This window comes from Podarcis liolepis (genome assembly GCF_965112155.1).
Source record: "Podarcis liolepis genome assembly, chromosome: 7".
NCBI lineage: Eukaryota > Metazoa > Chordata > Lepidosauria > Squamata > Lacertidae > Podarcis > Podarcis liolepis.
In genome coordinates, this window is record NC_139561.1 from 83,866,001 (window position 1) to 84,147,754 (window position 281,754).

The 281,754-nt window shown below is 46.7% G+C and overlaps 14 protein-coding genes and 1 long non-coding RNA gene across 31 annotated transcripts in view; 9 read left to right on the forward strand and 6 right to left on the reverse strand.

The window, feature by feature from the left end:
• Positions 1–769: 769 nt before the first annotated feature.
• LOC310712675 (cell adhesion molecule CEACAM7-like) lies at positions 770–12,765 on the reverse strand. Its single transcript, XM_083515964.1, has 7 exons — positions 12,505–12,765; positions 10,383–10,754; positions 9,296–9,568; positions 6,474–6,593; positions 4,704–4,786; positions 2,265–2,306; positions 770–1,045 (listed from the first exon to the last, which is right to left on the reverse strand). The coding sequence occupies exons 1-7, from the start codon at positions 12,563–12,565 to the stop codon at positions 998–1,000; spliced, it is 999 nt and encodes a 332-aa protein (XP_083372090.1). The 5' UTR covers positions 12,566–12,765; the 3' UTR covers positions 770–997.
• Positions 12,766–14,582: 1,817 nt separating this feature from the next.
• LOC310711158 (cell adhesion molecule CEACAM16-like) lies at positions 14,583–20,223 on the reverse strand (the record flags this gene model as incomplete). Its single annotated transcript, XM_083512626.1, has 5 exons — positions 14,583–14,613; positions 15,761–15,764; positions 17,020–17,133; positions 18,077–18,340; positions 19,818–20,223. 5 exons carry the CDS (start codon positions 20,221–20,223, stop codon positions 14,583–14,585), a joined length of 819 nt encoding a protein of 272 aa, XP_083368752.1.
• Positions 20,224–30,723: 10,500 nt separating this feature from the next.
• Positions 30,724–43,815, forward strand: LOC310712693 (uncharacterized protein; the record flags this gene model as incomplete). Of its 2 annotated transcripts, XM_083516001.1 has the most annotated exons (7): positions 30,724–31,007; positions 33,216–33,584; positions 34,371–34,509; positions 37,516–37,563; positions 38,780–38,812; positions 39,629–39,673; positions 43,593–43,815. In XM_083516001.1, the coding sequence occupies exons 1-7, from the start codon at positions 30,896–30,898 to the stop codon at positions 43,594–43,596; spliced, it is 750 nt and encodes a 249-aa protein (XP_083372127.1). In that variant the 5' UTR covers positions 30,724–30,895. The 2 variants fall into 2 exon arrangements, with proteins under 2 accessions (XP_083372127.1, XP_083372128.1); XM_083516002.1 differs by lacking the exon at positions 43,593–43,815 and having other exon boundaries at positions 30,795–31,007; positions 39,629–39,677.
• LOC310712671 (pregnancy-specific beta-1-glycoprotein 8-like) lies at positions 42,441–154,132 on the forward strand. Its single transcript, XM_083515955.1, has 7 exons — positions 42,441–42,450; positions 140,598–140,752; positions 143,047–143,448; positions 146,327–146,695; positions 148,611–148,754; positions 150,347–150,425; positions 153,688–154,132. Exons 2-6 carry the CDS (start codon positions 140,701–140,703, stop codon positions 150,382–150,384), a joined length of 1,005 nt encoding a protein of 334 aa, XP_083372081.1. The 5' UTR covers positions 42,441–42,450; positions 140,598–140,700; the 3' UTR covers positions 150,385–150,425; positions 153,688–154,132.
• LOC310712653 (uncharacterized protein) lies at positions 48,291–60,351 on the forward strand. The gene is made up of 7 exons (XM_083515930.1): positions 48,291–48,570; positions 50,955–51,851; positions 52,489–52,618; positions 55,420–55,464; positions 58,246–58,272; positions 59,251–59,295; positions 60,110–60,351. The coding sequence occupies exons 1-7, from the start codon at positions 48,459–48,461 to the stop codon at positions 60,123–60,125; spliced, it is 1,272 nt and encodes a 423-aa protein (XP_083372056.1). The 5' UTR covers positions 48,291–48,458; the 3' UTR covers positions 60,126–60,351.
• LOC310712646 (uncharacterized protein) lies at positions 61,679–90,287 on the forward strand. Of its 2 annotated transcripts, none has more exons than XM_083515919.1 (6): positions 61,679–61,956; positions 63,817–64,872; positions 68,854–68,995; positions 70,563–70,616; positions 71,942–72,025; positions 90,046–90,287. In XM_083515919.1, the coding sequence occupies exons 1-6, from the start codon at positions 61,845–61,847 to the stop codon at positions 90,047–90,049; spliced, it is 1,452 nt and encodes a 483-aa protein (XP_083372045.1). In that variant the 5' UTR covers positions 61,679–61,844; the 3' UTR covers positions 90,050–90,287. The 2 variants fall into 2 exon arrangements, with proteins under 2 accessions (XP_083372045.1, XP_083372044.1); XM_083515918.1 differs by lacking the exon at positions 90,046–90,287 and adding an exon at positions 72,858–73,095.
• On the reverse strand, positions 63,879–81,091 carry LOC310712737. Of its 4 annotated transcripts, XR_014528965.1 has the most exons (5): positions 80,606–81,091; positions 80,525–80,545; positions 80,363–80,434; positions 64,084–64,209; positions 63,879–64,017 (listed from the first exon to the last, which is right to left on the reverse strand). It is a non-coding gene; the product is annotated as an uncharacterized lncRNA (long non-coding RNA). The 4 variants fall into 4 exon arrangements; XR_014528963.1 differs by having other exon boundaries at positions 80,363–80,545; positions 80,609–81,091; XR_014528964.1 differs by having other exon boundaries at positions 80,363–80,536.
• Positions 78,250–80,372, forward strand: LOC310712727 (uncharacterized protein). The gene is made up of 2 exons (XM_083516068.1): positions 78,250–78,495; positions 80,156–80,372. The coding sequence occupies exons 1-2, from the start codon at positions 78,287–78,289 to the stop codon at positions 80,331–80,333; spliced, it is 387 nt and encodes a 128-aa protein (XP_083372194.1). The 5' UTR covers positions 78,250–78,286; the 3' UTR covers positions 80,334–80,372.
• LOC310712709 (cell adhesion molecule CEACAM18-like) lies at positions 95,411–101,465 on the forward strand. Of its 3 annotated transcripts, none has more exons than XM_083516032.1 (4): positions 95,411–95,596; positions 96,432–96,800; positions 98,871–98,962; positions 101,212–101,465. In XM_083516032.1, exons 1-4 carry the CDS (start codon positions 95,554–95,556, stop codon positions 101,272–101,274), a joined length of 567 nt encoding a protein of 188 aa, XP_083372158.1. In that variant the 5' UTR covers positions 95,411–95,553; the 3' UTR covers positions 101,275–101,465. The 3 variants fall into 3 exon arrangements, with proteins under 3 accessions (XP_083372158.1, XP_083372160.1, XP_083372159.1); XM_083516034.1 differs by having other exon boundaries at positions 95,412–95,596; positions 98,871–99,008; positions 101,217–101,465; XM_083516033.1 differs by having other exon boundaries at positions 95,412–95,596; positions 98,871–98,993.
• Positions 105,205–111,590, forward strand: LOC310712704 (cell adhesion molecule CEACAM21-like). Of its 4 annotated transcripts, none has more exons than XR_014528960.1 (5): positions 105,205–105,452; positions 107,217–107,588; positions 109,214–109,343; positions 110,976–111,094; positions 111,332–111,590. XR_014528960.1 is itself a non-coding variant. In XM_083516024.1 (4 exons), the coding sequence occupies exons 1-4, from the start codon at positions 105,380–105,382 to the stop codon at positions 111,010–111,012; spliced, it is 612 nt and encodes a 203-aa protein (XP_083372150.1). In that variant the 5' UTR covers positions 105,205–105,379; the 3' UTR covers positions 111,013–111,590. The 4 variants fall into 4 exon arrangements, 1 of the variants encoding a protein (XP_083372150.1); XR_014528961.1 differs by having other exon boundaries at positions 110,976–111,081; positions 111,304–111,590; XR_014528962.1 differs by having other exon boundaries at positions 110,976–111,081; positions 111,322–111,590.
• On the reverse strand, positions 113,850–156,696 carry CEACAM18 (CEA cell adhesion molecule 18). 3 transcript variants are annotated; one of them, XM_083516020.1, is made up of 9 exons: positions 156,112–156,696; positions 152,480–152,598; positions 122,251–122,370; positions 121,483–121,755; positions 119,547–119,651; positions 118,186–118,301; positions 116,477–116,518; positions 114,672–114,715; positions 113,850–114,185 (listed from the first exon to the last, which is right to left on the reverse strand). In XM_083516020.1, the coding sequence occupies exons 3-9, from the start codon at positions 122,339–122,341 to the stop codon at positions 114,182–114,184; spliced, it is 675 nt and encodes a 224-aa protein (XP_083372146.1). In that variant the 5' UTR covers positions 122,342–122,370; positions 152,480–152,598; positions 156,112–156,696; the 3' UTR covers positions 113,850–114,181. The 3 variants fall into 3 exon arrangements, with proteins under 3 accessions (XP_083372146.1, XP_083372145.1, XP_083372147.1); XM_083516019.1 differs by lacking the exons at positions 152,480–152,598; positions 156,112–156,696 and adding an exon at positions 122,629–123,234; XM_083516021.1 differs by lacking the exons at positions 113,850–114,185; positions 114,672–114,715; positions 152,480–152,598; positions 156,112–156,696 and having other exon boundaries at positions 116,516–116,611; positions 122,251–122,610.
• Positions 156,697–160,448: 3,752 nt separating this feature from the next.
• CEACAM19 (CEA cell adhesion molecule 19) lies at positions 160,449–176,310 on the reverse strand. 5 transcript variants are annotated; one of them, XM_083515988.1, is made up of 8 exons: positions 176,159–176,310; positions 174,747–175,054; positions 172,089–172,460; positions 167,811–168,000; positions 166,282–166,334; positions 164,896–164,990; positions 163,545–163,650; positions 160,449–162,695 (listed from the first exon to the last, which is right to left on the reverse strand). In XM_083515988.1, the coding sequence occupies exons 2-7, from the start codon at positions 174,796–174,798 to the stop codon at positions 163,573–163,575; spliced, it is 840 nt and encodes a 279-aa protein (XP_083372114.1). In that variant the 5' UTR covers positions 174,799–175,054; positions 176,159–176,310; the 3' UTR covers positions 160,449–162,695; positions 163,545–163,572. The 5 variants fall into 5 exon arrangements, with proteins under 5 accessions (XP_083372114.1, XP_083372111.1, XP_083372112.1 ...); XM_083515985.1 differs by lacking the exon at positions 163,545–163,650 and adding an exon at positions 163,711–163,752; XM_083515986.1 differs by lacking the exon at positions 163,545–163,650 and adding an exon at positions 163,711–163,752 and having other exon boundaries at positions 176,124–176,272.
• A 13,024-nt stretch (positions 176,311–189,334) lies between these two features.
• LOC310712726 (cell adhesion molecule CEACAM16-like) lies at positions 189,335–194,153 on the reverse strand. The gene is made up of 3 exons (XM_083516067.1): positions 193,993–194,153; positions 190,819–191,172; positions 189,335–189,514 (listed from the first exon to the last, which is right to left on the reverse strand). Exons 1-3 carry the CDS (start codon positions 194,024–194,026, stop codon positions 189,510–189,512), a joined length of 393 nt encoding a protein of 130 aa, XP_083372193.1. The 5' UTR covers positions 194,027–194,153; the 3' UTR covers positions 189,335–189,509.
• Positions 194,154–209,432: 15,279 nt separating this feature from the next.
• Positions 209,433–243,942, forward strand: BCL3 (BCL3 transcription coactivator). Its single transcript, XM_083515873.1, has 9 exons — positions 209,433–210,915; positions 213,871–214,036; positions 216,951–217,059; positions 229,504–229,705; positions 230,720–230,808; positions 237,368–237,445; positions 239,464–239,631; positions 240,457–240,577; positions 241,365–243,942. Exons 1-9 carry the CDS (start codon positions 210,348–210,350, stop codon positions 241,877–241,879), a joined length of 2,016 nt encoding a protein of 671 aa, XP_083371999.1. The 5' UTR covers positions 209,433–210,347; the 3' UTR covers positions 241,880–243,942.
• Positions 243,943–259,633: 15,691 nt separating this feature from the next.
• CBLC (Cbl proto-oncogene C) overlaps positions 259,634–281,754 on the forward strand; it is a 26,673-nt gene continuing 4,552 nt past the window's right edge. Inside the window, exons 1-8 of the mRNA XM_083515902.1 lie at positions 259,634–260,703; positions 264,595–264,741; positions 267,294–267,450; positions 270,084–270,205; positions 274,737–274,874; positions 275,806–275,893; positions 276,598–276,729; positions 281,526–281,708. Coding sequence (XP_083372028.1) covers positions 260,369–260,703; positions 264,595–264,741; positions 267,294–267,450; positions 270,084–270,205; positions 274,737–274,874; positions 275,806–275,893; positions 276,598–276,729; positions 281,526–281,708 — 1,302 coding nt within the window. The 5' untranslated portion in view covers positions 259,634–260,368. The remainder of the gene's footprint in view (positions 260,704–264,594; positions 264,742–267,293; positions 267,451–270,083; positions 270,206–274,736; positions 274,875–275,805; positions 275,894–276,597; positions 276,730–281,525; positions 281,709–281,754) is intronic.

Sequence of the window (281,754 nt, forward strand, 5' to 3'; positions counted from 1 at the left end):
ACTGGCACCAGAGCCTGCAATAAACCCAGATGCCAACTTTGCTGCCACATACACCCGGACAACACCATTATTGGCCCCAACAACATCACACATACCATCTCGGGACTATTTAATTGCTCATCGTCTAACATTGTGTATGCCATCAAATGCCAACAGTGTCCTTCAGCTCTCTATATTGGACAAACAGGCCAAACCTTACGCCAAAGAATAAACGGACATAAATCTGACATCAAGAATCACAAAACAGAGAAACCAGTAGGAGAACACTTCAGTCTCCCAGGACATTCTATACAAGATCTCAAAGTAGCTGTTTTACTACAAAGGAATTTCAGAAATAGACTGGAAAGAGAAGCTGCTGAATTACAGCTCATTACCAAACTTAAAACAATGGAGAGACCTGGTCTGAACAGAGACATTGGATTCTTATCTCATTATACATGACTAAGCCATTTCTCACCTTCTCACCCCTTGCCTTTTCCTGCAAGACCTATTACAGTCGTTAAGAGTCGTCAACAGGCTCATCTCAGCTATCTGCCAATCTCCGATTCCCACCACCCTTCTGAGTAACACCCCTCCCCACCTTCTCAATATATAGAAGGATCTGGCAACTTCTGTTTCAGTGTATCTGAAGAAGTGTGCATGCACACGAAAGCTCATACCAAGAACTAACTTAGTTGGTCTTTAAGGTGCTACAGGAAGGAATTTTTTTACATTAATCCTTTAGTCACACAAGATGCAATTCCAAGGATTTCTGTCTGGCCGTTCCAAGCGGAGTTTCTTTTGTGTCTCTGTCTCAGTATTCGCATGTCTTTCCCAGTGTGAGAGTCCCTTGGGGACCAAGGCTGCTTCCTTCGTTCAGTATAAGGACTAGGATTTCCAGAAGGATCTGCCCTGTATTTACTCAGCACCATCTGAAAGGAAGAGATCAGATCAACAAAGAGGCTTGAGGGCCCAGGAGAGGCCTCAGCTGCGGAGAGGAAGTTGCTGGTCCATGTCTTTATCTCTTTATCTCTTCGTAGACAGAAGGGATTCTGGGCTGCAAGGTCTAAAGAGAAAATGGAGATGGTCAGGTGGAAGCCACAGAGTCAAATCCACCTTTGCTTTCATTTGTTTTCCTGGCCAGTGTAAGAATACATTTATTTACGTATTTATATTCTTGGAAGCTGCATGGCCTGTAAGAAGAGACGGAAATCAGAGCTACTGTCTTTAAGGCAAGTGGTTTATACTTTCAGGGAACCTGGGCGTCCTCTGCCTGGAATTTGGATAATTCGGAATACAGGGCCTGCCACTGTGAATTCAATGCGAAGGAGGAATTTCAGGTCTAGTTCCCGCAGGGCTTCTTTTGCAGTGTGAGCAGAGAAAACCTTCACTTGATGAAACACCCATTTCCACCTGACTCTACAACCCTTCAGGAGACTTGCACACCTTTGCAGCTGGCCATCTAGGTGTATACATTTCTGTTCTGGAGGGAGAAATCCCTGCTTGAAATCTGGGAGAGCAGATGCCATTCAATGTAGGCTTTACTCAGCTTGATAGACTAAAGAGGTGACTTGGTATTCGGCCACTTTCTATGTTCTGTTGGGTAGGTACATGAGGAAGACAATTGCCCATAAGGCCCTAAAATGTACGAGGCCAGCTTTCTGAGTTGTGTCTGTAATCTCGGGTTAATTGTGAGAGCAGCTGATGGGCTCTTGTTAATACATTGGTACCATGGTTCTCAAACTTAATCCGTTCCAGAAATCTGTTCCCAAACCAAAGCGTTCCAAAACCAAGGCACACTTTTCCCTAGTAAGTAATGCAAAATGGATTAAGACGTTTCAAACTTTTAAAAACAACCACCTTAAACAGCAATTTAACATGAATTTTACTATCTAATGAGACCATTGATCCATAAAATGAAAGCAATGAACAATGTACTGCAGTCACATAATCAATCAATCCATACCTGAACTGCGTTCCACAGTCAGAAAAAGAAAACAAAAGAGCTGCAAAATCAAAAATGCAAAATAAATAGTAAAAACAGACAGACCTCAGCATAACACTCAAAACGGAAGTGTGGCACTCAAATCAGAAGCGTAACACTCAAAACGGAGCACGTTCGGCTTCCGAAAAACGTTCGCAAACCAGAAAACTTACTTCTGGGTTTGCAGTGTTTGGGTTCCAAGTTGCTTGAGTACCAAGGCGTTTGAGAACCAAGGGACCACTGTAACAGATATTTGGTCATATCTGGCATTTCCAAATATTCTGAAGCACAAAGGACTCACCTCATATGTGTTGGCAGCGCTGGAGGAATTTTCAGGATGAACCTGGGTCAACGACAAAAATATGTTGAAGGGAGCACCTCACTGTAGCCCTGATGCCCAGTTCTTGCAGTGTGTCAGTGCAGAATTCTGAGAATTCAGTTTATATTATTATGGCCAGTTTCAAATGTGTGGCCAGCTGAATTTGGCCTGTTCCATTTTCTTAAGACCCACATTTAGGGGCACCTTAGCAGATGCTGAAACAGGGAGTGTTTTCTGAAAACAGAAAGTTCTGTTTTTTTCTTTTGTTTTTTAAACCCACTTTTGTTTTGCATCTTCGTGACTTAATTTGTCATTCCTTTCTGTGCTCCGCTGTTTAATCTAGACTATAAATCCTCTGGATCATGGAAATGGCCCCCCTCATCTGCTCTCAAGGTCCGCTAAGTTAGCACTGATGCAAAACATAAATGTTAAACAGCATGCAATAGCAGGAAAAGCTTGAGGGTGCCTCTTAACCCACAATATTTAGTACTCTAAATAGGTCAAATCATGTTTTTTCACATGGCCAGAGACCTGGTGCAAAATTCAACTGCAGTCAGCAACTCCAGATAACATAATAATAATAATAATAATAATAATAATAATAATAATAATAATTTATTTGTACCCTGCCCTCCCCAGCCAAGACCGGGCTCGGGACGGCTAACAACCAATAATAAAAACAAGTTGATTAAAATACAATTTAAAAGATTAAAATACAACATTAAAACATTAGGGTGCAATCTCTTCACAGGAGGAGAAAGGAAAAAAAGAAAGAGGGGGAGGGAATCAAACTGATTCTAAGCGAAAGAGCGAATCACAGTAGTCAAGCCTGGAGGTGACCATCGCATGGATCACTGTGGCCAGGTCGGGGCGGGAAAGGTAAGGGACTAACTGCTTGATGCGCCGAAGGTAGAAAAATGTCACCTTGGCTGTTGTTGTAACCTGCGCCTCCATGGAAAGGGAGGCGTCAAGGATTACACCCAAACTCTTAACGGAAGGCAATGGCACTTATTGGGCCCCCGCAAGAGAATGGAGTTGGTCCCTCACCCCCATGCCATCCCAACCCAGCCAGAGGAGCTCTGTCTTTGAAGGATTTAGTTTCAATCGGCTCCCACGAAACCATGCAGCCACAGCTTCCAAGCATCTGGTCAGTGTGTCATAACATAGAATGCCAACTTGATACAGAGAAAACATGCTCAACTCTACATCTACCCAAAACCCAATTCTAAGATCATCTGAGCTCCTGTCTCAATTACCAAAATGGGTTTCCATTCTAACAATATTTCTGCCCTTTCCATTCACACGGTTTGGTACAAGAGAAAGGAAAATTTCCCCAGCTTGATGGGAAAGGAAGATTTTAAGTAGCCGCAGATCAGTAGTGGGTGGAGCCTGATGTAAAAATGGGTGGAGCGAGAAATGTAAATTTCACCTTTGTGCAGTAGGCTAGTTTCTACACACATCCCTCTCTACACCTTCATCCAGGCAAGGCTGAGACTTTCAAAGACATATTCCAGCCAGGCAAAAACACTCAGGCAAGGTGTGAAGCCAGGTTGGTGGTGGACATGACCGGAGAAGGAGTGTGTCTTGTGGAAAGACTGAGTGACAGGCAAAGTGATATTTAACCCCCAGAACTCACTTTTCCTACTCCTTGTCTACCAGGTAAATGCTTTAAAATTGAGAGGATCGGCTCCATTCTAAACCCATCATAATATTGGCAATAAACAACAGCATAAGAAAACTAGTTTGATGGCAGCCTTCCTCGCAAGGTGATCATCTTTCTTCCAACAGAGCCTGGTTATAATCGACCCTCTGTTAGAATGAAGAGGATTGGTTTGAGAAGATATTGAATTATTTGGGTAGGTTTGAACAATTTGGGGCAATTAAAATGCTAAAAGTTAAATAAACCTTGTGGAGGGAGGAGTGTTAAGGTATATAGAATTGCACATATGGCTGATTTGAATATGTTATTATTATGTATACCGAATGCATCAGCCGCCTGGGGGTTTTCACTGTTTGTTTTCACTGTTTGTGTTTTGGTTGTTGGTAAAAAATAATAAAAAATAATAAAAAATAATCAACCCTCCGTTAATGCTCCTGGGAGAGAACTGAAGTTCGAGAGAGTTCTTCACAGTTCAGGAGGAGAAAGCAAGATGAAATATTTCTACATCAGATACAAATTTCCAATCATACCATCCCCAAATGTGTTGGAGGTTAGACAGGTACATAAACAGGTTGATTGTGGGCAATAGGGTTTTTTTTTTTTTTTAACTTATTGAATTTCCCCTGAAAAGAGGAAATCCAGATCAAAGGGGTGTGGGGTGGAGATGGCATTTAGATGCTGTAGGTGCCTAGTGCTTGCCATGCTTGAGGTGGCCCCATCTCACCCCAAACGACCATCTGGAGGCCCCCTGAGTCACTCACCTGTCCAGCTGGAAGAACGTTCTCATATATTTGAGGGGTGGATACAACTTGGGTGGAAGTTTGGCCATTTCGACGACAGACACCTGGAGGAGGGAGAAGTCTGGGAATAAACACGTAATGTGGACCTCATATCCTACAACAGACCCTACAGATCTGCCCCCGAGAGCAGGGTAACATTAAGCAACCTGCAGCAAGACCATTTCTTTATGCTTTTTAAGAAGCATCTTGTCCTTAACAAGAAGGAGAAATGCAGTTTATTGATATTGATTGATTGCATCCTATCCCACCCTCTTCTCCAAGGAGCTCAGGGTTGTCTACACAGTTCTGCTGCTCTGCATTTCAGCCTCACAACAACCCTGTGAGGTAGGTTAGGCTGAGAAGCAACAACCGGCCCAAGGTCCTTCATGGCCAAGTAGGCATTCAAACCCTGGTCTCCAGGTTCCCAGGATGACACTCTAACCATGACACCGTTTCTTACACCAGTGTGGTGTAGTGGTTAAGAGCGGTGGACTCGTAATCTGGTGAACCTGGTTCGATTCCCCGCTCCTCCACATGAAGCTGCTGGGTTACCTTGGGCCAGTCACACTTCTCTGAAGTCTCTCAGCCCCACTCACCTCACAGGGTGTTTGTTGTGGCGGAGGAAGGGAAAGGAGATTGTTAGTCGCTTTCAGACTCCTTTGGGTAGTGATAAAGCGGGATATCAAATCCAAACTCTTCTTACACAGGCATACAAGCTAGTCCCCCAACAGCTTACAGCCTAAAGGAGGTGACTCATTTAAATGTCAGTGCACTATGCCAACCATTTGGGGTTCCTTTTCCAGTCAGCAGAGTCACCCAGAAAGTCTTCTCAGTTCAGCTCATGTGTTGGTGAATTCCCACGTGGGAATAAACACCTCACCCATTTCACTTCAGCTTATTGCAGAATTAAAATTGCAATTTATAAAACTATTGGTCTAAGGAAAATAAAGTAAAACTATATACAGTGAATCATTCCTCCTCTCTGTTCTTCACTAGAGCGTGTGAGTTGGGACCATTGGTGTAGTAGAAGATTAGCAGCCCAACTTAACGATGCTAGTTAGCATGAGAAGGGGTTAAGACCACAGAGCTGTATTGCTGATAGGCAGACCATAGAGATGTACTTGGGAGAGAGGGCTCTGTGTGATTTCATTTCCCCACCTCTCCACCCCTCTTCCTTCAACCAGCAACGAGGGTTCCGCTTGCTCCAGCTCGTACACATGTCTGTGGCTGTTTTTACTGTAAATATAAGTATTTTACCTGCTTAGTTTGTTTACTGCTGCTGTTGCATATAACAAATGCATGACTATAGGTAAGTAAATCATATTTTAAACTTACTTCCCAGTCTGTTGCCTGATTCTTTGTCAAGAAAGGTAAGAAAGGGGGACACAGCTTACGTTTTAGATGGGCTTTACCCCAAGAAGGCTTCACAATTCTTATGCTTTAATTTTCTGCTAAGGATGGGATCTTAAACTCTGTTCAGCTTGTGCAAGTGGGTGCCTGGAGGTAAGGTAAAGATAAAGGGACCCCTGACTGTTAGGTCCCGCTCACTCCGTTGTGGGGATTCGAACTGCCACCCTTCAGATGGGCAAGCCCTAGGCTCTGTGGTTTAACCCACAGTGCCACCTGTGTCCCTGCCTGGAGGTATAAATTGCAATTAATATATCCTCTCCTAACTAGTAAAACTCATCCCACAGTTGATAGCACCATGTTGAGAGCACCCTGCAGTTGATGGCCAGCTCTGGTTTTACTCACGGAGAAAGACGTAAGTCAGTGTTCCCACTAGCACCAATATCACAGCCAGGGACCCGATAACAGTCCCAGCGAGGGCTCCAGCAGAACCAGAAGAGGAAGAAGAAGAACTATCTGAAGAATCTGAAGAGCAAAGGACTTTTTTTTCATGATTTTGCATTAAGGGTTGACAATAATCTAGCCTCTCATCTCTCCCTCTAATAGCACTAAAGGAAGGAAGGTCAAGACAGTGGTGCCTCGCAAGACGAAATTAATTCATTCCGCGAATTTTTTCGTCTAGCGAATTTTTCGTCTTGCGAAGCACGGTTACCCATAGGAATGCACTGAAAATCAATAAATGTGTTCCTATGGTCAAAAAAAGTCCAAACAAAGCCAAATTTGGTACAACGAGAGTTTATTAAGTGCTCTTTAAAGTCACACATACTGTAAAGAGCATTTCAAAATTCAAACCCAGAATTTTTTTAAAAAAAACAGTAGAGTGGCCCAATGGTCACAGAAAATCATAAAAATGCAGAAAAAAACACACAAGCTTCCAGATTCTTGCAAACCCCTTCCCAACACCAAGTCCTTGAATTCCAAACACCCCAACCCAAAATCCAACCCCCCCCAAAAAAAAGTTTTAAAAGCTTAACTTACCAAATGGCTGCAAAAGAAGTTTTGGAAAAGCTTAAAAAATCACCAAAGTCTTTAAAAACCTCAAAAAAGTCTACTATGTACACTGCGTTCTATGAGTTGCTCCTCGAAGTCAAGTCTCAACTGTATTAACGGTGTTAAGAAAAAGGAAACAAACTTGCAAGACGTTTTCGTCTTGCGAAGGAAGCCCATAGGGAAATTCGTCTTGCGAAGCAGCTCAAAAACGGAAAACCCTTTCGTCTAGCGAGTTTTCCGTCTTGCGAGGCATTCGTCTTGCAGGGCACCACTGTACTTTAGAATTACCCAGCTTTGGGGGCAGAGAGGCAGCAGCATGTAATGTCCAGAAATGAATGCAGCTCTTCCTGGCTCACATAAGATTGGCTAGAAAAGAAGCCAAGGTGTTGCCCTCCCAAAGGTGAGAATAGCTCTTCCTGAAACTCAGTGCCCAGTCTAGTGATTTTCTCTCTCTCTCTTTCTTTCTTTCTTTCTTTCTTTCTTTCTTTCTTTCTTTCTTTCTTTCTTTCTTTCTTCTCCTTCCTTCCTTCCTTCCTTCCTTCCTTCCTTCCTTCCTTCCTTCCTTCCTGAATGTTTTTAGTAAATATTTTCTTGGTTTACGAAAGAACATGCGTTGTCTCTTTTTTCAGCATACACCCTACATATTACCACCCAACCCCCTCTCCCCACCTCCTTCTTCCCCAGTCTAGCGATATTCCTTGATCCTTCCAGCTCCCCCAAGCTCTTCTCCCACACTCAGCTATGTGGGCCGCATAAGAAGCTATATTCCCTTTGAGCATTGAAAACAACTGTCCCATACGTGCCAACATTTCTCTGATGAAACACCATAATCTACCTCCACACAAAAAGCGATAGGGAGTTAGAAACCACTAGCATGGAGAGCAGAGTCAGGAGGAAAGGTGTTCCTGGTTTATTAGTGGATTACTCACATGCTATAGTTATCTTACTGGGGTTGCTTGTAGCATTACTGACAGGGTTGACTGCCTGACACGTATAGATCCCTTCGTCCTCTTTGGTCCTTGTGCCCTCAATCTTTCCCAACATCAGGGTATTTTCCAAGGAGTCTTCTCTTCTCATGAGGTGGCCAAAGTATTGGAGCCTCAGCTTCAGGATCTGTCCTTCCAGTGAGCACTCAGGGCTGTTTTCCTTAAGAATGGATCAGTTTGATCTTCTTGCAGTCCATGGGACTCTCAAGAGTCTCCTCCAACACCATATGTTAGTGCATATTAATTGCTTTAAAAATGCTTTTAAATGAATATAACTCCCCCTCCCCCCAAAACCCCCCTCAAACATTTCCCCACTAAACAGCTAAAAAGGCAGTTGCAAGACTAGCGTATTCTGGTATAGTTTTCTGATGAAAAAAGGAATAATTTTGTAGGGCCTCATTCTTGGGGCAGAGGAATTGTGTTTAGGACAAATTCATGAGCCCCCCCCCAAGGGGGAAGGCACAGAACTCTCCACCCCAGAGCACAGCAGAGGAGATAGATTTGGGTGCATAAGAAGTAAGAATGACTGGAGAGCAAGTTAATCATACCTGAAACGGTGATGTTTGTATCCCCTGTGTTGGTAACTCCAGGACCTTCTGGTTTAAATGAATAGGTTCCAGAGTCATCTGGCTTTAAATCTGTGATGTAAAGGGAGCAATTTGGCTTCACAGTTTCCCTGCCAGTGTGGGCATCTCCATTTTCCTGACCAGGTGAGAAATAGTTCTTCCTCGGACTCAGTGCCCAGTCTAGTGATTTTCTCTTTCTTTCTTTCTGAATGTTTTTTATTAAATATTCTCTTGGTTTATGAAAGAACATGCGTCGTCTCTTTTTTTACGTTGTAGAGTCTTTTTTATCACCTGATGTGAGACATTGGTGCTGCATAAAACCCAACATACACCCTAAATATTACCACCCAACCCCCTCTCCCCACCTCCTTCTACCTCAGTCTAGCGATATTCCTTGATCCTTCCAGCTCCCCCAAGCTCTTCTCCCACACTCAGCTATGTGGGCCGCATAACAAGCTATAGGCCCTTTGAGCACTGAAAGCAGCTGTGCCACACGCGCCAACATTTCTCTGATGAAACACCATAATCTACCTCCACACAAAAAGCACTAGCGAGTTAGAAACCACTAGTGTGGAGGGCAGAGTCAGGAGGATAGGTGTTCCTTGTTTATTAGTGGATTACTCACATGCCAAAGTTATCCTACTGGGGTTACTTGTAGCATTACTGACAGGGTTGACTGCCTGACACGTATAGATCCCTTCGTCCTCTTTGGTGATGCCACTTAGCATGAGGGTTTGGTTCTGGTCAGAAAGCCCAGTATTAGATGGGACAGGATTACCATCCTTGAACCAAAGGATGGAGACGTCAAAGTGGTCAGAGGTGTTGCAGTGTAAGGTGACAGTTGTGTTCTCTGCCACTAGGGATTCTGTCGGCCGCAGGACTGGGTCAGAGAGGATTTCTGCAGATGAAAAGACAATCATCATTTGTGGGTCCTCATGGTCGCTGAATCTGGTTATGGTCTCTTTAAGAGAAGCCATCAAAGAAAGCCACTTTGAGCCACTGACATGTTTTGTTGTTGTTGTTGTTGTTTAGTTGTTTGGTCGTGTCTGACTCTTCCTGACCCCATGGACCAGAGCACGCGAGGCACTCCTGTCTTCCACTGCCTCCCACAGTTTGGTCAGACTCATGTTTGTAGCTTCAAGAATACTGTCCAACCATCTCGTCCTCTGTCGTCCCCTTCTCCTTGTGCCCTCCATCTTTCCCACCATCAGGGTCCTTTCCAGGGAGTCTTCTCTTGTCATGAGGTGGCCAAAATATTGGAGCCTCAGCTTCACAATCTGTCCTTCCAGTGAGCACTCAGGGCTGATTTCCTTAAGAATGGAGAGGTTTGATCTTGCAGTCCATGGGTCTCTCAAGAGTCTCCTCCAGCACCATATGTTGGTGCATATTACCGTAATTGGTTTTAAAAATGCTTTTAAATGAATATAACTCCCCCTCCCACCCAAACCCCCCCTCAAACATTTCTCCATTTGAACAGCTAAAAAGGCTGTTGCAAGACTAGCATATTCTGGTATAGTTTTCTGATGAAAAAATGAATAATTTTGTAGGGCCACATTCTTGGGACAGAGGAATTGTGTTTAGGACAAATTCACGAGTCGCATCCCACCCTCCCTAAGGCGGAAGGCACAGAACTCTCCACCTCAGAGCGCAGCAGAGGAGATAGATTTGGGTGCATAAGAAGTAAGAATGACTGGAGAGCAAATTAATCATACCTGAAACGGTGATGTTTGTAGCCTCTGTGTTGGTAAACCAAGGACCTTCTGGTTTAAATGAATAGATTCCAGAGTCATCTGGCTTTAAATCTGTGATGTAAAGGGAGCAATCTGGCCTCCCAGTCTCTCTGCCAGTGTGGGCAGGTCCATCTTCCTGACCACTAAATGGAGGTCTGAAAAATGAAATAATCATGTTTCTTTCTTCAACTGCCCCTCTGTACCATTTGCAGCTGGCAATATTCTTCAGCTCAAGACCTTCTGGTGTTAAGGTGACACTATCTCCTTCTTTCAGCACTTCTGGAACAACTCTGATACTTATTCCAGTTGTCTCCTGGCCTCGAGTCAACAGGAAGCAGGAACTCAGGACGGAGGCTGCAGTGTGGAGAAGAAAACGAAAGACATGTTCTGCTAAAGAAGAAGAAAAAAGGCATTTCCTGGAGCCATCTAACCTCTGCTGAAATGTCACGGCACACTCTAAATATCCCAGTTCGTAACAGTGATTCCCCCCAAGAGCTTCCTGCAAACACCAAGTGTAGCCCTTACTTTATTGAGCAAGCAAGAAGGCAGTTCCTTTCCTGGCAGCTCAGCCTCAGCCTTCTTCTGGGGCAGACATGAAGAAAGGGGAAGCGCTCTTGCATTTCCCCTTCCAGGACCCTCCCATGTTTCTAGCTAAGCAAACATTAACATAAAGGGGTCCAGTGAAGGAGATCTGGGCATCTGTCTGTGTTTACTTCCTTCAGGGACTCAGGATGATTCCTTTCTTTTCTTTCTTCTCTTTATAATTTTTCATTTTTAACAAATGAACATAATAATCTGATTTATAAATCCTTTATGTACTTTCGCCATGCCACAAATACACATGCCAGCCAAATATATTATCATGACATTCCAAGTCTTTAATATGCGGATTCTTCAGTGACAACCATTCCTTCAACCAGCACAGACAGGAAGCTTCATAATATAATCTCATATCCAACAGGGAAAAACCTCTTCTCTCTTTCTCATCTATCAATATTTTGTATTTTATTCTTGGTTTTTTCCCTTGCCAGACAACTTTTTGCCATTTATTTCAATAATTTCAATCTGTCTTGCCGATCACCGGTATTGATTGAAAGAAAAATAACATTCATTTTAATAAATGATTCCTTTCTTCACACAAAGTGCTCACTGGGCACTAAGAATCCTTCTACCATTTTTTTTTATTTCCCCCAGGGATCCAGCCTTCCCCTTAAGTACTACCTCTCTACCTTCCTCCAGAGCTGCTTGTCTAGAAGGCTCTGAGGCATTGTCAAAGTCATCATGGAACCATACCCTCCAACATTTCTCCAATGAATATGGGGACATCCTAAGGAAAAGTAGGATAGTCCAGGCTCAAATCAGAAACTGGCTTCTGTAAATCGGAGACTGTATCTGGAAAACAGGGACACCTGGAGGGTCTGTATGTAACTCCATCTACAGTCTTTCAGAACTCTTACCAGAAACCCCTGTGGAAATGGGGCCCTGATTCTGCATCCAAGTAGGTAGGAAACAGAGGGTGAAGCGGTGCGACCTTTAGTGGGACTTGCCAATTTTGCATTTCATTAGAAGTTTTAGTACATATTTAAAATGCATTTAATTGCAAATTAACACAATGGTCTAGTTTGAATTCCTGAGAAGGAAACCACCACAACATTCGGAGGAGCATGAAATCTGGCAGTGAGTGAGGTTTAAACCTCTGCATTAGTCTGAGAGGTGCAGATCTATATTAGAACTAAAAGACCAAATTCCTCCAGCATCCTCATCCTACCCCCCAAGCTCAGCTGCATGTAACTCCACCTGCTTCCTTCCAGCGCTCTTACCAGCAACCCCTTTGGAAATGGGGTCCGGATTCTGCATCCTAGTAAGTACAAAACCAAGGGTGCAACAGGGTGGTCCCTAGCAGGCCTTTTGCATATAAATACATGTTTAAAAAGAGATTTTTCACTCAAAACAACACCTTCCTCTATGAAATCAGGTGCAGAGTTGGGTTTCGATATCTGCATTAGTGGGAGAGATACAGATCTGTGCTAAAAGACCAAATTCCTCCAGCATCCTCAACTCCCCCCAAGTAAGTCCTCCCCATTGCAGGGTGCTGACCTCTCACCTGCTAAGGGCAGCATCTTCCAGGAGACCTTCCAGCCATGGGATCTGCGTGGCCTGTCCATCTTGTGGGTGCACTTCCTGGAGAATTGATCTGGCTCTCTGTCCCTTTACAGCTCGTGCTCTGGGGGTCTTTCTCTGCTCCTTGCCTAGTATCTGGTTCCAGCACCACTGCTGCCTCCGAGTGAGTCTCCGATCAGAGAAACAGGAACTTGGCTGCTGAATTTTCAGCACTGGGTTTCCCCCCAAGGGTTGGAAATCATCCAAACAAAGCTCTTTCATTAACTTCCTTCTATGCCCTTACTGACTGAAACCAAGAGTTGAGTTCTTGCTGCAACCTTTGAACAATTATAGCGACACAATTCCCTCTTTGTTTTCCAGCATTTTTCCTCGTCGGCCAAGACTTGTGGTTGATGTCGAGCGAGAGAGGAGGTCACTACTACCATTTAGACTTGTGTTTTGGTACCAAAATAAGGCATTTCTATCTCTTTCACCACCTCCTTTCTCTCTCTGTCTCCCATTGCTCTGCTCCTCCTTATAGAGTTCCTGTGTCTCTTGCATGTGCACACCCCCTGGGTACGATTTGGATGTCCTCTCAAATGACTAAAATGGACCAGCTACTCCTTGGGTCTTTCTTCCCCATTTCTGCACATGTGTGATGTTGAGATCCTGTAGACCAGGGTGGTTCAACTTTTCATAGCAAGTGGCCCGCAAGAAGACATTGGCAAGGAACCCGCAGTGTGCACACTGCCTTGTCACACGGAGAAGGGGGTCGGAGGAAAGTGAGGCCAACATTTGATGGCCCTGCCCAGCCCTCACACTGCCTTCCTAAAGCCCCCCAAGCGAGGTGCCGGGCTTTGGGTGTGGAATGTGATCCATGAGAGGCAGTCAAGTACAACATTCCTTGTAATGCCAGAGAAGACATGCGAGGGAATGTTTGGTCCAGCCAGTCAAAACTTCCTGTTCCTCCTGGCTGGAGCATCCTTCCTTTTGCATGTGATAGACGGTGGATATGACCTAACCTGTCCAGGTAACGAAAGGACGAGTCACGCAGCACACCTTCCTCTTTTTGACTTTCTTCATTTGACCAGCTTTTAGCTAGGATTGCTCTGCTAGCTCTCAGCTAGCAGAGGCACTGGGATTATTCCCCCATATGGGGTAGATCCACATGTACATATTTGTAACTAAGTCTGCCTTCAGGAATCCAACTGTAAACTGATGTGAGTAAACTTCTTTTATTGATTTTGAATAAGATTGTGGTGTCTTTATTCTTTTAAGAGGGATTTAAGGGAATTTACCAGGAACGTACAATTCAATCTGAGACAGACTGAATTGTATAGTAGTGAGAGGCTCACACGAGCCTGCAACCAGCTATCTGCTGTGCATGAAAAGGGGAATGTAACTCTGCTACATAAAGAAACTTGTTGGAGCAAGTTAGGAAGGATATTAATAAACAATATATCCTCCCCTGCCACCCTGAACATTCCCACATTGGGGAGGAGGCACGAAGCTCTGGCAGGGTCCTGGCATCCTTCCAGCTCTCTCTCTCAAACATTTTTTTAATTCAATTTCACTTTTAACATTTATCATCACAATCATCATAACATTTATCATCATAATCATTTTACAAATAGGATTCTCAAAATCCCCGAACTTCCCTCCATGGTTTCCCCAGATATTCTTTTCAAACTGCTTCATATCATATTCTCCATCTTTTCCTAAAACTCAGTTTTTTATCATAGTTCTCTGTGGTGTAGTGGTTAAGAGCGGTAGTCTCATAATCTGATGAACTGGGTTCGCGTCTCCGCTCCTCCACATGCAGCTGCTGGGTGACCTTGGGCCAGTCACACTTCTCTGAAGTCTCTCAGCCCCACTCACCTCACAGAGTGTTTGTTGTGGGGGAGGAAGGGAAAAGGAGATTGTTAGCCGCTTTGAGATTCCTTAAGGGGAGTGAAAGGCGGGATATCAAATCCAAACTCTTCTCTTCTTCTTCTCTTCTTCATTGTAAGTGTTTTCAAAATCCTGCTAATATTTTCAATTGTTTACATTGGTGGGCTCCTCTGTCACCACGTTACATCTTCTCTACGCAGACTTTGTCTCTTCACTGCGGGGTCTGGAGAGAAAACGGGGGCTCATCAGGTTGGAAACTTCAAAGTCAACCCCGTTTTGGTGTTGCTTTTATTTGCTTTCCTGGGCAGCACCAGAGAACAGTGATGGCATGGGCTGCTTCCCCCCCCCCCCTTAGAAGCAGAATGCACTTTTGAAAGAGGAGCTAATAAGTGCCCTCTCATTGGTTGGTTTATACTGGCTGGAGAATCCAGGCATCCTTTACACGGAGTTTAGGACTTGCATCCAGTGCAACACTGAGAAACTTGTTCCGTGAGTGCAAGGATTTATGCTTGCTCAATGGAACTTTCTCCTGTACTCCCATGTGGCCCCTAAATCTGTTCTGGGCTTTCCCTGACCCTCCAGAGCAGATTCGAGGGAGGGAGAAGGGAAGTCCATTGTGCAAGTGTAAATCCTTCTGCTAATGGCACAAGTACCAGGGATGCCATCCTAGGGGCTGTACCAAATGCGTCTACTTACAGAAAGGCCCATTTGAATGGATTAATCTAAGTGAGTTATGCCCGATATTTTCAGTGGGTGTTTTTTCGTATCTGACGTCCAGGCGTCACGCACAATGTTGTGACGTCGCACGTGATGCCTGGACGCAACGCAAGCCCCCACAATCTCTTTCTCGAGTTGGCGTGCCTGCCCTCAGGTCACTTCTCTCCCACCTCTGCTCCCGTGGAAAAACTGAAAGAGAGAAAGCGTGTACACACGAGTTTCCCTTTTCCAAGGGATCTCAGTAAAAGCTGAATCCAAATAGAATGAATCTGAATGAATGAATATGAATAGAATGAATATGAAAGGTCATAGAGCTGAAGGAGGAAGCAGGAAAGAGCGTCTCTCTTCCAGCTTTCATTCTTCAGCCTTGTTTGCTTTTCAAGGGAAAAATGGGTAACCATTTTCACCACCTCATGTGCAAGGAGGCTGTGTGAGTGTGGTGCTCAGAGGGTTCATAGGCAACCAGGAAAGAGCTCAGGATTGCCATTGCCTTTTGGTGACCCTCAGTTTAACTCATTTAATCTAGCCTATAAATTACCCAGGGCAGGTTCCTTTATATTCTCTTCAATTAGAACACCAGGCTTAATGACAGCACTGAAAGGAAAGACTGCCTCGTTGTAGGGGTGCCTTACAAAGCTCATCTAAGGCCTTACCTGTCTGGAATGGCAACATTTTCATAGGCAGGAGGGTCACATGTTGGCGGTTCAGGTGCCTCAACAGTGGAAGCATTTTCAGTCCGACATCGGCCACCTGAGGGAGAGAGGCTACTGGGAACCAAATCTTAACATTCAACCTCTCCATTAGTTGTTACTTTTTAAGAATATACGATATGTGTGGCTTAGAGTACTGGACCAGGAGCTGAGAGACGAGGGTCCAAAACCTCACTTGGCCACCTGAAGTCCACCGAGTGACCTCGGGCCAGTCGCTATCTCTGAGCTTAACCTCCCTCACAAAAGTTGTTGTGAGGATAAAATGCAATGGGGAAGAACCAACATATGCCACCTTGAGCTCATTGTAGGAAAAGTGGGGCAGAAATAATAATAATAATAATAATAATAATAATAATAATAATAATAATGTGCTGCCCATCTGACTGGGTAGCTCCAGCCATTCTGGGTGGTTGAAAAATAAAATAAAATAGTAAAAGCACAATAGAACACCACACACTAAAAACTTCCCTGAACAGGGCTGCCTTCGAAAATGCAGTAAACAAATAGACATCTGCAAAGGAGTTCTCCAGTACAAAAGGAATGCAGACAATACCTTCAGACCAAAAGGAATTTTGGGTCACATGCCACATTAGATGCCTCAATGAGGCCTTTTCAGCATTTCAGTCATACTTCATGTTACGTCCGCTTCATGTTACGTTCTTTCAGGTTACATCCCGTGGTGACCCGGAAGTACCGGAAAGGGTTACTTCCGGGTTTCACCACTTGCTCATGTGCAGAAGTGCAAAATGATGTCACGCGCATGTGCAGAAGTGGCAAATAGCAACCCGTGCGTGCGCAGACGCGCTGCTGCGGGTTGCACTCTTTTAATGTTGCGAACGGGCCTCCGGAACGGATCCTGTTCGCAACCAGAGGTACCACAGTATTCCTCTGCAATAGGCTATGTTAGACTGTTTCACACTATCCTATTAGACTATACCTTGTGAAGTCGAGTATACCTGAAACATTAATTTTGGCTGAATCAGTCTCCATTGTAAGTCTAACGAAATGTTCCATACAGATTCTAAAGCAGTTCCCCATTATTTGGGCTGTATGGCACATTCTAACTCCTTATTCTGTTCCTATGTTCCCACTCTGCTTATTCCCTGCCCCCCACTGCCCCCAATACGGATTTGTAAGCAACAGCCCCAGCTTTAACTTTCTAGCAATTAGTTCTAGCTTGCAGCTTTCATTGTCATACTCACGGCATCTGTAGAGCGAGACCCCCAGCCCAATCAACGACAGGATCAGAATCAAGATCCCAGTAGTGATCTTAGCAATGTCCTCTGCCTTCCAAGCAGCTTGACTTGAACGAGAACCTGGAATCGAAAAAGGTCCTTTTGAGGGCTGCAGTGGCCAGATTAATGGTTGTGTTTACCTTTAGAACTTAATTAATCAGTATTCTAAAACCACTGTGCCGACTGCCGGTTTGTATCCAGGGAGAATTCAAGGTGCCCATGCTAGTGTTTAAAGCCCCAAACAACATAGGTCCCAAATATCTGGAAAGCTGCCTCCTTCCCTACAGACCGCCCTTAGTGTTACGATTGGCAGAGGGATCCTTCTTTGTAGTTCCTCTACCCTCAGTTGTCGAGGGAGTCACCCAGGACTCGGTATTCCCTGTGGCAGCCCTCAAACTGTAGAATATCTTCCCCACAGAAATATTCCTAGCACCTTCTCTATACAGCTTTTGGTGAATGCTGAAGGAGCACCTTTTTACATGGCGTGTATATGTTCTAGGACCAACCCTATCTCTGAAGGTGGGAAATTGCAGCTGCCAGGCATGTTTGCCCTCAGCGCCTCTCATTTTGCAAAATAGGTAATCACCAACAGTGGGTTAAACCACAGAGCCTAGAACTTGCCGATCAGAAGGTCGGCGGTTCGAATCCCCATGGCGGGGTGAGCTCCAGTTGCTCAGTCCCTGCTCCTGCCCACCTAGCAGTTCGAAAGCACGTCAAAGTGCAAGTAGATAAATAGGTACCACTCTGGTGGGAAAGTAAATGGCGTTTCCGTGTGCTGCTCTGGTTCTCCAGAAGCGGCTTAGTCATGCTGGCCACATGACCCGGAAGAACTGTCTGCGGACAAACGCTGGCTCCCTCGGCCAGGAAAGCAAGATGAGCGCCACAATCGCAAAGTCATTCGCTACTGGACTTAACTGTCAGGGGTCCTTTACCCCTTTTTTGACATCTCTTGGATGCACACAACCCACCCACCCCAAGAGAGGAGAATAGGAATTAGCAGCATGGTCAGGCTAGGATTACTCACTTATTACGCTGGGATTGCTTATGGCGTTGCTAATGGGGTTTCTGGCCTCGCAAGTATAGGTCCCCAATTCATCTTCGGAGGCTCCAGCTAGAGTGAGGGTTCTGTTCTGCTCAGAGAGTCCTGCTTGAGCTTGGAGGAGCTCCCCATTCTTGAACCAGAAGACTTTGACATTGGAGCTGTCAGAGGTGCTACAGCGCAAGGTGACGCTCCTGTTCTCTGCCAGCACCGATTCTACAGGCAACAGAACTGGTCTGGAGAGGATTTCTGTACAGAGAATAGAAAGAGGCTTATCCTTGGTGAGTCCTTGTGTGTTCCAGCTCTTGCATTCTCCATCCCGTATGACCATTAAGGAACCCCACCTTTAGACCACTTCCCAAGACAGGAGAGGCTCACTTGGGGAGGGGGTGAGGTTGACTAGACTCTCAGGTGAAACACATGGGATGCTTTACTTAATGCCAGGGACTGGGCAGAGGAAAAATGGTGGAGACTGCCTCTCCAGCCTGACCCTTCCAGAGAAGAAGAAGAAGACAGTTCAGAATCACAACAACGCAGAGGCAGATGAGGGGAAAAGCTGGGAAATAGTGGGAGAGGAGGAGGAGGAGGAAGAAGAAGCGCCAGGGGAGAGAAAGCTGACAGACTCAGTGTCTTTAGAAAGCATTCCAGACCCCTCCTTTCCCAGAACCCGGTGGGCATTGAAAGTAGGAGAGCAGAGAGCTCAGAGGCCAAAGGCACAGCTCAGCCCACCGTAGTGATGACGCATAGTGGGAGAGACAGAGGGGATAGCGTTTCAATCAGAGCAACACCATTACTCCAAGAGGCTGCATTTCTAAGCCTCTCTCTGTGAATATTGAATAAAAAAAAATTGGTAAGAACTTTCCTCGTCTTATCCACTCCTGGCAACCTACCATGTGGGGTTGCATCCTCTGAAGCCTGACATTTAATGACGCAGCAGGAGAGACGACTCAGGGCGCATTTAAACTAGGCATGAAGGAACCTGTGGCTCCCCAGATGCTATTATTGTTATTGTTAATTATAAAATTTGGTTAGTTCCTTCATCTTGCCCTGGGCAAAACAAAGTGACTTCCAAGAAAACAACCCCACATACCGTATTGGCCCAAATATAAGCTGCACTTTCCTCCCCAAATTCTGATCGTGCAGATGATCGTGTCTGAAAGTGCAGCTTATATTCATGACCTTATGCCATTGGCAAAGCGGCGTGGCTCCCCCCACGCCAGGAAGCAGCCCAGGAGCACGGGGCAACAGTGCCTGTCCCATCTGCGGCTCCCAAGCCTCCCCCAAACTGCCAAATTTTAAAGGTGTGGCTTATATGCTGGTGCAGCTTATATACAGGCCAATATGGTAGATACATTAAAACCAAGCGGGGAAAGAGGGGGAAGAAATACATTAAAAATATTACACCTATATCTAAAAGGCTACATACAGATGGTTGAAGGCCAAATACCTGTTTATAGAAGAATGTCGTGTCCCCCCCCCCCCCGGTGCCTAAAGATATATCAGGATGATGTCAGATGTTGTTCAACTCCCACTTCCTTCATTCTCTGATGTGCTCTGATGGTGTTTCCTGCTTGGCAGGGGGTTGGACTCGATGGCCCTTGTGGTCTATTCCAACTCTATGATTCTATGATTCGTGATCATTGGCCATGCTGGCTGAGGATCTGGAGGCCCACAGATTTCCTCATCCCTGACATAAAGGCATTAGAAGAGCTGGAGAACGTCATACCTGAAACCTCCATGTCCACATGGCCTGTGGTGGAAAGCATCCCACTTTCGTCCAGTGTTACTGTATAAATCCCAGAGTCCTCTGGTACTAAATTCCTGATGTGAAGGGAGCAGCCAGGACCCATTGTCTCTCGCCTAGTGTAGGCTGCTCCCGGCACATAAAACGGAGGTGTATGGGTGAAGATCAGTTTCTCCGATTCAGCTGTCACCCCACGGTACCAGCGGCACCTTTTAAAATCTTCTAAGACAACTCCTGGTGTAAGGGTGACGCTCTGCCCTGCTACTGGATTCAGTGGTTCCACAGCGATGGAGATTTTGGTGGCGATGGTGTCCTGACCTTGAGTCAGCAGGAAGCAAGAACTCACAATGGAGGCTGCAGTGTGGGAAATAAGAGAGATTTTTCTCATCAAGCCAGGGGTGGCAATCTTTTCCAGCCTGAGGGACACATACCTTTGTACAGTGGACTAGTCTCTACACAACTACTACACAACCCTCTATCCTATGACCAGGAGAGAAAGACACATTATTATTATTATTATTATTATTATTATTATTATTATTATTATGAGGATGGATGGTGGCTAACAGATTGCGGTTGAATCCTGATAAGACAGAAGTACTGTTTTGGGGGGACAGGGGCGGTCAGGTGTGACTGACTCTAGGGTTGCGCGCTCATCTCGCTCAAGAGGCCGGGAGCCGGCGTCGTCCGAAGACACTTCCGGGTCACGGGGCCAGCGTGACGAAGCTGCATCTGGTGAGCCAGCACCAGCGCCGCACACGGAAACGCCGTTTACCTTCCCGCTAGAAAGCGGTCCCTATTTATCTACTTGCACTTAGGGGTGCTTTCGAACTGCTAGGTAGGCAGGAGCTGGGACCGAAAGACGGGAGCTCACCCCGCCGCGGGGATTCGAACCACCGACCTTTCGATCAGCAAGTCCTAGGCTCTGTGGTTTAACCTACAGCACCACCTGCTGACCCGCTGTTAATCCCCATTATCCCCAATTGCCATAGACCAGGGGTCTGCAACCTTTAAGACAAAAAGAGCCACTTGGACCCGTTTCCGAAAAAACAACAACAACTGGGAGCCGCAAAAACATTGCAACATTTAAAACAAATATAACACTACATATATTGTTTCTAGCCTTAATGCTATATATACAGGATCGTGCAGTCAGCTGTCAATCTCAAGAAAAAAGGACAAATTAATAGCTAATTAAAATATTTAATTTACAACCAGGTAACCAGGTTAATGGGACTTTTGCTCCTGAACCTCAGTGCTCAGTGTCTGCACATCAGGGCTGTAAGACGTCACCTTCATTTTCACACAGGCTTGCAAGCTGTCATCTGTGAGGCGTGATCGGTGCTTGTTTTTAATATAGTTCATGTTGGAGAAGACCTGCTCACATACATATGTGGAAGAGACCACAAGGGCCATCGAGTCCAACCCCCTGCCAAGCAGGAAACACCATCAGAGCACTCCTGACATATGGTTGTCAAGCCTCTGCTTAAAGACCTCCAAAGAAGGAGACTCCACCACACTCCTTGGCAGCAATTCACCAAACTTTCACCTGCTTAAGTTTAAAAAGGGGCTTCAAGCAACTAAAAAGGGGCTTCAGGCAACTAACTCCACGTGGAATTCCACGCGACCGCGACTGCATAATCAATGCCACAAAATGCCAAAGAAAATTAACCAGGGCCCCAGTGAACCATAAATCATAATCAGTGCCTGATGTAAATAATAATTAATAATGAGGGCCCAATGTCATCCTCGTCATTATAAAAATAATCCCTCTCTTCGTGCCGCCCAGCCTCCCAAGAAAAAAACCCCACTTCAAACGGTCACAAAGCACAAATTCCACGCGACCGCGACTTGCTATGCCCAATAATCAATGCCCCAAAATGCCATAGAAAATTAATCAGGGCCCCAGTGTACCATAAATCACAATCAGTGCTTGATGTAAATAATAATTAATAATGAGGCATTCGTCATTATAAAAATACCGTATTTTTCGCCCCAAAGGACACTCCGTCCCATAGGACACACCTAGTTTTTTGGGGGGGAAATAAAGGGGAAAAAAATTCCCTTTATTTCCCCCCCCAAAAGCAGGTCGGGGAAACCGAACCAGGTCGAGGAACAGCGGGATGGCGGCGCTGCGCCTCCCTGCTGTCCCCCAAGCTTGTGGGGCTGGCCGATGCCTGCGGGGCGGCAGGCTGCTATCCGCAGCGTGGGGAACCTTGCCGGGAAGTCCGGCAAGGCTCCCCACGCTGTGGATGTCTGCCTGGCGAGGGGGGCGCTCTGATTTAGGGCGCCCCGCCCGCCGGGCGGCAGGCTGCTATCCGCAGCGTGGGGAGCCTTGCCGGGACCTCCGGCAAGGCTCCCCACGCTGCGGATGTCTGCCTGGTGAGGGGGGCGCTCTGATTTAGGGCGCCCCGCCCACCGGGCGGCAGGCTGCTATCCGCAGCGTGGGGAGCCTTGCCGGGACCTCCGGCAAGGCTTCCCACGCTGCGGATGTCTGCCTGGCGAGGGGGGCGCTCTGCTTTACGGCGCCCCGCCCGCCGGGCAGCAGGCTGGTCACCTCCGCCCCTCGCCTCCACCCCTCGCCTCCTCCCCTCGCCACCGCCCCGGAGCCGCAGCAAAGGCTTTAAAGAGCCGCATGCGGCTCTGGAGCCGCAGGTTGCCGACCCCCGCCATAGACTAAAGCAGTCCACACCTGCATGTATTTGCAACTTCGGCTTCACCTGTTCATACCAGGAAGCGTTCCCCTGGATTGTTTGTTCCCACCTTTTAATTTGTCAAATCTGTTACGCCAGTAAAGTACAGGCAGGGCATGCGCACAGAACACTGTGGGTGTGCCTTCCTTTTAAAACAACCCCCACCCGAGAAATGTGCAAAAGTCAACAGGCAATTGCCAGCTTGCTTGTGCAATCGGTTCGTGTGTGTGTGTGTGTGTGTGTGTGTGTGTGTGTGTAAATTTGGGATAATCAAAATAAATAGATATAGCTAGTGAGGGATCAAAAGGAAATATAAGAAGAGTCCCTTGCAGGATCAGGCCAAAGGCTCATCTAATTAGCATCCTGTTCTCACAGTGCCAGCTAGATGTCTTTGGCAAAACTGGCAAGCAGGAACTGACTCTCCCCTCCTGCCATAGAAGAAGAAGAAGAAGAGTTTGGATTTGATATCCCGCCTTTCACTCCCTTTAAGGAGTCTCAAAGCGGTTAACATTCTCCTTTCCCTTCCTCCCCCACAACAAACACTCTGTGAGGTGAGTGGGGCTGAGAGACTTCACAGAAGTGTGACTAGCCCAAGGTCACCCAGCAGCTGCATGTGGAGGAGCGGAGACGCGAACCCGGTTCCCCAGATTATGAGACTACCGCTCTTAACCACTACACCACACTGGCTCTCAACTCCTAGGGGGCCATGGGGCTTCGGCCTCTGCAATAAAATATTTGAGGGGGCTGCTCACCCCCAAGTTTGTGGGCATTGTCATTCACATGTTGTGTGTGCACTGCATCATGTGATCGGTTATGCCAGACAGGGCATGCCTAGCCCCCCCCCCATATTTTATTCAAGTTGGCACCCCTGCCATCTCAAGCAACTGGTCTTCATAAATAAAAAATTCCTTCCAGTAGCACCTTAAAGACCAACTAAGTTAGTTCTTGGTATGAGCTTTCGTGTGCATGCACACTTCTTCAGAAGAAGTATGCATGCACACGAAAGCTCATACCAAGAACTAACTTAGTTGGTCTTTAAGGTGCTACTGGAAGGAATTTTTTATTTTGACTATGGCAGACCAACACGGCTACCTATCTGTAACTGGAACTGGTCTTCAGACGTATTAGAGAGGTACCTCAGGTTACATACGCTCCAGGTCACAGACTCCGCTAACCCAGAAATAGTGCTTCAGGTTAAGAACTTTGCTTCAGGATGAGAACAGAAATCGTGCTCCGGCGGTGCGGCAGCAGCAGGAGGCCCCATTAGCTAAAGTGGTGCTTCAGGTTAAGAACAGTTTCAGGTTAGGTACGGACCTCCGGAACAAATTAAGTACTTAACCTGAGGTACCACTGTACTGCCTCTGATCTTGAAGGCAGAGCACTGCCATCATGGCTAGTAGCCCTTGATAGTCTTGCGATCCATGAATTTGCCCTCTTGTGGCAGTGAGTTCCATAGTTTAAGTACGTGTGCAAGAGGATTTTATCTTTGCTGAATCTTCTAACGCTTAGCTCCCTTAGATGCCCATGAATTCTGGTGTCGTGAGAGAGGGAGGAAAACATTTCTCTGCCCACTAGGCTGAATTCTATAAACTTCTATCGTGTTGCCTCCGACTCGCCTTTTCCTTGAGCTAAAGAGGCCCAAATTCTGAAACCTTCCCTGGCAATGGTGCTGCTCCTCCATCTATACGTATAAAAGTCTATGTTCCTGACACACCCACTGGGAAAGAAAGGAATGGAGCCATAAACTCTTTGCGTACACAAAATTGCTGCACAATATATAGGGCGCAGAAAATTTTACGATGAGTTTTACTGCTGCCGTTTTCTGATTTTGTGCAAATCTTATCAAAAGTGGGTGGGGGTCCTCTGTCCCAGAGAGCATCAGAAATAGGAACAGAACTGGCTGTCGGGGGTGTGTGTGCTAGATTTACGTATAAGCTAAACAAGCTATAGCTTACGGCCCCTCTCTCTTGCCCCCCCCCATGTACTTCTTCTTAATTGTATTTCACTATTAATCTACTTCTTCTTAATTGTATTCCAGTTCAACAATTACTTTGATAAAATACATACAGTGGTACCTCGGGTTACATGCGCTTCAGGTTACAGACTCTACTAACCCAGAAATAGTGCTTCAGGTTAAGAACTTTGCTTCAGGATAAGAACAGAAATTGGGCTTTGGTGGCGCGGCGGCAGCAGGAGGCCCCATTAGCTAAAGTGGTGCTTCAGGTTAAGAACAGTTTCAGGTTAAGAACAGACCTCCGGAACGAATTAAGTACTTAACCCGAGGTACCACTGTATTTTGTTATGTGCAAATGGCTTTAGATACCTGTTGGGTCCATAAATTACCATATAGAATATATTCAACACAAAAAAACAGCGACCATTTGTTGTTGACAAAGGACAGCTGGACATATAAAGGGCCCCATTACCTTCAGTAGCTGAGGGCCTCATCAAACCTAAATGAGGCCCTGGTGGTGGTTGGGAATCATTTGTATTAATAACAGCAGTAGCTACAGCAACAGCAGGATGAATCGATTTGGGGAATGAACCCCAAAAGTAGACGAGTAGAGTGCGGAAACCCACTTACACACCACCAAAGACTCTCAAGGGTAACCCATTCCGCAACCCACTTTGGGTCTTCCTCCCCCCCTCACCCCTCAGGGTCCAAATCCCTCTCACCTGCTAGAAGTGCTGCCTCCCAGCTCCTTTTCCACCCAAGGAAAAGCCCCCAGTGGCGCCCCATTGCCAGGCAACTTCCTTCTGAAAGCTCCTAGGGCTCTGAGGGCTGGAAGATGTGGCAAGACAGATGCGGAAAGCCCTTGCCTGTTGGCCAGCAGAGAGCCCCATTCCCCCCACCCAGGGGAAGACTTATTCTTGCCTGTGATTGCTTCCTCCACACTTGTAAACCTGATGTACTTTGACCAGAAAGTTCTGGGTGTACTTAGCCAGAACATTTATTGGTTGCATCTAGTTGAGTCAGTCAGTCAATATATCTCAGCTAAGGCCACATCGGGACACAGGTGGCGCTGTGGGTTAAACCATGGAGCCTAGGGCTTGCTGATCAGAAGGTCGGCGGTTCGAATTCCAGTGACGGGGTGAGCTCCCGTTGCTGGGTCCCTGCTCCTGCCAACCTAGCAGTTCAAAAGCATGTCAAAGTGCAAGTAGATAAATAGGTACCGCTCCAGCGGGAAGCTAAACGGCGTTTCCGTGCGCTGCTCTGGTTCGCCAGAAGCGGCTTAGTCATGCTGGCCACATGACCCGGAAGCTGTACACTGGCTCCCTCGGCCAATAGAGCAAGATGAGCGCCACAACCCCGGAGTCAGCCACAACTGGACCTAATGGTCAGGGGTCCCTTTACCTTTACCTTTAAGGCCACATCACAGGGTTTCTCAATGCTGCAGGCGGGACCTTGGTCTGGAGCCTTTTGGGCTGAAGAGTGGGGTACAGACGCTCCAAATAAATAATATTTCATTTTTATTTCACATTTAATGTTTATACCACCTTTCTATTTTACTATACCCAAGGCGGTTTTCAAGGAATGTACACCTTTGAAATATACTCGGAGTCTAGAGTGGATTTCATGCTCTTTATTGAGCTCATAGTGGTGGGGAGGAATGGAAGTTCCCCCAGAATGTCTGCTTTATATACATTATTTACACAATGGGCTGCACGTGATTGGCTAATTCCGGGATTCTCCTGTAGGCCAAACAGGTTGTGGATTCACTTCCACCTGGAGCTGGATTGGGTGGCTCCTGCGGACCAATCATACTGCTGCATTTTGGATCCTATTCAACTCAGTACATAACAACCTTATAACACAAATGATACAATGGTGGTTGGTTTAATTACGGCTGGAGAGGGGGAGGCGGCCTATAGGAAGGAAGTTGAGCAGTTGGCGGAGTGGTGCAGGAAAAACAACTTACTTCTTAAATAAAACAAAAGAGATTATTTTGGACTGTAGGAAATGTAAATTGAATATTCAGCCACTTATTATTGAGGGGAAGTGTGTGGAACAGGTCTCAGTGTTTTGATTTCTGGGAATGGAGTTGAGAGATGACCTAACCTGGGGAGAAAACAGCAAAGACCTGATGAAGAGAGCATGGCAGAGGTTATATTTTCTGAGAATCCTCCAGAAAAACAATCTCTCAAAGGACCTGTTGATGGCATTTTACCATTGTACTGTGGAGAGTGTATTAACTTATGGTCTCTGTGTGTGGTTTGGGAGCTGCATGGCCAGGGGAAAAACAATGCTGTCCAGGGTTGTAAAGACTGCAGAGAGAATAATTGGGTGCACTCTTCCCACCTTGGATCAAATCTATGCTGTCAGGTGCCATAAGAAAGCTGCAGAGATAGTGCAGGATAGTGCACACCCCGGAAATGATCTCTTTCAGCTTTTTCCTTCTGGGAGAAGGTATAGGGTTATAAAGACCAGGACTAGCCGGCTGAGAAACAGTTTCTACCCAAATGCAATTCTGGTTCTAAACGCAGTATAAGGAGTCTCTATAGTATATTGTATTTTAAAATGGGGTTTCAGTGTTTTTAGGGGATTTTGAATGTCTTATGTAGATTTTTCAATTTCATTGTTCTTTATAGGACAATGACAATATAGATATTGTAAAAATCTAATCCAATACAAAAATGTGATAATAAAACATAACTTTGAAATAAGCAACCGATATCAAATAAAGTCATATTCAACAATCCATTAGAACAGTGTGGAATATTAAATGTCAGCATATAAAAATTAAACAGGAACCCACTCTTAACAAGTACAATAAATAATTTCTAAACCATCATCAATAAAAACAACGGCAAGTCACAGTGCATAAAATAATACAACTGAGAAGCAGAGACTGGAGGGCAAGGCAGGTGGAAAAGGCCTTGCCTGATGGACGGCATATTAATTTGTTCCAGTGAGCATGCAGCTATTGGCCAAAGAATCACACCAAAAAGGAAGTCGATTTAAAATGCTCTGAGATAATGTACAGATGATGGGGAGAAATTGCAAATGCCTTAGCTATCTTAGGCTTTCTCCCCTTCCCAGAGCTGTCCAATGTCCTGAAATTGACAGCTCTCTCTCTCTCTCTCTCTCTCTCTCTCTCTCTCTCTCTCTAACATAATTTTTATTGGCTTTTTCCACATTTCATTTTAATTCAATACACATTTTCACAACATCTTATTTGCTCAAAGTGAGCTTTGACTTCCTTCTACCTCTCTTTCTGACACCCCTATAGCCTATAACATATCTTTCGCATTCCCATAATCACTTCTTTATCTATAATCACGTTAAGAAATCACATTCTTATTTATAAATCGGCATCATAATTTCACGTTACAAAACATTTCACGTTAATGCTACAAACGTTTTTAAATGAGTACAGTTTTCTTTCAAATAATAAATAAATTTGCTCCAGTCCTTTTGATATTTTTCTTCGGGCTGATTCCTGATTCTCCCCGTCAGCTTCACCAACTCCACAAATTCTACCCTTTTTATTCTCCAGTCTTCCAATGTAGGGAGTTCTTGCTACTTCCACCTTTGATCCAAGAGGATTCTCACTGCCGTTGTGGCATACATAAATAATTTTTTAAAACATCTTTTTTATTAATTTCTTCATCAGTTAGCCCTAATAAGAATGCCTCTGGTTTTTTGCTAAAGTTATATTTTAATTTTTTTTTAATTCATTGTAAATAATGTCCCTGGGTCATTGGGACATATCTCTCTCTCTCTCTCTCTCTCTCTCTCTCTCTCTCTCTCTCTCTCCTTTAAACCTGCCTTGGACCTGCCCATCCCTGGAGCGCCTTGCAACCCTCAAGTTCCCATTGGCTGGGTGCTGCTCATGCATGCAAATCTTTGACAACTTCTGCCCAATGCCAGCGGCATCAAAATGCCAACTTGCCTTGCCCCGCCCCAGCATTTAAATCCAATTTTTAAATATCATTTGTGATATTACCCCCCAAAGTTCTGGATGCAAGTCACCAAGACATTCCTTGTGGTCTGTAGGATCAACGACAGACATTCCGATCCCGAATCACAACAAATGTTTATTGAATCAGAGGTATGGACTGCAAGGGCAAGTTGAAGCCCGGCTTCGATAGATGCACCAATTAAAAGCTGATGGTTCCTAAAATGAGGAAGCACAGCACACAATTTGAGGAAAGCTGAGGTTTCTGTGCTTCGTGACATTGGCTGCTCACTCTCATTACAAAAATCAACAAGGCAATTTTTTTAGGAAGCTGGTGCTCAGAAACCTGGTCCGAGACCATGTCCTGAGAACCCTCTAAAGGCACATTGGGAGTCTCTAAAAGATAGAAAAAGGGGAAATCTTTCCTAATTATGGACTGTTTCATGTCTCAGAGGTCTTTCTGTTTTCAGTTTATAAGTTCCAGAGTCGCTTGGCCTTAAATCTATGATGGGAAGAGAGCAGTTTGGGGGTCCCAGCTTCCCTCCCAGTGAAGGCAGATCCAATTCTCTGTGCAGAAAGTGGATGTAGGAAATAGATAACGATCTTGTTTTTCTCCAGCTGCAGACACTCATTTTCTCCAGATTTATACTTCCTGGTGTTAAAGTGATGCTCTGTCCGTCAGTTGGCTTCTCTGGTTCAGCTGTGATGGGTATTTCAGCCGAGGCCGTGGCGTGTGTGAAGAAAGACTATCCTTTCAAGCATGTGACCCCTTTCCAAGCAATAACAATAGATGTTAACTGTTTAATATTGCATAGTTCTATGCAGAATTTAAACCATTTGGGGTGTTATAGCAATAGAGGTGTATATAGGACCCATGTACCTACGGGACTGCCTCTCCTGGTATGCCCCGCGGAGGACCTTAAGGTCTACAAGTGACAACTTTTTGGAGGTACCAAGTCGCAAGGTGGTTAGATTGGTCACAACTTGAGACAGGGCCTTTTCAGTACTGGCCCCAACTTGCTGGAACACTCTGTCACAAGAGACTAGGGCCCTGCGGGACTTGACATCTTTCCGCAGGGCCTGCAAGACAGAGCTGTTCCACCTGGCCTATGGTTTGGACTCAGTCTGACTCTTATGTTCTCTCTTCCCTTATGGTTTTGATCTATGGGCTACTTTTAAAATGAGGCTGCATTTTAAATTGCATTTTAACCTGTATTTTAAATTGGGCTTTCTCCCCTATTATGCTATTACTGTAATTTTACTGGTGTTAGCCACCCTGAGCCCAGCTCTGGCCGGGGAGGGCAGGGTATAAATAAATTTTATTATTATTATTATTATTATTAAATACATTTTTGTGAATGAGTAAAAAAACATTATTAGTTTTCTTGTGTTTTGTAAAATGTGAAAAGAAATGTGAAAATTCTCTCTCTCTCTCTCTCTCTCTCTCTCTCTCTCTCTCTCTCTTACACACACACACACACACACACACAGCTGATAATTCAGGGAGTTGGCTTGGAATCTCCTTGTCGTTGCTGTTCGAATTTTACTAGCCAAGAAGTGGAAAACACAAGAACTACCAACTGTGGAAGAATGGCAGATGAAGATGATGGACTTCATGGAGCTAGCGGACCTTACTGGAAGAATCCATGACCAGAAAGAAGAAGAAGACCAAGATTGAATAAATATTGTAATATTAAAAATTAGAAGTTACGCTAAAGTACCAAATAGGCTTAGGATCAAATTATGATTCATTTAAATAAATGAGATTTAGAACATTAAGAAAAGTGAAGAAAATTGATTATAACTGGAATATTGTGTGTTAATAATGATATCGGACAACTGTTACATTCAGACACAAGGAAATTCAGAAGGGAGGGATTTGAGGAAGTCAATTAATATGTTTATAAGATTGGATTTTTAAATAACTAAGATTGTTTTGTGGTTTATGTGTTGGTTGTTATCTGTTACAGATGTATCTTTTATTTTTTCTTCTTTTTATTTTTATTTTTGTCTTTTCTTTTCTTTTGTTGTTGTTGTAGAGTGTGTCATAATTGTATAAAATTTAATAAAAGTTATGGGGGGGAAGGAATCTCCTTGTTGTTGACCCAAACCAACTGCCCCCACCTCGAAAATGGCAAAACGTTCTGGCTTGGTGTACAAATGTATAGCCTGCCTTTCAGAAGAACCTCCCCAGACAGGACCACTCTACCCCAGTCACACACTGCTCCCTGTGGCTCAGTCCTTTGCTTTGTGACCTCTTCCGGTTACCAGGGAGCATCACACTGCTTCAGGTTGGGGTGGGGTGGAGGGAGAAGAGGGGAGCTATGGATGAAGCACCCTGGGCCTAGGAGGACAGCCTGGGGTGGGTGGGGAGTGGGTGGGCTCAGCTGGGGGTCCCAGCCGCTGGTGGCAAGGAGCACGGGAGGAACTTAGGCAACCAGCTGGGCACAAAGACCACCTTCCCAGGATGTCCAAGCCCCTCCCATCTCCAAGAGGGGCGGGAACATCATGTGGACAGTGCCCAAAAGGTGGCGCCTCCTGTGGCCATGGGAGATCCTGGGCCCTGGTGCTTCTAGCAGGTGAGAGTTTATTTGGGACTCCATGGGGAGGCACTTAGATCTAAAATTGCCCTTTCGAGGTGATGTAACTCTTTGGCTGTCTTAGTACAAGCCATGCCCCACCCAATCCCAAAATCCTGACATCATGGTACAACAATACAACTGTTCTTAGAAATATGTAAAGAGGATATAATGTTCCCCTTTGTTGTTGTTTAGTCGTTTAGTCGTGTCTGACTCTTCTTGAACTCATGGACCAGAGCATGCCAGGCACTCCTGTCCTCCACTGCCTCCCGCAGTTTGGTCAAACTCATGCTGGTAGCTTTGAGAACACTGTCCAACCATCTCGTCCTCTGTCGTCCCCTTCTCCTTGTGCCTTCCATCTTTCCCAACATCAGGGTCTTTTCCAGGGAGTCTTCTCTTCTCATGAGGTGGCCAAAGTATTGGAGCCTCAGCTTCAGGATCTGTCCTTCCAGTGAGCACTCAGGGCTGATTTCCTTCAGAATGGATCGGTTTGATCTTCTTGCAGTCCATGGGACTCTCAAGAGTCTCCTCCAGCACCATAATTCAAAAGCATCAATTCTTCGGCGATCAGCCTTCTTTATGGTCCAGCTCTCACTTCCATACATCACTAATGGGGAAAAACATAGCTTTAACTATACGGACCTTTGTCGGCAAGGTGATGTCTCTGACATGTTCCCCTTACTAACCCCTTTTCCCTGGGGTGCAACTTTGTCAGACCTTCCTCATAGAACTCATAGTTGGAATGGGACCTGAGGATCATCTAGTCCAACCCCACCTGATTCTTGTTCTTCCTCTGGTGTTTACCTTTCCTTCCTCCTCCTCATTACACCCTGCACTTCGGTGGAAAAGTACTCCCAGCCTCTGTAGTCCCTGGCCTTAAATGTTACAATCCAAAATACATGGCATGAAAGGAAAGGGCATTGGGAGGGTGGAGGAAAAGAACAAACTCCGGTACTGATCTTTAGTTAAATGCTTGGTTAGCTCCCAACCAACCGCTTTCTCAGAAGTGACTGTACCATAGCCAGTGCTGACCATATTGGTGCTGGGCGTGGGGGAGTCGGGGAACGTCCTTCTCAAACCCACCAGAGAAGGGGCTACAGTCTCATCAGACCCTCCATGGGAGGCATGTTCTTGATGATACAACCCTTCGTAGAGCACATGGACCTGCCTTTGTGGGCTAGTCATAGGGGCCATGGGGGCTTTGCCATAAAATATTCGAGGGGGCTTCCCCCCAAAAAACTGATGGGTACTGCCATTCAAAAGCTTTGTGTGTGCTGCGTCATGTGATTGACTATGTGGGGCAGGACTTACAGTATTTTTTCGTATATAACACACCCACACACCCACACACACACACCGTGTATAACACAACGCCTATTTTTGGGGACTCCAAATTAAGAAAATGGGGGGAGATTGCCCAGAGGGTATTTTTTTTTTTTGCTTGGGGGGGGGGATTGCCCAGACTTGTTGAGCTTTATGGGGGGCAGATTGCCAACAATCACTCACCCTCCTGACCTGCCTGACCGCAGCTGTCAATCGCACGCCTCGCAAAAAACAACAATCATCTGCCCAGTTGCCACCAGCAGCCACAAATTGCCCACCCAATTGCCACCACAACAGCCAATCCCAAACAGCCCTTGGTGCATACATCAATCACCTGCCCAATCGCCACTGTATATCTCCTGCTCGCGGCTGCAAGCAATCTCCCGTCGCCTCCCCAGCAACTCTGGGTGGCTTCTAAAATATACATTAAAATATCACACATTAAAAACTTCCCTAAACAAGTCTGCTTTCAGATGTCTTCTAAAAGTCAGGTGGTTGTTTATTTCTTTGACATCTGATGGGAGGGTGTTCCACAGGGTGGGCGCCACCACTGAGAAGGCCCTCTGCCTGGTTCCCTGTAGCTTTGCAGCAAGGGAACCACCAGAAGGTCCTCAGCAGACCCCCATGAATAGAATGGTATGATCCAATATAAGAGTTTTTTCTTATGTCACTTCCTAGAACTGACTGAGGCTGGATCTATACAGATTAAAAAAAACTCTATAGGGGAAAAAACGCTAGAAAAGCTCTTAATGGAAAATCCCTCTGGTGATGGATTGCTGCTCTGCATCGCCATCTGGTGCCACATGTTTATAATGCAGTTATAACAATATAATTGTCAAGTGTAGCCCTGCCCTGACTGTCTCTTCTCTGCCCCTTCACCTCTAGGTCATATCTTGAGTTCATGTTTCCTGTTGACGCAAGCTGTTCAGAACACCACCATTGATGTCACCCTGGACCCAGAATACCCCCTGGTAGGGCAAGATGTCACCTTCGTCCCCAAAGGGCTTATGATAGACGTCATCTCCTGCCTGTGGACAAAGGGGGAAAAGGACGAATCTTTCCCCATCTTCCTCTATCACCCACCCCCCAAAGCTGCATTCTACCCTAAAGCAGCCTATGATGGACGCCAGACGCCAAGCTTCGATTGCTCCATGCACATCCGGAACGTAACATTCGACGACATTGGGCTCTACGAAATATTCAAGACTAGAAAGATAGCTAATGAAGTGGGTGAGGCCTTCTTACTGGTCACAGGTAAGGACTGGGAACTGGGGGAAGAAATCTGACTCAACTCACATTTATGATAAGTAAAGGTAAAGGGACCCCTGACCATTAGGTCCAGTCGTGGCCGACTCTGGGGTTGCGGCGCTCATCTCACTTTATTGGCCGAGGGAGCTGGCGTACAGCTTCCAGGTCATGTGGCCAGCATGACTAAGCCGCTTCTGGCGAACCAGAGCAGCACACGGAAACGCCATTTACCTTCCCGCTGGAGTGGTACCTATTTATCTACTTGCACTTTGACGTGCTTTCGAATTGCTAGGCTGGCAGGAGCTGGGACTGAGCAATGGGAGCTCACCCCGTTGTGGGGATTCGAACCGCCGACCTTCTGATTGGCAAGTCCTAGGCTCCACCTGGAAGGTGGAGCGAGCTTGTTTTCTCCTGTTCCGGAGGGTAGGACTTAAACCAAGAGCTTCAAGTTACAAGAAAGGAGATTCCGACTAAACATCAGGGAGAACTTTCTGGCAGTAAGAGCTGTTTGACAGTGGAATGGTCTCCCACTGGAAGTTGTGAGCTCTCCTCCCTTGGAGGTTTTTAAGCAAAGGTTGGATGTCCACCTGTCATGGATGCTTCAGCTGATATTCCTGCATTGCAGGGGGTTGGACTGGATAACCCTTGGTGGTCCCTTCCAACTCTACGATTCCATGCAAACTTAACCTGATTCTCACTTGCCAAAGCAAAGTAGCTTTGACAATTTGGAGCAAGAAGTTTGTGATCCTTCCTTTTCCTCATTCTCACGGTTGCCTTTCCTTGTCTCCACAGAAGAAAAGACTCCAGAGCTGAGAAAGCCTAGAAGTCTAACTCCTGGAGCTATCGCAGGGCTCGCTTTTGGCTGCATTGTGGGAGCGATTCTTTTTGGGGTTATGCTGATAACTCTCCTGACTATGTTACATTCTACAAGGTGATGCTTTCTCCTCCTCCTCCTCCTCCTCCTCCTCCTCCTCCTCCTCCTTCTCTTCCCTTCCCTTCTCCTCGCCTTCTCCTCTCCTTCTCCTCCTCCTCTCCTCCTTCTCCTCTCCTTCTCCTTCTCCTTCTCCTTCTCCTTCTCCTTCTCCTTCTCCTTCTCCTTCTCCTTCTCCTTCTCCTTCTCCTCTCCTCTCCTCTCCTCTCCTCTCCTCTCCTCTCCTCTCCTCTCCTCTCCTCTCCTCTCCTCTCCTCTCCTCTCCTTTCCTTCTCCTTCTCCTCTCCTTTTTCTTCTCCTTCTCCTTCTCCTCTCCTTCTCCTCTCCTTCTCCTTCTTCTCCTCTCCTCCTCCTTCTCCTCCTCTTCTTCTCCTTCTCTTTCTCCTCTCTCCTCCTCCTCCTCCTCCTCCTCCTCCTCCTCCTCCTCCTCCTTTCCTTCTCCTTCTCCTTCTCCTTCTCCTTCTCCTTCTCCTTCTCCTTCTCCTTCTCCGTCTCCTCCTGCTTCTCCTTCTCTTCTCCTCCTCCTCCTCTCCTTCTCCTTCTCCTCTCCTCCTCCTCTCCTTCTCTCCTTCTTCTCCTTCTCCTCCTCCTCTCCTTCTCTCCTTCTTCTGCTTCTCCTCCTCCTTCTCTTTCTCCTCCTCCTCCTCCTCTCCTTCTCCTCTCCTTCTCCTTCTCCTTTTCCTCTCCTCCTCCTCCTCCTCCTCCTCTCCTCCTCTCCTTCTCCTTCTCCTCTCCTTCTCCTCTCCTTCTCTTTCTCTTCTCCTTCTCCTTCTGCTCTCCTTCTCTCCTTCTCCTCTGCTTTCCTTCTCCTTCTTCTCCTCCTCTCCTTCTCTCCTTCTCCTTCTCCTTCTTGCATTCCAGTTTGATCTTGCACAAATCTTGAGGGGGCTAACCAAAAATGTAAAAGTTGTATGCAAAATGACTAAAAAAAATTGAAACGGAAGGAGAATCAGAGGGATAGGAGGGGTCAGATATTGAATACGGCCTGAGCACAATTTTTTAAAAAGCAATCCCCAATCCCACTTTTTTCTGAGTAGTAGTAGTAGGAGATCCAATAGATCAGCTGGTCCCAAAAGCCTTCTTGAAGAGCCAGGTTTTTGACCAGCATACGAATGGCCTGTGTGGGCACTGGGTCATCCTAAAGAGCTGGTGCCTACACGAGATGCATTGCTTTTCCACAATGAGTATATCAGGCAAAATCCCATAGCTCAGTCAGTAGAGCATGTGTCTCTTAATCTTAAGGTTGTGGGTTCGAGTCTCAGGCTGGGTGAAAGATTCCTGCATTTCAAGGGGTTGGACTAGTTGACTCCCGTGGTCTCTTCCAGCTCTACAAATCTGTGATTCTGTGAATTTCTCTACAAAATATGTCTGTATTAGGAGAAAGTCGCAATAATGCTGATGAATTCTCATGAGGATTTAAAAATAAACAAATCACAAACTGATATGGAAATATGGGGGGGGGTGAGAAACTGGGAGAAAGCCCAATTGCTCATGCACTTGCATTCTCATGGGTTGTCTCCACATGAGAAACCACCAGCTTTCTGGCTTTCAAAGAGGTTTAGACAAATTCATGGAGGTTATCAATGGCTACCAGCCATCATGGCTCTCCTCTGTCTTCATGGTCAGAGGCAGCAATGATTCTGAATACCAGTTTCCAGAAACCACAGGAGGGGAGAGTTGCTCTTGTGCTCGGATCCTGCTCGTGGGTTTCCCATAGGCATCTGGGTGTGGGAAGAGGATGCTGGATGAGATGGGCCATTGGCCTCATCCAGCAGCCTCCTTGGATGTTCCTATGTCCTGAAGATGTATCTCATCAACCCACCAAGACATATGTTGACTAGACCCTGGGGAGGGGAGTTGAATGACAACGGTAGCATCTCACACCAAAACACTGAATGAGGTGTCCCCAGAAGGCAAATTAAGCACCAAAGAGACTCAGTGAACAGCAGAAAACAGAGCCCCAGTCAAATAAGGGACATGGAACTTTTCTAAAGAAGCGACCATCTTTGACACAACGGAGAGGCGCCAAAATTCTCCTTCCTAAACTCTTTGATAACATAATGATGGCTGACTGGGAACAGTTATGGACTACAGGTATGAAGTTTACGGCATGCAATGCCTTAAGAGAGAATATTATGAAAATGATATACAGGTGGTACATGACACCAGTCAAGCTTGCAAAAATCTGGAAATGTAAAGAAACTGAAGGTACATTCTTTCACCTTTGGTGGACGTGCCCAAGGATTAAGGCTTTCTGGGAGATGATCTATAATGAATTGAAAAAAGTATTTAAATATACCTTCTTGAAGAAACCAGAGACCTTTCTCCTGGGCATAGTCGGCCAATCGGTGTTAAAGAAGGACAGAATTTTCTTTATGTATGCTACAACAGCAGCAAGAATACTCATTGCAAAGTATTGGAAGACACAAGATTTACCCACTCTGGAAGAATGGCAGATGAAGGTGATAGACTATATGGAACTGGCGGAAATGACTGGTAGAATCCAAGACCAGGGAGAAGAGTCGGTGGAAGAAGATTGGAAGAAATTTAAAGACTATTTACAGAAGTATTGCAAAATCAATGAATGTTAGAATGATGTTTGATTGAAGTTAAGTGGTTTCTAGCTGTAATGATATAAAAGAATATGGAAAAATTGGATTTCTAAATAGGTAAAAATTTAATGTTATAATATATTAAGATCAAAGATCAGGATAATAAGGAGGGAAATAAATTGCTGAAATAATTAATTGAATTGGAACACAAAAAAGGGAGGTATGAGGAGGTCAGGGAAACAAGGATATGAATGTAAGATATGGAAAGGTTCATTTCCCCCCCTTTTTTTGTAAGTGCACTTATTTTTTTTATTCTGTATTTTTCTTGTATTTTTATTTTTGTCTTTTACCTTTGTATTTCTTGTTTTTATGTAATTTCTTTTTTTGAAACTTTAATAAATATTATATATATATATATATAAAACCTCTTTGATCCTTTTCCCTGTTTCTTTAGAGATGATTCGGACCCCACCGTGGTAACCATCATGCCTCCTACAGCACGGTAAGTAGCAAACCTACAGGATGGAGCCTGAAATCTCTCTTTTTGGAGAAAACCAGATTTTCTCTCCCCAAACCGCAAACTACATAAGTTAAGATGTCTTCTAAAAGTTAAGAACGACATAACTTTTAGAAGACATCTGAAGGCAGTCCTGTATCAGGACTTTTTAAAATGTTTGATGCTTTATTATGTTTTATATATTCTGATAGCTGCCCAGAATGGCTGGGGAAACCCAGCTAGATCGGCGGGGTATTAATAATAATAATAATAATAATAATAATAATAATAATAATAATAATAATTTATTTGTACCCTGCCCATCTGGCTGGGTTTCCCCAGCCACTCTGGGCGGCTTCCACAAAGACCAAAAATACACTAAGATGTCACACATTAAAAACTTCCCTGAACAGGGCTGCCTTAAGATGTCTTCTAAATGTCAGGTAGTTGTTTATCGCTTTGACATCTGATGGGAGGGCATTCCACAGGGCGGGCGCCAGTACCGAGAAGGCCCTCTGCCTCGTTCCCTGTAGCTTTGCTTCTCGCAGTGAGGGAACCACCAGAAGGCCCTCGGTGCTGGACCTCAGCATCCGGACAGAACAATGGGGGTGGAGACGCTCCTTCAGGTATGATTAAATAACATCGGCCAGGAGGCAGAGAGGGAGGGCAGGCTTCTGGAATTCCATTTCCACCTTTGGGGACAAAGTGGTTTGGGGTGGGGGTGGGGCCCAGTTATTCAAATGGAAACAGATGTTGCACAAAATTTGTATTGTTATTGGGGAAGGGATGTTCCCTCAGCCATAATATGACTCTGAAATTGCAGGTATGCAGAGCAGAAAACTGAACATGACTTCAACAGTCAGTCGTGGTCTTCCTCACTGTGATTCATATCATTCATTCATTCATTCATTGCCCTTAACTCTAAGGTCCCAGGGCAGGTTAGAACATGAAAACATTTAAAATGGTTTAAAACAACTTACAGTTACAGAAATCAGATGGGTCCTAAAAATATACACTGTCTGCAGATTTTATTTTATTTTTAAAACCATGCACATACAATTCCTCCCATATGTTCAAAATGCCCCTCAACAGTTTAAAACTGTTGCAAAACTTCTCCATGGATGTCAAAGAAGGGAAGCTGGCGCTTGTGGGAGGCAGCTGAGAGCTTCCAGAAATAAACTTCTCACATGTGAATTCTTTGCTGTTTTTCCTCTTTCCTCAGCTCTATGGGAAGCAGCAGACCTTCTCACGCAAGGTAAATCGCAGGCCTTTAGGATACAGCCCAGATCCTGGTTTTGGAAGAAGACCAGCTTTGGTGGGCTGGAGTGGTCTCAGAGCTCCGGGACTCCATGTCCACCTTTGGGGGTTAAATGAGGGTCCAATGATTCAGTGAATGCAAATTGAGGGGACCCATGGAGGGTCCCTCAGCCAGAGAACGAACATGGCCTCTCCAGTTTTCCTGTGGGAAATGATTCTGTTCTTGTTTAAAATTGAGCTTGCCTAATGTGAACTGAAGCACAGTTATCCTTCAAAATCCACATTTCCCTAAAAGTCGCCATGCAGTTCTCCAGGCAAAAAAATATGTTCAGAAATGCATATACTAAAATGTGCATATAAATGCATGTTTGTGAAAGCAACCCTCCCAAAAATGATTGGTTTATTTTATGGGAGGGGGTGTTGATTAGACAAAAATGGGTTCATTATGAGAAATTTGCACTCAAATGCTGGGGAAACAAGGAATTTAGAGAACCAAAATTGGCAAATTTGTCAATCTGTACTTTTCTTGGTTCTGGCAAAGATTGCAAAACTTTGGAACTCTCTGCTTCTTGACACCAGGCCTTTCGTTATCCCCTCAGCCTAAGGCATGTACTCTTTACCAGCTAAAAACATTTTTGCTTAGGCAAGCCTATCCAGATGTGTAGGATGCTGGCATGTCCTTTAATCAGGTTCTTAGCTGTATCCTGGGGGGCGGCATTGCGGAGAGGAGCTGGAAAAATGGGGAGATTCTGGTCCTGTTTTGGGAACCCTGTGAGTCCCAAGCCCACCTCTGAGATTCTGTTTGCTTCCTTAGGATGGAGAATCAGCTGATATTAAGCAGCCACAATGTCCGACCTGGGTAAGTACCGGTGGGAGGAAAATAAGATTTGTGGGGCCCACATGTGGGTAATTAAAACGAGAATCGGAAAATAGTGCCATCCTTTCCCCCCCAGTTTCAGACCCCAACCTGGCCTGTCTCATGGTTCTGATTCCTCCTTCTTCCTGAGCTTCCTAAGCCAGTGTGGTGTAGTGGTTAAGAGCGATAGACTCCTAATCTGGGGAACCGGGTTCGCTTCCCCGCTCCTCCACATGCAGCTGCTGGGTGACCTTGGGCCAGTCACACTTCTCTCAAGTATCTCGGCCTCACTCACCTCACAGAGTGTTTGTTGTGGGGGAGGAAGGGAAAGGAGAATGTTAGCCGCTTTGAGACTCCTTTGGGGAGTGATAAAGCGGAATATAATAATAATAATTAATAATTTATAATAATAATTTATTATTTATACCCCGCCCATCTGGCTGGGCCTCCCCAGCCACTCTGGGCGGCTTCCATAGAAACCAAAAATATAGTAAAATATCACACGTTAAAAACTTCCCTGAGCAGGGCTGCCTTAAGATGTCTTCTGAATGTCAGGTAGTTATCGCTTTGACATCTGCTGGAAGGGCGTTCCACAGGGCGGGCGCCACTACCGAGAAGGCCCTCTGTCTGGTTCCCTGTAGCCTCACTTCTCGCAATGAGGGAACCGCCAGAAGGCCCTCGGCGCTGCACCTCAGCGTCCGGGCAGAACGATGGGGGTGGAGACGCTCCTTCAGGTATACTGGACCGAGGCCATTTAGGGCTTTAAAGGTCAGCACAAACACTTTGAATTGTGCTCGGAAATGTAGTGGGAGCCAATGTAGGTCTTTCAAGACCGGTGTTATATGGTCTCGGCGGCCGCCCCCAGTCACCAGTCTAGCTGCCGCATTCTGGATTAGTTGTAGTTTCCGAGTCATCTTCAAAGGTAGCCCCACGTAGAGTGCATTGCAGTAGTCCAAGCGGGAGATAACCAGAGCATGCACCACTCTGGCGAGACAGTCCGCAGGCAGATAGGGTCTCAGCCTACGTACCAGATGGAGCTGGTAAACAGCTGCCCTGGATACAGATTTGACCTGTGCCTCCATGGACAGCTGTGAGTCCAAAATGACTCCCAGGCTGCGCACCTGGTCCTTCAGGGGCACAGTTACCCCATTCAGGACCAGGGAATCCTCCACACCTGCCCGCCTCCTGTCCCCCAAAAACAGTACTTCTGTCTTGTCAGGATTCAACCTCAATCTGTTAGCCGCCATCCATCCTCCAACCGCCTCCAGACACTTACACAGGACCTTCACCGCCTTCACTGGTTCTGATTTAAAAGAGAGGTAGAGCTCTCAAATCCAAATATCAAATCCAAACTGCTCCTCCTCCTCAACCTTTTCTTCTTCTTCTTCTTCTTCTTCTTCTTCTTCTTCTTCTTCTTCTTCTTCTTCTTCTTCTCCTCCTCCTCCTCCTCCTCCTCCTCCTCCTCCTCCTCCTCCTCTATGGCTTGTCCCTTGGTTCTCTCTCAAGCCCCATCTGCAGTGGTGTAGTGGTCCAGGGTCAGGGTGGGGTCAAAGACTCGCTACTATTTCTGCAGCAGGGTCCCAGCAGGTTCTCTATCTCCAACATCCAGGAGCTGCCCAATCAGCATGAAAGGGGAGTGCTTTAGCCACCGAGAAGGAGCCTTCTTTGTGCTGATTGGAGCCAATTGGAGTGAAAGGGGGGCCATTGAGGATTGGCTCCTAGGGTCATTCTGGAGAAGGCGCATGGGAGGAACCCCAAGGAGGAGTTGTTCTGTGTGCTCTGAAGCTAAGCATTTAGGAACTCTGGAAACCCAAGGTGCTTCCATTTCAAGAGAATGTCATGAAAGTTCTGTTACTGTCAGATTTCGGGGAATCAGATCCCTTCCCCCTGCGGCAGTAAATAAGCAGATCAAATGAAAGGAGCGTTCTTACCAGATAAGTTCTTTAATGATCACAGCGAGAGACAAAGGAATGCATATCTCTCTAAAAAATGGCGTTGCTCCCAGTAAAGGTTCACCCCCTCCATCCCCATTAATCTACGTCACTCCTACGTCAGGTAATCTGAGCTTGTTGTCATTGTGCTTTCTGTTCTAACGCTTCACAAACCCTTCTAGTCTTAGGCGAAGGGTGTGTGTGTGTGTGTGTGTGCAAGGAATGCTGTCCAAGGACACTGAATCTGCCAGCTGTCTCTTGCCGTTTCTTCTTCTAGCTGTTCCTCACCTAGTATTTCCCAGCTTTTCCACTCTGGACTATGCCCTTCTTCAAACCACTGTTCTAAATCAATACTGTCCTCCTGCTCTTGGTTCAGAAAAAGTACCTCCTCACTACAGTCCCTGCCAGTTATGTAGAATGGAACTTCACTGAAAACACAAATAACTGGGAAACAAGATACTGAAGCAGAAATGAGCAGATCTAGCAGAAAGACAAAACAAGGAGATCTCCACTGGTCATTGCAATTCATCCCTAACTATTATTATTGCATCACTGTAAGATTATTGTATAGTCTTAGAGAAGGTTGTACAGTGGTTGGGTTACATACGCTTCAGGTTACATACGCTTCAGGTTACAGACTCCGCTAACCCAGAAATAATACCTCGGGTTAAGAACTTTGCTTCAGGATGAGAACAGAAATCGTGCTCCGGCGGCATGGCAGCAGCAGGAGGCCCCATTAGCTAAAGTGGTGCTTCAGGTTAAGAACAGTTTCAGGTTAAGAATGGACCTCTGGAACGAATTAAGTACTTAACCCGAGGTACCACTGTATAAGCTTAGAAGGGACGTGGACTCAGGACTTTTCTACCTCATTCTGCCCCGTGTTGTCTGAAACCACAGAAGTTGGAGGTTGTCAGGGACGTGGCTGAATTGATTGCCTGGGAAGAGCCTGACTCTGGAGATGAGGGGATGCAATCACAGACAGAGCAGGAGTGGGTTAGTTTGGGCCGCCTTCATCAAGAGTTCCCAGGCTCAGATAGAGCTACAGACTCGGAAAGCTTGGAGGCTAAGGGAGGGGAGGAGATAGATGGCATTGAGGGGGTTGCTAAGCAAACAGGAGGAAGGCAGCATTCAGAGGACTCTTCGTTTGGGGAGGGGAGGCCACCCACCTTCTCCCTGAACCAGAAGAACTGAAAGGGTGAAAATGCAACGGAAGTACAAGAGAGGAAGGACTGGACTTTGGCGCCCTTTGTGCTGCGAAAGGGGAGGAGACTCAGAGTGACCAATTCGTAGCGAAGAGCGGCAGACTCGGAGCCACTCTCCGGGTGTTAATTGTAAATAAACAGAGACTCATTAATTCTTTAAAAAATATATATATATTTATTACTTTCCCAAAAAAATTAAACACTAAAAGAAAAGAAAAAACACATACAACAATACAATACATTAAACTAACAAAACAATGCAACAATAAAATAAATCAAATTTCATTATCCCATCTTTCATTCACTTCTTTCCTCGGCCTCCTCACACCTCCCTTTTTGTATTCCACTTCTGTTAATTATTTCAGCAATTCCTTTCCATCTACCTCTGTTTTCTATCCTATAATTATCTTAACTCATTCTAACCTTATTTTTTCCTTTAATACTCTATTAATATATTTATACTTAATTCCTTATAACATTTCTACTAAAGCCATGTAACTTCATTCCAACATTTTTCTAACATTCATTAATTTTACAATATTTCTGTAAATAATCTTTAATTTTTTTCCAGACTCATTAATTCTTATCGGAGCTTGCTTGCCTGCCTGAGATCATTACAGAGATCAAAGTTCCTCGATTCTAGTTCTATGTCCAGCTTGGGTCAGACTCGCATTGTGGAATGGGATTAGATCTGTAGCCTTCAAAGTCCTCAAAGCGGAAGCTGGTGGGGGATGTGGCGGCTTCCACTTCTGGTTTCCTTCCTCTGATTCGAGGCTGGTTTTCTTCCAGGTGAAAGCAGAGATCGTTCTAGTCCAGAATTTAGTCAGCATTCAAGTCTTGGACAGCATCTGCCAAGCCCGTGGACCCCCAACCACCAACACTCCAGAAGAGGAGACCATATCCTTGGAAATCATGACGAAATAATCAACGCCCTAAACACCAACACCCACCCAAGCCTTCAGGGGCAGAAAAACAACATGGCCCCTGATGAAATAAAAGCCTCCAGAACCCACTTCTGTTGGCATCTGTAATCCTTTGCCCGGGGCTGGGTTGGGATGGGTGTATACGCCATTAACTTCCATGGTATTACATAATGTATATATTAAAATTGATAACATCATGGTGAATCACCTTGAATTAAGGGTAGGCACTTGAACGGGAATAGATTTAGCCTTCCATTTAATTTTCGTTTTGAAGGATGCCTTTGTTTTCTTTATTTCCATGGACCTTGTTTTCAATTTACTTTTGTTTCATTTCAGTTTTGCTTCCATTTTTGCACTGATTTCAAGCGGGACAGACGGACGACCATCTGCTGCCTGTAACTTTGTTGTTTTCCATGGCATGAGTGCTACACGGCATGTGTACTATAACTGGCATTTATCCAATCTGCCTGCCCAATTGCACACAGGTTGGATAAATGGGTCCATTTGATTGTTGGAGACGTCTTGTGGGGGTAGCCAGCACGGTGCTCTTCAGGTGTTGTTAGACTACAGTTCCCATCACCCCTGACCATTGGCCATGGTAGCAGGGGCTGATGGGAGTTGGAGTCTCACAACACCTGCAGGGTGCCATGTTGTTTCCTTCTAAGGCATGTGTACAACTGCCTAAGATGCCACCAAATTGTTGGAGGGCAAAGTTAAATTGTTCACAAAGATGTATAATTTGTTGTTAGAATGGTATACAAAAGATGAAGAGACCAATGAAGTTATTATAAAATGGGCTATTGACTTTGGGTATAATATTGAGTTTGAAGCTTAGTCAAAATTGTGGAATCAAAGTATAAATTTTTGTATGGCCTTAAAAGAGAATGTGTGGGACGCGGGTGGCACTGTGGGTAAAACCTCAGTGCCTAGGACTTGCCGATAGCATGGTCGGCGGTTCAAATCCCCGCGACGGGGTGCGCTCCCGTCATTCGGTCCCAGCGCCTGCCAACCTAGCAGTTCGAAAGCACCCCCAGGTGCAAGTAGATAAATAGGGACCGCTTACCAGCGGGAAGGTAAACGGCGTTCCGTGTGCTGCGCTGGCTCACCAGATGCAGCTTGTCACGCTGGCCACGTGACCCGGAAGTGTCTGTGGACAGCGCTGGCTCCCGGCCTATAGAGTGAGATGAGCACACAACCCTAGAGTCTGGCAAGACTGGCCCGTACGGGCAGGGGTACCTTTACCTAAAAGAGAATGTAATGAAAATGATGTATAGGTGGTATTTGACACTGGTGAAATTGGCCAAAATGTACAGGATGAGAAACAAATTATGTTGGAAGTGCAAAGAGAAAGATGGAGATTTTTATTATATGTGGTGAGTTTGCGATAAAGTAAAAGCATTTTGGGAATTGATCTACAGTGAGTTAAAAAAGATGTTTAGATATACCGTACTTTCCCCAAAAGACCAGAAGCATTTTTGCTGGGTTTGATGGGAGAAGAAATTGCAAAGGTAGACCAAGATTATTTATGTACGCCACAACGGCAGCAAGAACTTTATTAGCCCAGAGATGGAAATTGCAGGCGTTACCAACGATTGAGGGAGGAGTGGCAGATGAAGATGAGGGACTATGTGGAACTAGCCAAGCTGACCGGTAGAATCCAGAACCAAGATGACCAAAAATTTCAAAGAGACTGGAGTACATTTATTTGGTATATGAATAATTATTGTAAAAAGGTGAAAATGCTAGCGGGATTGGAATGAATCTGGCAACGATAAACTTTAAAAATTTCTAGACCAATTGAGATAGAACTGATTTTAAAGGTATAAAGTCAGAAATTGATGTTTTAAAGTGCGATACAATGACTTGAAAACAAAAAAAACAGCTGAAGGGCCGGAGGCAAGTCATAAGCTTGGCAAAGCAAATATTATACAGTGGTACCTAAGGTTGCATATGCTTCAGGTTACATACGCTTCAGGTTACAGACTCCGCTAACCCAGAAATAGTGCTTCAGGTTAAGAACTTTGCTTCAGGATGAGAATAGAAATCGGGCTCCGGCAGCGCGGCGGCAGGCCCCATTAGCTAAAGTGGTGCTTCAGGTTAAGAACAGTTTCAGGTTAAGAACGGACCTCCAGAACGAATTAAGTACTTAACCCGAGGTACCACTGTATTTGTTATTATAATGTTGGATATGTAGCACACACGCAACAACAAAATGCTTTTGCGGTCCCGGGAATTCCAAGCCAGCTGAGAGGCACGCGCTGCTCTGTCAAAGGAAACATTCGCCAGGCACACACACACATACAAGGCTAGCAGGGCAGTACTGCAGAGCGAGCACAGCAGCTCAAAACCCACATGGCGGGGGGGGGGCAGCACTTACAGCAAAGGTCCTGGAACCTGGAAGGAAAACAAGTGAGCCTGGGGTCATCGGTCCCTTATGCTGGCCCTCGCTCCACCCCCAGCCAGCTGCCCATAGGCCTGCCGAGATGGGGGCGGGGCAATGGCCTCCCTGGAACACAGGTGGGTGGCTCACCTGTCCCAGGAGCCCACATGGTGTCGCAAACCCTGCCCACCCAAGGGACGGGGCGAGCGGATATTGTTTGTTATTATAATGTTGGATATGTTGTGTTAAAAAAGGTAAGAACTAATAAAAAATATATTTAAAAAAGAAGAAGAAAAAAGACGCCACATCTGCTAAACTGGATGAAAGGAGACTTGATTGCCAGAGACTTCAGGAGGACATTGAACTCCTTTTAATTTTATTTTTTAACTCTCCTTTGTGGAGAGACGGTACTTTTTCACAGAGTGATCCAAGTCTGGATGTCTCTATTATCATTGGAGAAATGTTGGAAGGTATGGAATTATCCAGCCCTCGAGCCGTCTGTATAGGGAAGGGTTTTTTAAAATATATATATTAATGTTTTTATATATGTTGGAAGCTGCCCAGAGCAGCTGGGGCAACCCAGTAAGATGTGCGGAGTGTAAATGGTAAAATTATCATTATGGAATGGGACGTCTTTATTTTCATCAGAGGGTATGGGATCCATTTTCAAAACAAGGCCTCCAATGTGAAATGAATATAATGAGGTCCGTCTCCTCTGCACTATACATTTAAAGCAACCTTGCACCACTTGAAATAGCCCTAAAAGGTAAAGGTAAAGGGACCCCTGACCATTAGGTCCAGTCGTGACCGACTCTGGGGTTGCGGCGCTCATCTCGCTTTATTGGCCGAGGGAGCCGGCGTACAGCTTCCGGGTCACGTGGCCAGCATGACTAAGCTGCTTCTGGCGAGACAGAGCAGCGCACGGAAACGCTGTTTACCTTCCTGCCGGAGTGGTACCTATTTATCTACTTGCACTTTGATGTGCTTTCGAACTGCTAGGTTGGCAGGAGCAGGGACCGCGCAACGGGAGCTCACCCCGTCACGGGGATTCAAACCGCCAACCTTCTGATCGGCAAGTCCTAGGCTCTGTGCTTTAACCCACAGCGCCACCCGCTTCCCTTAAATAGCCATAGCTCCCCTTAAATAATTCTGGGAACAGTAGTTTGTTAAAGGTGCTGAGAGTTTTTAGGAGACTCCTATTCTGCTCCCAGCTACAGTGTCCAGCTTTCTAGCCCATGCCGTGTCTTTAGGTCTCCAATTGGCCTATGTGTCGTACTGATCTGATCATTGAAATTTCTGCTGAAAGCCATAATCTGAGTCTGAGGAGGTCATCAGACAGGAGTCAGGACAGATGGCAGAATGATGGATTGTTTCCTCAATATGCTAGCTCTAAGCTGGCAGAGCTCCGTGGATTGGGAACAGGGCTTTTTGTGTGGCCTGCAGGACGATGCAACATACCGTATTTTTCGCTCTATAGGAAGCACGTTTCCCCCTCCAAATTTTAAGGGGAAATGTGTGTGCATCCTATGGAGCGAATGCAGGCTCCTTGGCTTCAGCGATAGCAACGCGAAGCCTCCGAAGCGCAGAGAGAGCGCTCTCGCTGTGCTCCGGAGGCTTCGAGTTCCTTTTGATGTAGCCAGGAGAGTCTTGCTCTCCAGGCTTCAGCGAAAGGAACCCAACGCTATCTGAAGAGCGAGAGGGGTCGATGCGCACCGACCCCTCTCCCTCTCCAGATAGCCGCCTGAAGCCTCTGGAGCGCAGCGGGAGTTCCCGCTGCACTCTGGAGGCTTCGGGTTCCTTTCGCTGAAGAGTAGGTGCCCCTTCAGCTAAGTGGGAGGAGAAATGGAAGGGGCTCCATTTCTCCAGCTGCTTCGCTGAAGGGGCACTGCACAGAGAGGGGGAGATTTTTCCCCCCTTGTTCTCCCCCTCTAAAACAAGGTGCCTCCTATGGTCAGGTGCGTCCTATAGAGCGAAAAATACAGTATGTGGTTTTGTTTTTAAATCAAACGCGGCACTTCGGATATCTACAGGGTCCAACCTCTATAGCACACAGACTCCAGGGACTATCGGAGTGATGTATGAGTCTCTAGTTTGCCTGTTTCAAAGCAGGAGAAAACTCATGGGGTCTCCCTCAGCTCATGACTCATATCTCTGCTTTATGACCTCTTTCTCCTGTTACCTGGGAGTTTGCACTAGGGGGTAAGGAGGCTCCCAAGCAGTGAAACATCTTGGGCTGAGGGGGAGAGGAAAAGCAGGGATGGGTGTCTGGGCTCAGCTGGGGATCCCAGTCACCACCATCAAAGAACTTGGGAGGAACTCAGACCCCAATCTGGGCACGGAGAACCACCCAGGATGCCCGTAAACCTCCCACCTGAAAGAACAACAAGGACATCATGCAGACACCATTCTATAGCTTGGGGCCCCTCCAGATTTGCAAGATCCTGCCTGGTTCTGCTTCTAGCAGGTAAGAGATTGGGGGGGGGGCGTCTCTGGGGAACAGAGATCCTGGCTTGATGATGGTCTGGAGAGAAGAGACCCAGAAGGACTGAGATCTATTTATTTTTTAAAATACATATATCTATATCTATAGCTATATAATATTCTTTTACAAAATTGTACACACATAGCTCCTAAACATAACAGGACTAACAAAATATGGGTTACTGGGTGGGGACCTAAAATACCAACTATCTTGTTTTACAGTACAGTCATACCTTGGTTCTTGAAAGGAATCCATTCCGGAAGTCCATTCAACTTCCGAAAACGTTCAAAAACCAAGGCGTAGCTTCCGATTGGCTGCAGACATTTGGCTTCCAAAAAATGTTCGCAAACTGAAACACTCACTTCCAGATTTGCGGTGTTTGGGAGCCAAAACATTCGAGTCATAAGGCGTTTGAGAACCAAGGTGTGACTGTACATACGTAATAATGAGATAATTACAGTAAACCTGTAAAATGAGTTCTTCAGCAGTTCAGCTTAGAAAACACAGAGTAATAGGAGGGGGCGAATGAGTAGTTCCTGCTTATCTATGCCATATTGCAATATAGGTTGCAGGTATTTCTCATCCGTATGTTGCTTTGTTTGTATATTTAATAAAATCACAACACACTGTGTAGACATATCTGTTTTTTTTCTCTCTCCACCATGGCACCTTTTTCCCCAAACGCGGCAGCTAAAAAAGCCAATGCAATTCTGGGCTGCATCAATAGGAGTATAGCATCTAGATCAAGGGAAGTAATAGTGCCACTGTATTCTGCTCTGGTCAGACCTCACCTGGAGTACTGTGTCCAGTTCTGGGCACCACAATTCAAGAAGGACACTGACAAACTGGAACGTGTCCAGAGGAGGGCAACCAAAATGGTCAAAGGCCTGGAAACGATGCCTTATGAGGAACGGCTAAGGGAGCTGGGCATGTTTAGCCTGGAGAAGAGGAGGTTAAGGGGTGATATGATAGCCATGTTCAAATATATAAAAGGATGTCACATAGAGGAGGGAGAAAGGTTGTTTTCTGCTGCTCCAGAGAAGCAGACACGGAGCAATGGATCCAAACTACAAGAAAGAAGATTCCACCTAAACATTAGGAAGAACTTCCTGACAGTAAGAGCTGTTCGACAGTGGAATTTGCTGCCAAGGAGTGTGGTGGAGTCTCCTACTTTGGAGGTCTTTAAGCAGAGACTTGACAACCATATGTCAGGAGTGCTCTGATGGTGTTTCCTGCTTGGCAGGGGGTTGGACTCAATGGCCCTTGTGGTCTCTTCCAACTCTATGATTCTATGATTCAAACAGCTTTTCCATTACAGCTGCTTGCCAGACTATATTATATCAGGGCTCAATATTCATTAACGGCAAGGTTTTCCCCATTTCTGGCTATTGCCATTCTAGTTGCTTTCAATAAATGTGTTATTAATTCCTTACTTCTTAACTGGTCCATATCTGTAGTAATGAAGTAAGACTGTTACTGGGGTTATTGGGATTGTCTGAGCTACAATCTCTTTTAGACCTTCATTCCAAAATTGTTCCATTTGTGGACAGCTCCACCACATAAGTTGGTGTGTACCTATAATTTGGCATCCATAGATGCCTCAGTGTTAAATACTATCCATGCACAATTTTTAATAAGCATCCCCTGGTAGTTGCTGACAAATATTTATATGGTGCTTTTGTCCATAAATTGTTCAATTTATCCTCTTCAATGCTTATATCCCAATTTAATTAGCACCAGCTTTTTAGATTTCGTTAGGAGCAAAATGGGTTCATGAAAAGGGTTTTGTATAAAAGGGAATTTCATCCCTTAGCCATTATATGATCTCTTGTCAGCTTCTTTTCATATTCTGCTAGTTTCCTTGTAGCTTCATTTTTCATTTGTGCATTTAGAAGAAATGATCTCAACCAATATCCTAACAGTGAGGTACAGCTGAGATCTAATACTGAGAGAGAACCTGTTTTATAAGTTCTATGGCCACCTCAGTATAAAAAGCCATGCCTCTCAAATTCTGAAATGCCAATTGTATATTTTTTAAATATAAAGTTGATCGAAAATCCCCCTTTATTTGTTCTCAGGGGTGTAAGCTGGGAAGCCCCTTCTGGTTGTAAAATTGCAGGGTAAGGTCTGAAGGCAGGTGAGGCCACCACTAATTTGCTGAGCCTAGTAGGTCTCAGTCTGGTCAGTGGCTGAATTGTTGACCACCTGAGAGCCACATGTATGGCACTTCGGGTGCCACGACAGAAGAAAGGCAGGATTTAAACGTAGGAGAAAGAATAAATGAAATTACGAGGGTTTCTGTCTCCATTACTCCTGCCTGTTCTTGGCCTGTTGAACGGAGTGACTTTCTCCTCCCCATTCCACAGCCTCCATCTTGAGCTCTTGCTTCCTGTTGACTCAAGCTGCCAGAAGGGTTAAAGCTCGTCGTCCTCATGTGAAGAAAATGGCCGCTCCTAAGCCTCCTCGTTTGCCTCAGGTGGCTGCCACGACGAATGCTTCTGTTCTTCCTCCAGCAACAACCGGGGCTCCCCCCGCAACAGCAGCTGCAGCTGCTGAAACAACCACAGGGACTCTCCCTGCAATGACAAAGGGGACTTCTCCTGCAATGACAAACGGGACTCTCCCTGCAACAACAACTGGGGCTCCTTCCATTCCTCCTGCAGTGCCAACTAAGACTCCTCGGCCCCGTCCTCCTTCAGCGACAACTAAGTCTCCTCCTCCCCCTCTCCCTCCAGCAGTGGCAACTAAGGGTCCTCCTCTCTCTCCAGCCTCTCTTCCTCCCCACCCTCCTTCCCTGAGTCCTCCTCCTCCCGAAATCTCTCCTGCCTCTCCTGGAGCTCCCAGTAGTCCAGGACCAACCGTTCCTGGTGGTCCTGGTGGTCCTACTTCGAAGCGTCCTAAGCCCGAGGAACCCGTGGCACCACCCAGGGGGGATATCATTATCAGTTTTTACCCATCGATTCCGGTCATAGACGAGGACATTCTACTCACCCTGGATGGAGATATCAAAGGCTTTGTGGGCTGCCTTTGGAAGCGAGGGGTAGGCCCTATATCGAGGACCATTGTGCTCTACTATACGCAGCCAAATGTCTCGCTGCAATACATGTATGGCCATACCGGTCGGGAAATTCTTAATCAGGATTGCTCTCTCCTCATCACCAAAATCACCTCTGAGGACACTGCTGTATATGAGGTAGAGATGGAAGTGTGGAGGAATGGGATAGAATACTCTCTCGTTGGGCGAAAATATTTGGAGGTTACAGGTAACTCCTTTTTGGGCCCTTCTTTCCTCTAGAACAGGTGCGAAAGACGATCAAGCTTAAATGGAATGCTTGGTTTAGGAGCACCTCTATCAAGGTGAAAACCTCAATCCAATCTATAAAAATCTGCCTGCATAAAAAGGCCCTCAGCTGCTGCACACAGCTGAGCTGTAGACAGAGTTGTTGAACTGTCGCTATGGCCTTTGGCAACCCGACACCAGAAACAGGTGATAGAAAGAATTATCAGCTGTTTCTGGTGTCAGGTGGCAAACAGCCAAAGCAAGGGCTGCCATATGTCCATCATTCCCCAGATATATCTGGGATTCACCCGTCGAAAATAGTGTCCTGGCGGAATTTACAAAAATCCGTAGAAATGTCCAAGAATCTCCTTTAAAATCACCAAATCCCCTCGTTTTGCGGGGAGATTTTGCAAAAGGAAGTTCAACAACTTTCTTTCATGTCTCACAACCCTGGTTTAGTATAATAAAGCATAATTTCCGAGACAGAAATAGAAGGCTAACGGACAGAGTCCATAGAGAGGCAAGTGTTCTTTGCATTTCTGGAAACCACACAGTGCCAATGCCACAGGCAGATTTGGGTTCCCATCACTGTTTTCACATGACTTTTCCCTTACCTCCAGGACATGAGAAAGAGGTAGAAAGAGCCGGAGGCCTCTCAGGAGGAGCCATCACAGCCATTGTTCTTGGGTGTCTCCTGGGGGTCATATTGGCCGTGGGTCTGATTAGCTACCAAACCAAATCAACTCGAAGGTAACAAATATCTCTTCGTCACTTATTACTTTGTTGTTTTTCCTTGTATCTTAGAAGGATAGATTCTGATTTAATCTTTCAGGAAACTGAAAGGAGCCAACCCAGACCCTCCAAGCACCCCTGTTTTCCAGGGACTGTCCCAGATTTACACTAGCCATCTCGGTTTCTGATTTGATCCCAGAATGTCCCGCTTTTCCTTAGGATGCCCCTATTTTCTTTTTTTTAAAAAAAAGATATTTATTGAAGTTTTACAAATTATATCAAACAAAAAAAATACACACAAACAAAAAAAGAACAAGTATAATTTCAGAACCTTATTTTCTTAAAACTTACTTCACCGACCTCCTCATACCTCCCCTTTCTGCATTCCCATTTCAAATATTTAGTTCAGCAAATCCTCACCCTTAATTTTATCTAATTGTCAACCTTTCTTTTCTTTTAACTTAATCTTTACAGCTGTACTCCATTTGATTTCTAAAGCCACATCGTTCTAGCACTCATTAATTTTGCGATGTTTCTTAAGATAGTTCTTAAATTTCTTCCAATCTTCTTCCGCCGTCTCTTTTCCCTGGTCTCGGATTCTGCCAGTCATTTCTGCCAATCCCATGTAGTCTATCACCTTCATCTGCCATTCTTCCAGGATGTCCCTATTTTCATCAGAGAAATGTTGGAGGGTATGGAATTCAATTGATGCTTTTGAATTATGGTGCTGGAGGAGACTCTTGAGAGTCCCATGGACTGCAAGAAGATCAAACCTCTCCATTCTGAAGGAAATCAGCCCTGAGTGCTCACTGGAAGGACAGATCGTGAAGCTGAGGCTCCAATACTTTGGCCACCTCATGAGAAGAGAAGACTCCCTGGAAAAGACCCTGATGTTGGGAAAGATGGAGGGCACAAGGAGAAGGGGACGACAGAGAATGAGATGGTTGGATGGTGTTCTTGAAGCTACTAGCATGAGTTTGATCAAACTGCGGGACGCAGTGGAGGACAGGAGTGCCTGGCGTGCTCTGGTCCATGGGGTCACGAAGAGTCGGACACGACTAAACGACTAAACAACAACAACATGGAATAGGAAATCCTCAAGGCTCTCTGTCAGCCGGAACTCACCAGAACTCAGTTCCGGCACCTGTCTGGTGGGTGCCATTGCCATTCTAGTAGAACAAAAGATGTGTTCCTTATGAGTTCTGGCACCTCTTTTTCCAGAAAAATAGCACTGGGCATCCCTAAATTCATCGGAGAAATGTTGGAGGGTATAGATAGGGATGACCCTATCTTCATCATAGAAATGTTGGAGCTACTCAGTTCTGAGTAGCCTGAGTTAAAAACAAAAGAGGAATGTAATTGGGTAAAATTCATGGTAATTGCAGCCAGACAGGTTATAGCGAGTAATTGGAAAAATGCAGAAGAGCTAGGGGTGAACCAATGGAGGAAAAAACTGAATGATATTATAATTTTGGAATACCTAACTGTGAAGATACATAGAATGAAAGGGTTTAAGGTCAGTGAGAAAGAGGAGGATTGGTTTGAGAAGATATTGAATTATTTTGGTATTTTTGAACAATTTGGGGCAATTAAAATGTTAAAAGTTAAATAAACCTTGTGGAGGGAGGAGTGTTAAGGTATATAGAAGTGTACATATGGTTGATGTGAACATGTTATTGTTGAATATTATTGAATATGTATATTATTGAATAAGAATAAGAATATGAATATGAATATGAATATGAATATGTATGTTATTGAATATGTATACCCAATGTATCAGCTGCCTAGGGGGTTTCAATGTTTGTGTTTTGGTTGTTGGTAAAAGATTTTTTTAAAAAAATAATCATAGAAATCCTGGAGGGCTGGGCCTAACGCTCTGTGGCAATCTTTTTCATTAAGAGAGAAACTATGCCAAACTTAGTGTGGACACCTGATAGGTATTGCCCACAACTCTGGAGCTCCATTACTATAAGATACATAATTCTGTTGTTGTTTAGTCGTTTAGTCGTGTCCGACTCTTTGTGACCCCATGGACCAGAGCACGCCAGGCACTTCTGTCTTCCACTGCCTCCCGCAGTTTGGCCAAACTCATGCTGGTAGCTTCGAGAACACTGTCCAACCATCTCGTCCTCTGTTGTCCGCTTCTCCTTGTGCCCTCCATCTTTCCCAACATCAGGGTCTTTTCCAGGGTCTCTTCTCATGAGGTGGCCAAAGTACTGGAGCCTCAGCTTCACGATCTGTCCTTCCAGTGAGCACTACATAATTCTACTGACGGCTAAATCAAAAATGTTTAAAACAGAAATCAATAACCGTTTCCATAGCAACAGGGGAAGCAATGAACAGCGAGACTCCAAAAGCCTTCTAGAAGAACCTGGTTTCTGCTGCCTGGTGTCTGAAGATGGTGGGTGGTGGGCGCTGGTCGGGTCTTGTTGGGGAGGCATTTCATAACACAACCCTGCTTTTGGTGATGAGTTGTGGCATTGGGGAGGGCTGTTCCCTGTTCACGTGGCAGTGCTTTCCCTATCTAGACCATCCTCCTCATTCTCATGCAGAGGAAACTCAAATAGCCTAGGGTGGCACAGAATTTTGGTCAGGAAAACTGAGCTGTTGGTTAGATGCCTCCTCCCCTTATTCCTCATGGACGGCTCCATTCTGCTGCTGGTTCATTTCTGTGTGAAATTCAAGGTGTTCAGACTAGTGTTTAAAGCACCTAGATGACTTAGGCGTCAAATATCTGAGGACTTTCTGTGATGCAGTTGAGAGGGTCCAGAACAACCTTGTTGCTCCTGAACTCTTTGTCCTTTTGCTTATTTTAGGAGTGCTGGACCAGAACCTGCAATAGCAAGCAACAAACCTTCAAGGTAAGCAGCAGGCAAATCCTGGGTGCTCTTCTTCTTCTTCATTTCTTCCTTCTCCTCCTCCTTCTTGAAAAAAAAACAGCTTTCGGGAGTTGCAGGAGTGTCTCAGAGCTCCAAGATTCCATTTCCATATTTGGGGTTCTATGAGAAGTGCAGAGATTCAGGTAACAGAAAATAAGAGAACTTACAGAGTGTCCCTCAGCCATAGCAGGAGTCTGGCTTCTCCAGGCTTCCTACCTGAAATGGCAAGCATGCATGTCAGCAAACTGAACACTACTTCAACAATCTGACATTCACATCCCCACAGTGCTTCTTCAGACTGCTTGTCTGAATTATATTTTATTTTTAAGCACAGCATGTACATTTACTCCTGTTCATTTGAATGTGCATCTCCCCCCAAAAAGAAACAATTTAAAAGAACTGCAAAACCTTCTCCAAGGATGTGTCCAGGGAAGGTTGAAGGTTCCTGACATTACAGGAACCAGCCAATCGGTGCTATCCTTAGTCAATTTCTGCAGCAGACATGCAGAACTGGGATTTGTACAACTCTGTTCTGGAGGGGAAAGATACCCATGGCTTAAATTCTGAGAAGACGCTTAATCCCCAAGAGTTTCCACTTCTGACTCCACCCTCTGTTATGGAAGACGTAAACCCAAAAATGGTGGTAACCCCTATCCTTGGAGACTAGTAAGAACCAGCACTAAGTACTGCACTTAAGAACGGTGAAGTCGGTGGGTTTCTAGTTCAAGGCAGGACTACAGAGATAAAGGGGTGGAGCTATTCAAATAGGGTCTGGTTGGTTCTCATTCGCTCCAACCAATGGGACAAACTAAACAATCTTCAACCTGGGGAACAGCTGGGAAAACCCACTGTGACTATGGAAAGAGCTACACCATGCATTTAAAGCACAACCAATGCACATTTGAAGCTCATGGCTTCCCCCAGAGGATCCTGGGAACTGTATTTTGTTAAGGGTGCCAGGGACTGCAATTCTTGTGACTGGAAAACTACAGGATTCTTGGGGGGAAGCCATGTGCTTTCAAGGTGTGTTGGCTGTGCTTTAAGATGTTTGTTGCGGATCAGGCCAGATTTCCTCAGGGAAATGGAACTTTCTTGGGGTCCCCTGGAACAGGAGGGCAGAAGGTAGATCAGGAGGAACGGATACTGATAGATCTTTGGCTGATTTGCAGTGGATCAACAAGGGTTTGTGACTTTGTAATGGTCTAGCACGCAGAAAGAAGCAGGCTTTTGTGTGGACGGACTTGTGAGCTTGGTCCTGGATACAGATCACAAATTCCTGAGCAGTATGTGTGTTCCAAGGTACCCCATTCTGAGCATATATCCATCCACCCAAGTCCGGCACCTGACTGGGGTCCTAGTAAAAAAAATAAACGACTCCACCTTTGCCCTACAATGCCTTGGACCCTATAGATCACTAGGTCAGTCATTCAGCTACTCCCCTGAGCAGTGGTAGCTCCAGTGCTTTTTTCTAGGACAGGGGGTGGGGAGTGGGGGAACTCACCGCAAAGTTTGCTTGTTAGTTTCTTGCGGACCCAGTTGCAGCGCAGACAGCTCCTCCCCAGGCCGCAGCTAAATGTAAGATGCAATTAATAAACTCAAGCAGACAACGATCTGGATTAGAAATGGCCACAATTTCATTGATTACAGGCATAGGTGTGTTTTTGGCTCAGGGATTGGGTGCGTCCATCAGGCAAGGCCTCCTTCCACCTGCCTTGCTCTGCCCTCTGCTTCTCAATGTGTGTTGTATTGTTTTATGTTCTGTGGCTTTCCGTTGTTTTATTGTTTATAGTTTAGATAGTATTGTAACTGTTGAGTGGATTTCTGTTTAACTTTTATATGTTGATATTATTATTTTATACTATTCTAATGGTTGTTGAATGTTAGCTTTTTGATGGAGGTTGCCTATTTTAAAGTTATGTTTTATTATCACATTTTTGTATTGTATTAGATTGTTATAAGATGTACATTTTTTGTTTCTTCAGCTTGTAAACCGCCTTGAGTATTGTAAGATAGAAAACTTCGAGGAACTTCAGTGATAGTTGCTAGGTAGACAGAAGAAACTAGATTTATTGAGAATAAGTTTAATTATGAAAAAAGTGTGTATTGGCAATACGTAATATGAATTTGAAATATGGAATAGACAGGAATATGGAATAGACGGGAGGTTGGGTCTTTAGTGTTAAGACCAATAGATGTTTTATTGTTTGCCAAGAAAATTATGTGTCTATGGTTATTTTTGTAATTTGTGTGTAATTTGGTATTTGTGTTTTTCTGTGTGTGTGTTTTTCTTGTTGTATGTATAAATAAATAAAATTATCTAAAAAAGAAAGAAAGATAGAAAGGCGGTATACAAATTAAAAATGATGATGATGATGCATATATGTTCCAGGCCCACCCACCCACCCTCGACCAATATATTTATATATATTATTTCATTTTAAAAGGTAAGGGAACTCAGTTTCCCCAAGTTCCTGCTGAAAAAACACATACCCCTGGTTAGTTTGTTGGTGGGGAAAATGGCACTTTCCCCTGGTACCTGGTACCACTAGGGTTGCAATCACCAGATAAGGCACCAGTGAGGTTGGGAGAGATCTATGGCTGCAGCAGTCCCACAGAGCTGCTCCACCAACCCAGTCTCAGGGGTGGATGAGAGGATGAGGTGGAGCTTTGCATAGATGCCTTCAAAAGAAGGGAGACTCTGGTCCACTGTGGGGAACGATGAAAGTCTAATGCCTACATCTGAAATTTCCTTTGTTTCCCTAGGGTGGGCAGTCAGAGCAAGACACCTACGTAAGTACCAGCCCTACACAATGGGGCAGAGAGTGCTGGGTGTGTGGGGCGCAAGTTCCTCAGCCTGCCTCCGTGGCAGGTGCAGAGAACTTGTAGACTTCCAGATGTTGCTGCCCCACAACCACCACCCCCCTCAGGCCCAGCAAGCACGGCCAATGCTCAGGGAAGATGAGAGCAGCATCTGGAAGGCCAGAGGTTCTCCACACCAGCTCTCCTGCAAGTTCTTCTTGTTGGTGTAATGTGAACCAAGGGTTAAATGACACAGGGCTTGGGCTCAGGTGTTGAGGCAGCTTGGATAGGCTAGTTTGAGCCTCTTAGTTTGAGCAATCCAGGTTCCTTTTAAACTGCTTGGGGTGGCCCCAGGGCCGGATTTAGGTTTGATGAGGCCCTAAGCTACTGAAGGTAATGGGGCCCTTTATATGTCCAGCTGTTCTTATTCAACAACAAATTGTCGCTGTTTTTGTGTGTTGAATATATGTTATATGGTAATCTATGGACCTAATAGGTATCTAAAGCCATCTGCGCATAAAAAAATATGTACATCGTAGGAGCCCACGCAACACAAAACACTGTTGCTGTATGTAGGTTTTATTTTGTTTTTGTCTTATATTTTGGAAATGTACATCCAGGTTTTTTTCCTTTAATTTTTTTGGGAGGCCCCCAAGAGAGTGGGACCCTAAGCTATAGCTTGTTTAGCTTATACATAAATCTGGCAGTGCATCAGCCCACCCTTAGACATGAATAGACCCTGGGGAGGGGAGTTGAATGACAACGGTAGCATCTCACGCCAAAACATTGAATGAGATGTCCCCAGAAGGCAAATTAAGCACCAGAGAGGCTCAGTGAATGGCAGAAAACAGAGCCCCAGTCAAATAAGGGACATGGAGGTTTTCTAAAGAAGCGACCATCTTTGACACAACGGAGAGCCGCCAAACTTCTCCCTCCTAAACTCTTCAATCCTTTCCCCCGTTTCTTTAGCAATGAATTGGACCTGTCCACGGTAACCACGTCTTCTGCAGCACAGTAAGTAGCAAACCTAGAGGATGGAGCCTGAAACCTCTCTTTCTGGAGAAAACTGGATTTTCTCTCCAAAAACCACAAACTACTTAAGTTAAGATGTCTTCAAAAAGTTAAGAACGACGTAACTTTTAGAAGACATCTGAAGGCAACCCTGTATCAGGACGTTTTTAACATTTGATCCCTTATTATGTTTTATATATTCTAATAGCTGCCCAGAATGGCTGGGGAAACCCAGCCAGATTGGCAGGGTATAAATAATAAAATGAAGAAGATGATGATGATTAAACAACATCTGGCAGGAGGCAGAGAGGGAGGGCAGACTTCTGGAATTCCATTTCCACCTTTGGGGAGAAAGTGGTTTGGGGTGGGGGTCCAGTTATTAAATGAAGACAAATGTTGCACAAAATTCGTATTGTTATTGGGGGAGGGGGATTCCCCTCTGCTGAACTCACAAACGTAAGGAAGGAAAGATCATATCCGACAAATATCATATCCTCTTCTAGCATCTCAGCATCCTGCGCAGCACAGGAAATCACCCTATAATGAGCCAGGCCATTGGTTCATTTATCTCAGTATCATCAACACCGATTGGCAGGGGACGCCCTAGCTAGCCTGTTTTGAGGCTCAAATGAGAAGGCAGAGATCCATGTATGCCCCCACGAGCTCTTTGGAGGGGGACAGGGGGCAATATAATTGCAACAATTAAATAAATTTCATGTGTTAGAAGTATAACCTTCCAGCGTATCAGAGATAAAGATGGTGGGGTTGCTTCCAGTTGTGGTGACCGTCCTCTGATTCTAGACCGGCTTTCTTCCAGGTTAAAGCCAGAGTGATCATTCTAGTCCAGAATATTGCCATCATTCAAGTATGGAGCAGCATCAGCAAAGTCCAAGGAACCTCCAACCCCCCCACCCCCACCCCAGAAGAGGAATATCGTATGCATGGAGATCGTGGTGGATCACTTAAGCACCATCTCTTAGGTCTATCCAGGCCCCCAGGCAGAAAAAGAAAAACCACACACACCATATCTGCTGATGAAATAAAAGCCTCAAGTGGTTATTTCTGACTGTATTGGCACTGCTTTGCAAAGGACTGCTGGGGTGGGTTTATATTCCAGTATCTGCCATAGTATTCTATAATGTGCATATTGTTATTGGGTTATTGGTGGTGTTGCTGTTGCCTCATCAGTGAGTAACAGTAGGCAAATAGGTCCATTTCTGTTTCTCCCCATTTCTCATATTTTGCAATTACAAGTTCAACTACACATTAGTGTGCAGTAAGTTGGTTTTTTAAAGACCTCGTGAAAGCACGGATTTCCTCTTAACATGCACATTTCTTGCCAAGCAGAGATATACACCTTTTTTTTTTGCAATGCAATTTTCCCCGGCGAAATGCCTAGCGCATGGATTTCTGCACACCTTCCTTGGCCAGAGAACTGGGTTGCCAATCACAAAGAAGTGATTCCTTCATTGCAGGGGGCGTTTGTCTTGATGACCCTTTTGGTGCCTTCCAGCTCTATGATGCTATGATTCTAATTGCTTTGGAAAGTGAGGTATAGACAGGTTCACATGCCAGCCAAGTCAAATTTCTCCCCCTAAACCTAACTTCATGCTAAAGAAAATAAAATCAGATAAAGTGCCTCTGATATCTCCAAGGAAGGGGCCAGTCTCCACCCACTGCAGAAGCTACTGCGACACTAGGAGGATGTAAGAGTTGATTGCCTGCCTGTTTCTTGGGCTACCTTTGAAGGTGACCTGGAAACTACAACTAATCCAGAATGCGACAGCTAGACTGGTGACTGGGAGTGGCCACTGAGACCACATAACACCGGTCCTGAAAGACCTACATTGACTCCCAGTACGTTTCTGGGCACAATTCAAAGGGTTGGTGGTGACCTTTAAAGCCCTAAACGGCCTCAGCCCAGTAGACCTGAAGGAGTGTCTCCACCCCCATCGTTCTGCCCAGACACTGAGGTCCAGCTCCGAGGGCCTTCTGGTGGTTCCCACCCTGCGAGAAGTCAGGTTACAGGGAACCAGGCAGAGGACCTTCTCGGTGGTGGCGCCCGCCCTGTGGAACGCCCTCCCATCAGATGTCAAGGAAATAAACAACTACTTGACTTTTAGAAGACATCTGAAGGCAGCCCTGTTTAGGGGAGTTTTAAATGTTGGATGTTTTATCGTGTTTTTAATATACTGTTGGGAGCTGCCCAGAGTGGTTGGGGAAAACCAGCCCGATGGGTGGGGTATAAATAATAATAATAGTAATAACAACAATAATAATTACTATTATTATTTCATAGCAGAGCAGAAGGAAAGTCATGGGGTCTCCCTCAGCTCGTGACTCATGTCTCTGCTTTATGACCTCTTTCTCTTGTTACCCGGGAGTTTACACTGGGGTTGAGCAGGCTCTTGGCACTGAAGCACCCTGGGCCTAGGGTGGGAGAAGAGAACCTAGGATGGGTGTCTGGGCTCAGCTGGGGATCCCAATCACTGGCATCAAAGAACACGGGGGGAACCCAGGCACCAACCTGGGCACAAAGAGAACCTCCCAGGATGCCCCACACCCTCCCACCTGCAAGAGCAACTCGAACAACATGCAGACGCCGCCCAACAGCTTGCGGACCTTCTGGGTTTGCAAGGTCCTGCCTGGTTCTACTTCTAGCAGGTAAGACATGGGGGGTGTCTCTGGGGAACAGGGGTTCTGGCCTGGGGAGAAGAATCAGCGTTCCAAACCTCTCAATATATTTCTTAAACGGTGGCACCTAGAACACATGACTCCAGTTGGGGGTCTGACCAAGGCAGATTAGAGCAGTCAGTACTATGACTTTCCTTGATCTGGACCCTAGGCTGCCTAGAACAGAATTAGCTTTTTTTTTTTTCCTTCCTTTTTGGAAATAATTTTTATTTGATTTTACAAGTATAAGAATATGACAATACAATCATACTCATCCATATTTAAAGATTTCTCTGGACTTCCCATCCTCCCCTTCATGGGTCCTATTGTCAGCCCTTTCAACTGCATATTATTCAGTTAGTTCAAATTTTATATCACTCCATTGTCTCCATAGTATTTGCAACATTACAAGTGTTATTGCAGTCCTGCTAACGTTTTCATCTGCTTACTGTGGTCTCCAAGATAATTCCCCCCTCCACTCTTTGTTAAAGTTTTGGTCTTCTTGGTTCCTGAGCTTCCCGGTCAGTTTAAATTACCATTCTTAGTCCAACAGTTTAATTTACCATTCTTCTCTGGTACGCATTAGCTTTTTTTAAATTTTATTTGCTGACTCATTCTCCCAATCCACAAAGCTTGTAACTCTATCAAAAAAGAAGTGAGATTCCACTGGAATGACTTGTTTTTGGGAAACCTATGGTGGCTCTTAGTAATCACAGCACCCTTTTCTAAGCGCTCACAGACTGACTATTGAATTCTCTGTTCTTGGACATTTCCTGGTATCGATGTCAAGCTCGCCGGTCGGTAGCTACCTGGATCTTCTCCCCTCCCCCCCCACCCCCTTCAAAGAGCCCAGTCCTCTCGGCAGCTGATTGATTGCAGCCCATTGGCATATGTCAGCCCAGGAGCACCTCTTGATTAATGCCAATTGTCCAGGTTATGGAGGAACCAGCCACAAATTATGCCAGAGATGGAGGCTTATCCTTGGTAGGGACACGCTCCCAGGTCACACCCGCTCTGACTTTCAGGTTGGCAGACACGGGCTTGAGCAGCACAGTGGGATGCAGTGAGCTCTGCAGACCCCACTGGGGAACATTACCAGGATTTTTGCCGCATAAATCTGTTGGCTACTCGTGTGTTGGCTCCTCCTTTGTGATTTCCCATTTCTCCCGTTTTTTAAAAAATGCGCCTTTCTTAAACTCCAGCTCACCTGTAAGCTCCTTATGCAGACACATCTGTTTCTTTATATGCCTCCTACTTTTCTTTCCTGTTGAAAATGTCTGCTTTGGGACCTTCAATATTTCACCTTTAAGAAGCTCCCATCCATCTTGGACTCCCTTCTCTTTTCATGTTTCTGACCATGGGATCTCATCCACTAGAATCATAGAATCATAGAATCATAGAGTTGGAAGAGACCACAAGGGCCATCGAGTCCAACCCCCTGCCAAGCAGGAAACTAGCTCCCTGAGCTTTTTGAAATTGGCCTTAAAATCCAGAGTTCATGTCCAACTACATTCATCTTCCTCCAAACTTTCCAAGTACTTCCACTTTGTCAGTTAGTTATTCCCTGTTGGTGAGGACCAGGTCCAATATAGAAGATCCCCTTGTTGCTTCTTCCACCTCCTGGGAAGTCTGTGTTCCAACAGATATTGGGGTAGTTGGCGTCTCCCATGACTACTATATCTTTCCTTTTTTAAAAAATATGTTTGGTAATCTGCTCTAGGAAGGCATCATCCAGGCCTTCAGTCTGGCTTGGTGATCTAGAAATAAAATCAAGAGGGTTGCTATCTCTGTTATTCCTGACTGCTATTGGCCTCTTGAACTGAATGACTGTCTCTCTTCCTCACTCCACAGCCTACATCTTGAGCTCTTGCTTCCTGTTTGCTCCTGTGATGACGGCAGCAACAACAACCGTGGCTGTCGCTCCTCCTGCCACCACAGTTGGGGCTCCTGCAACGACAGCTGGTGCTCCACCTACAACGGCTGCTGCTCCACCTGCAACAACTGGGGCTCCTCCTGCAGTGACCTCTAAGGCTACTCTTCCACCACCTCCACCTCCTCCACCACCACCACCTCCAGTGACACCTAAGGCTACTCTTCCACCACCTCCACCTCCTCCACCACCACCACCTCCAGTGACACCTAAGGCTACTCTTCCACCACCTCCACCTCCACCTCCTCCACCTCCTCCACCTCCTCCAGTGACACCTAAGGCTACTGTTCCACCACCACCTCCTCCTCCTCCTCCTCCTCCTCCTCCACCACCACCACCACCTCCTGCAGTGACGCCTAAGGCTACTGTTGCACCTCCTCCTCCTCCTCCTCCACCACCACCACCACCACCACCTCCACCTCCTCCTCCACCACCACCTCCTGCAGTGACACCTAAGGCTACTGTTCCTCCTCCTCCACCACCGCCTCCTCCTCCTTTTCCTCCTACAGCAACAACAAAAGTTCCTACTGTTCCTCCTGGGTCACAAACTACGGGTGCCACAGTTACTGGTTCGGGAACCATGCAAACTATGGAAACTGAGGGTCCTGATTCTCCTGGGGGGCCTGATGAACCCGAGAGTCCCGGGGGTGATATTACTATTGATTTGGAACCAGTTACTCCAGAGATAGGAATGGACGTCACCCTAATCCCAAAAGGGATAGGCAGCTACGCCTCCTGCACTTGGTTTCGGGGGAGTAAGGCAAAGTCTAGTCAAATCTTGACCTACATACCACCACCCAATTCCTCACTGGAGTACCATTTTGCCTATACTGGCAGGGAATCTGTAAATGCAGAATGTGCCCTCCACATAATGAAGCTAACTCCTGAAGATGCCACCTTCTATCTGCTGCAGGTGGAAGTACAAGGAGTTGATGGTAACGAAATGAAAGAGGGAGAAAAACCTGTGGTGTTCAAAGGTAAACATTTTACATCCTATAGAACCTTAGCCTAGGTCTGGGGGGCAGGGAATCAAACCACTAATTGTTTTATTTTGGTTCAAATTGGCACCAGTTTTGGTTTTGCCGGTGCTCTTCTGCTGAGCTGTAGCCCCTTTCTGGCACACCAACCTACCGTTGAGATGCGAGACAGGGGTGTCCCCAGGCATGTTGTTGCCTGAGTCAGCAAGACAAGTGTCTGTTCCACCATCACCCCTCCAAATCAAGGTGCACAGCAAATTGTTTTAGCACCTGAGGCAGGAAATCCCACAAACGCCTCTTCTTCTTGGGAGAAGAATGGTGTTAAACTAAATAACTGTGATAAGGAAATACGTTAGCAAATTAAATGCCAACTTGATGCCCTTCTGTGACCCCTAGAATCTGCTGCCTGAGGTATCTGCCTCACGGCCAAACGGGAGGACTGGCCTTCATGCAGAGCCAAGCATCCACTAGAGAGCTTAGTAGAACAGTCGCCACCGAGGCTTTGCCAGTAAAGAGGAATTGCAGCCTGAAAAAGGAGGATACAAGAGAGACGTGTGTGTGTGTGTGTGTGTGATATTTTTCTCTCCATAAGACGCACCTGACCATAAGACGCACCTAGTTTTTAGAGGAAAACAAGGAAAGAAAATATTCTGAACAAAACCGTGGATGTATGATTTTTGTGGTTCATGCTGTGGCCACAGATGTGTGATCTGATGGTGAATTTGGGGTGACCCAATGCAAAAATCCTGAGGATCCATGGGCTTTTACCTCCACCCTCCCAGGCAGCCTCCTTTATCTCTAGCGCCAATCAGCTGCTTCCTTTCAACACTCCCTTCCCTCTTGTTTGCCTTAGTGTCTTTTCATTAGCTGGAGCAGTTTTTTGCTCCTCCTTTTCTTCTAATTTCTCTCCTTATTGCTTTAGTTTTCCTGTTTTCCCCCTTTGCAAGTTTGCTGTCTTTACCTTCCCTGCTCCCAGGGAGCCTTCTTTATCTCTAGCATCCCTTATCTCTCTCCCCGATCAGCAAACGATCAGCGGCTTTGTTACAACACCCACTTCCCACTTTCAAAAAAAGAGAGCATGATCTGCTTTTTGTCCCTGGGCAATTCGGCTCCAGGGACCACGCATTCGCTCCATAAGATGCACAGACATTTCCCCTTCCCTTTTAGGAAGAAAGAAGTGCATCTTATGGAGTGAAAAATACGGTACTTCACTGGTACAGATAAATAGTAATACACTTGAGATTCCTGCATTGCAGGGGGTTGGATTAGATGACCCTTCCAACTCTACAATTCTACGCTACCCCTCACCATACTGACCTGCGTGAGAGCCAGTGTGGTGTAGTGGTTAAGAGCGGTAGACTTGTAATCTGGTGAACCGGGTTCGCTTCCCCGCTCCTCCACATGCAGCTGTTGGGTGACCTTGGGCCAGTCACACTTCTCTGAAGTCTCTCAGCCCCACTCACCTCACAGAGTGCTTGTTTTTTTGTTTTTTGTTTATAATGATATTTATTGGAAAAAGAATTTTTTAAAAAATTACAAAGAAAAAAGACAAAATTACAAAGAAAAAAGACAAAAACAGAAAAAGAAAAAATAAAACCATCATTTTCACATTCTCCACTTTCATTACCTTCTTTCCATGACCTCCTCCTCCTCCCATCTCTTGTATCTTGATTAATAATTGTCACAGCAAATCCTTTCCATAATTCATAATAATTTGTCATTACCTTACTCTATTTTCATCTTATCTTATAAAAAACCTTAAAACTTAAGACTTAAATCTTATTTTTACCAGCTTCTCATAACCATTACCTTTTTACCTAATTCTTTAAACATTTTTACAAGAGCCAAGTAATTTCATTTCAACATTTTTCCAACGTTCATAAAACATTTCTGATGATAAAAAAAGAGAATAAAAACAATCCAATCTTCATCCAGCGTCCCCTCCCCCCGGTCCCGGGATTGTCAGTCCTTTTTATCCCATTAGTCTGGCACATTAACCTGGTGATCTTATATCCGAGGCCTTCAAATCTCTTCCATGTCCCTTCTGCAGCTCTTCTTCATATTTTCCTTTCACTTGTGGGAACTCCAGCTTGGTAGTGTCTTTGACCCTTTCCAACAAATCAGCCCCTTTCTCACAGTCCAGACTAGACTCCATGTGGTATTTTAAGACATGATTCAAATTCCCTCCAAAGTTGGAAGTCCCAACAGCTCCAAACCTCTGATGGCCCATTGCCAGACTCGGAAAGTCCAAACATCCCTGCATAGGGGGGTCAGTCCAACCCCCCATTTCCAAATCAATCCAAACTTTGTCTTTCCAAATCTGGTTTTTTCCAAGTTCATTTGTCAAATCCAAAGGCTCATTTTCCTGCTGGGCCAAAAGTCCCTCCATCTCTGGCGCCCAAGATTCTGCAACATCCTCTTCTATCATCTGCTCTGTAAGGACACACTCCTGTTTAAGTTCCTGGGTGGGCTCCATATAATTTCCCACTACCTGTTCAAATGTTCTGGCCGCATTAGTCATCAAATCCGTCTTCTGATCCAATTAGGGCATTTATTTTACAGAAAGCACCCAACAGTGCTTCTGATAACATTGTCCTGCAAGGTCACAATTCCTTTCCCACGGTTGTAATCTGTGGCAGCTGCAAGCTCCCTAGAATTGGCTACAATTTCACAGTCCCCCTCTAGAGGGGGAACCTCTGGTTGTTCTTTCTTTTAAGGACAATAGCAACAAAGTTTTTCTTTTTTTAAGATACTTTGTCAATATTAGTTCCTTTAAAATGCGAAAGGAAACAGTGGGATCACAATGTTACTCTTCTTTTAACTATCTGTCAAAAGCATTTGTCTGGTCAATGAGCTTCAAAACGTCAATTCTGACACCCCGTTCCAGGGTCAGGACGGTGGAAAGTTACTTTACTTTAAACTCACTTCTGCAAGTTTAAACAGTCCAAAAAAAAATCCCCTTTCTTCTCCTGCTACCGAAGGGGGGTTCAACGGTTTTAAATGGTGAAAACCAATCCTTTGAAAGTATTTTTCTAAGCTCTAGTTTACGTTGTCTTTGCTTTCTTCTGACTACAAGGAAACGGAAGGCTGACTTCCTGTTTAGACCTTCTCGTTTCAGTGCCAAATTAAGGTAAATTTTTAAGTCCAATTCCTTTCTAATCGCCAGTTCTTATTTGAAGTCCAATTGTTCAATATTTGAGTACTCATGGGCGATTACTTTAGGTACGGCTTCGCTCCACGGAAATAGCAGTTGACTCACAGCACCGCGCCACTTTCCCCTCTTCGCTTCGGAGCCCGTTAGTGGGTTCCTTTGCGGGTTGGGGGGGCGCTAAAGGTGCCCGCCGAGTCCCACGGTCACAGGCTTCATCCGCCTGTGATTTCTGAAAGGGTCCCCGCTTCGCCGCAGCGGAAAAGACCCGTTTCGCGCGGAGCTGGTCCCTCCGGTTCAGAGTGAGTCCGCCATTGCCGATGGTGCCACCCCGGAAGTGCCTCACAGAGTATTTGTTGTGGGGGAGGAAGGGAAAGGAGAATGTTAGCCACTTTGAGACTCCTTCGGGTAGTGATAAAGCGGGATATCAAATCCAAACTCTTCTCTTCTTCTTCTTCTTCTTCTTCTTCTTCTTCTCAGTCTGCTGTTTAGGAGCTCACTGTGTTGATGAGTAATTTCCAAGCCCCTCTAATCTATCTCCTTAGACCACATCAGCAAGGCCACATCAGGAGTCCTGTCACCTGGGCAGCCCAGAACCTCCATACACGCTGCCCAGGAAGTCACTTTGGCGCTGCTACTGCAGCGGTTTGGCTTCACCCAAGGAGGCACACTCCATTGTCTCTTGAGACAGACGGATACCAGCCAACAACTCTCCCATCCCTACCTTCCAATGGTGGCAAGGATAAGGAAGGCCACTGCTTGGTACAAGCTGGAGCCAGTAGGCATTGGGAGCCATTTTCCTAGTTCTCACATGTCTTTTGGGGGTTTTTTAGAGGCTAAACCTCCAGGAGAAGACGAAGCGGCAAAAGCCAAAGGCCTTCCTCGGGGGATCACCGCAGTGATTGCTATTGGATGTTTTTTGGGGATCATCTTAGCTGGAGGCCTGATAACTTACCAAGTCAAAAGGAGCAAAGCGTAATTATATTTATCATTTGTTGTTTAGTTTATTTACTTCTTTATAAGGCATTTTGCTTTAATCTTTGATCAAACTGAATGGGGAGAGTAACAAAAGGAGTTGAGTGCTATCTTGTATACACTGAACAGGAGGTGGGTTCACACATTACATTCAAGGAGTGCACAGTCTGTGGACCTGGGGCACAAATAGTTGTATTCAGGTATGCACAGGTAGCATTCAATGAGTTTACAGTCTATGTAGTTGGTGACCCAGCAGCTGAGCAGTGCACTTAGGGGGGTGTTCCTGGGTACGAGCAATTTGTACCTGTCTTCAGCTACTTGTGAGAAAGAGACTTGGAAGCACAGCTCCATGCTGTGCACTGGGGAAGGGGCTAGCTGCCCGGGGGGGTGTGCGTCTGCGAGCATCCCAGGGGGGCACCACCCGCAGCGGTGTCACCCGCCTCAGGGATGACACCCCCCGGGGTGGGCAGCACCCACCGCACCCTCCTTTCTCCACCAGTGCTTGGAAGCACCTCTGAACCGTCAGGTGTAGGATTGAACTATAAGATAGCAAGCGTGAGGGGCAGAGGAGAGCAACTAGCTGTGATTTTATTTAGCTGTCATTTTATACTCCTTGGTCTAGGTTTGGATCTGTAAGGATCTCTGTTGAATGGGAAAGCCACTTCCGCCCTCCAGAGGAGGTGGGGTTGCGGGCTTCACGCTCCCACCACACGTGTGGTGGCTGGAGCCAAACTTAAAGGGTGGGAGGGTGGGAAACAGGAGCAGCTGGAGGTGGCAAAAGAGGGGAATCCCTGGCCGCGTCACCCCCTGGCTAGCCAATCAGCTGGCTCTGGGGGCGTGGCCTGACCTATTTAAAGGGGGCACGGCCAGGGATCTCCCTCTTTGCCGCCTGCCAGCAGTTCCTAGTTTTCCCACCCTCCCGCCCTTTAAGGTTTTCGTTCCTTGACCTTGCTATGGACCTCGGTTGGTCGCCGTTGAGGGGCCTGGTAGGAATTTTTCCACTTGGCAAATTGGCACCAGCCACTTGGTTTTCGCCGACCTCGTAGAAAATCGCCACAACTTTCTCGGTATTGGCGGTTAGGCATTGGTATTGGTATTGCTATGTAGATGGAAGAGGGGAGGAAGCGCCATCACCTGACCCACATATTGAAGGGTAGCCCAATAAAGGATTCCAGGGGGCGTGGCCCTGTCCGAAGCCTATGGAGGTGAGGGCCTAAGGCACGCCCCCGAGCGGTGACCCCAGGGGAGTTCCTAGTTGATGTGCATCAGCAGGACTCCCCCTACTGGTGGCTAACCTTTTCCAGACTTGCTGAAGCCGGATATAGTTGGTTAGGACCAATGCCTAAGCCAATACCGCTCACCACCTGTAACCAATAATGTTGTGGCCTTATTTTGCCCATTAACCTTAAAAATTGTGTTATGAGTCTTTTTTTCCACTGGGTGGGGGCAGGAACTCGCCACGCAACAGTTGGGGAGGAAGTAAATAAGCTGCTATCGTGGTCGCAAGGGGCCAAAGCGTGCTTCTCACTTCTGAACTCTTTGCTCTCTTTTTTTCCAGTTTCCATAGTGCGCCACCAGTTGCAGAGGCACCACCACCGGTACCCAGCCAGTCCCAACCACCGTAAGTGCCAGGGTGTCAGGATGGGGTGTGAATGGAGCTTGAACCTCCCATTTTCAGCTCATGCGTGTCACAGTGGGAAAACCACAGGCAGGACTTGAGCAGAAGAGCACTTCTCCACTCCTGTGGTTTCCAGCAACTGGTATTCAGAAGCATTGTTGCCTCCTACTGTGGAGGCAGAACATAGCCAATGGTAGCCTTCCCCCAATTAATTTGTCCAATCCTCTTTTGACGCCACCTAAGTCAATAGTCATGGGACGTGGGTGGCGCTGTGGGTTAAACCACAGAGCCTAGGACTTGCCGATCAGAAGGTCGGCGGTTCAAATCCTCGCGACGGGGTGAACTCCTGTTGCTCGGTCCCTGCTCCTGCCCACCTAGCAGTTTGAAAGCAAGTCAAAGTGCAAGTAGATAAATAGGTACCGCTCCGGCGGGAAGGTAAACGGCGTTTCCGTGCGCTGCTCTGGTTTGCCAGAAGCGGCTTAGTCATGCTGGCCACATAACCCGGAAGCTGTACGCCGGCTCCCTCAGCTAGTAAAGTGACATGAGCGCCGCAACCCCAGAGTCGGCCACAACTGGACCTAATGGTCAGGGGTCCCTTTACCTTTAAGTCAATTGTCATCCCTGCCTACTGCAGGTGTGAGTTCCATGGTTCAACGGTGCGCTGCCTGAAGAAGGAATTTATCTTATCTGTTCTGAATCTTCTAACATTCTAGAGGGGTTTTTTTTTGGCAGGGAGAGGTTTTCTCTATACACTTTCTCCCGGGTTGTGCATAATTTGTTATAAACTTCTATCATGGCACACTTCTTACTTGCCTTCTGTTGGAGGACAGAGCTGTGTCTGTCACGCAGCCTATCCTGAACCCCCATAACTAACCTGCTGGTATCATGTGTCATGAAGGACACTACTGATTAGCCAATGTTTCACCTTCCCTTTCCAGTTGGTTTCCGTGCATGGAATGATGTTGGGAGCATAACCTCTTCCTCCTCCTCTGACAGAAAAATGCCTGACTCTATCCAGTGAGAATTCGATAACCAAGATCTATGGCTTGGCTATCATTAATCCCCATGCAATTATCTCTGTTGGCTTACCTGTTGACAGTAGATGTTCATTCCGCCACGTTCCTTGCCCGGAAGTCCCGCCAGGGCTCTTATTCTGATGAACAAGTGGCCATGCTACTGCAGTACTCCATGAGTCGATGGATGCCGTGACAGACAGTGGGAAGGTGCTGGGGAAAGAACCAGTAAGGATGACAGGGCAAATGCTGGCCATGTGCCACTTGAATGCTGGTTGCCAGGGAATAACAGCAAGGGTCTCTTTGTTTCCTTAGGAATAAAGAAGGCCAGAAGGCTCTGGAGAAAAAGGGGAGTGAGAAGGAAAAAGGTCCAAAGAAAGGAGCACCCAAAGCCCAGAAGTAAGTACCTGCCAGCCCTACATGGGAGGACCACAGCAGTAGATCTGTGTGGCGCCCGCTCTTTTGCACCACTCATCCGCAAAAACATAGGGAGCTGCCTTATGCAGAGTCAAGACACTGACGTTTAGAAGACATCTGAAAGCAGCCCTGTTTAGGGAAATTTTTAATGACTGATGTTTTAATTTACTTTTAATCTTTTGTTGGAAGCCACCCAGAGAGACTGGAGAAACCCAGACAGATGGGCAGGGTATAAATAAGTTGTTGTTGTTGTTGTTGTTGTTGTTGTTGTTGTTGTTGTTGTTGTTGTTGTTGTTATCCAGCTCAGTAGCGTCTACATTCGTGGGCAGCAGGACTTAAGGATTTCAGATCGGGTGATTGCCTAAGAGGTTTTTTTCAGGACTCCGGTTCATCTAGCCAAAATCAACAAACCCCTATCCCCCAACTTTGTTGGGGAGGCTGTGGGAACTTTGGAACATGCTTTGATGAAAAATTGTTTATATATTTTGGACCAGGGTCTTGGATATTATCTCCAAAATGGTTAAACAGCCTCTCTTGCCAAACCCAGCCTTGGCCTTGACTTCACTAAACCCTACTATCCAGCATAATGATTTAATTCTTGTCGTGGTGTTGCGTTGTACCAGAAGCGATTTAGTCATGCTGGCAACATGACCCAGAAAGCTGTCTGCAGACAAACGCCGGCTCCCTCGGCCTGAAAGTGGAGTTGAGTGCCACACCCCATAGTTGAATCCAGTTGGACTTAACCACCCAGAGGTCCTTTACCATACCTTGTTTCTGCTCTCCATCCTCTGATTCTAGACTGATTCTCTTCCAGGTAAAAGCAAAAAGAGTAAGAGAGAAATCGTCCTGGTCAACAATTTTGTCAGCCTTCCAGACTGGAGCAGCACCATTTCCCCCACTCTGCCAAGAAGAGAAGCTCCACTTGAAATATCTGCTTGAAATCTACTTGAAAAATCACGATGAAATGATTTAAGGCCCTTGTGATTCACCCACAGCCCCTGGGGCAGATAGAACATTATGTCCCCTGAGGCAATAAAAGCCTCCAATGCCCACTTCTGCTGTGCCCATATTCCTTTGCCAGGGTCTGAAGGGATGGCTCTCTCCATATTCCACTGTAACACATAATATTATGGCAATATACCTGAAGGAGCGTCTCCACCCCCATCATTCAACTGAGATCCAACGCCGAGGGCCTTCTGGCGGTTCCCTCATTGCGAGAAGTGAGGTTACAGGAAACCAGACAGAGGGCCTTCTCAGTAGTGGCACCCACCCTGTGGAACGCCCTCCCTTCAGATGTGAAGGAAATAAGCAGCTATCTTTCTCTTTAAAAGACATCTGAAGGCAGCCCTGTTCAGGGAAGTTTTTAATATTAATGCTGTACTGTTTTTAACATTTGATTTGGAGCCGCCCAGAGTGGCAGGGGAAACTCAGCTAGATGGGCGGGGTATAAATAATAAATTATTATTATTATTATTATTATTATTATATTATTATTACAATATTGGTTGGGGTAGGGGGCTGCGGTGGGTCCTGGCGGGAAGTGAAACTCAGTGATTGTGAGGAACGGGGCAGTCTATCGGTTTCAGTGTTTCTCTGTTTCTTCCATTCTGCCATTCTTATGTTCATTTCTCCACATTTCCACATCATTTTGTGAGTTGTTTCTAAGATGTCCTCCTGAAAACCCACCAGCGTTTTAGCACAAATTTCTCTTCACATGCACATTTATGTGTGCAGCGCTCACCTTTTTAGCAAAGCAAGGCCTGCCCTTTTTGCACATTGTTGTCACTAACATGTTCATTTTTATGCACACTTTGTCTCAATATGTGCATTTTTGTACACAGCGCTTGGCCGGCGAACTGCGTCGCAAAATTCATGAAAGTGCAAATTTCAAGGGCTGTCTGTCTTTTGTTTTGGGAGCTGTGAATTAGGCAAATTCGTCCTCATGTGAATGGAATGAAATTCCAGAAGTGGTTCCATGCTGTAAAATAAGAAGACCATCAACTTGGTGGTCATGGCCTTCTGTGGGAGAGAGTTCCATAGTTTAACAATGCACTGCTTATAGAGGTGCAGTGGTACCTTGGGTTACAGTTGCTTCAGGTTACAGACGCTTCAGATTACAGACTCCGCTAACCCAGAAATAGTACCTCGGGTTAAGAACTTTGCTTCAGGATGAGAACAGAAATCGCGTGGTGGCAGCGGGAGGCCCCATTAGCTAAAGTGGTGCCTTAGGTTAAGAACCGTTTCAGGTTAAGAATGGACCTCCGGAACGAATTAAGTTCTTAACCCGAGGTACCACTGTACTTTCTTTTTTCTGTTCTGAATCCTCCAACGTTCTGCTCCAGTAGATGTTCACAAGCTCTAACGTTATGAGAGAGGGAGGAAAAACTTTCCTCCATCCACTTTTATAATTTTATAAACTTCTAACACATCATTTCTTACTTTACCAGCGTGGTGTAGTGGTTAAGAGCGTTAGTCTCGTAATCTGGGGAACCGGGTTCGCGTCTCCGCTCCTCCACATGCAGCTGCTGGGTGACCTTGGGCTAGTGTTTGTTGTGGGGGAGGAAGGGAAAGGAGAATATGAGACGCTTTGAGACTCCTTAAAGGGAGTGAAAGGCGGGATATCAAATCCAAACTCTTCTTCTTCTTCTACCTTTTCTCTTTTCCCCCATATCATTTTTTACGAAGCCTCCAAAAACATTTCAAAGCATTTATCATCATATACAATTGCTTTTTAACAACCAAAGTTTCTTCTTCACTTCCCACCCTTTCCTGATGTTTGATTGTTTTTTACTCCTTTTTATTAGCTGTTTTATAACACACACATTTTTATTATCTAAACCCCGCTACCAGTTCATCATTGACCTGGCATTGCACAGCAACACTTTCAGGTCATGTGGGTTTCCCTTGTTGATTCCAGTATCCTTCCGGTCAGGACCAGACCTGGAGGCAAGGATAGTTCTCAGACAACGACTAAGCCTGCTTCCTCAGTAATGACATGGTCTGGTCTTAGCGTAACTCCTCCTCCTACCCATGATCACTGAGATCGGTTGTCCGAGTGCACCCCCCCCTGTGGAACCTGCCCCAGCGATTTTGTTTGCTGGGACCCACTCCCAGGCAGCCCTGACCCCTCCCCTTAAAATAAAATTAAAGCCTATACAAAAAACAAACTAACAGAACAATAAAACTATAAAAACAAAGTTACAAACACAACATAATTAAATTAAACAAATTCCCCCACCCAACTGAACACCCACCCCACCACACACACCCGAGGCCTCCCTGAGGGACATAAGTGCTCATGTCCTGCTTAGCTGTGATGGCCTGGGAATCTGATTCAGAGGCTGAACCGGAGGATTCCCAGGCTGCACAGGAGTCCCCGCCTCCAGGGCTGGCTGAGCCGGGGCAGGGGCTTGAATCTGAAGGGCCTGCATCTGTGCCAGATCCTCAGGAGCAGACACCAGATGTATCCACTCTGGCTCCGGAGGTGATTGAGGACCCATTGCCTGCAGGTGCGCCTCTCCCAGCCCTGTCAGGGGAAGGTGAAGCTGCCCCTGGGTCCAGTAACCCTCCAGCCTCTCCTGAGCTGCAGAGGCTCAGGGCAGAGAGGTGGAGGGAACTGGGTTCTCCCAGGAGGAGTGCTCGCCTTAAGGCCAGGAGAGGCGGGTCACCTGTGGGCTGGGACCTCCCCTGGCCTCAGAGAAGATAAACGCCAGTCAGCCCAGTCCCAAGTTGCAGGAGCAACAAAGTTGGAAACCTGTTTCTGCCAGCACCCAGACCTGTTTCTCCAGAGTTCCCGACCACGCCTGGCTTCTTGCTTTGGACCCCACTTCACCCTTGGTGGACAGTCTCCAGACACTCAGCCCAGGACCAGACTCACAGTAACCCCCCCCCCCCGGACCAGCACATTAGCAGTGCTGAGGGTAACTGTTAGGTTTCTGTTTGTGCCACTAGTGCAGTGCTTGGAGTCACAGGACTCTGTTTACATTCCAGGGATTCCAGACTGTTGGAAGTCTCACAGGAGACGGATGTTGATATTACTGGTTTCCTGTTGCTTTGTTCCAGTTGCCTCTCTGCTCTCACAGAGAGAGGATGTATTTTTCTGTCTGCATAGTTAGAAAATAAACCTCTTTGCAATGTAGCTCATATTTCTCATCCTTCCCTGCTGCTGGATACTCTGCGTAATGAGGGAGCTTGCCTGGAGCCTTATTAAAGGCTCAGGTTGTTAATCACATCGGAGGACTCGACCAGAGGTGTCGCTCGGTCGAATGCAAGCCCGACAGTAACTGGGTACAGAGACGGCTCTAGGGGAGCGTGACTGGTACAGTTGCACCAGGCGCAGAGCAGCTGAAGTGCTGGAGAAGGGGCCACCAGTATTACTTCAATGGAAGGCAAGAGGCAGGGGAGCAAATTTTGGCATCGGACAGGGCACCACTGACATTTGAGATGCCAAGGTCTGTCCCTGCTTGGTATTCCAAGGGATAATGCATGGATCTGCTGCAGCCCAAGTCTCATTCCTCAATGAGCAAGCAGACAAGCACACCAGGCTATGCATTCCATGCTTACAGATGCTCGGCTTCAATTGTCCACACTGGTGGTGGGCCTGTAAAAAGGAGAATGCCTGTTCCATTGAGCATCCATCAAGGCTGCAAACAGCGGCACTGTTGTGACGTCCAGTCCACTTCCACTGCGCCCATCTGCTTCTCCCGGCTACAGCAGAGTATCTTGAGCAGAGGTGTGTCTGTGTGAAAGGAATATCAGCCATGCAGTAAAACCCTCGTACAACAGCTGCTTCTATTCTACGATGCTTTATTGTATAGCAGCAAAACAAACATTTCAGCCAGGAGAGAGCGAAGACATGATAAAAGCGTTCACATAACAAAGTACGAAACCCGTATGTGAACACACCCCCAGTGACAGGATATCATTTCCCTTGAGCTGTTAACTCTGTAAGCTCTGGGCATTCTCAGAAAGCCTTCTGGGAAATGATATATAACAAAATTTTTAAAATGTTTAAGGTGACATTTGTCAAGAAACCAGAAGCCTTTCTTTCAGGGATAATTGCATCTGAGATACCTAAAGAACGGGGGGGGGGGATAATTATGTATATGACCTCAGCAGCCCAAATGGCATGTGCCCAGAGGTGGAAAGACGAATATGCCCCAAATAAAGAGAACTGGCAGCAAAAGTTACTGGAGTATGCAGAAACGGCAAAACTTACTAGAAGATTAAGAGCTAAGAAGATAGAATCTTTAAGCAAGAGTGGGGATTGTTTGTTGAATATCTAAAGAATGATTGTAAATGACTTAAAACATTAGCAGGATTGATATAAACACGTGCAGATGGTGATATTAAAATTTTGAGTACAAGTGATTCATTATATTTAGGTTTTAATGTTGCAGATGCAGAAAAAAGAAGATACAACTTATGTAACTACAGAAAGGAGAGGAGGGTAGACCATAGTATATTTAAATGTATAAAAAGATTTTCTGATATGTTTTGTAAAATGAGAAAACCTGAAAATGGAAAATGTAAACAATAAAACCAATTGCTTACACTGATCCTTCTAGTGCCTCTGCTCCCCCCTTCTGGTCAGGAGGGGTAGTGATACCAGGAACTCACCATGATCAAAAAATGAAATTGATGGGTTTTTATGGTTATGTAAGGGACCCCAAGGGCCATCTAGTCCAACCCACTAGAGTGTAGGAATCTCAGCTAAAGTATCCATGACAGACGGCCATCCAACCTCTGCTTAGAAACCTCCAAGCAAGGAACCACGTGCCTTGAACTCCTTGGAGAAAGCTTGGACTACAAATGTGAAAATACAATACCTAATTGGTAGAATGTGAAATTTGAAAGTGCCTGCAATAGACCTGAAGGGACAAGTCCATACAGTCCCTCCCCCAGTGGCGTACCATGGGTTGCCAGTGCCCGGGGCTGTGAGGAGTGAGTGGGAAACAGCCAGATTATGCATGCACATTCAACTGCCTAACAGTATCTGACCACCCAGGAGAGGTCACTTCCTGGTTTGCCTGGAGAAGCCATTTGAATCGAGCCTAGTGATGGTAGTGCACAATTGTATTGGGGCAGCACCCGGTGATGAAATTGTGCCCCAAAAAAATTTACACCCAGGGCAATCATCGCTTTATGACCTCTTTCTCTTGTTACCCGGGAGTTTACACTGGGGTTGAGCAGGCTCTTGGCACTGAAGCACCCTGGGCCTAGGTTGGGAGAAGAGAACCTAGGATGGGTGTCTGGGCTCAGCTGGGGATCCCAATCACTGGCATCAAAGAACACGGGGGGAACCCAGGCACCAACCTGGGCACAAAGAGAACCTCCCAGGATGCCCCACACCCTCCCACCTGCAAGAGCAACTCGAACAACATGCAGACGCCGCCCAACAGCTTGCGGACCTTCTGGGTTTGCAAGGTCCTGCCTGGTTCTACTTCTAGCAGGTAAGACATGGGGGGTGTCTCTGGGGAACAGAGGTTCTGGCCTGGGGAGAAGAATCAGCGTTCCAAACCTCTCAATATATTTCTTAAACTGTGGCACCTAGAACACATGACTCCAGTTGGGGGTCTGACCAAGGCTATGACTTCCCTTGGACCTTATGCTTCTGTCAAGGCTGCATAGAACAGCATTAGCTTCTTCTTCTTCCTTTTTGGAAATAATTTTTATTTGATTTTACAAGTATAAGAATATGACAATACAGTGGTACCTCGAGTTAAGTACTTAATTCATTTCGGAGGTCCGTACTTAACCTGAAACTGTTCTTAACCTGAAGCACCACTTTAGCTAATGGGGCATCCTGCTGCTGCCACCGCGCCGCCGGAGCATGATTTCTGTTCTCATCCTGAAGCAAAGTTCTTAACCCGAGGTACTATTTTTGGGTTAGTGAAGTCTGTAACCTGAAGCATCTGTAACCTGAAGCATATGTAACCCAAGGTACCACTGTACAATCATACACGTCCATATTTAAAGATTCCTCCGAATCTCTGAACTTCCCATCCTCCCCTTCATGGGTCCTATTGTCAACCCTTTCAACTGCATATTATTTTTGCCTCATAAATCCTGGCTTTCCCCCACCTCAACCTCCTTGCTTCTCGCAGAGGGCGGTGAGGAGCGACCACCAATGACTCATGACAAAGCCAGAAATCCATTTATTACTATTTTTAACCTATCTTGCAAGTCTGAGCTCATTCTGAGCTTTAGCCAGCCTGACTTTCACTCTGCAACTGTTGGCTACTCGTGTTCATCCTTTGTGATTTCCCATTTCTTCCATTTTTTTAAAAAATGTGCCTTTCTTGAATCCCAGCTCACCTGTAAGCTCCTTATGCTGACATATCTGTTTCTTTATATGCCTCCTACTTTTCTTTCCTGTTGAAAATGTCTGCTTTAGGGACTTCAATATTTCACCTTTAAGAAGCTCCCATCCACCTTGGACTCCCTTCTCTTTTAATATTTCTGACCATGGGATCTCATCCACTAGCTCCTTGAGCTTTTTGAAATTGGCCTCCTTAAAATCCAGAGTTCATGTCCAACTACATTCATAGAATCATAGAATCATAGAATCATAGAATCATACAGTTGGAAGAGACCACAAGGGCCATCGAGTACAACCCCCTGCCAAGCAGGAAACACCATCAGAGCACTCCTGACATATGGTTGTCAAGCCTCTGCTTAAAGACCTCCAAAGTAGGAGACTCCACCACACTCCTTGGCAGCAAATTCCACTGTCGAACAGCTCTTACTGTCAGGAAGTTCTTCCTAAGTTCTTCATCTTCCTCCAAACTTCCCAAGTACTTCCACTTTGTCAATTAGTTATTCCCTGTTGGTGAGGACCAGGTCCAATATAGAAGATCCCCTTGTTGCTTCTTCCACCTCCTGGGAAGTCTGTGTTCCAACAGATATTGGGGTAGTTGGCGTCTCCCATGACTACTATATCTTTCCTTTTTAAAAAAATATGTTTGGTAATCTGCTCCAGGAATGCATCATCCAGGCCTTCAGTCTGGCTTGGTGATCTAGAAATAAAATCAAGAGGGTTGCTATCTCTGTTATTCCTGACTGCTGTTGGCCTTTTGAACTGAATGACTGTCTCTCTTCCTCACTCCACAGCCTACATCTTGAGCTCTTGCTTCCTGTTTGCTCCTGTGAAGACGGCAGCAACAACAACCGTGGCTGTCGCTCCTCCTGCCACCACAGTTGGGTCTCCTGCAACGACAGCTGGTGCTCCACCTACAACGGCTGCTGCTCCACCTGCAACAACTGGGGCTCCTCCTGCAGTGACCTCTAAGGCTACTCTTCCACCACCTCCACCTCCACCTCCACCTCCACCACCACCACCACCTCCTCCAGTGACACCTAAGGCTACTGTTCCACCACCACCTCCACCTCCTCCTCCTCCACCACTACCTCCTCCACCTCCTCCAGTGACGCCTAAGGCTACTGTTGCACCTCCTCCTCCTCCTCCTCCTCCTCCTCCACCACCACCACCACCTCCACATCCTCCACCACCAACACCTCCTGCAGTGACACCTAAGGCTACAGTTCCTCCTCCTCCACCACCACCACCTCCTCCTCCTCTTCCTCCTGCAGCAACAACAAAGGTTCCTACCATTCCTCCTGGGTCACAAACTACGGGTGCCACAGTTACTGGTTCGGGAACCATGCAAACTATGGAAACTGAGGGTCCTGATTCTCCTGGGGGGCCTGATGAACCCGAGAGTCCTGGTGGTGAAATTACTATCGATTTGGAACCAGTTACTCCAGAGATAGGAAAGGACGTCACCCTAATCCCAAAAGGGATAGGCAGCTACGCCTCCTGCACTTGGTTTCGGGGGAGTAAGGCAAAGTCTAGTCAAATCTTGACCTACATACCACCACCCAATTCCTCACTGGAGTACCATTTTGCCTATACTGGCAGGGAATCTGTAAATGCAGAATGTGCCCTCCACATAATGAAGCTAACTCCTGAAGATGCCACCTTATATTTGCTGCAGGTGGAAGGAGTTGATGGTAAAGAAATGAAAGAGGGAGAAAAACCTGTGGTGTTCAAAGGTAAACATTTTACATCCTATAGAACCTTAGCCTAGGTCTGGGGGGCAGGGAATCAAACCACTAATTGTTTTATTTTAGTTCAAATTGGCACCAGTTTTGGTTTTGCCGGTGCTCTTCTGCTGAGCTGCAGCCCCTTTCTGGCACACCGACCTACCGTTGAGATGCAAGACAGGGCTGTCCCCAGGCATGTTGTTGCCTGAGTCAGCAAGACAAGTGTCTGTTCCACCATCACCCCTCCAAATCAAGGTGCACAGCAAATTGTTTTAGCACCTGAGGCAGGAAATCCCACAAACGCCTCTCCTTCTCCCAAGCATGGATAGTGTTAAACTAAATAACTGTGATAAGGAAATACGTTAGCAAATTAAATGCCAACTTGATGCCCTTCTGTGACCCCTAGAATCTGCTGCCTGAGGTATCTGCCTCACGGCCAAACGGGAGGACTGGCCTTCATGCAGAGCCAAGCATCCACTAGAGAGCTTAGTAGGACAGTGGCCACCGAGGCTTTGCCAGTAAAGAGGAATTGCAGCCTGAAAAAGGAGGATACAAGAGAGACGTGTGTGTGTGTGTGTGTGTGTGTGTGTGTGTGTGTGTCATATTTTTCTCTCCATAAGACGCACCTGACCATAAGACACATCTAGTTTTTAGAGGAAAACAAGGAAAGAAAATATTCTGAACGAAACAGTGGATGTATGATTTTTGTGATTCATGCTGTGGCCACAGATGTGTGATCTGATGGTGAATTTGGGGTGACCCAATGCAAAAATCCTGAGGATCCATGGGCTTTTACCTCCACCCTCCCAGGCAGCCTCCTTTATCTCTAGCGCCAATCAGCTGCTTCCTTTCAACACTCCCTTCCCTCTTGTTTGCCTTAGTGTCTTTTCATTAGCTGGAGCAGTTTTTTGCTCCTCCTTTTCTTCTAATTTCTCTCCTTATTGCTTTAGTTTTCCTGTTTCCCCCCTTTGCAAATTTGCTGTCTTTACCTTCCCCGCTCCCAGGCAGCCTTCTTTATCTCTAGCATCCCTTATCTCTCTCCCCGATCAGCAAACGATCAGCGGCTTTGTTTCAACACCCATTTCCCACTTTCAAAAAAAGAGAGCATGATCTGCTTTTTGCCCCTGGGCAATTCGGCTCCAGGGACCGCACATTCGCTCCATAAGACGCACAGACATTTCCCCTTCCCTTTTAGGAAGAAAGAAGTGCATCTTATGGAGTGAAAAATATGGTACTTCACTGGTACAGATAAATAGTAATACACTTGAGATTCCTGCATTGCAGGGGGTTGGATTAGATAACCCTTCCAACTCTACAATTCTACGCTACCCCTCACCATAGTGACCTGCGTGAGAGCCAGTGTGGTGTAGTGGTTAAGAGCGGTAGACTTGTAATCTGGTGAACCGGGTTCGCTTCCCCGCTCCTCCACATGCAGCTGTTGGGTGACCTTGGGCCAGTCACACTTCTCTGAAGTCTCTCAGCCCCACACACCTCACATAGTGTTTGTTTTTTTGTTTTTTTATAATGATATTTATTGAAAAAAGAATTTTTAAAAAAATTACAAAGAAAAAAGACAAAATTACAAAGAAAAAAGACAAAAACAGAAAAAGAAAAAGAAAAAATAAAACCATCATTTTCACATTCTCCACTTTCATTACCTTCTTTCCATGACCTCCTCCTCCCATCTCTTGTATCTTGATTAATAATTGTCACAGCAAATCCTTTCCATAATTCATAATATTTTGTCATTACATTACCTTACTCTATTTTCATCTTATCTTATAAAAAACCTTAAAACTTAAGACTTAAATCTTATTTTTACCAGCTTCTCATAACCATTACCTTTTTACCTAATTCTTTAAACATTTTTACAAGAGCCAAGTAATTTCATTTCAACATTTTTCCAACGTTCATAAAACATTTCTGATGATAAAAAAAGAGAATAAAAACAATCCAATCTTCTTCCAGCGTCCCCTCCCCCCGGTCCCGGGATTGTCAGTCCTTTTTATCCCATTAGTCTGGCACATTAACCTGGTGATCTTATATCCGAGGCCTTCAAATCTCTTCCATGTCCCTTCTGCAGCTCTTCTTCATATTTTCCTTTCACTCGTGGGAACTCCAGCTTGGTAGTGTTTTTGACCCTTTTCAACAAATCAGCCCCTTTCTCACAGTCCAGACTAGACTCCATGTGGTATTTTAAGACATGATTCAAATTCCCTCCAAAGTTGGAAGTCCCAACAGCTCCAAACCTCTGACGGCCCATTGCCAGACTCGGAAAGTCCAAACATCCCTGCATAGGGGGGTCAGTCCAACCCCCCATTTCCAAATCAATCCAAACTTTGTCTTTCCAAATCTGGTTTTTTCCAAGTTCATTTGTCAAATCCAAAGGCTCATTTTCCTGCTGGGCCAAAAGTCCCTCCATCTCTGGCGCCCAAGATTCTGCAACATCCTCTTCTATCATCTGCTCTGCAAGGACACACTCCTGTTTAAGTTCCTGGGTGGGCTCCATATAATTTCCCACTACCTGTTCAAATGTTCTGGCCGCATTAGTCATCAAATCCGTCTTCTGATCCAATTAGGGCATTTATTTTACAGAAAGCACCCAACAGTGCTTCTGATAACATTGTCCTGCAAGGTCACAATTCCTTTCCCACGGTTGTAATCTGTGGCAGCTGCAAGCTCCCTAGAATTGGTTACAATTTCACAGTCCCCCTCTAGAGGGGGAACTTCTGGATGTTCTTTCTTTTAAGGACAATAGCAACAAAGTTTTTCTTTTTTTAAGATACTTTGTCAATATTAGTTCCTTTAAAATGCGAAAGGAAACAGTGGGATCACAATGTTACTCTTCTTTTAACTATCTGTCAAAAGCATTTGTCTGGTCAATGAGCTTCAAAACGTCAATTCTGACACCCCGCTCCAGGGTCAGGACGGTGGAAAGTTACTTTACTTTAAACTCACTTCTGCAGGTTTAAACAGTCCAAAAAAAATCCCCCTTCTTCTCCTGCTACCGAAGGGGGGTTCAACGGTTTTAAATGGTGAAAACCAATCCTTTGAAAGTATTTTTCTAAGCTCTAGTTTACGTTGTCTTTGCTTTCTTCTGACTACAAGGAAATGGAAGGCTGACTTCCTGTTTAGACCTTCTCGTTTCAGTGCCAAATTAAGGTAAATTTTTAAGTCCAATTCCTTTCTAATCGCCAGTTCTTATTTGAAGTCCGATTGTTCAATATTTGAGTACTAACGGGTGATTACTTTAGATGCCAAATTGTCCCAGGAAAAAGGCAGCGCTCTCTGGCAACGGCTCTGCGGCTTCGCTCCACGGAAATAGCAGTTGACTCACAGCACCGCGCCACTTTCCCCTCTTCGCTTCGGAGCCCGTTAGTGGGCTCCTTTGCGGGTTGGGGGGGCGCTAAAGTTGCCCAATGAGTCCCACAGTCACAGGCTTCATCCACCTATGATTTCTGAAAGAGTCCCCGCTTCGCCGCAGCGGAAAAGACCCGTTTCGCGCGGAGCTGGTCCCTCCGGTTCGGAGGGAGTCCGCCATTGCCGATGGCGCCACCCCGGAAGTGCCTCACCGAGTGTTTGTTGTGGGGGAGGAAGGGAAAGGAGAATGTTAGCCACTTTGAGACTCCTTCGGGTAGTGATAAAGCGGGATATCAAATCCAAACTCTCCTCTTCTTCTTCTTCTTCTTCTTCTTCTTCTTCTTCTTCTTCTTCTCAGTCTGCTGTCTAGGAGCTCACTGTGTTGATGAGTAATTTCCAAGCCCCTCTGATCTATCTCCTTAGACCACATCAGCAAGGCCACATCAGGAGTCCTGTCGCCTGGGCAGCCCAGAACCTCCATACACGCTGCCCAGGAAGTCACTTTGGCGCTGCTACTGCAGCGGTTTGGCTTCACCCAAGGAGGCACACTCCATTGTCTCTCGAAACAGAGGGATGCCAGCCCACAACTCTCCCATCCCTACCTTCCAATGGTGGCAAGGATAAGGAAGGCCACTACTTGGTACAAGCTGGAGCCAGTAGGCATTGGGAGCCATTTTCCTAGTTCTCACATATCTTTTGGGGTTTTTTTAGAGACTAAACCTCCAGGAGAGGACGAAGACGAAGGGGTAAAAGCCAAAGGCCTTCCTCTGGGGATCATCGCAGTGATTGCTATTGGAAGTTTTTTGGGGATCATCTTAGCTGGAGGCCTGATAACTTACCAAGTCAAAAGGAGCAAAGCGTAATTATATTTACCATTTGTTGTTTAGTTTATTTACTTCTTTATAAGGCATTTTGCTTTAATCTTTGATCAAACTGAATGGGGAGAGTAACAAAAGGAGTTGAGTGCTATCTTGTATACACTGAACGGGAGGTGGGTTCACACATTACATTCAAGGAGTGCACAGTCTGTGGACCTGGGGCACAAATAGTTGTATTCAGGTATGCACAGGTAGCATTCAATGGGTTTACAGTCTATGTAGTTGGTGACCCAGCAGCTGAGCAGTGCACTTAGGGGGGTGTTCCTGGGTACGAGCAATTTGTACCTGTCTTCAGCTACTTGTGAGAAAGAGACTTGGAAGCACAGCTCCATGCTGTGCACTGGGGAAGGGGCTAGCTGCCCGGGGGGTGCGTCTGCGAGCATCCCAGGGGGGCACCACCCGCAGCGGTGTCACCCACCTCAGGGATGACACCCCCCGGGGTAGGCAGCACCCACCGCACCCCCCTTTCTCCACCAGTGCTTGGAAGCACCTCTGAACCGTCAGGTGTAGGATTGAACTATAAGATAGCAAGCGTGAGGGGCAGAGGAGAGCAACTAGCTGTGATTTTATTTAGCTGTCATTTTATACTCCTTGGTCTAGGTTTGGATCTGTAAGGATCTCTGTTGAATGGGAAAGCCACTTCCGCCCTCCAGAGGAGGTGGGGTTGCGGGCTTCACGCTCCCACCACACGTGCGGTGGCTGGAGCCAACCTTAAAGGGCGGGAGGGTGGGAAACAGGAGCAGCTGGAGGCGGCAAAAGAGGGGAATCCCCGGCCGCGTCACCCCCTGGCTAGCCAATCGGCTGGCTCTGGGGGCGTGGCCTGACCTATTTAAAGGGGGCACAGCCGGGGATCTCCCTCTTTGCCGCCTGCCAGCAGTTCCTACTTTCCCCACCCTCTCGCCCTTTAAGGTTTTCGTTCCTTGACCTTGCTATGGACCTCGGTTGGTCGCCGTTGAGGGACCTGGTAGGAATTTTTCCACTTGGCAAATTGGCACCAGCCACTTGGTTTTCGCCAACCTCGTAGCAAATCGCCACAATTTTCTCGGTATTGGCGGTTAGGCATTGGTATTGGTATTGCTATGTAGATGGAAGAGGGGAGGAAGCGCCATCACCTGACCCACATATTGAAGGGTAGCCCAATAAAGGATTCCGGGGGGCGTGGCCCTGTCCGAAGCCTATGGAGGTGAGGGCCTAAGGCACGCCCCCGAGCGGTGACCCCAGGGGAGTTCCTAGTTGATGTGCATCAGCAGGACTCCCCCTACTGGTGGCTAACCCTTTCCAGACTTGCTGAAGCCGGATATAGTTGGTTAGGACCAATGCCTAAGCCAATACCGCTCACCACCTGTAACCAATAATGTTGTGGCCTTATTTTGCCCATTAACCTTAAAAATTGTGTTATGAGTCTTTTTTTCCACTGGGTGGGGGCAGGAACTCGCCACGCAACAGTTGGGGAGGAAGTAAATAAGCTGCTATCTCTGGCGTAGTCGCAAGGGGCCAAAGCGTGCTTCTCACTTCTGAACTCTTTGCTCTCTTTTTTCCTATTTCCTTAGTGCGCCACCAGTTGCAGAGGCACCACCACCGGTACCCAGCCAGTCCCAACCACCGTAAGTGCCAGGGTGTCAGGATGGGGTGTGAATGGAGCTTGAACCTCCCATTTTCAGCTCATGCGTGTCACAGTGGGAAAACCACAGGCAGGACTTGAGCAGAAGAGCACTTCTCCACTCCTGTGGTTTCCAGCAACTGGTCTTCAGACCAGTTGTTGCCTCCTACTGTGGAGGCAGAACATAGCCAATGGTAGCCTTCCCCCCAATTAATTTGTCCAATCCTCTTTTGAAGCCACCTAAGTCAATAGTCATGGGACGTGGGTGGCGCTGTGGGTTAAACCACAGAGCCTAGGACTTGCCAATCAGAAGGTCGGCGGTTCGAATCCTCGCGATGGGGTGAGCTCCCGTTGCTCGGTTCCCTGCTCCTGCCCACCTAGCAGTTTGAAAGCAAGTCAAAGTGCAAGTAGATAAATAGGTACTGCTCCGGCGGGAAGGTAAATGGCGTTTCCGTGCGCTGCTCTGGTTTGCCAGAAGCAGCTTAGTCATGCTGGCCACATAACCCGGAAGCTGTACGCCGGCTCCCTCAGCCAGTAAAGCGAGATGAGCACCGCAACCCCAGAGTCGGCCACAACTGGACCTAATGGTCAGGGGTCCCTTTATCCCTTTACCTTTAAGTCAATTGTCATCCCTGCCTACTGCAGGTGTTAGTTCCATGGTTCAACGATGCGCTGCCTGAAGAAGGAATTTATCTTATCTGTTCTGAATCTTCTAACATTCTAGAGGGGGTTTTTTTGGCAGGGGGAGGTTTTCTCTATACACTTTCTCCCAGGTCATGCATAATTTTTTATAAACTTCTATCATGGCACACTTCTTACTTGCCTTCTGTTGGAGGACAGAGCTGTGTCTGTCACGCAGCCTATCCTGAACCCCCATAACTAACCTGCTGGTATCATGTGTCATGAAGGACACTACTGATTAGCCAATGTTTCACCTTCCCTTTCCAGTTGGTTTCCGTGCATGGAATGATGTTGGGAGCCTAACCTCTTCCTCCTCCTCAGACAGAAAAATGCCTTGGGCTGGCCCTGGACCAAAGAGAATGAAGATTTGTATAGAATGGGCACGTGCTGTGCTATACAGTGATACCTTGGTTCTCAAACTTAATCCGTTCCAGAAGTCCGTTCCAAAACCAAAACACTCCAAACTCAAGGCGCACTTTCCCATAGAAAGTAATGCAAAAACTATTAATCTGTTCCTGACTGTTGAAAAACTACCCCTAAAATGCTTCTCACCTCCACCCCATCAGTGCTATCTTTTGAGATCTCTTCCTCTTTCTGGGCTTCAGAGCTGCCGTGATGCTTCTCTGCACTGCCCTAATCAGCATGATCTATTGAGATCTCTCTCTCTCTCTCTCTCTCTCTCTCTCTCTCTCTCTCTCTCTCTCATGTCAAAGCAGCTGGGCTGCAGAGCACTGCAAGAAGATTTCTCCCCCACCTCCCAAATCAGTGTGCTCTCTCACACTGGTCTGCAGATAGGTAGGATGCTAATTAGCAGCACAACACTAAAAGCGGAAGCGGAACTCTTTGATTAAAATGGTAGGACGCTAATAAGCAGTGCAACTCAAAACAAAGCACATTCGACTCCCCCCCCCCAAAAAAAAATGAGAACCGGAACGCTCACTTCTGGGTTTGCTACACTCGGGTTCCAAGTTTTTCGTGAACTAGGCTGTTTGAGAACCAAGGTAGCACTGTATGTATAGATGCACCATTAAAGAGAGCTACAATAATTTTAATTGCAATGCAGTACATTTCTCCATACTAATTTCATGGCCAGGCATACTGTCCAGATCATAACTGTGGGTGAGCAAATGCAATATCCCCCTTCTCCCTTACTGTGTCTTTAAACCAAACCCAAGCCACGTATATGCATGCCCACCATGCATTTAAAGCACTATGATGCCACTTCATGCAGTCATGGCTTCCCCCATAGAACCTGTAGACACCTCTTTTTCTAGGGGGGAAAAAGCCCTGACTCTATCCAGTGAGAATTCGATAACCAAGATCTATGGCTTAGCTAAGTAGATGTTCGGTCCGCCATGTTCCTTGCCCGGAAGTCCCGCCAGGGCTCTTATTCTGATGAACAAGTGGCCATGCTACTGCAGTACTCCATGAGTCGATGGATGCCGTGACAGACAGTGGGAAGGTGCTGGAGAAAGAACCAGTAAGGATGAGAGGGCAAATGCTGGCCATGTGCCACTTGAGTGCTGGTCGCCAGGGAACAACAGCAAGGGTCTGCTTGTTTCATTAGGAATAAAGAAGGCCAGAAGGAGAAAAAGGGGAGTGAGAAGAAAAAAGGTCCAAAGAAAGGAGCACCCAAAGCCCAGAAGTAAGTACCTGCCAGCCCTACATGGGAGGACCACAGCAGTAGATCTGTGTGGCGCCCGCTCTTTTGCACCGCTCATCCACAAAAACATAGGGAGCTGCCTTATGCAGAGTCAAGACACTGACGTTTAGAAGACATCTGAAAGCAGCCCTGTTTAGGGAAATTTTTAATGACTGATGTTTTAATTTACTTTTAATCTTTTGTTGGAAGCCACCCAGAGAGACTGGAGAAACCCAGCCAGATGGGCAGGGTATAAATAATAAGTTGTTGTTGTTGTTATCCAGCTCAGTAGCGTCTACATTCATGGGCAGCAGGACTTAAGGCTTTCAGATCGGGTGGTTGCCTAAGAGGTTTTTTTCAGGACTCCGGTTCATCTAGCCAAAATCAACAAACCCCTATCTCACAACTTTGTTGGAGAGGCTGTGGGAACTTTGGAACATGCTTTCATGAAAAATTGTTTATATATTTTGGACCAGGGTCTTGGATATTATCTCCAAAATGGTTAAACAGCCTCTCTTGCCAAACCCTGCCTCGGCCTTGATTTCACTAAACCCTACTATCCAGCATAATGATTTAATTCTTGTCGTGGTGTTGCGTTGTACCAGAAGCGATTTAGTCATGCTGGCAACATGACCCAGAAAGCTGTCTGCAGACAAACGCCGGCTCCCTCGGCCTGAAAGTGGAGTTGAGTGCCACACCCCATAGTTGAATCCAATTGGACTTAACCATCCAGAGGTCCTTTACCTTTCCTTATTTCTGCTCTCCATCCTCTGATTCTAGACTGCTTCTCTTCCAGGTAAAAGCAAAAAGAGTAAGAGAGAGATCGTCCTGGTCAACAATTTTGTCAGCCTTCCAGACTGGAGCAGCATCGACCATTTCCCCCACTCTGCCAAGAAGAGAAGCTCCGCTTGAAATATCTACTTGAAATCTACTTGAAAAATCACGATGAAATGATTTAAGGCCCTTGTGATTCACCCACAGCCCCTGGGGCAGATAGAACATTATGTCCCCTGAGGCAATAAAAGCCTCCAATGCCCACTTCTGCTGTGCCCATATTCCTTTGCCAGGGTCTGATGGGATGGCTCTCTCCATATTCCACTGTAACACATAATATTATGGCAATATACCTGAAGGAGCGTCTCCACCCCCATCGTTCAACTGAGATCCAACGCCGAGGGCTTTCTGGCGGTTCCCTCATTGCGAGAAGTGAGGTTACAGGAAACCAGACAGAGGGCCTTCTCAGTAGTGGCACCCACCCTGTGGAACGCCCTCCCTTCAGATGTGAAGGAAATAAGTAGTTATCCTATCTTTAAAAGACATCTGAAGGCAGCCCTGTTCAGGGAAGTTTTTAATATTTAACGCTGTACTGTTTTTAACATTTGATTTGGAGCCGCCCAGAGTGGCTGGGGAAACTCAGCCAGATGGGCGGGGTATAAATAATAAATTATTATTATTATATTATTATTATTATTATTACAATATTGGTTGGGGTAGGGGGCTGCGGTGGGTCCTGGCGGGAAGTGAAACTCAGTGATTGTGAGGAACGGGGCAGTCTATCGGTTTCAGTGTTTCTCTGTTTCTTCCATTCTTACATTCTTATGTTCATTTCTCCACATTTCCACATCATTTTGTGAGTTGTTTCTAAGATGTCCTCCTGAAAACCCACCAGCGTTTTAGCGCAAATTTCTCTTCACATGCACATTTATGTATGCAGCGCTCACCTTTTTAGCAAAGCAAGGCCTGCCCTTTTTGCACATTGTTGTCACTAACATGTTCATTTTTATGCACACTTTGTCTCAATATGTGCATTTTTGTACACAGCTCTTGGCCGAAGAACTGAGTCGCAAAATTCATGAAAGTGAAAATTTCAAAGGCTGTCTGTCTTTTGTCTTGGGAACTGTGAATTAGGCAAATTCGTCCTCATGTGAATGGAATGAAATTCCAGAAGTGGTTCCATGCTGTAAAATAAGAAGACCATCAACTTGGTGGTCATTGCCTTCTGTGGGAGGGAGTTCCATAGTTTAACAATGCACTGCTTATAGAGGTGCAGTGGTACCTTGGGTTACAGTTGCTTCAGCTTACAGAAGCTTCAGATTACAGACTCCGCTAACCCAGAAATAGTACCTCGGGTTAAGAACTTTGCTCCAGGATGAGAACAGAAATCGCGTGGTGGCAGTGGGAGGCCCCATGAGCTAAAGTGGTGCTTCAGGTTAAGAACGGACCTCCGGAAAGAATTAAGTTCTTAACCCGAGGTACCACTGTACTTTCTTTTTTCTGTTCTGAATCCTCCAACGTTCTGCTCCAGTAGATGTTCACAAGCTCTAACTTTATGAGAGAGGGAGGAAAAACTTTCCTCCACCCACTTTTATAATTTTATAAACTTCTAACACATCATTTCTTACTTTACCTTTTCTCTTTTCCCCCATATCAATTTTTACGAAGCCTCCAAAAACATTTCAAAGCATTTATCATCATATACAATTGCTTTTTAACAACCAAAGTTTCTTCTTCACTTCCCACCCTTTCCTGATGTTTGATTGTTTTTTACTCCTTTTTATTAGCTGTTTTATAACACACATATTTTTATTATCTAAACCCCGCTACCGGTTAAATCTTTCAGTCATCTGCTGCTTATATTTCAAATCCTGCCAGTGACTTAATATATAAGTGATAACTTGGTAGATCATCCACCAGTGGTCTCCATTCCTCCCTAAGATCCTCGTCATTATGTCCTCTTAATTTTACAGTTAATTTTGCCATTTCAGCATCGTCCAGCAGTTTCATAACCCATTTCTCCTCCGCTGGTAATCCATTCTCTTTCCACCAAGGCTGCCATACATCCAGAAAATTCAGGACATAACTGGAATTCATTTGCCGAAAATTGTGTTCAGGCAGAATTTTCGGAAATTGCTAAAAAACGTCTGGGAAAAGCCAGGCATATGGCACCCCATATTTGAAGTGTTTTCTAAAAACAACAACAGCACATCTTTAAAACTTCTTTGTCCAAAAAAAGGTGCATATAAAGTTCTAACTGCTGTTGTCATGTGCATAAATAAACTAGTCTGCTTTCTTCAGACCTCCATCCCCATTATTCTAGTAAACAAGGCTTCGGGCTTTTTTGTGATTATAGGGATTATAAATTTAAACATCGTTTTTCAATTCATTATACAATGGTACCTCGGTTTTCAAACGTCATCCGTCCTGGAAGACCGTCCGAGTTCCGAAACATTCGAAAACCGAAAACTCAATAGCCGATAGCTAGGCCTCAGGATCTTGCACTCGGGAAGTCACATGGCATGTTCAATTTCTGAGGCGTGTTCGAAAACCGAAGCATTTACTTCCAGGTTTATGGCATTCGAGAACTGAAATGTTTGTCAATGGAGACGTTCAAAAACCGAGTCACCACTGTGTATCATTCCCCCACCCATTTCCACAGGGCCACCACATGTGATAAAATGCCCCTTCTTCCTGTTCTCACTTAACCTTTTCTCTAGACTAAAAAGCACCAAATGCATCAGTCTTTCCTCATAAGGGAATTGCTCCAGCCCCTTGAGCATTTTGGCTGGCCTTGGCTAAGCTCCCAGAGTCGCATGATGGGCAGATGGAACATAAGTGCTCATGTCCTGCTTAGCTGTGATGGCCTGGGAATCTGATTCAGAATCTGAACCTGAGGAGTCCCCGCCTCCAGAGCCGGCTGAGCCGGGGCAGCAGCTTGAATCTGAAGGGCCTGCACCTGTGCCGGATCCTCAGGAGCAGACACCAGATGTATCCACTCTGGCTCCGGAGGTGATTGAGGACCCATTGCCTGCAGGTGCGCCTCTCCCAGCCCTGTCAGGGGAAGGTGAGCCTCCCCCTGGGTCCAGTAACCCTCCAGCCTCTCCTGAGCTGCAGAGGCTCAGGGCAGAGAGGCGGAGGGAACTGGGTTCTCTCAGGAGGAGTGCTCACCTTAAGGCCAGGAGAGGCAGGTCATCTGTGGGCTGGGACCTCCCCTGGCCTCAGAGGAGATAAACGCCAGTCAGCCCAGTCCCAAGTTGCGGGAGCAACGAAGTTGGAAACCTGTTTCTGCCAGCACCCAGACCTGTTTCTCCGGAGTTCCCGACCACGCCTGGCTTCTTGCTTTGGACCCCACTTCACCCTTGGTGGACAGTCTCCAGACACTCAGCCCAGGACCAGACTCTGACCACGCCTCACGGTACCACCACCCCCCCCGGGACCAGCACATTAGCAGTGCTGAGGGTAACTGTTAGGTTTCTGTTTGTGCCACTAGTGCAGTGCTTGGAGTCACAGGACTCTGTTTACATTCCAGGGATTCCAGACTGTTGGAAGTCTCACAGGAGACGGATGTTGATATTACTGGTTTCCTGTTGCTTTGTTCCAGTTGCCTCTCTGCTCTCACAGAGAGAGGATGTATTTTTCTGTCTGCATAGTTAGAAAATAAACCTCTTTGCAATGTAGCTCATATTTCTCATCCTTCCCTGCTACTGGATACTCTGCGTAATGAGGGAGCTTGCCTGGAGCCTTATTAAAGGCTCAGGTTGTTAATCACATCGGAGTATCTTGAGCAGAGATGTGTCTGTGTGAAAGGAATATCAGCCATGCAGTAAAACCCTCGTACAACAGCTGCTTCTATTCTACGACGCTTTATTGTATAGCAGCAAAACAAACATTTCAGCCAGGAGAGAGCGAAGACATGATAAAAGCGTTCACATAACAAAGTACGAAACCCGTATGTGAACACACCCCCAGTGACAGGATATCATTTCCCTTGAGCTGTTAACTCTGTAAGCTCTGGGCATCCTCAAAAAGCCTTCTGGGAAATGATATATAACGAATTTTTAAAAATGTTTAAGGTGACATTTGTCAAGAAACCAGAAGCCCTTCTTTCAGGGATAATTGGATCTGAGATACCTAAAGAACGGGGGGGGGGGGGATATTTATATATATGACCTCAGCAGCCCAAATGGCATGTGCCCAGAGGTGGAATATGCCCCAAATAAAGAGAACTGGCAGCAAAAGTTACTGGAGTATGCAGAAACGGCAAAACCTACTAGAAGATTAAGAGCTAAGAAGATAGAATCTTTAAGCAAGAGTGGGGATTGTTTGTTGAATATCTAAAGAATGATTGTAAATGACTTAAAACATTAGCAGGATTGATATAAACACGTGCAGATGGTGATATTAAAATTTCGAGTACAAGTGATTCATTATATAGGTTTTAATGTTGAAGATGCAGAAAAAAGAAGATACAACTTATGTGACTACAGAAAGGAGAGGAGGGTAGACCATAGTATATTTAAATGTATAAAAATATTTTCTGATATGTTTTGTAAAATGAGAAAACCTGAAAATGAAAAATGTAAACGATAAAACCAGTTGCTTACACTGATCCTTCTAGCACCTCTGCTCCCCCTTCTGGTCAGGAGGGGTAGTGATACCAGGAACTCACCATGATCAAAAAATGAAATTGATGGGTTTTTATGGTTATGTAAGGGACCCCAAGGGCCATCTAGTCCAACCCACTAGAGTGCAGGAATCTCAGCTAAAGTATCCATGACAGACGGCCATCCAACCTCTGCTTAGAAACCTCCAAGCAAGGAACCACGTGCCTTGAACTCCTTGGAGAAAGCTTGGACTACAAATGTGAAAATACAATCACCTAATTGGTAGCATGTGAAATTTGAAAGTGCCTGCAATAGACCTGAAGGGACAAGTCCATACAGTCACTCCCCCAGTGGCGTACCATGGGTTGCCAGTGCCCGGGGCTGTGAGGAGTGAGTGGGAAACAGCCAGATTACGCATGCGCATTCAACTGCCTAACAGTATCTGACCACCCAGGAGATCTGGAGAGGTCACTTCCTGGTTTGCCTGGAGAAGCCATTTGAATCGAGCCTAGTGATGGTAGTGCACAATTGTATTGGGGCAGCACCCGGTGATGAAATTGTGCCCCACAAAAATTTACACCCGGGGCAATCACCCCTCTGCCTCCCCTACACTACGCCACTTTTCCAGCCAAATCACAGCCTCAGATAGATATATAAATTTGTAGTCCAGCTATCTGAGTGGGACCCCATAAAGGGCTTCCCACTTCCAGTTCAACACAGTCCAGGCTGCTTTGTGACCTCCTCTGGTTGCCTAGGAGATCGCAATGGGGAAGGGGGCTGCTGACTGTGAGGCCTCCTGAGCTCCAGTAGGGGAAAGCCTAGGGTGGGTTGTGAGCAGGTGGGTTCAGCTGATGCCCCCAGCATTGGGAGCAAAGAAGATAAAAGGAACCCAGGCATCCAGCCGGGCATAAAGGGAATCTCCCATGATGCCAAAGACCTTCAAATCTCCACTGCTCCTTCTGGCAGGTGAAAGATTGGGGGCTCCCTGTGGAGCAGTGGGGGTAGCATAGTGATGGTGTGGGGAGGAGAGAGACCCAGATCAGCTGTGCTCTAAAATTGTGGTTTGGGGAACAGAAGGCTATCTTGACCTCCACATTAAAGTAAAGGTAAAGGGACCCCTGACCATTAGGTCCAGTCGTGGCTGACATTAGGAAGAAGTTCATTAGGAAGAACATTAGGAAGAACTTCCTGACAGTGAGAGCTGTTTGACAGTGGAATTTGCTGCCAAGGAGTGTGGTGGAGTCTCCTTCTTTGGAGGTCTTTAAGCAGAGGTTTGACAACCATATGTCAGGAGTGCTCTGATGGTGTTTCCTGCTTGGCAGGTGGTTGGACTCGATGGCCCTTGTGGTCTATTCCAACTCTATGATTCTATGAGTCTGGGGTTGCGGTGCTCATCTCACTTTATTGGCCAAGGGAGCCGGCATACAGCTTCCGGGTCATGTGGCCAGCATGACTAAGCCACTTCTGGCAAACCAGAGCAGCGCACGGAAACACCATTTACCTTCCCACCAGAGTGGTACCTATTTATTTACTTGCACTTTGACGTGCTTTTGAACTGCTAGGTGGGCAGGAGCAGGAACTGAGCAACAGGGGCTCACCCCGTTGCGGGGATTCAAACCGCCAACCTTCTGATTGGCAAGTCCTAGGCTCTGTGGTTTAACCCACAGCACCACCTGCGACCTCCACATTGCAGTTGCAAATGTCTCTGATTGGGGTGAAAACCCGCAAGGGTTACTGTGTGTTATCGGCTTGTTCCTTGACCTGAATCTCTTGCCTCTTCTCTCCCCCTCACCCCCCTCAGCCCATATCTTGTTTTCTTCCTTTGTGTTTCTGGAAGCGGACCAGAACTTCACCCTCCTCATCACCGTCCAGCCCTGGTTCCCCCAGGTAGGAGGGGAGGTCTTGCTGATTCCAGAAGATAGCAAGGAGAAGGTGGACACCTGCAGCTGGTTCCGGTGGGATACGGCTGAGAAGAATCAGATCTTGGTTTATCAACCACCTCCGGTGAAAGATGTTCAATACAAAGCCTCGTATACTGGGCGGGAGTCTGTGAACACGGATTGCTCCTTGCAGATCAAGAACATATCAGTCTCAGATATCACGTACTATATAATGCAAAGAAACACTACTAAGGAGTCAGAAGTGGGGCAGATATTCTTAGTGGTCATAGGTAAATGTTTCACATGCCCCTTCTTAACCTACACAATCTTTCTTCCCCTCTTGATATCTCTCTACAGACACGCACCGCATGATGATATCATCTGGTGTGTCAATGATGTTTATTGTGTCTTGAATCTGAATAGGTATTTTGGTTTCGTATATTTAGCAGTTGGGCTGCAGCTCAGTGTATCTATCTGGTACACAGGCTGAGACCCTTCGACTAATCCAGAATGCGGCAGCTAGACTTGTGACTGGGAGTGGCCACCAAGACCATATAACACCGGTCTTGAAAGACCTGCATTGGCTCCCAGTACATTTCCGAGCACAATTCAAAGTGTTGGTGCTGACCTTTAAAGCCCTAAATGGCCTCGGCCCAGTATACCTGAAGGAGCGTCTCCACCCCCAACATTCAGCCCAAACACTGAGGTCCAGCTCTGAGGGCCTTCTGGTGGTTCCCTCACTGTGAGAAGTCAGGTTACAGGGAGCCAGGCAGAGGGCCTTCTTGGTGGTGGCACCCGCCCTGTGGAACACCCTTCCATCAGATGTCAAGGAAATAAACAACTATCTGACTTTTAGAAGACATCTGAAGGCAGCCCTGTTTAGAGAAGTTTTTAATGTTTGATGTTTGATTGTGTTTTTAGTATTCTGTTGGGAGCTGCCCAGAGTGGCTGGGGAAACCCAGCTTGATGGGCGGGGTATAAATAAATAAATAAATAAATAAATAAATAAATAAATAAATAATAAAGTTCTGAATGTACAGTGGTACCTCGTAAGACGAATGCCTCGCAAGACGAAAAACGCGCAAGACGAAAGAGTTTTCCGTTTTTTGAGTCGTTCCGCAAGACGAATTTCCCTTTGGGCTTGCTTCGCAAGACGAAACGTCTTGCGAGTTCTTGCGAGTTTGTTTCCTTTTTCTTAAAGCCGCTAAGCCGTTAATAGCCGCTAAGCCGCTAAGCCGTTAATAGCTGCTAAGCCGCTAAGCCGCTAATAGCCGTGCTTCGCAAGACGAAAAAAACGCAAGACGAAGAGACTCGTGGAACGGATTAATTTCGTCTTGCGAGGCACCACTGTATTAGGTTTACTATTTATTAGGGGACAGGCCCTAGCTCAATGGGTAGGGCATTTGCTTAGCATGCAGAAGGTCCCAGGTTCAATCCTGGCTTCTCCAGGTAGGGCTGGGGAAGACCTGGCTGGAACCCTGAAGAATTCATAGAATCATATAATTGTAGAGGTGGGAGAGATCCTGAGGGTCACCTAGTCTAGGAATCTTTTTGCCCAACATGGAGCTCGAATCCACAACCCTAAGATTAAGCACCTCATAGTCTACCGACTGAGCTATCTTGTTGAGTCAGTGCTGAGCTAGTTGCACTGACTCATAGAATGACAGAGTCAGAAGGGACCTGGGGTTCATCTTCTCCAACCCCCTGTAATGCATGTGACCCGTATGGGGATCGAACCCACAACCTTGGTCTCCTCAGTACCACACTCTAGACAACAGAAAGCAGCCTCTTTTGTTTCTTGGAGAGGATGATGTGCTTGGGTTCAGCCGAACGAAAAGAATACGGAGAACTGTAAACAGGAGCAAGATATAATTTTAGCAACTGAATCTGTGTAGGACCATAGGAAACTGGCGATCCTTGTTCGTCTAGCCCAGGGCAAAGAGCACGTCTCCATCCTCATCCAGGGAAGCAAGGGTTCAAAGGGCAAGGATGGAGAAGTGGGTTGGCGAGGGTTACAGCCAAGAGAGGAGGTGTGGCCTGAGGACCAGGAAGAGAAGCTTGGAGGGACGCAAACTGCTCACCCCCCCAACCTAGACATGGAACTTTCTCTGCTCACACTTTTAGCCTTGAGACCGTACCACGTAGTGAGAAAAGGGGGGTTTTGCCACAGCAAGCATGGGGGAAACGGGAGGGGAACAATCTTCTCGGAAACCATCTTGCGCTGCCTCAGTGGCCCTGTTTGGTCTCCAGGACCGATGGAGAGGATGGGGAGAAATGCCCTTGGTACCTGAGATAAACAAGAGACAAGGAATTACGGTTCTCCTTCCTACTTCTCACCTGACCTTTCTCTGTCTCTCCAGAAAAGCGAACGGACACGAAAAAAGGGACGAGAGTCTCTGGAGGAGCCGTCGCCGGGATTTTTGTGGCTTGCATAGTCGGGGCTGTCTTTCTTGTAGGCCTGATTTCCTACACAGTCAAACAAGGTTTCGTACGGTAATGTAGATAATTTAACAGAAAGGGAGAGGGAGAAACAGAGAGAGAGAGAGAGAGAGAGAGAAAGAATATCAGACAGTACTTCCGGCAAATTTGTCTCGGATGCAGGTAGGGTCCGGGCCGGCTCACACAGGATGCAAGGCGAGGCAACTGCCTCAGGTGGCAAAATCTGAAGGGGCAGCAGATGCAGCCTCCAATGAATGCATGGTCTGGGAGCTCCTTGGAGGCCGGATCTGTCGGCGCCTCAGCAGCAGCAGCCCCCCCCCCCCTCGGGCTGCCTCTACAACAGCCTTTTAGCCAATTGGAGGCACCTCCGGTCTTCTCCCGCCCTAGTTCCCCATGTCAATCTTTATCCTACCTCCCATTTCCACTGTAGATTTTCGCTCACCCCTTCTTCCCTGGCAGGGTGCGCGCACCATTTTGTGGCATGCCTCAGGTGCCAAAATCTCTTCAGCCCTGAGTGGGAGGTTGCTGTTAATCACTTAAACCATGTATTTATTACAGTGACCAACATCACCTTCGTTGGTTGCTCTGACTTTTTAAAAGTTACTGTTTCCAAGGTGATAGCTATAAACGGTGCTTTTTTCCCCTGGGGGGGGTACACAGGGGTACGCAAATCCCTAAACATTTTGTGAAACTAATGGGAGAAGAAACTAAAAATTTAAATAAAAATTAGTTTCTTCTCTAGCACGGTGAATCGTCAGTTCGGTTTCTACTCCCGATGGTGGCCTTTTGGCCGTTGACTGTATTTATCTTTCCTGATTCGAACTATAAAATGGTGATGTTCTTGAGCCAAAATGAGAGGACCCCTAAACATTTTTAAAGGAAAAAAGCACTGGCTATAAAGCTATGAGAATGGCAGACCCTCCAAGTGTCCCTATGTTCCAGGGATAGTCCCGGATTTACAGAAGCCATCCTGGTTTCTGATTTGATCCCGGAATGTCCTGTTTTACCTCAGGACAGCCCTATTTTCATCGGAGAAATGTTGGAGGGTAGGCGTTATGAGACCCCCCAAGCCAAGGTGATAAATAACCATAGAACCTTTAGAAGGCAGGCCCGCATAGCAAAAATAAATAAATACAAAAAGTTTACTGTTTTATTATGTTTTTAAATATGTTGGAAGTTGGCTGGAGCAATCCAATCAGATGGGTGGCGTATAAATAGTAAAATTGTTGCTGCTGTTTTTGCTGTGTTGTTATGGAATAGGGCGTTCTTATTTTCATAGGAGAAATGTTGGAGGGTATGTGATGGGGTGCTCTGAAGACCTTCATTTGCTGAAGCACTGTGGGTTAAACCACAGGGCCTAGGACTTGCAGATCAAAAGGTTGGCGGTTCAAATCCCTGCGATGGGGTGAGCTCCCATTGCTTGGTCCCTGCTCCTGCCAACCTAGCAGTTTGAAAGCATGTCAAAGTGCAAGTAGATACGTAGGTACCGCTCCGGCGGGAAGGTAAATGGCATTTCTGTGCGCTGCTCTGGTTTGCCAGAAGTGGCTTAGTCATGCTGGCCACATGAACCGGAAGCTGTACGCCGGCTCCCTCGGCCAATCAAGCGAGATGAGCGCCACAACCCCAGAGTCGGCCACGACAGGACCTAATGGTCAGGGGTCCCTTTACCTTTAAGTGATGCTGAGACTATCCTCCGGGAGGAGGCCATGTGAAGTCCAGGGGTCCAGCATGTATATCCAGAAGTTCTCCCTCAGAGAAATCCAAGACTGGATGTTGACATTGGCTGCCAGTTCATTTCTGGGCCCAGCTCAAAGTGCTCACCTTAGTGTTTGAAGCCTTAAACGACACAGGCCCCCAATGCTTAGTCCTCCACCTTCCCTACAGATTCCCTTGGGTGTTAAAATTGTCAGAGGGAGCCCTCCTGGTTGCTCCAGCACCCTCAGAAACTCGGGAAGGTTGGCCCAAGAAAGGGCAGTCTCTATGGCAGCTCCTAAGTCGTGGAACTTCCTCCCCATTGAGATGTGTCTGTCACCTTAAGTTTTCGGTGAAAGCAGAAGATGAACCTCTTTGTCCTGCCTTTTGATGCCTGAGATGCACATTTACAACCCACCTTATTTCTCTTATTGTACATTGTTTTTAATGATGTATTTTAATTGTTGTAACCTGCTCTGGAACCTTAGGGTGAATGGGTGGTGTGGTGAGGGTGAAATAATAATCGTGGTGGTGGTTCTGGTTTTCAGCCTATGATTGGTTCTCTTCCAGGTAAGAAAAATAGCCAATAGTGCAGAAAACTCTTTGGAGCCAAGCCCAGAAGAGCTTCCTTGAGTTCCATGGATTTTATGTTCCCCATCTCCCCAAGAAGAGAAACTCCATTTATTTGAAAATGATGATGGAAGAATCAAGAGCCCTTTGATAAGCATCAGCCTTTGTACCTAGCCCAAACCCAACAGGGCAGGGGGAAAGCACACCATCATGTCCACTGATGAAATTAAAAACAAAACAAGAAAACCCTCCAACGCTTAGTTTTGACTATATTCGTACTTTGTGCCAGAGATTGTGGAGATGGGACTCGCCATATTCCAGAGTCATGCATTGTGTTATATTATAATATTATTGTAAGTCACCAAGAATAGTTCTGTAGGACATCAATGATGAGAACCATTGAAGGAGGAAGTAAACCAGGTTATGAATTCTGGGCTTATAAAAGCTCAACCTCCACTGTTCTCACTGGTCCTTCCAGTGCCTCTGCTCCACCTTCTGGACAGGAGGGGTAATGACACCAGAAACTCCTCATGATCTAAGAATGGAATTGATGAGTTGGCTTTTTCATGTGCCTATCATGATAATTTGTTCTATCTGGCTATTGGTACTTAGCTGGAAGGGAAGGGAAGACACCCAAGGATCCAGGTTGTTAGGAAACCTCTATTTCCACACACACACCCCACGCAGAGCTACAAAATTCCAGAGTTTCTTGGGATGAAGGGCTTGCTGTTAAACCAAACTACAAATTGCATCTCTTTGTGGGGGATGAGGGTCTCTTATCAACTCTCAGCACCTTTAACAAACTCATAGCTGTCAACTTTTCCCTTGTCTTGCGAGGAATCCTATTCTGAATAAGGGAATTTCCCTTTAAAAAAGGGAAACGTTGACAGCTATGAACAAACTACATCTCCCAGAATTCTTTGGGGGGAAGCCGTGGTTGTTTAAAGTGGAATTGTAGTGCTATAGATTTGCGGTGAGGATGTGGCCCCAGTTTTGTACCCTACAGCATAAGAAGAGTGTCAGTTTGCAAAATGAAATTGAGATGTGAAACCTCTCTCTTCATTCTTGTTTAAAAGTTGTTGGCAAGGCTGCACCAAACTGGGTGCTTACATTAACAGATGGAAGTAACCATTCATCACGTTGGACCCAACAAATAAGTACAATACAGTGGTACCTCGGGTTAAGTACTTAATTCATTCCGGAGGTCCCTACTTAACCTGAAACTGTTCTTATCCTGAAGCACCACTTTAGCTAATGGGGCCTCCTGCTGCTGCCGCACCGCTGGAGCACGATTTCTGTTCTCATCCTGAAGCCAAGTTCTTAACCCGAGGTACTATTTCTGGGTTAGCGGAGTCTGTAACCTGAAGCGTATGTAACCCAAGGTACCACTGTACAATGTTTGGCGACCCCCCCTTGTTGTGGCATCTCCTTGGTGTAAGATGTCTCACTCAATCCTTGTGTTGCAAGCAACCCTCTGGCAATTGGTCGAAGACAGAGCACCCCACCCCCACCCCCTTTTTTTGGGGGGGGAAGATCTTTATTATTATTTCATCTTATAATGTATATAAAACAGAGAGAACATAGCAACAGACAAAAATGGAAAGATGAAAAATTAAACTATAAAACAGGCATGCAGACAGAGCAATTGCAGTGGAGGAGCATGGTTTCATGGTACCCTGGCTGTGCGTACAGAGGGCTGTGTGCCAGACAAGCCCTCACCGCCGGATCAACACCAGCTCTGAGCCGCTTTGTGAGGTTGGGTGCTCCCTGTACCACCCTGGCAGAAAAACACAGGATAATCCTGTCAAAGGGAAGAGGAACGAAGATTCTACAGACATGAATACCATATTTTTCCCTGTATAACACGCCCCAATGTATAAGAAGCAATATTAAGAAAATAGGGGGAGATTGCCCAGAGTTGTTTGTGGAGGTAATGCTCCACTTTGCGAAAGCTAACCTCGCACCAGATGTGCAACAGTGTGTCAAGGAGCATTGCACCTGCTCTCCCTGACCTTTTGCCTTCTTGGCTAGAAAACAGGGTTTCCCCCCTGACCTTTCGTCCTTTCACAATTCGTTTGCTTAGACATTTCGCTTGGCTGGAGCATGACCGGGAACGCAGACATAATCAAGTATCGGGGGAACATCTTAGGCAAACACTTGCTGACACATGTATATGCTAACGCTGGAAATGTGCTTAGATGAAATACGTTAAGTTTAGGGCGGTTTCACTACTGTTTCTTTCTTTTCTTTTTTAAAAATATTTTTATTGATTTTAACATACAAATTTTAAAACGTACCACACAGATTATTGCAAATACACTTTTTTTGGACTTCCATCAGCATCTCCGATGATCTTCCATCTTAACCTCTTTTTATGCATTACTTAATTTTATATTGCCTTTACCCTCTCAACTTATCATCCCACCTTTTACATTTTTACAATATTTCCCACAATACTCCTCACAGAACTTCTTGCAGACCTACAAACGTCGTCTGACCATCACAAATACTTTTCATATAATTCGTAAATTTACTCCAGTCTTCGGTAAATTTCTGGTCCCACCAGTTTCAGATCCTTCCTGTTAATTTGTCTAATTCTGCGTAGTCCATCAGCTTCATCCTCCATTCTTCGATCATTGGCAATTCTTCTTGCTTCCATTTCTGGGCCAATAATATCCTAGCTGCTGTTACTGCATATAATTGCTGTTACTGCATATAATATAATTACTGCTGTTACTGTTTCTAATTGTTGACTTCTGCTAATAAAAGGAGCCTCGGCAGAGCTAGCCGGCAGCTTGCTTGGAACATGCTTGCCAGCTTGCTCCTGCACAGCTCACCTGCATCTAACCTCCTGTCGTCTCCGTTATTCCTACAGTTGTTGAGCTTTCTTGAAGGGGGGTTGCAACAAATTGCTCACCCACCTCAACAACGCTGCCATTAGCACATGGCACAGAGGTCACCAATCATCTGCCCGATCGCCACCAGAAGCCACCAATCGCCCGCCCAATTGCCACAACAACAGCCAATCGACAGCAGCCCTTGCCACAACCACCAATCAGCTTGTGACAAAAAACGATCCCCCACCCCCACTCTGCACTATCTGTGTATAAGACGAGCCCCAATTTAATACATAATATTATCAGGATAAAACCTCATCTTATACATGGAAAAGTATGGTATGTACCTGGTTGTTGCTGAGATTGACGTGAGGGCGAAAGGGGTTTGATGATGGTGGTGGTGGTGATTTATTCAATTTATACACTGCCCTATACCTAGAGGTCTCAGGGCGGTTCACAAAGAAGACCACAACATATAAAATCATACCAAAAGCAGTGACCCAATAACACCCCCCCCCAAGCCACATTCTAAAAGGGTGTTGGATGTCAGTAAGATCAACCAAAGGCCTGCTTAAAAAGGAACATTCTTGCCTGGAGCCTAAAGGTGTATATAATGAAGGCGCCAAGCGAACTTCCCTGGGGAGAGCATTCCACAGACAGGGAGCCACTGCAGAGAAGGCCCCGTTCTCGTGTTGCCACCCTTTGGACCTCTCTAGGAGGAGGCACACAAAGGAGGGTCTTGGGAGATGATCTCAGGGTCTGGGTAGGTTCATATGGAAAGAGACGGTCCTTGAGGTATTGCAGTCCTGGGTTGCTTAAGGCTTTATAGGTCAAAACCAACACTTTGAATTGGGCCCGGAAACTAATTGGTAGCCAGTGCAGTCAGGCCAGGATCGGTGTATTTAGCCACATAGTTATAGCCTGCTACACATCTTTGGAAACCAAGAAATATGACTTTTAAAAAGTCTATTCATTATTTGTGCTCATTATAAACCCTGCCAGCTCGTTGTGGTTTAAACCCTGGACTGATGCGCCTTTCTCAGATGGGCCCCCCAAATGGGGTCTTCCCCACCCAACTCACCAAGGCTCACACTCCAGCTTTATGACCTCCTATGGTTACCTGGGAGCTAACAGGTGAGGGAGGCTGCAGTGAGGTATCCTAGGCTAAAGCTGAGGAGATCTTGCAGGGGTGGGGAACAGGTGGCCTAGGCTGGGTGGTCCTGGGCATCTGTGGTTACGGACAGGGGAGGAACCCATGTCTATGGCTGGGCACAAAATCATCCTCCCAGGATGCCCCAAGCCCTCTCACCTACAAGAGTGGCACCAACACTATGCAGAGAGCCCACCCAGTAGCTGGGGGCCCCTCTGGCCGGGGAAGACCTTGGCCGATGCTGCTTCTAGCAGGTGAGAGACTGTGGCAAATGCGTCATCAGTGGGGCTGCCTCTGAAGACAGTTCAGAAGCTTTGACTGGTGCAAAATTTGGCAGCCAAGTTGCTCACCGGTTTGAGCATATTGCACCAATCCTGACCCGACTGCAGTGGCTGCCAATTACCGTATTTTTTGCTCTATAGGGCACACTTTTCCCCCTCCAAAAATTGAGGGGAAATGTGTGTGCGTCCTATGGAGCGAATGCAGGCTCCTTGGCTTCAGCGATAGCAACGCTGAGCCTCCGAAGTGCAGAGGGAGCGCTCCCTCCGTGCTCCAAAGGCTTTGCGTTGCTTTCGCTGAAGCCTGGAGAGCAAGAGGCGTCGGTGCACACCGACCCCTCTCACTCTCCAGGCTTCAGGGATAGCCCCGTGCGGCCCCTCCGGCAGGGAGAGGCTGCAAGTGGCTATGGCTTCTTTAGCCCCGTGCAGCGTCTCCTGGCAGGGAGAGGTTGCGTGGGGCTAAAGAGGAAGCCAAAACAGCCAGCGGGATGTATCCCGCTCGCTGCCTTGGCTTGTTCCATAGCCGCGCGCAACCCCTCCGGCAGGGAGAATCTGCATGGGGCTATGGCTTCTTTAGCCTGTACGCTGCTCTTTGGGGCTGGGGGGGAAATAAGATTTTTTTCCCTTGATTCCCCCCCCCCCCTAAAAACTAGATGCGCCCTATGGTCCAGTGCGCCCTATGGAGCAAAAAATACGGTAGTTTCCAGGCCCAATTCAAATGTAAAGGCTCAGGACCTCAATACCTCAAGAACTGCCTCTCCCCATATGAACTGACCATCCTTTGAGGTCCTCCTTCATGTGCCTCACAAACAGAGCCGGATTTAGGTTTGATGAGGCCCTGAGCTACTGAAGGTAATGGGGCCCTTTAAATGTCCAGCTGTCCTTTGCCAACAACAAATTGTCGCTGTTTTTGTGTGTGTTGAATATATGCTGTACGGTAATTTATGGACCTAAGTAGGTGGGATGTTTTAAATATATTTCTCTCTCCCCCCCCCCCTTGGTTTTAAAGTCTCTATGTGGGGAGTTTGGTTTGTATGTTACTTTGGTTATATGTTACTTTGGGCTGCACTGGGCAAGATAAAGCGAATAAGAAATTTAATAAATCATCATCATCATAACACTGTGTTTTAATTTGTTGGAAGCTGCCCATAGTGGTTGAGGTAACCCAATGAGGTGGGTGGCATAATAATAATAATAATAATAATAATAATAATAATAATAATATACTTTTAAAGAAGTCTCCTAGCAACAAACCACAGTCCCCAGAATTCTTTGCAGTGGTATGGTGCTGCTTTAAGTGCAGGTGGCGCATAGGATTTTCAGAAAACCCCTTCCCCAGTTGGTAACAGGATTCAGGGCTGGGGTCTAAAATTCTGGCTTAGGCAGGGAGTCTGTTCTTAAGGCACTTGTTATGAGCTCTGCTGCAGCCTCAATATAAGTCATGCCTCCCAAATTTTCTCCCTTTTTCTCCAAGAGGGAAAACCCTCTTGGTTCTTGCTCTATAACGGAAACATGTTTTCAGTTGCCATTGGTTTCAGAACATTTCAAACCTCAGCTGCTTCCGAATTTCCAGAATGTTGCAATCTGCTTGCTTTTGTTTTGAAATTGCACAGGGCAGGAATTTGATAAATGAATTTGATAAATACATCGCAAGCGCCGATGTCTCCGACTTGCTGCCGACCTCTTCCTTGAACTGAACTTTTGCTTCTTTCCCCTTCCACCCAACCCCTGCTCTTCTAGCCCACATTCTGAATTCGTGCTTCGCACTGGTGCAAGCTGAGAAGATTAGAATTCCCATCGTGTTGAATCCGTGGCGCCCATCATTGGGAAATGACGTAACACTGGTCCCAGTCAGTAGCATGGAGAGGGTCTTATTCTGCAGCTGGTTCCGAGGGAAAATATCAGAGGCAAGTAATATTGTGACCTACCAACCTCAGCCAGTCTCCATATTCAATATCAGCTGGGCCTACGCTGGGCGGGTGGACATCAATCCACATTGCTCCCTACACATCACTAATTTAACTCTCCTGGACAGCGGCTACTACATGATACAAAAGAAAAAAGATCTGCTGGACTCATTTGAAGTGGGGAGGATATACCTGGCGGTCAGAGGTGAGTATATTTGGTCCCTGGAACTAAGGATAAACAAATATCTCGGTTTCTCATTTTTCCAGTCTTAGGTGCAGTTCTTCACATTTTTTACACCAGTTTGCAATTTATTTAATTTTTAAAAAAGGTCATCATGACAATTCATCAGCATTTGAATGGAAACTCTCCATATATATGTATATGTATGTATGCAATTGTGACAATTTTTTGCAAGGCAATTTCCCTAAATATAGTGCGCTTCTGCAAAATATTTTCACCAACTTATGTGCTTTTATGCACACTTTGACCTAATACAGTGGTACCTTGGTTAACCATCAAAATCCGTTCCAGAGGTCCAGTTGTAAACCAAGACTGGTTGTAACCCAAGGCGTGCTTTCGCCAATGGGGCCTCCCCCCCCAAAATTGGTTGTAATCCAAAAAAAGGGACACGCACTTCCGGGTTTGATGTGGTTGTAATCCAAAATGGTTGTAATCCAAAGCTGTAGCAAACCAAGCTACCACTGAATAGGTATTTCTGTACAAAACCCTTGGCGAGTGAGCTGCCGTGCAAAATTCAGAGCAGCACATTTGCAGAGCTGTGTTTCAGTTCTTGCCAGGGCTGGTCCAAGGCATTTTAGCACCTGGGACGAACCACAAAATGGCGTCCCTTTTCCCTGCCAGGGAAGAAGGGGTGAACATGAAGGAACAAGGGGAGACTAAAGATCTACATCAGGACTGCTGCCCCTATGGATCCTGCCGCCTAAGGCAGTCTTCTCACCTTCCTTCATGGATGGTCCGGACCTCATACAGTGGTACCTCAGGTTAAGAACTTAATTCGTTCTGGAGGTCCATTCTTAACCTGAAACTGTTCTTAACCTGAGGTGTCACTTTAGCTAATGGGGCCTCCCGCTGCCGCCGTGCAATTTCTGTTCTCATCCTGAGGTAAAGTTCTTAACCCGAGGTACTATTTCTGGCTTAGTAGAGTCTGTAACCTGAAGCGTCTGAAATCTGAAGTGTCTGTAACCTGAGGTACCCCTGTACTTGTCTTATTTTGGAAAATGTGAAAGACCTGGGTTCACCTTTCCTTGTGAACCGAATCAATTTTCTCCCTCACCCTTACCTGTAACTGATGCAGAGGACAGGGGTGCTCAGCTTACCTGAGGACGAGCTAAAGAAAATAAACAACTATCTGACTTTTAGAAAACACCTGAAGGCAGCCATGTTTAGGGAAGTTTATAATGTTTGATGTTTTATCGCGTTTTTAATATTCTGTTGGGAGCTGCCCAGAGTGGCTGAGGAGGCCCAGCCAGATGGACAGAGTATAAGTAATAAATTACTACTACTATTACAGTCATTCCTTGGATCTGTAATGCCTTGCAAGTCAAATTTTTTGGCTCCCAAATGCCTCAAACCCGGAAGTGAATGTTCCGGTTTGCGAACGTTCTTTGGAACTCGAACGTCCAACGAAGCTTCTGTGGCTTCCGATTGGCTGCAAGAGCTTCTGCGGCCAATCGAAAGCCGTGCCTTGGTTTCTGAACATTTTGGAAATCAAATGGGCTTCCGGAACGGATTCCGTTCGACTTCCGAGGTACTGCTGTACTATTATTCCTATTATATGCATATTTTTTTCTTGCTGTCTGCATGTGGAGATCTGGGCAGGAAAAGGAAGGTGCATATTCCACCTGCCAAAGTCACGGCGGGGCTTGTCGTCGGATGTATTTCGCTGTCCCTGCTCTTGGTAGGCATCGCTTCCTACTACACGTTGAGCAACTATGCAAGGTAACGCTAGCTTGTTTTTTATTTCATTTTGGTTACCGTATTTTTCGCTCTATAGGACACACTTTTCCCCCTCCAAAAATTAAGGGGAAATGTGTGTGCGTCCTATGGAGCGAATGCAGGCTCCTTGGCTTCAGCAAAAGCAACGCGAAGCCTCCAAAGCACAGAGGGAGTGCTCCCTCCGCGCTCCGGAGGCTACGCGTTGCTTTCTCTGAAGCCTGAAGAGCAAGAGGGGTCGGTGCGCACCGACCCCTCTCGCTCTCCAGGCTTCAGGGATAGCCGCCTGAAGCCTTCAGAGCGCAGCGCGAGTTCCCACTGTGCTCCGCAAGCTTCAGGTTCCTTTCGCTGAAGCCAGGAGGGTCTTGCTCTTCCGGCTTCAGCAAAAGGAACCCAAAGCCTCCAGAATGCAGCAGGAACTTGCGCTGCGCTCCGAAGGCTTCAGGGATAGCCGCCTGAAGCCTCCGGAGCGCAGCTAGAAGTCCCGCTGTGCTCCGGAGGCTTCAGGTTTCTTTTGCTGAAGCCAGGAGAGCAAGACTCTCCCGGCTTCAGCAGAGAGGGAGAGCTGCGCAGCGCCCCTTCAGCCAAGCGGGAGGAGAAATGAAAGGGGCTCCGTTTCTCCTGCCGCTTCGCTGAAGGGGTGCTGAGCAGAGAGGGGGAGATTTTTTTCTTCTTGTTCTTCCCCTCCTATGGTCGGGTGCGTCCTATAGGGCGAAAAATACGGTAAGTATAATATAAGGCAGGTCTGGAACAAGAGGCTGCTTTACGGATGAGCAGGCCAATACACAACCACGCAGGAGAATGAAAGCAACCCGGAAGACAGGCTGAATGTAGAGCCTTTGCCCCAACCCAGAACAACCGGAAACTATATTTAACTCTGTAGTCCCCAATTACGATGGGTGTTGTTTATATTCTTTGACCAAAAAGTGAAGGAGGTGTATACAATGTGCTGTCCAACCATCTTACGCCGGGACCCTGCTGTGTAGGTTTTGCTCCTCTCTTATTGGTTGCCCTTTCCTAATATTTCATTTTCCCCATAATTTTTTGCATCCATGATATTGTACTTGCATTGTATTGTTTTATTGATTTAATACAGTGGTGCCTCGCAAGACGAAAAGAATCCGTTCTGTGATTCTCTTCGTCTAGCGGTTTTTTTGTCTTGCGAAGCAAGCCCATTGACGGATTAGCAGATTAGCGCTATTAGCGCTTTTAGCGGCTTATCAGCTTATCGGATCAGCTGATAAGCGGCTTAGCGGCTTAGAAAAGGGGGGGGAGGGAAAAAACCCAGCAGGAACTCGCAAGACATTTTCGTCTTGCGAAGCAAGCCCATAGGAGATTCGTTTTGCGAAGCACCTCCAAAACGGAAAACTCTTTCGTCTAGCGAGTTTTCCGTCTTGCGAGGCATTCGTCTTGCGGGGCACCACTGTATGCTGTAAACTGCTTGGGGATTTTTCTTTAAAATATAAAGCGGTATAGAAATTTTTAAAAATAAAGCAATAATAAATAAATTGTATTTCTGTGTTCCGTGGCAAGCTGCCTTTCCTCTCAAAGGCGGCATAGGGATGTTTCAAAAAATATGAAATAGAACTAGCTTCTCACTCCAGCAATCGTTGTTCCTTTCCCTCTTTCCTTGGGTAGAATTGATCCTGAACAAGCCCATTCAATTCTGATCTGAAGCAAAAGTCAGGAGTCCAGAAACTTCTGGAGGGCCAAAGATTCTGCACCCCTGCCTTAAATCACAGAGGTTGGTAGTCACGGTTTCCTTCTGAGGGTCCATTTCCACCTCCAGATGTCAACAAGAGCATGGCGACTTCAGTTAAGGGAGCTGTGTGTACAGCAGGAGGGGTTGGGGCTAGACTTGGCCTTGAACTTGGGTGGATGTGGCACCTAGTGGGTTGGGAATTACCCTTCTAGTCCCAAAGGGAGTAGGATACGGATGCTTCTAATTTCCCTTCTCTGATTCTAGACAAGCTCTCTTTTACAGAGGGAGAAAGCAGAAGAGATCATCGTTCTCCAGTACAGCGGTGGCGTTTGGAGCAGCAACAGCCAACCCCACAGATTGTATGAGTCACTGCCCTCCCCACCGCAAGAGGAGGAGCTCCATCTATCTGGAAACCGTGAATGAAATAATCGAGGACAGTCTGGCAGCTTCTTGAGCACCAACCTTTACAGCCAATCGGACCCACCAGAGGTAGAAAATAACATCAAATATACACCTGTGAAATAAAAGCCTCCAGTGCCCATTTAGTGGCACCCATACTCCTTTGTTCCATTGTGTTGCGATGGGCAGTGTTGGCTCCAGGGATTTTGGGGGAGGGAGAACCTTCGACAAGATGCCTTCAGCTGGATCCTTGGACCCATCTCACCTTTGTGGGTTGTTGTTGCTCCTTCACCTGCTCTCTCTCTCTCTCTCTCTCTCTCTCTCTCTCTCTCTCTCTCTCTCTCTCCCCATGGGCCCAATCTGCCCAGAGCCAGATGGTAGTAATTATTATTATTATTATTATTATTATTATTATTATTATTATCAATAATAATAATAATACAGTGGTACCTCGGGTTAAGTACTTAATTTGTTCCGGAGGTCCATACTTAACCTGAAACTGTTCTTAACCTGAAGCACCACTTTAGCTAATGGGGCATCCTGCTGCCGCCGCGCCGCCGGAGCACAATTTCTGTTCTCATCCTGAAGCAAAGTTCTTAACCTGAAGCACTATTTCTGGGTTAGCAGAGTCTGGGTTAGCAGAGTCTGTAACCTGAAGCATATGTAACCTGAAGCGTTTGTAACACAAGGTACCACTGTAATAATTTTTATTTATACCCCGATGGCTATGATAATATTTATACCCCACCCACTCTGGGCAGCTCCCAACAAAATATAAAAAAATAGAATAAAACATCAGACATTAAAAACTTCCCTAAACAGGGCCGCCTTCAGATGTCTTCTGCAAGTCAGATAGTTGTTTATTTCCTAAGCAAGTGCAGGCTTGGTGCTCTGTTGCCAACCTCCTGGCAATGTGGTGCAGTGGTTAGAACGTTGGACTAGGAGCTTGGGAGGCCAGGGTTCAAATTCCCCCTCAGTCATGAAGCTCATTGGGTGACCTTGGACCAGTCAATGTCAATAATAATAATAATAATAATAATAATAATAATAATAATAATTTATTTCTACCAAGTCCATCTGGCTGGGTTTCCCCAGCCACTCTGGGCGGCTTCCAACCAAAGATTAAAAATACATTAAAACATCAGTCATTAAAACTTCCCTAAACAGGGCTGCCTTCAGGTGTCTTATAAATGTCCTATAGTTGTTTATTTCTTTGATGGGAGGGCGTTCCACAGGGCGGGTGCCACCACCAAGAAGGCCCTCTGCCTGGTTCTTAGGGCTCACCCATGCTTCTCCTTGTCGTGTGCCTAGGAAGCATGGGTCCGATTGGTCCTCTGCCCCACAACTTGCCCCAGGAAAACCCACTCTTTAGCTCTGAATCGGAACAAATGTTAGTCCCTGGGAAAGCTGATTGACATTTGCTCAGATTCAGCACAAAAGAGGGGGAAGCGGTGGGAAGCCTGGATGAGACCTCTGCCTAACCCACCTCACAGGGTCGTTGTGAGGATAAAATGGGGGGAGGGACCATGTATGCTGCCATCTTGAGCTCCTTGGAGGGGCGGCGGGATACAAATCCAATACATTATTTACTTGCTTAAACAGGAAGTGTGAACAGCAGCTGCCGAGCCAGGGGCTCCAGGGGTCCCAGGTGGGGTCCAGATCTCAGAAAGATCATTTAAAAAAGGAATTAGCTCCAACTTGACACATCCAGAAAGGAACTACTGTATTTTTCGCCCTATAGGACGGACATTTTCCCCTCCAAAAATGAAGGGGAAATGTGTGTGCGTCCTATGGGGCGAATGCAGGCTTTCGCTGAAGCCTGGAGAGCGAGAGGGGTTGGTGCGCACTGACCCCTCTCGCTCTCCAGGCTTCAGGAAGCTCTGCGCAACCCTCGGGAGACCGGCTCCGAGGGTTGCGCAGAGCTGCCTGCAGTCCCGGGCTCAGCGCAGCTCTGCGCGGCCATCGGGAGCGGGGCGCGAAGTCCCGCCCGGTTCCCAATGGCTGCGCAGAGCTGCCTGCAGTCCCGGGCTCAGCGCACTTCTCCCCATCGCCAGCCCCACAAGCTCGGGGGACAGCGGGGAGGCGGAGCGCACCTTCCCGCTGTTCCCCGACCTGGTTCTTCCAGCCCCGCACCTGGGGGGGGGGGAAATAAATTTTTTTTCTTTATTTCCCCCCCAAAAAACTATGTGCGTCCTATGGGCCGGTGCGTCCTATGGGGCGCAAAATACGGTAACTTCAGTTCATGCTCAGTCCTGTATAAAACAGCCTAGTTCGGTTCACACTCGGTTCACAGATCAATTCAAGTTTATGGCAAACGATCCTCAGTAATTTAACCCAACTACCCAATGTTTGGATCGTTTCAGGTTGCCGTCAAAAAGAGACGTAAGACAGTAAGAAAACAGTGAAATTATTTAATGCATTTTCTCCAACCGTTTTGATATTTAAGCAAACAAGCTCAAAGAGTCTAATGCGTTTTTCTTTTAAAGTAAAAACAACAACACATTGAAGATTAAACCATTCAGAGTTCTACCTCAGAATGATCTGCAGGGATGCACATTAAGGCCACATTCATGCCATGTATTTAAAGCACTATATTTAGAGAAAAGTCTGGGTTTTTAAGGCAGGTATATCAAGGAGGGTCTGGCTGGGAGTTTGCAGCTGACAGGCATCTAGGCAGAAACGTTCAGCTGGGAGAAGGTATCGTAAGTCCTTATTGCTACGCAGGAGATTCTACACTCAGAAATCACCTGGATAAACAGAGAGAGAGAGAGAGAGAAAATGAATGTGTGTCAAGGGTGCAGGATCTGGCCCAGAATTTATTTCCAATGCCAAAAACTCAGCGATGGGATTTGAGGAAATGCACGTACAGGAAATGTGGGGCGGGGCAGGCAATAAGCTGCAGTGAGCTGCTGTGGGGCAGGGCAGAACTGTGTGTGCCCAGTGCCCCCTAAGTTAGCCTGCTGCCCCCAAGGGGCAGTGGAAGGCATTGCGCCTTCACTAAAGTTCACTAGAAGTTAAATTTTCAACTGCTGGTCCAGTCACCTTCTGGATACAGAAAGGTGGCAGGGGCAGGTTTAGGGCTGGACACTGGGCACTGAGCCATGGGGGTGCCATCTCAGAACCGGGTGAGGCCCTGGGCTTTGGGGAGGAGATGTGAGAGCTCTGGCAGGGTCCTAAAGTCCTCCCGCCTCCTTCCCAAAGCCAGGAGAAGTCACAGAAACGGGGGGCCTTACCTCTCCAGTTCCTGATACACACCCCCGTCGTCACATAGCACCTCCTGAAGACAAAACGTTGAAAGAGTTCAGCTGTGGGTCTGATCTGCCTGCCTTGCACGCTAATTTGGGGGTGGGGGTGTCCATAGACCACCATTGCAATCCACACCTGATACTTAGGTTCATCCCTCTCCTGTTAAAGGGATCTTAAGACAGTAGGCCTAGCCGACCGTTCTGCCGTAGAATTGGGGCCTGAACGAGCTGCTGCGTGTCGGAGTACAGTCATGAAATCTTAGAATTGTACAGTTGGAAGGGACCCCGAGGTTCATTTCAGCTGGAGCATCCCTGACGACTGACCATCCAACTTCAGCTTTAAAAACTCCAGTGAAGCAGAGTTCACAACCTCCTGGGGGAGACCATTCCCCTGTCGAACAGCTCTTACCGTCAGAGAGTTTTTTTCACTCAGAATCCCCTTCCTTGTAAATTGAATGAATGAATTTCATTATTACGGTCACAGACCAGTTCCGGCTCACTCATAAAACACAACAGGAATACATTGAATTGCAACTGGGTATAACAGAGACCATTCAGATATAGCGGCAGTTTAAAATATATATTAAATCTTGATCACTAAAATATAACCTAAAATTGTCATTTAAAGCGTTAATCATTTTGGTAAAGGTAAAGGGGCCCCTGACCATTAGGTCCAGTCGTGACCGACTCCGGGGTTGCGGCGCTCATCTCGCTTTATTAGCCGAGGGAGCCGGTGTACAGCTTCTGGGTCATGTGGCCAGAATGACTAAGCCGCTTCTGGCGAACCAGACCTGCGCACAGAAATGCCATTTACCTTCCCGCCGGAGTGGTACCTATTTATCTACTTGCACTATTGACGTGCTTTCGAACTGCTAGGTTGGCAGGAGCTTCTGATCAGCAAGTCCTAGGCTCTGTGGTTTAACCCACAGCGCCACCCACGTCCCAATTCAGATATAGTGGCAGTTAAAAATATATATTAAACCTTGATCACTAAAATATAACCTAAAATTAACCTTAATCATTTTGGTAATTCCTTGTAAATTGAAGCTATTGGGCCCTACCCTTCAGAGCATCAGAAAACAGCAGCAAGGTAGCCTTTCCCCCAGCCTTCTGCTGACCTCTGCAAGGCCGACACCAATCTGTCCGCCCAATTCTGCACCATCTGCAGTTTCCAAACTGTCTTCAAAGGCAGCCCAGGATCATATTGCGCCGGAGATGTCCAATTTAGGGCTGTGGTCCAAGAACATTCGCAGGGCACCAGGTATCTGGGTGGGTGGCGGCGAGACTTGAGTGGGCAATGCTGACTCAAAACGAGGCAGGATCCTGCAAGGGGCAGTCGGCGTGGGCAGGATCCTTCCCCCACCCACAGCACAACGGCCAGTTAGGCTCTGAGCCATCCGCTGAGTCATGCAATGAGCAAAGCCTACGTCACAGTGTGGTATGAGTCAGCCTTGCCAAAGGAACATAAAAACAACAACAACACAACCACCACTATCGTAATTCTTTGCCTACACAGTAGGGCGGCTGTACAACCTTTGTGCCCCCAAAAGCCACAGACAGCAGTGGGTGGCGGTGGTTTTTGTCTCCTAGTTGCAGACTAGACAGTACAGAACGGACTCGCGGCTGGCTTGCCAAAAAGAGCGGAAGGCTCTATTTCATTCTCTTTCCCTTGGTCTCTTCCTTCCTAAGTCTAATCTTCACTCTGGAGGTATCATGGAATCATAAATTGTCAGAAGGGACCCCTGAAGGTCATTCAGTCCAACCCCCTGCAATGACGGAAGCTGTACACTTACCTGGTAGATGGTGCTGGGCTCAGCAGGGTTCTCAGGCTTGGTCTGGAACAAAGACAAACAGGAAAGCTTTCTAGGTTGCTGAAGCAATTCTGTGGAGGGCTGGACATGTCCCTGCTCTTTTCTCTTTTTTTAAGTCTGATTTTTGTATGAAGAAACAAAAAACTTCACTTCGGGTTTGTGGATGGTTTACTTTAACACATAAATGCATTCCCCTCCCCCTCCCCCCCAAAAAACCACAGAATTAAGTCTTCATACACATAGCGTGTGTGGGACGCAGGTGGCGCTGTGGGTTAAACCACAAAGCCTAGGACTTGTCGATCAGAAGGTCGGCAGGTTTGAATCCCTGCGACGGGTTGAGCTCCTGTTGCTCGGTCCCTGCTCCTGCCAACCTAGCAGTTCAAAAGCACGTCAAAGTGCAAGTAGATAAATAGGTTACCTTCTCTGGCGGGAAGGTAAACGGTGTTTCCGTGCACTGCTCTGGTTCGCCAGAAGCGGCTTGGTCATGCTGGCCATATGACCTGGAAGCTGTACGCCAGCTCCCTCGGCCAATAAAGCGAAATGAGCGCCGCAACCCCAGAGTCGGCCATGACTGGACCTAATGGTCAGGGGTCCCTTTACCTTTACACATAGCGTGTATGTTTTATCTAATAAATGCCCTTTGGCGCACAGGGTTATTGCTTGAAGAACTGCACAGAATAATTCAGGGTGCAGATATTAGTTCAGGGAGTGCAAACGAGTCTGGTTTATGCTACAATCAAACGAAACAAAAACCTCTCTCGTCTCTCAGTGCCAAGACTGCCACTGCCCCTAACAGATGCCATTCCCCGGGTAGTCATGGGGCAGGAGTGGGTGGCTGAGCTCTGCGCTTGAGCGGTGACAGAGTCACGTATAAGCTAAACAAGCTATAGCTTAGGGCCCCACTCTCTTGGGGGCCCCTGAAAAATAATTAAAGTAAAAAAGAACTGGATGTCCATTTCCAAAATATGAGATAAAAAACAAATAAAATAAAACCTACATACAGCAACAGAGTTTTGTGTTGTGTAGGCTCCTATGATGTAATTCATGGGCCCTGCCTGCTATATAAAGGGCCCCATAATCTTCAGTAGCTTAAAGGTAAAGGGACCCCTGACCATTAGGTCCATTCGTGGCCGACTCTGGGGTTGCGGTGCTCATCTTACTTTATTGGCCAAGCAGTGGCGTAGCGTGGGTTGTCAGCACCTGGGGCAAGGCAAGTAATTTGCGCCCCCTAACCCGTGGATTTGCGCCCCCTAACCCGTGGATTTGCCTAACCCCCCGATGTTGCGCCCGGTGTGGCCGGCCCCCCTGCACCCCCCACGCTACGCCACTGTGGCCAAGGGAGCCGGCGTACAGCTTCCGGGTCATGGGGCCAGCATGACTAAGCCGCTTCTGGCGAACCAGAGCAGCGCACGGAAACGCCGTTTACCTTCCTGCTGGAAGAGTACCTATTTATCTACTTGCACTTTGACGTACTTTCGAACTGCTAGGTTGGCAGGAGCAGGGACCCAGCAACGGGAGCTCACCCCGCCGCGGGGATTCGAACCGCCGACCTTCTGATCGGCAAGTCCTAGGCTCTGTGGCTTAACCCACAGCCCTGGGTTTGAGCGCCAAAGTTCAGCACCAACTGAACCTCTGCTGTGCCAGGGTGAAAGTGGTCGTTCTAGCTGCAATGTATTTCAATCATCACTTACTTCTCTGGCTCTGCTACCAAGCATTTTGGATCGAGAGAAGTCCTTAGGTAAGGATGGGATTGTCGAAATTGGTGGTGGTGGCGGCGGCTGCAGGTTCTTCCTCCGAATGTGGACATCTGGAGACAAGGTAAGAATGGAGAAAAGCAATTCTTCTGTCTAGCGGGCCAGATACAAGGTCCTTTTATAAATTATAGCCCAGCTTGATTACTGAGACAATCTACAGGAGTGTCACTGATCTCTCCTCAAGTTGGCAAAGGTCTGATAGACAACAAGAAGAAACCATCTTTGTGCCATTGGCTCAGTACTCTGGGTTACCCTGTTTATAGAGATTTTAAAACTTTTTAATATGGTTTTTATTGTATGGTTTCATGTTCAATTGCTGTAAACCACTCTGGTTTTTAAATGAATATTTTTTATTCATCTTATTTAAATTGGTATACCGCCCTTCATCCGGGGTAGTTCACAACATAAAATCAGAATATAAAAACACAAAATACATGATAAAGTTAAGAACAGGACAAAACCAACCCCTCCTCCCACAATAGATTTAAAAGGGCATCGGATGTCAATCAGTCAAAGGAACATTGAAGAGGAACGTTTTCCCTTGGTGTCTAAAGAAATGCAATGATGGGGACAGGCGAGCCTCCCTGGGGTGAGCACTCCACAAGCAGGAAGTCACTGCAGAAAAGGCCTGTTCTCGTGTTGCCACCCTCCAGACATCTCGTGGAGGAGGGACACAAAGAAGAATATTGGCGTGTGACTATTTTTTATAAATAAATAAATAATATTTCACAAAGACCAGGGCTTGAAGATTTTTCGTTGATTCACCAATCTATGCTGTCAGGTGCCATAAGAAAGCTGCAGAGATAGTGCAGGATAGTGCGCACCCCGGAAATGATCTCTTTCAGCTTCTGCCTTCTGGAAGAAGGTACAGGGTTATAAAGACTAGGACTAGCCACCCGAGAAACAGTTTCTATCCAAATGTGATTTTGGTTTTAAATGCAGTGTAAGGTAGTCTCTATGGGAGTATATTGTATTTAATTATAGGGTATCAGAGTTTTTAGGGGGCTAACCAGGCTGGGATAGCTGGGATAGCAGGCTTGTTGGTTTTGAATGTCTGATGTAGACTTTTTCAATTCCGTTGTTCTGTAAGGGACAATGACAATAAAGATTATTGTATCATCTCGTATTGTATCAAGGATGATAAGCTAACTCTGAAGGATAGTTTCACGGACTGCAGATTAGGTAGGTTTGTGTTAAAATACAGAGCAAGCCGAGAGCCCCTTTGACATTCCTAACACTCATCCCTTGGGAACAGAACCCAGGAGTCCGAGTCTTCCCAGTTCAAGGGCTTTACTCACAGAAACAGCATAGCAAGGCGCCAACCAAAGCCACCCCAGCCGCCAACCCAAACACGATACTGACAAACACCATCAGAGGAAGCTGTGGTTGAGCTGAAGAAGTTTCTGGAACAGAAAAGCAAGAGTGGTGTGAACATTCTCCCCATTTTTTATCCCTAGGATTTTACTTCTTGTTCTCTCACGCATTATTATTATTATTATTATTATTATTATTATTATCTGTGTGGCTGTTGGGAAAACAGGACGCTGGACTAGATAGGTCTTTGGCCAGACTTTTCTCATGTTCTAGCTTTGAGAGGCTAAGCAAGATGTCTCATTGTGCATTCTTTGCCCAATCCCGGCGCGTGTGTCAGAAATGGATATCGCAACCCAGCACAGGATGCACTGTTTGTCGTCACAAAGGGGAAGCTGTTTTCATATCCTGTGGGCTGCATATTCACCATTTTTTGCTGCAGCAGCAGTACCACCCTGCCAGTCTGGCGTGAGGAAACCCTCAAGAGGTTGCTGGACCCAGCAAGCAGGGTCAGTGATGGAGGGAGTTGCAGTTTCTTCTCTTTTCTAAGAAGTTATTTTTTAATGCAGAAGAATAACAAAATAAATCGCAGAATCGTGGAGCTGAAAGGGTCATCTAGGCCAACCACCTGCCAATGCCCGAATCTCAGCTAAGGCATCCATGAGAGATGGCCACCCAACCTCTGCTTGAAGACCCCAAGGAAGAAGGGTCCACCACCTCCTGAGGGAGACTGTTCCACTGTCGAACAGCTCAGAACCCCCTTCTCTTTCCTCCTCACACCCCGTCCCACAAAAATTTATTTTAAACCTTGTGTAAGAGACAGTATGAAATTCCTAATGAAAAGATGTATAATTTTAAAATATCAAAATTACACCTTTCATTGCTTTGAGGGGTGACTTGTTCACCATCGAATAAATCCAAATGTACATTAAATTTCCTTCTCTTAAAATTACAATGACAAAAGTACACTAACAGCCAAACTGCCTAGCTTAATATCACAATCATGCAATTGATTTAATACTGAAAGTCGCTCCAAGAATCTAGATAAATTTAAAACAGCAGCTTTTACATTCCTGTACAATCAGCTCTGTTAACCTGTAAAGGCTTAATATATAACATCTGAAACCCTAAAATTTGTAAAAATAAATCTTTAGCTTTATAGTGCACTATCAAAATCATATTGGCCTACAAGCAATTATTTACATGTTTTTAAAATAGTTCATTACGTGAGAATGAAAGCCCAAATATTAACTAGATATATTAATACTATATTTGCTCTACGTTAAAACTGTTGGATTTAAGAAGGATTGGTTGTTAAACTGCTCTGGGAATTGTAGCTCTGGGAGGGAAATTTTTTTGGGGGGGTCTCCTAACAGCCCTCATCACCCTTAAAAATCTACAACTCCCAGAATTCTTTTGACTTTCTCTGGGGAAACCCACAGCTAATTCAGAACGAATGACAATACGTGCCCCCAAACCCCAGTTTCTGTTTGTTCCAATTCAGCCATAAACTGTGGGTTTTCCTTGTGGGGGAACGGCAAAGATGAACCCTAAATTGGGCGCAGTCACTTCAGTGTAGGGCTGCCGTACATCCGGACATATCCAGGATTCATCCATCGGAAATTGCTGAATTTCCGAAAGTCTGTAAAAAAATGTCTGGGAATACCCAGGTGTAGGGCAACCCCCTACACCAGAAGTGTTGACTTTGGGGCGGATTTCCTTAGAAATAGCTCAAAAACCTCAAATTTCCTTGGAGATTTAAAAAGCTCGACAACTTTTGTGCCCTACTTCAGTGGGATTACTCTGAGGGAAACCTAACTGGACACAATCTAGTGGGATTTACTTCTGAGAAAACATGTTTAGGCTGAACTCGGAATGAACTCCCCACAGCTCTCCGGCAGACAGAACAGCCAAGAAAATCACCATTGTCTGTTTTTATCCTCAGAGATAGAGTCGCATAGGCTGTGGCATTTGTTTGAGGGTAGGATATGCAGCAGACATAGGTCCCCTCATTTTCCCAGGAGATTGATTCAATGGTCAGATTGCTGCTTGTCACGTTTGCATCGGTGTTGTTGAAATACCATCTATACTGTATATTAGGATTCGAATCTGCAGCACGACAGGTGAGAATCAGACTGGAACCCAAGAGCTGGGTGATGTTTCCAGAGGGGATTATTGTGGCAGATTTTGGCTGGTCTACATTTAAAAAAAAAAAGAAAAAGGAACAGAAATCAACAGTGAGGTCAGGATGAAAGGGCAATCCCTAAAATAAGGTCTGCTTCAGTGCTTGGGGTGTGTGTGTCTTTATTTATAATCCACTTTTCTCCCTCCACAGAACATTTATGTCCTTTTCCCCACCACAGAACTCAAAACCTAGTCCCCTACATCATGTTCTCTCAAGGTTCTAGAACATTCTATTCACATTCCAGAACATTCCAGAAACAGGCTTGAGGCCTAGTTACGAGGGGCCAAACACTATGCGATGTGAAGGATCCACAATGGGATCCCCCGCTATTTTTATTTTCACACTTCAAAGAAGCTGTGTCGGACTCAAACTTTGGCTGAAGCAATGGCACTGGGGAAAGAAAATCTGGTCCCAACCATTTTTCCTGAGGATCTAACCCCCCCCCCACCCAATAATTAAGTGATAAGGAAACAAGGGTGGAGGTTGTGATCTCAGTGATCACTGACAAAACTGGGAGATTGGTGATGTTTCCTCTGTGGTGGAGATCCCACTCTGGTCCGTGGCAGAAATCGCCCTCTCTGTTTCTCCCAGGGCCATCGGGAGGAAGGAGCTCAGGATGACTGATTCTGCAAGAATAAAATCAAAGTAAATGCAAAATCTTATATTGATGGATCTTTCCCTTTTTGAACCAGCAGTTTTTCCAGTTCTTTCCTCAGATAGCTCATCTTTCCACTCCAAATCATGCACAACAGACAGTATCCCTAATAAAGTTGCCCTTTTTTTCTTTCTTGCAAAGCTTCTGTGTTTTTAACAGCAGTATAACAAGCAGAAATTTAAACTGATGATTCCCAAGAAGGTGATGCACTAATGGGAAATGCCCCTACCTGTTGAATTTCTACCTGCCCCATAGCTGTTGAAGGGTTAGGCAGATGGCAAGTGCTTTGTCCAGCAACTTATTTCATTAGCACCCCAGATCTCAAATTTTGCACTAAGACATTTCACCTGTAGACACAGGAAATAGCCGGGCAACTATGCACCCGTAAGGTGTAACTCTGTTCCTCATCAGCTGTTGAAGGCTTTCCGGGTGCAATCTGCTAAAACTGAAACTAAACATTTCCCACCATTTGAAACATGCCAAAATGTCGTTTCCACTCCCCTGCTCAAAATTCTAAACGTGAAACTTCACCCACAACTTGTTGTCGTCTCTCGATTAGATTTTGTCAGGTGTCAAATATAAACTTCCAGAACACCTGGTATTTTTACCGTTTCACTTCATTTATGATATACTGTTGGTATTAGAGACACCGCTGCATGTCAACAACCATATTCTGGCAAAGACCGAAAGCCTACATACAGGTCAACCACAAAAACAACAAATACTTGACGAATCTCGGGAACATTGCGAATATCCACAACATCAAGTGGAAATTCAGCATCAACATTTGCATAAAGGCAAGGAAAGTCATTCATTTCATCTTTACAAGCTCCTCTGACCACTGTTCTAGGGTTCTGACCCGAATTACTGTGGCCAATTCCTTTGCCCGTTTGGATCTTCCTTACCCGCAAGAAGAAATATTAACCAAAGCTTTGACCTTGGGCTGGCAAATAGATGTTCCATTGGCTTTCCTCACACGTGCAGAGCTGTAGCAAATGCACCGTTTGTGCAACGTCAAGAGGACTTTCAGGCTGATTTGCAAACCTTACCCTATTTTTGGACCCCTTGCAAAAAACCTCTCTCCCTAAATCCTCTTTCCCTGCTTCTTCTCCCAAGCAAGAGAAGACTCCAATGTGTGGATGGCTTCTGTTGCATCAGATCCCTGCCTGGGACATTAGCACGCAATGGGGTTTCAATTGTCTATTTTGCCAAATCCCACCTATGCTTTGCCTATTTTGCTGAGAGATGTGTCCACGAGGGAGGGGGTCTGGGAGGAGAGAGGTGCCAGAATAAAATGTGCTGTGGTTCCACCCTCTCAACCCATTCAGAGTCACAAACCAGTTAATCCCAGCCGATACCTGTTATGCAAAGAGAGGGAACAATGAAGACTTCTGTCCAACGAAGGCTTGCGTGGTGCAAGGTTGAAGACACTCCCCATCGGACACTGTTTCAAGGGATGCGCGCAGCAGGGAAAAGTCAGAGGGGTCTCTTTCATCTCTCAACAAAACTGAGCTCCTGTGAAGCATTTGTTTACCATGCCTTATTTGCATACTGGAGGAATCAAGTATCTCGGGTGACAAAGTTTCCGTTCAAGAGCAGGCCTGGCAGCCACTAGCCCCCAAGACCCATTTTGTTTGTTTGTTTTTAAAATAATATCTATTAATTTTCCAACAAATTAAACACAACACTACAAAAAACCAAAAAAGAAAAAACATAGAACAATACAATACAGTACAAAAAACACTACAAAACACTAACACATACAACTAGCAAAACAAAACAAAAACCATTTAAAACACAGACCAATTTCAATAGCTTATCTTTCTTTCACTTATTTCCACGACCTCCTCACACCTCCCCTTTTGTATTCCACTTCTATTAATTGTTTCAGCAATTCCTTTCCATCTTCCTTTGTTTTCTATCCTATAATTGTCTTAACACATTCAAACTTATTTTTCCCTTTAATACTCTATTAATCTATTTATACTTAATTCCTTATAACATTTCTACTAAAGCCATATAATTTCATTCCAACATTTTTCTAACATTCATTAATTTTACAGTATTTCTGTAAATAGTCTTTAAACTTTTTCCAGTCTTCTTCCACCAACTCTTCTCCCTGGTCTCGGATTCTGCCAGTCATTTCCGCCAATTCCATGTAGTCCATCAACTTCATCTGCCATTCTTCCCTGGTGGGTGAATCTTGTGTCTTCCAATACTTTGCAATAAGTATTCTTGCTGCTGTTGTAGCATACATAAAAAAAGTTCTATCCTTCTTTAGCACCAATTGGCCGACCATGCCCAAGAGAAAGGCCTCTGGTTTCTTAAGGAAGGTATATTTAAATACCTTTTTCATTTCATTATAAATCATCTCCCAGAATGTCTTAATCCTTGGGCATGTCCACCAAAGGTGAAAGAATGTACCTTCAGTCTCCTTACATTTCCAACATTTATTATCGGGCAAATGGTAGATTTTTTCAAGCTTAACTGGTGTCATGTACCACCTATAAATCATTTTCATTAAATTTTCTCTTAGGGCATTACTTGCCGTATATTTCATACCTGTGGTCCATAACCATTCCCAGTCAGCCATCATTATGTTATGTCCAACATCTTGTGCCCATTTAATCATAGCTGATTTCACCGTTTCATCCTGAGTGTTCCATTTCAACAGCAAGTTATACATTCTTGACAAATTCTTGGTTTTTGGATCTAACAATTCTGTTTCCAATTTTGATTTTTCCACCTGGACCCCCAAGACCCATTTTGAACATGCAAGGGAACGTCACAAAGGCTTTGTTGTAATTTAGGGCTGCTATAAGTCCAGAAATTCCTGGACATGTCCGGGATTTGTCTGTCGGAAACAGCATCTGGGTGGAATCGTTTAAACTGTCCAAGAAGACCCAGGGCCCATGGCAACCTATGTCTCTTTTGCAAAAAGAGCACAACAACTACTTTGGCAAATGAGGGAAAAAAGAAGTGCAACAACTTTCCTGCAAAATATATTTTGAAATATGGCAACCCTATGAACTGCAAAGCAGATTTCTGAACAGGTGTGGTGTGTGTGTTGCCATCACCGCAGAAGAACAATAGGTACCGCTCCACACTTCTGTAAATAAGGAGCCAAACGTCAATATGAAGTTTGTTCATGAAGTTTGTTCTCAAGAAATTAAGCACAGAGAAAGTGTATGCTGATATTTGTGTGTGTGTGTGTGTGTGTGTGTGTGTGTGTGTGTGTGTTTTCTTCGAAAACATGTGTCTGCATAGCAACTGCAGCAGTGAGGCCTCTGGTGCTGATTGGGTGAGGCGAGGTGATGTCACGGAATGTTCAAAGTTTCTTCACCTGGGCTCTGCCTGTGTTCCTGACTCCAGCAAAATCAGGCAGAAGTGTAGCTGTTTTTTGGTCAGACCATTTGGTCCATCTAGTGTAGTGGTGTCTGCTTGGGCTGTCCTGATGGTGCTGCCCAGAGTCCAACAAAGGGTCTTTTCACAGCCCTGCTTCTTGGGATGGCTTAAGGTTTGCAAATCAACCTGAAAGTTCCCTTTCCAAACGATGACATAATATAGGAACAGAAATCCACTGAGCTGGTGGATTTGCTTACAGAATTGAGGAACAGAAAGCAAGTCCCATCAAACCGGCCCTTTTTAGATTGCCCACAAACCACACTCTTATGGTGAGTGAGATGCTCTGAGAGAACTATTTCTCATATTCTATTTATCCCACACTGAAGAAGAAGAAGAAGAAGAAGAAGAAGAAGAAGAAGAAGAAGAAGAAGAAGAAGAAGAAGAAGAGGAGGAGGAGGAGGAGTTTGGATTTGATATCCCGCTTTATCACTACCCGAAGGAGTCTCAAAGCGGCTAACATTCTCCTTTCCCTTCCTCCCCCACAACAAACACTCTGTGAGGTGAGTGGGGCTGAGAGACTTCAGAGAAGTGTGACTGACCCAAGGTCACCCAGCAGCTGCATGTGGAGGAGCGGAGACGCGAACCCAGTTCCCCAGATTACAAGTCCACCGCTCTTAATCACTACACCACATCAGCTCCTCTTTGCCACTTAGCTGAACTGTCCATTCAAGTAGCTGATAATAAGAATGCCCCTAATTCTTCATGCATTATTATCAGATTGCTATCCCTCTCTAAGGGCAGGAGAGGCAGCAGATCTCCACATTTCCTCATTCGTTTATTAACTTTGGGGTTGGGGGGAGTCATGAAAATCATCAGCATTTGTGTGCAAAGTTCTCCCAATATGCAGGTGCTCGTGTGCCGTTTCCCCTAACAGAAACATTTTTGCAAAATAAAAAAATTCCTTCCAGTAGCACCTTAAAGACCAACTAAGTTAGTTCTTGGTATGAGCTTTCGTGTGCATGCACACTTCTTCAGATACACTGAAACAGAAGTTGCCAGATCCTTCTATATAGTGAGAAGGTGGGGAGGGGTATTACTCAGAAGGGTGGTGGGAATGGGAGATAGGCAGATAGCTGAGATGAGCCTGTTGACGACTCTTAACGGACTGTAATAGGTCTTACAGGAAAAGGCAAGGGGTGAGAAGGTGAGAAATGGCTTAGTCATGTATAATGAGATAAGAATCCAATGTCTTTGTTCAGACCAGGTCTCTCCATGGTTTTAAGTATGGTAATGAGTTGCAATTCAGCAGCTTCTCTTTCCAGTCTATTTCTGAAATTCCTTTGTAGTAAAACAGCTACTTTGAGATCTTGTATAGAATGTCCTGGGAGATGGAAGTGTTCTCCTACTGGTTTCTCTGTTTTGTGATTCTTGATGTCAGATTTATGCCCGTTTATTCTTTGGCGTAAGGTTTGGCCTGTTTGTCCAATATAGAGAGCTGAAGGACACTGTTGGCATTTGATGGCATACACAATGTTAGACGATGAGCAATTAAATAGTCCCGAGATGGTATGTGTGATGTTGTTGGGGCCAGTAATGGTGTTGTCCGGGTGTATGTGAAGGGAGTGGGCAGGGGGTGCATTGACAGTTGGAAGGCAACGCCCAGAGAGCAGGAGGAGAAATGCATCTGGAGCAAACAAGATACGCAGGCTTGGTTGATAAGCGAAAGGAGTGCACTGCCAAAATGCTTTAGCAACACCCAAAGAGGCAATAAGGCAAATCGAGGAATATGATATGATGGGGTGGTCGGGAGGTGCTGCAGGGGTATAAATATTGCTGGCTTACGTGTATTGGGGGCCACCAGCCTTTGGAAACAATTCCGCTGGTTGCCTCTGCTCAGATCACAATAAACCCTTTTCTCCGAAGGAACTGAATCCCTGGTGCTTCTTTGTCACCTCCACGTCCTGGGTAAGCGGGCAAATGGATCCCAAGTAAATAAGGCTTCAGATTTGGCAGCAAAGTTGGCATCTGGGTTTGTTGCAGGCTCTGGTGCCAGTGTCTGTGTTAAGTCTGGTTGTAGTATTATTGTGGGTTAGGAGTTGTTTAAGATTGGGTGGCTGTCTGTAGGCAATGAAAGGTCTTCCTCCCAGAGCTTGAGAAAGAGAACTGTCATTGTCCAGGAGAGGTTGTAGATCTCTGATGATGCGTTGTACTGTTTTAACTTGGGAGCTGTATATGATGACTAGAGGTGTTCTGTTATTTTCTTTTTTGGGTCTGTCTTGCAGCAAGTTCTCTCTGGGTATCAGTCTGGCTCTGTTGATCTGTTGTCTAACTTCATCTGCTGGGTATTTTAGTTCTGAAAAGGTTTGCTGTAGATCTCTTAGGTGGGAGTCTCTGTCTGTAGAATTGGAACAGATGCGGCTGTAACGTAGTGCCTGGCTATATACAATGGACTGTTTGGTATGTTTGGGATGGTAGCTAGAGGCATGTAGATATGTTTGTCAGTCAGTTGGTTTACGGTATAAGGTGGTGTCTATGCGCCCATCCTGTATTTTTATAGTAGTGTCCAAAAAATGTATTTCTTGCATAGATTGATTCATTGTAAGGTTGATTGTGGGGTGAAAATCATTAAATTTCTGGTGAAAGGTAGAATCATAGAATCATAGAATCATAGAGTTGGAAGAGACCACAAGGGCCATCGAGTCCAACCCCCTGCCAAGCAGGAAACACCATCAGAGCACTCCTGACATATGGTTGTCAAGCCTCTGCTTAAAGACCTCCAAAGTAGGAGACTCCACCACACTCCTTGGCAGCAAATTCCACTGTCGAACAGCTTTTACTGTCAGGAAGTTCTTCTTAATGTTTAGGTGGAATCTTCTTTCTTGTGGTTTGGATCCATTGCTCCGTGTCCGCTTCTCTGGAGCAGCACAAAACAACCTTTCTCCCTCCTCTAGGTGACATCCTTTTATATATTTGAACATGGCTATCATATCACCCCTTAACCTCCTCTTCTCCAGGCTAAACATGCCCAGCTCCCTTACCCGTTCCTCATAAGGCATCGTTTCCAGGCCTTTGACCATTTTGGTTGCCCTCCTCTGGACACGTTCCAGTTTGTCAGTGCCCTTCTTGAATTGTGGTGCCCAGAACTGGACACAGTACTCCAGGTGAGGTCTGACCAGAGCAGAATACAGTGGCACTATTACTTCCCTTGATCTAGATGCTATACTCCTATTGATGCATCCCAGAATTGCATTGGCTTTTTTAGCTGCCGCGTCACACTGTTGGCTCATGTCAAGTTTGTGGTCAATCAAGACTCCTAGATCCTTTTCACATGTACTGCTCTCAAGCCAGGTGTCCCCCATCTTGTATTTGTGCCTCTCATTTTTTTTGCCCAAGTGTAATACTTTACATTTCTCCCTGTTAAAGTTCATCTTGTTTGTTTTTGCCCAGTTCTCTAATTTGTCAAGGTCGTTTTGAAGTGTGATCCTGTCCTCTGGGGTGTTAGCCACCCCTCCCAGTTTGGTGTCATCTGCAAATTTGATCAGGATGCCCTTGAGTCCATCATCCAAGTCGTTGATAAAGATGTTGAATAAGACCGGGCCCAAGACAGAACCCTATGGCACCCCACTAGTCACTCTTCTCCAGGATGAAGAGGAACCATTGATGAGCACCCTTTGGGTTCGGTCAGTCAGCCAGCTACAAATCCACTGAGTGGTAGCATAGTCAAGACCGCATTTCACCAGCTTCTTTACAAGAATATCATGGGGCACCTTGTCAAATGCCTTGCTGAAATCAAGGTAGGCTACATCCACTGCGTTCCCTTCATCTACCAGGCTTGTAATTCTGTCAAAAAATGAGATCAGGTTAGTCTGACATGACTTATTTTTCAGAAATCCATGCTGACTATTGGTGATCACAGCATTCCTTTCTAGGTGCTCACAGACTGTTTGCTTAATGATCTGCTCCAGAATCTTCCCTGGTATTGATGTCAGACTGACTGGGCGATAATTATTTGGGCCCTCTCTTTTCCCCTTTTTGAAAATAGGGACAACATTTGCCCTCCTCCAGTCTGCCGGGACTTCGCCTGTTCTCCAGGAATTCTCAAAGATGACTGCCAGTGGTTCTGAGATCACATCTGCCAGTTCTTTTAATACTCTTGGATGCAGTTCATCTGGCCCTGGAGACTTGAATACATCTAAACTAGCCAAGTATTCTTGTACTATCTCCTTAGTCATTCTGGGCTGTGTTTCCTTTGCTGAATCATTTGCTCCAAATTCTTCAGGTCGGGCATTGTTTTCTTTATCGGAGAAGACTGAGGCAAAGAAGGCATTGAGGAGTTCAGCCCTTTCTGTGTCCCCTGTTTGCATTTTACCATCTTCTCCTCTAAGTGACCTCACTGTTTCTTTGTTCTTCCTTTTGCTACGAACATATCCATAAAAGCCTTTTTTGTTGCTTTTAACCTCTCTAGCAAGCCTGAGTTCATTCTGTGCTTTAGCTTTTCTGACTTTGTGTCTACACGTGCTGGCTATTTGTTTGAATTCCTCTTTGGTGGTTTCCCCCCTTTTCCATTTTTTGTACACATCCTTTTTTAATCTTAACTCAGTTAAAAGTTCTTTAGATAGCCACCCTGGCTTCTTTAAGCACCTTCCATGTTTCCGTCTCATTGGTATTGCCTCACATTGTGCTTTTACTATCTCCCTCTTAACAAACTCCCAGCCATCATGAACTCCCTTTCCTTTTAGTATTACTGTCCATGGGATCTCACCCAGCACTTCCCTAAGTTTTATGAAGTCGGCTTTCTTAAAGTCAAGAAATTGAGCCCTAGTATGCTTGGCTGCTCCTTTCCGCTGTATAGTAAACTTCAGAAGAGCATGATCACTCGTGCCTAATGATCCTTCCACTTCTACCCCACTAACCAGGTCATCAACATTGGTTAGGACCAGACCTAAAATGGATGTTCCTCTTGTTGCTTCTCCCACTTTCTGGACAATGAAGTTGTCTGCAAGGCCAGTGAGGAATCTGTTTGACCTTAAGCTCTTGGCTGAGTTTGACATCCAACAAATATCCGGGTAATTGAAGTCCCCCATTACTACTATCTCCCTTCCTTTTGCATGCTTGGCCATCTGTTCCAGGAAGGCATCATCTATGTCCTCCATTTGGCTTGGGGATCTATAGTAAACTCCCACAATGAGATCTCTGTTATTCTTCTCTCCCTTAATTTTGACCCAAATGCTCTCACTTTGGCTTTGAGGTTCTAAATCTTGGATCTCTTCACAGGTATACACATCCCTGACATATAACGCCACTCCTCCTCCTTTCTTGTCTGGTCTGTTTCTCTGAAATAGATTGTATCCCCCCATTATTACATATTATTACATTCCAATCGTGGGACTTATCCCACCAGGTTTCAGTGATGCCTATTATGTCATATTTAGTTTGCTGTACCAAGAGCTCAAGCTCATCTTGTTTATTTCCCATGCTTTGCGCATTAGTGTACAGATATTGAAGTCCATTAATCATTCCCCCGTGTCTCTTATTTAAGGATTTTTTCCTCCCACCACTAGGTCTGCGTGCTGTTTGCTCCATTTGGTCTATGACATTTGGATGATCATCTTCATCAATTGATAGACTCCTACCTTCAGGAGCACTGTCTCCCTCCCCCACATTAGTCAGTTTAAAGCCCTCCTGATGAGGTTTCTGAGATTTTTGGCAAAAACATTTCTCCCAACCGTTGTGAGGTGCAGCCCATCGCTTGCCAGAAGTCCATCTTCAAGAAACTGCAGTCCGTGATCTAAGAATCCAAACTGTTCCTGTTTACACCATTTGCGAAACCAGCTGTTCACTTCCACTATTTTTCCCTCTCTCCCTGGGCCACGTCGTTCAACTGGGAGGACAGATGAGATGACAATTTGTGCATTTAGTTGCTTCAATTTTCTGCCGAGAGCCTCGTAGTCTCTTTTGATCTTCTGGAGGCTATTGCTTGCAGTGTCATTGGTTCCCACATGAACCAAGAGGAAGGGGTATTCGTCAGTGGGTTTTATGATTCCTTGCAGTCGTTCAGTTACATCTTGGATCTTAGCCCCGGGGAGACAGCACACTTCCCGAGACATCTTGTCAGGCCCACAGATCACTGCTTCTGATCCCCTCAGTAGGGAATCCCCTATCACCACTACACGCCTCCTCTTAGGTTTGGTCGGGGTTCTTCCATGAGCTGTCCGTTCCAAGGTCGCCTGCACATTCCCTGAGGACTGACTTTGCTGCTCGTCTTCATATACCTGATCGACTGTAATGAGGGAGAGATCCTCAAATGGAGTCTGCTCTTCGTCTTCCATGCTAGGGGAGAGGACCTCAAAGCGATTGTGTATTTCTAAACAATCAGAGCGAACCCTGGGCCTCCTACTTCTTTGAGTCACGTTTCTCCATATATCTGGCTCCTGTATTGGTGAACTAGCCTCCTTCTCAGGGGAGTCCCCTGTCTCCTCCTTGGTGGAGACGGTGTGCTCTGTTGCTTCCAAGAAGAGCTCCAGCTCTCTAATTCTTTGGAGCGTAGCTACACGTTCCTCCAGTTGCTGGACTTTGTCTTTTAAGAGGGCAATCAACATGCAATTGCTGCAGGTAAAGCTGCCTGCAACCTTTGGCAAGATGGCAAACATTGCGCAGGAACCACAGGCGACTGCAGCTGTTCCCTCCCCCTCCATCCTGAGAACGTGTCGTTGGGGGTGGCTACAGCGGTCCTCCATCATAAAAAGCGTGAAGACAGGACAAATAACTCCCCCCATAAGAAAAAAAAACCTAGGTCTCCCCCAACAAACGTTTGAGACTAGCTCCCCTAAATCTAAAAGATGGATTAAACTGTGCGCGCCGTTTAAAACACCCCCACACAAGAAAACCTTTTTTGCTCCTTCTTTAACTGCTGCCCTGCTAGGTCTGATAAGCTCCTCCCACAGCTAATCCCCTGCCTCAACAGAAACCCTGCCCCCTCTGACCTTTGCACAGCTAATCAGCCACAAAGAAACACACAAGAAAAGCTTTTTTGCTCCTTCTTCAACTGCTGCCCTGCTAGGTCTAGGTGTCCAGGGTCTGTTGACCATGTGTCCAGATGATAAAAATATCGTCAATGCATCGCAGGTACAAGAGAGGTTTGAGTGGGTAGAAGTTTAGGAAACGTTGTTCTAAATCTGCCATGAAGATGTTGGCATACTGTGGGGCCATGTGGGTGCCCATTGCTGTGCCGCTGATCTGAAGGAACAGGTCATCACTGAATTTGAAGTTGTTGTGGGTAAGGACAAATTGGCAGAGTTTGGTGGCAAGGTCCGCTGTGGTTTTATCTGAAATGGTGTTCCTTATAGCTTTTTTCCTTATAACATTTTTGCAAAACAGTGTTCCCTTATATAATGTGTTCTCATTTGCTGTTTTTGCTGATATATAAATACATGTTTGTGCAGGTGTTATCCTAGCAAATGCACTTTTGTACACATTATAATGTTGAAGAAATGCATTGCAAAATTCAGGGAACTGCAAATTTCATAGGATGGCTGAGTCTGGGTTCTTGTATTGTTTCAGAATGTGCAAATGAAGAAGGCCCGGATTTCTCCCCCAATCCCTACAGGTAACTGACACCTGGCACTTTCAGATAGGTGATCTGCCCCTGCAATGAGCCCTGCAGAATACAATGGGATTTACTTCTGAGTAAAAAATGCTGAGAATTGTGCTGTTTCCTTGCTGTGTTTGGATCAGGGAACCCATAACAGTCCAAGTGAAATATTGACAGGAGTAGCTCTGGCTGAGGAGGACAAGGAGAAAAAACTAAGGAAGTTATGGGACAAGGAGCTTAGAGACCAGGGCTGCCAACTTTGTGGCTTTAAGCTTCTCCTACCTGGGCAGTTATCTTTCCACAAGGGCTGACACTGATGCTGAAATCCAGCATCGCCTGAGCTCTGTGAGTGCAGCTTTCTTCCAATTGAAGTGCAGTGTGTCTGAGGACCAGGACATTAGCAGGGAAACCAAAATGCTTGTTTACAAAGCTATTGTGCTACCAACCTTACTGTATGCTTGTGAAACATGGACCACTTATAAACACCATCTCCAACTCCTCAAAAGATTCCATCAACAGTGTCTCTGAAAATTTTTACACATCACTTGGGAAGACAGGCCAACTAATACAAGTGTACTGGAAGAAGCAAAGATCACCAGTGTTGAAGCATTGATTCTTCAACATCAACTTCATTGGACTGGTCATGTTGTGTGGATGCCTGATGATCGTCTTCCAAAGCAACTACTCTATTCCAAACTTAAAAATGGAAAGCATAATGTTGGTGGTCAACAAAAGAGGTTTAAAGACTGTCTCAAGGCAAATATTTAAAAATGTAGTATAAACACTGACAACTGGGAAACAGTGGCCTGCGAGCGCTCCAATTGGAGAACAGCCTTTACCAAAGGTGTCATGGGCTTTGAAGACACTCGAACTTAGGACACAAGGGAGAAACGTGCTAAGAGGAAGGCACACTTGGCAAATCCACACCGTGATCAACTCCCTCCCGGAAACCAATGTCCCCACTGTGGAAGGATGTGTGGATCCAGAATTGGCCTCCACAGTCACTTACGGAGTCACTGTTAAAACCGTGTTTATGGAAGACAATCTTACTCGGCTACGAGTGATCGCCAAAGACAACTTTGGGGCAAGCTCATACTCCTGTGCCCGCAACCACACCTTCCTTTGCGAATGCTAGCAGGTGGTAATGCTTACATGCACAAGATAAGAAGCATCACGCCCTGCCTTTTTTGCTGCTCAAGCTGAGGTTAACAAATTTGACCTTCCTCCCTGCATTTTTCTTCTGGCCAGCTGGAACCTGAACTGAGGACTAAAGAAGGGCAACAAAGCAGATGGTGCATCGAAACGGGAACATAAGAAAAGATGTGGAAGAGGAGGCTGAACAAAGAGGCCACAGAGACCGAGAACTGAGACCGTCTTGAAGCAGCTGGCCAAGTGTTTGGTAGCTGGCTTCTTCTCGTTGTATTGCCTTTGGCGTAAGGTTTGTCCTGTTTGTCCAATATAGAGAGCTGAAGGACAAACAGGCCAAACCTTACGCCAAAGAATAAACGGACATAAATCTGACATCAAGAATCACAAAACAGAGAAACCAGTAGGAGAACACTTCAATCTCCCAGGACATTCTATACAAGATCTCAAAGTAGCTGTTTTACTACAAAGGAATTTCAGAAATAGACTGGAAAGAGAAGCTGCTGAATTGCAACTCATTACCAAACTTAAAACCATGGAGAGACCTGGTCTGAACAAAGACATTGGATTCTTATCCCATTATACATGACTAAGCCATTTCTCACCTTCTCACCCCTTGCCTTTTCCTGTAAGACCTATTACAGTCGTTAAGAGTCGTCAACAGGCTCATCTCAGCTATCTGCCAATCTCCCATTCCCACCACCCTTCTGAGTAATACCCCTCCCCACCTTCTCACTATATAGAAGGGTTTGGCAACTTCTGTTTCAGTGTATCTGAAGAAGTGTGCATGCACACGAAAGCTCATACCAAGAACTAACTTAGTTGGTCTTTAAGGTGCTACTGGAAGGAATTTTTCTATTTTGACTATGGCAGACCAACACGGCTACCTATCTGTAACTGGAACCATGGTTTTAACAGAGTCCATAAGTGACTGCCAATTCTGGATCCACACATCCTTCCACAATGGAGACATTGGTTTCCGGGTGGGAGTTGATCACAGTGTGGATTTGCTAAGCATGCCTTCCTCCTAGCACATTTCTCCCTCGCACCCTGAGTTTGAGTGTCTTCAAAGCCCATGACACCTTTGGTAAAAGCTGTTCTCCAACTGGAGCGCTCGCAGGCCAGTGTTTCCCAGTTGTCAGTGTTTATACTACATTTTTAAATATTTGCCTTGAGACAGTCTTTAAGCCTCTTTTGTTGACCACCAGCATTACACTTCCCATTTTTAAGTTTGGAATAGAGTAGTTGCTTTGGAAGACGATCATCAGGCACCCGCACAACATGACCAGTCCAATGAAGCTGATGTTGAAGAGGGGTATGGAATGCTAGGCGAACACTTAAGATTGCAGAAAGGCAATAGATATCCCCACCCCCACCCTGGCCAAGAACATGCCTGAAAATTCTTTAAAAGTCAGATGGCTATTGGGTCACAAACACATATCCTACTTCTGCCTCCGGTAAACAGGTTAGATAGGATTTTGAGCTACATGCAGGTTCTGCTGCCTAAACACAACGCATTGTCAGGGAATCGTTTTTTTTAGGTGAGTGTTTGCATAACAAGTCAATGATTTCCATTGATTCCTATGGGGAAACTTCCAATATGTTCCCAACCACAGAATTTTGAACCAAAAATTATGGGGGGGGGGAGGGGGCAGACAGGAAAACCCTCTGAAAGCTTGCAAAAGCCAAACAAGGAAGGGGAAATATACTCTGTTCTTTGTCTGATCACTCCCCCTCCCTCCCAGCAGTAGGGCTTGGGCAACTGGATAGCTCAATTTGTGCTGATAACACCAAGGTTGCAGGTTCGATCCCAAGGTGAGACAGCTGCATATTCCCGCATTGCAGGGGGTTCGACTAGATGATCCTCAGGGTCCCTTGCAGTTCTGTGATTCTATGCTTCTATATTTCCAGATGAAGGCTGCTTATTTGTTTACAGTAACACATGCAGGTCTGGCTGTTGGTATATCTGAATCTGCACTGTGTATAGCAAAGTTTAGATACGAATGCCTCATATTTCAACAAGCAAATTTTCGTTTAACGAGCATTTGGACAGCGGGACCTGCATGTACTACAAAACCCGGCAGCACCTGTTTTTCTGGAGACAGTGGGAGTGAAATAAAATATGTCTGTACACCATAGGAAGGGCTGCCTCTCCCAAATCATTTCCTGCTCTGTTAAAAACCATTAGCAGGGCCATTGTGAAGGTGAGCACCTAACAATGATATAAACTATGCAATTGTTCAAAGCAGAGATGGGGAGCCTGTGGCCCTCTGGATATTGCTGGACTACAAAGCCACTTCCGATATAAGGAGGAGGTGGGGTTGCGGGCTTCACGCCCCTTCCCCACACTCGAGGGGCTGGCTCCAGCCCATGCAATAACAGAGGGAATCCTCGGCTGCGTCATACCCCGGGCCAGCCAATCGGTTGGCTCCGGGGGCGTGGCCTCGGTTATTTAGGTCTGCCGCAGCCGAGGCGCCCCCTCTTTCCCTCGCTGCAGCTGACCCGGTTTTCCCTCCCTTCCCACCCTTAGGTAGGTTCTTTGACCTTGCTATGGACCTTGGTTGGTCGCCATTGAGGGGCCTGGTAGGAATTTTCCCAAATGGCAGATTAGCACCATCCATTTGGTTTTCGCCTACCTCGTAGCAAACCGTCACAACTCCTCGGTATTGGCGGTTAGGCATTAGTGGGGGTACTGATTTATTGTTATGCAGATGAAGGGGGGGAGGAGCGCCATCACCTTCTCCCAAACAAAGGGTAGTCCGGTAAAGGATTCCAGGGGGCGTGGCCTTGTCCTAAGCCTAAGGAGTTGTGGGCCCAGGGCACGCCCCATGAGGTGACGCCGGGGGGAGGTCCTAGTTGACGTGCCTCAGCAGGACTCCTCCCACTGGTGGTTAACCCTTACCGGCCTTGAAGCCGGTTAGTTGTTAGGACCAATGCCTAAGCCAATACCACTCAATTCCTGTAATCAATAAAGTTTTGGCCTGATTTGACCCATTAACCTGAATTCTTGTGTCCTGTGTCTTTATTTCATTGGGGGGAGGTGGGAACTCGCCACGCAATTCCCATCATGCTGGCTGTGGCTGGTGGGAACTGGAATCCAAACAGCAGACCAGTGGCCACAGGTTTCAGCCACCTGCTTGAAGACTTGCAAGGATACCACAACAAGCTGCGCACCCCAGCATGGCCACGAGTTGGCAGCGTTCACTTCTCCCGTCTCTCCATCGGAGTTTGTCTGTTTTTGTGACTTTCGTCAGTTCGGTTGCTGCATTGCTCCACTCTGAACGGCTGCTGTCAGGCGGTGGTGACAGCAGGGAAACGGACTTCGTAACTTTCTTTCCTAATTCTTGCCAGGAAGCTAGCAAGAGCCACGCGTTGCATCATGGAACCGATGCTGCTGTTTTGCAACGGGCAGGCAAGCGACAGGAAACAGAGGTTGCACTTCTTAGTGGCATGGGGTGGTGGGAGACAGGTAAGGAGGGGGTGGACCTTGTACACCTATAGAGAGCCAGGGAAGGGCCATAGTTCAGTGGCAGAGCCCCTTCTCTGCATGCTGGAGGTCCCAATTTCAATACCTGGCCTCTCCAGGTAAGGCTTTCCCAGCCTGAAAAACCACTCCCAACATGATGGTAAGCCAGATGTTCAGCCTCACGCGCACCCTTTTGATCACATCAATCACAATTATGAAAAACAAAAATGAACAACCAAAGAAGAAGAAGATAGCAGAGTTTGGTTTCAGAGTTGTGAGGGCAAGTTCTTCATTCGTCTGTTTGTTTGTTTGTTTGTTTGTTTGTTTCCGTTGGCGGTGAGATGTTGGAGAGCCCAGAGCTTGGTTGGTTGTATTTAGTTGACTACATTGGGTTTTGCTTAAGAGTGTCAAAACTGGTGTTATGTACGGAGTTGAATAGGATCCAAAGTGCAGCAGTCTGATTGGTCCTAGAAGAATAGGATTCAGAATGCAGCAGTCTGATTGGTCCACAGGAGCCACCCAATACAGCTCCAGATGGAAGTGAATCCACAACCTGATTGGCCTACAGGAGAATCCCAGAATTAGCCAATCATGTGCAGCCCATTGTGTAAATAATGTATCTATAGCATATACTTTGGGGGAACTTTCATTCCTCCTCACCGCTATGAGCTGAATAAAGAGCATTGAATCCACTCTCGACTCCGAGTATTTTTCAGCTGGACTCTGGAGGGAGCTGTCAGGAGTGAACATGGACCGCTGGTACCAAACTGTGTGGGAAACAACCCTACAAGAAAAGCTAACCAAAAAAATAAAATAAAAATTGAAATGAACACAGGAACAAACAAAAGAGGACACTTCACCCCACTGTGGCTCCCCTTTGTTTCATATACAGCTCAACAAGACGACGACAACCTCCCAACAGCATACAAATCGATCTGGCCAATCTGCCATCCCTTTTGAGGATGCTTGGCTGCTGAAGGAGCAGGCCTCCATCTGTTTAGCTTCCCTTTACCCCTGTTGCCAAAGCCCTGGACAATTTTGCATCATGTCAAACTTCTTGCTTTTATACTCACTTTCCTACCACCACCACAGACCCCAAGGTGACACATGTGGTTCTCCTGCTCCTCAACAAATCCCCCCCAAACAACCCCGTGAGGTAGATTAGGCTGAGAGGGAAAGTGACTGGCCCGAGGTCACAGTTCATTGATGGCTGAGTGGGGATTCGAACTGTGGTCCGCCAGGTCCTAGTCCTACACTTAAGCTGGCCCTCAAGGTAGCTGCCCATTCCTGCTACCCGTCTTCTTACCAGGCGCCTCTTCCACCAGCCGGATTCCACCATGGCATCTGCTAGAGTGAGGAACTTCAGCCTCGGGGACAAATGTGGCCCTTTGGGGCTTTATTCCTGGCCCCTGGGATGCTCCACGCGCAAGACCCCTCCTTACACCCCTTGAGTGGGAATGCGTCCTTGAAATCCGATAATGCCTCTTGAATGTTTGGGTGCTGAAGAAAGGCGTGCATCGAATTAGCCTGCTGTTTTACGGCTTTGGCCATCCGTCTGCCTCGAGAGACAATGGAGTGCGCTTCTGGAGGTGAAATCAAAGTGCTGGAGAATCGCAGCGCCTGCTGTGGCTGTGGAGACTCATAACTGCTGCCTCCAGCGTCGTTTTGGCTGCATTTGCAGCACTAGACTGAACTCCCTGGGGCACGAGCCTAAGCAGTGTGTTGGGAGGTCCTGAGCTGTCCAGAGGACAAGACCCCCCTCTCAGCCTCACTGATGTGGTCCAAAGGAAGGCAGAACAATACATTTGACACCAGCTTGGCAGCAGGAGCTGCCGGAAGGAGGCGTACAAGGTGCCATCCAGCCGTCTTAGAGACTCCACTCCACATTTGCGTAGCGTTCACTCCTGAGCCAGCAAAGGTAATATTTGCATGAATTGTTTGCCTCTGGCCCTACCTGCCCTGGCGTGTGGCCCCCAGAAGGTTTCGAAGCAAATAATGTGGCCCTCGGGGCTGAAAATCTCCCCCTCTGAATGTAAGAACTGAATTTAAGAGTGGAAACATGAGACACTGAGAGACCTAAAACTGACAGGCCTTTCCATCCTTATGAAATGTGCCATGTTTCCTAACTGTGCCTACTCAGAAGTAAGTCCTACTGAATTCAGTGGGCCTTACTCCTGGGTAAGTGCGGTTAGGATTGCAGCCAAGACTAAAGCATGGTAGTTGCCTGTTCTCCTTCCTTCCCTCCCTCCCTCCCTCCCTCCCTCCCTGTGTTGTTGCGTCACTATAGCAGACTGTAAGCGCTTTGAGAGCAGAGACCTGTCTGTGTTGCCTGGCTAACAATGTACATTGAAGACACTCTACTGATAAATAATCCCTTCTGTGCATGGAAGGGGCGACAGCTGATCTCCCCCGCCAGCCCCACAAGAACCCAGTGGCCCTCTTTCCCCCACACCTCTGGAGTTGCACTACAGGGCTGAACTGCCAGGACTCAGCCTTAGTCACCGTGAGATGGTGTAACTCAGAAACGGCAAAATAAACGCACCAAAGAAGGCAGGGATGTGTCGACCTTGTGTTACGGTACCCGTTTCCTTCCTTTTTTTCTGCAGGACAAAAGGAGAAACAGGCAGAGGGGAGGAAGCGAGTGTCACAGGCAGAGGGACCCAGACTTTGTCCAGAGAAGAGGCTCTGCCCATCCGTCCGTCCGTCCGTCCTGATTCCTGGAAGTGTTTGAAGTTTTGCAGGCGAAAAAGGCGATGGGTCTCCCCAACAGCCGACAGGGAGCACGGAAGGTCATGTTTCTGGCAGGTAAGCTGAGGAAAGGGCAGCAGCAGAGCGTCTTTCTTGCACTCAAAAGGCTGCAGGTTCGATTCCTGGCTCTCCAGGTCAGGCTAGGATTGTCCATTCTTTGAAACCCTGGAGAGCCGCTGCCGTTCAGTGCAGGCAAAAGAGTCACAGAATCACAGAATTGTAGAGTTGGAAGGGACCCCGAGGGTCATCTAGTCCAACCCCCTGCGGGGCAGGAATCCCAGCAGATGGCCACCCAACCTCTGCTTAAAAACCTCCAAGGAAGGAGAGTCCACCACCTCTAATGGGAGTCTGTTCCACTGTTGGTGGAACTCCCTTACTGCCAGAAAGTTCTTCCTGATGTTTAGTCGCAATCTCCTTTCTTGTAACTTGAAGCCCTGGGTTCGAGTCCTACCCTCCGGAGCCGGAGAAAACAAGCTCGCTCCATCTTCCAACGTGGCAGCAGCCCTTGAGATATCTGAAGACGGTTCTCATATCTCCTCTTAACCCAGCTCCTTCGACTGTTCCCCATAAGGCTTTGGTTTCCAGGCCCTTGATCTTCTCAGTCGCCCTCCTCTGCACATGTTCCAGCTTGCCGATATCCTTCTTAAATTGTGGCGCCCCAGTTAGGTGGATCGACAGCCTGGTTGCACAAGGCGCGGGGCCAGGAGGGGACATTTTGCCACTTGAGACTGGGGGAGGGGAACCTGCTTCCCCCAGATCACAACCTGCCTCCTCCTTGCAGCAGGCACACCTGCAGCTGAGGAGATGGCAGCAAAGCAGCCGCCGCCGCAGAACACCTTGTTTTCACTGAGAAAACTGCATTGCAGGGGCTTGAAATAGAGACCCTCAGAATCCCTTCCAACTCTATGATTTTAGGGTGCGCCCACTGAGGTTGTGGTGGTGGGGGGAGGCAAGTGGTGGGGTGCACCATGATGGGGGAGGTGGCAGGGGGTGCCCTCAGCAGCAGGGCACACTCCTAGTGTGGCAGAGGCATGCCATGGCAGTGGGCAGTGGGCAGTGGGCTCCTTGGACCCAAATCTGCCTCCTGAGCTGACCGCCTTTCTCCTTCTCATGGGCAGGCTGGCCCAATATCTTCAGTTCAGAAGAGCAAACTTCCTCTTTTCCGCTTCAAGGTACCATTTTCTGCCACACCCTGAAGCACAGAAACACCCAGCTCCCTTTGTCCTTTATGGCAGACTCTCCAAGTGCCTCTCTTTTCCAGCGACGGCCCCAGATTTACCAAAGCTGTCCCAGTTTCTGAATTGATCCTGGAATGCCCCATTTTTCCTTTGTTGTTGTTTAGTCGTGTCCGACTCTTTGTGAACCCATGGACCAGAGCACTCCAGGCACTCCTGTCTTCCACTGCCTCCTGCAGTTTGGTCAAACTCATGCTGGTAGCTTCGAGAACACTGTCCAACCATCTCGTCCTCCGTCATCTCATCCTCCGTGCCCTCCATCTTTCCCAGCATCAGGGTCATTTTAAGGGAGTCTTCTCTTCTCATGAGGTGGCCAAAGTCTTGGAGCCTCAGCTTCAGGATCTGTCCTTCCAGTGAACACTCAGGGCTGATTTCTTTAAGAACGGAGAGGTTTGATCTTCTTGCAGTCCATGGGACTCTCAAGAGTCTTAGGACGTCCCTATTTTCACCTGATAAATATCGGAGTGTACAGTAGGGTGTCCCTATTTCCATCAGAGAAATGTTGGAGTGTATGGAGCTATCCAACCCCCCCCCCCCGCCTGAGCCAAGGAGATAAGTAACTATGCAACCTTTAGAAGACATCTGGAGGCAGACCTGTATAGGGAAGTTTTTTTAAAAAATGTTTCATGTTTCAAGTTGTTTTTATATATGTTGGAAGCCGCCCAGAGTGGCTGCGGCAACCCGGTCAGATGGGCAGGGGCAAGAATAATAAAACTGTTGTTGTTGTTAAGGAATAAAGGTAAAAGTAAAGGGACCCCTGACCATTAGGTCCAGTCGTGACCGACTCTGAGGTTGCGGCACTCATCTCGCTTTACAGGCCGAGGGAGCTGGCATTTGTCCACAAACGGTTTTCGCAGGTCATGTGGCCAGCATGACTAAGCCGCTTCTGGCGAAACCAGAGCAGCGCACGGAAACGCCGTCTACCTTCCCGCCAGAGCGGTACCTATTTATCTACTTGCACTTTGATGTGCTTTCGAACTGCTAGGTGGGCAGGAGTGTTAAGGAATAAGATGCCCCTATTTTCATCGGAGAAATGTTGGAGGGTATGTTATTGTGTGTGTTAGACCATTGCCCTGTAGAAGAAGCCTTAGTCCATTTTTCCTCCCCTTTCCTTAGGTTTCCTCCTAAGCTGCGTGTTGCAGCTGGTGCCAGCACAATTTCAAACCCAGTTGTCTTTGACCCCTGAGCCAACTGAGCCTTTTCTGGGCAAGGATGTCAAGCTGTCTCTGAGGAACGCCCCCCGGCAGTTCGCGCAGTGCCGGTGGTTCCGGCAAAGCCGCTCGGGGAGAGTGGAGAACATCTTCACGCAATTTGGGCAGAGGCAGCCAGAAAAAGGCCCCGGACACACCGGACGGGAGACGTTGAGAGAAGGGTGCTCCTTGTATATCGCGAGGTTGACGCAGTCCGATGCGGCGAACTACACCGTGGTGATTCAGCTCGGCCCAGACCAGCAAACAGGCCAAGGGCAACAATTTGTAGGGAGAAACCTCTCAGACTCTTATTATTTGCAAATCTCAAGTAAGTACCAAACCGCTCGGTCACCACCTTTTTCAAAGAAAGGCTCCTGTTTCTTTAACCACAATGAAATGGGGAAAGGGCCGTCCTTTTTTCTTAGCGTTGCACCAGAGGCAAAAGTGAGCAGGGTGGAGAATGTTAAGTTTTTCCTTCTTCTTCTTTTTAAATTGCTTTTTATTGAGTTTTAAATTGGTAATCCATCTACATATTCCATTCACTTTTTAACATATATTGCACACATATAAAAACCAAACAATAACAACATTTCTACACAATATTTCTTCCCACCACCTCAGTGCGGCTTTTTCTGTCTTCGTTCTCTTTTCAGCTGTGCTGTTTTTCCTTAAGGTAAAGGGTAAAGGGACCCCTGACCATTAGGTCCAGTTGTGACCGACTCTGGGGTTGTGGCGCTCATCTCGCTTTATTGGCCGACGGAGCTGGCGTACAGCTTCCGGGTCATGTGGCCAGCATGACTAAGCCGCTTCTGGCAAACCAGAGCAGCGCACGGAAATGCCGTTTACCTTCCCGCCGGAGCGGTACCTATTTATCTACTTGCACTTTGATGTGCTTTCGAACTGCTAGGTTGGCAGGAGCAGGGACCGAGCAACGGGAGCTCACCCCGTCGCAGAGATTTGAACCGCCAACCTTCTGATCGGCCAGTCCTAGGATCTGTGGTTTAACCCACAGCGCCACCCGCGTCCCTTGTTTTTCCTTACTGCCTTTCTAATAGGTAATATATCTCATCTATCTGACCTTCACTTTGCAAAATTTAGTCGGAACATATCAAGGGTTTTATCTGAGAACAATGTTTCCCTAGATAATCTTTTACACGTTCCCACTCCTTTTTACTTTTACTTTTTTTCTTTTCTGACATTTTGGTTTGGCTGGTTCCTAACTGTCATTCTTGCTAATTCCAAATACAATTTATCTTGCCATTCTCCCTTTGTTGGTGTCTTTCCAATTTCTAGCCACTAACATAGAATGCTCAGTTTTTCTTTTGCACAGGAGGTTAGTCTCCGCAAACAAACACCTCCCTATCCTCTCAGGGAGGGTCTAGAGCAGCAGCGCCCGTGAAAGGCATGGCCTGGGGAGGATTCCAGGGGCCATCGAGAGAGTTGTGGAGGGCCGGAGGTTCCCCCCAACTCCTTGGATTTCTGCATGCTGCTGCAAATGTTCTTGCTGCCGCCAACTGCAACGGCCCTTTGTTTAGGGAAGCTTTTAATGTTTAATAGGTTATTGTATTTTAGTGTTCTGTTGGAAGCCACCCAGAGTGGCTGGGGAAACCCAGCGAGATGGGCGGGATATAAATAAAAAATTATTATTATTATTATTATTATTATTATTATTATTATTATTATTATTATTATTACTACTACTACTACTACTACTACTACTACTACTACTACTACTATTTTGACACCATGAAAGGCTTGGCTCTGCCAGGCTCTGCAGACAGGCCTCCTATATATCAAGGGCACAAGAGACCCACTCTAGAAGAACGGCTGATAAAATTACTGGAGCTGGCTGAGATGGCAAAGCCAACATGTTTAATTAGAGAAAAACCATTGCTGGCACTGGTTAAGGATTGGAAATTTCTTATGGACTTTTTGCAGGATAGAGGAAATGAATGTGTAGTATCGGGATTTGGATATTTTAAAAGCACTACTTTACAGAAGACAGAATGGTTGTGGTTTAAGGAACGAATGTCATGTGTAGCTGCAGGACAGAGAGCCAAAAGTCATTTTACTATCTTCTATTTTATTTTCTGTTCTTTCTTTCTCTTCTCTCTCGCTTTCTCTTTCTGTAGGTCTCGCCTTGTCTTGTGTTTTCTTCTTTCAGGCTTTGTTCTTTTTTAGACTAAGTAGCTGTTTTATCTTAGCATATTATAAAAAAGCTAGTTTGTAATGTGTATGTATTTTTGTATATCTATGGATGAGTATCAATAAATAAGTGTGTTTGCCCATGGCACAACATCAGGCAGATTTTCTGGTCAGCTGGCAAGCCCTAATTCGATCTCAGCGCACTCCTATCAATTCACCATCCATTCCTGGAAGTTTTGGTTCTAAATAAATTTAAAATTGTAGGGTCAGAAAAGACAGTGGGAATTTTCTGCCTTTTAAACCAACTCCTGTATCCTTCGGGGGGGGGGGGGTTTAGAATGCTGTTGGAAGATTTTCCCCAGTACCTGCCTAGGGCTGCCATATGTCCAGGGTTTCCCAGACCTATCTGAGATTTGAATGTCAGGAAAAAACACACCTCTGTCTGGATTTTTGCCCATGCTGATAAAAGCTTCAGCCGCTCATTTCAAGGCTACTGTCCAAAAGGCGTAGGAGCAGGGACTATGGAAAAAGTGGCAATCCAGCAGGGGGGAGGAGCAAAGTTATTTAAGGGTAGTTTGGCCCCTTCCACATAAAGTTGCTAGTTGACCGGAAAGGAAAGGAAAGGAGATAGGCTGCACAAGCTTGGTTTGCAGAAGCACAATGATAAACATTTGGCAAAGTCTGTGGGTCTGATTGCTGATTGGGGCACAGGAGTGCAAGCCGTAAAATAAGTTGGCAACCCGCTTTCCAAATATATATATACCGTATTGGCCCGAATATAAGCCACACCTTTAAAATTCAAGGGGGGGGAGAGAATACCCGAATATAAGCCGCTCCCTTAAAATTCCGCAGGCACTCACACCGGTAAATGGCAAATGTACAAGAAAATCCTACAGTGATATCGTAAAAGCCCATTTTTGTAAGGTCTCAAATTTAAGCCATGCTTTAACTTTTCACAGTTGGAATTTGGGGAGAAATGCGAGGCGTATATTCAGGCCAATACGGTATATTCAACTCTCATCCTGAGCCATCTGAAATCCTCACGAATTCTATTTTTACAGGCCTCATGTCCATAAACCTCAACCCACAACGTCCTGTTCAAGGTCAAGACCTCACCCTGACCCCACAAAATGCCCCCAAGCAATTAAGCTTTTGCAAGTGGGTCATATACCGCAGGGGCGGGCAAGAAAAAGTTCTCGAATACGACCCAGAGGACATAGACCAGGAAAGCTTGTCCCAAGACAGAATGACTTTGAGGCAGGATTGCACCTTGCACATCAGGCAGCTTGATGTTTCTGACACCGGCAACTACACGGTGAAGATCGAATCTCTTTGGGACCAGCAACAACAACCAGGGCAGCAGGAACCTGAGATAGGAGACTTTCAGGTGCACAAGGGACAGGTCTATCTTGACGTCCTCCGACAATCTGGCAAGTATCCTTCCTCTCCAAAGCTCTACACCGTATGGCAGCCACCTGCTTAAATAAACAATGACTTCTTCCTTTTGGGGCCCCTTAAAAGCGTTTTTAACATCATCAAACCACTCCATCGATTAGACATTGAAACCCCACTGCAAGCACTGGGGGGGGGGGGGGCGCCAAACTTAACATTTACATTCCAGGGGCAAAACATTTCCTTGGTCAAGCAGAGTCCCTTCTAGAGCTTTCTCTCCTGCTGCGGTTTAACTTCTGACACCACTGTTGCGCTTTTCCAAAGAGTGGTGGAAAGCAATTAAGTTGCAGGTCTTAATTTCTATCCGGCTTCCCAGTGAAAGAAACACAAACTTGGGGGGTTGCTCACAGCATGCTGCTGTCCTGAGCATCTTGAGCAGGTGCTGAGTTGCTATGGAGACGCAGAGAGTCTGGTCTCTGGAGAAGGCCAGGCAAGAGTAGCAGAAGCCAGGTCCTGACCATAAACTGGTCAACTAGTCCTCCTCTCTTTTAGGCCCTGTCCACACCACGTATTTAAAGCACTTTGATGCCACTTTAAACCATCATGGCTTCCCCCCAAAGGATTCTGGGAAGTGTAATTTGCTATGGTGACTGAGAGTTGTTAGGAGACACCTGCCCCCTTCCCCTTACAGAACCACAATTCCCAGAATTCCCTGGGAAGAGGTATAATATATGTATGCTATACCAGCGGGTGCCCAATATGTGGTCTTATTTGTTGGTTTCTCTTACACAGTTTGTAGTCCAGCATCCATTTTGGACCAGCTCCCAAGAACTCAGCTCCAACTGTTTCTCAAGAGAGCAGTTTGCCTTTTGGCCACTAGGCGGCAACCACATGAATATATACAATATTGCAAGGGGGTGGAGAACTGGTAGCTCTGTGAGGGGAATTGGAGCTTCCTAACAGCCCCCAGCAACTTTTTTCAGCAGACTACATTTCCCAGGATTCTTTGCAGGGAAGTCATGGCTGTTTAAAGTGGTATGGCACTCCTTTCAACATACAGTGGAACCTTGGCTCCCAAACGGCTTAGATGCCGAACAAATCGGCTCCCAAACTCCACAAACCGAGAAGTAAGTGTTCCGGTCCACAAACGTCTTTCAGAAGCCGAATGTCCAATGCAGCTTCTGCTTGAGTGCAGGAAGCTCTTGCAGCCAATCGGAAGCCGCGCCTCGGTTTTCGAACGGTTTTGGGAGTGGAACGGACACCCGGAACGGATTAAGTTCAAGAACCAAGGTACCACTGCATAGTACAGACAGGGCCTTGATCTAAGAAGAACTTAGATTGAGTACTAAGAAGGACCCAGCCAGATGGGTGAGGTATAAATAACTATTATTATTATTATTATTATTATTATTATTATTATTATTAGACAGGGCCTTGATCTAAGAAGTACTTAGATTAAGTACTATAAAGTACCCTGCCAGATGGGTGAGGTATAAATAACTATTATTATTATTATTATTATTATTATTATTATTATTATTATGGAGGATAGCAAGCCCTAGGTTGGGAGAGGGATCCCTGCCTCATTCTCTCACACTGGAGAGAACGCCTGGTCTAAAAAACGTTCATTCCACCATCTTGGGACTTTAAACTATTGTTTCAGCCATGTGCAAATCAGTGCCATCCTATGTGCACCTGTTCAGGGATGCTTTGACCTCTTCAAAATAAAGTTGCCAGCTTACCCTGTACGGGCAGGCGGTGGGGAGTTTTGGATACATTTAATTTACGCAGATTGAATCACTACCTAAGCTGTTTATTTAAGGTTTATTTAACAGTTGGAAAGACCTCGTTGCGCGGGTGTTGGAACGCACCTCCGGATCGCAACAGGGCAGCTGTCTGGAGCCGGATTCTGGATCAATGCTTTCATTCCCAATCCTTTTCCCCCTCTTTCAGGTCATGACCCCCAAAAAGGTCATGGCACCCAAAAAGGTCGCGCCTCTGCCGCTTTGACCTACAGCGCAGCCGTCGTCGCTGGGACCTTGCTTGGATCGCTCGCCTGGGCAGACGCCCTGATGCCCGTCTTCTCCGGGCTATTCTGTGAGTGGCACACAAACCGCTAGGATACGCAGCTTCAGAAATGAGGATAAGGCTCTTTCTCGAGGGCTGCCGGTCATTGTGGCAGCAGGTCTCTGAAAACTAGCCACTGGGGAATGAAAGTGCAGCTTGTAAGGGGACAGGGTGGGGTTTGGGGATCCAAAGGGTGCATAATTATAATCTGTCTTTTTCTTTTCATTCTGTTTTGTTATTAGTATGAAAAGTGGGGAATTCGTGGAAGGGAATTTGGGTCGACTTTAGAAAAAGGATCTAAGAATGAGCACTGATGTGTAAATTTTGACGTTGTAAAATTGGTTTTTTAAATTGAACTAAATATAAAAAGGTTAAAAATTGGGGATAAGAACTTGTTGAACTAACAATTTGAATTGGAATACAAGAAGGGGAGGTGTGGGGAAGTCAGGGAAATATGTTATAGAAAATAAGGATTGTAAACTGTATATGTTTTTTTAGTTTTTTTTTTCTTTTTAAGTTTTTTTTCTTTTTGGAAAATTCTTAATAAATATCTATTAAAAAATATGAAAGTCCAGCTTGTAGGCTTCTCAGAGGCATCTGGTGGGCTGCTGTGAGGAAAGGGTGCTGGACCAGACAGACCTTTGCTCTGACCCAGTGGGGTCCCTGGAGATGGGAATAAGGACCAGTGGCAAAGCGTTTTGTTTTGGCCCATATGCCACATTCATCATTGGCCATCCCACACTCTCACACAGACAGGCTCACACACCATCATACCTTCCGACACGACATGGCACAAATCCAGGACACCATCTTTCGGGTCTGAAATCCTGCACAAGTCACATGGCCTGTGTGAGATCACAGGTCTGGGTAAAGCACTTTTTCGGGGTGAGTTTTCGGCCTGAAATTGCACAACCACGAGGCTCCCAAAGTGGCCACTGTTCTCTCTCAGGAAGAAACGGGACGTCCCAGTTTTTTCCAAAGCAGTTGACAGGAATGCACCATACCTTTAAAGCAAACATGTACACCCCAAAGAAGCCTGGGAACTGTATTATTATTATTATTATTCATTTCATTTCAATTTTTAAGAAAAATCTCAAAGCGCTTTACAGCACATTAAAACAATCCAGAATCAAACATTTCCAAAGAAAGTCAAATATAAAGTATACAGTCAAAGCAACATAATTAACAGGAAACTAAAATATTATCTTAAGGATTTCAAAATGAAACATTACAAAGGAGGTCAACTACAGAATACGTATTTAACACAAAGAAAGTTAACAAAAAAAAAAATCTTAAACATTCCGAAAGAAAACATTGCTAAGTGAAGTCAAATGTAAAATGCACATTTAAAACAGTACCATTTACAGAGCCAGGACCCCCCAGCACAACAAACCACAGTTCCCAAGATTTATCGGGTGGGAGGGGAAATGTTCTATAAATGTTCCAGGGTTTGAATTTCCGCTGGAGCACAAAGCTCCCTTGGCCGCCTTGAGCCACTCGCCCTGTCCTACCTAGCAGAATTGTTGTGAGGCTAAAATAGGACAATCTCTGTGTTTCTTTATCACTGGAGGAAGGGCAGGATGTGGACGTACTTAATGAACCCATTTCCTCCACCCTTTTAGGCTCCCTCACTTCCCTGAGGCGCAAAGTCATCCCGTGAATGAATGATGAGTTTGGCGGAAAGTCCCTAACTTTTGCAAGGTATGTTGACAGCTTGTTGGGTTGGTAGTGACAACGGGGGCTCGATCTCGCAGGACCCACAACTTCTGGGGCGTTTGCTCCTTCCCCAGTTTGGGCTCAAATTCAGCTCGTAGGAAACCAGTGTCGTGCGGTGCTTCTCCTCCCATGCCCAGAACGAGGACGCCAAGAAAATCCAGAAATCCAAAGCCAAACTGAAGAAGAAGAAGAAGAAGAGTTTGGATTTGATATCCCGCCTTTCACTCCCTGAAGGAGTCTCAAAGCGGCTAACATTCTCCTTTCCCTTCCTCCCCCACAACAAACACTCTGTGAGGTGAGTGGGGCTGAGAGACTTCAAAGAAGTGTGACTGGCCCAAGGTCACCCAGCAGCTGCAGGTGGAGGAGCGGGGAAGTGAACCCGGTTCCCCAGATTACGAGTCTACCGCTCTTAACCACTACACCACACTGGCTCTCTAACTGATCAGAAGAACCTTGCTTAGCCTGCTCCTTTGCCTTTAACAGCAGTTTGATCTGCATGAAACATTAACTAGTCAAGCTGCTCTTTCAAGCACAGCAATGAAGAGATCAAAAACCCATGTGGACCTGTCTATCAATAAAGGCTTTCCAGGTACCCTAGGTTTGGGACTTAGCCAAATACAGTGGACCCTCAGGTTGCAAACGTGATCCGTGCGGGATGCACATTTGCAACCCGCAGCGTTCGCAACCCGCAGTGACGCGTCTGTGCATGCGCGGGTTGCGATTTGACGCTTCTGCGCATGCATGACTGCTGAAACCCGGAAGTAACCTGTTCCAGTACTTCTGGGTTTCGACGGGTCCATAACCCAAAAAAAGGCAACCTGAAGCATCTGTAACCCGAGGTATGACTGTAGCTCAATGGGGGAGAATCGTCTTGCACACTGATGGTCCCTGGTTCAAATCCCGGCATCGCCAAGTAGGGCTGGTTGAGATCCCACACCCGACAGCTAGATGGAGTTCTGATTTGCTACAAGGCAGCTTCTGTCCTGATTCCCACTCAGACCCTGATGACTTGAGAGTGAGGAAGAGGCCTTCATTGAGGCAGAGTAGAGGAAAAGCCTTGGCAACAGGCAGCGACTCACACCTGAGCGACAGGAAAGGCAAGTCCAGTTGGGCTGCAAGCAGTGGTTCCAGTTTACAGAGAGTCCAAGATCTGGACAAGCAGTTCAGAACTGGGCGGAAGCAATAGGGCTGTCCCAACGGGCAAGGCTTGCTTACTCACAGGACTCTCCTGCCTCACAAGACTCCTGAGTGAAGGCAGTCACTGTGTTGGAAGAGGGTCTGTTCCCAGAAATGGGGGCACCATCAGCGCCTGGGTGACTAAGCCGTGCCCCACTCCTGGCGCCGCTTCCTGCAACTCTGGCTGTTGGCTAGGGTAGAGTCCTGCTTTCCATCCAGAGCTAGGGTTGCCATATTTCAAAAAGTGAAAATCCGGACACAAAAGCTTCTGAGAGCCAGTGTGGTGTAGTGGTTAAGAGCGATAGACTTGTAATCTGGGGAACCGGGTTTGCTTCCCCGCTCCTCCACATGCAGCTGCTGGGTGACCTTGGGCCAGTCACACTTCTTTGAAGTCGCTCAGCCCCACTCACCTCACAGAGTGTTTGTTGTGGGGGAGGAAGGGAAAGGAGAATCTTAGCTGCTTTGAGACTCCTTTGGGTAGTGATAAGGCAGAATATCAAGTCCAAACTCTTCTGTTGCTGTTGTTGTTTGACCAAAGTTGCTGAGCTTTTTTGTTTGTTTGCAAAAAACACAAAAAACCACAAAAAACAAAACCACTGAAGTTTTTGAGCTATTTTAAAGAATAGCTCCTTATCTAAACTTTCGGCGTGGCTTTCCCAGCCGGACACTGCTTATGACTGTCATATGCCAGCTATATCCGGGAAAGTATGGACATATGGCCACCCTATCAACCATATCTTGGGAGGGACACATTCCTGCTTCCTGTGGACCTCCTCTTCCATCCCCTTCCTTGTCCGTCTGAGCCTCCTGGGCCTGGCATCACCCCTGGACTCAGGACAGCCTCCTGTGTTCCTATGTCTTACCTTCTGTTAAAGTGGTCCTTCTTCCGTCCTGGCATTGGAACCTTCCGTCTTTGGAACGCCCTCTCCTGGGATGAGAGGCAGCAAGCTAAGTCCATCCTGCCTTTCCAAGGCATTTGGTTCTAAGGAAAATCAAGACATTCTGGGGTCAAATCAGAACCTGGGTTGGTTTCTGTAAATCCGGGACTGTCCCTAGAAAACAGGGGCACTTGGAGGGTCTTTGTAAGAGGCACGAGCCACTGCAATCCATTGTGGCGTTGGAAAAAGCTGGGTGGATTTCCCCCCCTGGAGCAGGTGGCAAAGCTTGAAGTAGCCACCAGGTGGCACCAGGCTTGACACCAACCACAACGGCAGCCTCCCGCTTGCAAAAAGGGAATGATTTTCTCCAGTGGTGCTGAACATTTCCTGCGAGACAAATTGCCAAACAAACACGCACACGAAAGCCCCCAACGCCTTGGTGATCGGCAGAAACCAGCAGGGAAAGTCCCGTCCCCCCCCCCACAGGCATGAGCATTGTTACCTACGAATGCCTACAGATCTGGTTGCTTTAAAAGGCACAGGAGCAGGGGTCGCTAGGAAAAGTTGGCATCTCTGAATGTGACTTCTACTGATAGTGAGTTATTGCTGCTGCATCCAGTTTTTTGTTCATGCTCGACAACAAGCTACCGTATTTTTCGCTCCATAAGACGCACCCGATCATAAGACGCACCTAGTTTTTAGAGGGGGATGCAAGGGGGAACAATTATTTAAAGGGAGCGCTGTGCAGCGCTCCCTCTCGCTGTTCTGGCTTCTGGGATAGCCACATGAAGCCTCCTCAGGGCAGCGGGATGAAGGCTCCCTGTGCTCTGAAGAGGCTTCGCGCGGCTAAGCCAGAAGCTAGAACAGCAAGAAGGAGCGCTGCGCAGCGATCCCTCTCCTTGTTCTGGCTTCTGGGATAGCCGCGCAGCCTGGATTTGCTCCATAAGACACACACACACATTTCCACTTACATTTTAGGAAGGGGAAAGTGTGTCTTATAGAACGAAAAATACAGTACTCAGCTCAAAATCATTTCGTCACGTGTTCATCTTGCCTCTATTTTCCCTCTCCTCTTGCAAACTTTATTTTGTAAGCTGTTTGGGGCAAAGAACTCTCTCTCTGTCAGCTTATACTGTACAAGCTCCACATCACTAATACCCTATGAATATTCTAATCTCCAAATCTTTCCACAGCCTCGCCCTCTGGGCAACAGATTCCCGATAACCAGGAAGGCCTCTCTACCTCTTTCTATGCAGTGCCAAGCCATGGATGAAGAAATATCCTGGATCCTGTGCAGTATTACATATAAAAACTTTATTTCATTTCTGTTAATACAAAAAAATCATAATGTAAAGGTTTCTAAAACTTCTATCCAGCATTCGATCAACTCAGTGTATACTCATTGGAATTAATAGACATGATGAACTTAGGCCCATTAATTTCACTGGGTCTCCTCTGATGTAGACAGTGCACAAGATGTGCAACTTATAGAAACTCAGAAAAGTATATCAAACCTATGTAGCTTGTTTTCCCATAATTATCAGATGTTACCCAGTTTTGAACAAACTTATTGTAAGCCTGTTGGTGCTTTTCCTGATACTTTTTTCAAATAAAGTGTTGCTTTTTTTCTGCCTTAAAGCTGCAAATTTTCATTTCGGCTGCATGATTTGGCCCTTTGCTACCCATCTGGAACAAATCTCTGCTGTTCTTATAACACTTTCCCAGGCCTTCTGCACCCAGCATGGACTCTGCAGCACAGGAAGGGGTCAAGGGGTGGTGGTGAATAAAAGGATTAGTGGGGTAAAAGAATCAACATAGTGGAAGTTTATAAAATGGTGCGTGGCAGGGAGAAAGTGGAACAGAAGCCAGCCAGCAACTCTTTATTAGAAGGAACAAGGTCTGCTCAGGGGAGCCAGGCCTCATGAGCACAGCAGGTCTATTGTGGAGACGAAACCAGCCTTACCACAGCTGTCCCAGGATCCTTCTCCCTGGGATCCTTCCCCAGCAATCTGAGACTTTGTTGCCATTGCCTCTCTTTGCTCCGTCCTCTTCATACCTCTGCGGGTTCTGTGAGTCAAGGAGGGAGGGGAGCTTGTCGCAGCAGGAGGGGGAGACACCCCTGACTCTTCACCAGCCTGACTCCTCTCTGCCTTTTGGCCTCCTTCCTCTCCTGATTCAGCTTCTGCCTCTGATTCTGGACTGCTTTCTGCCACAGACTCTCCCTGCTCACTAAGCCCTGCTACCCCTCCAGCTTGCTGACTACCTCTTCCCAGTCTTCTCCCGCTGATCGCTCACCATCATCCCACCACCACACCCCGGGCTCTGAGCCTTCTTCCTTTGGGAGTTCCCCACCTGGCTTCTCCCACCATTCCTCTGCATTCAGCCAGTCCAAGACATCTTCTCCGGAGAAATCTGAGGGCTCCCTTGGACAAAAAACAAGGACACCAGGCAGGAATACCAGAGCAAAACAGCAGCCTACAGTAGGCTTCGTCTTTATTGAAGACTGTCACGACAGGACTCCCACCTGCCACAAGGTGGAACAAGATGGAAGCCCCAAACAAAAGAGAACCCAAACTTTTATTAGCTGCTAATCCCCATGTTACACCCCCCAAACTACATTACTAATACATCACGGTTACATCATGAAAGGGGAGGTCTGGGGGCAGTAATCTGAGCATCCTGGACCCTGCCCCATGGTCCCCCTTGCCCTCCACCAAACACCCATCAAGTGTAACAAAAGAGATCTTTCCCTGTTTCCCAGCCAAGTTATGCACCCTTTTGTCTTCATCTGGGTTTGTTATTTCTGGAATGGCTACCTGTCTGGCACTCAGGTATCAGGATGCCAGGAATTATCACTCAGGCAGAGGGGCTGCTGAGTAGCTGAGCTCACATGTCTATATGAATTTCTGAAGTTTTCCCAGTGAGCCAGTACATAGGAACATTTATCAGTGAATTCTTACATTTGGTATCGTGCAGCAGAGGCCCTTTGAATAGATAGGAAGAAACTGCGATGAAGTGTTTTGTGGGGACAAATCACAAAAGTCACAAAGTGCTGACTTTGGTAGTGGGCTGCATGTGCATGATATCTGCTGGAGGGGCAACCCCCCCCCCAACCTATACATAAATTCCTGCAACACTACCAAGCTAGGTCCAATAGGAGTGAGTGGCCTTTTCGGTGGTGGCCCCCTGGATATGGAATGCCCTCTCCAGAGAGAGCCAGGAACTAGAGGACCTTGTTCCACTTCCTTGACAGAGTTGCCATTGTTAGTTTCACGGACTCTCCTGCTGCACCGTTAATTGCCGGCTGACACAGTCACGTTCAGTCGCTATGGGGTGAAGCTTCTGCCGCCCCCCATCTCCTTGCCCTAGAGAAACACTCTGCCTGTATTCAAACCCCTCCAGGTGACCTAATTCCTGGGCACCTTTGTCCTGGTTTGCCTGCACAAACCTTACGCGGAGATGAGATTATATCCGGCCTTTAGTGAGCATTCCTCCCAATTTGCTCTCAGGGTGTTGATTAAAAGCCTTCCCATTAATCATTCCCCTCCGCCACTTTCCAAACCGGATTTGTTGTGACAGGGCGACGGAGCCCTTTAAATCACGTTAATTGCACAAACCTAAACTTCCGGTATGCGACTGAATCCCTCCCGCAAAACCGCGGCAGTCTGGAAGCACCCATAATTTTTCTGCACGGCAGGCTGCCCTGGAAGGCGCAGGAGCACCTTGTGAAGCGGCTGCCCCACATTCCAAATTCCTGACACCTAGAGAAGTGGGGCAGGGTGTCTGCCATATGCAGCGGGCGGGAAGAGCAATGGGGTGGCGTCTCCTTGCTCAAGAATCTCTGGAAGTTTCTTAATTGCAGCCTGGCATTGATCATTAGCTAATCGGTTAACAAATACGGGAATTAAAAACCCTCTCCTGGGTGCAGCTGACTAACCAAAGCAAGTTGAATCCCAGGGAAAGGTTCCAACTGGGATAAAGATTAACTAACAGGGCCAGCAACAAAATGTTGCAGCGTGGAATGTCCCGCTCAGGGTTCCAGCGACTCAGCTAGCATGCCCTTATCCCAGGACATGCAACTCCATTCTTGCTTCCCCTCAGTTTTCCATCTCTGTCCCCCCCCCCGACCCTCCAACTGTCCCAATTTTCCAGGGACACCCCTGATTTAGAGAAGCCATCCCAGTTTATGATTTGATTCCGGAATGTCCCATTTTTTCCTTAGGATATCCCTATTTCCAGTGAAAACATGCTGGAGGGTATGGGATTATCCGACCCCCCCAAGCCGTCTGAAGACAATCCTGTATACAGAAGGCTTTTTGAACATTTTATTATTTTTCTTATATATGTTGGAAGCTGCCCAGAGTGGCTGGGGCAACTCAGTAAGATGTGTGGGGTATAAACAGTAAAATTATCATTATGGAATGGGACGTCCCTATTTTCATCGGAGAAATGTTGGAGGGCATGCCCCTTCCACCACTTTTGTTGGCTCCGAGCATGTTCACTCCAGGCTTTTTAGGGTGTTCCTTCCTCAATGTTTTTGTAATTCTGCACTCACACAAATCTTAGCATGCAGTTCCTCATAAACATCACTGTTGGGGTTCAGAGCTCCCTCTCTTATTCCAGCCCCTTTGCTTCCTGAACAGCTTGAACAGCATCGAGTGTATTTGGGGAGGGGCTTGTTGATTTGGTTATTATTATTTTTGTTCTTGTTTTTATCATGTATTTGGTGTTTTTATATTGTATTTTTATGCTGCGAACCACCCGGAAATCTGCAGATGACGGCCAGTACAGTGGTACCTCGGGTTACATACACTTCAGATTACAGACTCCGTTAACCCAGAAATAGTACCTCGGGTTAAGAACTTTGCTTCAGGATGAGAACAGAAATCACGCGGTGGCGGCGCAGCGGCAGCAGCAGGAGGCCCCGTTAGCTAAAGTGGTCTTCAGGTTAAGAACAGTTTCAGGTTAAGAACGGACCTCTGGAACGAATTAAGTACGTAACCAGAGGTACCACTGTACAGTCATACCTTGGTTCTCAAACAGCTTAGTTGCCGAACAAATCGGCTCCCAAACGCCACAAACCCGGAAGTTAAGTGTTCCGGTTTGCGAATGTTTTTCAGAAGCCGAACGTCCAACAAGCTCCTGCAGCCAATCAGAAGCCGTGCCTTGGTTTTTGAACTGTTTCGTGAATCGAACGGACTCCCGGAATGGATTAAGTTCGAGAATCAAGGTACCACTGTATACAAATTAACTAAATAAATAATAACATTCACACGCTAAAGCAGCCCAGTTTCTATGGGGCCGCTAAGGCTGGGGCCATCCTCTTCCCAGGCCCTCAGCCTTAGTGAACTGTGAGCTTTAAGCATTAAGGTAGTGAGCGATGGCGCCTCACTTGCATCTTCCACAGAAACACCTTCTGCCCCTTTTCCTCCCCCCTCTCCCCAGTGTCAGGGGACATTTCCTCTCTTATTTGCATTCCTTAAATGGCTCAACGCAACTTTCTTCCATAACAGAAACCTGCTTTGTTACATCTTGTGACTCTGTTAAACATTTCCCATCTTGAAACCAACTGGGGCGAATTTCCTAGCAAAACACTCTCGGGTAGCAGGTCACAAATAATAACAGGCCTCCCATATTACAAATAATAACAGGCCTCCCTTATCACCGAAACGACTTTGCGTCTTCTCTCAAGGGATGCTTTCGGCAGTCAAGCATCCGCTTAGGAAAGATTAAATTGGTGGGTCTAATACCTGCTTTGGAAAGCTGTATGTTCGCTGTGAATTTGGACCTCTTTGGGTGTCTTGGCCGAATTTTGCATGACGGTTCACGAGATCAGGGAATAGTTTTTTTGTCTGTGTTCACATTGAAATAGAAATATGAAGGTCTTATATATATAATAAATGTTCATAAAAGTACCAAGCAAACACGTACATAAATGTATGGGCCACATGTCTGAGGCAGCACAGGAGGGCAGTCCTGGAGCCATTTTGGCTCCCAAACTGACCAAATGTTTTCTCTGCAAGGTCAAAGGAAAAAGGAAAAGCCTCCCCATTGTCTTTTCATTCACAAAACCTGTCTTAAGGGTATGTCTGTGTTTGAATAGGGTGAGTCTGTGACCTGGCTCAGGAACTAAGTATTTATCATTACAAAACACTGGCCAGGCTCCCCAGGATATCCAATCAAGTAAGTATTAACAGGTAACCTGCCAGACAAGAGATAAACAACGACAGGAGATAAACAATGCACTCAGGTTTCTGCTGTAGACCACCCTTTCTGTAATGTAGGTATGATGTGTCTGGGGGTGATCTTGGACTCCAGAGCGGGCAATTTAAAATGCCTATATAAGGGCGGACACACCTGGGTTCTGGGTCTTCCTCCTTCTTCTGCGTGTGAAGGGGGCACCCTGTTGCAACAGTTCAATAAAGATCAGGCTTACTGGCTGCTTTGCTTCTCAATATTCTCTGGTTGGCCTCTGTTCTTTTCTCCGACCGATGGAGAACCTGCAAAGGACTCTATAAGGGCTCTTGTGTCCCCCATAAGGGAATAAGGGCAGATTTCCATTTATTACGGCACAAAATTGGACGGTATTTTGAACCAAGCAGGTAGGCTGTGCCTTTCGAAACATGGTCAGTGTGGGGGTTGGAATCCAAACAAAATGACTGTCGCCAGAGTTGCATCCACAGCAAAGGCCGGATGTTACTCTAAGCAGAAAGAGGATTTCTCATGTCTCGGGGATGGGGGCAAGAAGTTAAGAAGTTAAGGGGAATGAAAACCTGATTCCTGGTTGTTCAGATTCAGCAATGAATCACAGATTTTCCCAGAAGTGAGGGTAAGCCTTAGAATTCCCAAGCACTGTCAGGTATGAAGTTGCTAGTTGAAAATAATAAATACATCAGAATGAAACTTTTATAGATCAGACCATCCTGTTGAAGCAGAACATGTGGCAGCAGCCTTAGATGTCTGATAAACAAGAGGTGGCTGTAGCCACATGGCAGATTTCTAAAGAGCTTATTGGTCCTTCCTCCTGCCCACCATGCCTGAAAGGGGTTAGGCCAGGTGTGGGCAGGAAGATCTGCACATAGATCTCTGGGTGACTTGCCAGGGTTTTTGATGCCCGGGTATTTAAACTAAAAGGGCACCCAGCCCTTTAAGGGCTTTTTTACACCTCCATTTGCCTCGCTGCCTTCTCCCAGGAAAACCTGTGGTTTAGCGCTGAGCCGAAACAGCAATTGGATCTTCTGAGGGTTGCCATTTGTTCCGATTTCCAGGTTTTCCAGGAATGAGGAAACCGCTCAGACCTGTGCCTAGAAAGTGTGGGGAAACCTCTCGGACCCATGCTTGCTAGGCAGGGACCAACCAGAAGTGTAAAGGTTAAGATAAGGGGACCCCTGACCATTAGGTCCAGTCGTGGCTGACTCTGGGGTTGCGGTGCTCATCTCGCTTTATTGGCCGCGGGAGCCGGCGTACAGCTTCTGGGTCATGTGGCCAGCATGACTAAGCCGCTTCTGGTGAACCAGAGCAGCGCACGGAAACACAGTTTACCTTCCCGCCGGAGCGGTAACTATTTATCTACTTGCACTTTGACATGCTTTTGAACTGCTAGGTTGGCAGGAGCTGGGACCGAGGAACGGGAGCTCACCCCGTCGCGGGGATTCAAACCGCCATCCTTCTGATCAGCAAGTCCTAGGCTATGTGGTTTAACATGCAGTGCCACCTGCATCCCTAACCAGAAGTGTAGACAAGCCCAAATTAGCACGCTAAAGAAAAAAGAACACTTTGATAAGAGGGAAAACCAGGAGTGGATTTGTGTGTGTGTGGACTTAGGGGCCTAGTTCTGGTCTGGATCCCCAATTCAAGGGCTATACTCAGAGGCACAACGTTGCTCAATTCATAGGGTGTGCCTGCCCGATTGAGCCATCATTTCCCATAGTCCTAGTACATCAGGGTCGACTGATACCTTACTTCGTTTATTTATTGCAACGATTCATATACCTCTTTGCTACAACAATATCTAAGCATAGACATCTGGTCGACTTGCAGCCGGGTCCCCTGGCTCTCCGTTTGTTTGACAGTGATAACAACACGACATTCGCTATATCAGATAGACTGTTTGAAATGAAGAAAACTCACCGGGAGCGGAGGTGGGTTGGGTTTTTTTTGCAAAAGGACTGTAAACTCAGTTCAGCTGTGGCACTGAAAACTCATCCCAAGGCTCAGAATGGGGGCATCCTGCTCTTTAATTAAGGGCGTAGCAATAAGAAGAAGCTGCTGAATCAGGCCAGTGGACAGCCTATTCCAGGATCCTGTCCCATTGATGGCCAACCCAAAGCCTACTTGTGATTCCTAGCAAGGAGTATTCAGAATCATAAAGAGACTCCAAGGATCATCTAGTCCAACCCACTACAATGAAGGAATATGCAGCTGTCCCATACGGGAATCAAGCCTGCAAACTTAGCAACATCAGCACCATGCTCTAACCAACTGAGCTACCCGGGCTGACAGCATCCGACTAAAAATAAAAACCCTTTACAGCCTATCTTTTATAACCAGCAGTGGTTTGTAGCTCTGGGGATTCATGTAAAAAAGAAAAACGAAAATCTGACAAGGCTGACATTCACGCACCCCTCCAACCTAATACGTATCTTTGCTTTAGTCTAAAGTGCTGACTACGCAGGAGAAGAGACTTTTCAAACCTCACATGTGTGGGAAAGGAAGGAAGGAAAGATCCTAAATTAGGGGACTTCCAAACAGATTAGAGACACTAGCGATTTAGAGAGCATCTGTTCCGATCTGTTTTGCAGGGAGGTCAGAGGATGTGGCGTCATAGCAAGAGTCACCCCCCACAGCTCCCTTCTTGCAAAAAGTCAGATCTTTGGGGGAAGCAGGGTTTTAAGCAAGACCTCCCCATCAACGATCACTGCTCAACCTGAATTTTCCAGGGCAGGACTGAATTCAGGCTTAAACTAGAGGTGTCCTGGAAAAGCCCTGTTGTTGTTGTTGTTGAGTCATTTAGTCGTGTCCGACTCTTCATGACCCCATGGACCAGAGCACGCCAGGCACTCCTGTCTTCCACCGCCTCTCGCAGTTTGGTCAAACTCATGCTGGTAGCTTCGAGAACACTGTCCAACCATCTCGTCCTCTGTCGCCCCCTTCTCCTTGTGCCCTCCATCTTTCCCAACATCAGGGTCTTTTCCAGGAAGTCTTCTCTTCTCATGAGGTGGCCAAAGTCTTGGAGCCTCAGCTTCAGGTTCTGTCCTTCCAGTGAGCACCCAGGGCTGATTTCCTTAAGAATGGAGAGGTTTGATCTTCTTGCCGTCCATGGGACTCTCAAGAGTCTCCTCCAGCACCATAATTCAAAAGCATCAATTCTTCGGCGATCAGCCTGCTTTATGGTCCAGCTCTCACTTCCATACATCACTACTGGGAAAACCATAGCTTGAACTATACGGATTTTTGTCAGCAAGGTGATGTCTCTGCTTTTTAAGATGCTGTCTAAGAGCATCTTAGGGGGGGGGGTTTCCTCAGCCAAATATGACCTCAAAGGGTGTGTGTGTGTGTGTGTGGCCTCCCATTTCCTGATTTACACCTTGCAAAGAAAGTGGTTCTTGGGGGTGGGGGGAGTCAGAGCACCCCTCCAACACTTTGCAGAGCAGCCCTCCAGGAAACAGAAAGACGTTCTGAGCACCAAAGCAGATTGCTGCTTTTTAAAAAAAAAACCAAAAAAACCCGGGATTAGCGAAAAAGCCCAGAAGACCAAAATAATCACAAGCACGAGCAGAAATATTTCCTCCCGCCGCCAGAATTCCTTGAAAAGGAGCAAGACTTTAGCCACGCGTGGTGGTCCATTTTTAGGAAGAGATGAGATCAAATTGCCCAGGCAACAGCAAGCTCTGTCTTGCTCCTCCGTCCCATCAGGAGAAAAGTCCTGGGCTCGATCGCCTTTGAACTTGGCAGTAGGTTGAAATTCTTGGCTGTATGCACAGTCTTAAGGGGAAAGGATTCTAGATCCCGCCAGCAGCAAACAAGAGAGAGCAAAATGAAGGGAGATGGAGAATTCGCATCCCAAAATACTGGAATGGGTCACTTCTCAGGGAGCAGGGGGGGGGGCTGGCAGGAGGGGGGCAGTCAGAGAAGCATCTTTCAAGGCAAGGAATCACCTCTTGATCTCGGCGTAAATGGATTCTGCTCTGCGAAGCAATTCCTAAAAATTAAAGAGGAAAGGAACCCTGTTTATTAATTTCACAAAGCTGATCTGTCTCTTGACTGCAAAACAACAACAACCTCAAATTGGTTCACCAAACGAATAAAACTATAAGATTAACAGTAAAAACCAGCTAGAAGCAGCAATTTAACACCTGCACAAAATAATTAAGAGTCAACGCTAAGCTAAAAACCGGATGAAAGTCCATGCCAACGTTCTACGTGACTTAAATAGGCTTGCCTGAACAAAAATCTTTCTAATAGGTGTGTAGAAGATTACAAGGAAGGTGCCTGCCTGGCCTCAATAGACAAGGAGTTCTCATGTGGAATGAGTATTATCTGGCACCAGCTCCACAGATTAGAGCCACCATAGAATTGAATTGTAGAGTTGGAAGGTACCCAAAGGTCATCTAGTCCAGCCCCCCGCAATGCAGGGATAAATGTCGTGCGAGCATAAATTGGGTAAGGCAATCTCACAGGTAATCTGGTCCCAAGCTGTTGATTAAAGCTTGGTACTGATAATGCCAAAGTCGCAGGTTCAGTCCCTGTACAGGACAGCTGCATATTCCTGGATTGGAGGGGGTTGGGATAGATGACCCTTAGATCCCTTCCAGCTCTAAGATTCTACTCTATGACCTTCCAAAGGTTGCCCAGAGATGGTGATCCCCTGCTCACCAACCCAGCCTACCCAGCCTTAGACCTCACCGCCACCTGCTTCCCTCCCCTTATAGATCACAACAACCCCACCTGCCCTATCCCTTGCGGCAGAAAGGTCTGGGATCTTTCCTGGCTGGCAGGGCAGATCTTGATTTCCCAAGCTCCTGGCAAGCCAAAGGTGACAGATGCCCACCTGTCAATCACCTGACTTCATAGCGATGTCAGGCGATGCTTCCCTTTGTCGTCCCAGTGGTCGGGCCGGCTTGCAAACTGCAAAGCGTGATGACAGGCTTACATTTCTATGGATATAGGAAGAAATGAAAAGTCCGGTTAAGCTTCCCACAGGGTTAAGAACTTACCATGTAGTTTGTGTCCAGTCCGGGGCAAGGACCCGGCAGAGGCTGTGAAGAGAAAGAATATGGTGGGCAGTGAAAAAGATTGGATCATCGTGAAAGGGTGGGCTTCATTTTGATCCTCCCTTTGCTGAGATTTTGCTCCTTGGTGGCGGGGAGGGGCGTGGTGTTTTGGGGAACCTGCAAGCTCAGCACCACTCATGGGGCTGGTGCGCGCCTGTTGCATCCTTCTCGGCCACCAGAGCGGCACCGGGGGACACACAACAGCTGGCACACACTATGAACCCAGCCCCAAGCAGCTTTTGCGAGTGGCATGCTGGGCCCTCAGAGCATCTGGGCTGGAAAACCACCTTGGGCTTCGGCATGCCACCCCCAAAGGTAAGTGCCGCCCGGGGCAATCCACAACATTTGCCCCTCTAGCTACGCCACTGGCCGGGGGAGTCCTTTAAATTCTGTCAGGCTTCCTCCCCCGTGGCAGTAGATAAGCAGAGCAAAGGGAAAGGAGTCTTCTTACCAGTTAGAAACTTTTATACAGCGAGAGAACAAAGAAACAATCTCCTAGAATGGCGGTGCTCCCAATTAAGGATTTCACCCCCTTCTGTCCCTATTAATCTACGTCACTCCTATGTCTTGTAATCTGAGCTTGTGCCCTCTGTGCTTTCTGTTCTGCCACTTTCTGAGCTCTCCGTGACTTTGGAGAAGGGGGGGGGGTGAATGTTGTCCAGGGACTGTGAATCTGTTAACCCTCTCTCTTCCAGAGTTTCTTCTCCTAGCTGTTCTCTATCCAGTATTTCCCAGCTTCTGCCTTCTGAACTATGTCCCTCTGCAAACCGCTGTTCCAAATCTATACTGTCCTCTTGCTCCTGGGAAGATTCAGGATCCGGATCAGGAGCAGGGGGAGGGGGGAGGATCCCACCCTCCTCAGCACGGTCCCTGACAAATTCACCCTTAGGCACACTGACTCTCAAATGTGCAGAAGAAAGGGCCGTTCCAACAAATTCATACAGAACCTTTGGAATTCCGAGAGTCCAGATCAGGACCAAGGGAGTTGCACGGTGGAGTTCAATGACTTAGAAATCCCGCTCCCAGCCACTCCTAATCCTCTCAGTCCCATCACACCCCATTTGCAGAACCTAAGCAAGGAGCGGTTGAGTCCAGGGCGTTTGGCTGGTCATCCATGCCTTGACTTACAGGGAGAGGTCCAGACATTGGCGGAGGCTCCTTCCCTTCTACTCTGGGCGATTCCACAGGCGAATCCATCGTTTCATAAATGGGCTCCTTGTCACCTGGAAAGCGGAGATTGGAACAAATCACCAGTAACGTTTGTCGATTCTGCACATGCCTCAGAACTGCAGAGCATGTCGTTCTCACAACAACCTTGTTGCTGGAAACTACAGGCGAAGAGAGAGAGCCATTGCGCCGCCCCCCCAACTGCCAGGAGTGCAAAGGCAAACTAGTAATTTAATAATAACAATTTATTATTCATACCCCACCCATCTGGCTGGGTTTCCCCAGCCTCTCCCCAGCGTAGCTATTGGGAGCAGCAGTGGCCCATCAAACCAATATACAAATATGAGGTCCTACCCCCCCCCCAACAAAAAACATGGCTACACCCATTCATGGGTGTCTGGTTAGTCCCTGTGAACAAGGGATGCTGGACTTGAGAGGCCACTGTCTGATCCAATAGAGCTATTGTTATGTTCTTAGGCTGCTGCTGAGCTGCATTATTATCAAGATTCTAAGTAAAGGTAAAGGGACCCCTGACCATTAGGTCCAGTCGTGGCCGACTCTGGGGTTGCGGCGCTCATCTCGCTTTATTGGCCGAGGGAGCCGGTGTACAGCTTCTGGGTCATGTAGCCAGCATGACTAAGCCGCTTCTGGCGAACCAGAGCAGCGCACAGAAACGCCGTTTACCTTCCCGCCAAAGCGGTACCTATTTATCTACTTGCACTTTGACGTACTTTTGAACTGCCAGGTTGGCAGGAGCAGGGACCGAGCAACGGGAGCTCACCCCGTCACGGGGATTCGAACCGCCGACCTTCTGATTGGCAAGTCCTAGGCTCTGTGGTTTAACCCACAACGCCACCTGCGTCCCTTATCAAGATTCTAGTAGGCTAATAATAATAATCCTATTATTTATATGCAGCCCGTCTGACGGGGTTCCCCCAGCCACTCTGGGCGGCTTCCAACAAGGATTAAAAATACATCAAAATGTCACACATTAAAAACTTCCCTAAACAGGGCTGCCTTCAGATGTTTTCTAAAAGTCAGATAGTTGTTTATCTCCTTGACATCTGATGGGAGGGTGTTCCACAGGGCGGGCACCACTACCAAGAAGGCCCTCTGCCTGATTCCCTGTAGCCTCACTTGTTGAATTGAGGGAACCGCCAGAAGGCCCTCAGAACTGGATCTCAGTGTCCTGGCGGAAAGGTGGGGGTGGAGACGCTCCTTCAGATATACTGGGCTAACATCCCGTTTGATAGAACAAAACGATATCCCACTCAAAGCACACGCGCCACTGTTTGAGGGGGAAAGTGAATCCCCGGACTCTCAAATATTCTAGAGGAAGTCACTCACCATGTTTGGGCGCTGGTGGCTTTTTCCCTCTTGGATCCAGTCTTGCGGGCATCCTAGAAACAAATTTGAATGGGTGAGAGGTTGCCCATTGACGTATCTACATTTCGCTTATGAAGAACGGTTGAGGGAGCAAGGTTTGTTTATCCTGTGAAAGAGGGAACTGAGAGGAGATAGAAAAGCCATCTTCAAATATCTCAAGGGCTGCCACATGGAAGAGGGCAGGACTCGAACCCATGGCTTCAAGTTACAAGAAAGGAAATTTTGACTAAATATGAGGCAGAACTTTCTGGCAGTAAGAGCGGCTTGACAGTGGAATGGTCTCCCTCAGAAGCTGGTGAACTCTCCTTCCTTGAAGTTTTTAAAACAGAGGTTGGATGGCCCTCTGTTACAAATGCTTGAGATTTCAGCAATGTCTCCTTTAACGAGGGTAAAAGAATACTGGGAAATGATATATAATGAATTGGAAAAAATGATTAAAAGTACATTTTCAAAAAACAAACAAAAACAGAGTCTTTGTCGTTGGGGATAATTCAGAGGGAAATTCCCAGGTGTCAAAAAATACTATTTATGTACGCCACAACTGCAGCCCATGTCTTGTTAGCCCCAAAATGGAAAACGAGCGAGGTCCCAACCAAAGAAGAATGGCAACTTAGACTGATAGAATACGCGCAGCTTGCAGACTTAACATATAGAATAAGAGAACAAGAAGAATGCATGTTTAAAGAAGACTGGGAAATGTTTACTGAATATATGGGGGGGATTTGTTTATTTAAAAACGCTGGTAGCATTAAGATAATTTCAACAGCGTAAATAAGTTTTGATGGATGTAGCAATAGATTACTGAATGGTTTAGTTCATGTAAAATATGCACGGATGTATGGTATGCAAAATGAACCACCGAAAGAGAAGGGAAGTCATTGATTTAAGGTTGTTTAAATGAATATTTTGAAATGTAATTTAGAAAATTAAATTAGAGAGAGAGAGAGAGAGAGAGAGAGAGAGGAGAGAGAGAAAGAGAGAGAGAGATGATAGATAGATAGATAGATAGATGATAGATAGATAGATAGATAGATAGATAGATAGATAGATAGATAGATAGAGATATATGATAGATAGATAGATGATAGATGGATAGATAGATAGATAGATAGATAGATAGATAGATAGATAGATAGATAGATGATAGATAGATGATAGATAGATAGATGATAGATAGATAGATAGATAGATAGATAGATAGATAGATAGATAGATAGATAGATAGAGATAGATGATAGATGATAGATGATAGATGATAGATGATAGATGATAGATGATAGATGATAGATGATAGATGATAGATGATAGAGATAGATAGATAGATAGATAGATAGATAGATAGATAGATAGATAGATGATAGATAGAGATAGATAGATTTCTGCATTGCAGGAGTTTGGACTACATGACTTCCATGGTCCCATCCAAACTCTACAACTCAGTGGTCTGCCTTATGACCCCTCCAAACACGCAGCCCCTCATTCCCCCTTACCCTGTGCCTGGGTCTGCCTTCTGTAAGACGAAGCGGTAGACCAGGACAGCCCCGACAGCCCCCGAAAGCAGGATGCCAACCACCACTCCAGCAACTATCCAGCCCAGCATCAAAGGAGGTTTGGTGAGCTCCTTCGCAGGAGGCGGCTCTGTGGTGGGAGTCGTAGGAGGTGGGATGGTAGTCGTTGAGCCTAGGAAAGAGAACGGACGTGGGTGTTAGTGCCCAGAATCGGGTGCAGGCGTCCCACCGAGCGACCGAAGGAGCAAACAAATGCTTGAGACGGGAAATAGCTTTGTCCTCACAGCTCTCCACAACGACCCTGCAAGGTAGGTAGGACACAAAAGGGAACAGGCTTCCGGAACATCTAACAGCTGCATAGAAGAGGGTGATCTTTAGACAAGGGCTGTAGCTCAGTGGCAGAAGCATGGGGGTGCAGAGATTGTGCGAATGAACTTAGTGTAATATGAATTTTGTTTTGTGTCTATGTGTTTGTTTGTAAATAAGATTTCCTAATAAAGAAATTTAAAAATGAGTTTAGTGCTCAGCTTATATTTTAATTGCTATTTTGTTAATGTTTTTAATATTGTTTTATAGATTCTAAACGCTGCATTATTTGTTAATCACATGAGTTTTCATAATTGTGAAGTTTAGCTTATTTTTTAGTGGCTGTTTTGTTAAGGTTTTTTTTAATAGATGGCAACTGTTTTGTTGATAATTTGTTAATTATGATATATGCTGTATTTGCAATGTGGTATTATGTTTTATTATATTATGGTTATTTATTGGTTGAGATTCGTTTGAATAAAAAGTGGCAAGGAAATAAAATCAATCAATCAATCAATCAATCAATCAATCCAGCTTCCATGCATTCGGTCTCAGGTTTTAACCCCAGGATCTCCTGGTATGGCTGGGAGAGATTCTCTTCCTACAACCCTGGAGAGCTCTAACTGCTGTTCAGTGTCGGCTAGAGGGATGGACAAATCCTTTGGTTTTAGTTTCTCATTCCCCACCCTCAGCAAGTCTTAAATTCTGTTCTCCACACGCCCTCACCAGTTTGCATTCAGAAAAGGAAAAGGCCTTCACGAAAATTCATCAGGCTCTTAGCACAAATTTCTCCCAAAACACACTTTTGTATGTTATTTTTGCTTAATGTGCATTTTGCAGAACAATTTCACACAGAATAATGCCTTTTCGTACGTTATTTTCACCAAGGTGTGTATTTTGTCGCACGTTTTATCCTAGTCTTGTTCCTCCATTCGCAAAATTCAGATAAAGGTGGATTGCAAAGGATGGCTGTGTCTCGGTGTGCCTGTATTTTTCCAGAAAGTGATAATTTGCTAGGTTCATCTTTTAATGCAGACTGATTTCAGTTTCTCCTCCATTCCTAGTAGACGATACTGAGCTCGATGGACCAATGGTCTGACTCGATGTAAGGCAACTGCCTGCAAAATCCCACCATTAAGACGGCCTCATGAACTCCCACCACGCCCAGCAAACGTGGCCAATGGCCCATCTGGAAGGCCCAGATTTCCCCATCACTCATATACACATTACCCTAGGAGTAAATCCTACTGAACTCAATGGGGCTACCCTTGGAGTGGACATGCATTGGGTCCCCCTGTTGGTTGAACCCTCAACTGCATTTCAGCCCATCAACTGATAATATGAGTGACTGGGAGCGGCCGGTGACTGGGAGCAGCCGCCATGACCACATAGCACCGGTCTTGAAAGACCTACATTGGCTCCCAGTACGTTTCCGAGCACAATTCAAAGTGTTGGTGCTGACCTTTAAAGCCCTAAACAGCCTCGGCCCAGTATACCTGAAGGAGCATCTCCACCCCCATCGTTCTGCCCGGACACTGATGTCCAGCGCCGAGGGCCTTCTGGCGGTTCCCTCATTGTGAGAAGTGAGGTTACAGGGAACCAGGCAGAGGGCCTTCTTGGTGGTGGTGCCAGCCCTGTGGAACACCCTCCCTTCAGATGTCAAGGAAATAAACAACTATCTGATTTTTAGAAGACATCTGAAGGCAGCCCTGTTTAGGGAAGCTTTTAATGTTTGATGTATTACTGTATTTTAATATTGTGTTGGAAGCCGCCCAGATTGGCTGGGGAGGCCCAGCCAGATGGGCGGGGTATAAATAATAAATTATTATTATTATTATTATTATTATTATTATTATTATTATTCAATCTGTGCACTTCTGCCGGCAACTGAAACCAGGTGTGTGGAACATTTGGCTCACCAGATGTTCCTGAACTCCAGCTCCCATCTCTCCTGCCTATTGGCCGTGCTTGTTGGCACTGATGGGAGTTGTAGTTTGGCAACACCCAATACAGGGCAATACAGGGTACCTCTTTAGCCCATTAAATATCTATGCTTTGATTGATCTAACCCAGGATTTGCCAAACTTGGGCCTCCAGCTGCTTTTTTGGACTACAATTCCCATCATCCCTGAGTACCAGTCCTGCTAGCTAAGGATGGTGGGAGATGTAGTCCCAAAACAGCTGGAGGGCCAAGTTTGAGAAAAGGCCACCCCCAAAATCAATAAATCAGTTTTTGTATAAGTAACTGTATAATAGGCATAGCATGTATACAGGAGACATAGATTCCAACTTTTACAGCGATTCACTAGCTTGGGATGATGGGAGTTGTAGTCCCAAAACAGCCAAGTCTGGCAAACCCTGATCTAATTCAGTGTTTCCCAACCTTTTTTGGGCAAAGGCACACTTGTTTCATGAAAAAAATCTCGAGGCACACCACCATGCCAGATGGGGAAAGGTCACTTTTTACTTATGTAAAAAAAAATAAAAAAATAGTAACAGCATAGAAGGTAATGGTTAGGCTAGCATCCCTCTTCCAAATATGCTAGGTTTTTATTTGCAGGGACTGTTCTACATGGGAAAGCATTCAGCACTGTCATTCTCCCATCTGCCATCTGAATTGGTACTATTCTGGGTCAACTTACTCTGCTGCATGTGTAGATGAAAATGGCACCAAGTGTGGGGGAGGGGGCAGAACAGGTTTCAGATACAGGATATTAAGCATACACGTACGTCAGCGCCACGCAGGCAGCCAGGCAGGCAGACGGCGAGAGCCCCGCGCTGGGCGGCCTCTCCTCGCTGCCGCCGCCCCGCCTCTCGCCGCCCGACTCTCCCGCCTCCCTCCCACGGCACACCAGGCAACGTCTCGCGGCACACTAGTGTGCCGCGGAACACAGGTTGGGAAACACTGATCTAATTGATGCGCCAGTTTGGCATTGTGGCAATACTGAACTCTCCGGGTTTTCCGAAAGCAAACCTCTCCCGTCCCTTCCGGGAGATGCCATTGGGAATTGACCTTCTGCGCACACTGAAGATGTTCCTACCACTCAGCTAGTCATTCGACGCCCCCGTTTGACAGTTGCGTACAAGGAAGAAGTGGGTGGTTATATAACGCTAATTGTGCTTTGAGTTGTGTTATGTAACAGGAGCAAGCAGCGCAGTATCTCCTCGTGCCATCTCCAGCATTCCCAAGTTATACATGCAAACAATAAACAGGAGATTCGGAAGGAACGTCCAGATGACACAACTTCTTTTTGCGGAAGAGAGAAGTCAAAATTCCTTCCTGTCCACAATTTTTAAAGACCCCAGAAGAGTATTCTGTTTGCAGAATTCTTAAAAGAAAAAATAACAACAACTAAGTGTAAATACCGTATTTTTTGCTCTATAAGAGTCACTTTTTCTCTCCTAAAAAGTAAGGGGAAATGTGTGTGCGTCTTATGGAGCGAATGCAGGCTGCGCAGCTATCCCAGAAGCCAGAACAGCAAGAGGGATTGCTGCTTTCACTGCACGGCGGATCCCTCTTGCTGTTCTGGCTTCTGGGATTCAGAATATTTTTTTTCTTGTTTTCCTCCTCCAAAAACTAGGTGCGTCTTATAGTCTGGTGCGTTTTATAGAGCGAAAAATACGCTATATTAAAATGCAAATAGGATTTGAGTGGGGGGTGAACTTTTTGTTTTCCTTTTGTGATAAGGTGAAGGTATAAACAGAAATTTTAGGGGGACCACGGAGGGAGGTGGAGGTCGTAGGTGGAAAGACTGGTTGCTCTATTTGAAATGTTGCAGAATTGTTTATCTGTTGGGGTTAATAAAAAAAAAAAAGAGGATCTCTGAAGCTAAGCATTGGCAAATTCTCAATGACGGCCGGAATGGACATTTCCGTGCTGCAGCCCTGAGCCACGGAGACAGGAAACAGGGGGAGGCGATGAGATTGGGAGCAGGAGAGAGCCCAAACACTCACGTGCCAAATGAAGCTCGATGGACCCTTTGAGAGAGCCTTTGGGCCGCATCAGAAGCATGACGGTGTAGACCTTGCTGTCATTGGGCTTGACCCTGGTGATGAGGAGGGACCCGTTGGGGAAGCCGAATTCCCTCCCCGTTTGTTGCACCCCGTTCCGTTGCGGGTTGCCGTTCCCAGGGAAGTAACTGAAGAGCCGGGTCGAGCCGTCCGTCGCCACGCCTCGGTACCAATCGATCTGGCGGATGGTGCCTGTCACGTTGACCACAGCGAACGTGACGTTCTGACCCTCGACGGGGGTCTCCGGGATGGACACGACCGAGACGCTGCCAATGGTAGCTTGGCTCAGGGGAGCCCACAAGCCCACGAGGCAGGCTGTGTGAGACAAGAGGGAGGGAGGGTCAGGGTAGGTGGCCGCAGGTACTCGCAGCATCCTCCATCATCACCTGCATCCTACTGGTCTGAAAGTTGACCCCCCCCCCCTCGCTCACCTGGCTCAGCAGATGTCTACACCAGACATGGCCAAACTTGGCCCTCCAGCTGTTTTGGGACTACAATTCCCATCATCCCTGACATCCGGTCCTGTTAGCTATGGATGATGGGAGTTGTAGTCCCAAAACAGCTGGAGGGCCTAGCTTGGCCATGCCTGGTCTACACTAAGGTTCTAATTTTGTTTACAGCCTCATGCTCCTGTGGCTTAGTGAGATGAACTTTTGCCTAGAAGCAAAGGAACGAACGTTCATTTCTTTTGAGGAAAGGCCTCCCCAAAAATCAATAAATCAGTTTTTGTATGAGTAGCTGTATAACAGGCATAGCATGTACAATGGACGCTCGGGTTGCGAACGTGATCCGTGCGGGATGCACATTTGCAACCCACAGTGTTCGCAACCTGCAGCAGTGCGTCTGCACATGCGCGGGTTGCGGTTCGTCGCTTCTGCGCATGCGCAAAGTGTGATTTAGTGCTTCTGCGCATGCACAACTGCCGAAACCCGGAATTAACCCCTTCCGGTACTTCCGGGTTTCGGCGGTCCGCAACCCAAAAAAACACAACTTGAAGCATCTGTAGCCCAAAGTATGACTGTATGATAATACAGGAGAAATAGATTCCAACTTTTACAGCGATTCCAACTTTTCATTTCCCTTTTCCAGCGTGTCTAAGCAAAAGTTCATTTTGCTACAGGAAATGGCTTGGGGGGGGGAGTCAAAAAGTTACAACCCTAGTCTACACACTACAGATTCAAACCAGCTCTGAACCCGTTCAGCTGCCAGCCATTCCCAGTCCAGCAGGAACTCGCAGATGTGCAGAATCCTGACGCTAGGGGAAAGGAGCGTAGCTCAGTGGCAGAGCAGCTGCTTTGAGTGCAGAAGGCCCCGGGACAATGAAAGGGGCCTTCAGGTGGAAACCCTTAGAGCGCTGCTGCCAGCCAGTGTAGGCAATACTAGTCTGGCGTGGCATAAGACAGCTTCCTACGTTCTGCAGTTGCCAACTTCTCAGCCAGAAGTTTGGCCTACTGACCACAGTAAAATTAGGTCAGGATTTCGCCATCGGGCACCATTTAGGCGTTTTGGGTGGCTCCTATCAGCCCCAGGTTGGCGAAGTCTGAATTAGGTAGAATCGTAGAATTGGAAGGGACCTCCAGAGTCATTTAGTCTAACCCCCAGCAATACAGGTAATTCCGGGGATAATGGTTTTACAGGGTGTTTGGGGGGGGCTCCTCTTATATTTTTTTCACTTACTTCAAAAAGTGGTAAGCCTTGCTGAATCTAGAGAGGCCCTCCCACTAATTTTGCTGTGTGCCCCCAAATTCTACCCAGATGGCACCATCGCCCATGAATCCACGTGCGCCAGCGATGAGGACTCATTGGCCAGCCGTACATTGCTGGACTCCACCCCGTTCAGCACTGACCGATTCCCTGCGAAACTCCCAAACTCTATAAATCAGAATTGCCAACTTTTTAAACTGACCCTGCTCTTCTGTCTTTAATGGCAGCTTAACATGCAGAACTTAAAACAGGCAAAAGTGTCCCCTCCTTTTGCATCGCCTCCAAGCCAGGGAACAGAAGCACCCTCAACGTTCCACTTGTTAATAGAGCTGCCAGCTTCAGGATCCTTAAAAAATTGTCTTTATGTTAGAATCATAAAACCGCAGAGTTGGAAGGGACCCCGAGGGTCATCTAGTCTGACCCCCTGCAATGCAGGGATCTCAGCTAAAGCATCCATGACAGATGGCCGCCCAACCTCTGTTTAAAAATATCTCCAAGGAAGGGGAGTCCACCACCTCCCAAGGGAGTCTGTTCCACTGTTGAATGCCTCTTCCTCCCAGAAACTTCTTCCTGCTGTTTAGTCAGAATCTCCTTGAAGTCATAGGTTCAAGTCTTACCCTCCGGAGCAGCTTGTTACAATAAATAGAATTAATTTAAGAAACCTTTCAAAGTGTTGCCATAGATGTTCCCTTGAACAATAGTTTGATCTGGAACACTTGGCAGGCGACCACCCCCCGATCATTTTAATATGTTTCAAAAAAAAACTTCCTTAAAAGCAGAAGAGCAGGCTGGGCCAGGTGTTTTCTGGTCAGTTGGCAACCCTACATACCAATCCCCTCCCCCCCCAAACAGCTGGCAGGCTTGTTCGCATTGCTTACTCCTCGGTCATCAACTCACCTGCTAGCAGGAATTCCCCAGGAAAGGGGACCCGGCTGCTGAAACCCTGCATGGCGGTTCTTTGCTGGAAGTTGGCCGAAGTTCACCAAATGACCCCTCCGAGCGAGAAGAACACTTCTGAGGTTAAAACCGAGACTGGGCAATCAGCTGGGCACCCGGGTTTCTTCCTTGTTCCATTCCACAGGGTGGTTTGTCCGCGTTGCTCTTGCAAGAGGGTGCTGATCCCAGCGGAATCCTATGCCAGTTACTGCTTCCTCCTCCTCCTCCTCCTCCTCCTGGTGCCCGTCTGGCCTCTTTGGGGTGCGAGCCTGTGAGATGGGGGGTGGGGAGGCGGGAGCAACAACATCACCCAAGGCCAGCGTCAAAGGCGCTCAAGCCTGACTCACTGCCTGCCAGGAATGTCCTGGGATATTAAAATTTCGACTGAGCCAACCAGCAGGCCAGGTGTGCTGGCTCTGTGCCATGGCCGGCGTGGGCGAGTTGTGGGGTGAGATACAAGCCTCCCCTCTCTGGGACCGGACTTCAGAGGGTCCCCCCTCCCAGGAATCCTAGCACCCCATGGTTAGGTGGCAGTGCAGTAGAACGGTTAGGGTACCAAACGAGGGCTGGAGGTACCGCCTCCGGGGTTCAAATCCCACAGCTGAACCATCAAGATCGCTGGGTGACCTTCGGCCTCTCACTGCCTCCCAGCCAAACATACCTCACAGGGTTGTTGTGAAGATGGAACAGAAAGCGAGGGAGAAGGAGGTGTGCTGCTTTGAGCTCTTCGGGAGGAAGGTGGAATAGAAATGCAACAATGGCAGCAGTACTCTAAGCCTCTAAAGCAGAGTGGGGGGTCTGATTTTTTTGCAAAAGGAGGAGAAGAAAGGGTAGAATGGGGCAGATTAATACTCCCAACTGATGGTGTTTAAGGAAATTATTATTATTATTATTATTAATCAATACCCCGTCTATCTGGCTGGGTTTCCCCAGCCACTCTGGGCAGCACCCAACAGAATATTAAAAACACGATAAAACATCAAACATTAAAAACTTCCCTAAACAGGGTTGCCTTCAGACATCTTCTGAAAAATCTGGGTAATCCTTGTTTTAGCCTTGACATTGATTTATATGCTCCCCCCCAGACCATCTTTCCTTGACCCCCCCCAAAAAAAACAACAGGGCCCAGATACAGGAATCCTGCCCACAGCCATCCCTGGGTGGACTCGAACCACCAACCTTCTGGTTAACAGCCAGACACACTGACCCATTGGGCCACAGGCTCTACATATAATTACTGGCTTCCAGATTCAGCAGGGCTTCCGTCTGAGTTGCGCAGTGCCTGGGATCGGGTTATAACAGCGCTGCACAAACCATTCACCCCTTCTGGCCACGTACGTGGAAAAACAAAGAGAATTCTGGTTTTCTCTCACCTTCCGCCGAGGACGAGGAGACAAGATCTGGAAGGGATCTTTCTGCCTCCGTCTTCCCTGCCTTCCTCTCCCCTTGTGCTTCTCACCCACACATTCCCAGTCCTAACCCGACCTGACTAGTTAGACGGCAGGGTGACAGAGAGATGGGAAAGGTGGGGCTGGCTGCAGGCATTTGGGTACAGGGAGGTGGAGGGAGTGGGGTGCCTTCCGAGACAGGCAAGGTGTAATTATCTGTTGCACACAGAATCTCCGTCGCCAGCCCAAGCTGCACCGGTTGGATTTCTGCCTGCCGCACAAAGTTTGCTTGTTGAGAAAACGGGAGAGATACATCCCACAATTCCCCTCACGGAGCTACAATTCATAGTGTTAACAGAGGAATCTGAGGGCTCCCTTGGACAAAAAACAAGGACACCAGCCAGGAATGCCAGAGCAAAACAGCAGCCAGTAGGCTTGGCCTTTATTGAAGGCTGTCACGACAGGACTGCCACCTGCCACAAGGTGGAACAAAATGGAAGCCCTGAACAAAAGAACCCCCAAATTTTATTAGCTGCTAATCCCCACTGTTACACACACACACACAACTACATCACAGTTACATCATGAAAGGGGAGGTCTGGTGGCAGTAATCTGAGCATCCTGGACCCTGCCCCATGGTTCTCCTTGCCCTCCACCAAACACCCATCAAGTGAAGCAAAAGAGATATTTACATTTCCCTGTTTCCCAGCCAAGTTAATCACACCCTTTTGTCTTCATCTGGGTTTGTTATTTCTGGAATGGCTACCTGTCAGGCACTTAGGTATCAGGATGCCAGGGATTATCACTCAGGCAGAGGGGCTGCTGAGCAGCTGAGCTCACATGTCTATATGAATTTCTGAAGTTTTCCGAGTGAGCCAGTACATTTATCAGTGAATTCTTACATTTGGTATTGTGCAGCAGAGGCCCTTTGAATAGATGGGAAGAAACTGTGATGAAGTGTTTTGTGGGTTACAAATCACAAAAGTCGCAAAAGCGATTGTGCTGGTTTTGGTAGTGGGCTGCATGTGCATGATATCTGCTGGAGGGGCAACCGTCCCCCCCCCCCCAACCTATACATAAATTCCTGCAATAATAGAGTAGCTTAACAACCAATCTTTCTTCCCAGGGAACTCTGGGAATTCTAGCTCTGTGATGGGAATCTTCTTTAAACAGTCATGGCTTCCCCCCCAAAGAATTCTGGGAGCTGTGGTTGGTGAGAGTTGCTAAGAATTCTGGGAGTTAAGAGTTGCAGGAGGCCCCTATTCTCTTCCCACAGCCACGATTCTCAGAGTTTCCTGGGAAGAGGGATTCCCCGCCCCGTACTTAAAAAAAAGTGCTGCAAACAGCACTGTGGTGCTGGGAATTTGCGTGAATGAGTCACCCAGAGGTTATCCATTGGCAGAGGCGTCTCTGTGCTAGTTAGTCTGGGTTCCTTGGGTGGCGGTTGTGTGCCTTGCCGCCTGTGCCGCTTGACCCAGAACAAAGCAGAGAGATGCCAAGTTATACACGTAGGCAGTGGTGGCCGAACTGAACTTTGCACTTGCTCAGAGAGATCCTTGTTTATTCTCAGGGCCAAACGAGATATGATTTCCCATGCTTTCTCACGTCTGATGTGTTGGGTCTGCTAAGGGTGCAGAGAGTTAACAGGAGACCCCATTCCCCCTCAAACAGCTACAATTCAGAGTGGTTCAGCTATCAATCTCCCTCCCTGCGAAGCTCTGGGAATTATAGTTCTGGGGGGAGAATAAGAGGCCTCCTAACAACTCTCAGGGCCGGGGAAAGAATTGCCGCTGTGCCCAGGCAGAGATGGCGCCAATTTTTCAGGCAAGATGGCTCCTGTTTTCAGTGAGATCTTGCTCCAAATGGATGTGATCTTGCCCAAAACTGGCGCCATTGGCAGCAGTGCTTCTCCATTACTGAAAGAGGTGGCAGGGCAGCTGCAGGCATGACACGGACCGCCAGAGGCGATCTTTCACCTTACCTAATGACTGGGCATACTCTGTTCAGCACCCTTAACAAACTTCCGCTCCCAGAATCCTTTGGGTGAAGCTGTGGCTGTTTAAAGTGGCACAATACACATACACTCCAACATTTCTCTGATGGAAATAGCGACATCCTTTTCAACAACAACAACTTTACTATTTATACCCCACCCATCTGACTGGCTTCCAACATATATAAAACATAATAAAACAGTAAACAGTAAAACAAAAACAAAAAACACCTTCCCGATACAGGGCTGTGTTCAGATGGCTCAGGGGTCGGATAAGTCCATACCCTCCAAAATTTCTTCAGAAGAAAACAGGGGCATCCTAAGGAAAATCTGGACAACTGATGAAATGTGTGCAGCTTGCAGATTTAACATATAGAATAAGAGAACAAGAAGAATGTACGTTTAAAGAAGACTGGGAAATGTTTACTGAATATATGGGGAGAAATTGTGTTTATTTAAAAATGCTGGTAGCATTAAGATGAATTCAGCAGCAGAAATAAGCTTTGATGGATGTAAGAATGGATTACTGAATGGTTTTACTGAGTGGTTTGCAGGGAAGTAATTGATTTAAGGTTCTTTAAATATTTTGAAATGTAAAATAGAATATATAATAAAAATTATATTTAAAAGGGGGCGACATTCCAGGATCAAATGAGAAACTGGGACAGCTTCTGTAAATTGAGGATGTCCCTAGAAAATAGACACACTTGGAGGGCCTGAAATAATCCCTTAAATGTATACTACAGTTGGGTGAGGATAAGACCACTTTAATGCCGTGTCTGATTTGGTTCTCCCTTCAGATGTTCCGGGTCTGGGCCTCGCCATTGAAGCCGGCTTCCACAACTTGGCATTAAAGCGCACACAAGGCCAGGTCAACCCTCACATCTCCTGCCTTGTTCCTCTTTAAGGAGGGACAGAGTTCAGAGGAACCTCAAAGGTCAAGGCATCCAACCCGCTATCAATGCAGAAAATCTGGTGCTACAGCCTCCCTCGTAGGTGGAAGGCGAGTCCACCCTCTTCCAAGGCCAACTCTACCCCTATTAAACAACCTGGAGCATCAGGAAGTTTGCAGAGAGGCGCCTTACACTGAGTTAGTCCACTGGTCCTTCTAGTCCATAGAATCATAGAGTTGGAAGGTACCCAAGGGTCATCTTGTCCAACCCCCTGCAATGCAGGGATCTCAGCTAAAGCATCCATGACAGATGGCCATCCAACCTTTGCTTAAAAACCTCCAAGGAAGGAGAGGCCACAACCTCCAGTGGGGGACTGTTCCACTGTCAAACAGCTCTTACCATCAGAAAGTTCTTCCTGATGTTTAGTCAGAATCTCATTTTTTTTAACTTGAAGCCATGGGTTCGAGTCCTGCCCTCCGGAGCAGGAGAAAACAAACTTGCTCTGTCTTCCAAAAGGACGCTTTAGATATTTGAAGATGGCTCTCATATCTCTTCTCAAGTCTCCTCTTCTCCAGGCTAAACACACCCAACTCCCTCAACCGTTCCTCATAAGGCTTAGTTTCCAGACCCTTGATCATCTTGGTTGCCCTCCTCTGCCCACCTTCCAGCTTGTCAACATCCTTCTTAAATTGTGGTGCCCAGAATTAGACACAGTATTCCAAGTGTGGTCTGACCAAGGCAGAATAGAGTGGTACTCTGATCTCCCTATATTTCTGGACACTATATTTCTGTTGATCCGGCCTGGAAGAGTGTTAGCTTTTTTTGCTGCTGCATCACCCTGTTGACTCATGTTCAGCTTATGGTCCACCAAGACCCCTAGATCCTTTTCGCATGTACTGCTAGTAAGCCAGGTGTCCTCCATCCTATATTTGTGCAGCTGGTTCTTGCTGCCTAAGTGCAGAACCTTGCAATTGTCCCTATTGAAATTCATTTTGTTCGCTTGCGCCCAGTTCTCCAATCCGTTAAGGCCATTTTGAATTCTGCTTCTGTCTTCTGCGACCTTAGCTACCCCTCCCAGTTTAGTGTCACCTGCAAATTTGATGAGCATCCCCTCAATTCCTTCACCCAAGTCATTTACAAAGACATTGAACAGCAACGGGCCCGACAGTTCAATACTATCTACGCTACCTACCGGGAGATGTGAGGGATCGGCCTTAGGATCTTCTGTGCCAGATTCTCTAGCATTGCATAAATTCCTATGCCCCACAAATAACCCAGAGATGCATTTTAAATAAAAGGACACATTCTACTCATGTAAAAACACGCTGATTCCTGGACTGTCCGCGGGCTGGATTGAGAAGGCAATTGGGCCGCATCCAGCCCCTGGGCCTTAGTTTGCCTACCCCTGCACTACGGTCTGGGCCGGCTGACACATGGGGCAGTGTGAGGCGACCGCCTCAGGCGGCAGCATTCACAGGGCAGCATATCTGGCTTCCAAGGAATGCAAGACCCACGGCTGATGTTGCCATGATGGCAACGATAGCTGCTTCATGCTCCTTGGAGCCTCTTGGCGAATAGGAGGTGCTGCTGTGGTGTAGAGCCAGTGTGGTGTAGTGGTTAAGAGCGGTAGTCTCGTAATCTGGTGAACGGGGTTCGCGTCTCCGCTCCTCCACATGCAGCTGCTGGGTGACCTTGGGCCAGTCACACTTCTATGAAGTCTCTCAGCCCCACTCACCTCACAGAGTGTTTGTTGTGGGGGAGGAAGGGAAAGGAGAATGTTAGCCACTTTGAGACTCCTTCGGGTAGTGATAAAGCGGGATATCAAATCCAAACTCTTCTTCTTCTTCTGCTGCTGCTGCTGGTCTCCTCTCACCCTTGTTTCCGAATTCAATCTCTATTCCCTCTTGTTCCTGATGCAAATCTTCACTCACCCCTTCATCCCTGGCTGGGAGGGGCGCCATTTTTGGGTTCGCCTCAGGCACTACAATGTCTCGAGCCAGTTCCTGCTCAAACACTCCTTCCTCAAACACTCTGGTAATGTGAAGCCATCGCTCTGAAGCAACAGGAAAATATTTGCTCCATCATATAATTGACAGCCCATCAGATATTTGGAGATGGCTATCATGCCTCCTAACCATCGCTTCTCTGGGCTAAACATAGGAAACTTTTTTCCTCAAAGGGACAAACTCTCCCGTCCCCTCTCCCTCCTGGGGTTCCTCTGGGCAACCTCAGCATTGAGCGTTTGTCCTGAGTTGTTTGCACAAGGGCTACACGGAGGTTAGACTGTGTCTGGTCATTAATTGAGCATTCTCTCCTATTTGTTTCTGGGGGCAATTATACAACAATGAGCATTCGTCCTGCACTCGTTCCTGATTTGCTTATGGGCAGAAGTGTAGCTGTTTGGAGTTGCTCGGGGCGTGGTCTATTTCCATTTTCGCAACAGGGTCCCTGTTGTGACGTGGGGTTTGTGATTTCAGCTCTCTTGGCATAATATGCTGGAGACAGTTCTCTAGTAACACTTCTTTATTAAAGCAAACAAGACTAAGACTTGAGGAGGGGAAAGCTACATTTATAGGGACAGGGGACTAGCTAGAAAGGATATATTTTGGAGGGAACAATATCAGGCAATCACAGTCCTGCCTTTTGGAGGAAACCAATAAGACAGAGGATCCAAATACAGCAGCTTAAATGAACCAATAGTAGCTGTACCCTCTGAAACCAAAAGGCAGTTACTTTACCCTAATGCAAATACAGACAATAATAATACAGATATAAAATCCTTTGACTCAATACACAACAGTCCCTATCTCCAACGTCCCAGAAACACCCAATCAGCATGAAAAGGGGAATTTCTGGCCACGGGGAAGAAGCCTTTGCATCGAATCGGTGTGAAAAGAAGTGCGTTGGCCAGTGAGGATCGACTCCTAGAGTCACTCTGCAGAAGGCTCATGGGAACAACACGGGGGGGGGGGGAGATTTGTTTTGCAGGCTCTACAACTAAGCATTCAGGAACACGCAGGAGACTTTATAAACTTAGAAAGGGAGAGTGGCTGTGCGTACCACAAAGGTGCCCTGCGCATCTGAATTCCCCACACTACTGAAGGGCCTCAGAAACAGAAATTCCAGCATGCTCTTATCAAAGCCACTGTTACAAGACGGGCGAGGCCATAAGCAGGCAGACAAACAAAGCAACTGTTATAAGACAGGGAAGGCCGTAGCAGGCAGACAAGCAAAGAATGAGTAAATTAAGAAGTGTTAACCATCAAAAGGAGAAACATGGAATGTTAGAGCCTGATTGGATAAGAATGTAAAGTCTCACTCTCTGTTTTTTGTATAGTCTATAAAAAGTGGGCGCACCCTGACTGGGGTGTGCGGATTGCGGGCGTATCACTCTGTACCTTCGTTCTGCATATGCATTTCAAATACCGTATTTTTTGCACCATAACACTTTTTTCCTCCTAGAAAGTAAGGGGAAATGTCTGTGCGTGTTATGGAGCGAATGCCTGCGGGTGGGGAGGGCGATCTGCTGCAGTCGTGAGCAGAGGATCCATGGTTCCCCTTCCTCCCTCCGTCGTGGTTACAAAGCATGGATCCACATGGATCCTCAGGATTTTTGCATTGGGCTACTCCAAACTCAGTGTCCCATCACATGTCTGTGGCTACAGCATGAACCACAAAAATCATATATCCACTATTTCGTTTAGAATATTTTTTTCTTGTTTTCCTCCTCTAAAAACTACGTGCGTGTTATGGTCTGGTGCGTGTTATAGAGCAAAAAATACGGTAAATCCTGTTGAATCCTGCAAGGTTGGTTGCCACTTCGTGTGAATCTGTGCTCAGGGGACCGAATAGCAGATAAGGAGCAGGTCCATCAATACTATTGCTTCCAGAGTACTTGCACATTTTCCCATTGGTGGTTCCTTCATCCCAGGCTTTGCACGCATTCCGCCCTCAATTTCCCAACTGCAAAATCTCCATTTGAAAGAGGATTTTGGTATATGGCCTCCTTATTTACTTCTTATAAGCTGTTTCCTTTATGAATAATTATTAAGATTTTTCTAATTATAACTGAAATATCCACAAAGTCTCCTGCAGACATTGACCGAAACAAGATACAGGATAAAGGAAGTCTTTTATTTGGTTGTTTGTATTGTTGTATGTTATGCTCATTGTATGTTATGAGGGACGCGGGTGGCGCTGTGGGTTAAACCACAGAGCCTAGGACCTGCCGATCGAAAGGTTGGCGGTTCGAATCCCTGCGGCGGAGTGAGCTCCCGTCGTTCGGTCCCAGCTCCTGCCTACCTAGCAGTTCGAAAGCACCCATAAGTGCAAGTAGATAAATAGGGACCGCTTTCTAGCGGGAAGGTAAACGGCGTTTCCGTGTGCTGCGCTGGTGCTGGCTCGCCAGATGCTGCTTCGTCACGTTGGCCCCGTGACCCGGAAGTGTCTTCGGACAGCGCTGGCTCCCGGCTTCTTGAGCGAGATGAGCGCGCAACCCTAGAGTCGGACACGACTGGCCCGTACGGGCAGGGGTACCTTTACCTTTATGTTATGTTCACGTTTAATGAGGGAGGATTTCTGTATTGGGGTGGGGGGGTTATGTTGTAAATAAAATTTCCAATAAAAATTTGAAAAAAGGGGGGGGGGAGAAAGAGGATTTTGAATCCTGGGAGCGGTAGTTGACCCCTCACAGAGCTACAATTCCCAGAACCCTTTAAAAAAACCCTACAATGTTTAAAAGGCGAATATGCCAGGGAAGGGAACCTAGGCTGCCAGTCAAGCCATTCATGTCTGCATCTGGCAAATGCATCTGGTATAGGAGGAGCTAGCAAACCCACAAAGGAGGCGCTTGCAGGTTTCGTGAATTAATGAGGCCGTTGGCTGGCCTTTGTCTCAGAAAACACACTGGGAATGTGCAAGGAGGTCACACCCACCTCCAAGCGTTGGTCACCCAAAAAACCAGTTTGTCTGGGGCCGAAACCAGTTTGGCTTGGCTTGCTGAGGAATGCTTGAGAAAGAGGAACTATTGATGGATTCTGCTATGTTCAGATCTGATATGGATTTGGGGGGTAGGGAGGGGTGTGCTGCTTTGAGATGGATGCTGCTGTTATATCTCTGGGGAAGGGGCACATCACAAGAGACAGTATCTATGCGCCACATCTGGCCAAGGGGCCAAAAGAGGCACCATCTCCCGCCTCTGCTTTATCGCAGAAATATTGTCTCATAATACCTGATTTCCCCAGATTCTTCCCAGCACCAAATCTTTCAGCAGACCTCTTCCAGAGAGCTGTTTCAATGCAGCTGTTCTGTTTTCAAGTCTCCCTTTTCCCTCTCCTTGGGAGTAGGTCCCAAACCCCAGGGATGCTCCGTTCCTACCAGAGCTGCCTCAGTGAGGAACGCTTCCCCTGTTGAACTTCTGCCTTGCAGGGGAAGGGTTGAAATGCACAGGTGATCTGCTTGATAAACCATCCTAAGCATTATTGGAGGGAATCAGCGCCTGTTAGCTAAAAGATACATAATGTACTGTGATCTCTCCTGCCACCTACTGGCTAGGACAGGAACATTAAGTGAGAAATGAAATACAGTGGTACCTCGGTTAAGTACTTAGTTCGTTCCGGAGGTCCGTTCTTAACCTGAAACTGTTCTTAACCTGAAGCACCACTTTAGCTAATGGGGCCTCCCGCTGCTGCTGCACCACCAGAGCACGATTTCTGTTCTCATCCTGAAGGAAAGTTCTTAACCTGAGATACTATTTCTGGGTTAATGGAGTCTGTAACCTGAAGCGTATGTAACCTGAAGCGTATGTAACCTGAAGCGTATGTAACCCGAGGTACCACTGTAACAGTAGTATAGCTCGGAAGCGGCTTAGTCATGCTGGCCACATGACCCAGAAGCTGTACATCAGATCCCTCGGCCAATAAAGCGAAATGAGCGCTGCAACCCCAGAGTCAGCCACGACTGGACCTAATGGTCAGGGGTCCCTTTACCCTTTCCCTTTTACTGAGACGACATGAGAGAGAGATGACATGTTTCTTTCTTCTGATTTATGTTTAATAAATTTGTAGCTGTAGCATGACTTCACACGTCTCATGCCTACTTCTGTGTGCGCAGTACACTCTGCTAATAGTGTGCCTAGGCTTTTGAAGTTCAGGTCGCTGATTTACATCGGCACACGGGCCGATGAATGGAGACGGCACAGCTGGAGTTACCAGCTGGCCGCAAGGCCCTCTGCATGTCAACAGGTAACTTGTTCAACTGTTGAACAACTCTTACTATCAGGAAGTTCTTCCTGATGTTTAATCAAGAATCTCCTTTCTTGTAATTTGAATCAATCAGTTCTACCCTCTGGAACAGCAGAGAACAAGCTTCCTCCATCTTCCACATGGCAGCCTTTCAGATGTCATATCTCCTCTCAGTCTCCTCTTCTCCAAGCTAAATGCATCCAAGGCTTAGTTTCCAGACCCTTGATCATCTTCGGATCTGTTCCTGACCGGACGGATACTAGAATCAGCAAGGGATGCCCACACGACCTGAAGGTGCTGCTGTGCAATGCCAGGTCAATGATTCATAAGACCACTGCCATCCATTACTTGATCATGGGTGGAGGACTTGACCTGGCATGTGTAACAGAGACTTGGTTGGATGAAACAGATGGGCCTGTCCTTGCTGCTGCTTGTCCACCAGGTTTCTCTTATGCACAGCAACCCAGGCCTTGTGGGCGGGGAGGGGGAGTTGTAGTGATTTTTAGGAAGTCATTAGTTTGCACCAGCCGCCCTATTGGGAACACCCAGTTCTCTGAGTCCATGTTCTGGAAGCTGGGCAATAGGGGCAGTACAGGATTCCTTTTGGTGTACTGACCTCCCCGCTGCACCAAGGATTCCCTTCCCGAGCTGCTTCAGGTCATGGCGGATGTTCTCCTGGAGACACCTAGCTTGGTTGTCCTGGGGGATTTTAACATCCATGCCAACATGACCTTACAAGGGGCCGCTTCAATTTTTTTGCTGCTGCATCATCCTGTTGACTCATGTTCAGCTTGAGGTCCACCAAGACCCCTAGATCCTTTTCGCATGTACTGCTAGTAAGCCAGGTGTTCCCCATCCTATATTTGTGCAGCTGGTTCTTCCTGCCTAAGTACAGAACCTTACATTTGTCCCTATTGAAATTCATTTTGTTCACTTGTGCCCCGTTCTCCAATCCGTTAAGGCCATTTTGAATTCTGATTCTGACTTCTGCGACCTTAGCTACCCCTCCCAGTTTGGTGTCACCTGCAAATTTGATGAGCATCCCCTCAATTCCTTCACCCGAGTCATTTACAGTGGTGCCCCGCAAGACGAATGCCTCGCAAGACGAAAAACTTGCTAGACGAAAGGGTTTTTCGGTTTTGCGTTGCTTCGCTAGACGAATTTCCTTATGGGCTTGCTTTGCAAGACAAAAACGTCTTGCGCTTTTTTAAAAAAGCCGCTTGAAGAGGCGCAGTTGCAACGGACCGTGCTTTGCAAGACGAAAAACATCACAAGACGAAAAGACTCGCGGAACGAATTCTTTTCGTCTTGCGAGGCACCACTGTACAAAGACGTTGAACAACGCCAAGTCCATTACAGAGCCCTGCTTGTCACTTTTTTCCAGGATGATGAAGAACCATTCATGAGCACTCTACAGGATCAACCAGCTACAAATCCATCTAAAAGTTACTTTGTCCAGCCCACATTTTACTAGCTTCTCTGCAAGAATATCAGGGGGAAATTTGTCAAAAGCCTCAGTGAAATTTCACAAGGGACTCTGCCGAAAACCTTTCTGAAACTTTTTGCTGGAGTCAATACGTGCCAATGTTAGTCTCATGAGAAATGACTCATTGGTGATCTGTAGGCTTCCTGAGTCATGACTCTACTTTCGGAGGAAGACTTTGTTGTCTCTGCCGAACCCAACTTTTTTTTTTACAGGAGGTGACAATTACCGTATTTTTCACTCTATAAGACACACTTTTCCCCTCCTAAAAAGTAAGGGGAAATAGGTGTGCGTCTTATGGAGCGAATGCAGGCAGAAGGCTCTGCTCGGCGCTCCCTTTAAAGAGCCATGTGGAGCATGTGGGGGAAAGCCCCCAAGAGCCGCACACACGCTCCATGCGCTCTTTAAAGGGTGCGCGGCTCTAGGGGGAGCCTTCTTCCTGCTGCCTGGAAAAAGCTTTGCATGGCTATCCCATAAGCTGTGCAGAGATCCCTTTTGCTGTCCTGGCTTATGGGATAGCCGCGCGAAACCTCTTGAGGGCAGGGGGAGCGTTCATCCCACTGCCCTGAAGAGGCTTTGCACGGCTATCCCAGAAGCCAGATCCCTCTTGCTGTTCTGGCTTTTGGGATTCAGATTTTTCTTCTTCTTGTTTTCCTCCTCCAAAAACTAGCTGAGTCTTATGGTCTGGTGCGTCTTATAGAGCGAAAAATACGGTAAGCTTTGCTGGTAACAGGCAATTTGTGCGCTGAGCTTGGCATTAAGTTTAGGGAATTTACTCATTTAAGATAAAGATGAGTACCAGGTTCAGGACAGCTCTGAATTTGCGGGATCTCTTCTTTTATCAATATATGCCAACTGCACTGATGCCATGATCTACAGCAATAAACCATAGACACAGTTCAGATGTGCACCCATTCTGACAGTAGCATTGCAGAAGCATCGCAGAACAAACTAACGCAGAACAAATCCACCACAAATGCGCTATTATTACATCAATAGCATGTTGCAGAACATGTCCACAAGGACATGTCATCAAATATATGGCAGATCCTGATTTGGGATAAGGTATTGGGAGATCTTTGCCCTGGGCGGTGGTTTATATCTGCTGTGGGCATGATTCGAACACAATCCACCCTTCATCAGCTTTTGCAGCAAAATAACTGCAGTTCTTGGTGGGTTTTGTGGAAAAGCACACGGGGCATTGCCAAGCCTTCCTTTCACAGGCCACAGATTGGCATAGGGTCGTGCTTCACCATCGCGATGAAAATAGTCAGTGGCTGATTTCTGCAGATCAAACTGCACTTGAGAACACGAGGGCAGAGCTTTTAGACAAGCCTACCCGGGCATCTCAAGGACGCAGGTGGTGCTGTGGGTTAAACCACAGAGCCTAGGACTTGCTGATCAGAAGGTCAGCGGTTCGAATCCCTGCGACGGGGTGAGCTCCCATTGCTTGGTCCCTGCTCCTGCCAACCTAGCAGTTCGAAAGCACGTCAAAGTGCAAGTAGATAAATAGGTACCGCTCCAGCGGGAAGGTAAACGGCGTTTCCGTGTGCTGCTCTGGTTCACCAGAAGCGGCTTAGTCATGCTGGCCACATGACCCGGAAGCTGTACACCAGCTCCCTCGGCCAATAAAGCAAGATGAGGGCCACAACCCCAGAGTCAGTCATGACTGGACTTAATGGTCAGGGGTCCCTTTACCTTTTTACCTGGGCATCTAGAATGCTGGTGTGTTCTTTCGTTTCTTGCTGCTTTTCATTTTTTGAATGTTTTGTCTATTTTCACTCATAATTTTATTGATTTGTCCTTTTTGTAAACTGCTTTGAGGTTGTTTGCAATCAAGCAGTGCATATATTTTATGAAATTAAAAAAAAACAGAACCCAGTAAAAAGAAAAAAAAAGAAAAACCAGGCAAACGTGACTGTCCCTTAGTTCAGTGGGGCGGGGAGGAAAATCTGTCTGATCTTCTTGGGCTTCCTTGTTCTGTGAGTCCTTTTGAACTGAATCAGTGCAGGGGAAATCCCCTGCCCCATTGTGCTGGTAAATATTTACATTCCTTTTCCTCTCTCCACCCCGCCCCTCCTGCAAGAGGCCAAATCAACTCTGGAAATCTCCAGAAAAGCCCCCGCTGTGTCAGGGCCAACAGATTGTCACGGGGCAGAGGGATCTGAGTAAGGTTTTGGCCCTGTTGGAACAGTACCCAATTCCTGAGACAATGGGGAGGTTCCCTCACCCCCTCCTTCCTTGCAGAGAAAACATTTGGTCAGTTTGGGAGTCAAAATGGTTTCAGGAAGGTCTTCCTGTGCTGGTCCAGACATGTGGTCCACATATCTATGTATGTGCTTGGTTGGTACATTTATGAACCATCCCTGATAGACAACCTTGCACACCAGGAATGAACTACCTCTGGCCCTTTCAATGTTGACTCCAGCTTCCATCAGTCGAGCTGCCATCTGACAGGCCAGAGGGTCTTCATCCTGGCCACAGATTGCCCGGTTCAAACACGACATTCGAAACACGGCACGCACATAACACAAACACATCTCCAGGCTGTTTTGAATTGCCAGTGTGGATATTTTATTGAGATGTTCTCCTTTAGTGGAAGGCAAGAGGTGATCAGAGAGAAGAAAGGGAAGGGGAACCAAAGGAGAAATTCATTCATCTCAAGGGCCAATTCCTTCATCCTTAGAGCAAAAGCTGTTGGTCCGTGGGAGGGGATCCAGAGTCATCAGTCTGCAACAAACAGGGAGAGAGTCAGCTCAAGGGTAGGGAGAAAATTGCCTCTCACAGAGTTTCCAACTTCACTAACTTCCCTAGAGTTGCCAACTTTTCTACTAAGCCTGGTATAATTTGCCCCCTCATGGCAACCACTCATTGTTGCCTGTTCTTGCTCCTGTGCCAGAGGTAGCAGCATAATCCACAGGCAAACTATTTTTGTGGTGCACACACACACCCTTTTACCAACCAAATAACCAAATAATACCGTATTTTCGCACCATAGGGCACACCGGACCATAGGGCGCACCCAGTTTTTAGGGGGGGAATCAAGAAAAAAAAATTCCCCCCCCCCAGCCCCAAAGAGCAGCGTACAGGCTGCGCACAACCTCTCCCTGCCGGAGGGGTTGCGGCGGCTATGGCACAAGCCAAGGCAGCGAGCAGGATGGATCCCGCTCGCTGTTTTGGCTTCCTCTTTAGCCCCGTGCAGCCTCTCCTTGCCGGAGGGGTTGCGCGCAGCTATGGAGGAAGCCAAGGCAGCCAGCGGGATGGATCCCGCTCGCTGTTTTGGCTTCCCCTTTAGCCCTGTGCAGCCGCTCCTTGCCTGGAGACGCTGCGCGGGGCTTTCCTGGCTTTACTGGGAGGTGGGGGGATTCCCTCACCTCTCCCAAAAGCCCGCAGAAGCCGCGCAACCCCTTTAAAGAGATCGCGGCTTCTCCTGGCTTTTCTGGGAGGTGGGAGAAGGGACTGATGCGGCCAGTCAGTCCCTTCTCCCTCCTGTGGAAAAGCCCGCAAGAGCGCACAGAGCTTGTGTGCGGCTTTTGGGGGCTTTTCCCGCCTGCCTCCCCCCCCTGCATTCGCTCCATAGGACGCACACACATTTTCCCTTGCATTTTGGGAGGGAAAAAGTGCGTCCTATGGTGCGAAAAATACGGTAATAATAATAATAATTTTTTTAAAAACCATATAACCAGATACTGTATCTACATTGCAAGCTGCTTTTTGAGACACAGGAACAAGGCCAGTCAAACGCTTGGCAAAACACCCCAGATGGGCAGGATATAAATTTTAAAATTATTATTATTATTATTATTATTATTATTATTATTATTATTATTATTACTATACCCTCTTCAGCTTCCGACAGCTCATCCTTCCAGTCTTTTCCCTCTGACCACTCATCCCTCTGTCCCACTACCACCATTCCTCTGCGTTCAAACAGTCCACGACATCGGTTAAACTCTGAATCACTGCAGATCCTTCAGGCTGCTTCCAGCCTCCCCCCACCCCATTATAGTCTCATTTCCCCTTTATGTACTCACTGGAAACTTGCAGCCGTGTCAGAGCATCTTCCCATCTTTGACCTGAGCGTCTCCCGTGCAGGGTGATAAAATAGTACTCCCCAGCGTCAGGCGACTGCACCCCTTGGATGACGAGGGCGCAGTCTCTCCCCAGGCTGTGGCGGTCCGTGGAGCCCCCACCCCTTGAGACCACCCTTCCGGCCTCAACCTGGAAGATCATCTGACCCTTGTCGAATCTGCTACCCCGGAACCAAAAGCAGATGGTGGGGTCCCTTATGCCTTGCACAGAGAGGGTGACCGTTTGTCCTACGCGTGGGGTTGATGGGGTGGGGACAATCTGGATGGCGTCGGCCAGCTGGAGACAGGAGACTAAGGCTGCAAGACAAGAACGAAGAAGAAAGGTTATAGGGAGATTTCGGGAAGTGCAATGACAGCAGCAAGAATATTATTGGCACAAAAATGGAAGCAAGAAGAATTACTGATGAAAGAAGAATGGCAAATGAAATTAATGGGCCATGCAGAATTAGATAAATTAACAGGAAGCATTTGAAATCTGCGGGATCAGAGATTCTTAGAAGACGAGTAAATATTTGAACTACAGTGTTACCTCGGGTTACATATGCTTCAGGTTACAGATGCTTCAGGCTACAGACTCTGCTAACCCAGAAATAGTACCTCGGGTTAAGAACTTTGCTTCAGGATGAGAATAGAAATCGCATGGTGGCAGTGGGAGGCCCCATTAGCTAAAGTGGTGCTTCAAGTTAAGAACAGTTTCAGGTTAAGAACAGACCTCCAGAACGAATTAAGTTCTTAACCCAAGGTACCACTGTATTTGAAAAGCAATTGTAATAAACAGATTAAACAGATTACGCTAGTAGGACTGCAAGAAGTTCTGTGAGGAGGGCTATTTGAAATATTGCAAGAAAGACTAGGATGAGAATTATTAGTTAAGATAATTAAAAGTAATAGAGAAAATCAGAAATGCAGAACAAGTGATAAAGAACGGAAAATCTTCAGAAGTTGTTGGCGGAAGTCTAAAATATTGTCTAAGAAGTTATGTTATATGATTGTTGGAAATGATATGTTTAAAAAACCAATAAAAATGCTTTTTTAAAAAAGGAAGATTTAGGCAGGTTTTGGGTGATGATTTAATTTATATACCACGTATATACTGCTTCTAAGCAGTTTGCAGGTGTAAAACTGACAAACGATAAAATAATTCCATCAAAAACATTTTTTTAAAAATCCGCAATCAAAACGAGCAGCAAACAAGTTCATACCGCACAGCAATTAAAAGAGCTCAAACAGAATTGTAAACTGTCATGCTTGAAGATGCTTGCAGGAGACGCTTGCTGTCTAAACAGGGGCGTATTGAGGAGCCGGCGGAATGCCAATACTGATTGGGGCCTCTCGTATTTCAGCAGGGAAATTGTTCCGCCACATTGGTGGAAATTCCCGCTTCTTCGTTACCACAAGCCGATAAACACTACCCCACCCAAGCTTCCTTCTCTCGCTCCTAACGTTGGCAGCTGCCATTGGACAATAACCGGATCTCCAGGGATTTGCAGAGGGAGCTTTTCGGAACGCAGAGAAAAGACTTATCAATTCTAGATCCAGCCGCAAAAGGTGTGTGCTGGTGGGGATGCTAACACAACATGCTGGCTAATAACTTTTAGTAATTTACTGTTAGTAAATGCAACAGCAGCTACATTATCCAGTGAGCACTGATCCATTAGTATGATCTTCACTAGTATGCATATTTCAATTATTCGCTGATGAAGACTTTATTCCGAAACAGTTGAACTATTCCGGATATACTGTCCTTTTGAGACTTCGGAGAGACGTCTTCCTTTGAGACTTTTGTGAGACATCTTCCTTTGAGAGACGGTTTGGCGTTCCTCGCTATTCATTGGTTGTTTGAATCTCTGTTTGACTCTGATACATATAACAACTTGCAGTTACAGTGGTACCTCGGGTTAAGTACTTAATTCGTTCCGGAGGTCCGTACTTAACCTGAAACTGTTCTTAGCCTGAAGCACCACTTTAGCTAATGGGGCCTCCTGTTGCTGCCGCGCCGCCGGAGCACCATTTCTGTTCTCATCCTGAAGCAAAGTTCTTAACCTGAAGCATTATTTCTGGGTTAGCGGAGTCTGTAACCTGAAGCGTGTGTAACGCGAGGTACCACTGTACTTGTATATTTTGTGAGATGTGTTGTATGATATATACATCATTTTGAAGTGGCTTATTCCTATATTTTGAATGACATCGTACTGATTATATATTTACTAACAGTTATTAGCCTGTGTGTTGTGTTTGCATTTTGTCACATTTTGCAACAAAGGGGTTTGTTCTTGTTCTGGTGGGAGTGCTGCCAACACTATTCCCACCCTAAGCTCAGGATAAGGCAGATGTTTGTGATCCTATGATCCAAGTTAGGAGCATTTCGAACCCCAAGATTTCAGGGTCGATACCTGAGAACTAGGGGCAGCCCTTGGTGCTATGAGGGGAGATCCCCAGTGATGTCACAAGGGGAGGCCCCTGGAGACGGAGGTTAATTGGGAGAGGAGAGCAGAGGGGAGCAGACCCTGCAGACTGTTTAGGCCAGGGGTCAGCAAACTTTTCAGCAGGGGGCCGGTCCACTGTCCTTCAGACCTTGTGGGGGGCCGGACTATATTTTGAAAAAATAAATGCAATGAACGAATTCCTATGCCCCACAAATAACTTTAAATAAAAGCACACATTCTACTCATGTAAAAACACCAGGCAGGTCCCACAAGTAACCCAGAGATGCAGTTTAAATAAAAGGACACATTCTACTCATGTAAAAATATGCTGATTCCCGGACCGTCCGTGGGCCAGATTTAGAAGGCGATTGGGCCGCATCCAGCTCCCGGGCCTTAGTTTTCCTACCCATGGTTTAGGCTATGTTTTGCAGTCTGTTCCTGCTGGGCTGAAGCTTGCAAGCTTCATGCACAATCTTCTTAATGATCTTTATTTTATTTTATTGTAAGGGACTTTCGCCCACCTGGAGATTCGAGCCCCTCACCTGCCACCTGGAGGAATCCAGACAAACCTGGAAGCTTCAGGTCAGAGACCTGGAGGTCTGGTGACTCTAACCTTCTCTCATTACAAGGCTCGGGAACCCTGGTCTCTTTTCCACCCTCCACCCCCCCGGGGGCCCTTCCCACCTCTTACCTGCCAGGGTCAGAGCCCTGAGCAGAACAGCCATGATGCCTGGGTTGCCTTCTCTGGGGTGAAAATGCCTTCCACCAGGCCGGGGGGCTTATATATTGTGCAGAGGAGGAATTTCCCCAGTGCGGGGGGACATTGCCCAAGAGAAAGGAGGGTGGAATGAAAAGTTAGGCAAGAGAGAGAGAGAGAGAGAGAGAGAGAGAGAGAGAGAGAGAGAGAGAGGAGAACTGGACGTTCTTTCAAAGGAAACTATTTCCCCATAGCGGAAAGTACAAACTGGTCACCTACTCGGCCACTCTTCTGTTCAACACCTAATTTGGCTCTTTTGAGAAAGAAGCTGTTTGTCTCAGGCAGGGCAAAGCTATCAAAGCCCCACTTTCCCCCCAACGGATACGCAAACTGAAATGCCGCCGCCTTTCAAAACACACCCTTCTCTGAATTTTGCAATGCCATTTTTCATGCCAGGTCGTATGTGCAGAAACGAACTTGCTAGGGTAAAGCGTGCATACAAATGCATACGCTGCTGGAAAAATAACATACAAAAATGCATCACGCTGGGGGGGGGGGGACACTTTGCAAAATTGTGTGCATTGGGCAGGATTGCATACAGAATATTCAGGAAAATTGACACTAGATTCTCATGAGAACTTTTTCCAGTATTGAATTGCAAACTGACATGGAAATGTGAAGAACTGGGATGAAGGTTGAGAAAACAAGAAAGCAGCTTTAACTGAAATGGACAGATTGGATTATCTGCAGGGAGGCAGGGACGGGCACAAAATGTCCATTAAAAAGAGTGTGCCTGCCAAGGAAAGACATCACCTGTTGGGTTGCTGCCCTACAAGCACAGCTATTAAAAGTGCAGGTGCATGGCTAAGTGCATCCGGTAGAGAGAATCAGCTGGAGAATCAGCTTCCATTACTACTACTACTACTACTACTACTACTACTAATAATAATAATAATAATATATTTATATCCCGTCCATCTGGCTGGGTTTCCCCAGCCACTCTGGACGGCTCCCAAAAGAATATTAAAAACACAATAAAACATCAAACATTAAAAACTTCCCTAGCCTTGAGATGTCTTCTAAAAGTCAGATAATTGTTTATTTACTTGACATCTGAAGGGAGGGCATTCCACAGGGTGGGCGCCACTACCGAGAAGGCCCTCTGCCTGGTTCCCTGTAACCTCACTTCTCACAGGGAGGGAACCGCCAGAAGGCCCTCGGAGCTGGACCTCTATGTCTGGGCTGGACAATAGGGGTGGAGATGCTCCTTCAGGTATACAGGACCGAGGCTGTTTAGGGCTTTAAAGGTCAGCACCAACACTTTGACTTGTGCTCGGAAACGTACTGGGAGCCAATGTAGGTCTTTCAGGACCGGTGTTACAGTGGTACCTCGGGTTAAGTACTTTATTTGTTCTGGAGGTCTGTTCTTAACCTGAAACTGTTCTTAACCTGAAGCATCACTTTAGCTAATGGGGCCTCCTGCTGCTGCCACTCCGCCGGAGCACGATTTCTGTTCTCATCCTGAAGCAAAGTTCTTAACCTGAGGTAATATTTCTGGGTTAGCAGAGTCTGTAACCTGAAGCGTCTGTAACCTGAAGTATATGGTCCCCAGGCATTCTGTGCGGCTGCATCCAATGGGCATCTGATGGGCATCCCAGTCAGAGCAGACCTATTGAAATTAATGAGCATACTGTTAACTAGGTTCATTCATTTCAATAGGTCTGCTCTGAGTAAGACTGGCATTGAGCCCAACCCACGACCTCCCCTTTCACCTACAAGCTGGGAAGTAGTTTCGGACAAAGCATAGTGACTGGTCCTAGGCCACCCAGTGGGGGGGGCACAGAGCATCTTTCCTATGCCCTGATCCATGGACAAATCACCTTTGTCAGCCTGAAGGCCATGGGGGCAACGTTCCTGGGTGACATGTCCACAGGGGGTGTGGCCAGAGGGAAACGTGGGCGGGGACTCTTTTTCTTCCTCCTTTCAGGTGTGCAAAAGCCAGAGGTTTTCCACACACGTGCCTGCTGCCTCCTTGCAAGGGAAGCAAGAGGAATTATTGCAGCCCAAGGACACATTCTGGACCAGAGATCCCCGAACTTATTTGGTCTACTGCCCCCTTTTCAGAAAAATAAAATAAAATACTCAGCGCCCCCCTAGAAATCTACCTTCTTTCCGTGAACAAACAGAAAGATGCAGTGACAAATCTGCGTTCTTTTATGCATCTGTATTTCTGCCTAAAAAGGGACGCGGGTGGCGCTGTGGGTTAAACCACAGAGCCTAGGGCTTGTCGATCAGAAGGTCAGCGGTTTGAATCCCGCGACGGAGTGAGCTCCCGTTGCTCGGTCCCAGCTCCTGCCAACCTAGCAGTTCGAAAGCACGTCAAAGTGCAAGTAGATAAATAGGTACCACTCCGGCGGGAAGGTAAATGGCGTTTCCGTGCGCTGCTCTGGTTTCGCCGGAAGCGGCTTAGTCATGCTGGCCACATGACCCGGAAGCTGTGCGCCGGCTCCCTCGGCCAATAAAGCAAGATGAGTGCCGCAACCCCAGAGTCATCCGCGACTGGACCTAATGGTCAGGGGTCCCTTTACCTTTACCTTTATTTCTGCCTACGACATAGTAAAGAAAGGTGTTGTTTTGAATAAGGGCACCTTGAAGCTTGACGTTTCAAAATTATCTGTAGTAGATAGGTAGCCGTGTTGGTCTGCCATAGTCAAAATAAAAAAATTCCTTCCAGTAGCACCTTAAAGACCAACTAAGTTAGTTCTTGGTATGAGCTTTCGTGTGCATGCACACTTCTTCAGATACCTTCTTCGTATCTGAAGAAGTGTGCATGCACACGAAAGCTCATACCAAGAACTAACTTAGTTGGTCTTTAAGGTGCTACTGGAAGGAATTTTTTTATTTTCAAAATTATCTGTTGAACTCAACCGCAGTAACATCCGCGGTTGCACACAGAAATCGGTTCCAACTTGTGTTTTGTCGGTTTATTTGGAAAATAAAGACATCACGGCTTTATGTCACCCGGGGAAGCACCATTACACAACAGATGAAACATGTACAAACGGTTCTGCAAAATTCTCTTTGCTTCCTTATTTTTATCCAATGCCTCCCCCCCCCATTGCACCTGAAGCTGCTACCGCCCCCACCCCTGGATCATTCCAATCCCCCCCAGGGGGTGATATCACCCACTTTGGGATAAGACTGTCCTAGTCAATCAAAAGACCCCAAGACAGGCTGGTGATGGTGGCAGGCTGGGGGAAGTCCTGAGAGCCAGACAGAGAAGGCCTGGATCCACGGTCCCTCAGCCTACTCTAATTCAACCTGTCTCTAAGTCTAAAGTTTTTTCCCCAAGACAAATTTTAGACTGTGTGTTGCCTGAGGTGGAGATCTGCCCCTTCACATCGACACCAGGCATTTAAAGCATGTGGCTCATCCCCCCCCCAAAAAAAAATGGGAACTGTAGTTTTCTGGGATTGTAGCCCTGTGACAAGTAAACTAGAGTTCCCACGATGCCTTGGGAGAAGCCCCCTTCTTTAAATGCATGATGTTACCACACACAAAGACCATTATAGCAGTGGTAGTATTTAAATCCTGGCTCCTTGTATTTTAACAATGGGTAAATTTTGTTTTTAAACAGTGTGCGTCTTTTTACAAAAGCTAATGCTAATCTGGTGCTTTCCATACGATCACAGCACTCCCCCAGTAAATTTCAACATTTTATTTATACATTTTTCATCATTGCAATTTCACATTTCATTGAACGCAACCACACCATCATTGACTCCCCTTCCCCCGTTCCATTGTTCTATTTATTTATCCAGTAAAACTGCATGTTCTAATTTCCTCTTTTTCAAGTTTCTCTTCCCCCTTATAACTTTAATACTTTAAACTGCTGAATTTATGCTAATAGTGATGATTATTTAATCTTATTTACATAATTCTTCAGATACTCTGCAAACACATTCCACTCTACCTTAAATACTCCATCTTCCTGGTCCCTTACTCTGTTATTTTAAATTTGCCAATTCTACATATTCCATTGATTTCACCTGCCATTCCTCCTTGTTTGTTCTCTCTTTCCATTTCTGAACATATACCATTCGGGCAGCTGTAACTGTGCAGAAAAAACAAGTTATTTTGATCTGTGGAGACTTCCATTCCTAATAGTCCTAATAAGAAGGTTTCTGGTCTTTTTAAAAACACCTTCTTAAACATTTTTTCCCATTTCATTATATTTCACCTCCCAGAATTCCTTCACATTTTCACATGTCCACCACATATGATAAAAATTACCCTCCATTGCTTGACATTTCCAGCAAGTACGTGGCTCTGATTTACACTTTTCTTTTTTTTCTAATTCCCCCAGTAAATTTCAGGGAAAGCACTTCAGTTACTTTACCCTGAGAGTGTCCCAGAGATTTTGTAATATCTGTTTTACTTTTGACTCTACAGGAAGAGTGTGCTTCAACCAAACTCTTTTAAGATTACCTGGGGGGAAACCCTGGTAGATTCCACAGCTTAAATCAGCCGCTAGGTGTCGCCATAGCTATCTCCAATCAAAACGTAGGCATAGAAGGGTTGCCACATTCCTTTCCTAGCCATTGCTTCTCTGCCTTTAACAGCAGCCAGGTAACCAAAACCATCAAGGGTCTAGACTCTGGCGCAACTCCCCTGTTGCAAGACAACAATTCAAAATGTGCGTGCTTTACATTTGTGGGCATCTCTTGATGCTGTGGTAGGCATCAGATACGAGGTGCCAAGAAAACCCATTGAAAATCATAGAAATGAAGTGTTGGAAGGGGGACGCTAAAGATCCTCTAGTCTAACCCCTCTGCAATGCAGCAATATGCAGCTATCCCAGGCAGGGATCGAACCTGCAGCCTTTTAAAAAAAATTATTTATACTTTTCAATTTTATACATTTCATTAGTTTTACAATCAATTTAACTTTTCAAAGTTTGACTTAGAATCATAGAATCATAGAATCATAGAGTTGGAAGAGACCACAAGGGCCATCGAGTCCAACCCCCTGCCAAGCAGGAAACACCATCAGAGCACTCCTGACATATGGTTGTCAAGCCTCTGCTTAAAGACCTCCAAAGTAGGAGACTCCACCACACTCCTTGGCAGCAAATTCCACTGTCGAACAGCTCTTACTGTCAGGAAGTTCTTCCTAATGTTTAGGTGGAATCTTCTTTCTTGTAGTTTGGATCCATTGCTCCGTGTCCGCTTCTCTGGAGCAGCAGAAAACAACCTTTCTCCCTCCTCTATGTGACATCCTTTTATATATTTGAACATGGCTATCATATCACCCCTTAACCTCCTCTTCTCCAGGCTAAACATGCCCAGCTCCCTTAGCCGTTCCTCATAAGGCATCGTTTCCAGGCCTTTGACCATTTTGGTTGCCCTCCTCTGGACACGTTCCAGTTTGTCAGTGTCCTTCTTGAATTGTGGTGCCCAGAACTGGACACAGTACTCCAGGTGAGGTCTGACCAGAGCAGAATACAGTGGCACTATTACTTCCCTTGATCTAGATGCTATACTCCTATTGATGCAGCCCAGAATTGCATTGGCTTTTTTAGCTGCCGCGTCACACTGTGTCACACTGTGACTTTTCAATTTTATACATTTCATTAGTTTTACAATCAATTTAACTTTTCAAAGTTTGACTTCCTTCCCCCTCTTCCTGCAGCTCCTTAAATTGATTTTTTAAATATCTTCTGCATATCCAGATTCATTTAATTATCTATTTTAAATATATGCTCTTATGAAACTGCAGGTTATTACAATAATCCTGCCAGTCTTTTCATCTGCTTGCAATTTGTCTGTAAATATTCAACAAACCATTTCCATTCTTTCATAAAGAGTTTGTTATTTTGATTTCTTATTCTTCCGGTAAGTTTCACCATTTCTGCATATTCCATAAGTTTTTGTGTCCATTCTTCCTTTGCTGCGACTTCTGCTTCTTTCCACTTTGGGGCAAGTAGCATTCTTGCCACTGTGGCAGCATACATAGATAAATTTCCATACAATTTAGGTAATTCTATCCCCATAATTCCCAAAAGAAAAACTTCTGGTTTATGAACCTGCAGCCTTGGCGCTATCAACACCACACTCTAGACAACTGAGCTATCAAGGCTGATATTTACTACACTTAGATATTAACTACAGTGACTTTCCACCTATTTCTCTGAGTTCTTTTTTTAACCCTATGAGGGAGGTGTCTATCAATTTCTTTTTCAAAAAATAATTTTTATTAAGTTTTAAAATTTTATACTCTTCACAATCAACATTATCTCAAAAAAAGAAAAGAAATATAAATCCCCCATGACTTCCTTCAACTTCCTCTTCTTGGTTTTTTTAATATTTACTTCCCTTGCTTGTTTTATTCCACCTTAATATTGCAAACTTAACTTAAATATTGCTATATTCTTAACATTTTTAGACCATGCTTATTTTCAAAATTCCTCTTACACTTTGTTTTCCAATTTTTACATCTTGATTTCTATATTTGTTTTGTTGATTCCAAGTGTTTATTACAATGTTTCTGTAAATACAACATAAATGGTTCCCAGTTTCTTTTTTTTTTTTTTGTCCTTGTCTCTTAAGTTTTCCAGTTAACTTGGCCATTTCAGCATATTCCATCAGTTTTTCTTCCCATTCTTCTTTAGCTGGTATCTTATCGTCTTTCCACTTTGGAGCTAGTAATATCCTAGCCGCTGTTGTCGCATAGAAAAATAATTTCTTCTGCTCTTTTGGCAAGTCTTGACCTGTAGTTCCGGGAGGTGTCCATCAATTTCAGTGGGTTGTCTCTGAGTAGGCCTGATATTGGACACAGACGAAGCACCCCGGTGTGATGATAGCTATAACTTACCAGTGTATCTGCAGAGAATTACAGAAGCACATCAAACTCCCTGGAAAATAACTGTGCAGGATTCTGCAGCCTTTACTCAAGTCAGCCGCTAGGTGTCAGCCTAGCTATTGCCAAGCCAAGCTCCCTGGCTGAAGAAAGGGGTTGCCAACGTTGTTTCCTAGTCTTTGCTCCTGTGCCTTAAGCAGCAGCCTGACACACAGCAATTTAGCGTGTGACACAAAGGGATGGAATGGTGAGGAAAACTTGGTTTATCCAGGTGAAACTCTTGTTAAAGGCCGGAGAGCAGGCCCTGTTTTGATAAGTGGCAGCCCTAAATTAGTCTAGACATGCTCCAGCCAAAAGCTTCTTTTATGATGTATTAAGTCAGGGGTTCTCAAAGGGTGTGGAAGGCCACACTGGTGTGCCAGGAGAGGATGGCAAGTGTGGCGGGGAGATTCAAAGAAACATTTAAACATTTCAGAGAGTTTGCTTGTCTCAAATGAAAGGTAAAGGTAAAGGACTCCTGGACAGTTGTTGTTGTTGTTGATGTTGTTGTTTAGTCATGTCCGACTCTTCGTGACCCCATGGACCAGAGCGCACCAGGCACTCCTGTCTTCCACTGCCTCCCGCAGCTTGGTCAAACTCATGCTAGTAGCTTCGAGAACACTGTCTAACTTTGCTTCAGGATGAGAACACAAATCGTGTAGCGGCGGCGTGGCGGTAGCGGGAGGCCCCATTAGCTAAAGTTGTACCTCAGGTTAAGAATAGTTTCAGGTTAAGAACAGACCTCCAGAACGAATTAAGTTCTTAACCCAAGGTACCACTGTATGGGGTTGCGGTGCTCATCTTGCTTTCAGGCTGAGGGAGTCGGCCTTTGTCTGCAGACAGCCTTCCAGGTCATGTGGCCAGCAGGAGTAAACCACTTCTGGTGCCACGGGACACCGTGATGGAAACCAGAGCGCACAGAAACGCTGTTTACCTTCCCACCGCAGTGGTACCTATTTATCTACTTGCACTGGCGTGCTTTCGAATTGCTGGGTTGGCAGGAGCTGGGACCAAGCAACGGGAGCTCAGCCCGTCGCGGGGATTCAAACCGCCGACCTTCTGATCGGCAAGCCCAAGAGGCTCAGTGGTTTAGACCCATGTCCCTACCTTGTCTCAAACTAGACTTAATATAGATGAGATTGCCCAGCAAAAGCAAGCTCACACCTCTCACTGAGTTTGTATATATACTTACGGTACATATATAAGAGGCTCGTTTATAATTATATTTTGGGAATGATTAATGTTCTTAGGTAGCTGTATTGTTTTATGCTTTCTGGGTGTCCCACAATCATATTACAAAGTACTTGTGTTCTATGCTGTAAATCAAGCACAGCTAGGAGTGGTTTCTTTTCGTTTGCCAACGCATTTCTTATCAATAAGAAATTGTGTGTAGCATGAGCAATTTCTAATTCAGAAAAGTGTGGCCCAGAAGAAAAAAGTTTTGAGAACAATGGTGCCCCGCAAGGCGAATGCCTCGCAAGACGGAAAACTCGCTAGACGAAAGAGTTTTCCGTTTTGGAGGTGCTTCGCAAAACGAATTTCCTATGGGCTTGCTTCGCAAGACGACAATGTCTTGCGAGTTCCTGCTGTTTTTTTTCCCTCCCCCCCTTTTTCTAAGCCACTAAGCCGCTTATCAGCTGATCCGATCAGCAGATAAGCCGCTAAAAGCCGCTAATAGCGCTAAACCGCTAATCCTTCAATGGGCTTGCTTCGCAAGACGGAAAATCCGCTAGACGAAGAGAATCACAGAACGGATTCTTTTCGTCTTGCGAGGCACCACTGAACTTGATTATCTCCATGACATGTAAAGCTTCTTCACCTGATGTTTTCCAGCATCAAGCTGTGCTTAAAGGCACAGGAGCAACCAAGAGCTGTTTTAACCCATCAGGTGGCATTCCAATGCTAGCATCTAGCCTGGATGGCATCCTTGTTTATAAACTAATTCAGATTGACTAATTCACTGGATTAATTCATGCTACTGTTTATCTTAAATATCATAATGGGGGGGTACTACTACTAGTAGTACTAATAGTACAGTGGTACCTCGGGTTAAGTACTTACGTAATTCGTTCCGGAAGTCCGTTCTTAACCTGAAACTGTTCTTAACCTGAAGCACCACTTTAGCTAATGGGGCCTCCTGCTGCCGCCCTGCTGCCGGAGCACGATTTCTGTTCTCATCCTGAAGCAAAGTTCTTAACCCGAGGTACTATTTCTGGGTTAGCGGAGTCTGTAACCTAAAGCATATGTAACCCGAGGTACCAGTGTACTGATAATAATACTAATAAATTTGTTTACACCCCAAAATTTCCCCCCGATGCTTCTCAAGGCAGCTTACAGATAAAAACAAGTATCACTGAAAACATTATAAAACGATCTATCTATCTATCTATCTATCTATCTATCTATCTATCTATCTATAATCTGTTTTTTTAAAAAATTGCTGTGTCTGTAAAATTCTAAAGGCTTAACAAGAATTAATTAAGTAATTGAACCAGAAAGGAATTATCTCCTGTCTTTTTTTTGAGAGAGAGAGCTGTATCTGCAACTAATTCCCTTTGGAGCAGCTGAACTGGAACCAATTCCTTATGAAAATGAACTTCCCAAACACCGCTTTAATATTTCTTAAGGGAGGCTCTCCTCCAACACGTTGCTTCCTGGCAGGGCCTTGAAATTGTGGAACGGGACTTTCCAAAAGTCTGGCTTCTGGGAAACCTGCCTCTGGGTTTAGGGCAGTCCCGAGGCGGGGGAACAATTGCAGGAACTGCACCCCCCCTCCTTTATTTGGGCTATAGTGGCAGAAGGAAAAACTCTCCACTTTGCCAGTTTTGCTCAATGCAAAGAGCCCTCTAAGCTCCTCCCCTTTCATGTGTGACTTCACTCACCCTCGCACTGTTCACTGTTTTAGTATTTGCATGGGTCCAAGTTGTGGGAATGCCTAGCTGAACACCCAAGGCTCGCAGACATTTCATAGCTGTGTGGAAGAGGGAACGCCAGGAAGAGGAGGAGGAGGAAGAGGGGGGAAATGTCATGCAAAGGTAGATTAAAGATAAACGCACACCCCTTCCTTCTCGGCATTACAGACCCCCAGGGTTTGTTTCTGGAAGGCTGGAATATTCAGGACAAATTAAATAAAGTTCTTCTTCAAGGAGCACATGGTTAAGCTGTGGAATTATATTTATTTATTTATTGCCTGCCCATCTGACTGGGTTTCCCCAGCCACTCTGGGCGGCTCCCAAAAGAATAATAATAATAATGGACACAGGTGGCGCTGTGGGTTAAACCACAGAGCCTAGAGCTTGCCGATCAGAAGGTCGGCGGTTCAAATCCCCGCGATGGGGTGAGCTCCTGTTGCTCGGTCCCTGCTCCTGTCAACCTAGCAGTTCGAAAGCATGTCAAAGTGCAAATAGATAAATGGGTACCACTCCGGCAGGAAGGTAAACGGCGTTTCTGTGCGCTGCTCTGGTTCGCCAGAAGCGGCTTAGTCATGCTGGCCACATGACCCGGAAGCTGTACGCCGGCTCCATCGGCCGGTAAAGCGAGATGAGTGGCACAACCCCAGAGTTGGCCACAACTGGACCTAATGGTCAGAGGTCCCTTTACCTTTTTACCTCGGGTTAAGAACTTAATTCGTTCTGGAGGTCCGTTCTCAACCTGAAACTGTTCTTAACCTGAGGTACCACTTCAGCTAATGGGGCCTCCCGCTGCCGCCGCGCAATTTCTGTTCTCATCCTGAAGTGAAGTTCTTAACCCGAGGTACTATTTCTGGGTTAGCGGAGTCTGTAACCTGAAGTGTCTTTAACCTGAAGCATCTGTAACCCGAGGTACCACTGTAATAATAATAAGTGATAAAACATTAAAAACTTCCCCAAACAGGGCTGCCTCTAAAAGTCAGGTAGTTACTTCCTTGACATCTGATGGGAGGGCGTTCCACAGGGCAGCCGCCACCCTCTGCCTGGTTCCCTGTAACCTCATTTCTCGCAGTGAGGGAACCGCCAGAAGGCCCTCAGCACTGGACCTCAGTGTCCGGGCAGAACGATGGGGGTGGAGACGCTCCTTCAGATATACTGGGCTGAGGCCACTTAGGGCTTTAACGGTCAGCACCAACACTTTGAATTGTGCTCGTAAATGCACTGGGAGCCAATGTAGGTCTTTCAGGACCGGTGTTATGTGGTCTCGGCGGCCGCTCCCAGTCGCCAGTCTGGCTGCCATATTCTGGATTGGCTGTAGTGATGACCGATAACCTAGATTGCTTTAAAAGAAGGTTGTACACATTCAAGGAGGGCTATCAATGGCTACTAGCCAGGCTGGCTATGGAGGCAGAAATGCTTCTGAACTGCAGCTGACGGAAACCACAAGAGGGGAGAAGCTCTTGTGCTTGGCTTTCCCAGAAACATCTGCTTGGCTACTGTGAGAACAGAATGCTGGACTAGATGTTTCATCGTCTTGATACAGTGAAATATACTCAGAGTCGCAAAGTGATTTCATGCTCTTTATTCAGCTCATAGTGGTGAGGAGGAATGAATGGAAGTCCCCTCACAGTATCTGCTTTATATACATTATTTACACAATGGGCTGCACATGATTGGCTAATTCCGGAATTCTACTGAAAGCCAATCAGGTTGTGGATTCACTTCTATCTGGAGCAGGATTGGGTGGTTCCTGCCAACCAATCATACTGCTGCATTGTTCTAGGACCAATCAGACTGCTGCATTCTGAATCCTATTGTTCTAGGACCAATCAGACTGCTGCAGTTTGGATCCTATTCAACTCAGTACATAACATACAGCAAACTCTTTTTATGCTTTTCCAAAACCCGAGGATCAAACTATTTCTAACGCTTTTCACGACCTCTTTAATTCTTGCATGGCTGGGTTGCTTGAAAACAAATGCTGGGCGTGTGATGGAGAGTGAACTGAACTGGGGCAACAGCAGAGGTGTAGGAGGGACTTTAGCCTTTAATAATAATAATAATAATAATAATAATAATAATAATAATAATAATAAATTTTATTTATACCCCGCCCTCCCCAGCCAGAGTCGGGCTCAGGGTGGCTAGCACCAATAAAATCAAAGTTAAAACATAATAGGGGAAAAAGAGAAGAGGGGAACCAATTTCAAATACAGGTTAAAATGCAATTTAAAATGCAGCCTCATCTGCTACAGGCCTGATCTGGTCTACCCCATTACAGACACCTGCTTTTTTTCCCAAAAAAATAACCACCACAAAAGAGTTGCAAGCCATCCACGGGTCTTGGGGTGAAGGGAAAATAATAAATTGAAATAATGATTAGAATAACACATGGTTGTGGGCAGCGAGGGGATCTTTCCCAGTCTAGCCCTCCGATCCTTTTAACTTGTGGCACCAGAGACTGTAAGCATGTAATCTCGGGATGGCTGTCACCCATCCAGTCATGTCTCATGAGTTGAGAACATGTACTGTATCCCCAGTGACTGAGCAGTCGGACACCTGTACTGAATGCAGAATGTCCCAGGTTCAGGGCACACAGATATCAGAAGAAGAAGGAGAAGAAGGAGGAGGAGGAGGAGGAGGAGGAGGAGGAGGAGGAGGAGGAGGAGGAGGAGGAGGAGGACACTGACAAACTGGAACGTGTCCAGAGGAGGGCAACCAAAATGGTCAAAGGCCTGGAAACGATGCCTTATGAGGAACAGCTGAGGGAGCTGGGCATGTTTAGCCTGGAGAAGAGGAGGTTAAGGGGTGATATGATAGCCATGTTCAAATATATAAAAGGATGTCACATAGAGGAGGGAGAAAGGTTGTTTTCTGCTGCTCCAGAGAAGCGGACACGGAGCAATGGATCCAAACTACAAGAAAGAAGATTCCACCTAAACATTAGGCAGAACTTCCTGACAGTAAGAGCTGTTTGACAGTGGAATTTGCTGCCAAGGAGTGTGGTGGAGTCTCCTACTTTGGAGGTCTTTAAGCAGAGGCTTGACAACCATATGTCAGGAGTGCTCTGATGGTGTTTCCTGCTTGGCAGGGGGTTGGACTCGATGGCCCTTGTGGTCTCTTCCAACTCTATGATTCTATGATTCTATTCTAAGAAGCGGCCTTGTCATTGCTCCTGCACCAATTCAGCGAGGAGTCTGCCCGCTGTGTCTCTGCACAATTCACTGTTCTGGCCTTGTTTCCTCCCAATCAGCTGCAGACTGGTGTGAGTCGCTGTGCTCTGCTTCCAAGCCAGAGCCATGCTTGGAAAAGCAATTCACAGGGAAACACAGGCGGGTGAGGGCGAGGCAATCTGATTTCCTCACCCTAAAAGAAAAAAAAAGAAAAAAGAAAGCTTATCATAGCAGGCCTCCCTTCCTCGTTGGCCTGGGCAAAGGGTGCTTCATGTACGGTAAGAAGCACGGTCCCCACCCACGTGACGGGGAGAGCCCTCGCTTGCCCTTCCTCCTCCAGTTCACCTCCTTGGCAGAACTTTAGATGTTCACGCTGTTGGCGTGTTGGTGGCTGAAGGTGTTGGCGCTGAAGGTGGCGGTTAACCCCTTCGCCTCCATGGTGGCTGCCTCTCCTCCCTCGGCCAGCAGGGGGCTCCGTTCCCTAGCCGCCAGCGACCTCGCCTGCCCTTTGGACCAATTCTGGGGGAATCCCGTTCAGTTTTCCCCTCCCTTCCCCAACCGCGAATGACTCGTCATTTGCGCAGCCGTTCCGTGCAGCTCCGGAGCGCCGCTGCGCCCTCTGCGTCCTCTGGGAGAACAACCGGGTCGCCCCGCATCCTCCTTTCCAGCTAACTTCTTGCTTCTTCCTGCCAACCCACGCGACGCGGTGCCTCTCCGGCTTCAGCCTGCAGGAAAAGGCCAGGTTGCCACCCAATTTTTCCCCTGGCGAAGCGTCTTTTCTCTCCCCCGCCCCACGCCAAAGGAAGCGGCGCGCCTGCGAGGTCTCCGCGTGGCAGGCTGATTTTAAAGGAAGAGGAGCAGCAGGGCTGCAGGCTGCCACCTTTTCTCCTTGCTCCTGCTCCTGTGCGTTTAACAGCAGCCTGCAGCGCAGAGATCTGGCAGGCGAAACTTTTCCTCGCGTGGAGAAAGACGCTCGATCTGGTAGATTTCTCCATGCCAGGCAGAAATCCAGCCCACGAACAGTGATAAAAAGATGGTGCCAACCTCGCCTCGGAGTTATCAAGAGAGCAACGAAGTTAAAAAGCCAGTGCTCGTGTGAAGTGGTTTTTATGCTTTGTGGAGAAAATATTATTATTTTAATCGAGGTACAACGGAAAGGCAGGCAGAATTTTAACAGGTGCAGCTTGCCCCATTATCACTATATGCTGGGGAGAACGCTGTTAATCTGCCAGATTTTGTTGGGGGGGCAGAACCTGAGTTGGTTATGTACAGTTATGCCCCCCTACGCCCAATAATAACATATTGTGGGGCACAAATAAGCTCTGCCCTGCATAATCGAACACATGACGTGGTGCACGGACCCCATTTGAGTGGCAATGGCCATCAACGGGGGGGGGGTATTTTATTGCTGTATTGCTTTTAACACTCGATTGGGAGCAGCCCAGAGTGGCTGGGGAATAAATGATTATTGTTGTTGTTGTTAGGGAAGCCGAAGATCCCCTAGGCCCAAGGAGTTGGCTCCTAAAAAGGTAAAGGTAAAGGGACCCCTGACCATTAGGTCCAGTCGTGGCCGACTCTGAGGTTGCGGGACTCATCTCGCTTTACAGGCCAAGGGAGCCGGAGTACAGCTTCCAGGTCATGTGGCCAGCATGACTAAGTGGCGAACCAGAGCAGCGCACGGAAATGCCTTTACCTTCCCGCCGGAGTGGTACCTATTTATCTACTTGCACTTTGACATGCTTTCAAACTGCTAGGTTGGCAGGAGCAGGCACCGAGCAACAGGAGCTCACCCCGTCGCGGGGATTCAAACCGCTGACCTTCTGATCAGCAAGACCTAGGCTCTGTGGTTTAACCCACAGCGCCACCCGCATCCCCATAGTTGGCTCCTATGTAACATAGGTACTGTACATATATAACTATGTGTACATAGTTGTACGTAAGTCCATATATGTACATATATATGTACATAGTTGGCTTCTATGCAACACTTAATGCCAAAATGGGCTAATAAGCGATTTACAAAAATCTAAAAACCACAAACATTAAAATGTGTGACTGCACGGCGGTGGGGAGACGCAAACGATGGCTACGAGCCGCGAGCCCTGCCTGCATAACCGGAAGCAGGAACGCTTCCGAATACCCGTTGCTGGAGAGCGCAGGAGGGAGAAGGCTCTTGCGCCCGGGTCCCGCTTGCGGGCATATCACGGGCATCTGATTGGCCCTACAGGATGCTGGACCCGATGGGGAACTGGCCTGATGGTCCATCAGGGTTCTTATTACAGCAAGGCCAGTAATTCCAGTACCGAACCTATCCTTAAGTAAAAACCACTGAGCCGCGCAGCCTCATTCATCGCTGGGCGTCTTTCCCTCATTCCCCTGGCCTCTTCCCGATGAAAGAGTTAAGCGCCCCGTCGCCTCCTAGCCCTGGCGAGGGGCGGTCGCACTCCTTGCCCTTCCCCTCTGGGGCGTTCCCGGCTGGGAGGGGAGAAGTCCGGGAAAAGGGCCGCAAAAGCGAAGCGAAGCGCCTCCCCGCCCCCCGATCCCGCTCGCCTCTCCGCCTGCGGAGCTGGCAATGCGCCCTGGGCGCACCTGGCCTCTTTGGCAATGCGCCCTGGGCGCATGGCGCGCAGGGCTCCCCTGGCCGTTGTGCGCCTGCCGGGGGAAGGAGTTTCGAGAGCGGGCAGGCGGCCAAGAAGAGGAGGAACTGTAGGCGGAACTCCCCCGGGGAGGGGAGGCCGGTAAGAGGCGTCTGTGAAAGTCCCTAGTATTCAGCTGAGCCGACGGGGAAGTCCCGGCTTCCTCTACCGCCGAGGGTGGGCGAAGCAGCGGGTGTCACCGCCGCTCCTCGGGATTCACTCGTGGGCGCCCGCGGGGCACTGAGGGCACTGCCATCGCCACCCGGACCGTCGAGTTTGGGCGGCGGGGGAGCACTTCCAGCCAGGAAAAAGAAAAACAAGAGAAGAGAATTGGCAAGGGACGGAGCGCGGAGACCGGGCGCGGCTTGGCTGGTGACTCCTTTCCCCGGAATCCAGAAAGCGGACGAGGAGGGTGCGGGTGAGGTTGTGACCTTCCTGCACCCCCCACCCGGCTCTCTCCCTGCTGCTCTCGGAAAGGACTGCCTGCCGGCTTCCTGAGCATGACACCTCACCCACTGCCCACACCCTGTGAGCCAAGCGCTCAGGTGTGATCACATGGCGCGTCGGTGGAGGTAACCGGGCCATCCATTCTTCCGAGCCTATGGAAAGGGATTTGCAGCGTCCGTCGGAGGGCGCTTGGAAAGCGGCCGCCGTCGGAAACTGAGAGCCTCCCCCAAGCTGCCTTGGGTGAGCGGGTTCCCTGGGGGCTTTTGGTTTGTGAACATGAGCAGGTGATGGTGACTTTCCGACTGACCACTCAGCAGCACCCGGGAAAGCTGACCAGGTGGACGCCTCCCGCTCCACCAGCCCTTGACCCAGCTCTGGAGCCGAAAGCGAACCCTGCTCGGGAGTCCCTGCCCGGCGACGGCAAGGAGGATTTGGCAAACATGGCCGGGGAGCTACCTGTGGACTTGAGCACCTGGCGGAAAGGGGGCAGCCAAGGCAGATGCGTCGCCCCCGACAGAGAGGTTTCTTTGGACGCCTCCGGGAGGCGGTTGCCTACTTCCCAGGAGCCCGAGGAAGCCCCGAGTGCCGTCTGCCAGCCCGGCCCCATCCTTCCAGGAATGCGGAGCACGGCTTCCCCCCAGGCGGGGCTGGAAGGAGAGAAGAAGGCCAAGACGTGCTTGCCCTTGCGGAAACGCCCGTATGTCGTGCCGGGGGCAGATGGGGACGCCCAGGGGCCTCTGGCTGGCAAAGTCCCCAAGACGGAGAGCAGCGAACTGTGGGGCTCCCCCTTCAATGGTTACCACTCTCCGTATATCTCCGTCAGCTACCCAAGATTCCCAGCTGCGTATTACTCAGGTAAAGAGAAGGCAAGCTCTCTGGAATGCTCTATCCCCGCTCAATCTCCTTCCGCCAGCAGCTGATTTTTCTACCTCTCCATCCTTAGGGTTTTTCTGCAGCCAACTTCCTTCACAATCACTTGGCACCCATCCGCTTGCCTTTCCGAGAGTGGCTCACCTGCGGTGCTCTAGATCTCGATGGACCACACACCCCATCATCTCTGGGTTGTGTTGGGGGGGGAGATGGAGCCCCACAACATTTGAGGGCCGCAGGTGACCCACTCCTAGTTTGCATCTTCCCTTTTGTGATCTAAGGGCCCCACTTGGTAATTGAGGCGAAGGAAGGGCTTTGGACTCGCCCAAAAGTTTTTTGTTTCCCAGCTGTAGGGGTCAAGAAGAGGAAGGCATGCAGCAAGGAGGAAATGAATCTGTCAGGCAGGTGTGGCAGCCAAACGGATGGGAGGTCTGTGAAACTGGTGAAATGGAGATGTTGGTGCCTGCCTTGGTTCCGAGAACATAATCTCTGAATTGGGAAGTCCCCTTGTGTGCATCGCACCTCAGCCCTGAAAATGCCTAGGTGGCTGTAGCAAGCTGGCTCCTGGCCTGCAGTGAAGAATATTTTTATTTATTATTATTATTATTATTATTATTATTTGGTCCTATAGCACCAAGGTTGCAGGTTCAATCACTGTATGGAACAGCTGTATATTCCTGCAGAGGGTTGGACTAGTCAGGGTTTCCCAAACTTGAGTCTCCAGCTGTTTTTGGACTACAGTTCCCATCATCCCTTGCCACTGTTCCTGCTAGCTATGGATGATGGGAGTTGTAGTCCAAAAAAACAGCTAGAGACCCAAGTTTGGGACTACATGGTCTTCAGGGTTTCTTCCAGCTCTAAAATTCTATGATTCTATTCCTATTAATTTTATTTCTGCCGTTCCTTCCAAAGGAGCCCAGGGCAGCAGATATAAAATCATTAAAAGATATAAAATCATTAAAACATCTTGATGCAGTACAGGTGCAGACTGGGAAAGAGCTCTTGTCAAAAGAGCCCACCTTGCCGGCTTGTTGTAGGCGTTGTCGCGCTGGAGCGCTCTGCAGAACGCATGTGCTGTAGAAACGCCTGAAGTACCGTATTTTTCGCTCTATAACACGCACCCGACCATAACACGCACATAGTTTTTAGAGGAGGAAAACAAGGAAAAAAATATTCTAAACAAAACAGTGGATGTATGATTTTTGTAGTTCATGCTGTGGCCACAGACATGTGATCTGACAGTGAGTTTGGAGTAGCCCAATGCAAAAATCCTGAGGATCCATGTGGATCCATGCTTTGTAACCATGTTTTAAGTGGGGAGGGAAGGAAAAGCACTCAAGAGACAAGGAGCACGCGTGGGGTGGGTGGAGAAGGATGCTGCTAATAATGAAGAAGAGGGGTATAAGGGGAGAAGGCTGCTCTCCTCTCCCGCTTTGCTCCTTTAAAGCAAGCAAGCTCTGCTTTTCTTCCTCCTCCCCGCTCATCCCCGGCTTAGCAAGCTGAAAAACTTTGCTGCTATGTAGCGAGCTGAGTGGGGAGGAGAGGGGGACAGAGAGCCTGCTTGCTTTAAAGGAACCAACCGGACAGGAACCGCTTACACTCCTCTCCTCTCCCGCTTTGCTCCTTTAAAGAAGCAGGCTCTCTGTCCCTCTCTCCTCCCCACTCAGCGGCTCTTCTCCCGCTTTGCTGTTTCAAAGCGAGCCACGAAGGAGGGAAGGAAGGGGAACCATGGATCCTCTGCTCATGACTGCAGCAGATCTCCCCCACGACCCGTAGGCATTCCCTCCATAACACGCACAGACATTTCCCCTTACTTTCTAGGAGGAAAAAAGTGAGTGTTATGGTGCAAAAAATACGGTATTTTTAATGTTTATTTATTATGAGTTGTTTGCCATTGGACCAGCTAGTGGCTTGGAGACAACAAAGCTTCTGAGCACAACAGAAGTCTTCGTCAGGTGTGAGGCCAGCACAGGCGCAAGGTAAATTGCAGCCCTCTCAAGTGGGGAATCAGGACTTCACGGCAAGTTTGGTCAGAATTGTGGCGTCGGGAGAAGTACACCTGTGGCAGCGCTAGATGCTCAGACCTTTCTTCTTCCCGTGGTGCTATTGTGGCCCGAACCGTGAGGTGCCCCAGAGTGTCTCCATCTAAGGAGCACCCATGAAGCTCACCTTGTCCCTTTGAAACCACTCCCTTCCTTGCTGCCCACTAGGTGTGGAAACTGCATTTCGCCTCAGGCGGCAAATAAGCAAAGACCGTCCTAAGATGCAGCGCAAATGCGGCCAAACCGAAACCAAGCACATCTCATTGGACGCAGTCCACATCCACACAATACATTTAAAGCACTCTTTCAGCACCGTTAACAAACTACAGCTCCCATAATTTGGGGGGGGGGAGCAGTACAAAGTGGTATAAATAGTGCTTTAACTGTATGGTGTAGATTGGACCCTTTAATTGCCGTTTTCTGCTGCAGTTCCACCCAGTTTGACCAGAATGAGGAAATCTGAGCTTTTTAGCAGAAGAACCAAGGGGGGTTTTTTTGGGAGAGGGGCAGCTTCCTCCTCTCTCTCTATTTTTAAAACAAATCAAAAGGATCACCCCTGTCTTCGGTTGTTGTGAAGCCTAAAATGCATCTGCGTATACAAACAGCAATAACAAAGCACCCTTTAAAATGTGCTGCCTTTGGAGGAAATAAAATGCAACCTTGGAGCTTTGTTGTCACTCTTTCCATTTGCGCCCATTCCCTCTGCCACCACTACTGAGGCTCAAAACGGCATTCCTTGCTCCTGAAGAGGCTGGCGACGGGCAGAGCTCAAGGAAAGCCTTCCAGTGAACTTACCAATGAGGGGACTAGGAGTCCCGGACGCCTGGGTTCTTTTAGGGTCGGCTTTGCATCTCATTCCAACCCCTTCTTTCTCTTTTTCCCCACCTCCCCGTTTCAGGTTTGGCCAGCCCCTTCCTCAGCCCCGAGATGTCGCCGCTTTTGCATCCCGTGACCCCCAACCCAGTGCTGAGGGTCCCCACCCCTTACTCTTTCCTCTGCCCCGTGGAGGCCCAGTTGGCCCTAGACGTTGCCACAGCGACCAAGCAAGATGAGGACGGAGACACGTAAGGAGAGGGAGAAGCTGGGTGCTCAAGGGGGAAGAGCTGGAAGTGCAGGAGAAGCCGGGAAGGATTGGGGCCTGGCAGGCAATGGGAGGGGGAAGCTTCAGTTTTGAGGGTCGATTCTGAGAAGGCATGTGTGCAATACCTGGGAATTTATAATTAAACAGCAGCTGCCAAAAGGCAGCTTGCACATGCTCAGAGGACTTCCTTGTTTCTGATTTCCCCATCCTGAAGTCTGAGTCATGGGTGGAAGTTGAATCTTGCCTCTAGATTCAGTTTCCACGGTGGGGCTGAAGAATTTGAGGCATCATTTGAGGAGGCCAAAGAGGGCAACTGCCAACACCCCATATTTCACCCCACATGCAAATGGTTGCTTTGTGGTATCTCTATCTCTTCGCTGGTGACCAGCTGTTTGCAGATTCTAGTTGTGGGGAGAGGAACTAAGCAGTTTCCCCTGCTAATGCCATGACCCACCCCAATGCGTTTGCAGAACACGTAGTTCTAGCCTCAGTGACTATTGGCGTGATCTGTGAAATGGGCCTGTGCGCTAGCTAAGCCAACAGCACACAGCCCCTTTTAAAAAAAGGAAACAAGCAGCTGTTGGTTATTCTGTACAGACCTTTCTATAAAAAGGAGCATAACTGCAGCAAACACATTTAAAAACACACTTTTTTTCAGGGAAGGTAATTTGACTTGGAAGGTATTCAAGATTGAGCCTTCTGGAATGTTTCTGCTGTAGATTTGAACCTGGGTCTCCCAAGATGAAGAAATCCACCCTTTGCATAATCAACAGGCACCAGCCTTCCCTAACCCTCCAGATGTTTCAAGCCACGACTCCCGCCAGCCCCTGATGTGCGGAATTGTGTTGCCGCATCATGTCAGGACAAATTGGGGGGCAGAGGGGAGAGCCCTGATTAGACACATTCCTGGTGGGTGCAGCCTGCCGGCGGCTGTCCAGTAGCTAGGTTGAGCCTCCATATCCAAAAGCAATCTACCCCACCTCTAGGGCCAAACAGCAGGAGCCTGCCTTTTTCCACCCTGGGTGGTTGGAAGGATCACAGACTTAGCCTAAGATGTACAGGTAACGCTCTTTCCTTCTGGTTTGGACATTTGCAGAGGAAGGCCTCTCCGCCTTTTTCTCCTCCTCTCGCTGAGCAGCTTTGTTTAACCGGAGCCAAGCGCAGCTGCCAAAGGGGAATCCCCTACCCAAGCTACACCCCTCTCTCTTACACACACCCTGACTTCCTCCCCGTCTGCTGACGTTTCCCCTGCTGTGTAATTGTTGGCAGCCCTGTCCCTTTTCCTGGAATGGGGCGAAGGGGAGAAGTGACCCCCGCCCCTCTCTCCTCCTTAAGCTGCCCCACATCCTTCTGAGCTGCAGAGACCCGAACCAGGGGTTGCTGTTCTCCTCCTTCCTCTCCGCTGGGGGGGCTGGCTCCTGCGGTGAGCCCTTGAGGCTCCGTTAGCGAGACAGGAAGCGGAGGTCAGGGCTCGGCTTACTGGAAGCCGGTGCCCTGGGAGCCCTTCCCGCTGCCTGTGGGCTTGGCCCCAGACGATAAGGCGGTTTCGTTTCATCGCAAGCGGGGAGAGAGGCAGCTTCTGCGAAGTCAGGTGGAGCCCGGGGTGCTATGCAGATAGGTGGCAGGGGGGCGTTGAGACTTTGGACAACCGAGAGCGAGAGCTTTGGCCAGGAGTGAAATAGGGAGGGGGCTGCAAGCAGGGAGACCCCCTTAACCCCACACATGCCCCTTTATAGAGGGTTCAGACCAGGGCCTTGCAGAGCCAGGCAGAGGCCCGGGCCAGGTAGATAATGTGCCCCCCCTTTTTTTACCCTGGGGATAACTGAAGTCTTAGAAATAAGTATAGAAATAATTTCCACAAACGTTATGCTGACAAATCATTTTATTTCAAAGCATGAACCGTTTCTGCATATAAAGACAAAATGGAAAATATAGATACAGTGGTACCTCGGGTTACATACGCTTCAGGTTACAGACGCTTCAGGTTACAGACTCTGCTAATCCAGAAATAGTACCTTGGGTTAAGAACTTTGTTTCAGGATGAGAACAGAAATTGTGCAGCGGCAGCAGCGAGAGGCCCCATTAGCTAAAGTGGTGCTCCAGGTTAAGAACAGTTTCGGGTTAAGAACGGACCTCTAGAACGAATTAAGTATGTAACCAGAGGTACCACCGTATACAATAGTGCTTTTTAAAAATACATAGGGAAAAGGGTTGTTTTAAGTACAGTGGTACTTCGGGTTAAGTACTTAATTCGTTCCAGAGGTCCGTTCTTAGCCTGAAACTGTTCTTAACCTGAAGCACCACTTTAGCTAATGGGGCCTCCTGCTGCTGCCGCTGTGCCGCCGGAGCACAATTTCTGTTCTCATCCTGAAGCAAAGTTCTTAACCCGAGGTACTATCTCTGGGACAGCGGAGTCTGTAACCTGAAGCATATGTAACCCGAGGTACCACTGTATGTGTTGGTTGCTCTATTAAGAGGCAATATTAAAAACAGCTTAAAACGGCGCCCAATCACAGAGATAAGGTGCGTCCTAAAAAACGTACATTTCACTCCATGGATGAGTTAGTTGAGATTTCTGCATCTTGCGGGTTAGACTGGATGACCCTTCGGGTCCCTTCCAAGTGTCAAAAGCCCAGGTATAGGGTTTCTTGTATAGTGAAGGTGCTTCTGGGTGCAGGGAGCTCCACAGCTTGGAAGCTGCTGTTCCAATCCACCCCACCTTCAGTCCCGATCAACTTTTCTCATGTGCCCAATGCAACCCCTGCCAAAGTGGTGCCTCCAGGTGGCTGATGGGAGTTGTAGTTTGGAAGGCGCCAGGTTAGCAAAGCTTTGCAGACCGGGAGGGGAGGGATCTGTGGTCTAATGGATTCGCAGCTCATTTCTCTGTCCCGTTCCAGGCCTCTCCACATCGCTGTGGTTCAGGGGAATCTTCTGGCTGCTCGGCGCCTGATTGCTCTTTTCCACCAGGGGAGGCAAAGCCTGGACACCTTCAACAACCTGCGGCAGGTAAGTGTGATCTGTGGGGTAGGGGCGTGCTGTCGGTCCATCATCCAGAGAGAGGCAGTGTGGTGTAGGGGTTAGAGTGTTGGACCCAGACCCAGGAGACCAGGGTTCGAATCCCCACTGGTTGGGTGACCTTGAGCGTCACTCGCCCACGGCCTGACCTACCTAGAATCATAGAATCATAGAGTTGGAATAGACCACAAGGGCCATCGAGTCCAACCCCCTGCCAAGCAGGAAACACCATCAGAGCACTCCTGACATATGGTTGTCAAGCCTCTGCTTAAAGACCTCCAAAGCAGGAGACTCCACCACACTCCTTGGCAGCAAATTCCACTGTCAAACAGCTCTTACTGTCAGGAAGTTCTTCCTAATGTTTAGGTGGAATCTTCTTTCTTGTAGTTTGGATCCATTGCTCCGTGTCCGCTTCTCTGGAGCAGCAGAAAACAACCTTTCTCCCTCCTCTATGTGACATCCTTTTATATATTTGAACATGGCTATCATATCACCCCTTAACCTCCTCTTCTCCAGGCTAAACATGCCCAGCTCCCTTAGCCGTTCCTCATAAGGCATCGTTTCCAGGCCTTTGACCATTTTGGTTGCCCTCCTCTGGACACGTTCCAGTTTGTCAGTGTCCTTCTTGAATTGTGGTGCCCAGAACTGAACACAGTACTCCAGGTGAGGTCTGACCAGAGCAGAATACAGTGGCACTATTACTTCCCTTGATCTACCTCACAGGGTTGTTTTTATAGGATGAAATAGGGAGGGGAACTATACATTCTCTTTGGAGGAAAGCAAGGCGAACGGAAATGCAATAAATAAATAAATCCCACCGTGGCCACCAAGAATCTTAGCATAGAGGATGTGAAGGCAATCGTACCTTGTTGTTTGTCCGCAGCACCTGATATTTTGAGGTACAGTGGTACCTCGGGTTACATGCGCTTCAGGTTACATACGCTTCAGGTTACACACTCCGCTAACCCAGAAATATTACCTCGGGTTAAGAACTTTGCTTCAGGATGATTGCATCTCTCTCAGGCCACGGGGAGAAAGTTTCCATCTGGCTTTTCATTCTTCGCACCAATGTGGGCGGCCAAATGTTATTGTAGGTCTCAGGCTGATTTCACACAGCTGGAAAAGTGGGGAGAGGAATCATAGCAACCTGCCTTATACCAAGGCCACATTCACCCCAGACATTGAAAGCACTGCGATACCACTTTAAACAGTCATGGCTTCCCCCAAAGAACTCTGGGAGCTGTAGTTTGTTAAGCCCTGTTTGGAGACCTCCTGTTACAACCCTCAGCCCTGTTTCGCAGTCAGTCCTGCTTCCCAAGGAACTCTGGGAATTGTAGTTTTAGCGAGTGGAATCAGGTATCTCCTAACAAGTCTCAGCAGCCATAGCAAACTACAGCTCCCACACCTTTTTCCTGGGGTGGGGGCTGTTTAAAGTTGTGTCATAGTGCCAGGCCCAACCCAAAACAGTTTGGCACCTAAGGCAGAGCCCAAAATTGCACTTCTCTCCCCGCCAGGGAAGAAGGGATGAAGGAAGATCTACATCAGGAGCAAGGGGGGGGGGAGAAAGATGGACATCGGGGCTTTGCCGCCCCAGTGGATCTTGCCACCTGAGGCGGTCGCCTCCACTTGTCTCTTGGGTGGGCCGGCCCTACGTTAAATAGTGCATTAACCTTTCCTCTTGGGTGGGCCGGCCCTGGCTAAAGTTCTACATCAGGATCTGCTGTCCCAGCGGACTCTGCCGCCTGAGGCGGTCGCCTCCCCTTGTCTCTTGGGTGGGCCGGCCCCGCACGGTGCTTTAAATGCACAGTGCAAACTGGGGCCGAGTCCGTCTAGCTCAGTTTTGCCTGTGCATTGACTGGCAAAGCCGTGGCTCTCCAGGGTTTCAGTTCTCAGCCCTACCCAGAGACGCCGGGGGAATGAACCGCGGGACCTTCTTCATGCAAAGCAGAGGCTCTGAACCACGGAGCCACAGCCCTTCCCCCTCCAGGAAGTTTTAGAGCGTGATCAGGTCTTGTGCATCAAGGGAGGGAGAGAGAACAGGTTCCCCCATTCTTCAGGGCTTCCAGTCATTCTGGATCCAGACCTTTAGAGGCCCCAAGCAGTTCAAAGATTTCGGTGCCCCCATATACAAGTTGCAAGGTTCTAATTTGGTTGTATTCCCAAGATGAGTGTATTTTTATTTTTTACCAGTCACCAAAACACAAACAGTGAAAACCCCCCAGGCAGCTGATACATTGGGTATACAATATTCAATAATATTCAATAATAACGTATTCAAATCAACCATACGTACACTTCTATATACCTTAACACTCCTCCCTCCACAAGGTTTATTTAACTTTTAACATTTTAATTGCCCCAAATTGTTCAAACCTACTCAAATAATTCAATATCTTCTCAAACCAATCCTCCTCTTTCTCACTGACCTTAAACCCTTTCATTCTATGTATCTTCACAGTTAAATATTCTAAAATTATAATATTCAGTTTTTTCCTTCATTGGTTCATCCCTAACTCTTCTGCATTTTCCCAATTACTCGCTATGACCTGTCTGGCTGCAATTACCATCAATTTTACCTATTTGCATTCCTCTTTTGTTTTTAACTCAGTACTACTCAGAGTAATAAGAACCACTAATTTAGTTATTTCCACGTTCCTTCCTACAATTCCCGATATTTCTATACCAATCTGTTTCCAAAATTCATTAGGATGAATGTATATCATCAACCTCTAGCTGGGATAGCTCTGTCAGTAGAGCAGAAGACTCTCAATCTCAGGGTTGTGGGTTCCAGCCCCATATTGGGGAAAAGATTCCTGTATTTCAGGGGTTGGGCTAGATGACCGTCAGGGTCCCTTCCAACTCTATGATTCTATTACAGTGGTACCTCGGGTTACATACACTTCAGGTTACATACGCTTCAGGTTACAGACTCCGCTAACCCAGAAATAGTGCTTCAGGTTAAGAACTTTGCTTCAGGATGAGAACAGAAATCGTGCTCCGGCGGCACGGCAGCAGCAGGAGGCCCCGTTAGCTAAAGTGGTGCTTCAGGTTAAGAACAGTTTCATGTTAAGAATGGACCTCCGGAACGAATTAAGTACGTAACCAGATGTATTGACAAGCTGGAACATGTGCAGAGGAGGGCAACCAAGATAACCATAATAATAATTTATTATTTATACCCCTTCCCCAGCCACTCTGGGCAGCTTCCAACAAAATATTAATATACAGTAATGCATCAAACATTAAAAGCTTCCCTAAACAGGGCTGCCTTCAGATGTCTTCTAAAAGTCTGGTAGTTGTTGTTCTCTTTGACATCTGGTGGGAGGGAGTTCCACACGAATTAAGTACTTAACCCGAGGTACCACTGTATTACTATTTTGTTGTTGTATGTATGCGCACATGTGTATAAGTATGTAATTTTTTTCACTTATTGTGGGAGCCCTTTTTTGGTGGGACCTGGTTCAGATCCACCACGGTAAATCCAGCAATGGAAAATTTCTGTGCTGCCCCCATTGATGCCCTAAGGGGGTCCTTATTTTGCTGAATGGTTCATCCAGCCCTGAGTGAAGAGAGAGCGAAAGAGGAAATTGGGTTGGGGGGGCAGCAGAGAGACGAGGAAAGGGGATATTTTCCTACCACAGGATCCTTTTCCATTGGCTGCTAACATATAACCTTCCCTCAAGAACACAACCCTCAAGAGAAAGAAGACCCACACAGATAGCACAGGGATTTGGGCGGAAACCTTGCTCAGAGGAGACCAGGGATCGACTGAGGTTTACTGGGCTTTCGATCCATTCTTCTGCCAAGGCAGGGGGTTCCTGGACGCCCGTGCCCCCCCCCCCCCCCGTGGAAAGTTGGCAGCTTTTAAAATTGGTTATTAACGTGACCACAGACTCACAGGTCCATCTTGTGCAGCTGTAGTACCCTGCCGGAGTGAGAGAGCGAAGAGAAACGACTTCAAAATGTAAGAAGTGGTTATTAGGTCCCGTATTGTAGGTTGGGATTTTGAGTCTGAAAAGCCAAAGGGTCATATCCAGGGTTAATTCTACTCAAGAGTTGACACGTTGGAGAGATAACAGACGTGGCTCACTTGGGTGCATTAATTGCAATGGGTCTACTCTTGAGGCCACATCTGCGCTATATTTTTGATGCCCTGTTACACTGCTTTAGCAGCCATGGCTTCCCCCGCAAGGAATCCTGGGAAACGTAGTTGCCAGGAGGCCCCCTATTCCCCTCACGGAGTGGTTTAGCAATCGATCCCTCCTCCCAGGGAACTCTGGGAATTGTAGCTCTGCAAAGGGGTCTCCTGACAACCCATTAAAAAAACACACCAGTTGCCAGGATGCTTTGAGGGAAGAAGCCCTGACTGTTTAGTGCTATCCTATTGTGTTATTGTGCAAATCGGGCCTGAGCAGAACCCACTTGGTTTGGGACCAAATAGTAGGTTTCGAACTCTGGTTCCCAGGATATCCGAGCTTCCTAATGGTTGGTGCATTTCCCTGAAAGTTTGCGCAATCCTATCTTCCCCTGGGATCCGTTGCCATGGAGAAGCCTTGGGCGTGTTTACCTCAGAGCGGAGGTGGAGAGGTGGCGGCAGATCAGGACCTGCTGAGAGATCAATAAAAAGGTCTTGGGTCTGTTTTGTGGCTCATGAGCTCATGCAGTCATTGGCCTGATGTGCTGAGCCGCCATATTGTTGGGACGCCACCCACCAGTAACTAAGTTGGACAGGCCTGTCTCCAGTGTGGTTTTGGAAGGACTCAGGACTTTTGGTCCCTTCCCAGGATGCCTCAGGGCCAGCCTGGGATTTCGAGGCCTCCATGGCAACCGAGGGACCGATTCGCATGGTCTTCGGCCCAATGCACCCCTCTCAATTTAGTCTTTGCTCCCAGTAGAGAGCGGGTTCTGGCTATGATAGTGGGGTGCCTTAAACCTGTTGCCACAGTCCAGTGTTTCTCAAACTCAGGTCTCCTGGTGTTGTTGGACTACAACACCCATCATGTGGCCCAGGATGATGGGAGTTGTAGTCCAACAATGCTCTGGCGGGTTTTTCCAGAAGATATTGCTGGCGATCCTTTTGAGTCCCTGGCCTCGCTGTTTTGTGTGATGAAATGAGGATAAATCTTGATTTTATCAAGTCTGAATTATTGCAACGTGCTGAATGTGTGTGGAGGGTCCAGACGCAGAATTCACTTTATTAAAAACTGAGGGTTTTATGTGTTTTTTAAAACCCAAGTTTCTAGCCTTTAAGGCTGAGAAGAAAGGCTTGAAAGTTGATGGACAATCCTTGTCTGAAGCAGGGGGCGAGGCTTGAGTTGGCTTTCAAGCTTAATTTTCGTAATTCACACAGATCTCAGTATTCAGCATTCTTTGCTACATTTTTTTTAAAAAAAATCATTACAGTGGTGCCTCGGTTTTCAAATGTCTGCATTGCCCAACGTTTTGGTTTTCGAACACCGAAAAGTAAATGCTTCTGTTTCCGAACACGCCTCAGAAGTCAAACGGCTTCCGCTGTGTGTATCTGTTGTTTTTCACAATTTTCTCTATTGAATTGGCAGGCTGCTCTTTGCGCCTCAATTTTCAAACATTTCGGAAGTCGAATGGTCTTCCGGAATGGATGATGTTCGAAAACCGAGGTACCACTGCACTTGGAAAACACAAAACACAACAGAAGTAGCACGGGAGCTTGCTGGAGCAGGGAAAAGTAAATTCTTGAGAGGTTGCAGCATGGGTAGGCAAACTAAGGCCCGGGGGCCAGATCCAGCCCAATTGCCTTCTAAATCCAGCCCGTGGACGGTCCGGGAATCAGCGTGTTTTTACATGAGTAGAATGTGTCCTTTTATTTAAAATGCATCTCTAGGTTATTTGTGGGGCATAGGAATTTGTTCATTCCCCCCAAAAAATATAGTCCGGCCCTCCACAAGGTCTGCGGGACAGTGGATCGGCCCCCTGCTGAAAATGTTTGCTGACCCCCGGGTCGGAGTCTTGTAATCTTTGGACCAGACAGGTTGCATCAGGCTTCCTCGGTCAGCTCTTCCACAAAGCGGAGCAGAGATTGTAGTTTTGCAGCGGCGCCAAGTGCGTCTGGAAGGAGACCAGCCTGGCAAAAGCCAAGGAGACAAGGCCCCAAACCCTGCAGTCCTTGAGGAGTCGTAAGCTTCGAAGGCTTAATTCCCAGCAGCTTCTTGTGCCCTCCCCTCTACCCGCCCAAGGGACTTTCCCTAGCCCTCGCTGGTGGCAAACCCCAGGCAACTTCCTCAACCGTGTGGCTCAAGAAAGACACAAAGACTCTGCACTCAGCGGCACTGAGTCACAACACCAGGAACAACAGGCGGAAGTTGCAGGGGGGTGGGTAAAGGCTTTAGAGGGGGTCGGGGTTATAAATATATATATATTATTTCTAGCATGCAGTCTAGGGTCAAACCATCCTGCAGATAAAAAGCCGTCTCCGAAAGCATGCTTTCTCCTCGCTCCGTTTCTGTCCTTTATTTTTTGTGCACAGCCAACTTTCGGATTTGAGGTTTTTGAACTAGATTTCTGTGGCAGCCGTAAATCTGAAAAGCAGGCGCGGCCTTGCGCAACGGAAAGGACGGCTCGTGGGAGTTTTGTCTTGTTCACGCCCATCCGCAATCCTCAGACCGCAGGAAAGAGAGTTCCCATGGCAGCCAAGGAGATGTCTTACTAAATGAAGGCTGCCTCCTGGGTAAATCCATCTTGCATCCTTCCAGCATAGATAGGTTCCGGGCCAAATTCAAAGTGCTGTTTTTGAGCCTTACCTGGCTCAGGACGCCAGTCCTGCAAAGACTGCCTCTCTGCTTATGAACTGGCTCAAACCCTCAGCCGATAGCTCTTCTCTGTGTTCCTCCTCCAGAGGAGGCCAACACCAGAACGGGGCCTTTTCAGTGGTGTCCCCCCTCTTGTGGAATGCTTAGCGAGGCTCACCTGGCACCATCATTGCTAACCTTAGGGCACCAGGCAAAAACATTTATTTGGCTTTTAATGAGCTGCGGCTTCCTTCAGTGGGTGGGGTGTTCTGTGTTTTAAAAAGATGAATGATATTTTTTGCTGGTTTTAATGTGTGTGTTATTTATTTATTTATTGTTTTTTTACTTGCATGTTGTTGTTGTTGTTTTAAAAAGCGACCCGTGTTTAATAAAGAATAATGTTCCTTGTTCCTGCTTGAAATCCCTGCCACCCAAGCAGTGAGAGTCCAGAAATTTTGCCTTCCAAAAAGGAAAACTTGCAGGGAAAAGTCCTTTACAGAGATGTCCTGATCTAATAAAGACTCTCAAAAATGAAAAGTTGAACATTCCCGCTGCTTTTGATTGCAAGGTTGGAGGAGACCCCCTTTCTGGTTGTCTTCACTGCACTGTTCCACTAACCGGAATTTGGTGTTGTGCCCCAAATGTTGGCATTATCCTAGTCCTCAAGTTTCTGTCTCTGTATTACAGCTTCCTAGTTACTTAGGGGCAGCGTAACTATTTTGGTGGCAAACCTATACCTCCCATTTTGCAGGAAAATAATCCCTTCCGATGTCACAAATACTCAGGATTCCTCACAGCCCATCCACACTTTAATTTCCCCCATGATTCCAAGTCCCAGTAGGAGAGTGGGGTGGTTTTTTATTGTCTTGCTACTTTCCCTGGGAAAACCCCCTCTTTACTGCTGAATCGGAACAAATGTCAATTGGATTTTACATGATCGGGAAACAGCTCCACCCTCTTGGAGCACGTACAAATGTCCCGTGTTTAGATTTATTTTTTTCCAGCTAGTAGCAGAAAGTGACATTGCAAACCTGCCTTCTGCCCGGCGATCCTGGACCCATCTGTTCCTAGTATCGCATCATCGTCAATTTCTCTACTGTAACATCTGGCTTTCTGGGGTCTTGGGGGTGGATGAAAGCTAGTACAGACTTGTTCCTGGAAATCCTTTTAACTGGAAATGAAAATTCAATCAACCATGAGTGACACTCACTTTTGGCTTCTACAGTTTTGGTTTCTTTTTAGTTTCGCTGGGGCAGAGCTAGCTTCCTCCTGTCCAAATGCTTCCTGGTACATTTTTAATATCAAGATCATAGAATTGAAGTGCTGGAAGGGACTCCAAGGGTCATCTAGTCCAACCCCCTTGCAATTCAGGAATCTCAGCAAAAGTATCAATAATAATGATGATAATAATAATTTATTATTTATACCCTGCCCATCTGGCTGAGTTTCCCCAGCCACTCTGGGCGGCTCCCAATCAAATGTTAAAAACAATACAGCATTAAATATTAAAAACTTCCCTGAACAGGGCTGCCTTCAGATGTCTTTTAAAGATAGGATAGCTGCTTATTTCCTTCACATCTGATGGGAGGGCGTTCCACAGGGCGGGTGCCACCACCGAGAAGGCCCTCTGTCTGGTTCCCTGTAACCTCACTTCTTGCAATGAGGGAACCGCCAGAAGGCCCTCGGCACTGGATCTCAGTGTCCGGGCATAACGATGGGGGTGGAGACGCTCCTTCAGGTATACTGGACCGAGGCCGTTTAGGGCTTTAAAGGTCAGCACCAACACTTTGAATTGTGCTCAGAAACGTACTGGGAGCCAATGGAGATCTCTCAGGACCGGTGTCATCTCTCAATGACAGATGGCCATCCAACCTCTGCTAGAAAACCTCCAAGGAAGGAGAGTCCACAAACTCACGAGGGAATCCGTTCCACTGTCCAATTGCTCCTTTCTTATAACCTGAACCCATTACCCCCAAGTCCTACCCTCCAGAGCTAGAGAAAACAAGCTTGTCCCCTCTTTTCTTATGTGACAGCCCTTGAGATATTTGAAGGTGGCCCACCTAGGTATCAAGGCAGATGATGCCATTTTACAAAAGCCGGTGGGGCTGGGAACAGAACAAAACAAATACTCTCCAAAAATAAAACCAGGTTATGTATGCGACGTCAGCAGCGAGGGTTATAGTGGCAAAACACTGGAAAGATAAAAATACACCCATTAAAGATGAATGGGTAGTCAGATTGCGCGAGTACTTGGAGCTTGCGAAGCTGACAGATGCAATAAGAGATAGACCTAAAAAGATGGTGAAAGAAGAATGGGAATGTTTAAATAATTATCTAGGGGATAAAGGTTCATCAAGAAAGACCTGGTTATGTTTAGAATGATACCGCATAGGGAAATGTTCCCTAATACCAAGATGGAATGCAGATAGAGAGAATTGATAAGAATAACGATCTGTTGTGACCTTGACGGAAGCGAGCCTTCTTGTGTTTTGGCTCATCTTACTCTTTTTTCTCTTTTTTTCTCCCCCCCCCCTTTTTTTCTTTTTTCGTTTTTTACTTTCCTCCTCCTTTCTTCTTTCTTTTTTCTTTCCCATAATGGCTTATGTTCTATGCCACGTACTTTGATTTTTTTTGTAGTTTTTTGGCTTTTTTCATCATCATTATTATTAAGCAATTTTCTTTTATAATTTTGATTGCCTATATTTATCTGTATTTGTTTAAAGCAAAATACAGGTATTTTTTTTTTAAAAAAATACTCTCCGGTTGTGCCATATCAAGCCATCCGATGGCCTTCAGCCTCGTCCCATACGGACCCACCTCTACCACAAAAGTCCGGCCAAAAGACTTCCAAACCAAATGCCTTCCACAGTGCTATGTGAAACTGCGGAACTCTCTCCCACAGGAAAGCTTCTGAAAGCCAGTTGCTGGAAGCCACAGGAAGGGGAGAGTTGCTCTTTTCTGGGATCTTGATTGCGGGCTTCCTGCCGGCAGCTGGTTGGAAAACTTGGGAAACAGGACTGGATGGGCCTTTGGCCTACTCCAGTGGGCTCCTAAAAGATACTTGGGCTCTGAGTTTGGAGGGTCTCTGAAGAAAAGAGCTTTCCTGTTTACAGACTCTCTGTCTGGAAGCCTTTCCGAGGAAAAGAACTGCACGCTACGCAAGTCAGATTGCGGTGAGGGTTCGAGAGAATGGTGCTATGCCGCCAAAATAGGTTTGTGTGTGTGTGTTTGTGTTTGTGCGGAATTCAGGGGAAAGCAGGCTGCAGATTGCCCTCCCAGCCTCGCTGTCATTTCCTTATCTGTTTCTCATAAACCCTTCTTTTGCACCAGCCCTGTCCCTTTCTGAGAAGCGCCCGATTGCGTCAGCGCAGGCAGGTGCTGGGGCTGTGGTTTCTTCTGTGGGAACCAGCTGGGTTTCCTCTGGTTAGCTGGCTGCGTAGGAGATGCTGAGTTTGAACTCTGCCACTTCTTCGGTTTCTCTTCTGTGACATCGCCAGCTACAAACAGCTCTGGTGCAGGGAAGTGGGGGGGGGGACCTGTGTTCAACTTTCCCTGCAGTTGTTCTTCTGCTGTTACCCAGAAATGACCTGCAAGAACACAGCACGATTCCTGTGCACAGACAGCAGCACACACACACACATAGTGAGATAAATAGGGAGATAATATATTATTATTTACTGAACTTACTAGTCGTTTTCCCTCTTACAGAAGTAACCCAGAAGCAATTTACAAGTCATTCCACTTTTTCATTGAGTTTTGTGCTGGAAGCGAAGCCTTGTTGTTGTTGTTTAGTCGTGTCCGACTCTTTGTGACCCCATGGACCAGAGCACGCCAGGCACTCCTGTCTTCCACTGCCTCCCGCAGTTTGGTCAGACTCATATTTGTAGCTTCGAGAACACTATCCAACCATCTCGTCCTCTGTTGTCCCCTTCTCCTTGTGCATCTTTCCCAGCATCAGGGTCTTTTCCAGGGAGTCTTCTCTTCTCATGAGGTGGCCAAAGTATTGGAGCCTCAGCTTCAGAATCTGTCCTTCCAATGAGCACTCAGGGCTGATTTCCTTCAGGATAGATAGGTTTGATCTTCTTGCCGTCCATGGGACTCTCAAGAGTCTCCTCCAGCACCAGAATTCAAAAGCATCAATTCTTCGGCGATCAGCCTTCTTTACGGTCCAGCTCTCTCTTCCATACATCACTACTGGGAAAACCATAGCTTTAAGTATACGGACCTTTGTTGGCAAGGTGATGTCTCTGCTTTTTAAGATGCTGTCTAGGTTTGTCATTGCTTTTCTCCCAAGAAGCAGGCGTCTTTTGATTTCATGACTGCTGCTAAGCGAAGCATTAGTCTGATCCTAAATGTTACTAAGACGCGAATCCGGAAGCATTATTCTCTGTTTAGAGGTCTGTTTCGGATTTCACGTGTGACCGTGGTTTCCTGCTAGCTCTCCTAGCTGTGGAGACCCCCAAGCTCCTTCTCACCCCCTTCCCCCTCTCTCCTCCTTGTTTACATGCCAGAAAAAAAGAAACAGGTGTTTCTACATCCAGAATCAACTCCTCATGATGCCCAAACTCAAAAACTGTGGGGTGTTGTGGTTTCAGAGTAAGCCAGGTTTTGAAACTGCAAATCGATCCTAACTAGAGTTTAATCAAGCCAGGGTTTCCGGAACATCACAGGGAACTGTTATTAATTTACAGTTAGAATCAGAAGCTTCCACTTTCATCGTCTCCCAGGACACTTGGTTTTACATAATTTTACACATTTTATCTTTAACCATTTCAAACATTAAAACAAATGGTTCTTTCAAACCCTCGGACCTCCCCACTTCCCTTCATGGGTTCCATATTTAAAATAAAGTATTTTGGGAATACTTAATCTTCCTGGTTTCTGATCTTTCCTGTCAGTTTCGCCATCTTTGCATACTCCATCAGTTTAGTCTGCTGTTCTTCTTCTCTGTCCTTCCATCTCTGGGCTAGAAGCATTCTCACAGCTGTTGTCACAGACATAAAAAAGCTTTTCCTGTTACTCTAAATCCTATTGTCAAGGCTTGCGTGACCCGTATCTAAAGCAGCAAACATGTACACAATGCTTTGAGCTGCTTCTACAGAAGAGACGCCAAATCCATTTTGATCCATCATGGCTGCTTCAAAGCATACCTGAAACATACCGCAGCTGCTGGCTTTGATGGATACGAAGGCCTCACAGGGCCCAGATTAAGAACTTTAGTTATAGTAAAGGTAAAGGGACCCCTGACTATTAGGTCCAGTTGTGGCCGACTCTGGAGTTGCAGCGCTCATCTCGCTCTATTGGCCGAGGGAGCCGGCGTACAGCTTCCGGGTCATGTGGCCAGCATGACTAAGCCGCTTCTGGCAAACCAGAGCAGCGCACGGAAACGCCGTTTCCCTTCCCGCCAGAGTGGTACCTATTTATCTACTTGCACTTTGAGGTGCTTTCGAACTGCTAGATTGGCAGGAGCAGGGACCGAGCGACGGGAGCTCACCCTGTCACGGGGATTCAAACCACCAACCTTCTGATCGGCAAGTCCTAGGCTCTTTGGTTTAACCCACAGCGCCACCCGCTTCCCTTTTAGTTATAGTAGGCCTCTATAAATACATAACCAGCAGCCATCTGCATTCACAAATGGTTGTTGTTTTTTTTTGTCCCCTACAAACTCCAGACCCCGTTACACTTGGCTGTCATCACAGCCCAGCCAACTCTGGTGAAGCTGCTGTTGTCTCACGGAGCGTCGCCCATGGTGCTGGACCGCAACGGACAGACCGCCCTCCACCTTGCCTGCGAACACGACAGCGTCCATTGCCTGCAGGAGCTGCTGGATGGGAGCCCTGCCCCTCTGGATCTGGAGGCCCGAAACTTTGAGGGTGAGTGTGGATGAGGAACCGGGGATGGGGGTGGGGAAATGGGTTGGTGTGTTGATCGGGACCCAAGGATATAACTCCCACCCCGCCCCAACCCGCTGCCCTAATGAAATTCAGAGCTTTGGTTAACTTCCATACATCGTCACACCACCCATGGGCTGGAGCTTCTCAGTTTGAGCAAAATGGATGTGTTATTCAAACTCTGGGCAACTGAATTTTAGTAGTTCTGGGGGTCCCCGCTACCTATAGATTACTGTGTTCCTGGTAGACCGTATGAAAATGGTGGTCTTGGAGATCAAAGCCAACATCTTCAACTTGGCATGGCAGCTGATTTTGGCATCTACATAGTATAAATATGAATGAATGAATGAATGAATGAATGAACAAAACATGTCTCTCCTGTTTCAGTCTCTATAGCCACAGCAGGCACTGTAACTTTCCTTGACTTTACCCCCAACTCTGCGCATTTATGTTTTGCAGGGTGCGAACAAAGGGCTTTGCACCTTTATACAATATGCATGTGTGCTTGGGCCCAGGGTCTTTTGCCTCACCATCCCCACTACTGACTCCCTGTTGCTACTCAGCTTTAAGAAAAAAAAAGTGTCCCTGGATTCATTGAAAAAAATCTGGCAACCATAGTAGAAAGTATTCCAAAAACGATTGCAACATAGGATCCTTTTTATTATTATTATTATTATTATTATTATCATCATCATCATCATCATCATCATCATTACTACCATACATATTTATATACTGCTTTCAGTCACAAGGAGACCTTAAACATATAACAGTCACAGTCATCTAAATGTAAATCCTGAAATACCATTTTAAACCACAGCGATAAAATTATTATTACTACTGTACTGGGTTTCCTACATCATTTTGTTATGTTTCCCCATTTTCTATTCATTATATGGAGGAACTATCCTGCCTTCGTGAGACAGATAATCCTCAGATGTACATTTCCTTCCTTCTTCAGTTGTCTCATTTCTTTCTCTCTTGCTTTTTGACCAGGTTTTACACCTCTCCATGTGGCTGTTGGAACCCAGAATCGTGACATTATTCTGACTCTGCTAGAACACGGGGCAGATGTTGATGCTGTGGTAAGTAAGCGCAGGAGCTACACTGAACTTTCTCAGAAGATGTCGTTCTGAGGAAAATAGAAGACAGCTTTCCTTTTTCTCAGTCTGCTCAGAAGAGGAAGGCCATTTCGCGGAATTTTCTCTGAATGTTCTCCAACGTTTGTGGTGGCTGCCATTTCCCTCCCACAATGCCCTGCAACATAGCTAGGCCCGGGGCATCATGGAGGATGCAAAATAGGGCCCAGGCTACAAACACACACACACAGAGGCCACATTCAAACTATCCACGTAAAGCACTATGGTACCACTTTCAACAGTCATGGCTTTCCCCCAAAGAATCCTGGGAGCTGTAGTTTGTTAAGGGTGCCGAGAGTTGTTAGAAAGCCCATATTCCCCTCCCAGAGCTACAATTCCCAGAGTGGTTTAGCGCTCCATCTCTTTTGCCAGGGAACTCTGGGAACTGAGACTCTGAGGGGAGCAGGGGACCCCTCCCAAGAACTCTCAGCACCCTTAAGGAACTACAACTCCCAGGATTCTTAGGGGGAAGCCATGACTGTATAAAGTGGCATCCTAATGCTTTACATGGTTTGGCTGTGGCCACACACACAGTCTCAGAGGGAGAAAGAAGGAATTTGTCCTCCCCTCATGACTAATGACAAGCCCTACTCCCAAGAAACTGTTAGGGGATTTCCCTTCCTCTGAGAAATTCAGTGAAATCCACCTTCCCCCTTCCAGGAAAAAACACCCCACCCTATAGTTTGCCCACAAATGGAGTGAAGAATTTTGAGAGGACGCCTTGCTCACAGCTCTAATATAGCAGGGTTCGAGAGAACTCTGTTCAGGAGCTGGATAGCTCAGTTGGTTAGAGCGTGGTGCTAATAATGCCAAGGTGGTGAGTTCGATCCCTGTATGGGAAAGCTGCAAATTCCTGCATTGTAGGCAGTTAAACAAGGTGATCCCTTCCAGCTCCAAACAAAGCTTGCTGCCTGTGTAAAACTGTCAATTTCATCAAATGTGCATCTGTTTCCATAGCTTGTTTATTTGCTGATACAGTGGTACCTTGGGTTACAAACACTTCGGGTTACAGACTCTGCTAACCATACGTTTCCCTTTTTAAAAGGGAAATTCCCTTATTCCGAATGGGATTCCTCGCAAGAAAAAGGAAAAATTGACAGCTATGCCGCTAACCCGGAATTAGTTAAGAACTTTACCTCAGGATGAGAACAGAAATCATGCAGCAGCGGGAGGCCCCGTTACCTAAAGTGGTACCTCAGGTTAAGAATGGTTTCAGGTTAAGAACGGACCTCCGGAATGAATTAAGTTTGTAACCAGAGGTACCACTGTACAGTGTTTTACAAGAGGGCAGGTCCCTGTCCCGAGGAGCTTACAATATAAGATCCAGTACAATGGCACTGGGAGAATGGATTGTAAACAAAGGGGAGCCATGTGCATGGGTAGGAGGTCTACGGTGTTGTGCCAAAAACTCCGCAGAAGGAATGGCTTTGAGGAAGGATTCTGGAGGAAGCGGAGACAAAATGGGCATCACAGCGTTCCTGGGCAAGTGAGGCAGGGCGGGTGGAGTTGCTTGAGGGCGTAAGAGCTGTTTAGACAGCCGCAGGTGTGGAGAGTTACTTGCTCCTGCAAGTCACAGGGAGAGGCTGCGCTCGGTCATCACGGCCCATTTGCTAGACAAGCCTCTGAACGGTGCCTTGTCATGGCTGTGAGATTTCAACATCAAACTTCCAAATCCCATTGGCTGCAGCCTCAGGAGATGACTTGCATGTGAAAATGACCCAACACAGATTAATCACTGCAAACAAGTTGTTTCCCCCCGACTTTATTTCCTTAGTTTAAGAAGAGCCTGCCTGTTGGAACAAGCCAAAGGCCTATCTAGTCCCACAGCCTGTTCTCACAGTGGCCACCCAAAAAATAATAATAATTTTAGGGACGCAGGTGGCGCTGTGGTCTAAACCACTGAGCCTCTTGGGCTTGCTGATCGGAAGGTCAGCGGTTTGAATCCCCGCGACAGGGTGCGCTCCCGTTGCTCTGTTCCAGCTCCTGCCAACTTAGCAGTTCGAAAGCATGCCGGTGCAAGTAGATAAATAGGTACCACTGTGACGGGAAGGTAAATGGCGTTTCCGTGCGCTCAGGTTTCCATCATGGTGTTCCGTTGCGCCAGAAGCGGTTTAGTCATGCTGGCCACATGACCTGGAAAGCTGTCTGTGGACAAACGCCGGCTCCCTCAGCCTGAAAAGCGAGATGAGCGCCGCAACCCCATAGTCGTCTTTGAATGGACTTAACAGTCCAGGGGTCCTTTACCTTACCTTAATAATAATTTTATTATTTATACAGTAGTACCTTGGGTTACAGATGCTTCAGGTTACAGGCGCTGCAGGTTACAGACTCCACTAACCCAGAAATAGTACCTTGGGTTAAGAACTTTGCTTCAGGATGAGAACAGAAATTGTGCTGTGGCGGTGCGGCGGCAGTGGGAGGCCCCATTAGCTAAAGTGGTACCTCAGGTTAAGAACCGTTTCAGGTTAAGAACGGACCTCCAGAACAAATTAAGTTCTTAACCCAAGGTAGCACTGTACCAGGCATGTCCAAAGTCTGTTTTGGGGGGCTAATTTGGCCTGCCAGTCAGTTTAATCCGGCCCCTGTGGCAGTTTATTTCTTGGGGTAAAATCCCCCCAAAGCTCAACTTCAATCCTAAAAAAAACCCTCAACAACCTTGGGGTAAAATTGTAAAAATACCTCAACAACTTCAATCCTAAAAAACAACAACTTTGGTCGGCCCTCGCGCATTTTCACTTCATCAAATCTGGCCCTCTTTGGAAAAAAGTTTGGGCACCCCTGATTTATACCTTGTCCATCTGGCTGGGTTTCCCCAGCCAATCTAGGCAGCTTCCAACACATATAATAACATAATAAAAAGTCAGCCATTAAAAACTTTTCTGAACAAGGCTGCCTTCAGATGTCTTCTAAAAGTCAGATAGTTGTTTATGTCCTTGACATCCGATGGGAGGGCATTTCACAGGGTGGGTGCCACTGCTAAGAAGGCCCTCTGCCTGGTTCCCTGTAACCTCACTACTTTCAATGAGGGAACCACCAGAAGGCCCTCGGCGCTGTACCTCAGAGTCCGGGCAGAACGATGGAGGTGGAGACGGTCCTTCAGGTATACTGGGCTGAGGCCTTTTAGGGCTTTAAAGCTCAGCACCAACACTTTGAATTGTGTTCGGAAACGTCCTGGGAGCCAAGGTAGGTCTTTTAGGACTGGTGTTCCGTGGTCCCGGCGGCTGCTCCCAGTCACCAGTCTAGCTGCTGCTTTAGTTGTAGTTTCTGAGTCACATTCAAGTGACTCAAGCCCTCAAGCTAAGCCTTGCCATTGTGGCTAGTAGCCACTCCTAGCCTTTATCCTCCCTGAATTTGTCCGGTCCTCTTTTAAAGCCATCCAAGTTGGTGGCCATCACTGTCTCTAGTGGGAGGGAGTTCCATAGTTCAACTATGCCCTGCATGAAGAAGATCATGCTCGATCGTCCACTTGGATCATGTCATTACCATTTTCTGAACCTTTATTTATTTATTTATTTAAAAGCACTTCTAAACCACTCAGTATTTTTTAAATCTTTAAATGGCGTGTGACTGAAAAAATGTTTGTTTGCTTTTAATTTGTCAAAGCAAAAATACAGTACAAAACCAGCGAGGCAATAGTCTAAAAGCAAATTCAAAACAGGAATTTGGAGAATTCGGATGAATCAAAGTGTTTATGTCCTCTGGCGTTGACTCATGTGCAAGACTTTTCCATCGGCGGAGTCGGGCAGGGGGTGCTGCAATAAGGTCACCCGCACACTCATCGAATGGTCATCAAATGTCGGGCGATGTACAAACTGATTGAAACAGATGGAAAGCAGCCTTTCCCGCTCCCCAAAGCTTCCCTTATTTGTTGTACCACCCAAACTACTAAGTGCTGTGCAAGATTTTTAAAAATGTAGCAGATGCTCCCTGCAGACTTGCAAACCTGAACAGGCACACACACAAAAATAATATAAACTACAGACAGATGTACCTTAAGGGCTGGAGACTGAGCCATCCTTCTTAAATGGAAGCCTCTGGATTCCTTATTCTCAGTTTATAGCTGTGCAGTAACATGCAGGTAAAGGTAAAGGGACCCCTGACCATTAGGTCCAGTCGCGGACAACTCTGGGGTTGCGGCGCTCATCTCGTTTTATTGGCTGAGGGAGCCGGCGTACAGCTTCCGGGTCATGTGGCCAGCATGACTAAGCCGCTTCTGGCGAACCAGAGCAGCGCACGGAAACGCCGTTTACCTTCCCACCAGAGCGACACCTACCGTATTTTTCGCCCTATAGGACGCACAAAAATGAAGGGGAAATCTGGCTGCGTCCTATGGGGTGAATGCAGGCTTTCGCTGAAGCTTGGAGAGCGAGAGGAGTCAGTGCGCACCGACCCCTCTCGCTCTACAGGCTTCAGGAAGACATCCGCAGCCTAGGCAGCCCTGTGGGAGTTCCCGCAGGGCTGTCTAGGCTGCGGATAGTAGCCTGCTTCCCGGAGCGCCGGGTGCACTGAAAGCAGAGCGCACAGCGCTTCGGGAACACATCCGCAGCCTAGGCAGCCCTGCGGGAGTTCCCCGCAGGGCTTCCCACGCTGCAGATAGCAGCCTGCCACCCGGCGGGCGGGGCGCCCTGAAGCAGAGCGCGCCAGACAGACATCCTTTATTTTTTCCTTTATTTCCCCCCCAAAAAACTAGGTGCTTATCTACTTGCAGTTTGATGTGCTTTCAAACTGCTAGGTTGGCAGGAGCAGGGACAGAGCAACGTGAGCTCACCCCGTCGCGGGTGTTCGAACCGCCGACCTTCTGATCGGCAAGTCCTAGGCTCTGTGGTTTAACCCACAGCGCCACCTGCGTCCCTTAACATGCAGGACTATACTATATATTCTCGTTGGGGGGAAAAGGTGAGGGATAAATAAATAATCACACACTTGTACAGCTCATTCGGTAAAGCCTGAGGTGCTTAATCTCAGGGTTGTGGGTTCGAGCCCCACCCGGGGCTAAAGATTAGACTACATTAGGGCTGCCATATTTCAAAGGGTGAAATTCCGGACGCAGAAGTTGTTGAGGTTTTCTTTGCAAAATCTCCCTTAAAAATGAAATTTTTGAGATTTTTTTATTTTTTTTTTGGAAATTCACCAAAAAAAGCAGCACTTGTGGCATGAGTTGCCACACGCCCAGGTTTTCCTGGGCATTTTAAACAATTTCTGACAAACAGATCCCAGATATGTCCAGGAATTTCCAGGCGTATGGCAGCCCTAGATGACCCTTGTGCTCCCTTCTGACTCTTAACATTTAAATTTATGCAGATCTTTTATTTTTTAAAAAAAAAATAAGCCACCTTGCATTTTATTGAAATATTCTTGAGGCACAACAGCAGTGCATAGATACAGATAACAGTGCCTACTGAAAAAGGAGTTTGACAGAAAGTGATTCAGCACTGAGGAGATACTGATTGCACCTTACTTAATGTTATCCATCCTACCCCACCCATGTTAAGCCGAATTCAAGCTTCCTCTTTCGTTTGTTGTTGTTTAAGCTGTCATTCCTCCTGTGTGCACACAATTGCCGGTGAATGGGTCCATTCGCAGTGTACACAAGGGTGTTGACATATGGCTCTTGCAAAGCGAGGAAGCGTAGTAGGACAGGGCTTGAATGTAGCAGAATTAACAATTATGTTAGGGTTTTTTCCCCCTCCACACACCCACACACCTTTAAGAACAGAAAGTGCCTCCTAATGCAAATCTAATTTCAAAGTCACAGCGCTACAAGTCTCAGAGTTTCTTGGGAAGAGGGATTGATAGTTAAAGCACTCTGGCAATTGTAGTTTTGGGGACAAAATGGCCGCTCTCCTGACAACTCTCAGCACCAACTGCAGCTCCCAGGATTCTGGGATTCTGTTGGAACAGTATCCTGGTGCTATAAATGTATCGTTCTGGTGGTCCCCCAATTCATTCTGTTATATGTGCTATGGGGCAGGATAGAGGGCCGCTCCGGCCCTCCTTACTCTTTTCTGATGGCCCTCTAAGCTACTGTTTTTAGGACTGGAACGGGTTGGAGGAAGAGTGAAATATACTCGGGAGTTGAGAGTGGATTTCATGCTCTTTATTCAGTTCATAGTGGTGAGGAGGAATGGAAGTTCCCCCAGAATGTCTGCTTTATATACATTATTTACACAATGGGCCCCACGTGATTGGCTAATTCTGGGATTCTCCTGTAGGCCAATCAGGTTGTGGATTCACTTCCACCCGGAGCTGGATTGGGTGGCTCCTGTGGACCAATCAGACTGCTGCATTCTGGTTCCTATTGTTCTAGGACCAATCAGACTGCTGCATTCTGAATCCTATTGTTCTAGGACCAATCAGACTGCTGCATTTTGGATCCTAATCAACTCAGTACATAACAAAGAGGATTGTGAATTCCGTTCCATGCTCCCTCCCGTAAACTGAGAACTGATGCAGGATTTGACCGAATCTTTACTCTCGCACCGTTGTGGTTCTCTCCCCACCCTAGGATATTAAGAGCGGGCGGTCTCCGCTACTGCATGCTGTGGAGAACGATAATCTGGAGATGGTTGAGCTGCTGCTACAGGTAAGCTTCTCTCACATCTCCTCTACCCGTAACCCCTTGTGATCGTCTCGTAAGAGCAGAGCACCCTTGTTCTGTCCCAAAGGTGGGGGGGGGGGGAGCTCATTTGCACACATTAATGAATGCAAACCTCTTGAGAGCCGGCCCTAACATTGGGCAGAGGTAGCGATGGTGTCAGGCGGCAGATTCTGTAGGGCAGGAAGTGGCATTGAGGTGTTGGAGAGCACAGCTGCGTGGGCAGAGCAGCCAGCCTGGCTGGCAGGAGCCGGAGTCAGGAGTAGGTCAGAGATAAGAGTAAAAAACAACAACACCGGTGTCAGTGAGGTTAAGTCTTTATTCAAAGAAACCAAAACAGCCCAGGCCTAGTGATCACAGCAACTCTTCCCAGTACATCTTGTTCCAACGAGGCAGTTGCAAGGACTGAAGGTTCTTCCACCACCTTCCGACTGCTCCTTTCTCCATCCTTCCCCAGAAAGGTAGAGGTAGGGTTGCCATATTTAAAGATGTTTTTGAGCTTTTTTTGAGGGGGGGAGTTTCAAAAACCCAGACATTTTGACGGTTCCCCCCCCCCCCCGGGCGCTAATTGTCATTGTATTCCGTCATTGGAATCCCAGACAGGTCCAGGAAATTCTGGTCATATGGCAACCCAACCTGAGGCTCCTTCGTCTTGTCTCTCTTTGCTCTGCCCTCGTCATTTTTCTACATTTGTGGAATTGCTCTCCCTAGAGAGGCTCGCCTGGTGCCTTCATTATAAACCTTTAGGCGCCAGGCAAAAATATTATTCTTTAACCCGGCCTTTGACTGATCCAATACCCTTTTAAAAGGTGTTGAGGGCGGGGGGGGATTGGATTATTCTTGTTTTTATTATGTATTTTGTATTACATCTATTAAATTTGTCTCAGGGCAGTTATGACATAAAATCACAATATAAAATCATAAAATACATAGTAAAAACAAAAAAAACAAAAACAGTCCAGTAGGAGACCCACCCCCCAACAATAATAAGTTGTGGCAGACCAGGGGAGAGGGTTGCTTACCACAGCAGGAGGCAGGGAGACCCCCTGGATTCTTCAGCATCTCTATCTCCTGGTCCCCCTCCTCTCCTGCCTCTGATTCTGGACTGCTCTCTGCCCCAGCCTCTTCCTGCTCACTAAGCCCTGTTGCCTCCCAGTCTTCTCCCTCCAACCACTCGTAGTCATCCTACCACCAGTCCCCTGGCTCTGAGCTTTCTTCCCCTTGGGGGTTGCTCAGCTGGTGCCTCCCACCATTCCTTGGCATCCAGCCAGTCCGTTATATCGGTGCCCTCCAGAGGATGATGCCCTGCCACTAACAAGATTCAGCTGCTGGCGTGGTCAGCTTTTGTATGTGAGATGGGCACGGTGGCATCTTGACCTTTGGCTGGGCAGCCCGCTGGCACTGCGTAGACCCCAGTCCAAAATGAAGAAATGGCCTGTGTGCTCCAGAATCAAAAGGCCTACAAATAATACTTAAGTGGAAAATGCTTAGTAGTAGTAGTAGTACCCCGCCCATCTGGCTGGGTTTCCCCAGCCACTCTGGGCGGCTTCCAACAAAGATTAAAAATATATTAAAATGTCACACATTAAAAAATTTCCCTGAATAGGACTGCCTTCAGATGTCTTCTAAATGTCAGGTAGTTGTTTATCTCTTTGACATCTGGTGGGAGGGTGGGTGCACTACCGAGAAGGCCCTCTGCCTGGTTCCCTGTAGCTTTGCTTCTCACAATGAGGGAACTGCCAGAAGGCCCTCAGCGGTGGACCTCAGCGTCCGGGTAGAACGATGGAGGTGGAGACGCTTATATTTTCTCAAATCTGACTGTGGCATCACCGGATAAATTTCTGCAGTGCCAGTAAACCTAACAGACCTTGTCCTCCAGTGTTTTCCCTAATGGCTTCCTTGCCCAGGGATTTTCTCTTATTGTTAACCATGTGGGAGCGTTAGATTCCCTCAAATCTGCCCCAGCCATTCTGTTAATGTGTCCATGTTTCTCCCCCGCTTTGCAGCACGGAGCCAACGTCAATGCTCAGTCGTACGGGGGCAACACAGCGCTCCATGCGGCCTGCGGGCGGGGGCTTCTGGAAACCCTGCGTCTCCTGGTGCGCAACGGGGCGGACGGCAGCTTGAAGAACTACCACAACGACACCCCCTTGATGGTGGCCAAGAATAAAAGGGTGAGAGGATACACAGAGAGACAGAGGAACTTCACGATGCCTCCGTCGGAGCTTGGTATTCGGTTCTTCCTAAGCTTTCTTCAGCCCGAACAGCACAGCGACCGATGCCAACAGACATTGGCACACTTAGGGATCCACAGTGTCTTCGCAGTTCATGTGACAGACCTCAGCAATTCAGCATTTTGGCTAATCTACTTTATTTACATATAAACACACACGGAGCACTGCAGCATGGCTCCCTCTCTCTCTAGCATCAGACAGCAAAGAGAAAAAGAACAAAGGACAATAGTCCCACTTCACGAAACACAGTAACACAAACATCCTGTCTCCGTCCCTTCCCACTCTGTGGAGTCAAAACATATACTGTCATGTGATAGACAACAATCCCATGACTGCAATCACGGGGCAGGAATTCTAACACTGGTCACCCCAGTCCATGGGCACCAACACCTGCCACCTGTTAAGCAATTTTTAGATTGTTCAGTTGACTGCGCATGCGTTATCTAACGACCCTGTAGTGTAGGTCAGTGCTGTTAACCCTGTTTCTCAGAAGGGAAGCCTGAGGCTGGGAGCTGAGGGTTCTTAGTGAGCTCTTGACGGAGGCGAGATTTGAACCCGCAACCTTCCAGTTCGTTGCTCACAGTTTCAGCTGCTGCACCGCATTGGGAACTGACAAGTTAGGAAATCGTCCTAGGAGATCTAAAAGGGAGAGAGTGGCTGCTTTGTGGACATGTCAGGGCGCCTGGTATTCAAGGCGAGATCTTGCGAGCGATCTGAGCAGTTGGGGAATTTCTTTTAAATCTCTCCTGCCTCTCCCATCATCAGGTGATTGACATCCTGAGAGGAAAAACTTCCCGCCCTGGGCCGCCGCCTGAAAACATCCGCGAGGCATCGTCGCCAGCAACCAGCAATGCCAGCTCTCCTGGTATCCGACCCGTCCACACTGGTGAGTAACCTCTCCCCAAGTGCGAGACAGCTGCCCATGTTTTCATCCTGCAGCCACCTCAGTCCTGGATTAAAAGGGGTGTGAGAATTCGCATCTGAGGCAACAGATACTCTCAAACACGCATGCCAGATAGGGAGCGGTGTGCGAGAAGAATTGAGGTCAGGGAGTATCCTGCATGTAGGGCTGAACTCTGCCATTGGTAGATTAATCAACCAAACCTTTAGTTGATTAACCAATGGGGACTTTAAAAACCCCACAAAAAACACCTCACCAATAACTGACAGGACAGCAAGTTAAGTACAGTCGTACCTCGGAAGCCAAACGCCTTATGACTCGAATGTTTTGGCTCCTGAATGCCGCAAACCTGGAAGTGAGTGTTCCGGTTTGTGAATATTCTTTGGAACCCGAACATCCTCCGTGGCTTCTGATTGGCTGCAGGAGCTTCCTGCAGCCAATCGGAAGCCACACTTTGGTTTCTGAACATTTTGGAAGTAAAACGGACTTCCAGAACGGATTCCGTTCGAATTCCGAGGTACGACTGTACACATTTTTATTTGTTTTGAGGCTATTAGGATTTTAATGTATGATTTCTCATAGAAAAAAATTCTCCCAGTAGTTTTTGCTAAGTAGCAAGTTATGTTATGCTTCCTTTAGTATCTCAGAGAAGTGTTGAGGCTTTGGTAATAGGCAAAGCTTAAATTCCACTGAATTTTGTCTTTTTTAACCAATTAAGTTCTCCTGTTGGGTTGACTGCATTATTCTCCTCTGTGCTTCTGTCTCCCTCCAGGCTTGCTGAGGGCTTCGCCCGACTCCTGCCCCACCACCCCTAGCCCCGCCCAGACCCCGAAACCCCACAGAGCCGTGCAGTCCCCCAACTCGGCCAATCAGAAGCCCGAGAGCACTGCTTCGACCAATGGGCCTTTGACACATGGCACCTTGCCTGGGGTGAAACTGGAAAGGAGCCCGACTCCGCCCACACCGGAGCAGCCAATGGGATTTCCAGGGATGCCCAAGTTCTTCCTGCCAGTGGCTGAGAGCCTGGTGGATCCCGCCTTCCACGCCACCCTCTACCCTTTCGCGTCGTCCAGCCACAGCTATTTGCCGCACCACCTCTGCCTGCTTCCCACCGGCATGCAGAATTCCGTCATATCCCTGCCCGCAGCACCCCAGGCCAATCGGATTCACCCGCGGGGCACGGAGGTGGACCAATCACAGACGCTGCTGGACTCTGAGATCCCGCCAGCCGCCGACCTCAAAGGCCAGTGGCCAAAGAGCAGAGACAGTGGTCCTGGCGGCAGCTGACAGGAGGAGATCGAGGGATCCTGTACACAGGGGGCTTCCCACTCAATGCTCTGCGTCACCAGGCAACAAAGGGCCAACTTGTCCTAGACTTTTGCTGCTATGGGTTCCTGGCGCGAAAATGGCACTTGTTTGCGGCTTCGGGACCCAGAGGGCCGCAGCTCTGACAGATGAGACTCCTGATCTCAGGGTTGTGGGTTCGAGTTTCACGTTGGGCCAAAGATTCCTGCGTTGCAAGGGGGGTGGACAAGGCAACCCTTGTAGTCCCTTCCAACTCTACAGTTCTATGACAAAGCTGAGATGATCCTATGGGCTGTGGTGGGCCGGTCAGCTTGACCCCTAACTACAGTCCCAACAGCCTTCCATTTTCAGTTCTTGCCGCGTCTTTGGCTACTACCTAAGCAGGGCTGTTTCTGCACGTTTGGAAGGAGGTGGAAACTGCACACCCCATTAAAAGGTAGCGCTGTAGTCCAAATTTGACAGTACTTTCAATGTAAAACAGTAAGAGCTGGGAGGCACAAGTTAAAGATACAGTGGTACCTCTGGATAAGAACGGGATCCGTTCCAGAGCCCCGTTCGCATCCTGAAGAGAATGCAACCTGTGCATGCGCGGGTCGCGATTCACCGCTTCTTCACATGCGCATGACGTCATTTTGAGCATCTGCGCGAGCGGCAAAACCCGGAAGTAACGCGTTCTGTTACTTCCGGGTCGCCACGGAGCATAACCCAAAAAAGCTCAGCCTGAAGCCACTTTAACCTGAGATATGACTGTATCTCTCAGTCTACTCTCCCCACACACTGCCCTTACTCTGCTCAGTAACACTGCCAGCAAGGCCAGAGGCAGCCAAATATTTAAAGGTCGCACCCTGTCCTGCCAGAGGCGGATTTAGGGCACTGTGACTGGTTCCCCCGCACTGGGCTGGAAGTCTAGGGGGCGCCACAACCATCACAAAATGAATTGAGCGGAACAGAAGGTGAGAGGCAGGCGGGCACCGAAATTTGGCCTCTTACAGGGCACCGCTGGAATCTGAAAGGCCAAAACCGACCCCTGTTCCTGCCCCCTCCACTATAGGTGGGGAAGCAGCAGCAGCAGCAGTTTCCAGGGAGAGTGTGTGAGATTTTTGCCGATTTCGCCAGCAGCAGTGAGGCAGCACGACGGCTCGGGAAGTGAGGCTACCTTCCCATCTCGCCTCAGGCGGCAAAACGGGATGCGCGGCCCCGATTGCCAGGTTTACAAAACAACGGATTTCAGGAAGTGCAATGTTAACGTGTTGGTAATGGAGAGGGAAGAAGGTGATGCAAGGAAGTTGGGAGGGGGCGAACAAGGGGGTTTTCTGAAAGTTTGAGCCGGAGAAAGAGGAATACCGGGTGCATTTTAAGGGACTGAAATACCAGAAATTCCCAGGCGGGTTATTGTCTTTAGAGGAAGTTGTGGAGGTGGAGATGATTAGTCAGGGCAGTGAGATGATTAAGGGAGGGAAAGATGAGGTGTGGCTTGCTGGGTTGCTTAGTGGTCCTCCTGGCTATCAGATCTCGCCTGCGAGGACCGACCGTCCTTCCTGCCCAGCTTACAAAAGAGATTGCCAACTGGGAAGAAAGAGGGAGTCACACGCAACTTTTGTCTTGGAAATCTCCTCCTATGAAACGCACCACTTGAAAAATATCAGGGTTCAATCCCTGATATTTCTGGGTAGGGCTGGGAAAGACTGAAACGGCTGCCAATCTGTGGAGGTGATACTCAGCTAAATGGACCAATGGCCTGGCTTGGTATAAGGCAGCTTCCCCTTCGCTCTTGTTGGTATTAACCCTTGCATTCCCTGGCTCCACCACCGACATCCCTAAAAACAACAACCCACGAAAACACCCAGTAGGGCGATCTCAGATCCTTCTCTTCCCAACCCCCTCCTCCCCTTGCAATCGTCTTGCCAGATGTTCCTTCTCTGCTTCTGTGGGACCAATACTTGAAAAGTACTAGTAGCACCCTCTGCTCATCCCGTGGCAAGAAAACAGGATGGGGAAGGGTCTTTTCCTAATTTGTCAGTAAAATATTTTTTCTACTTTCAAAAGCTGCATGTGTGTGTTTTGGGGGACAGAGGTGAAGGCAACACCGATGGGTGGAGGAAAGACCATTGCTAGGTAAAGCAATGGGAATTCTGTTACTTCCTCCAACTCCTACTGCATAATCCAACATCTCTGCCAGGTGTGCTTACAGTATTGTTACACACCACCCCACTCCAAGTGGCATGAGGTACCAGGAGTAATAATAATAATAATAATAATCATACCCCGCCCATCTGGCTGGGTTTCCCCAGCCACTCAGGGTGGCTCCCAACAGAATTAATGATGATGATTATGATGATGATGATAAAAAGCAATAAAACATTGGACATTAAAAGCAGGACTGCCTTCAGATGCCTTCTAAAATTCAGATAGTTGTTTATCTCCTTGACATCTGACGGAAGGAGGGCTGAGTTTGCCTATTCCTGCTGTAACCTCACTTCTCGCAGTGAGGGAACCGCCAGAAAGCCCTCAGTGCTGGACCTCAGTGTCCGGGCTGAACGATGGGAGTGTAGATGCTCCTTCAGGTATACTGGGCCAAAGCCGTTCCTGTTTCCTTTTGGAAACTGAGACACAACAGAGACTGTGGTGTCTTTATCATATATGGCTTATTTACACATAAATATAGCCTGAGCCTATAGTGAAACATCAACTTCCCAAGAAGTTCCAGCTCCTCCAGGATTGGCTGGATGAAGAGTAGTGGTTAGAAACGCTAGCTGGGGAACACACATACACACACCCCGGAGATCCCAGAGGAGGAAGGCTCAGAGCCAGGGGGTTGTTGTGGGACAATGAGAAGAGGTCAGAGGGAGAAGATTGGGAGGAGGTGCCAGATGCTGAAGGGACAACAGGGCTTAGTGAGCAGGAGGAACCTGTGACAGGGAGCAGTTCAGACTCCAAGGCTGAAGCAGAGGAGGGGAATCAATAGACTGTTGAAGAATCTGGGGGGGTTCTCCCTCCCCTGCTGCAACAAACTCCCTTCCCCACTGGTCTCCAAGAATGCACAGAATAATGAGGGCAGAACAGAGCTCAGAGGTGCGCAGGCACAGTTTGAGACTGCTTGGGAAACATCCAGGAGAGGAGGAGTCTTGAAAGGGTGGAAGGCAGCAACCTTAAAGTCCTAGCAACTGCTCCATAGAGGCAAGACCTGCTGGGAAGTATTGCTGAGTTGTATCTACAAGGTGTGACCGGAAAGTTCGGTGAACGGTCACAGAAATCGGACAGCGAAATATATTCGAACATAACAATCGGCACCGGAAACGCACGAAATGCTCGCAATTGTGTACGGAGATGAAGCTGTAACTCAAAAGACAGTGTACGAGTGGTTGAAGCATGTCCATGAAGGGCAGCAAACCATTGAAGATGACCCTCAGTCCTGCAGACTGTCGATGAGCAGAACAGCTGCAAACATCAACAGAGTTTGTGAGTTATTGATGCAGGATCAGCGTTCGTCCGCCCGAATGATGCTGAAAGAATTGCATATTGCGCTTGAAATCGTTACTGAGGTTACTGAGTTGTCCCACTCTCCTTATTCTACCAATCTGGCCCCACCAGATTTCTTTCCTTTTCCAAAATTGAAATCTGCACTGAAAGGGCGCAGATTTCTCAACATTTCACACGCCTAAGCTGCTGTGATGAGGGAACTGAAAGCAGTAAGGACTTCTCCAGAAGTTTCCAACAGTTCTATGAACGTTGTCAACGGTGCATTGTATCAGAGGGGGCCTACTTTGCAGGCCTGTAAGGTATGTACAGGGACACGGGTGGTGCTGTGGGTTAAGCCACAGAGCCTAGGACTTGCCGATCAGAAGGTTGGAGGTTCGAATCCCCACGACGGAGTGAGCTCCCGTTCCTCGGTCCCTGCTCCTGCCAACCTGGCAGTTCGAAAGCATGACAAAGTGCAAGTAGATAAATAGGTACTGCTCCAGCAGGAAGGTAAACGGCGTTCCGTGTACTGCTCTGGTTTCGCCAGAAGCGGCTTAGTCATGCTGGCCACATGACGCGTAAGCTGTACGCCGGCTCCCTTGGCCAGTAAAGCGAGATGAGCGCCACAACCCCAGAGTTGGCCACGACTGGACCTAATGGTCAGGGGTCCCTTTACCTTTTAAGGTATGTACGTTCAAATATTTCTCGCTGTCCAATTTCTGTGACCATTCACTGAACTTTCCAGTCACACCTTGTAGTTTCCTTGACTAAAGAGTTAACTTCACGGACAACAGAGCCACACATCTTTCGTATGCCAGCTTCTCCCATAGACACAGCAAGATCCTTGCTCTGTATCTCGACTTCCTAGGTCACATAACGCCCTGTACTTAGAGCTTAGCTCTTTTTATCTTTTTATCTGTAGAGGCAGGGCCTATTCATTCACCCTTTCATTCGCATCTCACATGGCTCCTCTGATCCTGTGTTGTGCTAACGGCTCATTACCCCCAGGCTATTGCCTCAAAGGAAATTTGACGCAATTACCTCTTAGCTCATGTTGGTTGCCTGGGATTATCATGGTCTGATACTTTAGGAAGTTTGCCTGGCTTAATTACCTCTTAACACACGCCAATTCCAGCAGATCAAAAGCATCCAACGCACACACCTTAATACACATTGGGTCCAGCACCGTTCTAACACAAGCCGTAATTATATTCTAACACTAGCTCGATCCAGGAATTTAAGGGAGTTGGGCACCCACAAACTCATAACTGTATGCTAATGTGGTGGCTCATCACCGCCACTTGCCTCCCTTTGCAGCTGTTGATGCAATGAGTCTGGTTCAGGCAACAGCGGGCTCCAGCTGCAGCTAGTGATGGCCAAGAGCAGAGAGAAATGGTGTGCCGCCCTCCAGGCGTAGTCGGACTATAACTCCCATGAGCCATCGTATGCACATTGCCTAGAAGAGGGGTGGGGGGAGCACTGACTGGGCAGCCCTACTAAAGTCATTCCCCGGTTGGAAGCTACAGCTGTCAGTCACAAAATGAAACCACCTTCCTCCTCCAGGAATTTGCCATTTAGGGAGAGTTTGGCACAGGAGAATTTAATCTATCAAATTGTGCACTTAAGGTGGGGGCAGGGAACCCCTTTTAAGTGGGTCCAAAGTGTTGGGGACCAGCTGCTTCACTTTGGACCATTTCGGATCAGGCCCACTTCGCTTTGGAGGCGATTTGTTTGCCTCCAGAGCAGGCCGTTTAGGGGCTGCATAGCCATTAATGGGGATAATATGTTGTTTTTTATCATTAATCCAACTGATTGAGCACTGCCCTGGAATTCTAAATAAAATGATGTGTGACATAAAAATATTTACAATAATAAAACAGGATAAATAAATCTGTCCTGCCTTAGAGGGTTGTGGCAAACTGCTTTCAGCAACGGAAATGTGCTCTTTAAATGCTAGCAGTTATTAGAACTTTCTACAGGCAGAGTTCCTGAAATATGAAATCCATAAAGGTCACAAACACACAGCAGCGTTGCACAAGTCCAGGATAACTGTGTAGTCTCTTGGGATTGCTCCCTGATGAATTTAGAGTTGAAGCAGTGATGTCAACTGCTTGTGTGTCTGTTTGGACTAACCTTGTGACGCCATTCCCGGGGAAAAATGGAAAACAAAAACTCAGGGTAAACAAGACAAGACGTTGTTGCCTTTCCGTGGAAATGACTGGCACAGATTCAGAGACCACTGATTCTGCAAAATTCAGTCCTGGCTCCTTCCTTCCTAGAGTAACGCTTGAACGAAGATGAGGACATGACCGGGGTGAAAAAGAATGCACAAACCATGAGATTGCATTTCGGAAAAATGCACAGTTGATTTGGGAAAAGCATATCCTAACCTGCTCCTGCCTAGCGCAGTCGCGCCCCAGTGGAATGAGCAAAACTCCGTCAGACTCTCAAGGTGTCAAGAAGGGCTGGTAGCCACATGCCTGGAGGAAGGCAGTCGGCATTCCTTGGCGGATGAATCAGCCCTGTGCTCCAAGCTCCGAACATCTGTGGTTGAAGTCAGCCGGGTCTGTGCGTGATGTCATACGGTGGCTCCAGGTGGGGCCATTTAAACTGGTTCAGGGTAGCAACATGGTGCAGTGGTTAGAGTGCTGGGAGACCAGCGTTCAAATCTCCACTCGGCCACAAAGCTCATTGACTGGGAGCGGCTGCCGAGACCACATAACACCGGTCTTGAAAGACCTACACTGGCTCCCAGTACGTTTCCAAGCACAATTCAAAGTGTTGGCGCTGACCTTTAAAGCCCTAAATGGCCTCAGTCAAGTATACCTGAAGGAGCGTCTCCACCTCCATTGTTCTGCCCGGACACTGAAGTCCAGCACCGAGGGCCTTCTGGCGGTTCCCTCCCTGTGAGAAGTGAGGTTACAGGGAACCAGGCAGAGGGCCTTCTCGGTAGTGGCGCCCGCCCTGTGGAACGCCCTCCCTTCAGATGTGAAGGACATAAGCAGCTATCTTATCTTTAAAAGACACCTGAAGGCAGCCCTGTTTAGGGAAGTTTTTAATATTTAATGCTGTACTGTTTTTAACACTCGATTGGAAGCCGCTCAGCCAGATGGGCGGGGTATAAATAAATAAATTATTATTATTATTACTACTACTACTACTACTACTACTACTACTACTACTACAGAAGGTATCCTCTGGGATGAGTTGGACTGCTTGGTTTTAAGGAACAGCAGAGGTATATAAGGCATACTGTAGCAGACTGGGGAGAAGCAGCAGGACACAATTATTTCTGGATACGAATGTTATATGCCAGGGAACGGTGTACTGGGACTGGCACCACTTAGTATCCTAAACAGAACATAGAATCCAGTAAGTTCACCGGTGCTGGTAGGGCTGTTACTCTGTTTTTATTTTAAATGGGTTTTTATCAGGGGTTTTTAAACAAACTTTGACATTATTCAATTCACTTCCAGTGTAATACTTTCTTACATTTTCACTTCCCATCTTTATGCCTGTGACGTTCCTGTTGTGTTCCTTGATCTGCTGCCACAACTGCCATTTATTTTCAACTGCCTTATAACTTATATTGTAATCATTTATTTATTCTCCTTCCTTTGCCTGTCATTCAAATCAGGCTCGCAATTTCATCTGACTGTAGTCCCCCCCACCCAAATATAGTGGTACCTCAGTTTAAGTACTTAATTCATTCCGGAGATGTTCTTAACCTGAAACTGTTCTTAACCTGAAGCACCACTTTAGCTAATGGGGCCTCCTGCTGCTGTTGTGCTGCCGGAGCCCGATTTCTGTTCTTATCCTGAAGCAAAGTTCTTAACCTGAAACACTATTTCTGGGTTAGCGGAGTGTGTAACCTGAAGCGTATGTAACCTGAAGCGTATGTAACCCGAGGTACCACTGTAACCTGAAAAGAACCTCCTCTCTTTGACAAAATTCTCATCTCTGTGATCTCTTATTTTTTGCTATCAACTTTGCCATCTCTGCATAGTCCATTGACTTCAAAACCCATTCTTCTTTCATTAATAAATAAATAATAATAAATTTTATTTATACCCCACCCTCCCCGGCCAGAGCTGGGCTCAGGGCAGCTAACAGCAATAAAATCACAATAAAAACATAATCGGGAAAAAGAGAAGGTGGGGGGGGGGACCAATTTAAAATACAGGTTAAAATGCAATTTAAAATGCAGCCTCATTTTAAAGTAGCCGATAAATCATTGGGACTGCTTCTCCTTTACACTTCTGTCCAGACAGGATTCTGGGCTGTGGTTGTGGCATACATAAACAATTTAAACATCTCTTTTGAAACCTCTGCCCCTATAATCCCTAGAAGAAATGCTTGGGAATAGTTACAGTATTTTAATCCGCTTTCTTGTAGGGCTGTGTCTCATGGCCAAGCCTGGGCTCTCAAAAGAAAACCAGAGAACTGCAGGTATTCAGTACAGCTCTTCTTACTTCCTTTTCACCTCTCTCCCCTACTCCTACAGCAAAGACCATTCATTCTGCCTAGTGCTTGCAGTAAAGTCTCGTTCGCTGGATCACCCCCTTGCCGTGGTGAGTGGGCTTGCATGTTCCTATGACCCTAGTGAGTGAAGCCGTCGGGAATCTCGTACTCCCAGCAGGGTCACAGGGAAACCCAAATGCTTGTTTACAAAGCTATTGTACTACCAACCCTACTGTATGCTTGTGAAACACGGGCCACTTATAAACACCATCTCCAACTCCTCGAAAGATTCCATCAATGGTGTCTCCGAAAATTTTTACACATCACTTGGGAAGACAGGCGAACTAATGCCAGTGTCCTAGAAAAAGCAAAGATCACCAGCAAAGATCTTCAACAACAACTTCGTTGGATTGGTTATGTTGTGCGGATGCCTGATGATCGTCTTCCAAAGCCACTACTCTATTCAGAACTTAAAAATGGAAAGAGTAATGCTGGTGGCCAACAAAAGAGGTTCAAAGACTCTCTCAAGGCAATTTTTTAAAAAATGTAGTATAAACACCAACAATTGGGAAACACTTGCCTGTGAGCGCTCCAATTGGAGAACAGCCTTTACCAAAGGGGTCATGGGCTTTGAAGATGCTCAAACTCAGGACGAAATGGAGAAACGTGCTAAGAGGAAGGTCACACTTGGCAAATCCACACCGTGATCAACTCCCGCCCGGAAACCAATGTCCCTACTGTGGAAGGATGTGTGGATCCAGAATAGGCCTCCACAGTCACTTACGGACTCACTGTTAAAACCGTGTTTATGGGAAACATTCTTACTCGGCTACAAGGGAACACCAAAGAAGAAGAAGCAATAAAGTAAGGATGCCTAAGGAAATTTATTCCTCTCCATTCTGACGTAAACTGACCTGATTCCCACCTCCCAGATTAATGCGCAAATCGAAATGATCCATCAGAGTTCAAACTCTGAATTCACAGTCCTTGGCTCTCAAAATGCGCCAACATGCGCATTTTAGGATAATATGCATTTCATAGAATCATGGAGTCGGAAGGGACCCCTGTGGTCATCTAGTCCAACCCCCTGCAAGGCAGGGATCTCAGCTAAAGCACCCATGACAGATGGCCTTCCAACCTCTGCTTAAAAACCTCCAAGGAAGGAGATCGGCAAACGGCGATAGAATGTGGCTTTAAACATTTATTTTTGCTGTGAGTTTTTCTTTTTCTTTTTAACATCAGCAGATTAATATAGGTACTGGACAGAAGGGACTTTTCAGTGCGCACACGTGAGTCTGACACAGACCAGAAATAAAACCACGGTGGCGTTTCACGTGCTAGGACTGTTCAAGTTGAATGTCATTGCACACTGATGTGGGAAAGCAAAATCTTGTGGAAATTCTCTCAGGTCCATGCAAGAAGGAAACAACAACAGAGCAATATCGCCCCATGGTGGTTGCTGCAATGTGGCGAGGACATAATCTCTTTTGGGACTCGCCTCCCTTTCTGCAAATATTTTTTGGGCCAGGCTCCAAGGTAAGCCGAGAGAAGGGTGGGGTTCCCAGGTGAGCAGATAGCAGCTGGATAGACAGGTACAGCAAGTCACGTCTGCCACCTCTTCTCTTCAAAATGTCAGCCAAGACCCGGGGGAACAGTGAGATGGCTCAATGCAAGACAAGACCCCACTCCCTTTAGACCCCAGGAGCACCTGGTATTCAGGCCCGCCGGCGCCATCCCATCGTAAATAGATCAAGGCAACTTGCAACACAAAATGCAATAAAAAACACACACATACACATATATGAAACATAATTAAATTATGTTGGCTAAAAAGAGAAACTCTTTTGATTGTGAAGGCCTGTTTTAAAAGCACCGTTTTGTTTTTGTTATTTCGTTAGCCAGGCATGGCAAACTTTATTTTACATAACCACAAAAGTCACATTACAATTCATTCGAGCACAATTTTTATTAATTTAAAAAGACTACCAGCTTTTAGTACAGTTCCATGCAGTAGCTTCAGTACAGGTGTATAGCAACAGACAATGCCATAAAGAACAAAGTTCAGTCAGTTAAAGGGAAAGATTGCAGGGGAGGGTTGTGTGTTTTTTGCAAGAGTAAGAAGAAAGCAAGATGAACTAGGGAATGCATCAAGTTTTGTTTAAATCAGTTCTCCAGAGCTTTTGCTTTAGTTTAAACAAAACTTATGCAACCATACATTGTGACATTATGTTAGAGGAAACAGGGGGAAACACTATGGAAAACACTTCTTGAGAATTCTGACTGGAAAAAGCACCGTTTTTGAGAGATGTCTGAAAGTAGGCATGGGCGGTGCCTGCCAAACCTCTTGTGGCAGGGAGTTCCACAGGGCAGGGCTCGCCACACTAAAGGCTGAGTCCTTGTTGAACCTCAGGGATATGGGGAACCCCCAGAAAAGCCCCCTCAGAAGATGCCATCGATCAAGGTGGAGCTTGAGGGATCAGATGGTTGTTAAGGTAGTTTAGCCCTTTGTGAATTAACACAAGGACCTTGAACCTTGCCTGGAGTACAACTCCCATTGTCCCAGACCTTTATTCCATGTTTCTTGCACTTCTGTCTCTTTGCAAATACACCTAGCGACTCGCCTCCTCTTCTCCCAACTCCCAAGGTTTCTGCTTTTATTTTTCTCACGTTACACGGAAAGAGAATGTTTCCCACCCTATAACATTTTTTGGGTGTGGGGAGGAATTAATTGGGGCCGGAGCATAAATAAGCAGGTACAAAGTGCCTTTACCTTTCCAATCACGACCAACCCTTATGCTTCCGGGAGTAGACAATATCAGAGCCAGGGAAATTCCCTCTCAGAGATCAAGGAAGGTGATCGGGTTCAAAGCCTGTCTGCTGATTTTACCTCAGAGGCTCTGATATCTGTCCTCTGCCCAGAGCCAAGTGCCACGGGAAGGAATGTGGTGGTTGATCTGTTATGACGGAAAGACCATCTAGTTCTTCTTTAATATCAAAAGCTAAGATGCGGAGCAAAGATTGGGGAAGGCCTTCCTCAAACAAAGCTCAGCTTAGTTCCAGAGCCTCTTGTCTTATTAATTCCCTTTTTATCCCATCCTTTTTCTGCAAGGCTCTCATTGTGGTGGCCGTGATTCTCCCCTCCGTATTTTTTCACAACAACAGCCTTGTAGGGTGGTACGGATGGAGGAGAATTTCGGTTCTCTTCACGTTTGAATGCAAACCTACTAAACGGCACTTCCTCCCAAATGTACGCAAATTGAAATGTATCTTTTCTTTGAAATCCACACGCCATGTTTGAGGAAAGCTGCTGGCAAAAAAAAATATAAATGTGAATATTGGGCAAAATGTCATTAAAAAAGGGCACAACAGGAAACAACGCACACCAAGATGCTGGCAAGTTTTCGCGAGGACTCTAAAAAAAAACAGCATCGCACCCTGATGTGGAAATATGAATGGAAAAAATGAGAAACTGAGTGAAACCAAAACTAACATATTGCCCATCTCTTAGTGGTAGGTTAGACCGAGAGGGAATGTGTTGCACATATACACAACGAGTGTTTCCTGGCTAAGTGAGGATTTGAATCTGGGGCTTCCCAGTCACAGTCTGACACTCTAACCACTACAGGGCGCTGTCTTAGAAAATAATCTGTCCCGCTTGCCCTGCTTCCTGTTTCTTCCAGGGGCCAGATGATACATTATCTTGTCCCCACGGTAGGCCGCTTCTGCAAAGTGAGTAGTGGTGAGTAAGGTAAAGGGACCCCTGACCATTAGGTCCAGTCATGACCGACTCTGGGGTTGCGGCGCTCATCTCGCTTTATTGGCCGAGGGAGCCAGCGTACAGCTTCCGGGTCATGTGGCCAGCATGAGTAAGTCGCTTCTGGCGAACCAGAGCAGCGCACGGAAATGCCGTTTACCTTCCCGCCGGAGTGGTACGTATTTATCTACTTGCACTTTGACGTGCTTTCGAACTGCTAGGTTGGCAGGAGCAGGGACCGATCAACGGGAGCTCACTCCGTCGCGGGGATTCGACCTTCTGATCGGCAAGTCCTAGGCTCTGTGGTTTAACCCACAGCATAGTGGTTGCATATTTCCATTGGGTCTGGTTGGGTAGCAGGCAGGGAGGGAGGCCACCAGTAGGTGGCGCCAGAGCCAGTGACAGGCAGAGCCAACTCCTCCTGGGTTTGTCCCCTTCCGCCACCTGGCAGAGTTGCGCAAAGGTAAGGCGGACACTCAGGCCACATGGACAACCTGGACAGATTGGAGAACTGGGCCCAAACCTGCGAAATGAATTTCAATAGGGACAAATACCAGGTTCTACATACTAAGGCAGGAAAAACCAGCGACACAAATACAAGTGGGGGGGGCTGGATACTTGGCTTGCCAGCAGTACTAACATCTAGGGGTCTTAGTAGACCACAAGATTAACATGAGATGCAGCAGCAGCAGCAAAAAAAAGCTAATGTTATTCTAGGCTGCATCAACAGAAGTCTAGTGATCACAGGAAGTAATAGCACGGTTTATTCTGCCTTAGTCAGACCCCACCTGGAGTCCTGTGTCCAGGGCACCACAATTTAAGGATACTGACAAGCTGGAACATGTGCAGAGGAGGGCAACCAAAATAATAATAATAATAATAATAATAATAATAATAATAATAATAATAATAATAATAATATATTTATACCCCGCCCATCTGGCTGGGCTTCCCTAACCACTCTGGGCGGCTTCCAACAAAATATTAAAATACAATAATACATCAAACATTAAAAGCTTCCCTAAACAGGGCTGCCTTCAGATGTCTTCTAAAAATCTGGTAGTTGTTGTTCTCTTTGACATCTGGTGGGAGGGCGTTCCACAGGGAGGGCGCCACTACCAAGAAGGCCCTCTGCCTGGTTCCCTGTAACTTTGCTTCTCGCAGTGAGGGAACCACCAGAAGGCCCTCGGCGCTGGACCTCAGTGTCCAGGCTGGACAATGGGGGTGGAGACGGTCCTTCAGGTATACTGGGCCGAGGCCGTTTAGGGCTTTAAAGGTCAGCACCAACACTGAATTATTGTGCTTGGAAACATATGTAAAACCTGAGGTACCACTGTATACCAAGAAAAAAGCACACCAAGAACTCAGGCCAATATAAGTTTCAGTAGTGGGAGTGGTCCCTACTCGCAAATCAATAGTCAATTGTAACAAAAACTAATCCATTCAAAAGTATGCGTTCTGACAAGGATTACACGTGAAGGTCTTAGTTTCAATCACTGAGCAGAAGTCAGAAGTCAATTATGGATCAGAAACCTTCCCGTCAAATCTAACTATGGACTAACATGAACTTATCACTACTCATAAACTCTTATCTCTAATTCTGTTAACGAATTATTGTGTTATACATATCCTTATGAGTTTGAGTTTGTAATCTCTGTTTGAGTTTGTCATTTCTATTTGATTTTGAAATCCTTGTCAGAACACATACTTTTCAATGGATTAGTTTTTGTTACAATTGACTATTGATTTGCGAGTAGGGACCACTCCCACTACTGAAACTTACATTGGCCTGAGTTCTTGATGTGCTTTTTTCTTAGCTGAGATTTCTGCATTGCAGAGGGTTGGACTAGATGACCCTCGGGGTCCCTTCCAATATAATATATTTCCCACCATATATTTAAAGTACTGCGTGATGCCACTTTAAAACAGCACGGAATAATTGGAGCTGCAGTTTGTGAAGTGCGCTGGGAGTTGCTGGGTGAATCTTCGGAGTTCCCCATTAAACCGCTCTCTGTGGGTAACCACGAAGCCAGTTTGTGTGTCACCCAAATCACATGAAGACTCCCCACACATTCTTGGTGTTACAAAGCACCTGCAAGCTGCCAGAAGAGCCCTTCCATTTTTCTTTTGTTATAAGAATTGTATTTTTTTAATCATAATTTTTACTGAGTTTTCCACATTTATCATAACCACATTTTATTACATTATTCTATAGCCTAAAACATTGTTCAAACAGAGCATCGACCTCCTTCCCTCCCTCTTTTTGACTTCTGAACATCTTTACTAAATTCTTAGTAAACTTTTTTACCTTCTTTTATCTCCTTTTTACATTTCACCTCATTATATGTAAATCAGTTCCTTATATTCACATTACAAAACATTTCAACTCAAACCTACAAACGTTTTCAGATGTTTACAATTCATATTGTATATGAAAGAAAAATGTTATGAGAATTGTAAGGTCTAAGATATAAAATAAATGTTCATCAATGTACCAGGAAAACACATACATGACTGGACCTAATGGTTGGGGGTCCCTTACCTTTACCCTGCCCAGCCACTCTAGGAGGCTTTCAGCATATATAAAAAACATAATTAAACATTTAAAAACTTCCCTATACACAGCTGCCTTCAGATGTCTTCTAAAGGTTGTATAGTTACTTATCTTCTTGGCTCAGGGGTTGCATAACTCCATACCCTCCAACATTTCACCGATGAAAATAGTAAAAGGTAAAGGGACCCCTGACCATTAGGTCCAGTCGTGACCGACTCTGGGGTTGCGGCACTCATCTTGCTTTATTGGCCGAGGGAGCCGGCGTACAGCTTCCGGGTCATGTGGCCAGCATGACTAAGCCGCTTCTGGCGAACCAGCGCAGCGCACGGAAACGCTGTTTACCTTCCTGCTGGAGCGGTACCTATTTATCTAGGGATGTCCAAAAGAAAAGTGGGATATTCTGAGTTCAAATCAGAAATCAGGATGGCTTCTTCTGTAAACCTGAGGCTGTCCTTGGAAAATAGGGATACTTGGAAGGTCTGCTTTTCCTTGTGTTGCCCTACAAAGAACTATGTACATTGAAATAACATCAAACGACAGAGATTAAAAAGTAGTAAGGAGAATAATGAAAAGCAACCATATTTTGGATAAGTATCAGTATGATAATCTCTTGCATCAGGTCCAACTAAAACATCACAAAGCAGCTAGGAAGCTTTCAAGTTCCCTGAAAGATAAATAAAATGGCATTTGTACACGCCTTTCCACCAAAACAGACTCTCAAGGCAACAGGCCAAAAATCAAAAGAATCTATAAGCAAATCTTAGAAAAAATGCAGCTTGCCTTGACTGGAAACCACTGGAGGGGAGAAGGCTCTTCCGTGCAGGCCGTGCAGGTATAAATAAAAAGGGAATTCGCTGGATGCCTAAGATCCAGGTTGGGGGCTAGTAGTCTTTGGTGAGAGAATTAAAACCACAAAACATGCAGCAAAGGAAAGCGTGGAAATATAGGCTGTTAGACCCTTAAAATATCCTAAGTTGCTCCCAAAGTTCCTCTTTTCCCTTAGCACAGAAAGAGACCATAGGTTTGGTAAGTGAAAAATGATTTCCTTACAAACTCTTCAAAGGTCAAATTCATGTGCTTTTCCATACAGCAGTCAGAAAACACAGGCAGCAAAACTTCGGTTTCCAAGTGGTGAGTGTTTCTAAATTGTTTGTATAGAAACGCAAAGGGCGGCTTGCTTAAGCCACAGAGTCTGAGCTTGGAACAACCAGCATAGACCTCCTTACTGGTGGGGTTCACATGGTGGAATGGAAGAACAAGGAGCTTGATAACCCTTCCTCCCAAGGTGAGGGGGTGTGGCCTAGCTAAGCCTGGCAGGACAGCTTACTCTATGGTCTTAACCCCTTCATGCATTAATTTGACTTGAGTATGCTGGTTATATGAGGCTGGTTTCCCAGAGCAGTTTAACAGTCAATCCCTCTTCCCAGGAATCAGCGGGAATTGTAGCTCTGTGAGGAGAGTAGGCGCCTTCTAACAACTATCAGCAGTCTTAACAAACTACAGCTCCCAGGATTCTTTGGGAGAAGACATGATACTGTTTTAATGTAGTGTGCAGTTGAGGCCTTAGCTTATGGGCCTTCCAAAGAGGCAAATGCTTGCAGTTAAAGGTCATATTATTATTATTATTATTATTATTATTATTATTATTATTATTATTTTATAATTATAATTATAATTATAATTATAATTATAATTATAATTATAATTATAATTATAATTATAATTTATTATTTATACCCCGCCCATCTGGCTGGGCTTCCCCAGCCACTCTGGGCGGCTTCTGAAAGAATATTAAAATACTGTGATACATCAAACATTAAAAGCTTCCTTAAACAGGGCTGCCTTCAGATGTCTTCTAAAAGTCAAGTAGTTGTTGTTCTCTTTGACATCTGGTGGGAGGGCGTTCCACAGGGTGGGGGCCGCTACCGGGAAGGCCCTCTGCCTGGTTCCCTGTAACTTAACTTCTCGCAGTGAGGAAACCTCCAGAAGGCCCTTGGTACTGGACCTCAGTGTCCGGGTAGAACGATGGGAGTGGAGACGCTCCTTCAGATATACTGGACCGAGGCCGTATGCAAAATAGGCATTTTCTACTGACGGGGGTCGTCTGCCTTGAACGGCTACCCTGCCGCCAGAAACATAACCGTTGAAGGTTTTCCTGACCAAGGATGCAACAGTGCTAGGGCAATCCAGCCAAATGGGCGGGGTATAAAATTATAATTATAATTTATTATTATTATTATTATTATTATTATTATTATTATTATTATTATTAAATATTATTATAGTTTCTGCATGCATCTGTTGGAGGCAAAAGAGGCAAATCAGAAAAGCTGGCAACCTTCCCTGCAGTCTTGGCCCCGAATGTGGCCCCCAGGCACTCTGTCCAGCTCCCGAAATTCTCCTCAAGCCCCACCTTTCCCTAGCCCTGCTTAGCCCCTTCCCAAACTCCTCCCCCCCCGGCTAGAAACATTATTATTATTATTATTATTAATAATAATAATAATACCCCGCCCATCTGGCTGGGTTTCCCCAGCCACTCTGGGCGGCTCCCAACAGAATTAAAAACATAAAATATTAAAAACTGCCCTAAACATGTCCTTCAACTGTGACCACGAAGCCTTTTCCTCGCCCGAGGGGAGGATAGCTCCAGACGTCTCTGTGTGCAGACAGCCGCGCAAGGCTTCGACTTAGGCCCCAGCCCCCACCTCCCGCCTTCCCGTCCCCTCGCCACTCTGGCATGCAGAGACCCTCCAAGTCTCCCTATTTTCCAGGGACATCCTTGATTTACAGAAGCCATCGCAGTTTCTGATCCGATCCCACTTTTCCTTAGGATGTTCCTATTTTTATCAGAGAAATGTTGGAGGATATGGAGTTATCCGACCCCACAAGCTGTCTGAAGGCAATCCTGTATTTTTAAAAAATGTTTAATGTTTTATTATGTTTCGATATATGTTGGAAGCTGCCCAGAGTGGCTGGGGATACCTAGTCAGACGGGCAGGGTATAAATAGTAAAATTAAGATTATGGAACGGGATGTCCCGATTTCATTTTTTTATTTTTATTTTTTAAAAATATTCTTTATTATACTTTAATTTACATAGAACTTAGACAATACAATACATAATATAAAGCGCTACCTCGGGTTAAGAACTTAATTTGTTCTGGAGGTCCGTTCTTAACCTGAAACTGTTCTTAACCTGAAGCACCACTTTAGCTGATGGGGCCTCCCGCTGCCACCGCGCCGCCACAGCATGATTTCTGTTCTCATCCTGAAGCAAAGTTCTTAACCCGAGGTACTATTTCTGGGTTAGCGGAGTCTGTAACCTGAAGCGTCTGTAACCTGAAGCGTCTGTAACCCAAGGTACCACTGTACATACAATACAAAAATTTACTTATATACAAACCCAACATCAACACACCGTGAACATTTATTGCATTGTTTTGTAATTTGTTTATCTATACGCATTTCATTTTTGTTATTCTACTTCCCTATATTGTTTTCTATACAATTTTTGCTATACGTTTTCAAGATCCATTCTGCGTCTGCCAGGAGATTCACATTACTCGTGTACTTTTTAAGGTGTTCTTGAAATATGGCCCATTCCAATTATTCACTTTTCGTGTTGCGTTTCCTCTCAGGGACATCCCTTATTTCCACCGGAGAAATGTCAGAGGGTATGCACGCGGCCCTCGGAAGCTTGCGCGGGAGCGAATGCGGCCCTGGGGGGAGAGAGAGAGCTGCCGCACCCCTGCTGCGGCCTGCGCAACAACGCCCAGTGCACAATATGCAGCCAGTAAATATTCAGTGGCAGCAGGAGGTGAATAACCGGAGCACTTTTACATGTGTGTGGGGGGGTGCTGAGGGTGGGTGTGTGATGCCCTGAGGCAGACGAACAAGCCTGCTCAGCGCAGGCATGAGCTTGTCCACTCCTGCTGCAAAACTCTCCCCTGTGTGTTGTGGCCAGCCCTGTGGTGTGTTGTCAAGGCCTCGCTCGCTCTCCGGCGCTGTTTGTTGTTTCCTTTTCAGGGGTTTGTCAGAGTTTTTTTCCTCCCCTCCACGTCTCAGCCCTGCTCTTTGGCTCTTTTTATTTCTCTAACTTTCCTCCTTCCTCCCTGCTTTTCTGGGTGACGCAAGGCAGTGCCCGCTCAGAAACCTGCTAGCCTGGCTCCGAGGCTGGCACTGGGGAACTCCGGCAAAGGCTGGGCCTCGCCTTTCTCCAATTCCTTTCCTCCCCTCGACTGCCATGGAGACGCTTCCCGGGCCGTCCCGGCTGCCTCGCTGGATTTCGGCCCATCGCACTCTAGAGAAAGCTCTGCAAGGCTTGGCGAAGTTGCAGCACCTGGTGGGGCAGCCTCGCCTGGGCCTCCGCAACAGCCCCCCACACCTGCCCTACCTCCTGCCCCAGACGCACCAACACCTCAGGCTTGTTCGGGAACACTACGGGGCAGGTTTGGCCCAGCTCTGGGAAGAAACCTACTTTCGGGTCTTCCTCGCCAACCTGCTGGAGAAGATCAAGCAAGCCACCAGGCTCTTCAAGAGGGAGAAGGAGCAAATCTTCCAGGAGGGCTCGGCTGCCAGGTAAACGTCAAGAAACGGGTCAAATCTTTGCACGTTAAAGAGGGCGGATAGTAAAATCATAGAATTGTCGCGTTGGAAGGGACCACAAGCCTCATCTCGTCCAAACCCCTGCAACGCAGGAATTTTTTCCTCAACGTGGGGCTAGGGCCCACGACCCTGATATTAAGAGTCTCACGCTTTGCCAATAGAACTATCCTAGGTTCTGCAACATCTTGCTAGGCTGCCACCATTTTCTGGGACAAGGGTGGTCGCCAGCGCTGGATTTGCGAGCAAGCAAAACTCTTATGATGCTTTAGGGCCTCCGATTGTGCAGGGTCTCTAAAACAACAACAATAATAAGCTATGTTTTCAAATATTGCAGGCTAGCCAAGTGTCCCCATTTCCCAGGGACAGTCCCAGATTTAGAGAAGATGTCCCGGTTTCTGATTTGATCCCAGAATGCCCCGCTTTTCCTTAGGACATCCCTATTTTCATCGGAGAAATGTTGTAGGGTATGAAGTTATGTGATTCCCCCAGGCAAGGAGATAAGTAAATATACAACTTTCAGAAGACATCTGAAGGCAGTCCTGTATAGGGAAGGTTTTTTAATGTTTTGTTATGTTTTCATATATGTTGGAAGCCACCCAGAGTGCCTGGGGCAACCCTGTCAGATGGGCAGAGTATAAATGTTGTTGTTGAATAGGATGTCCCTGTTTTCATCAGAGAAAGCTTGGAGGGTATGGTGCTGCCCAATTATGTTTCAGCCGGCTTGTGAGCTTGCAAATGCGAAAGTTCATTATTTCTGTTTTCTGACAGAATAGCACACATTTTGGGGAAATAGTTAGTGCTGTGGGGTCCCTCCAATTTGACAAAGCTAAAGATCACCACCCCAAAGTATGGATTAATCTGGCATTTCTGAACTGCAGCTCCCATCAGCACCAGCCAGCATGCCCAATGGTCAGGGCTGGCGGCAGCTGTCATTCAGCAACATCTAGAGATCACCCCAGTGGCTCCCCCAGATCTAGATGCAAGGGCACACTTTTCGCCTCCCTTCCTTCCCAGGTTGCAAGCATGCTGGTGGAAGGCTACACCTGTTAGGTTTCTGCCTGGCTAAAGCCCAGGTTTCTGGCCAGAAGGAGTTTTACAAACTAGCAACCCTGCTGGTGCTCTGGGATAAGGCAACACTGTTTCTATTGCCAGCTTCTTTCATGGCAAAAACCCTATGAAATAACAACCTGGCTTTGGCTCAATAGGTAGAGCATGAGACTCTTAATCTCAGGATTGTGGGTTCGAGCCCCACGTTGGGCGAAAGATTCCTGCATTGCACGGGGTTAGACTAGATGACCCTCGTGGTCCCTTCCAACTCTACAATTCTCGTATTCTACTGAACAATATGACCAGGGCAGTTTGTTCCAAGCAGCACAAGTTCAAGAAAAAGCTGCATCTGTTGGATTCCTGCCTGCCACACGGCAGCTGTTAAGGGAAACTGAGTTTCTGCCGTGGTAAAACACGGGCAATTATCATTTTTGCTAGTAATAATTATTACATTTATTACCTTCCCTTCACCAGCAGCTCCCAGGTGGGATACAGCAATTTAAAATAAAAAACGCTTAAAGCAGATTGCAATCACGGGAATAGGGTGGGCCTTGAAAGCACGCATCTCAGGTGTGAAAGTCCTGGATTAAAAATTGCAATAAGGGCTGTGGTTAATTTAAAATCAGGTACACCTCGAAAGCTGGGGTAGATCAATATCATTTAGTCCCTGGGGCTGTCTTAGGCTGTGAAACATTGCAACCAGGGTAAGCAGAGGTGACACATTTCTGTGCCTACATAGAAGACATTTTTGAACACCAGGTCAGGAGAATCTGGACTGCGCCTGTAAATCCTGAGAAGGCAGAACAGAAGGAAATCTTGGACCTATGAGCCTTATATGCAAGAAGGAGTGGAGGAGTGGTGGTTTTTTGTTTTTATATTATTCACTGAAAAACAAGAAAAGTACAAAATTGTGAGTGCACAGGGTAAAGTAAGACGCAAAAAAGAAGCATGAAATAGTACCCATGTAGAAAACAAAGCAGGACAACAACAAATATTGTGTACATTACCAAAAAAAGAGAGGAGAAATTCTTATTGTAGTTAACCAGACCTTATGGTATTTATAAAAACGAAATCCAAATATCGTTAAATTTGTTCATGGCATGCCTAGGTTTGCACGCAACCTGTTCGTGCATACTGAGTTTTTGTACATATCTTAAATCCAATCATTTAAGGGGGGATGCATTTTTAAAAAATTCTCCCTCCAAGAGGGGCGCTGACGAATTTTAATTTAGATGCTTTGGCAGAAATGGCAACCAAGGTGGTGAATGGGGGGGGGATGGCGGGCTGTGTGCATTTACATTTTCACACACACAACCAAAGAATCCTGGGAACTGCGATTTCTTAAGGGTGCTGGGAATTGTAGTTTTTTGGGGGAGGTGAGCTACAGTTCCCACGATTCCTTTCAGAAGTGTACAGCCTCCGGCTGGTTTAACAACTTGACTGCAAAATTCATCAGGGAATTATTTCGTGCTAAGGTGTGCAGATCACGGGACTGATAGCAGCACAGGAGCAGGTGAAAGAGAACAGAGTTGGCCATTTTTTCCCCACCCATCCACCTGCGGCCAGAGTGAGCTCTGTTTCCTCATTTATCAGCCGGTTGCTTAGTAACCAGGGCCTCTCCCCTCCTGTTTTATAAGGCCACAATTGGACCTTATGAATAAAAGTTTCTTGCTGCCTTTTGAACCCATGAGCTGCAGCCTTTTGATCTACAGCAATCTGCAGATAATGTCCCTTTGTCTCATTCCCTCATGGCAGCCTGCTGTGAAAGGAACAGGAGCAGGCCAGGCCTGGCTTTTTTCCTGGCCGTTCGGCAACCCTGTTTGGACCCCGCTGAAGCCACCCACCCAGCCTTTCCCACCGCCACATAAACCTAATGCACAAGCCCCAGAGGCATCGAGGAGGAAAGCGCTTCACCTGTTATATTTCTGCCTGTTCTGCTGTTAAACGACAACCCGTATATTTTCCACATTTCCCCCCTGTCCCACGCAAAAAAACAAGCCCTAATGCCTGACTGCAAGGTTGCTTCTTCTGTCCCAGTCGTGGCTTTGACAGAGGCACAGTTCGAAATCCAACCGGTGAAGCTTTGCTGTCGTGAAACCTGAAGGGAAATCCGTTCAAAGCCGGTGCTGTTGAATTCTATTATTAGCAACATGCGGCTGATTGCTGCACAGCGTGGTTTTTATGAATGGCGTATTTCTGAACGGCTTTCAAGACTATGAGTCAATTGGGGGGCAATTGGAATAATAGGACTACAGAGCGGGAAGGGACCCCGAGGGTCATCTAGTCCAACCCCCTGCAATGCAGGGATATCGACTGAAGTATGCATGAGAGGGGGCCATCCAGCCTCTGCTTACAAACCTCCAGTGAAGGAGAGCCCACAACCGCCAACATTTATTTCAGATAAATTACAGTGGTACCTCGGGTTACAGACGCTTCAGGTTACAGACTCCGCTAACCTAGAAATAGTACCTTGGATTAAGAACTTTGCTTCAGGAGGAGAACAGAAATCGTGTGGCGGCAGCAGGAAGCCCCATTAGCTAAAGTGGTACCTCAGGTTAAGAATAGCTTCAGGTTAAGAACGGACCTCCGGAACGAATTAAGTTCTTAACCTGAGGTACCGCTGTATTGTGAGAAGCAGGAAATAGCTTTATATTTCACACCTGCTGTGCCGATTCTTCGTTGTGTTGCGTGTGCTTGTAAAAATTGCTTCCCCGGGCACCGCTGGTAAATGATTATCATTTGTGCCTACAGCTAAGGCCAGTTGTGAGTGATTGATTGATTGACTGGCCTTCCCCACTTCCCCTTCTCTTGCTGCAGGAGGAATCTCACCAAGCTGTCCCTGATCTTTAGCCACATGTTGGCCGAACTGCAGGCTTTGTTCCCCGACGGACAAGATCGCGGCAGCACCTACCAGCTCAGCAAGCCCGAGGCCCAGACCTTCTGGAGGGAGACGTGGGGTTCAAGGTAGGACCCCCCCTGCGGGTCGCTTGGGCTTGGTACAACAGCACACCCAAACATGCTACTCTTTCTACTTCAACACACCAGTGCCGGATTTAAAAAGGTAAAGGGACCCCTGACCATTAGGTCCAGTCGTGGCCGACTCTGGGGTTGCGGCACTTATCTCACTTTACTGGCCGAGGGAGCCGGCGTACAGCTTCCGGGTCATGTGGTCAGCATGACTAAGCCGGTTCTGGCGAACCAGAGCAGCGCACGGAAACCCTGTTTGTCTTCCCGCCGGAGAGGTACCTATTTATCTACTTGTACTGGTGTGCTTTCAAACTGCTAGGTTGGCAGGAGCAGGGACTGAGCAAAGGGCGCTCACCCCGTCGCGGGGATTTGAACCGCCGACCTTCTGATCGGCAAGTCCTAGGCTCTGTGGTTTAACCCACAGCGCCACCCGTATAAGCTAAACAAGCTATAGCTTAGGGCCCCACAATCTTGGGGGGCCTCCAAAAAATTAAAGGGGAAAAAACCTGGATGTACATTTCCAAAATATAAGACAAAAAAAACCCAAATAAAACCTACATACAGCAACATTTTTTGTGTTGTGTAGGCACCTATGATGTAAGAAATGGGCCCCGCCTGCTAGCCTAATCCCTAAAATATCACTGGTTTGCTCATTTCTATATATAGGGCGCCTACGTTCTAGTATTTATAATTATTAATAGTTTGCATCATATATTACACCTATCATTATTACAAGTTATAGTAAGTTTCTTGAGACTAGATTGTAAGTCTTTGTAAATTGTGTTTCTAAAGGAACTTTTGTTATTGCCAAATGCCAATGGGTTTACATTATTAAGTTTGTTATGAATAAAAATCATTTTAAGTTAGAGCTTAATAATTATTTCACTATTAATATACTTCTTCTTAATTGTTCTTTCACTATTAATATACTGGGACATGGGTGATGCTGTGGTCTAAACCACAGAGCCTAGGGCTTGCCGAACGGAAGGACGGCAGTTTGAATCCCCACGATGGGGTGAGCTCCCATTGCTCAGTCCCTGCTCCTGCCAACCTAGCAGTTTGAAAGCACGTCAAAGTGCAAGTAGATAAATAGGTACTGCTCTGGCGGGAAGGTAAACGGCGTTTCCGTGCGCTGCTCTGGTTCGCCAGAAGCGGCTTAGTCATGCTGGCCACATGACCCGGAAGCTGTACGCAGGCTCCCTCAGTCAATACAGCGAGATGAGCGCCGCAACCCCAGAGTCGTCCGCAACTGGACCTAATGGTCAGGGGTCCCTTTACCTTTACCTTTATATTGCAGAATATATCTGCAAACAAACCCAACAACTGAGCAATATGGAGCAGTGCCGGATTTATGTATGGGCTAAGTAGGCTGAAGCCTAGGGCCTCTAAATCTAGGGGGCCTCCCCAGCCTGACCACCCCCCAGCAGGCAGTCTCCCCTCTCCCCAAATTGCAAACCCAAGACTTCATGCATGGGCAGGGCAAGTCAGGCCCAGCAACTTTGAGACTCGGGGCCAGCCAGTGGGTCCCAATTTGAAACTCTGGGGCCCAACTTGATTTTTGTTGTTCTTGTTGTTGAGCCCTATGGGGCAGAATCTTAGAGATATAAATCCGTGTGCTGGGTCATTTTCACAAGGCCAGCAAAGCCCTTCAGAAATCAGACCTGTTATTGAGTTGTTGTGCAAGTTTGTTATTAGATTTTGATGACGTTTTCTGACGTCCTTTAGGGGAGAAATTGTGAACTGCAGAATTTTAAATACCCATCAACCATCCTTGGCATCATTCAATTTTAAAGCACCGCAACGCCACTTTAAACAGTCATGGCTTCCCCCCAAAGAATCCTGGGAGCTGTAGTTCCTTAAGGGCTCTGGGAGTTTTTAGCCTTTCTCAACCTGAGGGTCCCCAGATTTTGTTGGACTACAACTCCCATCATCCCTAGCTGGCAAGGCCAGAGCTTAGGGATGATGGGAGTTGTAGTCCAACAACATCTGGGGACCCACAGGTTGAGAACCACTGTTTTAGGAGAACCCCAGTTCTCCTCACAGACCTACAGTTCCCAGAGTTTCCTTGTGAGGAGGGATTGAATGCTAAACCACTCTGGGGATTGTAGCTCCCTCCACAGTCTGTGGCTCCCAGAATTCTTTGGGGGGAAGCCATGTCTATGAAAGTGGCTTCGTAGTGCTTTGAATGAATGGTGTTTCATTCATTCTCTTGCTACCCCTGGTTGCCCTCGTCTGGGCATGTTCCAATTGGCCAGTGAAGTTCTCACCCTGGGCCAGCGGGGGGGGGGATACTGTAGATAGTTATGCAAATAAGGGATCGAAAGTGACGTTCAGTGATTGGATAGTTTTAGAAAGTTGTTACAGTAACGTTGTATTGGTGCTCTATATAAGCAGGCTGACTGAACCCTTCAGTTCAGTTCTGTCCTGGCCTGTGAATAAACAAGAGCTGTTTGAAGAATCGCTGTGTTGTCTGATATGTTCATCCACAACTTAACAGCCAGTGACCCTCCTTACTCTGAATTTGGCCTCACCCTTTCGTTTCTCTGCAGGAGCCTCGTATCCTGGTCTGAATTTCGGGAAGGACTCGATCGGGTCCACCCTGTGGATCCCGGCCCAATGGCCTTAGCCCTGAGATCCACCATCGACCTCACCTGCAATGGGCACATCTCCGTATTCGAGTTTGACATTTTCACCCGCCTCTTTCAGGTACACCTGGGGAGTTGGTGGGACCCGGGAGTTGGTTTTAACCCTGAAAACGAAACTTCTTGCCCTCTTCACCTTCAAAAGAAGCAAAATCGGAATACTAGGGGAGGGAAAACGGAAATCTGTTTATTTTATATTTATTTACTGCTTTATCAAAATACAAAATCAAACGCAAAATGGAATCATCGTTTTGTGAAATATCTTTTTTTATAACATTTTATTAATTTTCCAAAAATAAAAACAATAAAAAACCCAATAATAATATTCACAATTAACAATTTCAACCATAAATCTTAATTGACTACCCTCCACTCCCCCTCCTGGTTCCATTATTTTACTCTTACTCATGCACGTCCTTAAAATCTTACATTCTTAATAATCTAATTTTTTAACCTTGTTCATCTTATTACAAGTGACTTTTAAAAGTTCAACTAATGTAAGAACCTATACACAAAGCTCACGAGGTTATGCTTTAAACATTTCCCTTGTTTAAAAAAAAGAAAGGAAAAAACCAATATCCTTTTGGGTTTCATATTGTCTAATATGTCCTGAATAGTTCAGTAGATTATTTTACCAATCTTCTTCATCTTCTTTGGCTGTGGCTTCTTCCTTCTGTGGGCCAGTCTTGGCCTGGCATCCACTCTCAGGTGCAGGTCATTTTGCAAAATATTGAAGCAGGGACAAAGAATTGGGTGTGGAGGGTGTAGACAGCAGTAATACATTCCAGGCTTTTGATATAATAGAAAGCCTATGAAATAAAAACAAACACTCTTAACATGGATATCTGTTATCCCTCCCTGGACAGGGGGGAGGAAGCTTAACGCTGAAAATGAAACGTTTTGCTCTCCTTTGACTCCTCACATTCAAAATAAGCAATGTCGGAATACTTGGGCACTGAAATGTATTTGTTTTATTTTAAAGCATTTATAAACTGCTTAGCATTTTAAAAAAGCCAAACTCCAAATGGTGTACGATAGTGAAACAAAACAAAAAAAACATTATAAAACCAAGAAGACAATAATATAATGGTATATATATTTTTTAAAAATCCAGAATGGGAATTTAGGGGGTGCAAACACGGAAAATGGGGGCTGATGATATGAATCAGAGGAACGCCAGGGCTAATTTTAGGAAAACTGCTCTTGGTGGTCCTATTTTTTCTCCATTTCCCGTTGTCATGCAACACCCCCCAAGTTTGCTGTTAGAGGGAACATGGCCCATATATTCTATTGTGTTGCCTGTTCAGTGAGGGGAGGTGTTTTTGCTTTAAAAAACAACCTGAACGCACTTCCTCCCTGCACCTTTGCGAAATTAAACCGAGCCAAGAGATGGAAACTTTGGCTCCTCGCCCACCCCTGCTGACCCCCCTCTGCTATCACCACCCACGCATGGCAGCCTTGAGCGAGCGATGGACGCACACCAGCCACATCCTGCCCTGTGGTCAGCAGCTCTCCTTGCAAGAGGCGCGAAAAACGCAAACGGCGCACACAAGACAAAGATCTTCCATGGAGGGGTGTGGAGGAAGGGGGGGGACGGATGTCGTGGAGGAGGCAGCCGGTTGTTTGTCAGGTGGAGCCGGCAGCCCTCTGACCCATTTGCAAAGCTCTCGCCGAAAGCTTCCTGCAAGTCAGTTTGCCCTGCCTCCCAAATACTGTGTCCTGCATTCTGAGATGGCGAGAAAAAAGCACACCAAGAACTCGGGCCAATGTAAGTTTCAGTAGTGGGAGTGGTCCCTGCCCACAGATCAATAGTCAATAGTAACAAAAACTAATCCATTCAAAAGTATGTATTCTGACAAAGATTACAAACTCAAATAGAGATTACAAACTCTAACAGAGATTACAAAGTCAAACTCATAAAGATATGTATAACACAATAATTCGCTACAGAATTAGGAATACAAGTTTATGAGTAGAGGTAAGTTTGAAGACTTTCGGATAAATATATCCTGTTATAAACTTACACGGCCCTTTAAAAATTGGGGAAGGAACCAAATGTTATATAATACTGTTTTATAATTTATGACTGTTTTACGATTTATGATAATTTAGAATTTAAATGAATTTTCATGTAATATTTGATACTTCCTGCTGATGAAGGTGAATACATCGAAACAGGGCCCTGTCCTGGTTTCTAATCCATAATTGACTTCTGACTTCTGCTCTATGTTTGAAACTAAGACCTTCACGTCGAATCTGACTTCTGACTTCTCTTCAATGATTGAAACTAAGACTTCCACGCCAAATCCGACTAGGGACTAACATAAACTTACCTCTACTCATAAATTTTTATCCCTAATTCTGTAACGAATTATTGTTACCTCTTTCAGGGCTGCTCCTCCTCCCTAGTCACACTCCCTGCTTTGCATCCTCTGTGAGTGCTTTTGCCCCTTAATAATACCTGGACGGAGGACTATGTGTGTGTAGATAGAAGCCTACTCCAGAAGGGGAAATTTGCATCTGTTGCTCTGCCCACTTTGCCCATGGCCCCACCCACCACCGGCATACGGCCCCTGGAAGCTTTATCCAGAAGGGGATTTGGCCCTCAGGCTGAAACAGGTCCTCCACCCCCCTCTCTTACATTTATAATGGCTCCCGACTGCTTGCTGATGCCTCTCTCTGCTCCCTCCCCTGCAGCCTTGGCCGACATTGCTCAAGAACTGGACGTACCTCGCGGTCACGCACCCAGGATACATGGCTTTCCTCACCTACGACGAAGTGAAGGCACGCCTGCAGGCTTACACCAATAAGCCCGGCAGGTAAGATGGCGCCCCCCAGTGGTTCTACCCAAGCAGGCCTCCTCGCCTCACTTAAGAACTGGTTTTCTCAAGGACCCTCCAGTTTTTATTCTGGTTCGCTTGCACAAAGTGTATGCGGCGGTTAGACCAGCTCCGTTCTTTCTCAAGCCTTTGTTCCAGTTTGTTTATGGGGCAGTTATACAATAAGGAGCGTCTTTCCCGCATTCATTCCATATATATATATATATAAATAATTTTTATTGGTTTTTTAACATATCATTTTCAACAGTAATTAAACATACTTTTACATATTATTCAAATTTTTGACTTCCATCAATCCTGTCTGAATATTTTCCAATCTAATCTCTCAGTGTGCATTTCTTATCTTCCCTATTACATTTCAAACTCATAACCAATATCTCTATCTTTTTCTACTCTGTAACACTTCGTATATTTCTCCTTACAAAACTTCTTGTAGTCCTACTAGCGTAATTTGTTCATTACAGTTGCTCTTCAAATAATTCATATACTTCTTCCAATCTTCTGTAAATCTCTGGTCCCGCAGGTTTCGAACCCTTCCTGTCATTTTGTCGAATTCTGCATAGTCTATTAATTTCGTCTGCCATTCTTCTTTCGTCGGAATTTCTTCTTGTTTCCATTTCTGGGCTAACAATACTCTTGCCGCAGTTGTTGCATATAAAAACAATTTAACATCTTGCCTATTAATGTCCTGACCTATAATACCAAGTAAAAATGTTTCTGGTTTTTTAAAAAATGTATATTTCAACATATTTCAGCATTCATTCCTGATACGCTGGTGGGCCGAGGTGTAGTGGTCTGGGGTCATGGGAGGGCCAAGGTCCCATTTCTATGTCTGCAATGGGGTCCCTGCCTCTAGCTTCCTGGAGGCGCTCAGCCAGAATGAATGGGGAGATTTCTAACCACTAAGAAGTCTTATCCTTTGTGCTGATTGGAACCAATCTGAGTGAAAGGAGATGAGTCCATAGCTATCAACCGTCCCTTATTTGCCGGGAAAGTCCCTTATCCCAGCGCTGTGTCCCGCTGCTGTCTTTTATTGATGATGTCCCTTAAATGTCCTGGGTTTCAAAGGAAGCAGCTCCTCTCCCTCCCTCCCTGCCGGCCAGGGAGGAGGGAGGCTACAACTGTGTTGCTTGGCTGCGTTGCTCACCCAATAAGGACTCTAAGAACGACTGGGGGGTGGAGCTTGCTTGCCTTGTGCCAATCAAATTGGCCGCGTTGCCTGGGGACTCGCCTTTGCTCAGCGCTTCCCAGCGGAGAGGTGACGGTTGTTTTCCTTGCTGCATCCCCTTTGCTGGGTTGCTGCGCTATGGGAACCACCGCTTGAGGCTTCATTTGGCTGCTGGCTGGGCTTTTTGCCTTTGGCTGGGAGGGGCTCAGAAGTTGAACATACCTGTGCTCTGAAAATCACTTAATTTGGCTGCTGATCCCTTATTTTTGAGGCTGCTGGTCCCTTATTTTTGAGGCTGCTGGTCCCTTATTTTTGAGGCTGCTGGTCCCTTATTTTCAACTCTGTAAGTTGACAGCTATGGATGAGTCGGCCACTGAGGATGGGCTCCTAGGGTCCCCCTGGAGAGAAGATGCAGAAGCAACACTGAGGAGTTGTGGTTCTTTATGCTCCCAAGCTAACCGTTTAGGAACACTGGAAAACACAAGAGGTTTGGGGTTTGAGATAATGCAGAGCAAGTTCTGTCACATCGAGGAAAATGCAACTTAAGGTTTCAATAACTCCACATTGTGTGCATTCCTGGGCTCTTTGTGGGATATTTACACAATTTGTGAGATATTGACACTATTTCCTGCTGATCGTTCATTCATCTTGCATTTTTCCTCGTTGCTTTCCTTAACCTCAAAAGTCCAGTGTTGTTTTGGGGGTTTGGGGACCGGTGGTGGTGGATTAATTGCATTGGGGCGACAGATTGCCCAAATGTGCTCTAATTGCCCAAATCTAATGTGCTGTACCTCTTCATGGATCACTGCCTTGCCGTGGCGAAGGGGCTTGAATAACTCAGAGAAGCTATGAACTATGCCAAGCAGGGCACCCAAGATGGACAGTTTTCCCAGTAGTGATGTATGGAAGTGAGAGCTGGACCATAAAAAGGCTGATCGCTGAATAATTGATGCTTTTGAATTATGGTGCTGGAGGAGACTCTTGAGAGTCCCATGGACTGCAAGAAGATCAAACCTCTCCATTCTGAAGGAAATCAGCCCTGAGTGCTCACTGGAAGGACAGATCCTGAAGCTGAGGCTCCAAGACTTTGGCTACCTCATGAGAAGAGAAGACTCCCTAGAAAAGACCCTGGTGTTAGGAAAGATTGAAGGCACAAGGAGAAGGGGACGCCAGAGGACGAGATGGTTGGACAGTGTTCACGAAGCTACCAGCATGAGTTTGACCAAGCTGCGGGAGGCAGTGGAAGACAGGAGTGCCTGGTGTGCTCTGGTCCATGGGGTCACAAAGAGTCGGACATGACTAAACAACTAAACAACAATGTGCTCTAATTGCCCAAATCTAAAATCCTGCCTTGCTCTGGAATCCCTTGACAGCCGAGGCACCTTCAGCGAGCAAAGGGAGGAGGACGAGGTGTGGCTGTCCAACCCCAAGCAAGGACATTACTGCTCAGTGGTTAGAGCACCTTCTTTGCAAGTCAAAAGTCCCAGGTTCAGTTTGTGGCAGCTCCAGGTAGACTACTACTTGGAACACAGGAAAATTTCCTTAAATCAAATTGGAACATTGATCCATCTAGCATTGTCTACACTGATTGGCAGCGGCTGTTTTGCATTTCATCCAGGGGCAACTCCTTATTATTATTATTTTTATTAATATTATTAATATTATTATTACTATTATTATTCTGCCCTATACCCAGAGGTCCTCAGGGCAATTCAAAGAACAAAATCAAAATACAAAAGCCCAAAATATATAATCAAAATAAAAACAACGCCCCCCCCCAAAAAACCCACATTTTAAAAGGGCGTAGGATGTCAGTCAGATCAGCCAAAGGCCTGATTAAAAAGGAACATTTTCGCCTGGCACCTAAAGGTATAAAATGAAGGCGCCAGGTGAACTTCCCTGGGGAGAGCCTTCCACAGACAGGGAGCCACTGCAGAGAAGGCCCTGTTCTTGTGTTGCCACCCTCCGAACCTCTCGAGGCGGAGGCACATGAAGAAGGGCCTTGAAAGATGATCCCAGGGTCCGGGTAGGTTCATATGGAAAGAGGAGGTCCTTGAGATATTGCGGTCCTAAGCCTTTTAAGGCTTTATAGGTCAAAACCAGCACTTTGAATTGGGCCCGGAAACTAATTGGCAGCCAGTGCGGTCGGACCAGGATCGGTGTCATATGCTGAAATCTGCAAGGCAGTTGCCCTAACCACTGAGCCATGCTCCTTTCCCCCCAGAGAGGTCCTGCAGACCTTCTGCCGCACAGTTTGCGCAGCACTGAGCTAGATGGACAAAGGCTCTGACTTGGTATCAGGGAGTTTTCTGAGGACCCCTAGCAGATGCCAGCCAACGCCCCCCCCCCCGCCAGCTACCGCTTAAATGCTCCCAGCTAAAAATGCTTCTAGATCGCCTCCCTCTGTGAAACTCCCCAATCCACTCCCTTCCAGGTCTCTTCCACCCCAGTTTGAGAACCGCCATTCCGTTTGTGCCGCCAGTTCTTACTGCTGTATTGCCACCCTATTGACCTCTCACTGGATCTCTCTCCATCTCTTTTTTTATTTTATTGGTTTTTAACATACAAAATTATAAAACATACCACACAATTTATCACAAATACATTCTTATTGGACTTCCATCAGCACCTCTGATAATCCTCCGTCTTAATCACTTCTTACGCATTTCCTAACTTAATATTACCTTTACATCTCTTAACATATCACGTCTCCGTCTCCATTTTTGCAATATTTCTAATATTATTCCTCACAGAACTTCTTGCAAACCTACAAACGTCGTCTGGTCATCACAAATACTTTTCAAATAATCCATAAATTTACTCCAGTCCTCAATAAACTTCTGGTCCCGCCGGTTTTGGATCCTTCCCATTAGTTTATCAAGTTCCGCATAGTCCATTAATTCCATCCTCCATTCTTCCATCGTTGGTAATTCTTCTTGCTTACATTTTTGGGCCAATAGTATTCTTGCTGCTGTTACTGCATATAGAAAAAGCTTACATTCCTTTCCATTTATTTCCTTTCCCACAATACCCAAGAGAAATGCTTCTGGTTTCTTTATAAATGTATATTTCAACATTTTTTTCAACTCATTATCTATCATCTCCCAGAAGCATTTCACCTTTTTACATTCCCACCACATGTGATAAAATGTTCCCTCTTTTTCCTTACATTTCCAACATTTATTACTGACTTTATACATTTTTTGCTAACTTCACTGGTGTAATATACCATCTATACATCATTTTCACCACATTTTCTTTTAGTGCATTACATGCAGTAAATTTTAAGCCTTCCTTCCATAATTTTATCCAATCACTCAACTGGATCTCTCTCCATCTCAGCTATATTTTCCGCCTGAGCTGCACCCGGCTGGGCCAATGGGCCATCGGCTACGTGACGGAAGACGGGAGCATCTTGCAAACCATCCCACAGAACAAGCCCCTCTTCCAGGCACTGATTGATGGACGCAAGGAGGGCTTGTAGGTGATGGGGATTGGCGGTGGGGACGTGGTGGGGCCGGAGTTGCGGGTGTTCTATTATTGTTACTAATTTAATAATAATAATAATAATAATAATAATAATAATAATAATAATAATAATAATAATTTATTTATACCCCGCCCATCTGGCTGGATTTCCCCAGCCATTCTGTGCGGCTTTCAACAAAATATTAAAATACAATAATCTATTAAACAAAAGCTTCCCTAAACAGGGCTGCCTTCAGATGTCTTCTAAAAGTCTGGTAGTTGTTGTTCTCTTTGACATCTGATTGGAGGGCATTCCACAGGGCGGGTGCCACTACCGAGAAGGCCCTCTGCCTGGTTCCCTATAACTTGGCTTCTCATAGCAAGGGAACCACCAGAAGGCCCTCAGAGCTGGACCTCAGTGTCTGGACAGAATTATGGGGGTGGAGACGTTCCTTCAGGTATACTAGACCGAGGCCGTTTAGGGCTTTAAAGGTCAGCACCAACACTTTGAATTGTGCTTGGAAACATACTGGGAGCCAATGTAGGTCTTTCAAGACCGGTGTTATGTGGTTTCGGTGGCCGCTCCCAGTCACCAGTCTAGCTGCCACCTTCTGGATTAGTTGTAGTTTCCGGGTCACCTTCAGAGGTAGCCCCACATAGAGCGCATTGCACTAGTCCAATTTATATTATTTCTTTATATTTCTATACCACCTTTCGTCCAAGAAGCTCAAAGTGTATTCATTTTTATGCGAACTTTCCCCCATCCCAATATATGCAAATTTGCAAACATGGTTCGGTGAGCGAGCTGCAGAGCAAAATTCAGATAACTGCACACATTTTTGTGTTTTGGTTCACATGGTGTTTTTTTGGGAAGGGGCGGATTTGTTAAATTCGGCTTCAGGCGAGACCTGGATTGAATTTCTATCCCATCCCCCTTCTGCAGCTATCTGTATGCTGACGGGAAGAATGCAAATCCGGATCTGGCCGAGTTGACAGAGGTGTCATCCCAAAACCGAATCCAGGTCTCGCAAGTAAGTCTTCTTGTGCTTTTCCCCCAACCTGAGCAGGTTGCTAAGACTTTAAAATTAAGTGCTCCAAGTATAGGGACAACAGGATAAAAAACTCTTGCACGCCCACCTTCATCAAATGCCTGGTTTCCAGCACCCATATTTGCAGCTTCTAGGTGCAGCTTCTGGGGACTCAGTTACATTAGTAAAGAAATGTGTATGCGCTATAAACATACAACACCAGATGGTGCCAGAGAGCAGAAAAAAATTAAAATGTGATTTTTCATAGAGATTTTTAAATCTTTTGTTAAAATGATCTAATTTCTGACATTTATAGCACGGGGGGGGGGTCCTGTGTTTAGATCCACCCAGGATAGGGGGACTTTTGGGTATTGACACCTTGTTTGTGGCCAACCACTCCCTGGAGAAATCCGCCTGGCACCACTTTCTTCCTCTTTGCCATTTAAAATGGCAGGTTAAAACCGTTGCGTTTCGCCAGACCTTTGGTGGAAAACAGTGCATGCCTATCCCTAGCTTTCCCCTCTCCCAAATGTATCCTGCGAACAACCCTGTGAGGTAGTTTAGGCTGAGAGGCAGCGACCTCAGTTTCAGGGTTCAGTGAGGATTGGAACATGGGTCTCCAAGTGCAGTGCTCCAACCATTAGGCGACGCTGCCTCTTGTTCTCTCAAATCACCATCCCATGTCCCATTCTCCGCTTTTCCCACAGGAGCAGTTCGAACTCTACTGCCAGGTGGGCTCCACCTTCCAGCTCTGCAAGATCTGCGCCGAGAACGACAAAGATGTCCGCATCCAGCCTTGTGGCCATCTCCTCTGCCGGGGCTGCCTCAACACATGGCAGGTGAGGGCCCGATCCCTGACCTTTCCCAGGCACCTGCCCCTTCGCCCTGCCGGGCTGGGCCTCGCTGCCTTATGCAAGCAGCTGCTTCTCTCGTGAACTAACACCTTACTGTCTCCTCACCCCTTCCTTGACCCTCAGCCACTCTTAATGCCATTCCACGTTAAGCATTACACCACTTTTAAGAATAAAAAAATTCCTTCCAGTAGCACCTTAAAGACCAACTAAGTTAGTTCTTGGTATGAGCTTTCGTGTGCATGCACACTTCTTCAGATACACTGAAACAGAAGTTGCCAGATCCTTCTATATAGTGAGAAGGTGGGGAGGGGTATTACTCAGAAGGGTGGTGGGAATGGGAGATTGGCAGATAGCTGAGATGAGCCTGTTGACGACTCTTAACGACTGCAATAGGTCTTGCAGGAAAAGGCCTTCTCTCTATATAGAAGGATCTGGCAACTTCTGTTTCAGTGCATCTGAAGAAGTGTGCATGCACACGAAAGCTCATACCAAGAACTAACTTAGTTGGTCTTTAAGGTGCTACTGGAAGGAATTTTTTTATTTTGACTATGGCAGACCAACACGGCTACCTATCTGTAACTGGAACCACTTTTAAGAGTCTTGGCTTCCCTCCGAAGAATCTTGGGAACTGTAGTTTGTAAAAGGTGTTGAGGGTTGTTTGGAGACGTTTATTCCCCTTCCTGAAACTACAGTTCCTCAGAGTGATTTAACAGTCGGTCCCTCTCCCCAGGGGACTCTGGGAATTTTAGTTTTGTAGGCGAATATGACAGTGTTCTCGAAGCTACTAACATGAGTTTGACCAAACTGCGGGAGGCAGTGGAAGACAGGAGTGCCTGGCGTGCTCTGGTCCAGGGGGTCACAGAGAGTCGGACACGACTAAATGACTAAAAAACAACAACAACAGGTGAGTAGGGGCCTCCTCTCAGCACCCTTAAGGTAAAGGGACCCCTGACCATTAGTTCCAGTCGTGGCCGACTCTGGGGTTGCGGCACTCATCTCGCTTTATTGGCCGAGGGAGCCGGCGTACAGCTTCCGGGTCATGTGGCCAGCATGACTAAGCCGCTTCTGGCGAACCAGAGCAGCGCACGGAAATGCCGTTTACCTTCCCGCCGGAGCAGTACCTATTTATCTACTTGCGCTTTGATGGGCTTTCGAACTGCTAGGTTGGCAGGAGCAGGGACCGAGTAATGGGAGCTCACCCCGTCACGGGGATTCGAACCGCCGACCTTCTGATCGGCAAGTCCTAGGCTCTGTGGTTTAACCCACAGCGCCACCCGCGTCCCTTCTCAGCACCCTTAACAAACCTTTAAAAAATATCACTATGGGAATTGTGCTGATAGTTGTTAGGAGGCCTCCATTCCCCTCCCAGAACTATAGTTCTCAGACTTCCCTGGGAGGAGGGACCGGCTGTTAAACCTGTCAGAGGGCAAGGTCGTTCTGTGACAAGCAAACTAAAGTTCCCAGGATTCTTTGGAGGAAGCTATGCCTTTTGAAGTGGCATAAGACTGGACGGTGTGGCTGAGCCCCTTGTTGTTGTTTTCCTTGATATGCTCCACAAGATGAACTGTCACATCCCCAGCTGGTTCCTTCTTCCATTCCTCTGCTTCCAGCCAGCCCATAATACTGATTACATCTTGCTTAAGTGTTCATCCAGTCAGTACAGTGGTACCTTGGTTCTCAAACTTAATCCGCTCCGGATGTCCGTTCCAAAACCAAAGCGTTCCAAAACCAAGGTGCACTTTCCCATAGAAAGTAATGCAAAATGGATTAATTCATTCCAGACTTTTAAAAACAACCCCCTAAAACAGCAATTTAACATGAATTTTACTCTCTGACGAGACCATTGATCAATAAAAAGGAAGCAATAAACAATGTACTGCCGTCACACAGTCCATCAATCAGTAGCTGAACTGGGTTCCACACGGTCACAAAAAGAGAGCCGCAAAAACAAAAATGCAAAATAAATAGCAGAAACACACAGACCTCAGCGTAACACTCAAAACGGAGCACCTTCGGCTTCCGAAAAAAGTTCGCAAACCTTACTTCCGGGTTTGCAGTTTTTGGGTTCCAAGTTGTTTGAGTACCAAGGCGTTTGAGAACCAAGGTGCCACTGTACAAGGATGGGGAACTCCAGTTGTGGCCAGACTCCGACTCCCATCAGCCCCAGCCAGCATGGTCACTGGTCAGGGATGATGGGATCTGTAGTCCACCATCGTCTGCAGAGCTGCAGGTTCTTCATCCCTGGTTTGCTATTTCTAAATGCGTCTTCTTCATTTTATATCTCTATCTACGTATCTCCATTTTGAAATACGGCCCTGAGATTGTAATCTAACCCCCGGACCGCTCGTCAAGCTTCCATAAATCATTAAGAAAATCGTTTGAGACTGGAGACGGCAGTACAGGGAGTTGACAAGTTCATCCGCCACGCATCTGGATTTATCAGTTCCATCAGGCTTAATGGCCCATTTGCATGAGCCAGTTCATTAGGATCTCTCTCGCTCTCTTAATTCTCCTCAGCACATTTCGGAGATAAGCTGCTCCTTATCGTTCAGCAGCATAAACCAATTCTCCAGCCCATCGTATTTTAACCAACTCGGAGCCCGTGTGTCTCTTACAGTCAGGAAGTCAGATTTTAACGAGGGACGGCATAGTTCAAATTCCCACACGACCACAAATTTTAGGTGCATGATTTGGGCATGTCGCTGCCTCCTAGCCTCACATGGGGTGATAAAAGAGAGTGGAAACCACAAACGCCATAAAGGAGAGAAAACACCCAAAAAACTCAACCCAGTGAAGACTGAGCGTGCTCAGTATTTTGTTGTTGTTTAGTTGTTTAGTCGTGTCCGACTCTTCGTGACCCCGTGGACCAGAGCACGCCAGGCCCCCCTGTCTTCCACTGCCTCCCGCAGTTTGGTCAAACTCATGCTGGTAGCTTCGACAACACTGTCCAACCATCTCATCCTCTGTCGTCCCCTTCTCCTTGTGCCCTCCATCTTTCCCAACATCAGGGTCTTTTCCAGGGAGTCTTCTCTTCTCATGAGGTGGCCAAAGTATTGGAGCCTCAGCTTCAGGATCTGTCCTTCCAGTGAGCACTCAGGGCTGATTTCCTTCAGAATGGAGAGGTTGGATCTTCTTGCAGTCCATGGGGCTCTCAAGAGTCTCCTCCAGCACCATAATACAAAAGCATCAATTCTTTGGCGATCAGCCTTCTTTAGGGTCCAGCTCTCACTTCCATACATCACTACTGGGAAAACCATAGCTTTATCTATACGGGCTTTTGTTGGCAAGGTATTTACTCAGTATTTACTGTTTATTTATTGCATATATTTCCCCGCCTCTTTCTCCAAGGAGCTCAAGGGGAAACCAGACAGATGGGCGGGGTATAAATAATAAAATTATTATTATTGAGGCCCCCCCTCCTCATCTAATCCCCACAACACCCTTGCGAAGTAGGCTGGGCTGAGATAGGCAATGGTCACCCAGTGAGCTCCATGCCCAAGTGGGGATTTGAACCCTGGTCCTTCCCAGGTCCTAGTCCGTAACCCTAACCACTACACTATGCTGGCTCTCTGTACCCTCATCAGCCAGGGAATGCTAACTTGACAGTGTAGGAATTACAACCCAAGGGAATGAAATGGAGCAATTAGAATCTGGGACAGCAGGACTCCATGCAGCAACACTTTGTTGATGTTCCCAGTTCTTAACGCTGTTCACATGTGTTGCAAGAGCACATCAGCTGCTGCGCTTTCTCCTGCCACCGTTAGGCACAAATCTTTGGACACAAATCTGGCTGAATCGGTTCCTCTCAGTTTCTCAATTTTACAGCCTTAAATCTTGTTCCCCTCATTTCCATACCAATTCACAACTGCTTTATTTAAAACAAAAAACTCATGAAAATTCACCAGTGTTTTATGTGAAGTTCTCCAAATTTGCTTGTATGCAATTCTACCTAATATGCACATTTTCACAATGCAGCTTTCCTTAATATAATGTGGATTTTTGGGAACATTAGCTGTGATTCTTGCTAGATGGCCCTGTACATTTCCGAGCACAATTCAAAGTGTTGGTGCTGACCTTTAAAGCCCTAAACAGCCTCGGTCCGGTATACATGAAGGAGCGTCTCCACCCCCATCATTCAGCCCGGACACTGAGGTCCAGCGCCGAGGGCCTTCTGGCTGTTCCTTCACTGCGAGAAGCGAGGTTGCAGGAAACCAGGCAGAGGGCCTTCTTGGTGGTGGCACCTGCCCTGTGGAATGCCCTCCCATAAGATGTCAAGGAAATAAACAACTATCTGACTTTTAGAAGACATCTGAAGGCAGCCCTGTTTAAGGAAGTTTTAATGTCTGATGTTTTATCATCTTATTATTATTATTATTATTATTATCATTAATTCTGTTGGGAGCTGCCCAGAGTGGCTGGGGAAACCCAGCCAGATGGGCAGGCTATAAATAATAATAAACTATTATTATTATTATTATTATTATTATTATTATTATTATTATTAAGCTCCCTTCCAACTCCACAACCCTATATTTCCATCATTATTTTCACTAATATGTGCAATTTAAAAAATGCATATTATCCCAGCATTTTTGGTACATGTTACTTTGCTGCAATATTCAGAAAAGGGCCTATTTCATGGGAGGTCTGTGTGCGAATTATGTAGATTCGCCTTTAACAGCAACCTGGACAGGATTCCGCCTCCCAACTCCCCTTTTGGGAACACAGCCGCCCTTGACACCAGCCTGGCAAACTCTAACGCAGCCTTCTCTGCCCCCTAGCTCTCCGAAGCTCATACCTGCCCCTTCTGTCGCCGGGAGATCTGGGGCCACGAAGACATCCTCATTGATGCCTTCAGCTACAAAGAAGACAGCGCCAGCCTGGAGGACGAGGGGGACGAGGGGGATTTGGAAGATGTGGAGGTGGTGCTTCAGGAACTGGCCATGATCCGCCAGGAGAAAGAGGTCGGTAGAAGAAGGTGCAATACCGGGCAGGGTGGAGTGGGGAGTG

Excerpts from the sequence above, each read along its gene's own strand:
- LOC310712727 (XM_083516068.1), top strand. The coding sequence starts at position 78,287 with ATGGGTGTCTGGGCTCAGCTGGGGATCCCAATCACTGGCATCAAAGAA. Across the intron at positions 78,496-80,155 it reads CCTGGTTCTACTTCTAGCAG|CCTACATCTTGAGCTCTTGC; the intron begins GTAAGACATGGG and ends CTCACTCCACAG.
- LOC310712671 (XM_083515955.1), top strand. The coding sequence starts at position 140,701 with ATGGGTCTCCCCAACAGCCGACAGGGAGCACGGAAGGTCATGTTTCTG. Across the intron at positions 143,449-146,326 it reads TTATTATTTGCAAATCTCAA|GCCTCATGTCCATAAACCTC; the intron begins GTAAGTACCAAA and ends CTATTTTTACAG. Across the intron at positions 146,696-148,610 it reads TGACGTCCTCCGACAATCTG|GTCATGACCCCCAAAAAGGT; the intron begins GCAAGTATCCTT and ends CCCCTCTTTCAG.
- LOC310712653 (XM_083515930.1), top strand. The coding sequence starts at position 48,459 with ATGCCCGTAAACCTCCCACCTGAAAGAACAACAAGGACATCATGCAGA. Across the intron at positions 48,571-50,954 it reads CCTGGTTCTGCTTCTAGCAG|CCTCCATCTTGAGCTCTTGC; the intron begins GTAAGAGATTGG and ends CCCATTCCACAG. Across the intron at positions 55,465-58,245 it reads GCAAGCAACAAACCTTCAAG|GGTGGGCAGTCAGAGCAAGA; the intron begins GTAAGCAGCAGG and ends TTGTTTCCCTAG.
- BCL3 (XM_083515873.1), top strand. The coding sequence starts at position 210,348 with ATGGTGACTTTCCGACTGACCACTCAGCAGCACCCGGGAAAGCTGACC. Across the intron at positions 229,706-230,719 it reads GGAGGCCCGAAACTTTGAGG|GTTTTACACCTCTCCATGTG; the intron begins GTGAGTGTGGAT and ends CTTTTTGACCAG. Across the intron at positions 239,632-240,456 it reads TGGTGGCCAAGAATAAAAGG|GTGATTGACATCCTGAGAGG; the intron begins GTGAGAGGATAC and ends TCCCATCATCAG.
- LOC310712709 (XM_083516032.1), top strand. The coding sequence starts at position 95,554 with ATGATGCCAAAGACCTTCAAATCTCCACTGCTCCTTCTGGCAG. Across the intron at positions 95,597-96,431 it reads TCCACTGCTCCTTCTGGCAG|CCCATATCTTGTTTTCTTCC; the intron begins GTGAAAGATTGG and ends CACCCCCCTCAG. Across the intron at positions 96,801-98,870 it reads GATATTCTTAGTGGTCATAG|AAAAGCGAACGGACACGAAA; the intron begins GTAAATGTTTCA and ends CTGTCTCTCCAG.
- CEACAM19 (XM_083515985.1), bottom strand. The coding sequence starts at position 174,798 with ATGCAGGGTTTCAGCAGCCGGGTCCCCTTTCCTGGGGAATTCCTGCTA. Across the intron at positions 172,461-174,746 it reads TGGGGAATTCCTGCTAGCAG|CCTGCCTCGTGGGCTTGTGG; the intron begins GTGAGTTGATGA and ends TGTCTCACACAG. Across the intron at positions 166,335-167,810 it reads AAGGCAGACCCAGGCACAGG|GATGCCCGCAAGACTGGATC; the intron begins GTAAGGGGGAAT and ends ATTTGTTTCTAG.
- LOC310712726 (XM_083516067.1), bottom strand. The coding sequence starts at position 194,026 with ATGGCTGTTCTGCTCAGGGCTCTGACCCTGGCAG. Across the intron at positions 191,173-193,992 it reads CAGGGCTCTGACCCTGGCAG|CCTTAGTCTCCTGTCTCCAG; the intron begins GTAAGAGGTGGG and ends CTTGTCTTGCAG.
- LOC310712704 (XM_083516024.1), top strand. The coding sequence starts at position 105,380 with ATGCAGAGAGCCCACCCAGTAGCTGGGGGCCCCTCTGGCCGGGGAAGA. Across the intron at positions 105,453-107,216 it reads GCCGATGCTGCTTCTAGCAG|CCCACATTCTGAATTCGTGC; the intron begins GTGAGAGACTGT and ends CTGCTCTTCTAG. Across the intron at positions 107,589-109,213 it reads GATATACCTGGCGGTCAGAG|ATCTGGGCAGGAAAAGGAAG; the intron begins GTGAGTATATTT and ends CTGCATGTGGAG.
- LOC310712675 (XM_083515964.1), bottom strand. The coding sequence starts at position 12,565 with ATGGACAGGCCACGCAGATCCCATGGCTGGAAGGTCTCCTGGAAGATG. Across the intron at positions 10,755-12,504 it reads GAAGATGCTGCCCTTAGCAG|CCTCCGTCCTGAGTTCCTGC; the intron begins GTGAGAGGTCAG and ends TCCACACTGCAG. Across the intron at positions 9,569-10,382 it reads TACAAACATCACCGTTTCAG|AAATCCTCTCTGACCCAGTC; the intron begins GTATGATTAATT and ends TTTCATCTGCAG.
- CEACAM18 (XM_083516020.1), bottom strand. The coding sequence starts at position 122,341 with ATGGCCCTGGGAGAAACAGAGAGGGCGATTTCTGCCACGGACCAGAGT. Across the intron at positions 116,519-118,185 it reads TTGGTAGCAGAGCCAGAGAA|ACCAAGCCTGAGAACCCTGC; the intron begins GTAAGTGATGAT and ends TCTTTGTTCCAG. Across the intron at positions 114,716-116,476 it reads AGCCCAGCACCATCTACCAG|GAGGTGCTATGTGACGACGG; the intron begins GTAAGTGTACAG and ends TTTTGTCTTCAG.
- LOC310712646 (XM_083515919.1), top strand. The coding sequence starts at position 61,845 with ATGCCCCACACCCTCCCACCTGCAAGAGCAACTCGAACAACATGCAGA. Across the intron at positions 68,996-70,562 it reads CAAGTCAAAAGGAGCAAAGC|TGCGCCACCAGTTGCAGAGG; the intron begins GTAATTATATTT and ends CAGTTTCCATAG. Across the intron at positions 70,617-71,941 it reads CCCAGCCAGTCCCAACCACC|GAATAAAGAAGGCCAGAAGG; the intron begins GTAAGTGCCAGG and ends TTGTTTCCTTAG.